The 288,358-nt window shown below is 36.5% G+C and overlaps 1 protein-coding gene and 1 long non-coding RNA gene across 2 annotated transcripts; one reads left to right on the plus strand and one right to left on the minus strand.

The window, feature by feature from the left end:
• Positions 1–37,314: 37,314 nt before the first annotated feature.
• Positions 37,315–158,770, plus strand: SNTG1 (syntrophin gamma 1). The gene is made up of 17 exons (XM_007426567.3): positions 37,315–37,341; positions 41,334–41,468; positions 46,646–46,702; positions 49,864–49,921; positions 50,803–50,846; positions 50,939–50,980; positions 72,465–72,567; positions 77,965–78,047; positions 79,817–79,947; positions 84,116–84,245; positions 100,621–100,659; positions 111,771–111,887; positions 112,507–112,578; positions 125,289–125,441; positions 137,354–137,446; positions 149,468–149,578; positions 150,978–158,770. The coding sequence occupies exons 1-17, from the start codon at positions 37,315–37,317 to the stop codon at positions 151,170–151,172; spliced, it is 1,590 nt and encodes a 529-aa protein (XP_007426629.1). The 3' UTR covers positions 151,173–158,770.
• On the minus strand, positions 119,562–131,751 carry LOC112540446 (uncharacterized). Its single transcript, XR_003084535.2, has 4 exons — positions 131,492–131,751; positions 122,847–123,007; positions 120,332–120,548; positions 119,562–119,942 (listed from the first exon to the last, which is right to left on the minus strand). It is a non-coding gene; the product is annotated as an uncharacterized LOC112540446 (long non-coding RNA).
• Positions 158,771–288,358: the final 129,588 nt, after the last annotated feature.

Genomic DNA, 288,358 nt, shown 5'->3' on the forward strand with positions numbered 1-288,358 from the left:
TTGGAAGAAGAGGAGTGTGGTTTAAAAACTGGAGGAAGAAACATCAATAACCTGCACTATGCTGACTACTCTGATAGCTGAAAATGCAAAGGACCTGCAAACCCTAGTACTAAAAGTCAAAAAGCACACTGAAAAAATGGGACTAAAATTAAATATAAAGAAGACCACACTAATGACAACAGATAGAACAACCAGTCTTAGAATTGACAATGAAAATATCAAAATGGTGGACAGCTTCTGCCTCTTAGGATCATCCATCAGGAATAAAAGGACAAGCAGTCAAGAAATACACAACAGACTAGCACTCAGTAGAGGAGCCATGAAGGCCTTGGGAAAGAAATTCAAATGCCGTGATGAGTCTATACCTACAAAGTCCAGAATTGTGCAAGCCATGGCATTCCCTGTGACACTCTATGGAAGTGAAAGTTGGACTTTGAAGAAGCAGGATAGGAAGAGTATTGATGTCTTTGCATTTTGGTGTTGGAAACGACTCCTGAGATCACCATGGACAGCTAAGAAAGCAAACTGATGGATCATTGAACAAATCAACCCAGATTTCTCACTCAAGACACAAATGACTAGGCTCAAATTATCCTACTTTGGACACATTATGCTCCCTGGAAAGGTCTATAATGCTGGGAAAGGTGGAAGGAAAAAGAAGAGGATGACCTGCAGTGAGGTGGATGGATTCAGTTACAGTGGTGATGAGTGCACTGTTGGGAGGCTGGAAGGAACAATTTAGGGACAGATTGTCATTGAGAAAATCTATCTATGTGGTTGCTAGGAGTTGAAAATGACTTTTAGTACATAATCAATCAATCCTTCCCTTCAGGCCATAGGCATCTGTGGGAGGACAAGGGAGACAAACGATGTCATGTGTACCGTGATGTCATCACACAGATAATGCAAACTATAATTTTGATAATTTTTGTGATAATATAATAGAGATTATTTGTACTGGAAACCTGCTTCAGGCATGAAGGTTGTACATATATTCAGCACTGAGGCAGTTAAAGATCTATAGTATTGACAACTGTATAAAATTCAAACTGAACCAAATAAAGAAACAATGAGTTATTTCTGCTTCCAAGCAAAACCAAATTGTGCAAAGTCTGGTTAGCCTTTGGCACTCATGAAGCAGCATTTCTTGTGGCAATTGCAGGACTGCCCTCCTTAACTTACACAGGACAAGCTATTTGATCATTCATAGGCATATCTGGGATGCCTGGAAAGGGGAGAGTGTTAAAAATAAATCCAAACAAAATAGTAAGACTGTTTCATAATTCTAGGCTATAGTCAGAGCCAGATGTATATTCCATAGGGCAATAATCGTGAATCTATGGAAATTTCTGCCTGCCACAGTAAAGCTTGCTTCTACTCCTGGAGGGGAGTCTGTTTCTCAGTCCCTTCTCTTTGTCTCTGCTCTTCAAAGAGTGATCGTCCTCCCTTTCCAGTTTGGTCTAAATTGCATTGTAATTTGGTAATCATTCCATCCTCTTTCCCCTTCCTATTTTCATTGTTTGCTCCTAAGAAATTTGTGCTTTCTATTCTGTGTCATTTCCTGTCATGAGAAAATGACCATGAAAGAGGAAAATACACTGAACAAAGCTGGTTTCTTGGTAATTTACTCTAATAAATTACCGGAAATGATATGGATTTAATTATGCTTTCTACTGATGTAGTTGCTCACAGGTGTGTTAACAGTGTAGCACCTGTACAGACTGTTGCTGCTTGTATTTCATGGAACGTCTATGAAGGGATTATAGCTATGTAACTACAGCAGCAGGGTGGATGAATTGTGGTTCCTTCTGAGCCATTTAGCAGAAAATATCTGTTCTTATCCTCTTAATATTTCTTTTTTCTGTTTTCCCAAATGAATATAAGTTTTAGCTTCATCATTCTTGTTAAATCCAGTCTCTATTTAATGGAACAATTTCATCTCTCAGCTCTTTCTCTCAAAATCCAGTGCTTTCAGGCATTAAAGCAGCAAATCCTGGTCACACTGAAAGACTACTAAGGCCAGGATCAATACAGTCAAGTAGGAAGACTGCTAGAAACAATCGTGAAAATTTAAGAGCTTGGCTTTCTTGCACTTTTTCCTAATAAATGTAACATGGGACCTCAGTGGTTTCCTCTAATTTTATCTATACAACCTTTTGAGGTAGACTGAGCTAAGGGAAACTGACCAAAATCAGCCAGGGAGCTCTGTAGTTGAGTGGGGCCTTACACTTTGATCTTCTCAGTTCCAGCCTAATAGCCAGTACAGGTAGTCCCCAGTGTAAGAACGAGTTCCGTTCCCAAGGTCTGTCCTTAAGTTGAATTTGTATGCAAGTCAGAACAGTACTATTGTGTAATACTGCATAAGTAGTACTGTGTAATGAACTTGAACCATTGTGTATTTAACTCAAATCATTGTGTATTTAACTTGAATTTTGCTATAATAGGCTCCGTTCTTAACTATGGGTCATCCTTAAACTGGGGACTATCTATACGCTATACTGACTCTCACATGTTTCATTAGGCCATGGTTTTGTTATCCCATGGTCTATTGAGTAATTCATAATTGACTGGTTTTTTGCAAGTTCTGAGTCATTAACTTGGTTCAGAAATCACAATGTCTGGTTTTGTTTAATGCAGTAAGCCAAAATCAAGTAAGGTTATGGTTTACTGTAATATGTGAACCAAGGTTGTGGGGATGACAAAGACATTTATGAAACAGATAAAGCTATTCCTATTAGAAATCAATGTGAAAAGTTAGTCATGGCTAAATTAAGTACCATGATTTCAATGGAAACTAAATATACTGTAGCTTAGGCTATGGTTACATACTTAACTAAGCTTGTTTTAGCCATAGTATATTGAAAAAATGGCTTCACAATACACTAAACCAAAGCCAAACAAACCACTCTAGGGTTAAGTACAATGTGATCTGAATCTTACTTTGGCTACATCTCTGTTTTGAAGCTTGAATTATTACTTTTGTCTCAAGATGAGACAAATTAATTAGTGATTAATTTATCCATATTGCAGAGAGTCATTCAATTATTATATCATTCATGCAACTTATTTGATCTGAAAGACAAGGAAGCAGCAACTAGTTACTCTTGAAACAGTCAAGATCTAATACTTCAGTTTTAGTAATCAACTTGAATCATGGAAAAAACAAGCAAAAAACAAAAAGCGAAAGAGACAGGAGTTATCCTCACAATCATGTGCTGGGTCTATGCTACCTTTCCTGAGGGCTACTAGGATATACAGTATGCTATTTTCTCCCTTCATCCCCAAAGTAAATCTTCAGCACTTAATAAAGGAAGTATCAGCCTAAATCCAAGTGAATAAAAGCCTCAAAATATCAATACTCTGAGTAATTTTAAAGAAATAATAAATGTTCCTGTTAATAAAATCTTCATTGCGACTTCCTTTTTCTGCATATTCATGAAATAACAGTGTAATGTAAAAATAAACTTACATTATTTAGATTGAATGTAAAACAATGTAATCTGAAATACATTCAATTGGTTGGCAACATTTCTATTTGCCAAGTTTACTTTACAGAAGTGTACTTTACAGAAGTGGCTTATGTGACCTTTCCAAGTTTTGTTTCCCCCCTTGACATCCAATTTTATATGTGTGAATTGTATGTATGTGTTACACAATCATATTTATCATTTGGTAAAAAGCTTTGGTAAGGCTCTAACAACGCCGCCATCATCATCATCATCATCATCATCATCATCATCATGATCATCCTCATCCTCATCATCTCATTTGCATCACCATCGTAATTATTCATATAGCCACACATACAGTAGTGCTTAAAGTTTGTGAACCCTTTAAATATTTCTGCATAAATATGGCTTAAAACATGATCTGTTCTCTACACAAGTCTTAAAACTAGATGATTTTCCTGAATAAATAAATGAACAAGTAAAATGTTTTTGACTCATTTGTTTAACTGGCTTCTCTTTATCTAGTTTTAGGACTTGTATGGAGAACAGATCATGGTCATATTTATGCAGAAATATTGAACATTCATAAACTTTTAAGCACCACTGTATGAAGAAATGATCAGCCAATCTCATTCCACTTCTCTACAGAGTAACAGGATATGGATCTTTTCTGCAGCTGACCTGAAGTGAATGGCCACATCAGCAGCATGAGGCTCAATATCTCATGCCCTGCCATTGGCTGCCAGAAACTCATTGAGTTGGATGATGGGTGTAAGCTATGCATGTTCTATAAGAAAAGATGACTGCAGAGGTCTCAACAGATGCTTTTGGTGAAGAGTGAAAAGGATACATTATCTGCTTCAGTGGTGGCAAAGACAAACAAGGCTTCCCCATGAACCTTGGTGTCCTCACTCACGTCTGTGTCTATTTGCAATTTAGCAAGGGCCACTAATGATATCGTCCTAGGAGAACTGGAGAACAAAAATGCAAATCTGTTTTACGAGGCATTGTTGATGCCAACTTAAATGGCTTGATGAAAATATTCAATTATTATGAGTTGATTCATTAAATTTAATGCAACTTTGAAAGGTGCCACACCTTTCTTCAGGATTATACAGAACTTCAGAAATTTCAGAAAAAGAGGGGATGCTTTAATGAATAGCAGAGAAGAGTTGTGCTTAAATGAGGGTTGAAGCACTTTTTCCAAACAGGTCATCCGTGGGTGTGTGTGGAAAAAGTCAAGATGGCGATCACAAACTTGACTATTTTGACCCCATCCCCCAGCCACAGATATTCCTTCTTCCAAATTTTTTTTGAAGTATGAACAGCCTAGCACATACAGTAGATAGCTATATATGAAGGTTTGAAGAGGAGCAAATACTCCTAAATGTATGAACTAATTCTGGAAAAAGACTTTAAAAGCCAAAATCAAGCCAAAAATAGTAATTACTTCTCTTATATGATTTGTCATGTTAAAGATCCTTGCTGCTATGATGATGATGATGATGATGATGATGATGATGATGATGATGATGATGATGATGGTTGGTCACACAGCCAGATGTTTAGACTGGATTTGGCATTTTTGTCCACCATCAAGTCTTTCCCAAGGACCTGGGATAGGCAAATGTGTTGTTTGATGGTGTTAAAGGTATCGTTGCAAGATATAAGCTGTTCCAAATAAAGCCGCCTTTTGCAATTGATTGAGGGTGATTTTATCAAGGCTGATGGTCTTCAAGTGGTGTTCCAGATGTTTTGGGATTGCAACCAAGGTGCCTATTACTATTGGTAGTATCTTTGCTTTCTTTTGCCATAGTCATTCTACTTCTATTTGCAAGTAGATTTTCTATTATATTTTGTGATTTTCTCCAGTTCTTTCTCTTCTATTCTGCTGTCTCCAGGTATTGCAATGTCCACTGTCCAGACTTTTTTGTCTTTCTTATCAACAACTGTTAAGTCTGGGATGTTGTGTGGCAGGTGCTTGTCTGTTTGAATTCTAAACTCCCAGAGCACTTTAGCTTCTTCATTTTCTGTTACTATTACTATTATATAATCATGCTTGTCATAGCCTCACAAATTTTGGGGGCTGGGGGGTGTTCACAATTTTGTCAGTATATCATGCTGATTGGCATACTATTTCATTTGAATTAGTGTGTTGATGTTATGAGCTCTATGTGTGTTTTAAATGCTATTTTATTAGTTTTTTTCTCAGCAGTATCTAATTTTGAGAAGAAATGGGATTTAGCTACTCTTTACAATTTTATTTTCTAAAAATCCAGTTAAAATCCAATAAAACTATTTTCCCCAAGAATCTATAAAGTGTTGACAGTGTTTTTTCTGGTATACAAACTTCATCCCATCACCATTTATGTAGCAAAACCATTAACTGCTGGGTTTTTTTTCTCTTTTGTGTGACATTCTCAGAGTGACTCATGTGTTTATGACCAAATTCATTGCTTTAATCCATATAGATCGGTTAAAAAAGAATTAAAGTGAACAAATTGGGTTTTTAGTCATTTAGAATAGAAAAATGGGAAGAATGAAATATAAAATTTGATAATAAATGGTCCATAAAATCTCTCTGTGTGTGAATGGGTAGAAATAGAGAAGGTGACTGGTTTGATTTTGTTTAGTGCTATGTGTGATTTCAGTCACTGTAGTTTATTCATAAAGCATAGTTAAAATTATGGATTATCATTGTGTGTGAATTGAATGAGAGAGAGATAAATTTGATAACTAAATAGTTATGCCTCAAACACTAGCATTGGACTTATCAACAGAAGCTCATGAGATAAACGTAGACTCATACAACATATTAAAATAAAAGTTAGACATTCATTGAGGAATGTAGACAATTATCTCTCAGATAGTTCAGGCATTGTTGGTGTTTACTGGTAACAATAAGTTTCAAATATTGGCTTTATTAAAATTGGACCAATTTAATACACAGCTCAACCTGTGAGGTTAGGGAGGAGACTGAAAATATTCAGATAATCAGACTTTTGGACATAAAGGTTTCATTTTCATTGACGTTACCATTTTATATCTTTTCAATAGGGAACCTTCAGTGGGAATGAGTTTATTTTTGTTTACTTGTTTTTAAGAATAGAAATTCCAGTAATATAATGAATATTGTGAGAGGAGGCAGATGCTACTTAATTATATTTATAGATTTATTTTGCTTATGTGACTGAGATGGAAGATATGATAATGCTTTTGGAGAAACACTATGATATTTTTGTATTCAGCAGCAGAACCCTGAATAAATGAATCAATAATCATACTCAATATGGCATTTCTTGTGTTTGAATTTTGACGTTTCAATTAGTTGCTTATTTTAGCTGCCATATGGTTTAAAGATAGAGGAATTATTCATGGGGGAAGGAGGGAACACAGACTGATCTGCTAGCTAATTCATGTGTCTATGGTAAGAGAGATGAAAACTCCTAGCTAGCTTGCTGAAGTGCGAATGGAACAACCTTTGATTGCATCAGGACCACTTCTGATTCAATAAATAAAAAAGATGAAATCCAAACCAGAATTCCTTCTGACAAATTTTGTGGAACAGAAAATTAAATGGAAGATGAATGGATGAACCAATATTGACATTTGAGCCTCTAGGGCAGTGTTTCTCAACCTTGGCAACTTTAAGACATGTGGAGTTCAACTCATTGAAGTCCACACGCTTAAAGTTGCTAAGGTTGAGAAACACTAATCTAGGGTAAGTGCCAGTTGTACTGTGTGTTCTGTAATTGAAAGCATAGACAAAATCTCTGTGAGTGGAAAAAATAATTTTGATCTTTCTCTAAAAGATCATTTGTAAACCTCCCCCCCCCCCCAGCCCCAAAAGTTGGAACAGTCAGTAGAAATCCACATTGTTATAAACTTGGAATCAATAATTTTTAAGCAGTGTTATTAATGCTGAAGTAACTTAATCATTTATAACCAAGTTATAAACTTCTGGAAAGGGTTGGGTTATTTCTGATTCATCCAAGAAGGATTTAGAAAGCTCAGGCATTTTTATAAGACTATGTCCAGTTCAAAATAGCACATGAATGTAAAGTCTCTCAAAGTAGATATGTGTTCCTTTGCTTTCCTTTCAACTGCATCACTTTGCAATGTTTGGTCAGCACTAGATGCCAACGTTTCTGCTGACAATAAGATAGATTGGTCCGAAATGTGCAATTCTAGCATCATTGGGAATAAAAAGAGATGGATGTTCCTCCCAATAAACTAGACCCACACTCAAAAAGCTTGATAGTTGTAGAAATGTACCAAATTCTTTGAACATGAATAAGTTGCATTACTTAAGTATACAGTTCAATATATTCCTAGATTTTACATATACTGTAGTTTCAGAATACACTGAAGTTTGCATAAGCTTTATCACCTACTCAGTGCTTAAGAGACAGACTACATATTCAGAAATAATACATTAGGAGGTATTTTTGGTTGATTCATGTAGGATATCTTATATTTGTAGTCATCTTGACTCCAGTGCCATTCAGAATGCGTGGCCTATCAGTTTATTTCTTGGCTCACATTATACAACTAGTCTTGATCCTTATAATGAATTGCTGAGGCTGTCTGGAGGTCCACATTTCCTCTTCCAGAAGCTCTCTGGATATTCACACCTTAATCCCATCTCCTGCTTTGGGAGAGCTTGGTTGTTGCTGCTGCCACCAACTATCTCCCAGAGGGTGCCTCACCTCTCATCCAGCTCCTAATATCTTAGAGAAATTAGAGAGATAAGACAATTGCATCCTGTGCTGCTTTTTGGTGATTAAACAGTCAAAATGCAAAACTGAAAGAATTCTAATAATGCTATTTCCTGGCTATGTAACATAGAGGCACTATGACTAGAGGATTCTGCTCTATCTTTCTTTGAAGATAAACCGATGTCACAGAAAATAAACAAAAGCAAAATTTATTTTAAGAAATGAAAGAAAATATTAAACGCCATCTGCCTTTTAACTATCAGTAATAAAATGCAAATACTTGGTGTGGAAGAATTTATACTAGAGACCATCCAAATGAGTATTGGAGAGATTTGAAATTACAGATCACAAGAAATTCTAAAGAAAAATTGTAACTTTATGAACCACAATTGAAGTATAAATGAAAGTTGAATATCCAATATTACAACTTATACAATGAAATAAAGAACATGAGACTTATTTCTGTTTTCACAGTACACCAAATGGAAATGAAGACCTAAGACAAATACCTGGCTATATCTTTTACCTACTTCTTCAGTCCTTCACCAAACAATTTCCTACTCACTAAGGTCACTCAATAATATCGCTAAGTGACATTATTTTGAGGACACTTGATTTGGACTGAATGACTCTTTTAGTATTGGAGCACAAGAACAGGCACTAAGTACCAGATCCATAGAAGCAGGGGTCTACCACACTATACAGGACCCAAGGTGCAGACTGTGCAGAGAAGCCTCAGAGACATTCCAACACATGGTGACAGGATATAAAATCTAGGCAGGAACAGCATACATTGAACAGCACAACCAAATAACTGGCATTGTATACAGGAACATCTGCACAGTGTATGGTCTAGACCCTCCCAAGTCCAGATGGGAGATTCCACAGAAGGTGGTGGAGAATAATAGGACTAAGATCCTGTGGAACTTCCAGATCCAGACGGACAGGTAGGTACTGGCCAATCAACCAGACAATGTGGTAGTAGACAAGGACCAGAAGACAGCATTGGTGATAGATGTAATGGTGCCAAGTGGCAGAAACATCAGGAAGAAGGAGTATGAGAAGCTGAAGAAGTACCAGGACCTGAAGGAGGAACTAGAGACGATGTGGAAAGTAAAGGTCAGAGTGGTCCCAGTGGTGGTAGGAGTACTCATGGGTGTGATTCCTAAGCTGGGAGAGTGGCTCCAACAGATCCATGTTGGCTCCACATCAGAGCTCTCTGTCCAGAAGAGTGCAGTGCTAGGAATAGCTAAGATACTGTGCAGAACCCTCAAACTCCCAGGCCTCTGGTAGAGGGCCTGAGATTGAGGAAGACAGATACCACCATAGGGGTAAGAAGATAGATAGATAGATAGATAGATAGATAGATAGATAGATAGATAGATAGATAGATGATAGATAATGAATTTTCAAGGTTTTTCTAACTTATGGTGATATGATCTGAGATCTAGTCCAGTACAAGTAAATCCTTGTCTGGATTGGGCAATATTTTCTTAACACTACACAATGTGGTAACTTGTTTATCAGATAAGGAGACTAACACTGTTTTTTCTGTTATGCTACAATGTTGTGATCAATACAGTAAAATATATATGTCAAAAGGCTATGAGGAAATCGGGGAAAACAAAAATGATTTATAGCATGTTGTATTCTGTGCTTAAAACATATTTTGAAATGATATTTACTGACATTCTTGGAAAAGAAAAACAGCAGACAGAAAGTGGACAATAAATTTATCTCTAGGAAGGAACAACAGCAATGTAGTGTAAGTCACATGGGAAGAAAATACCTTAGGGAGTGTATTTCTCCAGTCCCCCCCCCCCCCCCGAATTGCAGCATTCATTATGGCTTTATTTTATAATTATTACTATTATTATTGACATTTCTTCAAGTATGTAATTTATTTGTGCTTTGTTTAAAATTACCTAGGAGATGTGATTATGTGATGACAAAAGATAACAGCTTTATTTACAGATGAGAATGAAAGAAACCTGTAGGCTTGCTGGTGCTGTTGAATCATCTTTAGCTATATGCAGTATGGTCAATGTCCAGAGGATGCAAGTAATAGCCAAGCAGCCATTGGCAGGCCATGGTTTCTGCACCCCTGCAACATAATGCAATCATGAAACATTAACTTTCATGAAAACCAAATATATCTTTTTCTAATTAACTTCTGGCACAATAATTCAAGATAATACAAGTGCACATCTAATGTAGCTGAATTTGTGGAAAATGACTGAGAAACATTCAAGTATGTACTTGCCTGCCATAACAATACAAATAAATAATTCCTTAATTATTAATTATTTAATAGGAATTGCCGTTTTCTTGAATAGAAAACCACAAATAGGCCATTTAAGAGGAATGCATGACTCAGAAATTCTAGTCTCAGGCAAAGGTTAAGATATTTTCCTGTTGTGTTCAACCTTATTACTTTAATCATGAAACCTCCATGTTAAAGAAGGTCATGAAGTAGTAACATACTCAATTTGTTCCATCTTTGTGTCATATTTCAGCAACAATTTATAAGTATGTTTATAAAGGCGTTTAACTTCGGATGAAGAAAATTCTGTGAAAATATGGACTGGTTGTGAGATATTAAAAGACTCAGTGAAAAACCTAGGACCCCATCTCTCAGGAAATAATAAAGGTATATTTCAAAACAATTACAACAAATTATGGAAAGAAATAAAACAAGATCTCAAAAGATGGAGAAGTTTGAAACTTTCCTGGCTAGGACTTAAACTGCAATAATACAAATTATTATATTTCCCCAGATGAATTTTCTATTCCAAATGGCACTGATTCCAATTTCAGACAAACCCTGCAGGATTGGCAAAGAACAATTAACAGATTTGTACGGAGGAAAAAACTGAAACTAAGATTTGAAATTTGATACAATTCAAAGGAAAGAGTTGGACTAGATTCCCCAATAGTCCTAATCTATAGAGCAAACTGCCTATTATGGATAACAGAATGGGTAAGATCTCCAAATAGTAGAACATAAATAATAGAAGGAGCAGGTCAGCTAATGGACTTCACAAGTATTTATGGTACAAAGAAACAAAAGTAGAAAATAGTTTGGAAGGACATATAAGAAGACAAAGCCTGTTAAAAATTTGGAATCTTTTAAAAGTAAGAATAAATCCGGCAATTACACCACTAGCCTCACTGTCAAATGCTTTCCATTTCAAGGACAGTTATAGTAAAAAAAAAACAAAAATACCCTAATATGATATATCTAGATTCAGAAAACTGATTTAAGATACAAAAGAAACTGCACAACAAAGGAAAGAATTTATCATGGTTAATGTATTGGCAAATAACTGGAAAAATAAAAATCAATCTCAAAAAAGGAAAGACTTAGAGAAGATGACAGAATTTGAAATGCAAGATCATTTACAAAACCAAGATTGTTTACAAGATCAGGAAGAATCTTGTACCTTTCAGGGTACTGTGCTGGAGATAACCAGATATGAGACCCTGTTTGTGAAAATGTGTTTTAGGGATCAATGGGGATTGCTGCTACTATACTAGCTTCCCTGCTGTGTAGTGGCTTCCTTGCTGGAGCTGCTTGACTTCATAGCCAAGCTGACAGTGGACTTGGGTTCTGGCAGATTTCAATCTTTTTTCTCTATGTGTGGAGTTGGAGGTGGCTCAAGAGTTCATAGCCATCATGGCAGCTGTGGACCTGACCCTGGTCATTAAGGTGCTGACCCACAGTGGTGGTTACATGTTGAATCTGGGTTTTCTCTTGCAGCAGTGGGAATGTGATCTGGATATGAGTGGTATTAACATGTGTTAATCTGTGTCTCTGCTCCCAGATCTCAGAGAGCTCCTGTTTCCAGAGGATCTCTGGGAGGTGAAGCAGAAGAAGAGATGTCTAGGGTGTTGCTGGAGGAAGATGAGCTAATCTGAAAAAAACATGAATAAAAGCCTTTATTTTTGTTGTTGTTTAGTCGTTAAGTCGTGTCCGACTCTTCGTGACCCCATGAACCATATTGCGCCAGGCCTTCCTGTCCTTCACTGCCTCCCTGAGTTTGCTCAGTTTCATGCTCATAAAAGCCTTTATTACAGATTATATTATGGCAATAAAAGTGGTGAAATGTAATTATTTCTCAAGCCTTATCATGTCTGTAGATCGTCAACTGGTGGCCCGGTTTAAGTTTAAACAGGCCACTCTAAGAAATATTCCACATATCTGTCTGATAAGGTTGCTTGGTTCAAATCTGAGCTACGCTACAGCTGGGCAACACCTTTGGAATTGACTGATGCATGGTCTTGTTGGTTATCAGGGATAAATTTGAGTCTGTTAGTCCTAAGGAAGTAGACAGGATCCTCAGAGCTGTTTGTCTGGCTGCCTTTGTTTTAGATCCATGTCCATCTTGGTTGGTTAAAGCTGCCTGGGAGACAATGTGTAGTTGGGTCCAAGTGATGGTGAATTCATCCTTGAATAAAGGGGTGATTTGCATCTGCACTTAAGAAGGCAGTGGTCCACCTTCTCCTCAAGAATTAATTCTTGGACCTGATAGTAGCAGACAAGGCTCTCCTTGATCTCTCCTTGGTCTTTGATACCACTGACCATGATATCCTTTTGGATTGACATAGGGCATCGAGAGTGGAGGGCATAGTGCTTCAGTTGGTGCTCCTTCTTCCTCTGGCTCCAGACAATGTTGGTAATTGTGGGGAACAGGCTTAGCCCTAAACCTCTAATGTGTGGGATTCCATAGGGCTCTAGTCTCTCTGACTCTTGTTTAACATCTATATGAGGCTTAATATGTTTAATAACCTGTTTAACCTGTTTAACATCTATATGAGGCTTAATATGTTTAATAATCTGTTTAACCTGTTTAACATCTATATGAATTTAATATTTATATGAAGATATACTGATATTTTCAGTATAGTGACAATACCCAGTTATACATCACCATCCTGGGCCAGCCAAATTATACCATTAAGGTGCTTTCTTCGATTCTGGAGGCTTTAAGGACTTGGATGGGAAACAGGGTCAGGCTAAACTCTAGCAAGACTGAATGGTTATGGTTTTGGAGCTTGCCATATTTGGCCCTGAATAGGGTAGCACTCCTCTAGACATAGCTGATGTGCAATTTGGGGCGCTTCTAGAGTCTTGGGTCCTACTACAGGAGCAGGTGGCAGCCTTGGCTTAGGAGGGTCCTCCACAGCTCCATCTGGTGCACCAATTGCATCTGTTCTTAAAGTAGAAGGACTTGTTTACCATCATTCTTGCTTTGAATCACCTCCCATTTGGACTACTATAAGCTCTCTACATGGGACTGCTCTTGAAGACCACTCAGAAGTTGCAGCTGATCCAGAGTGCAGCAGTGCAGTTAGTTATGGGTATACCTCAGTTCTCTCTGTAATACATCTACTCCATGAGCTGCATTGGCTCCTAGTGCACTTCTAGATACAATTCAAACTTTTGGTTATCATCTATAAAGACCTTTAAGACATAGGAACAGGTTATTTGTGGCAGTGTAGGCATGCTCTGGGTCACTCTGATTAAACAGTGCCATTGAATGGGACCCAGGAAATATACCTTTTCTGTAACAGTGCCTACCCTATACCTCCCATTATGGCCCTAACCTTGCCAGCCTTTTTTAAGGTGCTAAAGACCAGAGTGTTCCCCTGAGCATTGGGCTGTATATTGGATATCATTTGGTCTGATGCTTGTTTTATTGGTGAGATTTCCATGCACAAAATGTTGTCTTTAATTGTTTCTTCCTAATCATTTCTGTGGTTATTTTATGGTTTACCCACCCAGACTCATGAGTTGATTGGGCAGCCATAAAATCCATCTAAATAAATAGAATAGTGGATACTGGAGCTCATTGCTCTGGTTAGGAAAGATCAGTCTGAGTTCCATTAGATGAATTATTCAGTCTTTGGAGAGAAGGAGAACATATAATATGTAGTGGAAGACCATCAATGTATCTTTCCAGCATTAAATCAACACTCAGGATTGCCAAAAATGTTAGCTGTTCCTTTTTAATGCTCAAAATGTACTGTACATTTTGGAGACAATGATAAGGCTGCTTGACCATCTCAGTTTGGAGCCAATTTGTTCTACCATCTGGGAAAGAAACATAGACATGTCATTTCATTGCAATGAAGCCCAGATGGTCCAGTTTATCTACTAGTGTGGCAGATCTGAAAACTTGAAGCTTGTAAGTAGCCACAGCACTTTTAATTGAGCTCAGCAAAAAGGCCTTCTGCTTAAAACTTCTCTCTGGCAGAGATGCAAATAACCCAAATCAACAAAAACAGCAGAAGTTCTGTACTCCTCAGATGATCTTTTAAAGAGATGCAAAACCTTCTTTTCTGAAATTTTCTGCCAACTACCAAATACATGTTTCTGTTTATCCACATCTCTTTGGCTCATCTGTCTTTCTCACACATGTGCTCTCTCTCCTTCCTAGCCATTATCCTATTTGCTTTCTTAATCATCAAGACCTCACATTTGTAAAACAAGTCCTTTTCTCCTTCATTTGTGTCATCATTTCCCAGCCACTTCTGAATTCAAGGTATTTCCATTTACCCATTCTTCTTTTTGGTAATTATATGGCTTATGTCATATTTTAGTTTAATTCATAAGATGTATTTGCCTTCCATACACTTTTCCATAACTAATATTTCTATACTTCAGGAAATGACAGTCATCTGTTTTGTGTAATTGTTTTGTATAAAATGAAGTATTGTTTTCCAGCGGGTTACTCCATTAGTATAAGATATAAGACTAGAATTTCTCCTTAACCAATCTTTCCATTCTGAGTGAAATGTTATACAAGAACCATTTATATAATGAGGGAAACTGTACATCTAACAGAAAAAGTTAACTCATCTTTTGGTTTCAGAGGAGTGAAGAGTCAGTCCATATTTGACAATTCTTATGGCAAAATCTGGATTTGATTTGATTTTTTTATTCCGTGATATTCTTTTGAAAAGAAATAAAATAATATAATTTATTCTTGTAGTATTCTGGAACAGAGTGCTAATTTGGTCTAGTGGTTAAGGTGCTGGACTGGGGGGTTGGGGACTTGAGTTCCAGTCCTGCATTAGCCACAGAAGTCAGCTAGGTGTCTTTGGCCCAGTCACTTTCTCTCAGTCCTAGGAAGAAGGCAATGGAAAACTACTTCTGAAAATGTGGCCTAGAAAAAGGCATGGACTTGTTCATTCAGGAGTCAAGTCTGATCTGAAGACAAAAAAAAAAAAAAAAAAAGAGGGAGGGGGGCTACAGAGATTCCCACCTCTTTTTTGTGTGTTGTGACAAATAAATTGTAAAATAAATTTATTGAATTTGCTAAACAGAGGTGATTGCAAACTAAGGTTCTACAACAAACAAATCTGTTTGGAAGGTATGTTTAATTCTGTGGCCATTGCAAAGAGATAAAATGTTAAAGATTGCAACTTGACTTGCTTTTCACTTTGTTAGTTTTCTTTTAGATTGAAATCTGAGGCTGCACAGGAAAGAACAAATGATTTTCAGGTCCTGAAAGATACTGTAAATTGTTGAAGAGAATATAGACTTTCAATATTGTAATTCTTGATGGATGAAATACACATGTTGGTCTGGTCATGGACCACCCCAGTCTACCTGTTCTGTGCATGAACTGGTTCCTGGAAGGAATTTTTGGCACAGCTCTGTATAGCTGTATATAGAACTGAATTTTAGTTATTTTGTCATAGATTGTATAAAACCGAATCAGCTGTTTTTAGCATTTTAAAAAGAGAAGTTAGAAACAAGTGACATTAAAATAGTTTCTTATTAACCTGTAAGTTAATCCTATTTTTAGCCACTCACTAGGTCACCAGTTGGCTTGGCTTTGTCAGCCAGGAAAGTTATCACTTCTCTATTTCTACCATTAATCATAGTGGGTACGTATCTGAACTGGCCCTATCTGCTTTTAAGAATTCTATAGTGCTGTTGAAGTAGAGAATCTGAAAGATTCAATATAGCTCATATTAAAGGTTGACAACTTGTGCTTTTAAGAAGAACTGGGATTATCTGAGTTCACAGGACCACTTATGTACACAGAGTGATATTGGGGGGTATTCAGTTGCATATTGGGCAGCCAGTCGAATAATATGGTGAAAACAGCCTTAAATGTTAGAAGGAACCATAGAAATATATTTGTCTTTCACAGTTGATAAAATTTCCACTCTCCTGGGCTTTTTATATATTTAGAAGGCCTTAGTTTTTTCACCATGCAGAATTATCTTGTATGGCAAACATTATTTGAAAGTTTGCACTGTCACTCACATCATGGAGCCTCAGCCTTTACTTCTTTGTACTTTCTCCCTGTAGCTTTTAATGATTTCAAGCTTATAACTTCTCAGATCATATAGCAATCACTTCTCTACCTATAGGAAATCAGTTATGTGTGTAAGTGAGGGATAGCATGCCCCACTGCAGTAACTGCTGTGGATGCTTTCAGCAGCTCCTGCAAGTCTTTGATCAACTGCTGATCTTCAGAGAGATCAGTGATATCCATTTTAGTTTCTGACAACTGATTTTCAGTATTTGACAAGATGTTTTCCTCCCCTCTTTACTAACCTATGGAAGGTGGGGGGGGGGAGGGTGTAGCTCCTAAGAAGGGCTTGCCTGATCAATGAAACCTGCCTTGCAGCAATACTGTTTTATTATTTACTTTTGCTTTGGAGAGCAGAAGAATCTCTCCCTAACTCGGATAAGCAAAAAAAATGGTATTTCCTTACCTTCTGACGTGAAGCAATATCCTTGACATTTTCAGCTCATTAAATCTTGTGCTAATGTCCTCCATTCTCACACCTTTATCCTTCTTGACATGTTCTTAAAGATTTCTTCAGAGAATTGACCTAATTTTTGTTAAAGCTTTACAGTGATACTGTGTTTACCAGGATCACAAGAAACTAGAATCTTCATCTGATTCCCCAGTTTGGCAATGATGAAAAATTCTAAGTAATCCGGAATATCTTCAGCCAAACGCAGACAACAGAGAAGTTATCTCTGGCATTTGTGTTGAGTATAGTAGCACAGTGTAATAAATTATTATTTCTATCCATATAAAACTTATTATCCACAATGTTCTACCAAGGAGAAAATGTCACTGATGCTTTCTTATTTTCTTATTTCTTTTTGCATTGCTGAAATGTTCAATAGTGTCTCATAAACAACATTTAGTGATTTTGGTGATTTTAGTGCATCCATAGTGATATATGTGTCTCTGTGCAGCATGTGATATGATACTTGATACCAGTGCAGTGTTTTGCATGATGATGAGTTACAAGTAGCCATAAATGTTGATGATCCAATGGTACATATGGATCAGCTCATTAATTTCTTCATCTATCACAGTCTCCCTACCTTCTCCTCCTACCATTCACTGTTTCTCATTTGTGCAAATGAGAAACATTAATTTGTCAATATTAGGAAACAGGTACATTTTGCAGGAGGAGAAAAAGGAGAAGCCTGCTCTCTAAACATCCCAGTCATATTAAATAAGTTTAGTGAGAATAAACTATTTGTGCTTATCAGTGGAGTTGGATGGACATATTAGGATAAAGCCAGATAATGATAGAAGAAATATGTACCATTGTATTCTTATTATTATCACTTTATTTTGTGGGCAACATAACAACTGAGACATTCAGTGTGGACTGAATCTCAGAACTAATATTAATGCTCTGGAATCTGGTGAATTGGACCTGTGTCTGTAGATAGTTGTAAATCTCCAACTTCTTGTTGATAGGGAAAATCCTTCAATGAGAACCAGAAATCTTTTGATTTGATACCATAATTGAATGGATTATCAATGCTGATAATCTTATACAGAGAGAACCATAAAGTTCATGCTTCTGATGCCCTCTCAGTGTTGTGCTTTGAATATACATTATTGTGAAAGACAAATATAGTATCAGTTATGACTGTTTACGCTAGATAATACAGCTAAAAGTTTGTTACAGGTACTGTAAAATCCGAAAGCATACAAGCAGACTTGTGATTTTTAATAATGCATTTCAGATTTTTTTTTTTCAAAATGGTCTGTTCTATTTCAGTAAGAATACGTATATACGCTGATTTTCCTTAATGCTAAAATGCATAAACCACCCTTATGAACACTACAACTGGGATGCCATGAGTTTTTTATAGAGTTTTTACTGATTTTATTTTTGGTTTGGGGAGTATTGTTGTTTTTACCATTTTGTACACTGCTTAGAGTTGTTATTACAATATGAGCAACTATATAAATGTTTTAAAATGAAGAAAATAAAAAACAGACACTCTTAGGTGAATTGGAATTATACCTATAATGCAAATGGGAGAACGAGGCTGAAGCTAAGAGCCAGTAAATTTCATAAAGTCACACAGTGGTTTGGTATAAAGGTGAGATTTGAATTTCTTGATATCCTAGCAGCTCTTAAAACTAAAATGGTGGAGTTGGAAACCACCTCCACACTTGGTATGATCCACTGTGTATGTCTACTGCAACAGGTCACTCCTTTTTGGTCTAGTGCCTTCTAGAGATGCTAGAAGTAGAAATCCAAGAATTCCTGGGCCAGCACAATCACTGATACGTGGACTGTAATTATAGTCTTTGAGTTAAGAGTTCTTGGAAGGTGATAGCTTTCAAGCTTTTGTTGCTCTCTTGAGCTGACTTAATCAACGGATTTCTTTGAGATGGATTATTAAATTGTTCTAACGTTCAACATTGCAGTTACCATATATGTGATTTCCATACCTGTAAGAGAAATACTAAGTTGGAAAAACTCATAAATAGAAAAGAGATGAAATTAAAGGAAAACAACAACAATAACCTACGCCCATTAGTATCATATTAGACATTTCTATGCAAATCCTCCCTTTTCATATATTCAGTCAATAAAGCATATACTTGACCTGTATGGAAACTTTCTATTGCCAAGAGGCTTGGTGCCTAATTAAGTAAAGGCTTGGCTTGAGTTTCAAACCTTGGATTTCTATTTGGACATTTCATAAGTAAATGAAATTTCCCTGTTCCAAATCCCAGAATCCATTTAGTCTTCAACTGGTAGTAATCCAACTCTCTTATTAGCATTTTATTTTATGACTGAAATGATGAATAATCATTTTGGAGCAATTACAGGGATTTTATAGCATATGATAGTAACCAGAAAGCTTGTGCAGATTGGCTTAGTAAGCTGGGTTCCTTCCTACTAAATGAGAACTTAGAGTAATGTGCTATCATATCAGCACAGGTAATTGCTTCCTTCAGCTTGATGTTAAGCCACCTCAGTACAAACAAATTACTGCCATCACTGAGGTGCCTTAGCATAAGGACTTTGTCTAAATTGCCAGCATCCTTAGCTTAGGGTACTAAGCTGTAGGAGCAGGTCATTCTAGAGGTTAATTAGCCACTTAGGAAGTGGCTGAAGAAAGAAGCCAGTTCTCAGCAACATTAAGATCTGTTGGGTAACTGAATTTGCACATAGTATCTCAGAAAGCCTGATGAAGCCAGCTTGATACCAGTCAATGTAAGAGAAAGCAAGAGATGCTTATTTTACCAGGTTATTTTGAGTCAAGCTGAAAACAGAACTGTAAAGAATTTAGCACTAACAAGTTCTTTTGTACTGATGCAATGTGATATCTACATGGAGAGTCCTTGCTTAGTTTCAGATATAATTGATATCATTACTTTGATGATTCCCAAATCTGTATTTTTGTGACAAAACATCCTAGCTGTTAGAAGCATATACAATACTGCCTTTTACTGGATTAGAAGTGTTTCAGACCCTTTCCCCCAAGCACTATCCAATGATGTTAATGTCTTAATAGACAAGCCCCATTATCAATTATTACATGTTATGCCCAATTTCAATGTATTAGGCCTGGGCAATCCAGTTGTAGGGATACTTTGGGATGTGTCTGATGCAATCTTCTCAACCCACTACCTAAAGCATTGAGACACTGCACTGTCTCAAAGGTTTGGGACAGATGCTTCAGGACCTTTTATACTGTACATTATTTGAGTATGTGTGTACTTCCAAGGAGGACACTTCACTGAGTTTGCCATCAAAGCACAACCAATTATAGAAAGGTTTGCACAGCCCTTCAACTTCCATGTACCAACCTTCTTTTTTGGGACTCCAAGGCCAAATTTGCATGGATAGCATGGTGTTCCTAGGACCATAAAAAGTGTCCAATAATACTTGGCTTGTGTTTACTTCAAAGCTTTTATCTTTTTCTTGTGACATTTTTTTTTAATAATTGCAAACAACTCTTAAAATAGCTGCTTTAACTTTAAATGTCCTGACATTTTGGGGCTTGAAATAACATTGACTTAATGGTATGGTCTTAAACTGGCAGCACATTGATTGATTATGTTTAAGAAAGAGTTGGGTTCTGGAGGCTACCCCTGAAATTTTGGTCCACATTGGTGTTTTATAACTTTACTTTATTAAAGGTATTTATTAAACTAAAAAGGGCTATTGTATTTGTCCAATCAAAAACAAAGACCAGCATTATCTGTTCCAATAGGGAAGAGCTATATTCATTTTCAGTAGCTCTATCTTGCAAGGCAATCTGGAAGATGAAAGTATTGTAATATAGAAAATGTCATTCTAAGTATTCACAAAGCCTCTTCCACAAATGACTTACTACAGTCTTACAGTGGGTCAGTAGACAATACCTTTAGGATACATTTCATTTTTAAACATTATGTACAGTTCTGAGAAAAAGTATTAATCCCTTTTAAATTTTCTGAATTTCTGTGTATCGTTGCTACAAAATGTTATCAGAGGTTCATGTGGCTCCTATAGATATACAAAGGGAGTTTGAGTGAAGAAATAACACCAACATTTAGTGCTTGTTTCATTTCTTTCTTAAACAATGTCATCCAGTGAAGTGCTAATTAGATTTAGTAAGTGGTGCAATCATCTTTAGCTGCAATAATTGCAGCCAAATGCTTCTGGTACTGTAATTGGAGAGATCAGGCTTGAATATCACTAGGTGGGGATTTTGAACCATTTCTCCATGGAAAGCTGAAGGAAGGTGTATGTATAATGTACCTGTATCTTTCAAAAAGGTAGTTGCTTGTGCCCTTTCAAATGTTGTTTGCTGAAGTTTCTTAACTATCACATGAGAAGGGAAAGGAATAAAAATCATAATTCCAATGTTGGGAATCAGCCATAGCTCATAAAATGAAAGGTCTTCAGAAGCTTATTCTAAAAAAATGAAGATTTTTTTGTCCATTTGAGGAGTCTTCTCAAACACAGTGGTAAAACCCTATTCAGAGTGTGCTGATGTACCTTTTCTTTCTGAACATGCTATTATTTTGCAGCTAACAATGTGTGCTTACCTTTTTAGTTCAAAAGGTAAATTCCATAGAAAGCAATCAAACTAGTGAAAAGCGATTTCTAGAGTCTGTATTCTTTAATGTGGAAATTATGCGACTTCAGCTGTCTTGTGATAGAACACATTACTGGAGGTCATTAAATTGTTGATATATTTCTATGCCTCTTATAAAATTCTAACATTCCTTTTTGATACATCTCCTGTTGATTAAATAATTAAGAACTTCTCCACACGAGTTAGTTGAAAGAAATTAATAAAGTATTGTACCAAAAAACTGATGAATGAAGAAAACAGTTTCAAATAGTTCCTCAACAGTTTGGACAATACTTTTAATTCATATTACATCAAATGCTGGGGTACTAGTCTTTAATCAATTTGTTTTGAGTACACAAAAAACCTTTTTTCCTCATTGTATCACATTGTAACACATTGTATCAAGAGTGTAATGGAGATGAAATGCCAACATGATAACAGATCCTTGGACTTGTAAGTGAAGGATAAAGTCTCATAAGTAAGAAGATTCTTTCATTGAGTTCAAAGCTTGTAACTGTCAGGAGGCTGCTTGTCATTGTGACTGAATGCATATTAGACTATAGGACAAGACAAAGTGGTCAAAAAAGCTACTACTATTCAGCCTTAAGCTTTTATTTCATGTAGTATGAATGAGACTTGTAGTTTTGAAATGATAGTGCTAGGAAACTGAACACTAAGCTTTTGTTTCAGTAAATAAATAAAACATTAGGAAAACATTTAGTTGTGAAGGGCATCAAAAACCTCACCTTGAATAATGGTGACTCAGTCTGGAATGCTTCACATCTAGAATGACTGTAATATTGTTTCAAAACAGAGTAGCTTCTTAATTTGACTATATTTCTACTCTGCCGTTTTGTAAAATACATGCAAGGTGGAAAACAGAGAAAATTATAATAAAAACAGTGTAAAACTACCTAAATGTCAGAAGAGTTCATACAAATGTCAAAATAATTAAAACATAATTCATTTAACATGAAATCAAAACATAGAACTTGGAGAGGATAAAGCAAGCGTGTTTAATAGAGATGAGGAGTGAGGGGGAGCAAAATTGCTGCTTCCAAACCAGCATCATAACACTTAATATTTTAAATTACCTAGCAAGCAGCTGGCCCTCCATTTCAAGGAAAGTTTCTGGGTGCCAGTCCAGAAAAGCACATGGCAATAAGTCTGAAAAGGTCTCTCAGTTTACTGCCAATCAGCTATTCAGATAAGAACCAACTTTCCAGCTAACTTCACCATATCTACCTTTTAATAATACTGTATGACATATGTAGGATATACTTTCCCATTGTAAAGACTGGCCTTAGCTCTCCCCTGATCATAGAGCTAGGAGATGACATGTTACCTTCCTGAAATCTGCACTGAGAGTGAATCCTTACTGTATTTTATTTTTAAATTATGTATATGGCCACCCATCTCAAACAGGTGACTCTGAGCAGCATGCAAGGATTAAAACACACACAAAAAGCCACAATGTACAATCCCTAGTGCTCAAGGACAAACAATAACCCCATTCACAAAAAGAATCATATCAACAACAGCAGAGCCAGGTTTTCAGTGCCTTATGAAAGACTAACAGGGTTGGGACCATACAAATCTTCAGAGGTATGCCCCCAACCTCTGACCAGGCACAACTCCTGGGTCCAGCAAGATGATATTGTTTGATGGAAGGGACTAGGCACATGCCCTTGCTACCAGATCTGGTGGGATGAGTAGAGAAATGGGAGAAAATCTGGCCGACAAATAGCCTGGTAGTTTCTCATTGCAATATAAAGAAGAAATTGCCAATACAACTCAAAATAGTTTATGATGTCCAACTGTCACCTAAAAATGGAATTCCTAGGGCCCAGAGCTCATATCTGGGTGCCTCTAGCTCATAAATTCTTCCAGGTGGTGTGGATCCCTTAAGCAATCCTATTCATTCATGCATACAACACATGCAAATAGCAGTAGGTAGAACCTTTCTGCTATGAATAGTTTGGTGCAGCTTTAAAACATAAGCAAAGGACATATTTAAATCCTTTTTACTTGAGATTTCTTAGGTAAAGGAAAAGAACAAAGAACAAGTTAGAAGCATAAGAATATATTTAGATGAGATAAAAGAGTTTATATGGAGATGAGTAACATGCTTGGTGTCCATTGATTTGCAGGCTTGGCTGGAAAGATAGAAGAAGTGATAGATGAAAAAGGAAAGTGGAGCTCTGATTGAAAAGGCAGAGCGTGCACCAGGTAATAGATGGTAAATTTCCTCTACCTGTCTATTCCCTGGTATGTGCTCAGCCTTCTGCCAAATAAGTAGAAGCCCAGCAGTGCTATGTCCTCAAAATCCTCATTGCCTTGGTTCTATTTGGTTCTGGTCCATTCTCACCTTTGCCATTCTGGTACTTTGGACTGGACCCCCAAGACCTAATGGAAAAATAAATGTAGAATAAATGAATGAAATAGCAAAGAGGAGGAGGAGGAGGAGGAGGAGGAGGAGGAGGAGGAGGAGGAGGGCCAAAAAAACCATGGCTGGATGGAGTTGATGAGCTTCTCTGAAAGATGGGAGAAGTTTAAATAACGTTAGGCCATGTATGAAGCAGTCTATGAACACGTTAGAAGCAATGATAGTTTGCAAGGTTAAAAATGTATGGGGAGGTATAGTTAATGGTGTTGGTAGCTTTCCTTTCCTTTTTCTTCTCTTATTTCCTAATCTCCTTGTCTTACTATTTCTTATTCATTTGCATAATGTTGCTTACTCTGAAAGAGAATAAGGTGATGGACATTACTCTAATGGCATGGGCTGCTTAAAATCAGCATGTAAATGAATTGAGGTTATTGATAACGTTGAGAGCCAGTTTGGCATGGTGATTAAAGTCACTGGATTAGAATATGGGAGAGTGTGAGTTCTACTCCTGCCCTAAGCATGGAAACCAGCTGGTTGACTTTGATTCAATCACTCCCTTTCAGCTCTAGGAAGAAGGCAGTGGCAAACCATTTCCAAAAACGTTGCCAAGAAAACAGCAGAGTTGTCCAAGCAGTTGCCAGGAGTCAAGACTGATTCAAAGGTGCACACAAACACACACACAAACACGCTCTGTTGAGTTAAAGATAGAAAGAATATATTATTTTTTTTCTATAACAAAATATAGTCGCTGAAATGGTATAGAAAGTTATTGGCAATTCTGAGAGGATTAAAAGAAAAATATTTATAATTTTTTAAATTCCAAGGCTCATATTGCTGAGAGACATTTTAAATGTAATTTGCATTTTTAGTTTTCCTCTAAAAATACTAAAAAAAAGCCTTATTTAATACCTTGCTAACAACACATTCCTTATACCTACCTGCCAAAATCATAAGCAGAAGCAATTTGTTCTTTAACAGAGGAATTCACAGTTATAGTGAAGTTGAGAGCATAGGCAGAGGAGCAATTAAAGTAAGACTCTGAGTGCTGGCAGTGAAACATATGAAAGTAGAGCTGATTAATAAGCGAACGGTGTCAGTGGTACAATTAAGTAATTTTAGACTCTGAACATAATGGTCTTATGTGTATTATTTACCCCGAAAAGTGATGAACTACGTGTACTTTGTTTCGGAACTCCTGTGCATATCCGGCTGAGTGAAGCCCTGCATGGTTACGCCAAACTGTTGCTCAAAGAGCGTCATTCATCAGTGAAGTGCCCTAGATAGATCAAACATCTGGCCAGGAGTGGTAATTGCTAAGTGAAGTAGTGCATTTCCTTACAGACATAAACACAATATCCCCTGTAAACTGTTCAACATTGCTTCTCTGAGTTTCACAATAACTCGCCAAAGCAATATTGGGCATTGTGTTACAGTCTAGATCCATTTTTTCCTTAACACTATTGACACATCTTCTTTTCCATGCAGTGGAATGTAACATTTTCTTCCAATATACAAAGCATCTTTTTTTTTTTTCATTCTTTCCTATAATGATTAACTAATGCATCCTTGTTCTTTCTGTCCTTTTTTTCAGCTTGCCCATAAAAAGTCACCAAGAATCATGATTGAAAGAGTCTGTGAATGGCTACCAGCTTTCCTGTTGGTCCTAATCTTCAAGTGGTATGTTACAGTTCATTATGTTAGTAGTTCCCCTGCCAAGAACAGCTTGGGGTTGGTGTGTAGTGTTTGGGTATCATGACACTGATGAAAGATCAGTTTACTGCTACTAGGTATATATAATTGCCCTGATTTTTGTAAACTGAAGGACTTCATGATGACAATTAAATCAAGAGCAGAAAGATACAACATTTTTAGTAAAATATTATTCAGTTTCATGATACAAATTCAGAAGTAAGACAAGAACTGGCCTTGGGACCAAGGAGAAAGAGTGGTGAATAAGGACAATTACAAAGTAATTGTTTTCAAAGCAATTTGTATCAAGAATAGCCCACTGAAAGTGTCCACCATATAATACAAACAGTTACTTCATGGTTCATAAATTTAGTGTGAAGAAAGTTTTTTGGGGGGACCCAAACAAACATGGATGTTCTTGGTTCTGGCTGATTTCATCAAAATAATGAAAACAGCATTATGCTGCAAACTCTGCCTATTTGGGACATGCAGTGATGTCACAATACATGGATAATACATGGGGCTTACATTGTGACATGCATGATATTGCTTTCAACAGACTTACCAGTTTGACCTGTCTCTGCAGATTCTGCTGCAAATGTGCCCATTCCATTTCATGAAGACATTTTCTGGAGCTATTACTAGTAACTAACCAAGATTTAATCATGGATCTTTAGACATTTGCAAAGGCATAATCATTCTCATGTGGATTTTAAAATGTTCTGCAAAACAGTGTAGCATAAAATAGGCAGAGGAGAAGGATAATTAAGAGAAGGGAATGTAAAGTTGATGACAAGAAAAAGAAGATTGAATCGGAGGAAACAACCAGGATTGATAAGGAAAAGTATTATTTTAAGTGAAGGAAATGGGGTAGAATGAAATCTGTCACAGAAGTGTTCAGTGCTTTGAAACAAGGACAGAAATTAAAAAAAAAAAAGCAATCATCTTGGAGGAGTAGCAGGATAATGTAAATCAGAGGAATGTAATTTATGAGATAGCATGGAAAGAAAAGACAGTAAAATCTGGCCAAGAAGTTTTTGAAAGTTTAAAGGATGCTGATCCACATCTTTCTGTTGTTTTGTCTGCTTTTTGGTTTATGGAATTATTTTCGGAAGATTAGAATATGGGCAATTTTGCATTGTACCAGAGTGCTGTTCTAGATTATATTTTGGTTATTTTTGGTTGTATGATTTGGTGAAGGTTAGGGGCTGGAATTCCAGGTATAAGTTGCTTTGCTTTCCATGTGTTTTTGGTTACATTGAGATTACAAATATCATTGTTTTATGTGGAATGTAAGGGAAACAGCATCTTACTTTGGGAGAAATGTGGGTATAAATTTAATAAGCATATAAAATACTTATTTTGTGACTCTTCAGTACCTGTGCTAATTCTAGTACTATGAAAGTGCCAGAAACTGCTAAAAATAGGTTTGTAGGAATTTCCTCTAATTGTCCTCCACTGCATAGTGGTCTGTGGTCCAGTTTACTGTTTACAGCCGTATTTCACATTTATCACCTTGTCTCATGTTTGATCTCTACTCTTGAACACGTTTACATTGGTATCTTAAAATTCAATTTAATTTTATTTGTTTCAGGCGTGAACATGTGCAGTTATAATTTGATGGATGCTTATGTTGCTTGTTCTGATTTAAAGGGCCATTATCTTCTGTATAATGATATCATTTGACATTTTGACATTTGCCCTTACTTAGCTTGACAACATGTTTTTCAAGCAACTTAAATAGATAATCTAGTCTTAAATGTGCCTAAATGTGACTTGCTCAACATTTCTATTTTGTCAGTAGAAATTATGTTCAACAACTTGCATACATTTTTAATAATGGCAAAGGCTTTAAATCCATAATGGATGTATGTACTAATCTTAAATGGGATAGAGGAGCATTAAGGATCTATGCATAATTCCATGTCTAGGTTTTCTTTCTTGAGAAAGTGAAAACAAAGGTTAATAGACTAATCCTTCAATTTTCCTGAGTTCTTCATAGAGGCACAGAAATTTCTTCCATATTGCCAAGAAATAAGTAAGACTATTCATCCATAGGTTCTTAGTCATAAATCAATTATCACTTTGTTCCTGCAACCAAGACAGAGTGAAGCTTATCTCTAGCTAAGAACATGGTTTACTCCTTGTAGTGGTATCCTTCAATTGTTAATGAACAGAGCTTTGTCAGAATAAATGATACAGGACCATATTCCTCAATTTACATGGCAAATGGAACTGTGGAACAGAAAGCAGAGAAATATTTTTCCAAATCTGTTTCCACAGACAGTTCAGATATGGAACTTTTACATGAAAATGTATCTAGCAGCTACCAAGGAGATCAAATCTTTTTTTTCCCCCTCTCTCTCTTTCTTTTTACCCTAGCAATGTTATTGTTGTTCCTGGATACTGATATGGAAAGGTTTTAGGACTTAATAGGTTTATTGCTCTGGGATCATTTGAATTAAACAAATAGTCTTTTAAATTGCATTTTTATTTTTTACTTTTTTTTTTTTTAGAGAGGGATAGGCTGACCTGACACAGGAATGGAGTTCCTATACTGTAATTTCAGTACTCACTATCTTTTTATTATATTTATTATATTATTTATAACATCTTTCTTAAATAATTATAAAAGCTTTTTTGCCCTCCTTTCTTTTAATGATATGTTGCCTAAGTACAGGGTGGTAAAATATACATAAATAGAAATTCAAAATCTGCTAGTAGTGTGTGGATTTTGATTAACAAGTAGTCAACATTTGTAATGGAATAAGAAATAAGTAACACAGAAATATATATATTTTTAAATATTGGTGACTAAGTATTCCATGAAGAGGCTACTTTTATTAATTATTATGGTCTTAACTAATATTTTTCCAGATATATTACACAGTTGTTTTGAACATCTTGTTATTTTGGCTGTGGATTATATAATTATTTCTGGAGATTTTAATCAAGTTTTACTACACAGGAATGCTAGCTCACGTGAAACTCATTCTTTTATATGGAGGTTGGACTGCAATATAGTGGATATATTGTGACTTTTAAATGCTTCACAATATATATAGATAGTGAAATATTTGGTAAATTACTACCCTGTTGGCTAAAACAATTACAGCAATGTAACTTTTTCTCTATTATTAAGGATGCCCACATGATGTCAATTTTCCCTTTACTTAATTTGGATTGGTGATAATTAATATACAGGAAAAGTGTTAGAGTTCTGATTAATAATCTTAGAAGAATTCCAGTGAGGAATCCTTACTTTCAGAAAAGGAACTTTCATAGAGGCAGTCTAAGGTAGCAAAAACCTGGTCCATTTTCTCCCGTATTTTTTATTTTATTTATTTATTTATTTATTTATTTATTGGATTTCTCCACCGCCCGTCTCTCCCACAATAGGGGACTCTGGGCAGCTTACAAAGACATTAAAACTATAAATATATATAAAATGCATAATATATATAAAATTAAAACAATACTAAAAAGATGTAAAGGGGAAGAAGCTTGTCTCTTTTGGAAAGGTGGGACAGTTGACATGTGTTGATTGTTGATTGTAACTCTTGCTGGAGTTCTAATCAGTGTTATCATGTGTTATTCAATTATATAATAATTTTGACTCAATAAATAAATATTTTTTAGATTTTATTCTCAGTTGTATCATACCAAGTCGAAGATAGTTGAGGAAGAAATTAATGTATGTATGTATGATTTGTTTATTTAATAAACGTATATAGCTGCCCATCTCACTGAATGTGACCCTGGGTGCCATACAACTAACAATTAAAACAATGTCACAACTGTTAAAACACTTAAAAAATAAATAAAAGCAAGATTGCAGGAGAAGAACATCCATCTAAACATAGTATTATGCAGCTGTTCCTAAAATCATACAGCATACAAGCTATTTGGTTGCACCTTTAACTCTCCAAGAAATAATAGATACCAATATATATATATTATAGAAAAACCAGTTTGAATGCTTATCTCATTAAGAGGCAGAAGGCATATATTGAGTTCTTTGCCCAATAGTCTTGGAGCTCCACAATGAAGTCTTTTAAAGTAAGATATTTCCAACCTCCTTCAGTGAGGTATATATAACTATGATTTCGAAGGCTGTTGAAGATCCTGTTGACTGTGTAAGCTATTGTCCAATTTCCTTGCTAAAGGTTAATGCAAAAATATGCATCCAATAACCCTGATGTGTAGATTACTGATGATGCTTCCCACATGCAGTGCCTTTTTTAAAATGTCACCAAACTTCTCATTAAGTTGGAAGTGTAAAATGGGTGAAGAGAATACTAGCTCAAACGATATGGCCCTGTCCCATTGTTCCCCTTATTTTAGTTCAACATCCTTATGTTTATTAATACAGTGTTGCAAATATCAATGTGGTTTAAACACATGAATGCCCTTTTGGATTATATACCACAAACTTGGAATTAAGCACTATATGTAGAATTGTGAATATATTGAGCATGGGGTGATGGCCATTTCAATATGGGGCATACTATTGCCTCCTTCAAGGCAGGTAGACAAGACAGGGAGGGCATGAATATCAAACACATTCTCTCCTTCAGATGATTACTCTCAGCTAGTACCTGCGAAGTGGGATCTAAAATGCAGGTGGTGGCCAGAACTCATCCAAGCACCTTTTTCACATTGTCAATTCAAGGGCTGTTACAGATTGTGTCAGCCTTTGAACCACCTGGAAAAACCTGCTTGGGTGCTTTTCTGTAGATACAATAGGGGAAGAGAAAAAACTCATTTTTCTCTTCCTTCACTGCCATGGCGTAGGGTGTCCAATGTGCTGTGTGGTGTCCATTTTTGCTTTTGGTTTTATGCCACCAGTGACCTAGTTCTCTGTCCACCCTGTTCATTTCTTGCAGTTCTTCAGTAGACCTATGATCAGCGAGCAGGCAGAATATCTCTAGAAGCCAATTGATTGGCTTGATATTCCAGTAAGTCACCAATGCCTTGACTGCAAGGTCTGGCACATTAGCAAGTTTTCCTACAATTTAACTTTGAATATCCCCCTTTCCCAAAAAGTAATAAGCCATTATAGCCAGGCCTAGAAAACCAGCCCCGTACCTCTGCAGAGGAAGGAAAGATTTATCTATTGCAACTAACCAGTTGATGATCCATCCATGACAGATGAGTCAAAACTGGCCACTTTACTCAGATAACACCTTCTTCAGTGCAGAAAACTAAATTCAATGTATGAAAAGGGGAGCAGATATTATTTGAGATAGGTCCATGACCTATCCTGGGAGGCATGACCTTCTGAGCTGCTCCCCCAAAAATGCTATCAACAAAGATATTTATGTCCTCACATAAAACAACTGTGGGATCCTCCTCAGCTTAGTTAGAGAGCCCACTGATCATGTTAAACCAACAGGATCCTGAGCCTGTCTCAATCACTGAACCTGAGGCACACAAATTTAGAAACCTTGGTTTCTTTCATCTTGGTTTTGGTGAGACGAATGAAATCTGTGACCCATCTGTCCACACCCTTCATATCTCTGCTCCTGAACACAGCAACCTGGTGGGAGAATCTTGGACCAGATAATACTACCCAGCTTGCCCAAGCAGGTCTCTTTCACACATACTAGGTTGGCCTTTTTATCCTGGATCAAGTCTTCAGAAGATGGATCTTATTTACCACAACCTGGCATTTAACAGAAGAAGAGAAGCATCAGAAAACAAGCAGGCTGAGGACCAACCAATGATGGTAACAATAAAAAAGCCATGACAGTAGCAGCAGCAGTAGCAACAACAGTAGCAGCAGCAAAAATGGCCTTGTAGAGAAACCGAGCCACCATGCCAGGCCATACAAATAGGAAGCAGAAAGGCACAGCAGTGATGACAGCAAAGGGTGCAGATAATAGAGGCCACACCAACAGCAAAAACAAAGGCATGGCAAAGCTGCCTATGAACCATTCCATGAGATGTTTCCATCTCCATTCCATGGACCCATTCCATGAGAAACAGTATGCACTGTTTCTAGGCATACTGTGAATATAACACAAAATAGATTTAAGACTGGCTGCATTTTTGCACTTCCAACTTTTGAAAACAAATAATTAAACTTGCCTATTCATAGTACTTTTACAAGAATATATTTCTGTCAGCTGGAATTTGTTCGATTCAGTCTCATTTGTTTATTCTCTGTTTATCATATATACGTCATTCAATAATTCAGTTTATCATTTGTGTTTCTGAATTAGTTTTGTTTGTTTGGGTTGTACTTAAGAAGTTTAACTATGGATAGTATTTCATTTGTATTATGCTTCCTTGCTTACAAGATAGGAACCACATGAAAAGGATTGATCTGTTGGGCAAAGTTCTCTCATACTCTGTTTTTTTGTGTGTGATATTGAAATGAAAGAACCCTTAACGTTGCATGTAAGATTTCTGGCTAGTTTTGCAATTCAAACAATACCCAATAAACAACAACACCAACACAACTTCACCGAAATAGATCTGATAAATTGTCCTGCTTTTAAGCAACATGACCTTCATAGCAGAGCAGTTTTAAGGTCAAATTCATTTCAGGAATGCTCCTGTAATTACATCACCTTAATGACATCCTTGTGTTGTACACTGTTTTTCTACAGTACATGCTTTTCTTTGCTGTATAAAGTAGATGCTGTTTTCCAAATGTCTAGGAGACCTTTTGAACAGTGTGGAAATTGGTACAGAGTGGCTGCAGGAGGAAGAAGGAATCAGACAAACTCATCCTTCCTCCATTGGGAAACCTTAATCTGGTCCCTGCTGTCTTTTTGACTAGAAGAAACTTGAACTTTTATAGTAATCTAGATATAACTCTATTTATATAGATAAATAATAAAAAGCTTTGCCTCCAGAGCATCCAATGGCATGCCACTGATTTCCCTTTGCAACAAAAATGATTTAATTGTGTATTCAAAAATGTATTTGCAGTGTTACATAAATGCGTTGTCTGCCAAGGGATTGTCAAGTCTAATTCCCAGACTGCCTCTTAGGTGTTGTTTATTTGCACAACCCATCTGAGATGAGTTAAATGAATCTGCTATTCTTGAAAATGTGAGTTTCTGTCAGATGGAAGACAGGAGAAGAATGAGAATAGTTCATTTTTATTTTGGAATTGCCATATGCTGCCAACAGTATTTTAAAAATTGTCTGCAACAAACATCTCAGGCTTAGTATATCCATTCTTAACACCCCTATTTTGAGGATTTGAAAGTTAGTTTTAAGTTTGGGGCTGGAAAGAGAGGCCGTTCTTTCCACATTGTTTTGAGTGTTCCTACATACTCTGACTGGCCTTTTTAAAAAATAATTCCTCCAAACCATGAAGATTTGGAGAACGCATTAGCCAATAAAACAGCAGACACAATTTGACCTGACGTAGTTGCAGTGTAATACCATCCCTAAACTAATCCCTAGAAGTCAGGAATATGTTCTCAGTGTGAGTATTTTTGCAAAAAGAAAATTTATATTCTTGGCTTTGAAGGAAATGTAAAATGTTGTCTTTTTGAAAAAATTCCTATCCAAACATAATCAAAATATGTGAGCTATAATTGTAAAATTGCCATACAGTAGAGTTTATTGAATAGCCACCCTGGCTACAAAAGTACCATGTTGGTTTTGGCTATTTCTATGGCTATTTCTCTTGGTGGCTCACAATACTAAATGCAAGGTGCATTTTTTAATTAGATTAAAAAGGTACATATTTTGGGAAGGTGATATAATTTCCAGCTCATATAGTTGTCTGGTGATCGACAGAAGCTCTGTTTGTAGCCCAATCATGAACATACGCAGGGAGACAAGTAACATCATGCATGTTATGATAGCATTGCATAGGCAGCACAGATTATGTACTGGACCTCATTTGCCTCATAATACAACTGGTGCAAATAGCATAATTTCAATAATTTGGAACAATAATGTCATGACCCATATGACATAACTCTGACCACTGCTGGATAACTTTCACCTCAGATACTTCACAATAGCCATGTATAGCACAGTAGTAGATAAAAGCTTATAACAGACCTTTTGTGAATTCATAGGGCCTGAAAAGAATTTGTGATTGTAGTATTTTCAAAAAAGCTTGCACCTAAAGCAGGCTTTGTCACTAGGCTCTGATAAAGTTTGTGTATCAGAGGGGACATGGTAGCACAGGGGCTTAATGATGCTGGAGCTTGCCAGCCAGAAATGGTTGGCACTCCAGTGGTTCGAGCCTGCTCTGCATGACTGGGTGAGCGCCTGTCAGTCATCCCCAGCTTCTGCCCACCTAGCAGTTTGAAAGCATACCATCTGTGAGTAGATAAATAGGTACTCCCATTTCGGTGGGAGGAACCGGCGACGCCTATGCGTGGAAGCTGGAACTGGTGCTGGACCCAATCGGTGGAAAGAACAAATGCTGGACGCTGGACACGACTAATGTGATGGGCAGAAAAGATAATCGGTGGAAGAAAGACCAGATGAGCTGACTCCCTTGTGACTGCTGCTGGCCACAATAGAATAGGGTTGCACTGTAGTTGTATTAGAATAGGTGTAATTGTAATTGTAATGGTAAAGGTGTACTTTGTGAACCGCCCAGAGTTCCCCATTGGGGGAGATGGGCGGAGATAAATCCGAAATGTAATGTAATGTAGTGTGTAAGGCATTGTAATTAGCTATTCACAGTGAGATATGTGAAATCTAAATAATAATAATGATGATGATGATGATGATGATAATAATAATAATAATAATTTTTTTTAAAAATTATTATTTTCAAAAAACCTGAACTTCCAAAAAACAACCTGCCAATGAAATATTTTCTTTTAGAATAATGAATGCAATAACACAATGTACTCATATATTGCTAACCTTTACTTATCCCAAATGTTTTTTAATAACTTATAACAGAAAGACGTTTTATCTACAGTATCAAAGCACAACAGCTCCTCACCAGAGAGGATTTACTTGAAAAGTTTGACTTAATCTGAATAAACCTTTATTTTTCTGAATTGGAAGTCTACCAAGAGGATAAAAATGAAGTTTCCATCTCAGAAGAAATAGAAACTGTGCACAGTAGTGATAACTCAGAAAATGAAACCGAAATGGCAATGTCTAAGTCTATTTGTCATACTGGAATTTTTCCGCCTGTTTTTCTCAGTTCTTTTGCTAAAAATGTGACTTTGGAAGAGCTAAAGTCCAAAATACAAGTTGATGGATTCTTCTGTCTTCCAATTTATTTTTTGTCAGCATGACAGAATGAACAGACCCTAGGTTTCTTAAAGTTTTGTTACATTCAATTTGTAACAAAAACAAAGAACCTTTTAAAGCAAGTTCAGTTAGTGAACATTATTACCTGACAAAATTATACTTTAATCTGTAATAAAGATACCAAATATGATAATATTATTATAGGTAGTTCTTGCTTAATGATTGTAATTGGCACCAGAATTTTGGTCGCTAAGTGATGCAGTCATAAAGCATGACATCACTTGACTGCACTGCTTGGCGATGGCAGTTCTGGCACTTCTGGTTGCCATCGTTGAGCAAATCTTGTGACTTCGTTAAGTGCAACGTCACATCACCATTTGCTACCTCCCGTTGGCTTCCCCATTGACTTTGCTTGTTGGAAGCTGGCAGTAAAGTCGCAAATGGTGATCACGTGACTGAAGTATGCTGCGACATCATAATTGTAAGCTGGGCCCCAAGCACCCAGATTGCGATCACATGATCTCAGGGATGCTGTGACAGCCGCAGCTACGAGGACTGGTCATAAGTACCACTTGTTCAGTGCTGTTGTAAGTTCGAATGCTTGCTGAAGAAGTGGTTGTTAAGCAAGGACTACCTGCATGTGTAAATCTATGCATGTATGTCTATGTATGTCTTAGTGTGGTATAGCGAACTTAGATCTGTGCTACAAAAATGTGCTACAAAAATGTGCTACAAAAATGAATATTTCATATTGTTCTGTTTTTATTAAAGATTTTTTTTTCTCCCATAGCTTCAAAATTTTACACCTCTATGTACGTAAAATAATTACAATGTCTGCAAAATATGTAGACTGGGACACTGTGCTTTAAAGTTCCGTTTTCAGAATAATGTCAGTGTGTTTTAGGCCACCACATTCATACAGTAATCTGGCATACATTCTTCTTTAGATGTTTTCAGAACAGAAGCAGGTTTTCTATCAAGTGATTTGTATTTGCCAGGATACAAGGTACATCTGAATTTCCATTTTCAACCAAAGAAAGGATTTTAGTGCATATGGCTTGAAAATTAAAAGGTTGATAATTAAACTATTTCAATATTGGTTAAAGTAGTATTCAGAAAAAGAATAATAGTATTTGTATTATTAGTTTGATTTGTTTACATTTGCATTATTTCCATTTCTAATTAAATATAAATGATGTAATAGTGAATGATCTTTGCCAGGATAATTTTAATTTAGAACTGGAAGCTGGTAGGAGTAGTCCTGGTCCTGAAGACTAAAGCTAATGGCTGAGAAGTACAGGAAACTCCCTTGTGATTCTGGTGAAATTTCAGGTAGAAAGCAGAGCCCAGCTCCAGAAAACTGCAATCAAAGGAACTTTACCAATTAGTTTACTTCTAAACAGAATCTTTCACTAGCCCCATCCATTTGAATGACACACTTTATTTCCTAATGTAAATATTTTCCTCAATAAATGTGTCTGGTGGTGATATCATTTTACACCTACTTCATAGGAACCTACTTCATAGTATTTTATTTTATTTATTTTATTACACACTTTATTTCCTAATGTAAATATTTTCCTCAATAAATGTGTCTGGTGGTGATATCATTTTACACCTACTTCATAGGAACCTACTTCATAGTATTTTTAAAATATTTTTTATTTTTTATTTATTTATTGGATTTATATAGCTGCTCAGTCTCACAAATGTTACTTCATAGGAACCTACTTCATAGTATTTTATTTTATTTTATTTTATTTTATTTTATTTTATTTTTTATTTATTTATTGGACTTATATAGCTGCCCAGTCTCACAAATGTGACTCTGGGTGGTGTACAATAAGCAACCAGTTAAAGCAATTAAAACAACAGTTAAACACAGTTAAACACAAATACAAATACAATTCAATACAATAGTAATACAAAGGGTTTGCTTGGTAGCCATGGTTGAAGGTTTTAGATGCAGAGCGCTGTTCCCTGATTGTGAAAGCTGTCTGAGAAATTGAATAATGTGGCAGGTAGTCCCATAAACATAAACCTCGGTGTTTTAAAGCAAGTAAGTAGATGGAATAGATACACTGTTTTGCCTTGTATATCACTTTCCACCTCCTCACAGCACACAAATATACAAAAATATTATTTTCCTTTTCTTTCTTCCTTTTTAATAGCATTCAGTTCAGAGGAAACTGAACATTTCAGATGTTCTTCTAGGCATTTACATTGCTAAGAATCATTGTATACTGAAGTAGAATAAGCCAGTGAAGTCATATCCATAAGCAAAGAATTAGAATGTGGGATGATATTTCTAGTGTAAATGTTATGGCTAATTCATTTAGAGGTAGTTTCAACGTAGCTAGCCTCAAACCATATTTAATGAATAACTATTAGAATACTTCAAATTGGGGGATCTTTTTCCTTTGCTATCAAAGAACTCTTAAGTTTTTTTTATTATTCTTGTAATAAAATATCTTTTTTTCCCTTCTTTTAGACAAATATCTCTTGGTGCCATAGCACATGGATTTCAGGACTGCATGTGAAGAGGTAGTGCACATCTTCCTAATTTAAGCATGCACACATATGCTAGGTTGCTTTAACTTGTTGATTCTCATGATCAATATTGTATGGATTATATGAATTATTAAATGGAGGCTTGCATATTTAAAGATTAAAAAAAAAAGTTATCAGCTTCACAGTCTGTGGAGGGGGAGGATTCTTCTTAATCTCCCATTCTTTGGTTGTTTTTGTGTTTACGATATCAAGCTTCTCACAGATGCAAAGATGATTTTAATATAGCTACATTTCACTTAATATATCTCCAATTATAACCATGTATAAGAAAACAATGAACCATTAAAAAAAACTTCTGTATGTGTTCATGGCACGTTATGCATGCATTGTTTTTATCCCTTTTAATTCCATGCTGACCATTGGACTATGAATGTGGTATGCAAAGCCTTTATTTCTCATTTTCTTTATCTAGCTCTTTCTACATTTGATCTCCTAATCTTCCACTTCCTGCATTTTCCAGATTCTAGTTATCATTAAGAACGAATGATAAATAATGCTGGAAAATAAAAAAAGTGTTAAATATGAGTAATAAAGATTTAATTTATTAGCATTAACCTAGATCTAAAGAATATGAGTTTTAATTGATATGAAGATCAATGATAGAATACATGGAGCCTACATAGTAAAGAAAATACATTGCTAGTGCCAGAAAAAAGCATATGGCCCCTCAGTACAAGATTAAAAATAATGAATTAGTTAAAGTGAATGAGTTCAATCTTACCCTAGTTAGTCTGCATGCCCTTATAAAAGGTGAAGGTGTTTCTAGAAAAACTCCCAATGAAGCTCTTAATAAACATGGAAGAAAAGAAGGTGTGTTAGAAGGAAAGAAAGTAATAGGGGAAGTTACAGGATAGCAATGAAGATGCATTAAGGTTGGAAGGTGTTCAAGATCCCATTCTCACTCAAAAATAATGTATACCTTTAAGAATAATTTGTTTTTCTTTAAAAAAAAACCTGTTAACTGCAGTGCTTTCATCATTTTAGTTAGCGAAAAGGAAAATAACAAGTTCTTGTAAAGTTCTCCAGTTCATCTCTTAGAAGTGGGTGAAATCAGAACATAGAGATCTCAAAAGAAATAGCAGATTATTTGCTAGTTGAATATTATTAGTTATACTGACCAGTAAGAAACAGCAGGCAATTGTGTCATGCTGTTTGACTTATCAGGCATTTTAAACCAAAAATCAGTCTATGAGACTCATCTGTGAATTCCCTCTATGAGGGTATAGAATAGTCTATATAAGTCTATATATACAGCTTTTTCTTAAACTCTCAGACCAGAGATACAGATATTATATTATGTTATGCCCTCATGTATGAGGTGCATGTAGAGAAATCCCCTTCTACCTCCAAGAAGGAACAGAACTCATATAAAACCTCATACCTGAGGGCATGATGTAATGTAACATCCATATCTCTCTGGTTTGAGCCCATAAGAAAAGGAAGTGGACTGTACAGACCATTCTAAAGGTAGGCTATTCAGATATTACAGATAGTTTTAAGTTAGCTAGCTACCATAAAAGGTGAGACGAGACTAAAGCCCAGGATGTGTTCTTCTAAACATCCCTGAAGTAGTGCACTATTGCAGTGCTGAAGAGCAGAATTGGGATGTTGATGATACTGATAATTAAAATGTGAAGGTCAAGCATCATGCATAATATATATTAGATCAGCATGAATTATTGAGATCTGAAAGAAATTAGAATTCTATTCATTCCAAAAATAAAAGCTCTCTTATTTATATACTTCAGTGCTTTTTAGCCAGAACTGGAATAATAGTTGAAGGATGTATTGTATAGCTGCATTGTACTGTAAAATAATACTAATAATACTCATATCACTGGATTGTGTTTACGTTTGCTGGCATGTATTTTGGTTTTGCTTTTCTTATGCTTGGTTTCCTTATTCATTCTTGCCTGTGTGCATCCCCTTTCTCACTCCTATTTTAATTTCATTGTGATGCTTAATTAGGCCTACTGTATAGTTAGATGCTATTTAATTCTTGCCCCTAGCTCTTTTCATAGAGCTTCTTGAGAGGTTTTATAGGGTAATCAGCCAGGATTGAAATATACAGTCAAGTAATACAAAATAACTATATAAAGTTTTTTTTCTTTTTCTTTTTTGAGAAATGTTATCTCAGGCAGTCATCAAATGAATTAGAAACTGTTCTTAGTTTTTGGGGGGTTTTTTAGATTTTTTTTTATCCTGCCTTCATTAGTTTTATAAATAACTCATGGCAGTGAACATACCTAATACTCCTTCCTCCTGTTTTCCCCACAACAACAACCCTGTGAGGTGAGTTGGGCTGAGAGAGTGACTGGCCCAAAGTCACCCGGCCGACTTTCATGCCTAAGGTGGAACTAGAACTCAAAGTCTCCTGGTTTCTAGGCTGGTGCCTTAACAACTAGACCCAACTGGCTCTCATATCTTCTTCCAAGATATGGATCAACAGATGTTTCTGCCATCCACCTAAACTTATTTGGTGGAGACTAACAGAATAAAAATATGACCCTTTAATTTTTCTTCCATCATTCCTTATTTTCTCTCTCCTGAAAGCCATAACTTATTCTCTAAGCTGCCATCATGAAGTTGAAATGCAAAGAAACAAGAAATTTTCTTGAACTCTATAAGGATGTGAAGAACCTGGGGGTCAGGCATGAAATTCTAAGATTGAAAGCATGTCATAGATTCTAGGTCTGGACACAATACTTAGACATGAGCTTGCTGGAATTGAGGAAAGTAAATATTTGTTCCAGTTGACTGACATATTGGCTCTAGGTTTTACAGCAGTCTTCCAGGGGTGTTGGACTACTGTTCCTAGTATTTACAGCCAATACAACTGAAGGCTGGTCTGGTTGAGGAAGGGTACCAGAGTCTAGAATGGGCTTAATAGGCTTACAAAACTTGTTCCCTGTTTCAAGAAACAATTAGCTTCCCTCTGCAGCTGGCAGCTCTCCAAAGAGATTGTAAGATATTGGCTATCTCTGTCTTGGGTAATAAAATTTTGAGGAATATCTGGATTTAGAATAACTATCCATGTGTCAGTACTACTTCAGAGATTTAAGAGAGGGAAAGGAGGCTGAAGCCAGAGATCACTGAATCCTTCAAACATATAAACTACCATTCAGGAAATCTAATGTGCACCTAAACTCCAGTGAAAGGAAGGAAAGAATCATCAAAATAATTCGCCAGATTATTTTCTTGTAAACAGAAGTTAGAAAAGCTTTGGCGTAGAAAATCTACAACCTATTGTACAACATTTCTAATGGCCATGGTGGCCTACTTTGGAATATTTTTTTCCAGAATGACAGCGGATTGATTTTAACTGATTAATCAATTCACAAATCTAGGCTATGGCCTGAAAAGCACTTGCAATGAATTTTTTGTTGTATGTTGAAGTGTTATTTACTGATTATAATAATAAAATAGAATGATCATGACTGGAACCTTTCATAGTGTTTCTGTGATCCCAGTTAAGGTCTTGGCTCTAAAGTAATTTCAATATTTTTAGTTAGATAAATCAAATGCTGTAACCTCAACATAAGGTTATCAAGTTGATACTCTGTGTCAGGTAATGCACAAGTTATATCTTATATGCATATGTAGTATGACACTGGGTACTAAAACATAAACCTTGGTATTGCAAAAGGTTAGTTTTGCTTATGAACACATTTTAGAGGTTTTAGTCCTTCATCCATGTACAATGTCAAGATACATATTTAAATGTTACTTAATGTCTGAGTTTCCAAACTGCTATTGGTAATTTTTGCCATACATCTGTTTCAATCATTTGATTTACTTCTTATAATTGGGAGGATTATTGGATATATTCAAGGATCATTTGAGATGTACTTTATGTTATTGAATATTCCAGTTTAAAAACTAAAGGAAACTATTTTTGATTCTTTAGTATAAATAGTACATAAACAATTTGACAACTAATTTTTTTTTTCTTCTGCCTTTTAAAGTCAAAGACAGGGATTTGTTTGCTACAGGATGGTAATCAGGAGCCTTTCAAAGTGCGGCTGCACTTAGCCAAAGATATTTTGACAATTCAAGAACAAGATGTCATCTGTGTGTCTGGCGAACCATTTTATTCTGGAGTAAGTAACATGCTTTTCAGTGGCTTTCAGATTAAAGCATATATATATATATATTGAGGTTTTCAGAGTTGTCTTTCACAGAGAAGCGTTATGTACTGTATTCAGAATGAATATTGTGCCTATAAAAAAAATACTACTCAGGCAGATAAATCAGGAAGATTTTCTGTTTCATTTATGCCTTTCTTCTGGAAAAAAGATCTCCTGATCTTTGGTTTCAGGCTCCCTTTTTCAGTTCTGACTAATGGCTTGCTCCATATCTTCTTCTTCACCTTAGATTGCTCCCTGCAATCTGATTCTGATGAGTGCAGATGGACAATATAAAAACAAGTTAATAGGGAAGTGACTTTCAGAATAAGCAGTCATTTCAAGGAGCTTTTGTAAGAATGAAATACTGTAATGAGGTAATAATTAAAAATGACTTTGCTTTAAGATTAAAAAAAGGTCAGAGAAAAAATAACTTAAAGACACACTGAACAGCACTTGATGATTGAGATTAAAAAGTTGATTGAGCAAGTAAAGATAAATAAGGAGGAGCCAGAAATTAGAAGTTAAATGTCTCTCTTCTAAATTTGGAGACCTCAAGTTGAAAAAGATTCAGGTTAATAGCTGAAATAAATGAAAAAGTTGAAGAAGATGAAAGGTACAACAAGAAAGGAAGAAAATAAGAAGAAAATAATGGCAGGAAAGGGCAGCTCTGAAGAGCAAATAGACAAGAGCTTTTCAAGAATGAATGATGCCTAAGCCAATATAGTAGGAACTATGGGAGGGAATTTATGTTATTTTTTAATTTTATAAATCAAATTTATAACACCACCCAACTCCCTCACAAGGAATGCCAAAAGAGTTGAGGTTGCAATGCTGTATATACTTATCTGAAAATAAGTCCTACTGAGTTTAATTCTGGATTTAATTCTGAGTAGTCATGTCTAAAATTGTGTTGCACATTAGCTAAAGAATAAGACAAGAACACATATTTATAATGGAAGAAACTGAAAATAAAGTGAGATTCTTACAAAGTCACTTAGGAATTCTGATGGATCAGACCTGAGGCCCATCTGGATTAGACCAAAGGTTTATCTAATGCAATATCCTGTTTTTTCCCACAGAAATCAGCTGAATACTTAGAGAATGCTCACATGCAGGAAACTGGTCTTCAAACTGGTCTTCAAAGGCCAGTATTCTCAGGAAGTTCACCATTATGACCAGTAACTATAGATGAATTTATCTCCATGCATTCATTTAATTTTCTTATAATGAAGAAACACATATGACTAGTGAATATCTACCAAAAGACAAGCCCCTGAAGTTCAACAGCTGGGCCTCACCCCTTTTTCCCAGAGGACAGGCCTTCTTTTTTGGAGGGGATATATACTTAAATATCTCACTGAACGTTTTGAATTCCAACTGAACAATTTATGCCGTTCCTTCAATACTTGCAGATTTGCAGAGAACTGGTAGACTCATCTTCACTAGATATGTGGAGACTAGTTAGGCATCTCTGATGCCTCACTGGGCCCCTTTCATCATTATGAAAATAAATGATGAATATATAAAGTGTAAGGTTTCTAGCATCAAAGAAAGAAATGACAAATGACACATAACACATACACACATACACAATGATGTTCTATATGTCATCTTTCTGGTAATGCTTACTATAGTTGTCTTAATTGACCTTTGAATGCTGTAAATTACTATGACTTCTGACCCTGTACTTCATGGTGCTGAGTCTCCATTTGTTTAACTGAAAAAGAATCTAAGATTTTTAAAAGATCACTAAGCCATAAACCTATCCTATTAGCAAATCATATCTGGTGTTACATATTAAACATTTCACAATTCCCCAATTACTTTTCTCTAAAAAGATAGAACTTCTATTACTTCTATTCTAGTTGACATTTAAATAATGACTTGACATACCTGGATAACATTTTTAATTTTCTCCATAGTGATGCATCCTGTCTTTTCAGAATGTTCTTGTAGAAGGCAATAGATGAAGTATTTCACTTGCTTAGCCCTGCTGAACATTATGCACAACATTATGTACAACTCATTAGCTAATTTACAGTATATCCATTGGATAATGGAATTTACTATTTTTACCAGAGAAATAGCTGCAGGTTTTTGTTTTTTCCTTAAGCTTTTATTACATGTCGGGGGTGGGTGGGGAAGAATAATTTAAACTTCACTGAGATACCTCTTCCAATGGCTTCCCAGTTTAGTTTTGTTCTGCTTTTTCTTTTTCCAATGAAGATAGTGTGGCCCCCGTCAGGTTAAATCTTCTGGGATATTCTGGCCGGGAAGGTCTTCATCATTCTGTACAGGACCACTCCCTTAAGGGAAATCAGAAAAAAAGGTGCTTTGGATTTCCCTATCCAAAGCCCAGAAGCAAATCTGATAACAAAGCAGAAATACCAGGGATAGCACTCCCACCATGCAGTTTTGCACATGGGGAAGTTTGAAGGAGAAATTTGCTTAAAATAAATCTCTGGATAGAAATGTATTGGGAAAGGGATATAGGAAGAGCTGGGGAAAGCAATGAGCACACACAGAATTCCAAACAAAATCTACAATGTTGGTCTAACTAAACAAGTCCCACAGACTTGGGCCCAGATCTTGGGCCCAGAAACATAGGCAAGGCTCACTGCAGTCAAAATGGCACCGCATTCAAGTTGGCTCCAAAGATACTGCTGGAGGATGGTTAACCTAGCTTCTTCCCCCTTATTTCTTCTGTCTTCTTTTTCCTGTTCAGCTATAGTTTAAATGTTTTGTAGAAGACAGAAGAAAACCCTAGCTTTTGGGGGGACATGTCAGTTGTTTGAACCAATCAGACAAAACACTCAGTTTCAGATTCCTGGGGGGAAAAAAAAAAAGCAGAAACTACAAAATAGGCTGTTGGGTCATATCAAAATATAGGAATTTGTCACACCTCTTTATATTCCTTTTTTCCCCTTTAGGATAGGATCCTAAAAAGCAAGAATGCACTCTTATTCTTATTAGTTGCCAACATAACACCTATTATTTGGCCACACACTGGTCAGGTTTGTGGATGATACTAAATTATTCAGTGTACAGTAGCAAAAACTAAAAATGACTATGAAAAGCTCCAGAAAGACTGTTTTAACTGGATGGATTTTAACTGGATGTATCTGGTTAATTATAACCAAATGGTAATTATCTATGGCTCTGTTTAAATAAGTCTAAAGTGATGCACATTGGGGTATAAAACCTAATTTTATATAATTGTCTCTAACTATCCAGGAAAAATAAAATAAGTCTGATGTGAAAAAAAAAAAAAACACTTTTGAGTCATAGTGGAGAGCTCAATGAGGATGTTATCTAAGTGTGCGGCAGGTATGAAAAAGGAAAATCCATGCCAAGGATGATTAAAAATCAGATTGCAAATAGAACTGCAAGCATTGTATTGCCTTCATACAAATTGGTAGATATTCCATATTGGAACTATTTTGTATAGCTCTAGTTCCTGTGTTTGAAAAAAGGATACAGAATGAGAAATACAGAATATGTAATTTGTTTGAATAAGAAATACAGAACAGGCAAACAAAATGGTCAGGGAGCTTGAACATCTTCCTTATGAGAAAAGGCTAGAGCATTTGAGTTTCTTAGAAAATTGTGGACATGGTCAAGGTTTATAACATAATGGATAGTATGAAAATAGACGTATCTCAGAACACTAAGACAAGAGGTCAGTCAAGGAAGCTGCTTGGAAGATTTAAAAGAGACAGTGTTTTATATGTTCTTCACCCAGAATAGAATTAATCTGTGGTGATGGCTATTAATTTGGATAACTTTAAAGAGGATCAGCTAAATTCACAGAACACAGCTCTGTCATCTAGAAATGTCAGTATTACACTTGCACCGGGGAAAACTGCCTACAAATACCCACTACATGGGAACAATGTTGGAAGATAAGAGCCACTTTCTGTGAATTTGTTCAATTTCTTTTTAAATCAATATTAATGGTCAATGCCACAAGTTAATTATGCCTGTATACACCTGGTTAACCTTATGACAAACAAAATGTTGAATTTATGTAGGCTTTAACCTAATCCAGCAGGGCTATTCATGGGCTTTTATGCTGACTTAAAAAGAAACGCTTTGCAGGTCAGTGGAACATTTGAGAAGGCCTCATTTCTAATTACAGAGAATTAGATGTTGAAAAATGACTACATATATATCTTTGTGTTATATTTTTATAGCTGGATCATCTAGAATTCCAGAAAATAAATAAAATACAATAAAATAAATAAGTTAAGTACAGGTAGACCTCACCTAACGAGGATAATTGGGACTGGAGTTTCCATTGCTAATCAATGCAGTCGTAAAGCATGATGTCACATGACTGCATTGCTTAGCAGTGGCAATCCTGGCACTCCTGGCACTGCCCAAGTAAAGTCAGGGGAACCCAGCAGGAAGTTGCAAGTCCCAGGCTGCTCGCAAGCAGGCTGTGGGCAAGTAAGTGGCTGCTGATGGGTGCGGCAGGGTGTGGGAGGGGCCAGAGTGGCACAGCGCGAGCATGGTGGGCTTGGGGTGTCTGCTGCAGGTAGTGGGAGGGTATGCAAAGGGCTGGTGTGGTGCGAGCATGGCAGGCTTTTGGTGGCTGCTGCAAGGTGCACAAGGATGACAAGGGGCCAGCGAGGTGCTGTGTGAATCTGGCAGGGGTGGGGGTGGCTGCTGCCAGGTGGGGGAGACTTACCAGAGTGACTTGTGATCTTCCCTGCCCTGCCATTGACTTTGCTTGTGGGAAGCCAGCAGGGAAAGTTGCAAATGGCGTGACTGCAGGACACTGCAACTGTCGTAAGTGTGAGCTGGTGGCCAAGTGCTCAGATCACGATCACGTGACTGTGGGGCAGCTGGAATGGCCGGAACTTCAAGGACCAGTTGTAAGTATCACTTGTTCAAGTGCTGTCATAACTTCAAATGGTCACTGAATGAGTGGTTGTTAACCGAGGACTACCTGTATTTGTATCTTGCAATTCATGATTGACACTTTAGGTAAATATATTTTGCAATTTCATAATTATGATAATACATATATTATATGAAATTCAAAACTTCAGAGTGATTATGTAGCACCAAAGCCAAGAAGAGCCAATGCAGTGTGATTGTGGCTGATTTTAAGGAAATATTTAAAACTGAATCTGATTTCTTTTCAGGAAAGAACTGTAACAATTAGAAGACAAACTGTAGGAGGATTTGGATTAAGTATAAAGGTAGTATGGTATCCTTCCTGTTGTTTTATATATATGTGTGTCTCTGTGTGTATCAGGCATGGATTTTATCTTTTAGGGAATATGTTTAATAAGATCAATGGTTTTGATCTTATTTGTCCATTCAGTGTGCCATGAAAGCTTTTTTTAGAGATTTATTTACCTTTATAATAGGCAATCAGCTAAAACTGTGGCCTTTTCTTAAGTGGCACTTAAAATGTGTATTAATGCAAGCTGAATTAAAATAGCTGTCACATTACAGCCCATGAGCTAATCAACAATTCTGCATTAATTTCAAACTTGCTTGCTAATAAGACTGAAAATGTTATTATTTTTCCAGTATCAATTTCACTATAGGTAGATATATTAAATTATACAACTATCTTAGGAATAAAAAGAAAGGAAAATAAGTTGAGAATGCTATGCTTAAATATAAGGCATTGGGCATTTCCTTATTCTTTTGTTATAAACAAAATCATGTGTCATTATAAAATAGAGTGCTCCAAAAAATTAAGTTTTACTGTCCTTTAATGCAGTGAGTGATAAATATAAAGCATGAATTTATTCTCCCCTGAAATAATTACATAAAGCTTGAAAAAGGAAATGTATTACAGCTAGTCCTCGACTTACGACCGTTTGTTCAGTGAACATTCAAAATTATGACAGCACTGAATTAATGGTGGTTATGATTGGTCTTTGGAGTTCCAGCTGTGCCAGCACCCCCATGGTCACCCAATCACAATCTGGGTGCTTAGCAACCCATTTGCACTTACAATCGGTTGTCAAGCACCCCGCAATCACATGATCACCATTTGTAACCTTCCATGCTGGCTTCCCCAGAAAGTCAAAAGGGAAGCCAGCAGGGAAGATCACAAGTTGCTGTGGTAGGTTTCCCCCTCCCACGTGCCCTCCCTCAGCCCCTCTGCACTCGTGCCACGCTGGCCACTCACACACCCTTGTGCACCCTCCCTGACTGGCACTGCATCCCCATGCACTCTCCCCCATGCCCCTGCCCATCCTCTCGCTCCTTCCCCCACCTGGCAACAGCACTTACCTGCCTGCGGGCCTGGGACTTGCAACTTCCTGCTGGTTTCCCCACTGTCTTTGGTTATGGGAAGCCAGCAGGCAGTTGCTTCGGCTAACAACCATGGGATTCAGTTAATGATGGCAATTGGGACTGCAGGGATTGCTGTTGCTAAGTGATGCAGTTGTGCTTTATGACTGCATCTCTTAGTGTCAGAAATTCCAGTCCTAATTGCCATCATAAGTTGACGACTACCTGTAATAGGTTGTTCTCTAATGCTTTTCATATTTACGTTTCTTTACTAAAAGTTACAGTCAAAACATCAATATTTGCTGGTGTTTCTAGCAAATTAAAAAAAAAATCACATTCTGAGGGAATTAGGTTTTGTAGTTGCCTTGTTTCTGCTTCTTGAGTTATTCTAATAATTTTTCAAACCTAAATGTGAATAGCTGGCTATCTCAAAATGGAAGCTAAAGGTCTGATGCAAAAGGTGCACAGATTTCGTTGCACTCTTGTCACACTTTGGAACTGGCCATAATTCTGAAGACTTATTATTCAAGTGTTACTTTTGTTCATTCAATCCAACACACAAGAAATGGCAAACAGCTCCTTCTCTTTTGTGTACCTTCAGTGTGAGATGATAGCAACACTGGTGACATCACAAAGAGCTGGTCTCCATGCATTTAGTGTGATTCTCTGCAGAAGAGAACTTTGATGTATGAATGAATGCTTTCACCATAAGAGTTCCAGTTCACATGGAAATAATAAGGCTTCTCCCTGCAGATGACAGCATTTTAAGCATGAAGATTGTACCTTCATTCATACCATTAGTATGATGAGACATAGGGAGGAGCTGTTTTAAGCTGTTTGCATGCCACACTGAATGTGCAAAGACAATGACTGAATGGGCTTATCTCATTAACCTCTCTCTTCTTCCTCCTGTCATGCCTCAGAATAACATTCCCCAACTCCTAGAAATGCATCTTCTTCCTGCCTTCAGAATTAACTCAATGGCCCCTCCTCTGAAGGTGTCCATCAAATCCTAGGTTTTTTAAAGTTAGAAACAATTCATTTATCTTGGCTTTTGATACTGCTGTCTTGATCGTTGCTTTGAGCTTCCGCTTAACTCATGTTATCATTTTAAGATTCTGTGTTATCAAAGTTGGTTTAATCAAACTATACCAGCAATTCTAAATCTGTTTTTCTAAAGAGGTAGATAGTGTTCATGTTCAGAGCAATCTCTAATACAAAGAAATTCAGGTGAATGTTGTAGATTTGATTACATATTGGATGTGATCCACACAAGATAGTTCTATTTTTACACATAAAAAAAAAATCTCAAGAAGCCAATAAATATTTAGACAAAAAAATGTTTTATTAAATAACCCCCAAAGGTGCTATGCTTGAATAATGCATTTTTGGTGTTGAAAAGCCAAACCAGGCTGTTTAAAAAATGAATCAATTTACACTTTCAAAGCCTCTGTCCCTCGCTCCTTTTCTTTCTATATGTATAAATGCACTGTTTAAAAACAAAGTAATGTGACTTCAGTATATTCTGCTTTTCATTTCTTTTTTTACCCCTCAATGTGAAACAGTCATTTGTTATCTTTCAGTTATTTTCTTTTGTTCCAGATTTCCTATTCATTTTTCTTACTGACTTTTGTACATGTAAGAATGGAAAACAGAAAATCTAAAATAATCAAGGCAAGCTTGGTTTGCATTCCATTTAATCTCGCATCCAAAAGTGTTGCCTTCCGTTGAATGCTTTTGTTTGTCTGTGCCTTGCCAGCAGGACAAGAAAATGTTCACAGCATCACCCCCGTTTCAGAATTAGGCCCATTTGCTTTTCATAAAGTGGATTTGATACCATAATATGAAAAATCTGGAGAAACCTGTAGTGAGTTTTCATTCCTTTGTCAACAATTCCTCATTTTTTTTGTATATGTGCAACTCTCTTGATATTGCCAACAATTTTTTTCCTCCTTGACAAAAGGACTTATTAACAAAAAGAACCATGAAAACAGATATTTTACTCATTCTGATTTTTTTTAAAAAAGAAGCTAAAACTAAAGAAATGTAATTATACAGTATTTATAACTTAACAGTAGACTCAATGAAGTATGATCTCTTTATCTCATAGGGAGGAGCAGAGCACAATATTCCTGTGGTTGTTTCTAAAATTTCCAAAGAACAACGGGGTAAGTTGTTATTCAGTATCTTTAATATAATTAATGATGTGTTTATTTTTTTTGCATGGATTCACAGTCTATTTGTTGGGGGAGGGAATTTCATTATAAATGTGACCACAACATTTTTAATGGCAGGAGATTTCTCTTCATTCATTCATTTATTCATTAACTCATTCATTCATTCATTCATTCATTCATTCAATTTGTATGGCTGCCTACTCACCAGGGCTAAAAGCTCTAGAATTCAAAAAAGAAAACAATAAAATAATAACATAGACCAGTCCAGAGACAAAACACACACACAAAATTAAAATGGATTTATATAATATTCTGGGTCAGCTCCTGGGAGATGAACCAGTTCTTCAAGGTCTTCTTCAGGGCTGGTGAGATCAAGGCCATCTGAATTTTAGGGAATACATGATCCACAGAGCAGCTATCATGACAAAGAACACCATCTGGATCCCATCAGATCAGACACCATTTAATTGCTGGGACCTGGAGTATCTGAAGTCTTTGCGATTTTGTAGGATAGACAGAGATAACTGGAGATAGTCCCCCTTTTATTGTCTGCCGCATTTCTTGGTTTGTGAACATGTAAGCTTAGATTGTTGTTTTAGATTTTTTTAGGGAAATCAATTAAAGCACTGTGTTTGGCTATGGGATAAAACTGCACTTTTTTTTCCAATCATTTTTCATTGTTCTGTTTACATACTGTCCCACTGATGCTGCCAATGGAAAATTATAGAGAAGGCTGAAATGAAAAAAGTGTCCTTCCTTCTTTTCTCCTTGTCTTCCTTCCTTCCTTCCTTCCTTCCTTCCTTCCTTCCTTCCTTCCTTCCTTCCTTCCTTCCTTCCTTCCTTCCTCTTCGTTTCCTCATTCTTTCTGTCAGCGGAACTCTCAGGCCTACTGTTCATAGGAGATGCAATTCTACAGGTAGGCAAACAGATTTTTTTTGTCAGATCTTATTTATTTATTCCTCCTGCATGCAAAGCAATTTCCTCAAATTATTATTTCTTCCTCAACAGATTAATGGAATTAATGTAAGAAAATGCAGGCATGAAGAAGTGGTGAGCTTTTATAACCTTTTCTAACCCATTCCAGTTTCTAATGTAACTTAATGCAGCTGCACTTTTATTAAAGTGTTCATTATGCTTCTAAGTAATTTAACGCTTTTCTCTGAGGTTGTTAAATGATTATAATATTATAATATTTGGATAGTGTACCTTCTTCACTGATGTGACATCAGTCATATTATATTCAGATTTTGCCATTGATTCTTTTTTTTATTTTTCTCCTGTATTGGAGGGATTTTGTAGGCACAAAGTTGTGAGAAAACATTGACTTTTGCCAGTGCATTTTTCCCATTTTTTTTTTAAATTAGCAGTGAAAATTCTTTTGTTAAACCTATTTACTTTAAATCCTCCAGAACAGGAGAAAATGTCATTTTTCTGTCACCTGTAACAGTTGAGACTATTTCCTTTTTGCCTAGTCTGAGAATCTGTGTAGGCTTGGAATATTGCAAGTGAAAACTAAACCCTCCTGTTTTCTCTTATAGGTCTCACTTTAATAAAACAAATGACAGTGTTACTTATAGGATAGCAATTTATTTTGAAGGTTTTTTAAAGTGTTATTTTAGACCTTAAGGCTTTACAAGGACGTTGAAGCTCTTTCCTGGAAAAATAAATAGTGTTTAATAAGTTAATTACAGGCATAAAATACATATAAAAGTCACAACCTTGATGTGAAGATAAAGGAACCTTTTCACTTTTGCACCTCATTATACCTGTTATTGGAACTGGAAGTAAAATTCTTACTTGTGCTAATAGGAACCTTTCTTCAGTGTAAATAGCTGGTATGAAGGCCCAGGTCTGGTCCAGATTGTTATTATAACGGGAGATAAAATGTTAAAGTCTCTCTTATCCCACCAAAGTATTGATCCATGCCAGATGACTTGTTCTTGTTACTGAGTTTTACTTGCCTGTGGGGCTTCTATTTTAGCTAGCTACGTAAAAAAAAAAAAAAAAGGCGGGGGGAGTATAACCAAAGAATTTAAGACTGTGTTCAGGAGTGGGAGGCAACTTTTTTCAGTCAGGGACCACACATTTTAAAAATAAAGTTGACAGAAGACTACAGGACACAGTGAAATTATAGGAATGATTTTTTTTCTTAATGTTTAACTTTCTCTTGCTGGTTGTTGGGTTCCAAGTTACATACAACATATATGCATATATTTGTATATGTGTATAAAAATATACATAAACATATACATATTTATGTGCATATATATTTATATAAACCCCCAATAAGTACATGAGGCCACACAGTGACTTCCTACACCCATTTTGCTCCTTTGGAAGCACTAGAAGAAGTAGAAGCAGCCTGCAATGTATCATATCACCCCACTACATAAACTGGGGACAGTTGGCCACCTGCCCTTGCTTTATGATCAGGATGTAAAGGACTTAACTATTTCTTTAGATAAACTGTGAGAGGATTCTAATTAAGTTATGGTACAAACCACAGACCAAGAGACTGAATACTTTTCTTTGATATTTACACAATGTTAGTTTGTGATATAAAACATATACTTCTACTGTGTATATAATAATATACAAATAATCTGTCTGTGTCTAATTATAAGTGATAATAGTATAGTGATAAGTGAAAAAGTGACAATATTCAACAGTTATAAGTTTCCTTTTTCCCCTGTGTTTCGTTAAATGCCCACCTTTCACAAAAATAAAGGCAATCTTTTTCAAGCCTTGTAATTGCTCCCTTTACTGAGTTGCTCCTCTAGCTCTCAGTCCTTCTCAGTTCATAGGACAGAGAAGACAATTACTTGTTGCTGGCTGGATCTGGTTTGCATCTTTGGAAGGCTTGTGAGGCCGTAAGGCTCTGCTACTCCCCCTGCACCCCAGTAGTAGCTTCTGAGGTTTGTTGCTCACTCTACCAACTGTTTTGGTCTCACCTCCTTCGCTCATGACTAGCTGCTGTAGCTCTCCAAGGCACACTCCTTTCTCTTTTCCAACAACACTGATGCTTTTCAGCATTCCTCCTTTATCTTCCTGCAGTACAGGTGTGGTCCTTTGCTCTCAGAAAGTCCCAGGAAACAATCCATAAGGAAGGAACACACTTCATAAGGAAGGAAAACTCAGGTAGCAACGTTAAGTCTTTCCTTCCAGATTCCTCCCCCTTTTATTGAGGGTCCCTGTACCCATCCAGCTTTTGTCCTCATTAGCTGCTTGACATGAGGCTTGTGGTTCTATACTCACTCCATAACAGGATAAGTAGTCTGCTAGGATGTTCCACTTTCCAGCTTGATGTTGAATGGTAAACATATATAGTTGTAACAGTAGGTACCATCTCGTAATCCTTGGGTTATTATTGTTCATTTGGTGGATCCCTATGAGTGGCTGATGGTTGGTGATGACTTGGAAATCTTGTCCCCATAAATAGGCTTTAAGCTCTTCAATAGCCCATTGTAGTGCTAAGGCTTCTTTTTTGATGCTATTATAAGTTTGCTATCATGGTGCCAATTTCTTGACCAAGTATATGACAAGATGATCTCCATTGTCATAGATCTGTACTGGGTCTGCTCCTAGTCCCACTCCAGATGCATCTAGGTAAACTATGAAGGGTTGAAGTTGATTCCACATAGGCCAAGCTTGTGGCAAAATGCATTTTTCAAGTCCTTAAATGTGCTTGTTCACATTTAGGAGTCCATTACACCTTTTTGGGTTCTGTCTTCCATGTAAGGTCTGTTAGAGCTTGAGCTCAGGTAGCAAAAAGGAAGATAAACCTACCATAATAGCTTACCAAACCTAAAAATGACTTGTCTTGCTTTTTGGTTTGAGGCCTATTTTCTCTACCTTTTCTGTATTTGGTTTAGTATCCCGTCTCCTACTATGTATCCTAAATACTGTTCTAAATAATAAAGTATCCTAAATACCTAATCTCTGTAAATCCCAATTGATATTTCTCAGGGTTTATAGTCTGACCTACTTCTTTTAAGCATGTCATGACTTTCTCCAAATGTTGTAAATGGCCCTCCCAGCTCAAGCTCTTACAGACTTTACATGGAAGTAATCTACATATGCTTCACACCAACTACCTCATCCTGGACCTATTCTATTCATAACCCTTTGGAAGGTTGTGGTGCCCCATATAAACCAAAAGGCATTTTTGTAAATTAAAAAAGACCCTGAAGGGTAGCAAGTGCCATTTTTTCTCTGGATTCCTTTTCTAATGGAATCTGCCTATAACCCTTCATCAGGTCAAGTGTTGAGAGATACCTGGCATTGCCAAATTGGTCTATTAACTCATCTATGTGTGGCACAGGATAACTACCAACCACAGCTATTTTATTTACTTGTCTCATATCTGCATATAGTCTAAGTTTCTCCTTTGGTTTGAGTGTTAGGGGAGCACTGTTCACTATATGATGTTTCTGTTATCCCCAATTCTAACATTTTCTCTATATCTTTTTGGAGAACAGCTAAGTTTTTCTGGGATTCTATATGGTCTCTGTCTGATAGGAGAGTTATTCCCTATGTCTATTCTATGTTCAATAAAATGTGTTGTTCCTGGTGTATCAGTAAATTAAACATATCTTTAAACTTTTTCACCAATTTTCTGAGATCCTCTTTCTGATTCTCATCTAACTCTGAGTTTATTTGACCTTGTATTAATTCTTCTACCTTCCCATTATTTGGTTGTTTCCTGACTAAAACTGTCTTGTTTCTTTGGGATACCATTTTCTTAAAATACAAGCATGATATATGTATCATATATATACATACACACACACACACATTTTCCTTAGCCCATGTCTACTTTAAAATCTACAGGCCCAGCCTGCTTTAAGATTTCATAAGGGCCCTTCTATTTAGCTTGAAGCTTACACTCTTAGTTGGGTAATAAGAGAAGAAGAAAAGAGCTCCTCTTTTCAATTCTTTTTTTCCTACTTTTTTATCAGACCATTGTGTTTGAAATTCTTGAGCTAACTTTAAATTTTCCTGATCTTACTGGGTCAGATTTGTTAATTTCTCTCTCTGTTCTAATATACATTCAACTACATTCTTAGGAAAAGAGCCATTTTGGTACATGAGAGCCAGTTTGGTGTAGTGGTTAAGGCATCAGGCTAGAAACTGGGAGATCGTGAGTTCTAGTCCCACCTTAGGCACGAAGCCAACTGGGTGGCCTTGAGCCAGTCACTTTCTCTCAGCCCTAGGAAGGAGGCAATGGCAAGCCACTTCCGAAAGACCTTGCCAAGAAAACTGCAGGGATAGCCCATGCAGTTACTAGGAGTCAAAAATGACTCAAAGGGTAACTTTGAACTGTATGATAGGTGACCTTGTGATATTCTAGAATAGAATTAAAGGCAAGAATATATATATAGATATATATATATATATAGAGAGAGAGAGATATTGCCATATATTAATCCACCTTTTATGACATCTAGAATATCACAAGGTTACCTACCAGTTCAAAGGGACTGAACCCTGTAGACACTTGGGGTACTTCTTTATAGGCAGATAACAAGTACAGTAGCGAAGTATCCCAGGATTTAGGATTTTGCCCAGTTTTAGCATTTATTTTAATGTCTGATTCATTCATTCAATTAATCCATTATTTTGAGGCTGATATGGGAAATAATCTCTTAAAACACACATACACAACCTAAAACTTTAATCTTTCTGAAAATTACAGGGATGTATTTTTTCTTTCCTCTACTTGGAATATGTTACTATCTTAGTACATATGAGGTACATTCAATAAGATCTTCCTTCTTGCATGAGACAAACAACATATAATTTAACATGTGTTTCTAACTTAAATTGTGTTAGAGAGATTGTTTTATATCTCTATAAATTATAGCTGCCTGTCCCCATGTAAAGGAACGAGTTCATTTTTTAAATATAATTGGTAAGAATCTCAGAGGTTTCTAGTTTAGGGATCCAAATGTAGTTTAGGGATACAAGTATGTGGGAAGAAAATAATGATCTAATTAAAAAGCAGCTTGATGGTTTACAGATGTTGATGTCTACAAAGGAATGTAATCCTATTCTCTATCTGCTTTAATTTTCCTGATCAATAAAGGTTTGACCCTATTAAAATGTATCTGTTAAATGAAAGCTGTTGGATATTGTTGACAAGGTATTGTTTTCCATGCTTCATGGAATATGAATGCTCCCCAAATCTTTTAAACCAAATATACTCTTCATGGTGATTTTTAAATGTATCATATTATAGGTGTTTTTTTTTAAGTACCAACTATAAAATGTGTTAAATGTCTCATTTTAATAACTTCAAAATCCCTGTTGGATTTTCATGACAGAAGAAGCCATTTTAAACAATCTTTTTAATTTGTTGGCAAAAGCTATTTTTACAGCCAGGGTAGTTTGAAAGTCTTTAGGGGGATATCCTGTAGGTTTTACTTTTTAATATTAGATAATTGTTTCTTTAGAATGTGGTTTACCTGGATGTAAAATATAGTTTTATTCAACCAAGTTTCAATCTATTTCCTTTTAATACTTTTTCTCCCTATTCCCCAATCAAATTAAAGTTGACTTCAAGGAGAAGATCATTTATGACTGGGAGAAAGCCATGAGAAGACCTACTGAAACCCACTCAAAGAACCCCATTTCCAATCTTCCAATCAAGGCAGCCACGTATAGTTTAAAAATTTAAATGCAAAAATCATATCTCCTTGTGTACTTTTACAACAGCTTCTCTTTAATAACAGAAACAAACAAGCTTGGATTTAGAATCCTAAGAAGACATTCTATTCAAAGAAATATTAGAAATAAATTCTGTTTTTAAAGTAAGTTTATTATTAAAAAGTGGAAGAAATAGCATAAACTTTGACAGATATCTTCTTAACTGTTTGGATAAGTTCTCAAATCTTGGCTAAGTTTTCAAAAAGTTCTGAAAGCCTTTGTTCAGGCCAATTAAAACAGCATAATGTAACTCTGATTCAAAATATCTTAATTCAGATCTGGAATAAATATCTGTTTCTTCCTTTACAACTGTCAGATAGAACCATCACATAACAAGTAAGAAAGACTTCGCTTGTGATTCACAGAGATAGGATTAACCCACACCTTTATGAAGGGCATCTTGTAGCATCCATCATGGCTACACTCCTTACTAATGAATGTGGCAAATGCATGCAGCCTCCACGTGACCTTGCAACATAGTGTTTATCAACTTTAATTATTATCTTTATGTTTCATTTTGCTAAAGATATATTTTCTAAAAATGGCATTATTTGTTTTTGAAGGAGTGGGCCAAGTGAAATTTTAGAAGAATATAAAGAGGTAATTTGCTGTGCCCTTTTAATTGCTTAGTGTCTATGTCAGCTGTGATTTGAAAATGTTCAACCAGCTATCGTCTGAAACTGATGTGAAAAGAACTATAATTTCCATGTTGTTATTTTATAGTGTCAGCAATGTTCTCTTTTTCTTGTGATCTAGATTCTATTGCTGCAGTTAAATATTTGTTTATGTTTATTATGCAGTAATGTAATAATTTTAAATGTAGATAGGCACAGAGTGTATAATGAAATCCAAATTATAAAAAGAGAACATTTCCCCCTCTAGCCTTTATCAAACTGGGGCTTCTGGTCAAGTAAATGTTTAGGGTAGGATCCTTCACCTTAAGTCAACAGGGACTTTTATGTACTATGCCCCCTAACCACTTTTATTCCTCATATAGAGTGGTTAGATAGCTACATATGGCTAATAAAAGTCCTGTTACTAGCCCCTTCTGTTAACTGTTGCCTTCTTGGTCATTAATAAATGTTTTAATGATCAACAACTAAATTTTAAGATTATAAAGATGATTTTCCAGGATCAACACTAACAGCTAATCAACAAGAAAATAAACAGTAATCAATTCTAAACTAGATGGAGAGCAGTTCCAAATAAATTTAATTTGCTCAGTTATACCATTAACTGATTAGTTTACCTTAAAGTAATAATCTGTGTAAGGATTTGGGGTGGGGAGTGTAATTTTTAAAAATGCTGTTACCATTCAGATATACATCTGTTTTACACATTAGACATCTACAGTGTTGTTAGCAGGAAAATCTAGCATTTGAAAAGCAGAGTAGATGCAGAATACTTAGTGGAGGAAGAATAATTGTTTTTTCACAGTTATCCTATTAATGAGTTATTCCTCTCCTTTCAGTTGAAACAGTAATGTTAGTGTTCTACCTCAAACTTATTAAAGGCAGGTGTTCTCAAAACTTTATTATACTGCTGTCCTGTACAGTGATACAATTCATTTATGGATACCCCTCTCCCCTCAATAAAATGAATTATTTCATTGGAATTAGGCTTGGTAAAAAAGAAATATTTATTACTTTAATCTATATATCAAATAAAACCATGATATAATCTTATAGCTTTATAAAATAAAATCATTTCATTAGAAGTAAGCAAAAAGAAAACATTAACATTTAAACCCATATTTTTAATGGGAAGGATAAGTTTGCTTACTTTTATGAAATTCCTGAACTTGACTTTCATTTTGAAAGCAATTTCGTTCTAGTAAATCAGGAAAAAATGGTATTTGCTTTGCTTAAACCAGCTTCTCTTAAAATGCTGCAACTTGCAGAACAGTGTCAGGATGTAAATTGCTTTTGGCTTCTCTCTCAGGACACTAAAATAATAAAGCCTATTTCCTTTCCATCTGCTCCTCCTTTCCCATCCATTGTAATTCCCTCTGGACAGTAAGTGTCAAGTCAGATGGTTAGAGCTCTGCATAAAAACATCATGCCCTTCAGGCATGATTGCCCTTCCTTTGAGAGAAGAATGTGGTTTGCTGAAAAAACAAAAAGAACCATTAGATTTCATATAGAGTTTTGGAATCGTTGCATGTTTTGCATTCATACTTTCTCAATTAAACTGGTAAATCTTCTCAAAAAAGAGTGCAAGGAAGGCCCTTTCCGGTGACCCTTGCGAGGGTTGTGACCCAGATTTTGAGAAATGCTGTGTAACATTATTGTTGTGTTATTTTGCTTTGCTTTGTCTGTTTGGGGATTCTTTATATTTAATCAGCAAAGTAGATAGGTTTGTATATTTTGCAGTACTTTTTTCTTGTTGCAGCCTGATTTCTACACTGTTCCCTTGTTTTCACTTTTTGTTCCAAACAAATACATAGCATCCTTCTGATGAGCCATCTGTTACTTCTCAAAGGCAAGGCTAACATAACATAGTTCTGTCATTTTGATACCTGTTTGTCAACAATAAGTCAGGCATCTCGCAGTAGAAACCCATATGGATATTAAATAATTTGTTATATCTGTTACTTCTAACTAATATAGCTATGGTTACATCAAAAAGAATGTACAGTGAGTGGTTAATCTACCTTGAAAAACTAGCTAAATACAGAAAACTTTATTGTAGATTATGTTTAGGTTTTTAAAAGAGTTGTATTTTAAATTAATCCAAGTCTCATGAAAGAAAAATAGCTGTTCTGCATACAGTGGTGACAATGTACACTAAGACAATATATTACTAATTTTATCAATAGTAGGACTACACAAAACTATTCAGAATGGTGCTTTGTTCTCTTTGCTACACACCTTTCTATACATGGGGCTTGAAGAATCAAAACACTATACATCCATTTCCAATTGGGGACATATTTTATATTCCATGCCAGGTAGCCAAATTCTACATGGAGTAAAGATGATTTTCATGGTGCAAAGTCAACTTGAAAAATCCCATGAAATCTGTGGATTGGACAACAAATCTTCTTGTTTTTTGCATTTAAACTTTCAGATTCAAAATGATTGACCATCACTGTTTTTCTAAATTCTGTCCTATTCTACTTATCCTGTAAGAACAACTTTAAATAATACTGCTTTAAAAATGTTGGGGTAGTGAGAAAAAAATTGGTATAGAACCGCTCACATTCAACAAAAATGTGCTGAAATCCATTCAGCGATAATAACAATCCTTAACTTTAATGCAGTTCTGTAAGATATGTAATTCAAGATACTTTGAATAAGGAGAAATTTACTATTAACCCTCCTTTAATAAATCATCAATTCTTCATAATAGTCTGGCTTTGTAATTCATATATTAATTCCAAATATTTTGTGTAAAAATTTCTTGTTAAATTGTTACAAAATCAGTTTCGTTATTTATATTTGAGCAGTCTGGAATAATTAATAAGCATAATTTTAAATACATGAACAACTAGGTGGTTTTGTAATTTAATGAAGACTTTACAAACCATGATTCCTTAATATATCTGGGTTAAAAGGCTTCACCACTGCAGAGCAATGTAGGTACTAGAAATGTCAGGTTTATATATAATTGGTGATGACTGCAAAAACTAAAGTTATAGATGGCCCCAATTGGCTTTGAAAGATGTGCACTGCATTGTTTTTACATATTCTATTTCAGCATGAAATAATTCTGTATTGATGAGTAATTTCATATTTCTTCAACAAAAAATATCCTGAATATGCAGTTATGTTTACCTGTGCATTTTTAGAGTTTCCTTTTATAGTTAACGATATTCTCCTGAAATGGTAGGCTCCAGATACTCTGGGACTGGAGCTTCTAGAAACCTGGCTTCTGACCATGCTTGTTGAAGAATTTTGGAAGCTACTCTCATAATGCATGTAAAAAGCATCAAGGCAGCTAAAGCTGGTTTATGGGATCATTTGTCGATTATTGCAATGGCACTTCAAATATCATGCTAGCAATTTTTGTACTATTGAAATCATAGATTCTTGTCCAGGGGAAAATGGTAACTGAAATGTTTCTATCTATAAAAACCTGACTCCAATAGAAATTATATCCTGAATGTTAATTAAGTGCTGACAAGGGTGTCTTTCACTAGGATTATTTTCTAATTAGGAATATGAAATGGAAGTAAAAGAAAAGCCACAATGGGACAAAATTAAAAATAAATTGTAAGAAAAACTATAATCTCCAAAGAGTGCAAAGTGCCATCCAAATGCTCGTCTTCAAATGCTCTGAACAATAAATACCACTTGCATTTAAGACTTTTATAAAAGTAGCACTATAATGCTGGTCTAATAGCTTTTGTTTTTATAATTATTTGTCAGTCTACAAATCTAGAAGCATCCACTATTTATAAGAATTAACTTAAGCAGATTTTTCTACTAACTGCCCATGTGTTTTGGTCTTAAACAAAAAGTCCAATTTAGGAAACAGATATAAATGTATCTGTTGAATGTTAAGATATATAAAGACACACACATTTACACACATACCCACACAAATTATACAAGGTATTTTATTAAAACTATATAGATTAACAATATAGCAAAACCTATGCCGCAGTCTTACACACTATGCAGAATGATACTCATATCCCCATATTACAGTGGTTTCAGACAAAAGTCGTATGGACAATGTGCACTTGTATGGCCAAGATCCCCAGACCAGAAAAGGCAAATTACTGACTCATACAGGTACTTATATACCCCCAAATGCATCCCCCAATAGCACATGTGCATAGAACATGAACAGATGGTGGTGTATCTGAGTTACAGCTCCCACTTTCTGTTAACCATGATCATGGGCATTACAACCTATAAATATTACCAGTTATGATCAATCTTGAACATACAAAAGAAAAGTGACTCTTCTTTCTGATAAGCAGAGCAGGTTGATCGAAAGATGATATTGGAAGCACTCTAAGGTGCAAGTTAGTAGAAAGTATTTCAACAAGTCATATATTGCTTTTCCTTATTATGCATTAAAGGTTTTAAACCACAATTCAGTTCATCTTTAGTGTTTTGCCCAGTAGAAAGGGAGTTAAAAATAGATTTATGAGATTCAATGTATTGCTGATATAACTGCTTACAAACGTGCAAAAATGTGTGTGAGAGAAACCAAAAGCTACTTTTAAGAGGTTTACAATCTATGCACCACAAATGCAGTGCAATTATTCATCTGTATATGAAAGGCTATCATTATGTGGATGGATTTAAGTAGTCAGGAAAGCAAATTTTCATACGGTTTGCAAGTGACAGACTAATTTTTTTCACTGCAGTACAGAAATATCTTTCTCAACAGACACTGAAGGCAGAACAGCCTTCATTATAAACCAAGATAGCTTCAAGTATTTATCAGAAGCATTACTTCAGAAACAGATTTGTCAAAGGATTTTGGTTTATGCCATTGTCAAGTTCTGAAGAACTAAGCCGGGGATGAGGGGGAAAGTTCATTGACGTTCTAGAAGGTTTTTGTTCTATCCATTAAGTTACTTCTCAATAAAAATATTTTGAATTTGAGATACTGAATTTTAAGATTACCTTAGGGAGTGGCTTATAAGTAAAGCTGACTAATATATGTAAATCTGAGGAATCCCATTTTAAGAACAGTTATAACCAACATCATGCTGTATTCTATAATATGTGCTCATGGCTGACATCTTTATTAAATATTTTAAATGTGCTCATATACAGTTCAGTATCCAAAGAATAAGAAAACTATTTCCAATAGTTTGAGAGCAGCTTCATAACCATTACCTCCCTGTTCGTACCAGAACACAAAATCTACTACCTTTTGGAACTGAGTACAATTTTTAATATGACCCTAAGTTTTGTATAATGAAATTTTGTAAAAGTGTGAATTCAGCAGTGGCAAAAGAAATAACAATTAACCTCTTTTTCTTGAAGACCTATGGAAAATTGATGAACTATGGGGATTTGGAGAGCTAACCATAGTTTTTTAGTGTTTACTGTATGTGTACAAACACCCCACCCAGGAACACACTAACATAAACCAGAAGCTCACACAAGTCATATGGATCAAATATAGATGAGAAGGTACTTTTTCCTTGAAGGGGTGTATTTAAAAGAAAAAAAAATGGTCAAGCTAAATTCCTAATGAACAAATGGTCATGTCCATGTAATTTTCTTGACAACAATTTGAAATCGATTTACCACTGCCTTTTACCATTTCTTTTCCCCTATACTCCAGGCTTATCTCAAGTCCTAAGCTTTTCTGGTAATCTTCCATATAAGTACTAACTAAGTCCAACTCTACTTAGTAGTAGTAGTAGTAGTTTTTTTTAATCACCCTTCTATGTGTTCCCACCTTCTGTGACTTTTAAAAATTAAATATAGTTTAATATAGAGTAAATATAGTGGGGTGATGCAGGAGAGGAAGGGACATGAGATCCTTCCCGTTCTGTTGCAACAGCCTTCTTTTACTTGTAGAAATATGTCATTAGATTCTGCCCATAATTTCTAAAATTGCATTTCCCTGTAAATGATCAACATTCAGTGACCCTATTTGTTTATTTGTTTATTTATTTACATACACTTATTTAATTATTCATTTATTGTAGCTGAAGCACAAATAAATTATTAAAACTTTTGAGAAGTTGACACACAATGCACTTTTTTCAGGAACAGGCAATTGTGTCCCATAATGGTTTGTATATTTAGCCATTTTTATAAATATTTTAAGGAGTTCCTATTGCAGTACTTTGTGATATGATAGACTTTGTGCAGACTATTCAACTGTTCAGAAATGTGAGTTATAGTGGATAACTTAAGAATACAAATAAAGTAAGATTTATTTGATTGTGGCTGTGCTTCTCTAGCTAACTCATTAAGCATTAAACATTGCTTAGAAAAAATCTTGAAAAAAATCACAATACTATCATTTCTATTTTTGTGCTTTATTTTTGTTTCTCCTAATATATATGGATTCTTTGCTTTCCCTGACCAGATTTTCATTATAAAACTGTGCAACATTTACCTGACTAGATTTTCATTATAAAACATTTAAATTAATAAACACTGGTTTCTATCTATAATTATTTACAGTTTAAAATATACAGATTGGCTTCCTTTTTTCCTAGAAGAAAAACTTATAATAAACTGTCAGAAAACTAAAATTTTAGCATTTGCATGAAACTACCATAAAATCCATAATTGGCAAATTAAAGAGGATTCTGTAGAGCAGGTTTTCACTTATAAATACCTTAGAGTTCTGTTCCAGGCCTGCTGTCATGGAGGGTACACTTCTTATCTGGCTAGCATTGCTCAGTGCAGCTTCTTGGCTACCCTGAGATTCCACGACTCAAAGGGAGCACATTTCACCCTCACAGCTTGCAAGGTCTTTGTAGCTGAAGTCATTTTTCAGCTTCTCTGTGGTGTCCAAGGCTATACTTTAACATCCTTGAAGCTGTTCAGTCTGTTTATTTAAGCAATTCTTATAGTTCCAAGATGTATTAAAAAGGGTCCCTTACATTTAGAGAAAGGCTTGGTATCCATGGATGCTAGAGTTTAGTATCAATAGAAGTGAATATTGTAGCTCAGGGTTGACCTGTGGAGTCCTTGGGGTTCTCTGAACTTGGCTGTTTTCTTGCAAATGTTTCATTACCTGGCTAGTAACATCTTCAGTGCTAGAATGGAAAGGGGTTTGCTCTGTTTATATACAGTGGCATGCCTGCCAGTGTTGGTGGGGGTGGGGGTTTTGTTTTATTTTTTCCCTCTGGTAGTTCCTTGATTAGGGTATTGTTTACTGCTGATTGTATGTCTGGTGATAATCTTGGTGTTAACCTCTGCTTATCTGGGGGATGATTGCTGGTGAGGAGATCTGGTCTTTTTTTCCCTTTTTATTGTCTCTTTTGAATAGTGTGTAGATGTTGTTTATCTCTATGTGCCTGTTGATGTCTGCCTTGTCTGAATACCAAGCTTCCAGGAATTCCCTTGCATTTTTGGATTTAGCTTGGTCTAAGGTACTGGCAGTTTCCCAGTTGAAACTATGGTTAAGTCTGTCCATGTGTTGTGAGATTAAGGAGTTTTCATTGTGTCTTCTGACTGCTAGTTGGTGTTCATGGATGCGCTCTGCTAGCCTTCTGCCTGTCTGTCCTACGTAGTGGCTGTTACAGTCCTTACACTGTATGTTGTAGATGACTCCTGTTTTTTCTTCTTGGGTTACTGGTCTTTTGTTTGCTTAAGATGCTTTGGAGGACTTTAGTTGGTTTGTGTGCTATGGAGATGCCATGTGGTTGTAATAGTCTGTTGGTAGTTTCTGAGACGTTTCTGATGTATGGAAGTGTGATCCTTTTCATAGCTTGTGTTGGTTGTGTTGTAGTAGGTTGAGTGGTCAGGCACTTATTGATAAAGTTGTGTGGATATCCATTTTGTTGGAAAATGAAAAGGTGTCATCACTGTTATAATAAAAAAGGAACAACTAGAGAATACACATGAAACTATCAACAACATCTTCAAAAGAATAAAATTCACCAGAGAGGATGAAAACAACAACATACTACCCTTCCTGGATATCCTCATCAGCAGAGCAAACAACAGCAAATTAGAAACCCAAGTCTATTGGAAGACAACCCACACTAATCAAGTACTCCACTACCAAAGTAACAACCCAACTTCCCACAAGAGGAGCTGTGTAAGAACATTATTCAAACGAGCAAACACACTGCAGCAACCCAGAGGAGCAGAAAAAGGAAACAGATCACCTATACAATATCTGTGTAGGACTGTAACAACTACTATGTAGGACAGACAGGCAGAAGGCTAGCAGAGTGCATCCATGAACACCAACTAGCAGTCAGAAGACACAATGAAAACTCCTTAATCTCACAACACATGGACAGACTTAACCATAGTTTCAACTGGGAAACTGCCAGTACCTTAGACCAAGCTAAATCCAAAAATGCAAGGGAATTCCTGGAAGCTTGGTATTCAGACAAGGCAGACATCAACAGGCACATAGAGATAAACAACATCTACACACTATTCAAAAGAGACAATAAAAAGGGAAAAAAAGACCAGATCTCCTCACCAGCAATCATCCTCCAGATAAGCAGAGGTTAACACCAAGATTATCACCAGACATACAATCAGCAGTAAACAATACCCTAATCAAGGAACTACCAGAGGGAAAAAATAAAACAAAACCCCCACCCCCACCAACACTGGCAGGGCATGCCACTGTATATAAACAGAGAGCAAACCCCTTTCCATTCTAGCACTGAAGATGTTACCTAGCCAGGTAATGAAACGTTTTCAAGAAAATAGCCAAGCTCAGAGAACCCCAAGGACTCCAGAGCTTAGTATATGTCTTTAACCTCTGACTAAAGTTAATTTTCTTCCCAGTGGGTTTGGCTTCACTGGTTCTTACAAACCACTTTAAGTCAACCTGACTTAAAAAGCATGCTATCAGCAAGCTTCACTCCTTATGACTGTCTTTTTAGGATCCTCTGCCCATTAGGATTTGAAAATTTCAGAGGTGTACTAAAGCAGCATATCTGGGACATTAATCTTAAAATCAATCTAAGTCTGGTTCCCAGCTTTATGATTTATGGGACTTTTCAAAAAAGTTTTGTGTCAGATTCTTATTTCTCTTCCACACAGTTCTGAATTTTGTGGGGCTTTTACTTAGGCCAGCTTTGATATCATTGCTGTTTTGCTAGGGCTCTACAAAATACCTTCTTACACGACTGCTTGTGAGCCTGTTGGGGAGTAGCTGGGGGCTTAATAGAATCTCTGAGCCATAAGGTCATTTTCTACATTCTCTACAGGGAATCCCAGATAATTTTATCTTTCTTATCCTGAAGAAATTATCTGATGGAGAGCATGATTTTGATTTGTTGATTCTTAGTCTGACCAGGGTCCAGATATGTCTTCCTGGATTGTTCAGTTTTATGCTTCCATATGTACCATCCATCTTTCTTTGTGATTGAGGAAGTGTCTCTGTGTGTGTAATATGTGTATCAGATGAAGTATATTTAAAATATGAAAACAATGTCTGAAATATCTGCTTCTGGTACTTATTTATGATATTTCATTTTTATATACCATGGATTTCTGGCTGTTTAAATTCTACAAGAGTTGTCATGCTGATTTCTCACTTGTTGCCAGTATAGAGTTTAGTCTCAAGATAGGGATATATTACATCCTGTCTGTATGCTGATGAAAAATCTGTACACTGTGGTTGTTCGTGGAAGTGTCAGTCACTGGATTCTTTGACCCAGAAACTGCAACTACTGGTGTAGAAGCAACAAGTAAAAAATTAACCTGGGGCACTTATAAATCAGCATCAGCTTCAAAAAAGGGAGAGAAGGCTTGTTAGAAGGAGGACATTGGAATACAAAGATCTTCTATGAGACTAGGGAGCACATTTCAGTCCATTCCAGATGTTCCTTGAGACATCATATTTCCAGCTCATGACAAAGTAAAGAGAAGTTGTTATCTTGTCCACAGTAACCTGGAAAGAACATAAATTAAATATATTTAACTGCAGTGCTAGCTCTGAGGGGGTGCCTGAATGTGATACTTACTTGTAGATATGGGGATAATATTCTTCACTGGGGGGACATGGTGGCGCAGCGGCTTAATGAGGCTGAAAGTTGCCGGCCAGAAATGGTCGACGCTTCAGCGGTTCGAGTCCAGCCTTCGCGTTAAACAGGGTGAGCTCCTGTTTCCTCCCCAGTTCCTGTCAACCCAACAGTTCGAAAACTTACGTGAGTAGATAAATGGGTACTCTCACTCCGGTGGGAGGAAAAATGCTGGCGGCGCCTTGCAAAAAAGGAGTTGGGAGCAGTTGCCAGTAAGCGCGAAAAACCGCGCGCGCCCGAAAAGGGCGCAAAGCAACGGAAACCCCGCCTCCTACGCTCGCCAGCTGGGCTCTGCCCTAGGAAGGAGGCTCTGGCAAACCACTTCCGAAAAACAGTTGCCTTGAAAACTGCAAGGACTTGTCCAAGCAGTCACTGCAGGGTCAGCAATGACTGAGCGCAGACAAAAAAAAAATTCTTCACTAGCATCCTTCTTAATACATTTGGGATTTCAGGGAGATGAAGGACAAGCTCTAGACTATATATAAGCTAACTGACTGAATTTCAATCAGTTCAATTCAAAGTTCAGAACTTACTTTTTATTTTCACTTTCAGCTATGCTTCCTTAAATAACCCCATGGAATGCTAGGCGTGCTACGGAGTTGTATCGCTAATTAATTCTTTATGAATGTCTTGATTCATTCTTTCTCCTGTGTGGTTGCATATATGCCTCTAACTGTGTTTTGCTTTTTGTCATGGACACTCAACTACAAAGGTTATTTGATTCATAATAATTAATGACTCACATGTGTTTAATTTACTGCTTCCCAGAAAAATACAAGGAAAAAATGCTATTGAAGTAGTTTCTGTAGGCAGTAAGTACCTAGTTCAAAGATTGCTTTCATTGCTTCAGTGTGATGTTTATTTATTGCAAAACATACAAATTGTGAGCTTAATCAGTTGAATGAAATCTGGCCTTTAAGCTGTTATTTCTGCGGGGGGGGGGGGGAGGAGCTAAAGAAAATAAAATATTAATTAATAATATTCCCACTGCATTTCTCATTCTACACTTTATAGGAGATATGTATACCTATTTCCAAAATGGATTTCTGTTGGTTGAGAGCCATGGACATATATATTAAATTTCTTGTAGCAGAGGTTAAATGTTGCAAACTATATGATGAAAAGTAATTGCCAGTGAAATATACAGCAGCAGTGGAAAGGTTATATCCTCGTTTTTAAGAACAGTAGCAATTAACCCATAAGTAAATCATGCCCAGTTGATCCTATCTTTCCTATGTATTACTACCTATTAACCATTAAAAGCAGCAGTGAGCTGGCTTTGGAGATTAAGTCCCTTCCAAATAAGCATTAAGTGAAAATTCATTCTTTGTGTGGCTATTCCTATATGATTATACTTTAATGCAGATATCTGAGATAGAGGTGTAGACTTTATCCCAAAGGAATGCAGCAACTGGAAATAGTAGTATTCAGTGCTGAATAATTAAGAGGTAGGTGGCATAAAAGTTGAAAGAATTTCAGTAACATCAACCAAACATGTATAAACCACTGTACTCCACCAATATTCTTTTTATTAGTCAGAAAGGTTGGAGGTATATTACAGCACAAACAAATTTTTGTGAAGAGAAAGAAGTAAGTTGGGGGGAAAAATATCAATTACTTGACAAATAATCTCTAAACATAGGATTTAGTCATACTGGTTGGATGAATGCAGGAAACCTTCCAGAAGGAAGCTGCTAATGAACATGATGGAATCCATCTTTCATTTCATTGCCTGCCTTCTTATGTTGTGTCAGGAAATCTAGAGCTGCGAAGCACCATAACATGTGTGAAGTCAAAGTGATAATTTTATCATATGTTTCTTAAATAACAGGCTTCCATACACTGACAGAAAACCATAAAGATACACACACACACACACACATACACACATACATAAACACATACAAACATACATACACACATACATATATAATCTCTGAATTTGGGATTATGCTTTTACGTACTTCAATATAATTAAAAAATATATCCATCAGTAAAAATGTAAAAATGTTTGAAGCAAGAAAATGTATTGTTATCTCCAGTTACATGGAACATAAATGTGGCAATTGAATTTTGAAGTAAAAATACATTAGGAATTACAGAATTAGATTAGAAAGGATATAATAAAGAGGCTATACATAAGTCATTTCAGCTAATGGGTAACTAATTCCCTTTTCTGTGTGATTCAGGTAGACATAATAAACAATTATTTTTATAAGCCTCATTGTAGAAATATATTAGTGACTATTGTTCTACATTGTTGTAACCCATTAGATACTATATATATTTTTTTTGTTTTAACCTGTGTTATTTCTTTAATATCAAGTAATAGATATGACATTGCTATAATGTTTGTTTCTATAGAGATTGAGTTAGGGAGTAAATTTTTGTCTGCCGTTCCTGGTTTTAGCAAATGAATGGAACAGACTGAGAACATGCTAAGTGTCTTGCTCAGTGACCTACATGTTTAAAGCATTCGGTTAGATTAAGGCAGTTGTTAATTTTAAACTGATTTATTATGAGAACAGGGTTAAAAGTATGGATTATGACATGTGTATGTGTACTTACACACACACACATACACATACCAATAGTGTGCCAACATTTCTTAGAGGAAATTGACATGTTCTTAGAGATAATAGACTTAAAAAATAGAAAGTGGGATTTGGAATCAAGGTCTGATGACATTTTGTGGGCATTTCTGGGACAAGAAACCGACAGTTTAATCTTCTACATGCCACACCTCAGTAGCTGTCAGTACTTGGCTGATCATGGAAAGTAATCAAGGCTGGCCATGAGTAATTCCTAGGTAGGTGTGATGGAATGGAATTATGAAGGCCAGGCTCAGGAAGAAAAACATTTTCTTTCATCTCCTGAGGAGCGTGGGAAATACAAGAGGATGAGACTGGCACCTCCGTGAGGAATTCACAATGTTATGGCTGGCATTACTTGGGTGCTGGGGTTTCAGTCTGGGAAGATTCTTGCTAGAGGTTGTAGCTAATAAACATAGCTGGACTGAATTTACATGGTCTGTTGGAGTACCTTGGGCTAGGCCTGACATCAATCTTCCCTTCTCCCTGAGCCTGGCCTTCATAATTCCATTCCATCACAGTAGGAGATCATTCGAGAATTCCAGGGCTGTTGGGAAGACTAGAAAAAAAGCATCTCAGAGCCCGTTTTGTATTACTGCCAAAACCACTTCGTAGATACAGACGCTGGGTATCAAGCTCAAGTTGTGGGCTTTTTTGATACAATAGCATGACTAGAGGCTTCTTTTTAGGTTTCCTTCCTTTTGTTCTTGCTTTAAACAGGTTTTTGAAATATTTCTCAGCTATATTGCGAAACAGGATGGCCTCTGATAGAGATGGGGACAAAACCTAAAATTTCTGATTTGTGCAATGGTTTGCACATAGATTTCTCAACAGTGTGCCCTGGTATGCATGCTTTGCTTCAATATATTTGCCCAATGTAGAAAATTTTAATTAATAGTTTAATGTAGCCTCTCCTATGGGTTGTCATTCACTATGGTCTTTGAGGAGAAATCCCAGTTTCAGAATGTAAATATGAGCACTTGTATCTGTTTGGTGGTCTTAAATATTCCCACTAATATACACAGACACAAATCAACAATACAAACTACTTTTCTTAATACTATATTGATTAACAATAACATTTATGCTAAACTCTTGCTCTATGCAAGATAATACTTACTGCCCTATTACAGATGATCAGAGAGAGAAGATACAGAAAGACAACACGCATAGGAATGAAACTTCCTCAGTACCCTCACTTCTCAAATCTTAAGATTTGAACACATCTTTTATATCTAAGCATAATTCCCTGAGATACAAATGATAAATTCTTACAGGGTCCTAGATGGACAACATTCTTTTCCATTCTGATCATAGCAGTAAAAGATCATCATCATGAAGCACATCAGTCTCAGCAGAAGTATACTAAGGTGACAAAACAAACATCCTGGGTCAAAAACCTGAGGCAACCACAATCCACTGTGTGCCTCCACTCTACCTGAGTAAGTCATAGGTTATGGTAGAGACAAAGAAGTACAATGCACAAAACATAGAAAATATAGCCGTAGTCCCACAAAACACAAATTAGTACAAGATTAGATGAGCTAACAAGATTGTGAAAATTATGCAATCAGCAAAAAGAAGACAATAATGCTAAATCATGGAAGGTCAGGCCTAAGATAAAATGAGACAGTGGGTGAAGAAGAGGAACTTTAATGGGGCCTATAACTGCAGGCTCTGAAATGTTCTGGGGATATTGCAGTGAACTGATCTGCTATGGGATACAGATTTTGTAGGAGGACAGCCATGTTAATTTATGGTGGCAAAAAATCAGGATGAGTCTGGTAGCACCTTTTCTAACACATTTTATTAAGAGGCCTAAGTTTTGTGAGTTGCAGCTCACTTCATCTGATGTAGAGTGGCTAGTCTGATGTAGGGTTTAAATTAGGGTGAGTTGGAGGGGAAGGGGAAGGGGAAGGGGAAGGGGAAAGGAGGGGAGGATAGGTTGGTCATGCAGATGCAGAATTACATGTGAGACAGATTACAAGTAACATATCAAATAATTATGTGTTAAAAACCCATTGTGTTTGCTGAGACCTTCTGCGATTGCCTGAAACTTTTTGAAATATATGAGTTCAACTATTTCTCACTCAGCAGTGCTGTTGAGGTCCTGCTTTTCTAAAACAACCCCTTTGAGGTCTGCTATGGAGTGTTCTGGATGGCTGAAGTGCTCTGATATTACTTTGTCCTTGTTTTGAGTCCTGATGTCAGCACTGAGGTTTTGCAGATAAGGTGTTTATTCTGCTTGGTGTCAGTTCCAGGATCTAGTTTTCTGTAGATTTTATGGAGCTTTACTGATATAAACTCCATGTTTTAAATCACATTCTTTCCAAATTGCCTAGTTCAAATCCCTGTGCAATGAAGGGTTTGTTTGTTTGCTTGCTTGCTTGTTTTGTCAAGCAGAAGTTTAGGTTGGGCAAGTACTTTTAAAAAAAAAATCATTGAAGAATTCAAAAGAAAATCTAAAGATAGCAAAGAAGGTGCTTTTCAGTCTTACTTTATAGTTTTCTTATTCAGTTAAATAAGCAAGAGAGGAAAGCTAATTGTGCCAGGGAGAATGTTTTATCAATTCTTTTAACTTATTCCTCAGGTCCAAGTTCTTCGAAATGCTGGAGAAGAAGTGACCCTAACTGTGTCCTTTCTCAAAAGAGCGCCTGCATTTCTGAAACTGCCCCTTAATGAAGATTGTGCATGTAAGCATAAAAAAGGTTTTGAATCAAGTATTTGCCATTCTTAGGAACCTCTGTTCGAAATCCTACTTTAAAAACTGATCTCAACAGTCATTGGTACTTGTTAGTTGTCATAGTACTACGTTTGCTACCCTTTCTTTGGAGAAGGAGGATAAACCAAAAAAAAAAAAAATGATCCTGTCTCTGGCTTTCTTTTGGTAGGTTTGACATCTACTAGACAACTCATAACCTGTTGGGTCATCCTTCTTTCCACATATAATATAGGCTGGCACCATTTCCCCTCCCCTCGCAATTCTCAGCAGAGTCCCGGTGAAGCCTCTTCCTCCTCCTCCTCCTCCTCCTTGACCTGCAGAATTACCTGCCACTTTGCTGGGGGGTTGGGGAACAAAGGGAGCTGTGAACCGTGAGGAAAACTGCACCCCTGCTTCCCATCCTGGCGTATCCCCAAGGGCCCCTCCAGGAAGGAAGAGGACTCACCTGTCAACCACCAGTGCCCCCCAGCCAGCCCTACTTCACTAGCAGGCATCCGAGTCACTCCTTCATCCTTTCCTTGCCGCCCACCACTGTTAACAGATTCCAGTTTTTGACCTCATTTCCAAAGCAACCAATTGCCACTCGCCCATCAGGCTTTGCCACCAGCCAATTGGGTGCAAGGGCCAGAGGGAGGCAGGACAGAGGGCGGAGATACACCCCTCCCATCTTCCCTTGTGGCATGCAACCTATGGGTTTTTTTGGAAGTGTAGTCATAAACCACAATAATGTGACTGCAGCTAACCACTGATCCTGCAGTGGCCACAACTTTGTAATAGAACTTGTGTGAAGATCCTTGAAATTTCAATCCACAAGAGTCATGGATCCTGGATTTTGGAAACATTCTTTAAGTTAGCCCATTTGAGGTACCTTACTTCAAAAATTGTTGCCCTATGATGCACCGTTTCAGCCAATTGAAGGTTACAAACAGACAGGAGAGTTTTAGTAGTATATAGATGCAGTCACAGCTATTCTCAGTAGATTTTTTTTCTACTAAAAATATTATAGTTTCAGAAGGACATGTTCTCTCTCACTTATACTTTATTAAAACATGAAATGTTAATCTTTGCTTGGAAACTGTGCTGTCTTCTCAAGTGATTACAACTTGCTTGAGGACAGTTAGACTTTATCATTTGTCCAGAGTTCTTGCACTTTATTTTTTGTTCAGTACTCACAGGGAAGTTGAACTGATTCTTCCCCACCCTGCAAACTAGGCCATCTTCAAGATTTTTCAGTCTGAATTGTTGCATACTTTAAGAGATAGTTCTGTTCAAGTGAAATTTATTCAGGTCTGTAGTAGTCAGTATTTCAGATTGATTAGTCTTACTAAGAACCAATAGAAGCAAAGAACTACAGTATGACTTGTCTGTGATTTAGTTTCTCATCAAGCAGAAAATTATGTTGCTTGTAAAGGATACTTTTTTTACTTCATTTATTTAATTAAAAGAGAGAGAGAAAAGAAAACAACCATGTATATGCATATGTATTTCCATAAAGCATGAATTTATTTCATTATAATCATCCCTACACAGTCTATGGATATCCAAATTCTTTTGAATTATGTACCTACTACAAGGAAATTGACAGCTCAACAATGGAAATGGATTGTCTGCACCCTTCTTGTTGTTTAGAGATTTGTCATTCAACATTGGAAAGATAAACTTCTGGCCCTAATTACTCAACAAACTGAAAACTTTATATTATTTGTGACTTATGAACAAAATGCTTAGAGATATATAGATACATTTTGAGTAGTCTTGAACTTCTTAAATCAGTCACTACCAATATTTCTGGACTGGAGAATACATTTGGAATTTAAGATTACTGGTGCTGTTTTAAAATTGTTGCCACAGGTGTTGTAACTTGTCACAAAGTACCTATTTATCTGAAAAAGTTGCTTCTTGCCCTTTTTTCTACCTGCCTACAGAGTGGTATGTTATACATACATAGAAGATTTCCTTCCAAGACTTGTCATACAATGACAAAATTATTAAAAATCATATCCAAAACAGTAATCCAAATGCAGGTACCATTACTGCATTTGTACTTTTTGTTTTTCAGCAGAGAGAGATAGAAACATATTGATTGATTATGTGCCATCAAGTCATTGACAAAATAAAGCATAATTTAGCTTTGGAAGAAAAAGCCACGACACTACCCAGATTACCTTTGATGTGGTTGTTAGAGACAGACTGAAAATCTTGTTTTCAGGTTAATCAGAGTGCACTTTGTGTGGGTATATGAAACAAAAAAGCAAAAACAAAACTCATTTTGTTCTGAATTCAGAGCAAAAGAGTCCTGCTCAGAATTTCCATCAGAAAAGTCAACATGTTTTAAGTATTTTACATAGGAACAATGGAAACAGACAGCTTTGTTCACTCAGTTTTCACCCTAGGGCTGCAAAAGTAGTGGATGTTTGTCTCTCTGGTTATGAGACTTACCTGCCACTTACAAAAAAAAAATGGCCAGTGGAAATTTAAAGCTTTTTTATAATTCTAATATCAAACAACAGAGGCAAGAGTTAAGTAGGTTTTTTGAAACCGGACCCACTAAAGGATCAGCGCTGTCCAACCCATGAACAGAATTAAGCAAAGCTGCACTTTTCTGGCTATTAGCTTTGAGGCTTCTTCTTAATACATTTCTTTGCCCAATGGACACTTTTTCCATTTCCCCTTCCTGCACACTTCAACAAACAAAGCATTGCTGTGTTGTAGTTTAAGTTGTGGTATGTACTGTGTCCATGTACATAGCACACTTTTGGATTTCAGAATTTGCCTGAAAAAGAAAGCATTCAGAACATACAGCAATAGTAAACTTCTGTTGGTTTAATGAGGTGGTATGGAACATTCCATCTGCAATATTCAAGCAACCCACAAATAATATTTGTTAATTGACAAGGAGTCAGTTATATCTCCCCCAACTAGACTGTAGGGAATGGTCTAAGCGGGAGACCAACTAGAGAGCCAGTAATTGACATCAGTGAATGTCAGTTGCCAAATCCATGTGTGGCATCCAACTGGTGCTTTGTCTCATGAAACAAAAGTTTAAGATTATTCTCAATTATGTACTTAACTCTCTGAGAATTATATGCTTAACTGACTGTCCTCCTGCATCAACTAAGTCAGCCAGAAGCAGCAGTGCCTGCTGTTTTATTGGCTAATGCATGCTTCACATTTTCATGCCTTGGAAAAAAAATATAGGATCTGGAAACATTTGAAACAACAGGGAAATATGAAATGCCCCTTTTATCCTAGATTGGGATAAAACTCCAGAATACTGATTGTTTTGTTCCAAACATAAAAACACTCAGAACAACATTTCCAAGTTCAAAATGTTTTATATATCCCTATTAGCATATCTGGACATGTGGTATAAGTGGACAGTGGACTAAAAAATATTCTTGGTACATAGAAGAAATAGTGGATAAGATGGTTGAATGGGATCAAGGAGGTCACTGGAATATCACTGGAAGACCTTCAGATGTCACTAGAATCGGTAGATCCAGACATTTATCTAAACAATCTCCAGTAGGACATAATTAAATAACCAATTAGCATATATTGAATATCAAATTATGTTTACGCTTAATTATGTTTGCTTATGCAATCCAACTTTATAACCCATGTCTTGGGTTATTTGAAGTTGGTTATTTGAAGTTGGCAAATATCAGCAAAACCTAGTAAAAATTAACAACATTTTGCTCGAGTATCAAATTGAAGCTAGCACCTTCTCCCAGAATACCAGAAGCCTGATACTGAGAGGCAACTTGCAAGTTATCTATCAGTGACCTTCCCCAGGCTAAGGAAGTATTTCTTTAGAGCCAGACACTGTGTGCTACTACTGACACTATTACAGGTCAGGTTTACTAACATTCCATCAATAGAACATATCTGCCTATGGAGAAATAGAAACTATCCACCATGTGTTGTTTCACTGCAATTTTTTCAGGGATCTGCATATAGATTACATATCACCTCTTCTGCAACACCTCCCAGGAAGAACAGAAGAATACTATACCAATCTTCTCTCAGATTCCAGCTATGCTAATACCAATACAGTAGTCAAATTCTGTGTGGCTGCAATGAAGATGTGGCAACGTTTAGTACAAATGTGATAAAATTTCCAGCCTGGACTTATTTTATCAATTTTACTATCCTATTAATATTAATTTTACTAATTTAATTTTATTCTCCTTGTTCAACTTTTTAGTATTACTGATCTTTGATTGTAACAATAAATTGGATTTTATTTGAGCCACATTTTGTCAGCATATGGACATTGTAGTTTGTTGTTGTTGTTTAGTCGTTAAGTCGTGTCCGACTCTTCGTGACCCCATGAACCACATTGCGCCAGGCCTTCCTGTCCTTCACTGCCTCCCTGAGTTTGCTCAGTTTCATGCTCATTGCTTCAGTGATGCTATCTAACCATCTCATCCTCTGCCGTCCTCTTCTCCTTTTGCCTTCAATCTTTCCCAGCATCAGGGTCTTCTCCAAAGAGATCTCTCTTCGCATTAGGTGACCAAAATATCTGAGCTTGAGCTTCCTTATCGATCCTTCCAATGAGCAATCAGGGTTGATTTCCTTTAAGATTGACTGGTTTGACCTCCTAGCAGTCCAGGGGACTCTCAAGAGTCTTCTCCAGCACCACAGTTCAAAGGCATCAATTCTTCGGCGCTCGGCCTTTTTTATGGTCCAGCTCTCACAGCCATACATTACTACTGGAACATTGTAGTTAGTTGCAACTAATCTAAAATGGAATGTCAATGTTTCCAAATATTTCCTGGCAAGAGAAGAATTGAATTTAACACCGAGTGCTACTGCTGGTTGTTCTTACATACTAAATCAAAATTTGCTGTTCTTTGCAGATGAGACCACTGAGTTTTTATACATTTTTAATATATTTAACACATTTTTTAAAATACCGTGATAGTATAGCGATCAAAATATGTCTTACTTAAAAACAAACAAACGTTCTGCTCAGGATAAACATACGGCTACTTGATGCTCTTAACGCATTTTACTTTCCTCAGTTGATTATTTGGGGAAGGGGGGATTTCAGAAGATCAGAGATGTTGTGAGCAGATAAAGTACTGGACCTTCTACCGTCACATCCTTGGGAAGCATTTTTTAAAAATAATGGTTAAAAGCTCAATGAATATTGCAGTAGGTTACATGAGTGTCTTACATGAAATCCTAGCATAAAATATTAGGATCACTACATACTTTACAACACTCCCCAGATAGAGAGAACAATGATCTTTGATCTGTTGCTGACTTCTAACCATGATAGACAAATGTCAATTTTGACTAGAAAGTCTTTATAACTCAGTGAGCTTTGTTATGTATTTAAATAGATTATATTTTTTATTAGGTATTCCTAGTGATCAAAGCAGTGGCACATCATCACCTCTGTGTGACAGTGGTTTACATCTTAACTATCATCCCAATAATACGGTAAGAGAATGTTTTATCAGACTGTCAAGAAGTTGAAAATGTTTCACATAAAGGCTTTTGACTAAGAAGTGTGAGCACAATCTAAGGGCATGTTAACATTTTACTTTAGATGAGTTGAAGCTGAAGGTTGCTTAACATATGAATGAGATTGGAAATGTTTTTATCCCAGTGATTTATCAGTGCTGGAAGCATTCAGTAAAATAATAAATAATGAGTAGTGTTTTCACTGTTTGTTCAGAATATACAAGAGGAAGCTGTATGTAAAGCAAATGTTATATAATATGCCTTCCCCTTAACTGTGCTAACTGGTGGTGATGGAATCTGGAGGATTAGGGCTGGGCTTAGAGAAAGAGATTTCTTCATGCTTTGCTTCATAGTACCAACTGACCCTGAGACTCAAAAAACAACAGCAATCCATATCCTTTACAGCGTTACTCTGTACTAACATGCCTCTAAAATGGGCTAGATAGATTCAGTCAGGAATATCGTGACACTTTTTTTTTTGTTCTAGGTAAACTTAAAACAATTAAGTAATGTAGCTTTTCCTGGGACCTTTACACTTTTTTTACACTTTGGGTCTTTGGAGCCTCAACACATTCTTTTTTCCCCTTTGAACATCAGGATATATTGATGTTAGAGGGTATTTATGCACGTGTGTGTGTTTCTTTCATAGTGAATACCCAGAATCCTGTTTTTTAAATAAGGCAGGGGCTCCCACACTCACACCTGATAATCTTCCTATTACTGAAGCACCTGACTCTAATTTCCCCTTTGAATGAACGTATAATCTTAGAAATTCACATACTTTTGCCACACACAAATATGTAGCTTTGGATTATTTTCTTCAATACATAAATGAACAGGTATAATCTTTTTTTTACCAATTTGTTTAATTGGGTTCTCTTTATCTAGTTTTAGGACTTGTGTGGAGAACCGATCATTTTAGGTCATATTTATGCAGAAATACTGAACATTCAAAAGGATTTACAAACTTTTAAGCACCGCTGTATATAGTTTAGCTTAGCCCTGAAAACATAGTTTTTGATATAATTTGAAACAATGAGAATGGTGAGATTAGGCCAGACTGAGTTTTTGCTGCCATTAAAATATTCAAACACCAACTGATTTATTCAAAATGAATGAAATATTGATGTATTGATTGATTATGTACCATCGAGTTAGTGTCGATGCATGACAACCACGTAGATAGATTTATCCATGATGCCCCTAACTTGATCTTTCAGGGCTTCTAACAGTGGATTCAGATAACTGCAGCTGAGTCCATCCACTTTGCTACTGGTGGTTGTCTTTTCTTTCTTTCCACCTTTCCCAGCATTAGAGCCTTCTCTTGAGGAATGGATCTTCACATAATATGTCAGAAGTAGGATAATTTGAGCCTGACCATTTGTGCCTCGAGTGAGAATTCTGGGATGATTTGTTTGATGATCTGTTTGTTTGTTTTCTTGGTTATATACACTATTCTCAGTAGTCTTATTTAAAACATTAAAAATTACTATCATTCAGTTATGTGGTGACAAAAAGTGCTGAAATTTAGTTGCATCAGGGTGTATTTAGTTGCAGGAGGGTACAATGGAACACGAGCTTTGAATCTAAAGCACAGATGACAAAAGCTAATAAAATAGCATTTCAGTGGAGAGGAAAATCTAATGGCTTGAATTGGCAAGAATAATGAAACAGACTAGATATTCATTAATAGTAAATGTTTATTATAAAGCTAAACATCAAAGATATTTGACATCTGTTTTCAGGATACACTCTCGTGTTCTTCATGGCCTACATCTCCAGGTCTTAGGTGGGAGAAAAGGTGGTGTGACCTCCGATTAATTCCTCTTCTTCATTCAAGATTCTCTCAGTATCTCCCAGGATCAGATATGTGCAGGTAAATAGATACCATGATGATAATGGTAATCATGATTGATTATGATGATGCTACATCTGCTATTCTGTGATCCAGCTCTTATGAATAGTGGATTGATTTTGGATTAACTATTCTTACAAGTTCTAAATTTCCTATTTTTAATCTGTATATTGATTAAATTGAACAGATGGACTTGTTGCAAAATTTCCAGTTGGCAAACTCAGAGACAGGTTCATCTTGAAACATGAACTTCCTCTGGTGGTTTTTAAGATACTTAGACCCATTATATTTCTTTAGGCTAGGTGCCAAAAAGACTATTAGCTGAAGACTTTGCATTCTTTTTGCTTCAGCATACAAAGATTTTCTGTAGACTTCATAATTACTTGTTACTCTGTGCCAGTAAATCAGTCCACAATGTATTATAGCAGACAACATAGATGTGCCAAACACAGTGACATGGAACACTTGGATAGTTTTCCCATCCCCTTACATTGATGGATGTGTCACAGGTTATCATTTAATTTCACTTATGTCCAAATGTTGGAAAAGTGCAATACGAAAATCATTGAAGTTATGCAGCTCAATTTCCAATCCTCCGACCCTTTCCCTGACTAATTTTTGAAATAATAATAATAATCATAAAAAAGAAACAAAATTCAGTTCTGCCAGTCAAAATGAGAATTTAGTTGTTTTACATTATTTGGGTTGGGTTGGGTAGGAGACAATTCTCATGGTTTATTTTATTACAAAATGTACTATTTTTTTTCATTAAAAATATAGTAATTGTTTTGTTGTTGTCACTAATATATTGCTATTTACCTGTTTTATTTATAGTTGTACTGAAAATTAATTAAATGAAGATTCTCTAGTTGTAAACTTACATACATACTCATCACTTTATTTCATTTTGGGGTGAGCAGTATTATATAGAATACAGAAAATCAGTAAGAAACAGTAAAAAAAAAAATAAAGGAATAAAGTAACAAAAAAAAAAAAAAGGAAAGGAAAGGAAACAAATTTACTTCAAACCATTCACTATTCTACACCATACTTTTCTATCCTTCCCAACCTCTCTTCACTACCAACATGTCCATATTCTGTTTCATTTATTGCCTTTGCTTGCTTCAATTTCTCACCTTTCCCTTTTTCAGGACCTCATAGATTTCAGCAATCCAGAACTTTTTCAGTCTTCCGGTTCCTCTTGACCCATTCACTTTTCCTTCATGTATTTGTTTAGTTATTCACTCCTCATTCCTTCTCTCTATATAGCCAATGTATCTCAAGGTACCTCTTTTGTACTGCTCACACATTTTTGTATTCAGTCCACATTTATTCAGCACCCATTCATTCTTGAGTCTGTCTCTTTTGCTTTATTACACAAGCTTCTTCAACATCCCGTTCCCACTGGATTTGGCTTTCTTTTATGTTTATCCTGATGTGAACAGTTATCACTACCTTATAACAAAGTGGTAGAAGCACATTCTTCTACATAACCACTTTACTTCTTTTGACAAACATTCATTCCTCAAACAGCCATACATTGCCCAATGCCCTTTGACCAGCATTTGCAGATCAAAAAACTTCTGAATTTTTCCATCTTTAGTAAACATTTTACCAAGATATACACTCTAATTTTTTTGTCATGTATGTAAAACTTAACAATCATTCATTCCATTTTCTCTATCAAACACAACTACTGTGGTCTTTGATACATTAATTTTTAGATACATACTCCTTGTTCCATCAAACAGTCTAACATTTGCTGCAAATCATTTGGGTTCTCAGCCTACAACATAATATCATCTGTATACAAAAGTATATGTACATTCACATCCCTAAACAATACCAGCAGTCCTAATACATTTATTTGTGAATGCCTTAAGCAATTAAGAAGATAAGGCACGTTTGTTTTATTTCCTGATCAGTGATAAACCATTCACTACAAATTCATTTATTATCATGCATACTTTACTTCCATTATACATTGCTTTATCAAACTCAGAAATCAGCTTTAACTCCGTATTTGCCCAAAACCTTAACTAATTTAAGCCTATTCATTTTATCCTACCCTTTTCTAAATCAACAAATGTACAATAGACTTTTTACTCAACCTCATTACAGACACATTTAGTGAACTCAGTAGTTAGTGGTATCTCCAGGAAGATTAAAAAAGGGAGTACACAACTATGCAACTGAAGCCTCACTCCTTTTGAATGTGTGCTAATGTTGTATCCCCCATGGAAGCCTGGGCCTGTAGTTTTTGCACACCTCCTTGCTACCTTTCCCTTTGTATAGTGGAACAACAATGGCATTCTTCCAAATGTCAGGTAGAGATGCAGTCTTTGCATCCTTCTTAAAAAATCTGACAACCTCTCCATAAGCAAACTACATTCATATTTTGACATTTCACCAATTATCCTCACTAATCCTGGAACATTACCATTTTTCAACATTGTTACTGTAATGTTGTAATTTCCTTTTCATCATTGATTTTTCTAGGACACAAAGATTTGCAGCATTCATTTCAGTTTTATTATTTGGCACATTGAAATCATTCCTGTACAATTCTCTAAAATATTCCTTCCCATGTTCCCTTACTTCAGTCTCAGCCCAAATCATTTCATCAATTCTTTAAAAACAAATCTTCCCTTGTTTATTTTTAGATGAGCTTTGGATGTGAACATGATGGAATGTATGTGGGAGCACAATAGCTATAAAGGCTAAAGCTCCAAGGCTGGAACCAGGAAGATTGAGACCAGGCAGAGCTATTATCAAAACACAGGTCAAGTGCTCTCTAAAGCTGAGAAATGAGAAGTCCATTACTATGTAAGGACCAAAAAAGGAAAAGATGGATTTAAACCCTGGAGCAATTATATATATCTGGCTGAATTGCTGGATTCTCCAGTAGCTGATCTTTATTATTGGGGTTTCTTGTGTCTGCAATAAAAGCACTATTTCTACCTGAACCTTATCCTTGACCCCTTCTACTCTTAGCTCCTGAGTGCTGGTTATGCTCTAGAGAGAGATTTACTGTTGTATCCAGGCTGAAGCTCAGACAGTAGTAGTGATTTTATAACTCTATTCTTATGGCTGCTACAAAATAGAATTAGAAAACTACAGAATATTAAAGGCGAATATTGAACTCAGTGCAACTTTTTTCTATGTAGACATATATAGAATTTTAATGCTGTTTTTAGTTGCTTTCTGCCACCAATTGTGTTTTAAATAATATTAGGTAAGTTACATTTTTATCCTTCTTAAGGCCTTGAAGAGCTGGTACTGGAGTAGAATGGGAGCGGAGCCTCAGGGGCCAAGAGTTTTTATTGTGGTTGTCTGGTTTTTTGATGCTTTTATTTTTTTGTGAGCTGGCCAGGTAGGGATTCATAATATGAGCAGCTGTATAACTCTTATGAATGAATGAATGAATGAATGAATGAATGAATGAATGAATGAAAGAAATGTATTTAGTGATTATAGATGGCTTGGCATCCTTCTACTGTGCTGTTACAAAAGATAACACAAAGAATTTAAAAAAATAATTAAAACATAAACAGGAGCAAATAAATACAAATAAAATATACTGTAAATACAAATAAATGCAAGCAAGCTTTCCAACCATGTTTCATTCTTGCTTAAGGAGTGATTTGGTATGTTGGTATATCTCTCTTTCCAGAAATGAGAACTTGTTATTCAGAAATCTATGTAGTATTTATGTAGAAAAATATAGCCTTAGCCCTTGCACAAAGTTTGCCTCTTTTCTTGTTGAGAAAGATATCACTGATGCTGTATAGATCTATAAAATTCCCCAAGAATGACAAGAATAACTGCACAAGAATCAGTAGACTCAAAGCATAGCACAATGTCTGAAAAGCACCTTGTACCACCCAGTTTAGCTTCTACAATCTGCCAAACTCCTACATTTTCAAGCTTTTTGTGTAAGAAAAGCAGCCAGTGTAAGCAATTTCTATTCAGCTGGTCCTGCAAGATTTGCCAAGTTTTATCTGGTCATATGCCATGTAAAAGTGCTAAATATAGAAGGAGTGATTCATATAATAATAAAAAAAGATGTAAGAGTTCAGTGGCTAACTTGTATTGTGAGGGGGTATCAGAGGGATGAATATTTTCTGCAAATATTATTAAATTGGCGGTCCTGGATTAGATTCCAGCTTAATCTATTATGTGTTGATAGGCAAAATGCATTCCAAGTAGTTGCTGTGGATGGCATTTGCAGTGGAATAATTCAGTGTCTCTCTGCTGAAGACTGTATCGACTGGCTGCAAGCAATAGCGATTAATATCTCCAACCTCACAAAGCACAATGTAAGTATATTTCTTAAAAGTTTATCATATGTCACAGATATATTTGATCCCAATTGTCATAAGTGCCTCACAGGTCTAAGTACAGAGGTTTCTGTGCATCAATTCTGCTTAAAGCTTCCCCAGGGAAGTCTAGTCAAGTCTATCATCATCTCAAATTCTATGAAAACTTATTGGGGGAAAAAAAAACACCTCATACCTATATAATCTATTTCATTATTATTAGTGTTGCTTTCTTTTTCACAATAGCAAACTTAGAAAGCCAGAGCTGAAAATAAAACTAGATCAAATTATACTTCTGTAATCTGTAGTCACAGGAGACTGTATCTGCTGATAGAGTACAACATTACATGAAATAGATTCCTAGATTTATTCCCTTTGCAAGTTTAGAATAATGGAATAAATCTAAAAACAGGATGGACAAGTTCATGCTTATAGGATCAACGTTTTCAATAAATTCTATGGAATCACCAATTAAAGTCAAATGTTTGCATTTGACCCATTAGACCAGATACATTAGAATGTAAATGAGTAATGGGTATCTGTTGGTCATACTTACCTCGGTTCCTATTTCTGGTCTTTCTGGACTGCCATTCCAATGTATTTTCTTTGCTGCTCTTTCTTTTCTGCCTCCTTTTCAAGCACTTTGCTTCTCTAACCCTCTACCATATTACTCTTGTCCAAGATTCACACACCAGAAATCTAGAGTCTGTAGTAATTGTATTTCAAATATTTAATTTTCCCAGTCCTCCTTCTGCTTTGGTTATAATCTTTTAAAAATGCAGCCTACCAACTCTTTTAAAGTGAAGTATTATTTTCTATATTTTACTTCCCTTATTATCAAATATTCTCTATCTGAAAGCATTCAAAATTAATTTTAGCTGTAATGCTGGGAATCCATTGAGAAAGTTTATATTTCATGGAAACTTATATCCTCTTACAGACCACATTATTAATGCTGAAAATTTGGTGTGTTATAGAAACATGACAAACATATAATTTGTCTACCATCTGCACAGATCTGTGCCATGCAAGCCAATTCCATTACTACTTATTCATCCAGACAATGCTGCCTCTGAATATGACTATACATTTCTCTATAACCTTGACAAATGAGAATAATTCTAACCTTTATGCTTATGCTAAACAATTTTCTGTTATTAATTTTAACTTGTGTTCCAGGCTATTTTTGATACTCAGAATAGTGACTTTCTCAGTTGTATCCAGCATTTTAAGCCAAATTACAATGGCCTCTGATTAACTCTGTAATTATAACTGCCAGCTGAAATGATGATGTTTATCACATTGGTCCTAGAAGGTTTATTTTTGCAAGAACATAACTCGTGTAGCAGGCTAACATAAATTCAGTATAAGTTCCTGGTATAGTCCTACTGGTTAAAAAAAATAATAAAATGGGGGGGGGGGACTGGGGAGACAATTCAGTTTGATACCAATACTCCAACTGTAGGGGTTTAGCTATAAGAAACAATTAATGACACCTTATCATCTTAGAATGAATTAGGTGTTGCCAGGCATGACCCTATCATTAGGAAATATTAGGGAACTGGCTCAGGTGACAGATGGATCTCCCTAACTTTTCCTCTCTGTTGGAGATCAAAGTTATTCATGCCACAAAAATCTGTCCTGTGTACCCTAAATTAGCTTATTTCCTCAAATGTGATGGATAACACTATCCCAATTACATCACTGGGGTTAAAGGACATGAAATGGGGACTTTGCTACATCTCGTTCTTTCCCAGGCAGCAGATTTTCTTTGGTCAGCTCTGGTGCAGGATCACCAGATCTGGGCTACAAAAATATGGACAATTACTAAATGGAACAAAGAGTTATAAATTTCTGTATCTCTTCGTTGCCTTCTATACTTTGGTACTTCCCAGATCAGGGGGAAAAAAAATCATGAAGTCTACTGGATGTCATGGATGAACTCTACTTTACTGTATTTTCCTGTTTCCCTCCAAAATGTTTGCTGGGTGCTGCTTCAGAGAATCCAGGGTCCCTGTAGATGGCATTATTTAATCAAAGAAACCCAGAATGCACCAACCCCGCCTGATCAAATTGGTCAGGCAGATACTATTGGAAACATGAGGTCCCTCAAGTAACCAGGCTCTATGAATCACACCCGGAAGCAACCTGGCACCCAGTGCAGCTTGTGAAGGAGAGGTGTTACATGGGCATACCAAGGCATGCCCATCCCTGCCCATGCTGCTGCATTCTGGATAGTCTACAAGGGCAGCCCCATGTAGATCATGTTGCAGTAGCCAAGAGATGAGGTGACCAGGCCATGAGTGACTGTCTGAAGGGCCTCCCAATTAAGGAAAGCATGCAAGAGGCACACTAGATGAAGCTGTGCAAATCCTCATTGATCAGGAGCTGTGAGTCCAGGGAGATCCCCCAGATTGCACATCACTCTTGATTAGTGAAGTGCAACCCCAACCAAGGTCAGAGATGGAATATCCCCAGATCTGGATGGCCGAAACACCCACAGCCACAACAATCACTGTGGCTTACTACAATGAAGAAAATCTAGAATATAAGCATTTTAAAAGAATCATTAATAAAATAAATTAAAAGTTTATTTAATATATTTTGGTCTAATGAAAAATTGATCTCTAATCTACTCATCAATGTTAAACATTGGACGGCAATCAGAGGTAGATATCTAATAGAACAATGGGTTATATTAAAGGACAAAAGCAGTGACATTTAATCACAGAATTATAAGGAAAATGCTTAACAACACTTAGGATGTGATTAGAAATATTTGTGATTCATCTAACTTTAACAAGACAGTCTTAGCATTGTTAAGGTTAACCATTTTTGTATTTTTTGTTTAGTGTAAGTTAACTCAGTTTGGGTCATTGATTGCAGTTTCATTTGATGTGCAGTGAAAAATGTCATTACAATTAGGGGTACTTCTGTAGCTATCCAAACAAGCTGAGGTGCGATACAAGATTAACTATATAATATTTGAATCCCAACCTTATTTGCTGTTGACAATAATGTCATTTTTCCCCCCAGTATCTCAGAAATAATAAGCTCACCATAAATTTATGGATTCTTGTTCCATTGGGAAGTTCAGAGTAAATAAATCAAACTATTATAGGATTGAATAGGCTTAGCAGGTATGTTGCTCAAAAGCCATGTAAACATATTGGTCTAGGGGTAAATTTTATAAATTACAATTTAGCTTGAATCAGAGAATATTTTAGCTTGCTGGTGTGCAGAATCATAGCCAGTGAATAGGTGCCAGTCGATGCTGCTGTACTTCACAGCGTTTTGATTTCTCTGAGGCAGTGATGGCCAAAAAATAATCTGATAAGAAAAATCTGTCAAAGATGGGGCAGAATTTCTCCTTTCTCTTTATTATTCAGCTGCATGACTGCAGAAGCTGCTGTTATTTTTTAAGAGATAAGCAACAAAAATTCATAGTGGTGCTTTCATCCAGACTGAATGGTAGGTAATCCGAACAGCTGAATTTGAAGGAACAGTAGAGTAGAAAGAGATCATTGAAGCAACCTCAGGGAAGGACAACTGAAGCAATGAAATACTAGACTGTAGTGTCAGAGGGATGTTGTTTAGCAGAGAGTGTTTGTCAGTCTCTGATGTTCTATCTTCCATACTATTTCATGGCCATACCCGCTTCCAAGAAGCTTCCAAGTTCCTGTGCTGTTGTGACATGAATGCAGGCCAAATGTGTTTGCATCAGTACAGGTTCCAAATGTAGTTAAGTCAATCAGCATCTTTGCATGGCATACTAGGTATTATTATGACTAGCCATGGCAAGGATGTTGAACATGATCTCCGTGAAAATTGGTCGTCTGCAATCTAGCTCTGACTAGTCTTGCAGCCCAGTAATATATCTCTCTATCATATAAGTAAATGATTTGGGTGCCTTAAAAAATATAAACCTAAAATGCCCTTAAGGTTGATCAGTTATTAGTATGGGTGAAAGATTAAATGCTTTTTTACAAGTTAAAGGGAAAGCTATTTTTTAAAAATTAATCAGATGTATACGTGTATGTGTATGTGTGTTGTGTGTATATATATATAGTCTAGTAGAAAGTACATGTTAGATTTTATCTTAATTGTTATTTCTTTGGGGAAGAGCAAACACATTAGTGAAGCTTGTAATTAGCTTCACAATTATTCCAATGCAATCAATGTCAGTTGATATTAAAATGAAGGCATGTGTATGTTTCTCAATCATTAGTCCAAGGATTTTCAGTTTGAAACAACCTTGGAGCAAAATGTAGTTGCAAGATGTGGTGCTGCATGGGGCAGATTGATGTGCCCCCACCTGTCCTTGGCTTGACATTTTGAATTAATTTCCACCTTTCTTCAACATCTCACCTCTTGTCAATGCCATGCTCTGAGGAAAGGATTCTTCTCCACAGCAAGCCATCCTGAAAGGTGTAACTCTAGAGAATGTCGTCTATTTAAAATAATCTAAATTTTCAATGTTTCATTATAGCAAAGCAGCTATGTAGTTCCTCCTATCTCCAGGTTAACTTGCCCTTAGTGGTTTCCACTGAATCTTTCATCAGTGGCTCGGGCACTCCAGAAGTCCCCAGCACTGCACTGTATACCCTGCCAAAAAATGAAGTACAAAAGAACATACACAAACACAGAAGAGGTAGAAGTTCAAAGCAACTCTTATGCAAGCTTTCAACATTTCAAATAGAGATTTATTTATTTATTTATTTATTTATTTATTTATTTATTTATTTTTCAAATTTGTCACCACCTATCTCACTGTGCGGTGACTCTGGGCAGTTTACAGTAAAAATAGAATAAATATTGATTAAAACAGATAACTCAGGGAGGCAGTGAAGGACAGGAAGGCCTGGCGCAATATGGTTCATGGGGTCACGAAGAGTCGGACACGACTTAACGACTAAACAACAACAAAACAGATAAATACTAATTAATTATGTTAAAAACATACTTCCTTTATAATACTTCCAAGAGGCAGATGTTAATTAGGTGTTAATAAACCCAGGGAGCATCGTCAAGGCGCCAGAAATCCCCAGGGTCGATTGTATCTTTCCTCGCCCCAGGCAAGTTGGCAGAGCCAAGTCTTCAATTCCCTCTGAAAAATTGGGATGGTAGGGGAGAGTATTACTTCTGGGGGGAGAGTATTCCATAGGCCAGGGGCAATGGCAGAGAAGGCTTTCCTCCTAGGACCCACCAGTCAACTTTTTCTCACTGATGGGATCCGCAGCATGCCTTCTCTGCTGGACCAGATGGGATGGGTGGATATAATGGGGATGCAACGGTCCCTCAGGTAACCTGGACCCATGCCATGTAGGACTTTAAAGGTGATAACCAACACCTTGAATTGGACCCGGAAACAAACTGGAAGCTAATGCAGCTCCTGTAGCAAAGGTGTTACATGTGCCCTCCTTGGGGCACCTACGATTGCCTGTGCGGCTGCATTTTGAATCAGCTGTAGCTTCTGGATACTCTTCAAGGGTAGCCCCACGTACAGTGCATTGCAGTAGTCTAAGCAAGACCAGAGGGACTCCTGATCCAGGAAGGGGCGTAACTGGCACACAACACAAAGTTGCTCAAAGGCCCTCTGGCCACGACTGACACCTGCTCTTCAAGCAGGAGTCGTGAGTCCAGGAGGACCCCCAGATTACACACTAGGTCTGTCTGGGGCAGTGCAACCTCATCAAGAACCAAAGATGGTAAACCCCTAGATACAGAGGATACTCAATCCACAGCCACTCCATTTTACCAGGGTTCAGCTAAAGCCTGTTGTTCCCAATCCAGATCCCTACAGCCTTCAGGCACAGCATCACTCAAATCACCTGGGATGGAGATGTATAATTGGGTATCATCTGCGTACTGATGAAACCTCATCCCATGGTGGCAGATGTTCTCACCCAGTGGTGAGTTCTTTCTTCAACAGTCACCTAGGACACACTACAATGAGGTTCTTTTTCTGAAATAAATCCATAGATAGCAGAAAAAGCATTCTGAGTATGTGTTTCCTTAAACTTGAAAACAGTTTGAATATTAAATGACAGTGTTTCAAAATAAGATGCACCCTCTCTCCAAAATAATAACAGAATAAAACTTATTTTGAAAACTCTAATTTAAAGTATAAAAGAATATACAACCAATATCCCAGAATTTTAATACTGAACACATTTTATACATTGATGAGTACCCCTAGATTACAAGCCTATAAATACTTATGCACATACAGTTGCAGAAACTCCCTGATATAGATCATCCCTAAAACTAACTCCAGACAATCTGTCCAAATCACAGACTTTGCTTAAATAATTTCAGGCAAAAGGGGGAAAAAAGCAAATAATGAAGAAAGGAATATAATGTTCTTGTTCCAGCCTTCTAGCAATAAGCTTCTATTTTCCAGATTTTTTTTCCTGAAAACATTTTTCTTTCCCTGATTCATCTTGTCCAGGGTCCAAAATCTCACATCTAAAACTGTTCTCAAGAAAATGTTGTTCTAAAGGGGATTCTTGTCTTGCTAATGTTATCTTGTGGATGGATTAATATTCAATTTCTTTTACATATGTTGCTTACAAAAATAATGTATTACATAGGTGAAATTTGTGCTGTTAAAAATCTTGAATAATTTCAGAATATATTTTCTTCCATTTTTCTTCCAAATCAAAATGTTTATTTATTTATTTTATCCCATTTCAAGGCCACCTGACTCCTTAATTACTCTAGGTGGCTTAAATATATATATATAAAAAAACTATATACATACATACATACATACATGAGTAAATGAAAATCATTGCCAGAAAAACATAAATAAACATAACTAAATGGGGCTCCACAACCACCCTGTCCCAAGGCCTGGGAGAACAAACAGGTTTCAACATTTTCCTAAACATCATAAGAAACATATTGGAAATAAGAATACAATAATTTAAAATATGGTTTAAGGTGACATTATAAGACGTATCACATTTCTATGCATTCTTCCAGTCTCAGGAAACTGAAAAAGTTAGGTATATATTAAGCTGGGCATGTGGAAGAGATGCTTCAAAACATGTGGAACCTCTAGCATGGCACCTCTTAAAACATTTGCATCTTTTCTTGGGCATCCATGCAAGCCTGAAAAAAATGCAGCTGCCTTCATAAGTTGTATTACAGATATAACTGCTTTAGACTTTGATGAAAGCAGGTCTTCCAAATCTTTTTTAAAGCATGGTCAGCTTCAGTATTTATTTCATAACTCCTGTCGTGTAAACTATAAAGGTTATGTTCAGTTTTGTATCCTGTGATAGCTTTAAAGATACATCATGATATCAGTTTGTTGTATTCTTTCAGAATGGCCTTGGGCTGCATGTATCCATGAAAACAATAGGTGCATCTTCTCTATTGCTTGAAAAAGATATCCTTGATGCCTTGCATCTCTACAAGATGTATAACATATACATCTATATACCTATAACTATAGGTAATACAGGTAGTCGTTGCTTAATGATGGTAATTGGGACTGGAATTTCCTTCACTAAGCGATGTGGTCATGAAGCGCAACATCACATGACCATGCCACTTAGCAATGGAAGTTCTGGCAGTCCTTGGTTATTGTCATTAAGCAAGGGCCATGCAGGTCATTAAGTGAGGACCTCATATCATTGTGATTTCTCACTTCCTTCCAGCTTCCTATTGACTTTGCTTATTGGAAGCTGGCAGGGAAGGTCACAAATCACAATCACAAAAATGCAGGACACTGCAACAGTCAGAAATTCAGGTCGGTTGCCAAGTGCCCAAATGTCACCACAGGGCACTGTGATGGCTGGAATTTCAAGGACCAGTTGTAACTACCACTCATTTGGTGCTGTCGCAAGTTTCAATGGTCACGGAATAAGTGGTCATTAAATGAGTACAGGTTGATTTTTTTTTCCTGATGCATATGGACATTATTTATAATATCCTAGAATGAGCTTATGGCAGAATGGTACATATATTGACTCAATTAAAATTCAGATAGCAAATGGGATTCTCATTTCCATTTAAAAAAAGGAAATTAAAATTCTGCATGTCTAATTTGATCTTTACTTTTTTGTGAGTGTGGGAGGAGGGTTGTTATTAATGGTGCAAATAAGATTCATGCTTATCTGGAAGTAAATCTTTTTGAATTCACTGGAGTTGACTTATAAGCAGGTGTATGGGTTGATGCGACAATCCACTTTACTGCAACCACAAGTAAGATTTCAACTGACTTTCATTCAGAAAATAAAATGCTAATTGCAGAGCAAAATATCCTATGAGCTCATTCCTTAGAATAACAAAATAAATCCTTGAGGTTGCAAACTATTCCATACTTATGTAAGAGGAATGTAAAATTTAGTCTGTTAACTATAGGAGTCCTCTCAGTTCCTGCTCTGAGTATGTGTGCTCATTCTTCTTTGCGAACTCTGGGGAACATAATGAACAAGTGTGTGTGTGGGGAAGAGGAATTGAATTTTGCCTCATAGCTCTTATTCTATTGATGCTAAAAGCATTATTTTAAACATGATAGTTCTAGTGCCACATGGCCATAAATGGAATATCTTAAATTGACAGAAAGGAATCATCTTCCATGGAACCACTCAAGAACTCGGAATGTATTCTCTCTAACTAATCCTCTTTTAGTTCCTGCTGAAAATATGGAAGATAGAAAGATGTTTTGTTGTTAAGGCTGACAATACAGGAATGGTTCTGAAGTCACTGTAGGCCTTTTCAAATTACATGTTTTAGAAAATAGGTTGAGAAGCAAGTTGTGTGGAGAAAGTAATTATTCAAGAACAGGGAAAGAGATAGAGCTATTTAAATTAAGTTATCCTCACAAGATTATACATTTAAATAAGCAATTTAAATTTAGAATTAAAAATAACATAGAAGGATTTTTTAAAAAAAATTATTTGGGAAGGGGTCTGTTGCCACCCACAGTCACCTTGTGTGAGATGGGTGGCTTTATAAATATGATAGATAGATAGATAGATAGATAGATAGATAGATAGATAGATAGATAGATAGATAGATAGATAGATTAACTGGCGGCAGATACTTTCATCTAAGGTAAGAATTAACTTAGCTTTAACTTTTTGTATCTTTTCTTCCTTCCTCACCTTTTGGCTTTCTTTCTGTAAAAGCAGCAAAGGGCCCTCGCTTACAATACAGTCGAAAGCTTCATCATCAGTTCCATCCACAAACAGACTGTTCTGCAAAGGTTCTTTGTTTGGTTTGCTAAAACACTTCCTAGGTTATTTTAAAGGGCTGTTTAAATATTTCTTATTCTAATATGCCAGAACTTTACTTACATTAAGCTGCATGCCAGAATATTATTTCCACTAAAATGCCTATTTATGTGAATTAAGGACTTTTAAAAATGCAAAAATACAATAATGAGAGTTGTTCTGAATATTGTAAATCAGTTCCTGAAAGTAAATTTTCTCAGTAAAAAACTGTGGTCAACCTAACATAAATATCAGTATTTTTAGAACACTGTGGCTTTGTGAAATCACCATTCCAGAAGCTGTAATTGAAAGTTTTAATTTTATGAAAAAGTAGTTTTCAAAAAATGGAAGGTAAATTTTTAATAATTTAATCCATTTTTAAATAAATCAGCCAAAGAACAATTTATTCAATTTTTTACAATCCTTCCTTTATTCAGTATAGAAATATCCTGTGCCTTGACAGTCCTTTTCTGTCAATGCAGTTCAAACATTCTCATGAGACCCTTCTCTGTATCTTCATTCATTATGAAATATTTCAGACAAGTTTCTAATGATAGTTAAACTGATGTCCAAAACAGTGAAGGCAAATAACTGATTGGCCCCTTAAAACAATGTGTACTATATGTGCTAATTCTCAGAATCTATTAATATTTGACTATAGGAACCCTAATATTGTTACTGGTGTAGGAAGTCATGTCAAAAAGTTGCAACAATAACAGATACAATGGGACTGAATTTCTGGAATCAGAAGAGAAAGTGCTTAAATCAGTTTTAATATGCTTTTTTGCCAAAATGTCATGCTGCTTTTTCAGCAACAGTTTAGATATACAGTATATGCTGTGGTGATGAGAACGTCAGATTCCTGGAGGTGAATTAATCAGTTTTATAATGGTGAGTGACAGCTGACACAAAGCAAGAGAAGCTGATGTCTGCTAAAAGACAAGCTGATCACACATCACTTGTAGATGGTATCTGACTTCTTAAATAAACCCTCCATTTATAACTGAATATACATTAAAGAAAAACTAAAGGACTAATAAAAAATAATGTCTTCATGAAATATTCTGGATTTGTTCAAGGAAATATTCTTGCAAGCTTCTGAGAGGGATATTTCCCTCCATAAACACATAGTGATTATATCTATTTAATTAAATAGAAATTACACAATTTTTTATTTAATTGTCTCATTTAATATTTTTCAGAGTAGAAATAATAACTGCTAGAAGTAGCTTTATGAAAATTGAAAAAGTTTGTTATTCCCATGCCTGGGACCTAAAGAAAAAATACTATATTTTTTAATTAAGACTACACTTCAAACTGAAATGGGCTCTTAAAACTTTTTGATGTAGCTGGCAGATTAACCCAGAAGAGAAAACATTTTTATTATTCTTGTGTATTTCTTTGTAGTTAAAATAGGCACAGCTTTGTTTCTTTTGTGAGGGCTCATTGTTAGAAAGAGGTTGTCATTTCCTTTTCATGTTAAGGTAACTCTGGATTGGAATACCCTTTTACGAACTATTCTTCTGTTGAACAGCTCTGCCATGGAAATCTGAATGGTTTCTACCACACTGGTTTTCATGAATGCCATTAAAATTTGGCTGTTTGATCACGTATATAAACAAATGATAACACAACATTGTAGGAACAGATAATAAATAATAAAACAGATATTTTGGGGAGTGAAATAGGTCAATTGTTTTCACCTACTATGTAACTCTAAATGTGTACAGTTATACCATTATGGTTTTTTCTAGGAACCTAGGGACGTAGTATACATATGTGCATAGTGTTGTGTAAGCTTAAAATCAGGGTTTTTGTGTCTGTTTTTTAAAGCAGGCTGATAACTGAATGTTGAAGGTTAAATCAAGCATAAAGCCTCATTTTCTGGATTAATGGAGGTATTTAAAGATTTATTTATTTGCAGTGTTATTTGTTAGATTTACATCCTGTCTTTTGTTCTGGAACTCCAAATGCACAGTGTGCCCTCCTCCCATTTTTCTCCACAACAAGAATCATGTGAGGTAAGTTGGTCTGAGAGAACAGGAACTAGGCCAAAGTCACCCAGTGAGCTTCTGTGGCTGAGCATGGCCTGGAACCTGAGTCTTCCAAATGCTAGGAACACTGGGCTTTTTTTAAACCTAATTTTACCTCTGCACCATATTGCTGTCCAATAAAACTGCAGCACACTAACTCATCTAACTGTTTTTAGTTCCTTCCAACATTATGAAAAGATAATGTATTAGTCCCAAACCTGGGCCCCTTATATGCAGACTTGTTAACTACCATTACTTCCAAGCTTACTTCCCAAGCTTACTTATTTGCTATGAACCCCATATAGTTTCAGGATGTCCATTCAGATATAATACTTTCAGCTTAGCCCTCTGTTGCATTTACAAAACAAAACAAAACAAAAAATAAAGAATACTGTATAGCTTTCCCATTACACGACTAATCTGTACAGTATAGCAAAACATGCATTAAGTTGATTCGCACACAGGGGACCTTCATGTATATATGGTGGTATGTGATTATGCAACCCACTACCCAGAGGCAGTTGCATTATGAACCATTACAGCAAAAAGCATAGCAGAGGAATTGATAAAAATCTTTAGTAGAGTAGGTATACCTCATCATTATTGACAGATCAAGGAAGTAATTTTCAATTAACCCTCCTAAAACAATTCTATGAAGTGTTGGCAGTAAAAGGAGTGAGGATTAGTCCATACCATGCTCAGGCAGATAGTCTTACAGAATGGATGAGCCAAACTCTCAAGAACATGTTAAAAAATATGCAGGACAGGACCCCACTCACTGGGACTCTTGGTTACCATATCTCATGTTTGCATATAGGGAAGTACTACAAGCATCAATGGGATTTAGTCCTTTTGAATTAGTTTATGGAAAACAACCAAGGGGGATATTGGATGATGTTAAAGAGAGCTGGAGTAACTGGACTGAATCCCCTCAAAACCTGGTTGAATATGTATTGACTCAAAGAGAAAAACTCTAGTCTCTAACCCAGATTGCTCAAGACCATTTAGTCCTGGCACAGGACTCATAAAAATATGGGAAAAGTGCATAGAAGAAAGAACTGGCAGTAGGAGTCCAAGTGCTACTGTTATTACCAAGCCCTGAATGCAAACTACAAGCCCAGTGGCAGGATCCTTACACCATTGTGAAACAATGTAAGGATCCTGTAAACTATCAAGTCAATATGGGAAGTGGAAAATACAAGGTCTAACATACCAACCTCTTGGGGAAATGGTGTACCAGAGAAGACCACCCTGCACTTGTTGTTTTGAATAGGGATCATCAAGACCTCATGGATCAAACATATGAAGGATTGTGCCAATAACCAAGAAATACAAATCAATCAAGAACTATCACCATTGCAAAAAGATGATATAAAAGAACTGATCCAGATCTTCAACCCTACACTTACCAGCATACCTGGAAGAACCACATAGACATAGAGAGGTTGAAAAAGGAGATACCCAAAGAAAGGCAACCTTTTTACAGTCTAAGAGAGGTCAAACAAACCAAAGGGAGGAAAGATCCTGTTATTAAATGTGGCAAGGTAGGACACTTAACTAAATATTGTCGAAGTCACCTATGCAAGTAGAAGAATATTAGAGGGGAACAGAAAATAACATTGCCTTTCTAAAAGGGGGAAGGTATATTAGGGAATGAGCTGGGATTGCTGGCTGCAGTTGGGAAAAGCAGCTACAACCAGGCAGAAATGAACCTCCACTTCCTCAAGGATAGGCTCAGCTCATCACTTCTACCAAAAGGCACTACAAGTTTACAGACCCAGAACTTTAGAAGAGATGGGCTCATTCATCCATCCATCCATCCATCCATCCATCCATCCATCCATCCATCCATCCCCCTCCCTCCCACAGTTTACTCACAAGATTCCACACTGTCGTTCCAGATGTCTGGCTAATTGAGCCACACCTGGTGCATTTTAAGAACATGCTGATGTCTATAGGCTGCCTTACCTGACCCAGGTCCTTAGCCTACAAAAGTGTGGGTGTGTAGGAGAGAAAAGGAAGAAGACAACAAGCAGACGAGGAAGCAGGAAGTGGCCTCTGGAACGTACAACTATTATAGGCAAACAAGAGGATTATCAGTCAACTGCCAGGATCACAAGCTACGGAATGAGTATTAAAGACATATTTATGTGATTTCATCAAATTGCAAGGCCTAGGAAGGTGGAGTTAACCCAGAGCAACAGCCTATTGTTGGGGAAGATGTGTACAACAATAAAGCATGGTGTACAGTTATCTGCTACGCTGTGGTGTGTCCAGTCTTTGGAAAACAACCCTTACAAAGATGCATTAGTGGAATTAATCTTTGTAAATATTTACTGTAATTCAAATATACATGGGTAAAAATACATGAAATTCTGAGAAATTAATAGACAATGGTTTAGGTAACATTTAGTGGCTGTAAGGTCATGACTTAAGTCAGTACACTTGCAGTTCACCAACACTGCAAGGAATGCAGATTGTTGTAACATTGTAGAATGGCACCATTATGTTAAGGACCAAAGTGTAATGCAATAGTTTCCCATTACACTTCACCCACTAAGACAATGTTCTATTTTATATATACAGTATATCTATGCCTATAAGCAAAGCATTCAGACAGAATTGACCTGTTGTTGTTTTTTTAATGTCTAGGTTGTTTAGAAATCACATTCTTAAAAGAATGTTCAGGCCACTGGACATTTTTTTTGTCTGGGAAAGGACTGGTTACTTAACTTTAATTGTGAAAATAAATGTATATCCCTAACCAATCAGTAAATAATGATTTATTTTAGTTGTTCTTGTAACCTGAAACCTCTTCCTTTATAACACCTATTAAGCTCCTAAACTATATAAAGTCTCTGCAAAATCATACATTTCTGGGAAAAGATCATTTCCCAGTGTTATACAACCCATTTTTAAAAAGGCACATTCATAAATTGTTGCCAGATCAGTGGTACACTTGTAAATAAAAGTGTGTAAGTGTGTGTGTGTCTGTGTGTCAGAACTATCTAATGAGAAGAAGATATGCAAATTAAAGCAATACTGGAAATTGTTCTTTAGGCAATAATGAGCTTTGCAGAACATAAAGTTATTTGGGGCACATTTTGCCTTTGTTCTTTCTGGGACCCACATGTAAGAAATACCTCCGCCCGCCCCCAGCTTTGGAGAAAGGCTGGAGAATCAGAAAGAAGTCATCTAAGGACATGTAGGGTTATATGCAGCTTAGAGTCTTTTAAATTGTTTTTATTATAGATTCGAGTTGTTTTCTTTGTTCTATTTTGTTCTACCTGTACTCTGCCTTCTTCTGATGTGCCTAAGGTGAAAGTACTTAGAAGTACTCAGTTTTCTCCAAGAAGACAGTATATGTTCCACCAGAGAATAATGTGGAGTAGAATTGTGTTGCAAGCTTAATAGAGACAGTGTCAGAAAATACATATTGACCTAGAATGAGTTCAGTTCTCTTTTGGATCTCAAAGGCCAGGTGAATTGCATCCTTTGGGGATTTGTTATTTTCTGTTTTTTAAAGAGTTCCTGAAAGTCTGAAGCTGGGACACATCTGCTGTATGAGAGCATTTTGTTAGCATTCATGTACTCAATATTTACTTCTCAGTCTATTTTACTTATTAATCTATGGTGAACTGTTTATAACAACCAATCTTTTATTAGCCCAATAAAAGGGGACAAACATTTAAATATTTATATTAATTTTTAAAATGTTTCCATCCTCATGGTTCTATTTATGCTTTAGGATTGATTATTACTAATCTGTTTCAAAGTAGACTGAGTCAAAATTTCTCAAAAAATTCTGGGATTGTTCTTTTTTTTTTAAATTGCCTTAGTAAAAGAATGCCACTTGGCAGATTTTTTAAATTCTCTCTCTCCCCCCCCCCACCCCCAGTGGTGAACATACCTAATACTCCTGCCTCTTATTTTCCCCACAACAACAATCCTAGAAGAGGGGCTGGACTGAGAGAGTGACTGGCCCAAAGTTACCCAGCCAGTTTTCATGCCTAAGGGAGGCCTAGAACTCAGTCTCCTGGTTTCTAGGCCAGCACCTTCACCGCTACACCAAACTGGCTCTCAAATATTTTATCAAAATATTTCACATCATTCCTTCATGGGGGTTGCTATCACTCCTCCTTAGTGAGCTGGAAAGATCTTATGTTTTGAACATTGTAAAGAATGAAGAATGGTGGCCAGACTAACAATACAATTGCTGTTGCCACTGCTGTTGCTGTTATCACATGCAATAGCTAGATGGTGTTAGAAAGTAAGGGGATATTCTTAGGAAAAAATAAAAACTGAGCTATTATCACAGATCATGACAAGTTCCTGTAGGAGAACATTTTTTTTTTCTCTTGAGAAACGTGTGAAATGTTGCTTCTTTTCTATGAAAATCAATTTGTTTTAGCCTGGAAAACAAAAAAACAGTTGTAGGAATTGTATGTAAATCCCTATCCAATAACAGAAGCCTAAGAGTAATAATGTATAAATATACATTTTCTTCTTAATTACTGCAATACAAAATGTGAGAAGTTTAGAAAAAGATTATTTAACAGAGATTTACAGAATTAAAGTTATGTAAAATCAGGTAAACTGAAATGATATTTTAGTAGAATGTGGTTTTGCACAATAGTGTATGACCTTTGATGAGAGAACATTTAAGTACAAAATTCAGCAATGACACCTTGTCAGCTCTTCAAGGTAGACCAGACTAGGAAACCAAAGTTATACATTCTAGTACTACTTTTAATATAAGGTTATAGTAACAGAATCTTGCAAGTCTGAATCCACTCCCCCGTCCCTCCCTTTGCCTTCATGAGAACTAGGGAGGGTCTTGTCTTGATTCTTTCTCAGGTTTCAGCTCTGGCCCAGACTGCGATTTCTTTTATCTCACCATTGTCTTGGTTGTGGCTCCTCTGCCTGTTCCCCAAGGTCATTCCTTCCGCCCATTATACACCAGAAAAAAATTGTTTAAAAAATGAACAACTCTTTTAGTGTGAATCTAACAATTTCACAGAGGAAGCATATCACAATGCCAGTTTGTTTCACGTGACTGCTTTTCATAATAGAATCAGCTTATTTACTAATCCGTTATTCTATTTACTTTTATAGATTAAAAAAATCAACAGGAATTTTCCCGTAAACCAGCAGGTAAGAGAGGAATATATATCTGGAAATCTTAATTCACAGTGGTTCTGTATCTGGTGAAATAATCTCATTGAGGGCATTTTGGAGTTGGTGGCATGATGGGGGGGGGGGGTTAGTAGCCTGATTTTTGTTGTTGCTGTTGTGAATTAAAAGATGTAAGTAAATTACTTATTTGTTATTATTAAAATCAAACTATGAATTATTTATGTCCAACATTCATAAATACAGATTAGTGTTATCAGTTTTAGTTGTATTGTTGATAAATGTGAACTTTGTGTTAATTGCATGAAAGAAAACAGCACAAGCTGATAATCACTTTACTCCCTAGTATATTCCTGTTGCCTCAGTTCATATGTCCAGCAAAATATGGATGATGGTGATGGTGATGGTGGTGGTGGTGATGATGATGTTGATGATGATGATGATTTTAATTTGTACACCACCTCACTCCCAGCAACTCTGGGTGGTACACAAAGTAAAAACACAGAAAAAATAACAATGAAACAATATAACAATAAAGACAAAGGAGTAAATGATGGGAAAACCAGGCTACAATGAAAAACTTACACACATTGCTCAGAAGCTGGCTGGGGAATTCTGGGAGTTGAAGTCCACATATCTTAATGTTGCTAAAGTTGAGAAACACTGCTGTAGACTCTGATGTTTATTTTCAAATACATAGAAAGATTTCTGGAAAGATTTCTACTGAAATCATAGCTATGCATGAAGCTTACTGAGAAACTTGAGACAGTCACTGTTTTTCCTTTTACAACCTATTTCACAAAGCTGTTGTGAGAATTAAATGCCAACAAGAATCACATATGGCACAGTTAGCTCTTTAGAGGAAGATATAATGAAATTATTAAAAGCACAGATTTAAAACTTTTAAAATCTGATTTGGAAAAACAAAAGTATTTAACCCCAACAATCCTCTCCAGGATTATAAAAAGACCATGCCCCTTAAGAAACTCATTTTATGTAATCTTGTGATTTACACTGAAGCATGGATTTTCAAGGGCAGTAATAGAAATTTATGCACAGATTACTGTGAAATATTTGCCTATTCCAAGGAGTTTACAATGAAGGGAAAAAAATAAAGTGTGAAAATGAAAGGCCAGTAAAAAAGGAAATTTCTATTATTTTCAGAAGAAAGGAGGCTCCATTAGAAAACATCAAGGTGACATATGAGGGCTTCTATATTTGGCTTGCCAAGTTAGGACACAAAGCACAGGTGTGCTTAGTTTTCTTGGAATTCATCACTCCTGAGCAGCTGTTTATCAGTAACTGAAAAGGTCAGCGCACGGGAGAGAGGGAAGTAGTTGAACAAGACGGCATATTTGAAAAATTACCCGAATTTATGTAAGAGACCCTTCAGAATAAATTCTCTCTCCCTCAAGTTCTTTTTTGCACTATGTAGAGATGCAAATAATGTTTAATACGGATCCAGCGTCTTGAAACTGATGGTAAAGTTCTACTTTTGACTCTGATCAAAAGCCAGTCAATGTGTTTCCATCATTTACATCAGTGTTCCTCAACCTTGGCAACTTTAAGATATGTGGACTTCAACTCCCAGAATATTCTGGGAGTTGAAGTCCACATATCTTAAAGTTGCTAAGGTTGAGGAACACTGATTTACATTGTCAGTCTCTGAGAATATCTGAACGAAGAGTGTATGCTCTTTCTTTCCTAAGTTCATTTCATGCTCTTAAAAAAGGAGAAAGAAAATAGAACTTCCCAATTCTTTTCTGAACGGAAGATTTGCTTTTGTGAGCTTTTCACATTCCCACTAACAGAAAGTTTATGCTGATAATCTCAAAACATGGTTAAAAAAAAGTTTGTCTTAGAATCAAGCAGTGGCTTAATTTGAACAATTATAATGGCATTATTCCTTTCCCTGGGACTTATTTATCAAAAGAAAAGCAGGTAAACTGGAAGACAATTGGAAAATTGAACACGCAAACACATTAACAGTTTATTCTCACAGTGGCCAGCCAACTGCACAAGGAAACTCACTAGTCTCCCAGAAGATGGCTCTCAAAGGCAACCACACTGCCATCAAGGCTAATAGACATTGATCACTCTGATTTCATGAACTGGTCTAACCCCTTTTTGAAGCCAGCTTTTTGAAGCTGGTAGCCACCACCATACCTTGCTGTTTATTAAGCCTGGAACATCCAGCAGTCTTGGGGTGGGGAGGAGGAGGTGTCAAGGGAAAGCAGACTGACAAAAACAGAGCACACATTTATAAGATACTCTTTGAGATATTTTATGAGATTAAAATCATTTTACTTCTTCGTAACTGTTGATGTTCAAAATTCAAATTCTGCATTCCCAGACTGACAATTATTGAACATCTACATCTAAAAATAAATTTGTCCTGCAACCATCTGTTGTCAAAGAACACAGTGATCCGTCTCATTATGAACAGGAAGGCACCAAGCCGAAACAACTAATGCTAAGTATGTATAAAAACACATAGGGGAGTTGGATTCTTGCTGTTAAATTAAGCAGAAGTGCACACCAGGGTGTCAATTATGCAGTGATAATTCCTGCATATTGCATTGTCAGCTGTCTGCAACTAAACATTGATTGTTTTGCATAGATCAGAGCTTGGACTGCATTTGTTATAGTGGCTTTATTTACGAAACAATAGGACTCCCTAAAGAGAATTGGGAGAAAAAAAAATGGAAAAAAAATATCATTGCCACTTTAGATTCTTTTGAGAAGCCATATTTCTTCAGTCTGTGATTCTCTGTGGTGCTCCTCTTTTGAGAATGGGTGCCTATATTGGTGCCTTTCCAGACTATGTCCCTAGGCATATGACAAAAATTCTGGAAGCCTTTAGGCATTTCTGTTTATTGCTGTTTCCTTTATTCGTGTTAAAATATGGGCAGTATAGGACAAAACCATGATAGTCAGTTTCTTATTGGACTTTTATAATCGTATTTAGGAAATAGTTTCCCACCACCTCCAAAGTTCAGCACTGGAACATGGAAATGCTGTAGGAAATGAGAGTTGCAGAGCTACATTTAGGTCATGGGTTACCTAAAGTAGTATGGGTTTTCTTACATTCAGGTTTCAGATATTATTACCTTGTTATCCCAGAGTTGTTTTCATAAGAATATGTCTTATATTCAGTAACAAAAGAAACAAATGAGTTTTAGAAACACCTGCTTATTGGTCATTTGGCTTATTTGTCAGACATTGAGTTTATCTATAAAACTAAATATCAGACTTATTTGTTCTTTAAAATGACTTTTTAAAAATATTGGGGCAGAACTAAGTCTAAGAATTACATGTCAGACAAAACTAAATGTTAACTGCCTTCCTTGAACTGTTGTCCTTTGTAAGACTTCTGTCTCATAATAGATATGGTGAAATGTTATTTTTATTTGAAATTTTGGCATTGAGGGGTAAAGTCCAGTAAAGAATTTGATTCTGATAATTATTTTATTGCTGTATAGTTAAGCTTTTAGAATGCATTAGTGAAGAAAAATAATTTTGAGGTTCTTAATATAGTTTGAGGGCAGTCTGGCATTATTTTAGTTTCTCCTTATATTAGAGTATTGAAATCCTGTCAAATAATAATGAATACATTCAATCTAGTGCCTCAGACCTCCAAATATATAGCTTAACATAACAGCTGTGTTGTTTATTGTAGGAGCTGTGGGATAGAAAAACTATCAGTTTTGCCTCAAATCAATGCAATTTAAAGTCTTACTTATTGACCAGTCTGTGAAATACGGTATACATGCATCTTATAGCTTCATCTAGCTTACAGGAATTATGGACATTAAATTTCTTGATCTTTATGTTTGGTCCATATTTCTGCTGAGCCTGGTTTTCTATCTAACAGTAGAAGTAAGATATATTTATGATTAAAGAACCAACAATAATTATTTTTGATAAATATAGTTAAATATTGCCGAGTGCTCTATCTATGCATCTTAGGAACTTTACATACTTTGGTAGAGATTCAGCTGGGCTGGGCAAATCTTCAAAGGTGTTCTTCCCTTCAGCAAAGAGTCAAAGAAGCATGCCCTCCAAGCTGCTTTGTGAAGCAACATGGTCTTCTTGCCCCGGCCATGCAAAGAGAGGCACCCCAGTTCTTCACTGTGCTTTATTTGAAACCCTCATCAGCATCCTGTGGCAGGTCCAAGAATGAAGAAGGATTCTGTACATGTGTAGAACCTGCACAGAAATCTCTTCCAATGTTTGTGCATGCTGGTTGAAAAGGTGGGAAATTTCCTCATAGCACTTGCTGAAAGATGGAGGAATGTGATGGTGGAGAAGGCTGGGTGTCTCCTCACAAGAGGAGGAACATGAATACCAGGACACTAATAGAAATGTACTATTTTAGAGATCAGTCCTCTATTTGAAGATGCCCTTCTTTAGAAAGGTTGTCTGACTAAAAATAAAACTAGAAGGGAGATCAGAGGCCTTGAAAAGTTGAGCCTTTGATCAAGCTTTCCCCGCTAAAGTAAGATATGTTTTACTTCTTGCTATTTTATGGTCATATTAACCACATTGAGAGACCAAGCTTGTAACTGGGTGATTTTGGATTAGCTACAGTATACACTCAAAGATAAAACTGGGGAAAAAGAGAAGAGGACAATTTTTTTTAAAGCTCTTTTAAGAAATTTGGCATGTAGAAATAAATAAATAACCATGTGCATCTCTTATTTGTCTGGGAGTTGAAGGCACAAATAAATAGTATTGGTTAGTACAAAATTTCCATAATACAACTCCATGATATTTCTGAAACTGGAGATATATATTTTCTGTACAAGGAAACTTTGATCAAGAGAAACATTGCTTGAAGTCTATTCCTTGCAGGATCCATGTCCAGACTAACTAACCCCCTTATACTGTCTTTTGAATCAAGGCAATTTAACTTAGCTTTTGTCTGTGACAACAACTTACCCAATGGAACAAAAGGTAGTGTATGCATTTGTTTCTAGTGAAAATAAAGCAAGATGCCTTGTACCATACCTCATGTGTTCAGAGACATGTTTTGCCAAGGCAAATTGCATTGCTTCTTTGCTCCAACAGTACCTCCACAGTATATATTCTTCACAGAAGCCAAACTAGGTTATCTTGCTCAGGTTTAACACACATAGGATTGTTGCTGAATTCTATCCTTCCAAATCAATCTCCCTTACTCTGTTTAAACTCCAACTGACTTTTTACAGAGGTTGCATTTTGAACATTTGTTAGACCAAAGAAATACCAGTTATGATTGTATGTGGGTGAAAGTTTGGGGGAGTTCCTTTATCATCCTTGAAATCCAACAAAACTTTGTGCCATGCATCATTACAGTTGATGGCTTTCCCCCTGAAATCTTACTTTAAGTATTTTTTAAAAACTAAAGCTTTAATATATGAATCTGCATTTCTGTTTGGGAGAAAATATACCTTTTTGCTTCATCTAATGGAGAAAGGAATGGTATCAGCTATCTGGGAAACTAAAGTGGTAGGATTTAGTTTAATTTAGCTTTGATTTTATTAAAAAGAATCCGTTCCACAACTACATCACTGGTTTTGCATCAGGCTTCAGGTGATTATCTTCTGTTATAAGAGGAATTATGGTCTTCTATTATAAGATTAATTTTAAAAATGAGAGGAAATATATATTAACCTGCCCAGGGTTTTAACAGCAGTTTCCTTTCTGGGTCTCCATCTGCCCTTATGCTTTACCTTTAATGTTAATACTAATTTACTTTACCTTTAGTATATGTCAGGCTCGTAGGTCTTTCACATAAAACTCTGAAGTATATTTTTAAATTATTGATTTTGAAGAAGAAGATATTATCAAATGTTTAGCTGCCAGATGTTGCCCAGAACTTGGAAGAAAAAGTTCAATGAGAAATGAGAATAATGTTTTGGGGAGTAGTGGAATTTAGCTCAAATACCAAATAATACTAGGACAGGTTTTTTTTGTTTTTTGTTTTGTTTTTTGCAGCATCTACTGACTCCCCCACACCCCACACTCCCAAATTCTACTTGTTGTATATTTGGTAGAGCTGGTTAAGAAACTAGCATACTTTTAAGAAATACATAGAAAAGCACAAGTGTAAATTAGGGATTTACAAAGTCAGAGCTCTCCTAAAGACAAACCAGAGACGCTATGAGTGATTGAGAGTCAACGTGCATAATATAGATAAGGAAGAATTAAATCATCAAGAAAACAAGTGTTTTCAAAGTTTTGACATGCTATCTATAATGTGGGTGTTCTTAACTGCACAACGGTGAGCTTCTTTAATTAAAAAAAAGATATTTTCAAGTGTAAGCAAGAAGAAAAATAGATATTTTTAGCAGGAATGCAAAATGTGTTGGTTTCCTGATAAAAGCATGCATTATCAAAAGGGATAATGATCAGTGTGATGTCAATAATACATCCAAATCTCTAATGGCATAAGTAATCGCATTGCTGCTTGCTGTTTTGAAGAAATACCTGTTCAGTACTCATTTTGGCACTGGCACTGTTTGCAAAATAATAATATAAACTGACAGTGTTTTGGTTTCATGTTCTTACTTCAGTCCCTTATCAAAACCCCACACAAAAGAGTTGATCACATCTTAGTTCAAGCTTTCATAGCGGACATTGATCATTGGAGTTTTTTCCATCTGGGCACAAACCCAATTGTATAACTGATATTAGATTGGTCATGTTGTTGGATGGGATGATCTTTACCAGAAACTGGGAAGAGTTCATTTCAGTTATGGCAACTTTTTGAGGAATGTTGTCTAGATTGGGAATTGAAGTATCTTATGTACTGGCAAACACCATGCTTGGAAATTCTTGTTCAATGTTTTATTGTTAGCCAATTAAGCTCCTTGTAGTGCTATTTATATAGCATATTTAATTAAATAAATACTCACAGATCATTAAGCTGTTTATGTAAAGGAATAAAATGAGAAAATGCTTCTATCTCATCATAGCTGCATAATTATAACTAAATATGTCTCTCTGTGTGTAGTTGTATATATATGTATATGTGTGTATGTATATATATAATTTGAAGTTTGAAAATTGAATTATATTCTCTGATTATTTTGTCCTCTTTCAGTTAGAAGCATTGATTTCTTTTTATAAGATAAATGACATCTTCTCTGCCACATAATTATGTTGTCATTTTTATCTTATATCTGTATTGTCCAATTCAATTAACTTTGATGCTTATGTTCCTAGTACTTTTTTACACAAATTTGAATTTTAAAAATATCTGAAGGGTGATAATATAAGATGCAGAAACAATAGATATTTTGCAGTTGTTAATCATAATCACTGGCAACATGTTTTATATTCCCTTGAAGCAGATTTATCTGAGATGATTAATTATGAATGCATAGCATCTTTTGTCTATCTTGAAATGCAAGAAAGTGAATGTGGAATTTCCAAAACATATTCCAACCAAGCATTAATTAGACTAAAACTTGAGGTCATTTAGCTGGGAATTCTGGGAGTTTTAATCTCATAACATCAGATAAAAAAAAAAAAACTTCTCTCAAACATAAATAAAATGTTTTTAAGCCATGAGACAATTCACCATGTTAATAGGCATTCCAAAAGCAGACAGAAAGAATATTTAGATAGATTAGATAGAGGCACTATGAAAATTAGCTCACTGGGACCTATCCTACTTTATGGTCCACAATACCTTGTTTCAACTTTCTTCAGAAAGTTGAAACAAGGTATTGTGTACCATAAAGTAGGATAAGTCCCAGTGAGCTAATTTTCATAGTACAAGCAATAGCTTAACGTTTTGTTGCATAGACAAAAAGATAAGAGGAATAAATAGGTTTTTACAGATCTCAACTACTCTGTAGTATTCATGAGTAAACAAATAGCAAATTATTGCTGGAAGCTAGAGAAGGTGATACATCATCATTTAGCTATGCAGCTTTAAGTGAGTTCCCCAGGAAATTAAACACCCAGAAACCTCACCCAAAGCCAGTTTTATATCCAGTGCTTGGCACTAATAAGTTATCCCAAGCTCATTAAACCTTCCAAGCTTCTGTGTAGCCCCACTTAAAATTATCTTTCTCAGCTATGATTTTTACAATGGAAAACATTCTGCTATTGATCTTAAAGGGGAATGAGAGGAGTGTGCAACACCCTAATGTATGATAAATCTTTGAGCAAAATCTTTAGGAAGTACAAAGCAAAGACTTGTGTACAACAGCTCTGTTGAGATTGTCAAAGAATTCTCTCCTTGAATAAAATATAGAATTATTTTGAAAGAAGCGCAGTGGGATTCTACCAGTGGTAAATGAATGAAAAACATGACTACTTATTAGAAATAAAGTATGTGACAGGTAAATGAGAAAAATCAATGAAAATGTTGGATTGCTTAAAATTAGAAATATACTAATTTCTGTAAATAATAACTTCTAAAGTATAAGAACTTCTATATTGTTTGAATATCAACATTTTTACACCATTTATATTTGGGGGTTTGGGGGTTTGTTTTTAATTTCTAAGAGTCACTTGTATAAGAGGGGTGCCTATATATAAAGGATTTATATATTTATTTATATATTTATTTATATATAAATAAATAAAATAAAATAAAATAAAATAAAATAAAATATGAAAGCAAGTACATTGCCATAATATTTGACCTACTTTATAATTCCATTGAGGTCTTTCCTTGTTTTTATTATTAATTTATTATATTAATATTAATAATGTGGAAATTATTAATTTCTATAGCCTTTTGTATATTACAAGGTTTGGGGTTTAGTTTGGTTTGTTTTTTATTATGTATCATCAAGTTGCTTTCAGTTCTTAGTGACCACGTAGATAGACCTTCTCCAGGATGAACTACAAGTCCAAAATTCCCAAAATCAATTTAAGGTTTTTTAAAAAAGAATTTCTGGTATTTTGGAACATACAAGTATATCAATCATTCTGAGAAAGTATTGTGAGGACAGCTGGTGGAGGGATATGGTAAAACAGTAGTTTCTTGTTGTGAGGGTATCATCAGTGACAAAAGTTGACAGCACCTCCCTCTCTACCTCTCTGTGTTTTATTTCACATACAAGGAGGAAATATAGGGAGAATGCAAAAGGAAGAAAAGAAGAATCAAAAGGGAGATAATATTTTTCAGTATAGTTTCTTCATCTCTCTCTTCCCCTCCTTCATCTAGTGCAAATGACTGGAAAAAATAACTATGCAGTTAGAAGAGCATAAAATCTTTTCCTGCCACCAGGAATAGCTGGTGGGGTGAGAACACACAGCAAGCCAGTAATTCTGATCCCAAGGATCTCTAATGGGAGTGACAGAAAGCATTCATGCTCAGTCTCAAATTACTTGTTCCCATCCCTGCTTTCTCAAGAGGTGACTGGTGACATCCTTTAAGAGAGAGATAATTATATATTGGGTAGGATGGCCTCTCAGGTGCCTTAAAGCACTGGCAACTCATGAGTCATGAAGAAAATTCTATGACAAGAAAATAGATAAATTGAGGGCTTTTTTTTTTTAAGTGATATAATAGATATCAGGGAAAAGTTATTGTGTACAAATGTATAAGTGTCATTCTTGTCTTCACTATTACCTAATATCTTTATTAATGACACATCCCTTTTATTGCTTTAGAATTATTTTATTAGGTTATTCCTAGGTATTACGTGGCGTATCACTAAGTGGAATCCATTATTTGAATAAAAGGCAAAATTAATGCAAATCTCAAACCCAAGGACTAAAACATCAAATCAGAAGTCACATGAGATGGCTTTTTGAACTGCAATGTAGAGATTTAGAGATGGAATTATTCTATAACGAAAGTTGCCAGCATAACAGAGATTTTGGATGATTTATAACAAACAAATTAAAATAATTAAAAAAATTAGAAGGCAGTACCTTTGGTGTAAGATTGGAAGGGTTAGTGACCACAATTATAGTAATGATGGAGTAGTAACTATGCCCATATTGAATATTCCACTTTCATCACACAATCTGGTTTATAATCTGCTCAGATTATATTTTAGTATTATAAAATTATCCTACTGATTTTTTAAAATTGTACTAAAGTTATTTTGAAACAGTTTGGCAGGCAATTTTGCCTTGAGTATTCACAATATGAATTTTATTACAGAGTACCAGCAGAAGCTAAACCAAATGTATAGGATTAAATTCATCATTTGAATTCCTGCTTTAGGAGGAAGCAGGTGAATAGTGCTTCTGGTATCTTACAGTGTTTTGCATCAATAATTTGATTGCAGTTATGCAGTCTGAATCAGAAGTGCCTTTTTATGTTTATAAATCTTTAATAAAAGAATGGGTTGTGTGTAAAATCTATCTAATCTCATGATGTAGACAGCCAAGGGATAATATCTCAAAGGGAATTGCTTTTAAATTTCATGAATGCTTTAATATAGGGGAAAGGTCCTGTATGAAATATCATTGAATCTACACAGAATAAATGGCTTTGTTCTGTTTAATGACTGACAGTGGTAGAAACTTTATAAAGTATTGTAAGCTCTTTCAAGGAGAAAACCTACTAAATGAACAAAATTCTTACTACCACATTAAATAGCCTGTGTTTTTAATAATTCATAGTTAATTCTATTTATGTATCTACTGGGTCAAAATGCCTTGCTCAGGAGAAGTAGATTCAGTTTTCACTGAAAGATTAATATGCATGTAAGCAGCTATTATTATCATTTAACAACTTGATGAATGACAAATGTAAACTGGTCAATAGCAGTTTCCTATAACTAAGATCTTACCTTTGCAGGAATCACATAAATGGTAACTTAAATCCCACCTAAGCATATTGATTGCAACATCATGCTCACTGCATCATATTTATTTTCTTTTAGGGAAGATGGTGAAAATGCCTATTAATGTCCATATAGTTACAATGCAAATTCAGGGTATGATAACTCACTGGATCATGTATGGTATAGCATGAATCTCTATGTTCATACATCATATATTGTATGCACAGTTGAGGATATTCACAAGGTCTGATTATCCAGCGAATTTCCAGATGATGATTATATAAACAGTCTGTTACAGTTTGTGTCTTTTCATCTTGAATATTCAGTATGTGTCTTTTATATAAATAATAATTTGTAGAAAGCAAAAAGTGTTGTTTTTCATGCCAGATAGTCTACATGGGCTGGACAGAGGAACGGGAACAAGATTCTCTTCAGGACCGAATGTACACACCAAAGTTTCTTGCACTGAGGGGTTCTTCACTTTATAAATTTATAGCACCTCCAGTAAGTATCATTCAGTATCTTGCTTCATGATTAAATTACAGATGTTTTTTTAAACATTGATTTAGAGGTTTTGTATTAATCCAGGGCTTTTCATTCAACACTGTATCAGAAAAGAATATAAAATGATAGTAGTGAAAAGGCAATAATGGTGAAAAAACAGTAATAGGAAATGATTTATAAACACAACCTCAATAGAAAACTGATCTGAAAATAGATCCTGCTCATTTATAGTGTTATTTATTCATAAATTAAAGAAAGTCTTCCTCCTTTTGCAGTTCTTCCAATTTCCATCAAAAGCAGTAAAGTCTATAAATATTTTTGGAAAATACCAATACATTATATTATATATAAATTATATATTATATAAATTAATATATTTTCACAAGCAACTTAAAAATAGCTCCCTTTCTATTTACCAATTTCCAAGAATAATACATTCAAAGCCAAAAATAATTCATACTGGAGAGCTTAAAAAAAACAAAAATGTTTTTCTATAAATCATAGCATGTTTTCTTGGCCATCTCATTGCATATGCAGGTGTAAGTGGGTTGGTGGAATTGATTTTCAAAATTGTATGAAAAATCAGTGTAATTAGTTTTCGTGTGTATTTTTACCCAAGGTCACAACATGGGACTGGACCCGAGCTGAAAGAACATTTTCTGTATATGAGATCATGTACAAAATATTCAAGGTACGAAGAATAAAAATAGATTTCATTTAAAAAGTTAAAGGAAGAGTAGCATAGATATAAAGCATGGCTGAATTCCTCAAGCATAAGTGAACACTGGGTAGAAATTAGGATTGCATATCAAGTGCGGGGGGAGGATGTTGCTTTAAGCTCATGACATAGTTAGAACATTCTGGGGGACGGGGCCCTAAAACTGTTTTGAGCACTCTGCCATTGTAATGATGTGTGGGAATGGCCTTGGGAGACAGGAGGAAGAGTCACAGATCAGACAACCATTAGGCAAGAGCTATCTCAGCTCATAGAAGCAGAGGGGACATGAGAAGTGTTTTAGAAGTGACCCTCCCTAATTTTCTGGAGAGTAAAAGTAAAGGGGGGGGGAAATACTTTCAAACTTGCAAGATTCTGTTAATGTAACCTTACAATAAAGATAGAGCTAATACTGATAGTTGTACTTCTTGTCTGGACTATCTTGAAGGACTAACAGCCATGAGCAATAAAGAGAAGTCAAAGCAAGCCTTTTATTTCCTTGCTTTTTATCCTAAGGTTACAAAAGTCAGGGTAGTAGCTATGTTTATTTCTACATACCACCCAACCCTTCTGTTTCTCAAGGCTATCGAAGCAGCAGTTTTTTAAATATGTGGTCAGAGGTGACTTTGCATATTAATAACACTCAAAAGTAACATAGTGTTGACCAAGGAGGTTTTAATAGTATCTGCTGTGAAGTGCAACTATTCTTATTTGATTGATGTTTATTTTATTTCTTTTGCTATCTGTGATTTTGCATTTTATGAAAACTTAGTAAATCTTAATTTAATTTATTTTAAATGTACAGACTTAAATCAAGAAGCAAATAAAGAGCAATAAATAATTTGGAAAGTGTTAAACTATTAGCCAGTGTCTATGTGTGTGCATATGTATAGGTGTGCAAGAGTACTTCCATGTACAATATTTCTGAAATTGTTTATGCTAAAGTACAGCCGTGCTTCCCAATATATTATTTCTGGGATTATATATGCAGAAACTGCTATTTGGCTAATGTCTTTCATCAAAAGCTGAATTCACAATAATCATTTGCTAAATGCCACTTCATGACAGCATCTGGTGCTAGAAAAATAAATTCAATTTTATCACCAAGCTATGATAAGTTAAAAGTACTTATTTTTACAGGAAGTGCTAGATATCTTTGCCAGTAATTGGATCCCGGTAATTGGTCATTCAGCTCTGAAGTTACTTGTCAGCATCATAGTTCTTTAAGTTTAATTTAATATTCTTTCCGATCTTACAAATAGTGTCTAGTCAGTGTCATTTAGGCATGAGATACTGATCCTAGATATGCTGTGTGCATTAATAATGTTTTTCACATAAAACGTTGCATGCAAGCTATGATTAGTACCAATCCAGTCCTCCTGAATTATATTAATTTATTGGAGAAGGCATAGGCACCCTTATATCTTATATCTGCTCCCTTGTTTCTGCTTTTGACTTTCTCTTTCCATGCCCTAATGTACTTTTCAACCTTAGTCTTTACCTTTTCTTTTTTTTAAAGAATTTTATTAAATTTCAACAAAGAATAAAATATTGGGAAATAAAGAAAAAAAGTTGAAAAAGGAAAGATCAGAAAAAGAATGAAATTTAAAGTATAGAAAAGAAAAAGTGAAAAGAAAGAAAAAGAGTAACTGCTGACTTCCTTTGGTACAGGTACAAATAGGTAATACATTCACCTCTTACTTTAAAGTTAAAAGTAGTACAAAGTATATCTATAATAATAAAAAATATAACAAAAAAAACTAGTACAAAGTATTTCTATAACTATAAAAAATATTAGTCATCAAACTCCAAAATTAAAGTTTCATTTCTTTCAGTTTCAAGCAAAAAGTCCAAAAGCAGTTTCCAAGTAGAAACAAAGCCAGTCAAAGTCTTTTCTTTAATCAAAGCAGTCAGTTTCACCATCTCCACCAATTCCATTAATTTCACTATCCATTCTTCAGCTATAGGTATTTGTAAGTCCTTCCATTTCTGTGTATTTAAAAGTCTTGCTGCTGTTATATAAACAAATAAAGTCCCGTCTTTTCTTTCAATCTGTTTATCCACCATACCTAAAAGAAAAACCTCTGGTTTCAATTGTACATCCATTTTTAAAATTCTCTGAATCAGAATACATATCATATTCCAATATTTCTTAGCCTTCTTACAAGTCCACCAAAGATGATAAAAAGTACCTTCATATTGATTACATCTCCAACATATATTTGACATTCGTTTATACACCTCAGATAATTTATCCAGTGTTAAATACCAACGATACATCACCTTGTAAAAATTTCTTTCAAATTGTAGTTTAGAGTGAACTTCAAGTCTTTACTCCACATATTCTCCCGCTGATCCAATATTATATTATATCCAATTTTTTTTTGCCCACTTAAGCATACAGTCTTTAATGTATTCGTCTTCCATATTCATTTTCAACAAAAGTTTATGCATCTTGGCAATAACATGTTCATCATTAGTACACAAAGCCATCTGAAAGTCAGTTTTCTCATAAGTAAAATCATAACTCTTGTCCAATTTAAATCTTTCTAACAGCTGTGCATAAGTAAACTATTGGCAAGTATGACCTTCTAATTCTCCTCTCTTCTTCGATTTAGGTTCTTCTTCAGAAAAAGTCAATAAATTTGCATAAGCCTTTTCCTTTTCAAGTACTTTCTTTGTTTGACAATCTGTCTTTCCCTCCCTAATGATGCCTCTTGGCAATAGCCATTTAAGCCACAGTCAATGATACTGATGGCATTATTTCTCTGCTTAACTGAACATTGTAACTTCTGTCAAGGCAAATATCATATTGGTGGATTGAGGAAACAATGCCAATTCTCTTCTGGAGCTTGCATGTAACATCTAATATAGAAAAGTAGCATGGAAGTTGCATCTGGAGATTATCAGACTGATGCAATCTCATTGTGAAGGTTCATTACAAAACCATTCACATAGTGAAGAATCATTACAAAATAATTCAGTCAACCTGTGAAATTCTATCAACCCTTGGTTCTATCTATCCAGTGTTCTTGAACAATGAAGTAAAGCCATAGAAGAAATCTTGTATAAATCTGGGGCATTGTCTCACCATTCACCTAGGATCATAATAACTTTACACAACTATGCAAATATATGCTGCTGGGAATATTTTGAATACTGTTAAGTCCCAGTTGTTATATCTCAAAATAAACATTGCAGAACGGAAAGGATTGTGAATGACTCACCCAAAGGATTAAAGGCCAGAATATGATTTATTAATTTAGAAAACTAAACTAAAACAGGAATTGGCCTTTTTTTAGTTTAGAGCAGATGTAAGAGAAGTTGAAATGTAATAGAAACAAATCATCCAGTGAATGTTGCTGTGGATATGGAACAGAAAAAAATGCTGGCCTAAATTTTGGTTATTTTGGTTCTACCCCTCATTTTTCTAAAGCACAAAAATCTTTGATGACACTTAAAGCAGCCCTTAATGTAAATGCTGCCCTTAATGTCCAGCTGCTTCCCTAGGAACAAAATGCCCTAGAAATGGTGTTATATGAGGATAAAGCATCATTCCCACAATTACTTTGACAAATGCAGTAAATATACTATGAGTACTACAAGAAGCCTGGCTGCTACTTTTTATGTGTGTGTGTGTGTGTGTCTGTATGAGAGAGAGAGAGAGAGAGAGAGAGAGAGAACTTAGCAACTTTTTCTTTACAGTAAGATAGCAAACAAATGTTAGAATTTCACCCCTAAACCTTCTCAAATTTACCCTGCTTTTTCAGGGAATAATGTTCTGGTGACATAGGAGATATATTTGGGATTATCTTTGCTTTAAAGGGCATTAACTAAATACACAGGAGATAATTTTACCCCTGCTTCTAATTCTTACATCAGTATAAAACCAGAACCAATCAGCAGTTACTGGGAAGACTTTAACTTTCATGTCCAGCTAGATTTTTTTTTAACTGATAATGTGCCAGCAAGACATTGTCAACTCTTAGCAATCATACAGATAGATTTTCTCCATGACTATCTGTCGCTTACCTTGTCTTTCAGGTCTTCTAACAGTGCACTCATTGCCACTGTAATTGAGTCCATCCACCTTGCTCCTGGCATCCTCTTCTTCCCTTTCCTTCCACCTTTCCCAGGATTAGAGCCTTCTTCAGAGAGCTATGCTTTCATATAATGTCTCCACAGCTTGGATATTTGGGTCTTGAGTGGACTGGATTGATTTGTTCAATGATCCATTTGTTATCCACAGTATTCTTAGGAGACTTCTCCAACACCAAAGTTCAAAAGCGTCAATACTCTTCCTATCCTGCTTCTTCAAAGTCCAACTTTTGCTTCCATAGTGTGTCACAGGGAATATCAGGGCTTACACAGTTCTGATCTTTGTAGTATAGGCATATCACAGCATTTGAATATCTTTTTCAAAACGTTCATGGCTGCTGTATCAAGTGCTATTCTGTGGGATATTTCTTGACTGCTGGTTCCTTCCTTTACTATTGATGGTTCATGCTAAAAGGCTGAAGCTATCCACCACTTCAATATCTTCTTTGTCAATTCTAAAACTGGTTGTTCCAACTGTTGTCATTAGTTTGGTCTTCTTTATATTTAATTTTAGTCCCATTTTTTCACTGTCCTCCTTGACGTTTATTGCTAGAGCTTGCAGTTTCTTTGCGTTTTGGCTATTAGGATAGTGTCATCCGCATAGTGCAGGTTATTGATGTTTCTTCCTCCAGTTTTAAAACCATTCTTATCTTCTTCCAATCCAGCTTCCCTTAATATATATTCAGCATATAGGTTGAATAAATAAGGGGAGAACATATAGCCTTCTCGCACTTCTTTGCCAACCTGGTGCTAGTGACATTTTTTGGTATTCTTTGGCTTTTTCAGTTATCCAGTGTGCATCAGCAATAATGTCTTGTGTCCCTTGTCCTTTTCTAAAGCCATCTTGAACATCTGGCATCTCTTTTTCCATGTAGGACTTTAATCTGTGTTAGATAATCCTAAGCATTATTTAATTATTTAATAAATTTAATTATTTAAATTAAGAATATTGTACGATATTGCACAATAGTTTGCATACACTTTTTTTGGTATTGGAATGTAGATTGACCTCTTCAAATCTCTTGGTCATTTTGTTGTTCTCCAGATGTGCTGACATAGCTTGGTTAGAACTTTTACTGATTAGTCTTCTCTTGCTTGCCATATTTCAGTGGGTATTCCATCAGTTCCTGTAGCCTTCCAACTTAGTAATGACCGGAGTGCTGATCTAACTTCATCTTCTAGTACTAGAGGTTCTTGTAAGTAGGGGACATCTTCTAAGGTGTCTTGGATGTTGACATCTTTACTATACAATGTTTCAATATACTCCTTCCATCTTAGCTTGATGTCCTTTGAATTGGTTACTATCTATCCATTGGCATTCTTTAGTATACCAATTAGAGGTTGGAACCTCCTTCTGAGTTCAGAGATCTTTTGAAAGATTTCCTGTTCAGCTAGAGGGCTTTCCTAAATCATCTTCTGGGCGTCTGTGTGTCAAGCAGGATGCTAGACTAATGAAAACTTTGGTTTGCTCCTGAAGGATTTTCTTAAGGAAATGCAGCAATTTGTGGTTGGACTGAATGATTAAAACTTCAGCCAGCAAATATTGAACCTGCATCCTCATGAGAGGTTGGTCATTGTGGAGAAGATTCCAGTTTAATGTCTCTCAGTGGAATTTTTAAAATATAGGGATAATTACTGACAGATTATTTTGTCGTATTAAATTAATCAGCTAAATGGTTTTGAATATGCAGCCACTTATTTATTTATTTAGCAAATTTATATAGCCACCCATCTCACCAAAAGTGACTGTGGGTGGCATAAAACAAATAAAAAAGCAACATAAAAATATAAAAAGCACATTAATAAATGTAATAAAAAGCAAGATATAAACCATAGCGAAGGGAGAATAAAAATAGCCCCCTCAGCAATGGACCCATCTAAGCAGGTCTCTGGTTCCCTATTGCTCTATAATTTGCAACAGGCATACCATCTGTTTAAAACAAGTTGTAAGAAATTCTAGCATTGGTAATATTGATTCTGAATTTTGGGTGTCAGAGGCTGATTAGCTTTCCATTTCATATATTGGAGCTTGTTTTGAACTATCTATGCTTCTTGACAAATTCTTATAGACCATATAGATACAGTATTATCTAAGGAAAACTACAAATTACTTGGAAATGTCTGTTTTTAGCTTCAAACATCTTCTTTCCTGTAATGGCTTGATTTCATTTCAATTTTATTTTCCTAATGGGATAAAATGAAAATATGAATGTCCACACTAGTCATAGAATAGATCCATATGTGTCAGTCCTTCAAAGTCAAGAAAGAGACACAGCAGAGATTCCAGAAATGCTGTTTAAAGGAAGAATAACAGAATCTTGAAAGATCCAGCTCTTTCTTATACAAACAACATCAAGTTGGGCTATTTTGACTTTCCCTTATATTTTTCTCTTCCTCAGGGCTGAGCAGTCTTTTCTGAACCTTTCCCCCCTTAACAGTTCAATCATTCCCCATACCCAGCCCAGGTCTATATTCCTTCACAATACAAGGGTATTTTTAGGACTCTATGTGAACTTGAAGAAAATGAAGTTTGTTTTTAATGAAAATGAGAAAATGTACAATGGATTTGGGATTGGGAAGCCAGAGCAGGCCTATGACCTTCCAGAGAATAGTTTATTTCCTCTAAAACAAAGCTGATTTTATTTGTGAACTTGTTTACTCTGTGATCAACTCAATTTATTCCTGAGCACCCACACAACGGCACTTTCTTTGCTAAATTAAAAGTAGTAGTGAATGTAGAATGAGCAAACAAGATAGAATGGAACTATCCATTTTGATTGCTCTCAATTTCTTATTTTCTAAGCTCCATTTTATTGTGACTATTTGTGCATTTGTGCCTTAAAACTTCTCTGTGTAAAAATTCATATGCTAATTCATATAGTATGCATTTTATATAAACTTAGCATAGTATTTGTCTGATAAATGTAGTCTTTGCAAACAGTTCTTTTACAGTGCGGGTCAAGAGCATTTGGGGGTGGAGGGAGTCAGAAAAATCAAGATGGTGGCTGTGGCCACAACCATGCAATCAATGTCTTGCCTCCAAGTTTCTATCTGTGACTTTTTTCAGTTACTTATAGAATTAAAACTATCAAATAAAGTAGGTCATGGTGGATGGGGAAATGTATTTTTGCAGACAGTGGAGAATGTGGTTCTTACCCTGGAGATATGCACTTTGACCTCATCCTTTTCCCCCTCTTGCAATATGCACTGGCCCCATCTCATTCCAACACATTCCACAAGACCTACGGATGACATTCAGTCAAGAAAGATTATGACCCAAATCATATTCAAAATATTTTCTTATAGTTTTTCACTGCTATAGTCATTTTGTATATGTTGATTTTTTTTTGCATTTTTATTCAAATTTATATCACAAAAGTGAAAAGTGAAAATACCAATAGCTACTATACTTCACTTTCCTGATTTGGTAAATATGAATTTCTTCAGCTCTAATCAAAATGGAAGTTGAGCAACATTCTCTTCTATGCCTAAAACTGTCTGTATTTACATTGGATCACCAAAATCCCTGGGCTATTTCTGGTAATCCATATAGAAGTAATCCTGTACACTTTGATCAGTGGAAAAAAAAAAAACCTTAGAAAGAAATGTATCCTATGGAATAAGCAATTACCTGAATTGTATAGAAATATACAAAAAAGTATATCCTCATATTGATAGAATGATATTTATTGTACAAGAAGTGTAAGAAAATTCTTGCTTATCTTCATTCTGCTCCTGATAGATGTATTTCACTTGTTTACCAAAAATGGACATTCTCCCAAGAAAAGATGGTCTTCTGGGATATGAGCCAAATACTTGATAACTGCATTGTTTCCATGGTTTTCTTTCTGAATTAAAAAAAAAAAGTAGAATCAGTTGCCTGGTTCTGCCTCCCCCCCCCCAAAAGAATGCAATCTCCAAAATATGTTTAGAAAATGAAATTAAAATTATACTACATGGTTGAATTGTATTAGACATCGACATTTTTCCATATGAATCCATGCTATCTAAATTAACACTTCATTTGACAATACAGCAGCTGGTTTTAGGGTGGTCCAATATTTAGTACATCTAGCCAGTGCCAGCCCAAGCATTGCAAATAGTTTACTTAGTTTTTCATGGATAAAATATCTTGGTTACTGAGTTTGTTATTGCTGTGGTCAATAATGTACCTAGAGTGTCTACCATGTTATCTAAACTGATATGTGTCTGAATCAGCTTTGTTGCTTATCCCTTGAAGAAATAGATAATATTCTTAATTCTGTTCACATTATCCTCTCCAGCATTGATCTATTCGATCCTCTAAAATATTTAGTTCTGCCATTTATCACTAAGCAATTGATGAAGGTGGCATCTGCTAAATCTGATCCAAGAATCAGAGTTGAGACTGAGATTATTCCTATTATAGCACAAAGCTCCCAAACTGGAACATGCACATAGAGTCATACAGCAGAAATATCAAACTTATTTGAAATGGCATTGGTGTTATCAGCCAAGACAACCAAATCTTCAAATGCAAAACAACCACAAGGATGTGAAGTAGTATTAGCAGTGTGTAGTAATGGATTTGGGAGGATTAGAACTTGGCGCCACGAATCAGAATAAGCTGTATGCAGAGAAAGAGTAATATGAGGAAGCAACAACTGACACATTTCTCTTTTTCAATTCAATGAAATGCTTTGCTTGGCATTTCGTCCAGTTTGAATTATAGGACTGGCTTAGGTAGTTCATTGAGATTTTAGCTTTTTCTGCCATGGGGATGATATTATGGGAAAAGTTTAGGGATAGTACACACATATTCATTAGCTATGTCACTATTATCTGCTGGAGGATAGAAAGACACCACACCAGGCAGGGTAAAAAATATTGGGTTATTTGAATCAATTGCCTTATTCAATATAAATTCGCAGGCTTTAGAATCAATGAAACACACTGCCTTTAAAAGTGGGCAATCCTAGATGATCGAATTTAGACCTACCTGGAAATCAGAGTTTGACATTGCCTGGCTCTAGTTACTGTTCATGTTTAGAAACATTATTGAACTTTTACGCCTTCTCTTTCATAATCTATTCAATCGAAAGTGAAATTGACAAAAGGTTCTTGTAATGAAATATGGAGAGAGGGCATTAAGATGAATTTGATGAAAATACCATAAATGTCTCATTTCTACTACCACTATGAGGTATTTTGGTAACTAAATCAATAGTGGAATTTTGGCTTTTTGCTCACATTTGTATCCTGCTTTTCTTTGAGGAATTTCAACCATTATTTTATCTTTAAACCACTTGGTGGGATAAATAGTTAACAGCCAAGGCTATGCAGTGACAGTGAAAGCTAATTATACTTAGAATTACAGCTCAAAGCAGAGATTTAAAAATTGAATTAAAAGCCCAGATGAATTCTATATAGTATAAATACAGATGAAGAATTTTGTGGAACTGCTTTTTGTGTTGTTGCCCACTTGCATTTAGCCAGGTCTGGTTCTAGACCTAACCTAGGCAGTTGCGTAGGGTATCAAATTTGAGGGGGTGCCAAAATTGAAAAGACTTCTGAAATACACAATATGAATATAGCATCTGATAAACTTTCCTTGTGCTTTAGAACTTTTTCTTTCTTCACTCTTCTAAAATACCCACAAAGTTGGTTGAGTGATAGTGAACAGCACACCAACCAGGCATTGCAAAGCATGGAAAATAAATTATTATTACAGCTATGGACCTCAGGAAGCTGATTATATTACCAAAGCAAGACAAAGGTCTAATAGGAAGGTACCGAGCGAGCGAGTTGCGTGACTATCATCTTATCAAAGTTATATCCAGAAAAGAGGTAACAGTGTACTCTATGCACCAACATGCCCACTTGAGGGTTAAATATACCCATAGGGAGTGCCAGAATATGACTTTGCCTACAGTGCCAAAATGTCTAGAGCTGGCCCTGATCTAGCTATAGTGTGAACATGTCTTGGCATCATTTTTTTTTGCCATGTTCCCATCACATTGCTTTCATCTCATCCTGAATCCATGAGTGAGAGAAGCTTGGATCATTCTTAGCTGTTTTGCTATTAAAATTGGATTTCCCTTTATTCTAATATGGTCCAAAGACAGTCTCAAGGTATATAAAAATGGTTAGCCTTCATCATCCTTTACCTTGGAAGGAAGTCAGAGGACTGCTGTGACTTGAAAGAGAGGCAAGTTAGGGATCAGCAACAGGGGCAGGAGAGTACTTTTCTTCTGAACCAACAATGGATGAAGAATGAAGAGCACTTCAACTCAGCAGTGGGAAAAGTTTTCTGTCTCAGTGTGTTGTGCTGCAATACAATAACAAGGATAACTCTATTGAATATGATGTTGACAAGGTCACTGAAATTATGGGAATAACTTCAGAGAATGGCTGCCAAGAAGGCCAGGGGACTGGATACCAAGTCCTCTGAGGAACATTTCAAGGAACTGTGCATGTGTAGCTTGCAGAAGAGAAGACTGAAGGGAGATATGAAGCAGTCTTCAGATAACTAAAGCATTGTCATACAGAGTGAGGAATAGACTTGCTCTCTGTTGCCTTGGAGGGAAGACCTAATGGGTTGAAACTACAGGGAAGTGGATTCAGGTTAGACATTAGGAGGAATTTCTTGATAGTAACTGCTGCTGGCCAATGGAATATGTTGTTTCCTGAAGTGGTACGTTCCTCTTCACTAAAGATCTTCACATGAGCTGGATATCTGTCCAATATTTCGAACCTGTCCAAAATGCTTTAGTGGATCCTGCACCAAGCAGAGAGTTGGACTAGATGACTTCTGAGGTCACATCCAGCAATATCATTCAGTCAGATGGTATTTTTGTAAAAGAGCAATCTGTTGAACAATGGGCAAAGTTCAGCCAAAAACTGAACAGTGAAGTTCCCCTGTTTTCTATATGAATATAAAACAATGAGAAATATATAGATGTGAAATAAAAGAGGTTGTTTAGATCATCAGCAATACTCTTCATCCTTTTTCTCACTCACTAGTAGACTTAATCTGAACCCAAAATCTGGCTTTCTCTTCTACACATACATGTCCCATATCAAGTAAAGTGGTAATTTTCTCCTTATTTCTCTATATTTGTTGTTGTTTTAATAGGACTGCAGTCCTAGCTCAGTGGCAGCCAACTATTGATTTTTTGAAGAGACAAATAATTCCTTTTCAAGGATTTCAAGCCCATTAATGCATTTCAAAGAAGAGCTAACTCACTATGTGAACAGCCTTGTCAAACCCTCCTTCTTCAAAAACGGATGGTGTGCAATGTTATATCTGTGTAACAATGCAGATATGCCTCCACATTTGTACTGAGAATGTCTTGTGTGTATACAAATGTGGATTGTTGATTTCCATATTTTCCAGCATCAGAGGCGGTACTTAACCACTGCTGATTTTGTGATGAGTTAACCCTTCTTTATAATGTTTCAGTAGAGTTTTTATATATGTATGTGTTATTTGCATAGTGCAACTCAGTGACATTTACAGGTTACAGGATGAAGTTCATTAGAGAAACAAATAATTTCTACTAGACAAGCTGAAGCTTCTTGTACTCTTAACTCCTCCTGATTCCTAATCTGATTTACAGCCTCGATTATTATAATATGTATTCAAAGATGGCTATGATTATCTTCAATCAGCCAAGGCAAAAGGAAGTTGCATTTGTTGAAATTAACATAGACGTTCACTAGTCTAGGTGTGTATAGTAGTAACTGATTTTTTAAATCTAATTTTAGGTTTCTTTCCAATTTCTTAATTTCAAGGTGACAACTTTCAGCCAAACTATTGTTAATTAATAACCTCTCTTCTCCAATCCACAAGTTGGACAATGCAAAGGACTTTTTTTTTTTTCATTTTTATTTTTTCAAACCACCAATGCATAATACTTTGGCTTAAAAAAATAGAATTATAGCAAGATTGTCTATTTAAATGAATCCTTACAGATACACAGATACTTAGGAGATTTTCACACATATTTCAAAGTGGTAATCCAACATAAAATGACAAAACAGCAAAAAACAAACAAAAAACAAACTAAACAAAATGTGGCAATATTAGGATAGAATAATAGGAGGTAATACAAAATTATCTCTGAGCAGGAATCTAACATAAGAAATCTGTGTGTGGAACTTGATCTAAGGAACAAGGAATTTTGAGTTTGGTTGTTTAAAGAAACAAGGAGAGTCTTCATATTTTTAGGAGAGAATAGAAGATGTGTTGTTACTGAAGTTTCAGAGGAATGACAACTCATACCCATGTTTTTTGGAATGGGAAAGTAATCTTTAGTTGTAACTCACAACATCCCTTTGAATCTGGAATATATCACTTTTCAATATTGTTAGTACAATTTAAGCTGTAAAGGAGAACCATTAATAGTTATAGATATGTTTTAATCAGTGTAATATACTTCATTTAATTTATATAATTAAATCAGATACAGTAATTAAAATAAAGGCATAACATTTACATGGTACATTACTCTATGTAGGTACTTTGTTCTGCATCTAACATGTGCATCAATACTAGAAGAAATTTTAATTGATGTATGCAAGATTATATAACTCCAGGTTTTCATCAGGACAGTGATATACTGGATCGGCGAAAACACTGCTTTGGAGTGCAGTCTGAAATGGGAGAGGATCTCTACTTTTCTGTGGAATTAGAATGTGATCTCCTACTATGGGAAAAGGCCTTCCAATCAGCAACTTTTTTAGAAGTGGAGAGAATACAGGTAAGAAATATGTGATGCTCAATATAGATTTTTTTTTAATTATTATTATGTCATTATGTGATTGGTGACACTACTTGTACAATTGTGATGGGATTTGTTTGTTTGTTTGTTTGTTTGTTTTTAAGATAGCTTTGGAATATTGTAATCATAAAGCTTCCAACAAACTGGCCTTTGATTAGCAAGCTAGTTGAATATGAGCTGGATGAAATGTTTGTTTGTAGATCCACATATCTGTTAGGTGGATTTGTATTCAAAGAGTGTTCACTGATAGTTCATCATCAGCTGAAATGAATCATTAGAGATGATGCTTTTGGAATTAGTCCCTGGCCTTGTACTTTTCAACATTTTCATTCATGCCTTGAATGAAGTAGAGGGAAGGCTTATAAAACTTGCAGATTATGCAGAAGTAGGTGGATTAGATAAAACTCTAGACGACAGAACAAATTAAAATGAACTTCATAGGTTAGAGAAGTGGCAGAAAACAGCAGAATTTAATTTAATAGATATAAATGTAAAGTTCTTTACATAGGAAAAAGAAATCAAATGCACAGGTACAGGATGGGATATATCTAACTTTGTAGTGGCACATAAGAAACCATTGTGGAAACACACATTGAATAAAAATTGGTAGTGTAACATGGCTGCTAAAAAGGCAAATGTGATTTTAGATTGCAGCAATAGAAGTACAGTTTCTCAATAATAGAGAACACTCATTCCACAATATCATACCCATCAGCGAAGACCTTTGCTGATCTCAAAAAACTAAGCAGCTAAGCAAATTCCAGACTAGACTAGACTGGAGAATTAGGGGAAAAACATTCTTGGAAGAAATCAATGGCAAACCAGTTATATATTCTTGCCAAGAAAACTTCATAACTATCCCTGTAGGATGATCAGGAGTCAAACCTGACTCAACACAGATTTCATTTCATTTCATTGGTCATTTCAGATTTCATTTCATTGGTCAGACCCCACCTCATGTAGTCAGAGCACAGTCCTAGTACAGAGAAAGGCCATGTCTGTTCAAGGGACTGTAAACTCAATAAGGAGACATTGAGCGAATTAGTAATGTTTATACTTGAAAAGAGCTAACAAAGGGGGATATGATAATACTTTTCAAACACCTGAAAGGGAAGGTACACAGAAGAAGATTCCCTTTTGTCTTGGAGTGCTGGGTATGGAATAATTATTTAAGTTACAGCAAGGCAATTAGCAAGTTGGGGAAACATTCACAAATGTAAGAACAAATCTACAGGGGGATTTAAAAACTACAAGGAAGGTGGTGAGTTCCCCCTTCACTGGTTATGTTCAGGCAGAAAGTGAGCATGGCTGCTTTAATTTAGATTCCTGCACTGAGTAAAGGGATTGGGCTTGATGGCTTAAATAACCCTTTCAAATCTCTAAGTTGTTAATGATATATCAATGACATTTGTGTTAAAAAAAAGAGATTTAAATCAAATACATGGTATCTAGTTCTTGCATCCCAAGCCTTCAGATGATGAATGACAGAGATTTGGTTGTTTGATACTCTCAAACAGACCAAAAAAAAAAAACAAGTTTTGCTACTAGCAGAGTGGCTGTGTTTTGCTCATTTTATTAGATTTTATTGGGAAATGGAAAATAGACTGCTAAGCGAGGCTTTTTATTTTCAAGAATCGTACTGTGTAATAGATAGATTTAAATCTTGGAAACTTACTGAAAGCTTACTGAATGACCTTGGGCAAGTTATTATAAGGATAACTTACCTCATAAGATTGTTCTTGAACACAATAATTGCTCTTAACTCATTATGTAACAGATACAACTCAAGACAATAAAGAATGAATAAAAAGGGCTGAGTTCTGGGAAACAGATGTCATTGAATTGAATTGATTTTTGCGTAAAGTTAAAGAGCCTATTTTTGAAATAGAAAGTAAAAAAGCCTATTGGGGGTGCACATAACCCCCTCCCTTTTTTAAAAAAAAAATTCTCTACCATTACAGAATGATGGCCTCTCCTCTGCCTAAAAACTTAGAGAAGTATAGTGCATGCTCCAGGGACAGGGGACATGTTTGTGTCATGTCATGCACATAGTTGAGAAATACATGAGTTTTGTCAAATCACATCTGGAACCATCAGTAAGAAAATTTTGGACAACCTGATCAGTATATTTCATAGACATTTTAGTTTCATGTGGATTCAGCCAACTCTATGTCATGTATGCCTCAATCCTTTAGATGATTATTATTTTTTATGGTATGTGTGTTTAATTTTGGCTATGTATGTGGATTTGATTCTCTTGTTTTGAGCAGTAGGGAGGGGTATGGTTCCTACTGATCTGATTCCTCTTGGTAAACTATGCATCTGGCAGATGATTAAAGCCATAAATAACCATGAGTAACTGAGGGATGGTTTCCATGGATACAATCCTACTGGTGTTACGTAAACAGAATGAACAAGAGAATTGTTTGATTAGTAAAATATACTGCCTTCTTCTCTCCACATTACAATTTTCAAGTGGTGGTGCAAAAAATGTGTCTGTGTGTGTGCATGTCTAAATAAATAATAAATAAAGTGCAAAGTGGAGGATATTTTTGTATGATTTTGGATATAAATTGTTATAATAGTTCTGTGCATCTCAAATATGAAAAAATACATACCTCAACATTCTTCCAGCTAAATTATTATAGTTTGATTCATAGCAAGAAACTAATGAAACTAATATAGTTCATAGTATTGCATCTTTTAAGTAATGTATCATTCTGATCCATAATGCGTTACTGTTAGAACTCCCTATTTTGCATCCTTACTAGGATCTTTTGAAGAACTCCAGTTCTCATTTACTCTGTAGATCTTTACACACAACATGTAATTTTTAAATGACCTGAATAACAATTACATGAGTTTCTTTGAATTGACATTGATTGTTTTTATTAATAGTGTCTCTACATCTTTTTTTTCATTTCAGAAATGAGGTCCATTGAGTATTATAGTACATTACTTTTCCAGATTTTCACATTCTTTGCTAAATCAATTCAAACTGCAGATCTTGGCCCTCAAAAACAAGGCTTCAGGTTCTGCTCTTGAAGGAGGACAATTCACAGACCCAATTTAAAGATTTTATATTTTTGTTGAACAGCACAACAAAAATAGTGAGAAAATATGTTACCTCTTATACAGGAAATCTCCATGTTGATTTTTTTTCAGTGGTTTACAGTGTGTGAAATAGTAATTAAAAGCAAACCATTCATTCTTTATGGGAGCAGGTTTATCATAATATTATATTTTAATTAATTAGTTAATTAATAATTTTAAAAGATTTTTTTTATCCCACCTTTATTATTTTTATAAATAACTCAAGGTGGTGAACATATATAATACTCCTTCCTCCTCCTATTTTCCCCACAACAACAACCCTGTGAGGTGAGTTGGGCTGAGAGAGAGTGACTGGCCCAAAGTCACCTAGCTGGCTTTCATGCCTAAGGCAGCACTAGAACTCACAGTCTGCTGTTTTCTAGCCTGGTGCCTTAACCACTAGACCAAACTGTCCCTCGTATTTGCATAGTCACCCATCTTAAAACCAAACTCTGGGCAACAATAAAAACAATATTTACAACTAAAACAAACACAGTACAACCAAAAACAGAAAAACCTGGCACTGCAACCACACTTCACTGATGCAATCCTTCACATGCTTATCCTGCTCTGACCTGATCCTGTACCAGGCCTGGGGGAAGAGCAAGGTCTTGACTACTCTCCGGAAGGTTAAAAGGGTGGGACCTGTTCCATAGGGCAGGGGCTGCAACAGAAAAGGCACATTTCCGAGGACCCACGACATGGCAGTGTTTAAGGGAGGGAAGCTGGAGCATGCCTGCCCTATCCATTCTGGTGGGACTGGCAATACCTTCAGGGAGAGGTGGTCCAGCAGATAACCTGGTCCCATGCCATGTAAGGGCTTAAAGGGGATAGCCAGCACCCTGAATTGCACTCTGGTATTGAAAAGACCTTTGGTATTATGTACTGTCTTGGCAGCATTCTTATTCTAATTTAGCAAAAAGATTGATTAACATAAGCAGAGGAACTACAGGTGAAATATAACCTATGATTAAAAGCCATAAAGTAAGATGCTGAAAACTGACCTTTTGCCATTTGACCTATGATGTAGATTAAATTCTTTCTACCAATTTGTGATAACTGCTCAAAGTCATTATAATATTTAACCTTTCAATATTTCCTGGTAGGAATTGTGCCTGGCATTGATAGCCTTGTAGGTAAGAATGTACCCACAGAAATATTGTATTGCTTAATTGACATGGATAGCCAGTGTGCTTAGAAAAGAACTTTCTCATATATTAAGGATAGGCTAGAAAAAGTGTCATCTTCATTACATAATTTGGTGACAATATTAATGAATCACATATACAAAAACTCCTTGGTTGAATGGAGGAAGGAGGCACTCAGTCAAATTGAGGAAGGATCCTGGGAAGATAAGCTGACAGGTATTTTGATAGAAAGCAACTTAAATTCCTTTTCTGGCATCTGGTGACATTGTATCAGTATGAATCAGGATTAGGAAGGGCCATAAAACATTGAGAGTTAAAATGATAAATCCATTGTCTGCTTCTTAGATAAGCAAACTTTTGAAAATAATGGTAGGTTGCAAAGTGAAGATATTCCAGATACTAAAAGTATTTGGCCATGTAAATTTACCTTATGAAAACACTTATTGAAAAGATGTTTGACAAGAAAATATTTTATGATTTGGAAAAGACTATAGGGTTGTCTCAGATTATCTATTCATACTATAAATATCTGTCAAACTAAGATGTGAATCAATAAGTAATAAATTTAATTAGAAAGAATAAAAAAGAATTTGTGTGGAAGTAATTTCAGATCCCTGAGAAGGAAAGTTCAGTTTTTCCTCTTAGCAACTTATTATATGTGTTATATAGACTTGATTAGCAATTACTTTAGCTTCAATGTAGAAATGTGCTAGTGATTTGATGGTGTGAATGCTATGCCATGTAAATCTATAATCTTTTTGATACTAGTTGAACATGATGTAAGATGTAATACATTTGTCTTTTACTAAGAGGGAGATGCTTTTTCCTAAATAATGTTGTGTCTAAAACCACAACATTCAAGGCTCAAGGGAACCATGGTGCTACAGTAAAAAGTTTCTAAAATGGTCCAGTAATTACTGAGCTAATGACTTAACTAAAAAAAAAAAAAAAACTACACAAAAGAATTTGTGAATAAAGAGCAATTGTTCAAAAGGATACATCAGTTACAATATGTTAATAATCCATGTTGCTTTTCCAACATAATGTACCAAAAACATATTTAATTAGACAAATTAAAAAATAAAGAACTTCAAAAAATTATTTTAAAAAATAGCTTCTCTACTCTTAAGTAAAATACCCAAAGGACCGAAAAGAACTACAAGACTAATAATTTTTATAGCATCAAGATGCAGAAGAGGCCAATGCTTTCTTTGGATAAATAAATAAACAAAATAAAATATTGTTAGAAAACATTACCACTTATTTAATAAATAGTAATAAAATTCATGTGAGGTGACAAGCTTCAAAGTCTACTTGGGTTACAAATACATCTGCTAATGTCACATTTAACAATTTTCTTTTTTTCCTCCTCCCCTCATCCAGCACAAAATAATTTATTTTATCCTACTACCTTACTGGAAGGATTAAAAATTAAACTCTTACTCATCATTTTAAGCAACAATATTTTATTTCAAATCCTCTCTGAAGTCTGCCAAAAAGAAGATTTGTGCCCAGTTTTGTATAGTCAGGTTTTTCTCAATGGATAAAATTGGTTGGTTGATTGATTGATTGATTGATTGGCTGGGGCTTGTATGCCACTCCAGTCTAGCACAATTTAAGACTTTAAGTGGCTTGCAGTCCTTTCTTCTATTCAAATAATAAAGCAATGCAAGCAAATAACAGAATTACAGTAACAAAAACAATAGCAAAAATTACCAAAGAGATTAAGGCCACCATGGTTATTGAAAAATAAACATTCAAGTGCAAGCCAAGGTGGGATATACTCACTTATACTTGATTCACTTCCAAGGCTTTTGTAAAAAGACAGGTCAGTTCTCAGGAATTAAACTATTACAAAGAAGCAGGACTGCAACCAAGAAGGCTTGACTTTTGGAGATACACAAGGGCCTGTAATGAAAAAATAGCTAAAAGTCCAGTTGTTGTCCCAGGAAGCTGGATTCTTTGTGCCTGGCATGTGTGCGCCAATGAAACATGCAAAACGGGAAATCTCTTTAATAGCTTTGTTCTGCAGAAGAAAGGCACTTGGGATTTTTCCAAATCAAGTGTGGAGGTTCGTTCGAAGGCATTGGGTTTTAAACAATTACAATGAGAAAATCATGACCTCATAGGTTAATACAATTTCATTGGTAAACACAGATAAAACACTCCCAGAAGGTGGGTACTGTTGTTGTTAAGGGAAATATGATCCTGCAGGTACTTATCTAATTTGTGTGAGAGGCAGTGACTCCAGCTTCATTCTATACTTGGGGGAAGATTTTTACTGCTTTAACTGTTACTTTCACTTCTACTGATAAGGCTCATAATTCAAAGGGAAATGAATGTTAATAAAGACTGCAGCTGCAGCCTATTTAATCTACTTTGTTCTCTATCTGCTTTGTTCCCAGCAACTAGTGAAGGTCAATTCTAGGGCCATACATAATGTTTTGTTTTGTTTTTAATTCCAAAATCCACCACTCCATCACAGCGAGGCACAGTTCTTCAAATCCAAACCTGTAGGAACAATTCATAGAGCCCTGCCAAGGGCATCTATCGTACACAGTCCCTCAATCTAAGCTAAATCCAATTGTTTATCTTGCTCAGTGGGAAATACACTGCATGCATTATAGAAGACACTTTTCAAGCAGTTGTTGTGATGTCAGCTGGGAAATAATCCCATCTTATGCATTGGTCAATAGAGTTATTATAAAATTCTCTAACATCTTTCTTGACTCAGAAGCTAAGAAGGATTGGGAGACACTATGGCCCAGTGGTTCACCTCCTTCATCAGCAGTCATTTCCAGTAGGTGTTGATGGGAAGGGGGAGAGATTGTGGATTCAGTCCCTCATGTGTGGGATGCTTCAGGGCTCAATGCTCTTCCCTCTCCTGTTCAACATCTACATGAAACCACTGGGTGTGGTCATCCGCCAGTTCAGGGTATGGTATCATCAGCAACTTTACATCTCTATCCCAAGCAGCACAGGTGAAGCTGTCAATGTATTGTCTGGAGGCTGTTTAGAACTGAAAGGGACTTTGGTTCAGTCCTAACAAGAGTGGGTTGCTGTGGCTGTTTTGACATCCCTGGGTTGGGGATATTACCATTTTTGGTCTTGGATGGGGCTGCACTTCCTCAGTCAAGATTGGTACGCAACTTGGGGGGGTCCTTCTGGACTCACAGCTGCTGCTTGCAGAACAGGTGGTAGCTGTGGCTAGGAGGACCTTTGCACAGGTTCATCCTGTGTGCCATTTGTGTCCTTTCCTCTATCAGGAGACCCTTCAGACCCATGCTCTGGCCACCTCATGATTGGATTATTGCAATGCACTCTACATGAAGCTGCCCTTGAAGACCACCTGGAAGCTACAGCTGGTTCACAGTGCAGTGGCATGGTGATGAAGTTGGAAGTCACTTCTTTATATATTTCTTTTCTCTTTATTATATTCTTATGTTTCTCTTTCTTCTCTCTTTTTTCTTTCTTTCTTTTTCCTTGCACTTTTTACTCCTCTCTCTTCTCTTTCTTTAAGCTTAGTTTGTATTAGATTTTACTATTATAATTAAAATACTTAATAAAAAAATAAATGTATAACCAAAAAAAAAAAATGCAGTGGCGCAAGCAGTAATGGGCATCTCTTGCATTGGTTGCCACTTAGCTTCTAGTGCAATTCAAGTTGCTGGTTATTACCTATAAAGCCCTGTTTGGCATGGGTCCTGGATATCTGAGAGACCACTTGTCTCCAACTGTTTCTGTCTGCCCACTATGTTCCAGCAGAGTGGGTGTGCTCCAGGTCCCCTCCATTAAACATTGCCATCTTGTGGGACCTAGGAAGTGTGCCTTCCCTGTTGTGCCCCCTACCCTCTGGAACAGCATCCCCTGAGAGATATGGATTCTCTCCTGGGGTTCCAGAGAGCTTTGAAAACCTGGCTTTGATCCCAGGCCTGGGATTGAAGTTTATTATTTGTTCAATGGCCCCTGTTTTGTTATATTGATGTTGTTGTTTATTAGATCACTTTAGTCAGGGCTGTCTGTTTGATTCAATGTTTTCTCTTCTTTTATTTTTTCCCTAGTTTTGTATACCACCTAGATTCCACTAGAGTTGAGCGGCCGATAAATTTAAATAAATAATAATATGTACTGTAGATACTTCTGTGAAATCACCAAGGAGTCAAGCTTGACTTGACGGGACTCTACATTTTAAAACACATATAGATTTTTAAATTAGATATTTCTAGATATTTACCTTCAACCAAATGGATCTTACATAAGAGATTTTCCTGTTGCTCATTGAAGGTGCATACATATTAGAGAGTTCATGTGAAAAAAGAAAGTAAAATATACCTTGGAACATTATGGAAATGTTCCCCGTCTGTTTTTTTTTTTTTTTTTGTACTGTGATGACAAAATGGGAATTTTAAGATGCTACTACAGAATTATTATGATTTGTGAATTCTTATGGTTGTCCTGGGATCTATAAAGCTGTCAGAACAGGAATGATGGCTTAAGCTAACTGGGATGGTCCAAATGTTACTGTTCATCTCCCATTCAGTCTCTTTTTTATTATTATTTTCAGTTACTTGTATGAGAAAGGATAATACCATTATGAAATGAAAAAGTAGTACTTTAGTAATTGAATTTTAAACCTCTGCCAATATACTTAAATCTTAAGTACTTAAATCCACTGGGTAGATTGGCTAGAACAGTGTTTCTCAACTGTGGCAACTTGAAGATGTGTGGTCCTCAACTCCCAGAATTCCCCAGCCAGCCATAGAACAATATACAAGAATCTACTTATAATCTACAATTATCTACTTATTCCCAAATAGCTCCTGTGTCTTAAGTTTTATTCTTTTTTTCCTGATGCTGAATAACCTCAGAAGGAAGCGTGTATAAGTAAAGATTCCTGTACTCTCTACTTGACATACTACTTACAAAAACAAATTGTGAGCTTTGTATTTCCAGTATATTCTGAGAAGACAGATTCCTGTCACAATGAACTTTTCTCCGAAGAATGACTGCCCATCTTTTATTCAACTTTGATGGTATACATATAGCTATTTGTCAGAAGGAAAATATTTACACAAAATTAATTTTAGCAGCCTTTTGAGTAGCCCTTTTATGTGTTATTAACATTATATAAGTTACGTTAATAACACTTTTTAAAATAAAATATCTACTTATACACACAGACATATGCACATTCATATATTCAGTTAACAGAAATCTTGGGACTCATTAATCTCTAGTTAACCAGGTCATATACAGATTGTTATTTGTTGCAGCACTTCCACTTAGATTCCCATTTATGTGTTATCCTGGTCAATGTCTATATGCACAAATGCTTTAAAAAAAATGAAGTTGCAGATCAACTGGGAAGGGAATTGCTTTTGTCTCATGGTGTTTTGTTTGAAATCACACAAGCATTTTGGGCAATGACTTGATAGCAAATTGGGGAACTATTGTACCAATTTTGTTCCCTATCAAATTAAATCATAAATATGTGGTTTCATTAATAGACAAACTCTGCAGTTCACAGTTTCATGAATGATTCTGATCTTTCAATTCCGGAATTTATATTTAAATTTCAGATACGTTCTGCAAAAATATTGCTATACTACTCAGCTACCCTCTTTGGCCATTTAAAAAAGACTTCAAGAAAAATTAGTTTGATATGAGTATATTGTTGTAAGCAAATCAAGCTTTTCAATCACTTATTAAAAGTTATATTTTAGCAGAAAATACACAATTTATAGTAAGCAATCCTAGTTTGGCATTGTGAAAGTTGAATGTCACCTTGAATTATTCATTGAGTTCATTGAATTATTACCTTTGAATTATTGAATTATTAAGATAAACCCAAATTTCAAGTTATAGAATGGGATGGAAGAAAGTTAAAATACAAAAAGTGAAGCATTTCTGAGAAATCTGCAGTTAATCTTGCATTAATCACTTTTGGGAAATGGCAATTAGATAATTCTGAGTATTAATACAATGTGAATTCTTACTTTCTGGGGGTGAAATTTGGATTAAGAAAGCAAGCCCCACTACCCAAATCCAAGCACAGAACTTAACAAATATGCAGCTGCATTGTTGTTTTGCCAACAATAATCTTCAGATATATCAATCAACTTTAAGTAAATCCTGGAGCTATAATATAATACTATTTATAGTATCTAATATTGTATCTAAATTACAGGTAATTTATACACAATAATGTTCATTGTGGCAATTTTTCTTTGATAATTATTGTATTTATTTTTATATTTATAGTTTGTTCAAACCCTAACACAGTCTGGGTAGGGAACAACAAAGTCAAAATACTTTGAGAACATATATAAATAATAGAAATCAACACTTAAAAAGGCCCTAGCATACTGTCAGCTCATCATACATACCATTCCTCTAACCTAAATTCCCACTGGGACAATGTTGCTTTGGTATGTTTTTGGAGTTCTTATATAATAGGGACTATCGTACTTTTGAAGGAAGAGTATTCCATAAATTGGAAGCCACCATTGAGAAGGCCTGTCACTGGCCCAGACCCCATGAACCTCTGAAGGAGGGTAATCTGTACACGTCTAGATCAGATAGTCAGATTCAATTTTGGCAAGACTGATGTATGCCAGTGCTACACTGTATATGGCTATTAAGGTGATAATCAGAACTTTGAATTGGGCCCAGAGGCTTATTGGTAACCACTGCAGCAGCTTTTAAATTGGTGTTATTCTCTCTTAATGAGGTTGACCTTTCATGAGTCTAATTGTTGCAGCTGATACCAGCTGGAGCTTCTGGGTTATCTTCAAAAAGCACAGTGTAGTAGTCTAATCAGGGGGTGATCAGGACATGAGTTATGTTACCAAGTCATCTTGGTCCAAGTCATAACTGGCACACCAACCAAAGTTGGGTGAAGGTTCTCCTGGTCATTGCTTCTATTTTCTGTTTAAGTAGAAGGTGCGAGTTAAGGAGAACCCCAAGTCATGAACCAATTCCAAGGGGAGCAAAGCCCTAGCCAGAGTAATTACCAGATCAGATGTTATAAGATTACCACAGTGTCTATTGATGAGAACCAACTTTGTCTTGGTAGGATTTAATGCAAGTTTATTTTGCTCTACTCAGATCCTTACAGTCTCCAGACACTGTTTCCATATCCATATACCAAAAAGCATCCCTTGCAAGTGAACCTCAAATAATGTGCCTTTATTTTGGAAGAAACTTGCTAAACAGTCTAACTGACTTTTATATGTCCGTAATTTGCTATGCAAATTTGGAGAAAAGAATAGCGCATGGATACTCAACTCATCAGAACTGAGTAATATGTATCTCTCAAGCTAATTTCATGCAGCTCTGAGCTCAGTTTCAAAAATCCAGCTTGTTTCTGGGGCAGCTCGTTGGGTAGGAAAGAGTGGAAGGATGAGACAATACTCCTGCTACTTTTGGGCTCTTCCCATATCTCCTGACCTTACCTATCACCACTAGCTTATAGATCCAATAAATCCCGCACAAGGAAATATGAAAACTGATGATACAATTATTTTACTGCAGTCACTTGTGCAATGTACATTTCTGTTCAGATTTGCTTTTCTTAGCCATAATTTTACACATTGAATATAGCCAGTTAAAATGTCATTTAACATGCTGCATTCTTTCAATCTTTTCTAGTGTAAGACATATGCCTGTGTTCTGGAGAGTCATCTTATGGGGCTTACCATAGACTTTGGCATGGGCTTTGTATGCTTTGATGCTGCAACAAAGGTAAGGACAAGAGAATTGTATCACCGCTCCAATTCCAAGAATTCCAGGGTGGAGTTACTTCAGTGATTGATGAATCAACATACTGTATATAAGAAGATGGTGACTAGTCAACATGTGGTGCTATGGTAATTTGTAGTTGAAGAAGGCTCTTACAAAAAGATGTCAAGGTGAAAAAATGTTGGAAAAAATACTTATCTCCTGATGACAGAATCATGGTTGAGGGGGGAAAAAATCAAGAAAATTGCACCACAAAAAAGCCTATAGAATCATATACAGATGTTTTTTAAAAATAAAATTGTGGAATTTTGCTTCCACACAATTTTTCAATACTCAACATCTAATTTGTTCCAGTGAAAATAGATCTTTTGTGGCCATGATATAGGCTTGTCCTGCCTCTGAATTTTTTGAAAAGAAGCCAAGCCTCCTGTCGGTACTACATTTTCTTTTCTCCTGTTTCTCCATAGCAGAATATCTGAATAAGTAGAAAACAACAGATAAAATGCAAAAAGCTATGTCTCAGCTAAAAGTAATTGCTTTGGACACAAGTACTATAAAGCAACTGATGCACACACCTCCTCTTCTCACCATTCTTTCTTGACTATTGACCATATTCCTGACCATGCTACCACATTCTCAGTAACCCAGTGCAATGAATCCTGGGTAATGTCATCTTCCCTGTCCTGAAGGAAAAGTTCCTGCCTCCTGCTAAGAGCATCTGAGTCCTTAAAGAGGAACTTGAGAGGAAAACAGATTGCATTTGCACTGAAATCATGAGGAGTTTGAGAAGGACTAGTTTTGGTTTGTAATTTGGTCAAAATAAATTGAGCTACATTTCTCATTTTGACGATTATTTCAGTTTACCAAGGTCAGTTGCAAATCTAACATGCAGTCATGTTTACTCTTTGCTATGAAATTGTAATACAGACAAGGGAATGAAAACTACTAGCATGTAAAGCTGACACTTTTGAATTATGTGAGACTGTAGCACTGGTCCAGGGAAACAGAAGCAGAGCATGCACCCTCCTTTAACAATTAATACTGATAACTTGTAAGGATTTCAAACTAAGGTGCCTAGAATAGTTCCTTCTCTCGACCCCAACTTAGAACAGATGACACAAACTGAAATAGCTTTCTATTTATAGATTGCTCTGTGGATTAGGTGATATTGTTCTAATCTAGTTGTTACAGAAAAAACACGCTCTCCACCTTAGTCAAATACCAGGTTTGTAGTTCTGCAATGGCAGTAGCAAAGCAAGGAAGAGCTTACATTTATGTTTATTTTGTGTCTTGTGCTTCTTTCCTGTAAAATGGAAACCATAACCACCTTGAAAAGCCATTTTCTTTGATTAAAATCCAGCAGATATGAAACTGCATGAACAGAGGCTATTAATATAATTATGGATTCATAATTATATTTTTGTAACAGAAGAAACTTAACACAACTACATTCATCAAAATGCACCACTGGCACGACCTATTGATCAAAGACCAGTGGTCTTAACAGACAGTAACCAGTAGATTCAGACTCAGTCCTTGAAATACTTTTTCTAGCCCTATGGCAACGTACTTTGCTTACTCACCTGAAGCAAGTAATTTGTTTTGACAGGTCCATGACATGCCCTTGGCTCTTACATTACCATGATTACTGCAAGCTTGATCAGTGTCTTTCCACTGATTTTCCCCCCTCCAGAAACATGCTTCAGGGCTTGTCAGGCAATACTGCAGATAATTCTTCCCAAGTATTTACCTGACCTGAAGACTAAATTTGGTTTGGAACTATCCACAGGGCACTGCTTGTATTCCATGTCAACAGACGTGTGTGCAGTTGTGTCAGGTTAGGTTTTTAGAGCCGAGTTCTAAGAATTTCAGTTTCCATACTGAAACTGCATGTTTTGTAAGTGCTTTTGTCAAATCACTCAGCAACATATTTTTTTCACTGAAGTTGTTGAAGTTGAGAAACACTGTTCTAAAGCAGGGTTCCTCAACCTTGGCGACTTGAAGATGTGTGGACTTCAACTCCCAGAATTCCCCAGCCAGCAGACCTGGCAGGGGAATTCTGGGAGTTGAAGTCCACACATCTTCAAGTCGCCAAGGTTGAGGAACCCTGTTCTAAAGGAATAAAACTCAAAACATTTCAGCTCTTTTGCCCCAGGGGATGATGGATATTTGAAACAAGCCACAGCAATAGATAGGCCTAAGTACTACCTACCAGCTTACTAAGTACTACGTACCAGCCAGCTCTAGAAAAAATGGCTAGTGTGATGATCTATAACTTTATTAACATTTTAAATTCATAAACAGAGTTAAGTGTGCTATTTGCAGCTGAGTGAGGGCAGGAAACAATCAACAGCAATGGATTTTCTTTAACACAGTCCACAAATAACATAACAATAGTAGAAATACATTTCTTTACCTACTAGCCTGAAGTTTCTGAAGTTCCTGAACAGTGCAGACATTTCTGTTTGGGAACCTATCTGCAAACAAAGGACCATAGTTGTTGCATTGGCAATCTGAAACCACACCTGCTCATTTTCTGACATGCCTGAACAAAAGAAAACGCACATAGAGCACAGAGTTAAAAAGAAAGCAAAAGAAAACGATTTGATCCATTTCTTCTAGATTCTTAATCTCATAAATATTCATAACCCTTTTTTCTCCTTCTCTCACACCCACACCTCCATACAATCAGATGCTCTTAATATTCTTGGCAATGGTCTTACTAATGCTCTTAACAAGGCAGAGCTAGAGATTTATCATTTCTAAGCTACGTTGAGAATCCCAATGATGGGACATAGATTTGAGGAATGTGGTGAAAATAACAGATTCTGCTGGATTTCCTTATGCCATTAGAACAAGGCACAGCTAAAAAGCTAGTTGCTTCCTAAATCATACACAATCAGTTCTGTCTGTTTTAAGCACAAATAAGACAAAGTAAAAGCAAACCTATGTTAATCGTTGTCAGCATCTCACAGTGAATGTCCAGCTGATGTCTTTCAGGGCTATAAGTCATTGTTGTTCTTCTTAGTTGAATATTAATGGGATAAGCCCTATTACTTTTCAATTTATCATTCTTCTCAGTTCATTTCTAGTCACTTAGTAAATATTCAGGAGTAGATTTGAAAATCCTTGTATTTAATTCTTTTTTACCTTTGAAGCTCTTTATTATAGGACCTGCATTAAAAAATGATAGACAGGTGTAGCTTTTTTTTCTTCTTTGCAGTTGGAAATGCATCTAAAAAATTGTTTGCCAACTCTTGCTACTATAAATCCTGTTAACAGGGCCCAAAATATATGAATTACTTCAACATTTGTTTCATTTTTGTTATAGTAGTTATTATTATTTAGTTCTGTATTCAGACTGAAGTCTTGGCATTTTATTTGATCAAGCTTAATAATTTTAATCATGCAATATTTCTTTTATCTTTAATCTTTGCATTGCATTTATTGCTGTTCACTTGCTGCATATTGCTTATTATGAATTCCTTTTTTCTTTTGATTTGTAAAAACCCATTATCAATCTCTTTCATGCATTCCCATATGGTCTACGTTTTCATGCATTTCCAACTGAACAACATTAAGTTCGTCCCAAAGTTCAGGTTTAACATAATTCATCTCTTTGACCAATTTTTCTAATGAACATAGCATTATTCCCTTGTAAATGTATTTGACTCTTAAATCCATCATTTTTCTTAATATTTGTATTCATACATATTTTCCCCAGTCATTAGAAAAAATTAATTATTCACTGTTAACATATTTATATGCTAAATCAAATTAAGTCAGTTAATTACAAATCATTTCATTTATCTCATAATTACTTACAAGTAGTTGAACAAATTATTTAAAAATTGTCTTTCAATTAATTTACAACTAGTTATTTAATGGGTTTCAACATACTAATTATTAGTGAGCTTTAATCAATTTCCAGGCACTTTGGTTTAATTTATTATACTTAAAGGATAAAAAGCTAATTAAAAGCCTTGTTCAAATGTAAATAGTTTACAGTTTATGAATTAACAAAACTTCTATCATCCTATTCTATATATCTAACACTATAATTGTATAGGAGGCATATAGACTTGCATTCATTGGTGTGCCATCACAGCCCAATATGCCATTGTCATTACATTAAGGGCTATTCTGTAAAAAGGAAATTTACATCATATTTAAGTTTCCTCATGGTACAGGATTTTCAATCCTTGGAAGAGATATCAGATGTTTCAGTCCAATCTGGCTGGCCAGGGGTGAGTTCAGCTGGCAATTCCGTATTACTGTAGGCCTCCATTAGTATGTATACAAATAAAAAAATAAACACAGTGTCTGTAACTACTTAAGGCAATTTCCACCTAACAGAAATGTCTGTATTCATTTCCTACCAAGTACTGGCACACTTTAAATAAGCACAATTCAGACCTTAAATCACAGTAATTTTAGTGTGCATCCTCTATGTATGAATAAATTTGAGAGAATATTTTGTTTCTTTTTACTCTACAATACATCTTGTAGCTTAATTCCTAGATTGAAGTGTGCTATCATTTTCTTTATTGTCACCTAACATATATTATTTCTTATTCATTGTAATAGCATTTTGAAGGTAGAAATACTGTGTGTGGTCCAATATCTTCACAATCTGACATGAACATATTACACCAATTATTATTTTCTATGACATTTTCATTGAAAAACTCCAGTTATTTCATCATCTTTAATATTTGGGGCATCCAGATTTCAATGCAGTTGAGGCTCTTTTTCTTTTCTTTTTAAAAAATTTATTACTGAAAGCCTAGATAGTAGCTAGTACATAGCAATTATGTTCAGTTGTCCATGAGCAACGTGAATTGTGCAGTCATCTACTGTAAATAAATAATGTCTGAGTTCCCACTTTTATAGGACAGCTTGTAGGATATATAAATATACTTTGAAATCTCCCTGCTAACCCCCCATCCAAAAAAAATTATTAAATTGAGCATGATCTTATAGTGATTTTATCTCCTCATTTATTGATTATCTTTCTGGTATTTTAATCAGAGAGCCAGTTAATTATGATCAATTATAACTTTATTTGACAATAGTATTATGAGAACAGATAGTATAGAGTATAAGTTGTTTCTCTTTAATATTAAACAGTACATCAACAAAACTCCTTATTGCTTAATCACAAATGACTGTTTAGTTTCTCACAAAGAGTACAGGTAGTCCTTGCTTGACAATGGTAATTGGGACCAAAATTTCCATCTGTAAGCAATGCAGTCATAAAGTGTGAAGTCACATCACCATATTGCTTAGCAACGGCAATTCTGGCAGTCTCTGTTGCCATTGTTAAGCAAGGATCATGGGTCATTAAGTGAGAATCTCCTTGTGACTTCCTGCTGGGTTCCAACAAGCAAAGTCAATGGGGAAGCCGGCAGAAAGTCGCAAGTCCCAGGCAGCTCACAAGCAGGCCTGCAGGCAGGTAAGTGGCTGTTGTGGTGCAGTGCAAGCACAGCAGAGCTGGGAGTGGCTGCTGCCAGGTGGGGGATGGTATTTATATATCTCTTTTTCTTTGTGAGCTCAAGTTGGCATACCTAATTTTATTCTTCACCATAACATGAGATGGGTTGAACTGACTAGATCATGAATTAGTCAAAGCTACCTAGTGAATTCCATAGTGCCAGCTTTTCAACATTTCCACACTGGCCATTACCAGAGGAAGATTATAAATTCCTTATTTCATAGAAGATTTTTTATTCCCATCAAAGATAAAAAAAATAAAATAATAAATAAAAGCAATATTCCAAAAAAAGTAACATATTTTCATATAGTATCTGGCATAGCCTGCAAAGTTACAGGCCAAAAATCTTTGATCACCGGGCAATGAAGCCACATATGGACTAAAATCCTCTGGGCATCTCCCCTTCTCCACTCCCTCCAGTATCCAGGAGGGCAAGTAGTAATTTTGTAATTCAGAGGGTGATAAATACTACCTTATCTGATTTTTCAGTGTGCAACCTTTAATCTGTGCAGGGACAGATTTAATAGGGGAGAATGATCTTTAGCTGATTCCAATGTGGAACATCAATTTTTCTACTTAAATACTCTACTGAAATGATTTTTAACCCAGTAGAGAAATCATATTTTATTTCTAACATTAGTGAACTTTTAAACTTTGTTTCTAGTTAATAATTTTTTGAGACAAACTTAACTCAAGGGTAGTTTTTCATTATATATATTAATATTAATTATTATTATTATTATTATTATTATATAATAAATATTAATATTTGAGCAAAGGTTATTTGCCCTAATTCAAACCATGAAGATTTAATTAGAACACTTAGTAATCAATGATATTATGATGAAGCAATAAATCTTTAACTCAATCCTTTCTATGTCCAGTTAGAAATACTTTATTGAATCCACATGGCTTTAGCAAAATAGAGATAGATTACACAGACACACAGACACCCAAAGCCAGAGGCATATATACTGTAGGTTCATCAACAGAATCAAGATGGTAGCCAAATTATACCTCATTCTTTCTTATGTGTGTTTCATTGGCCATAGCTGCCATCTTGATTTTTTTTTTTTAACCTGCTGCAAGTTCCCAACATTAATAAAGGTTCATCCAAAACAACAGGTGAGAACATAAAGAAGAGGGAAAAAATAAGAGATAATAAAATAATCATCCCCTTTATGATTAAATGCCATAGTTGACACTGCACATGAGAGGTCACATTCTAGATCTGTCCCGTCTCCCCAATCAGCAACATGATCTCCCACAGTGGGGAAGAACCTGTGAGATCACTCCACCCAGGCAGCTGATGGATCCCGTGGAGTTTCCCAAGAGTCAGGTGGGAGTAGCTGAAAGTTTGATTTCCCACTGGAATAAAGGGCAGCTGTGAATCCAGTCACAGATTCATTGCAGCTTGCTGGTTCTCTGAGATTCTCAGAGAGAGGAAGCAGCAGAGGAGACCCCTAGACTACTGCTAGATGAAGTTTCGTCCTGAATCTGGAAAAAAGGCGTCCACAGGTCACACAATTTATTTCAGTTCAGACCAGCTTGCTTCTGAATACCTGTTGTTCTGCAGTAAACAATTATAGACTCTTGTCTTTATACTGTGTTGGTTGAATTCCTCAAGGCATCTGGCTGCCCATTGCTAGAAGGTTACTGGACTAAATGGGTCCTCGGTGTGATCCAACTGAACTATTCTTATTTTCTGAGTGTTACTAGTCCTAGAATTCAAATATCTTTAGCAGCTCCCGTATTTTCTGAAATTGGGTCTTATTAATAGGCATTGAAGCTAATTGTGCAGCTTCCAATTAAAATTAAATAATGTATGCCATGCAAAGGAAAATGCCCAAGAAATAATCACAGCTTCTCACCATGCCAAACCCAGTATCCAGCATACTGCTGGCTATTTTTCTTCATGATGAGTATAAAATTGCAGGAAGCCGTGGCTGATGCAAGTGTGGTAATTCCAGGCACAGCTAAATAGAAAGGCTTTATAATAAACATGATTTAAATGACTTTTTTTCTTTTTAAATGTTTTCATACTGAGGGAACCCATTTGATACAGTAGAAAGAAGAATAAGAATGGGGTGTTTTTGGAGTTTGTTATGGGAATTCAGTATCTCCTGTAATAAAACCCAAAAATGGAAAAAGTAATAGAAGAAATGCCTTGCAAGCACAGTAGTGTCCCTGCTTAGTTTAACAGCATGCAGAAGAAGTCATTTCCATTTTTCACTATTTCCCTATTTCACCAGCAATGGGCAAACTTGCATCAACTCCATTCAAAAGGGTATGGCCTCCCAACTGAAAACCCCTGTTAGAATGCAATTTTTGGGGAAGGAAAGGTTAACTGCTACCATAGTTAACATTTGCCACACTTGATACATTAAATAAGCCCAATTGTAGGAACAGTGGGGAGTTCAGTAGGCTGTTATTATATGGGGAGTCAATGAAGAGTAGTGATTAAGGTCTGGAGTAGAAGTCTGGAGACCATGAGTTCTGTGCCTCCTTTAGGAACAGAAGCCAGCTGAATGACTTTGGGCCAGCCACTCCCCTTCAGCCCAACCCGACTCACCAGGTTGTTGTGGGGAAAAGAGGAGGAGGGAACATTATATACATTGCCTGGAGTTGTACAAAATAAAGGCAAGATATAAATCAAATCAATCAATAAGCACAATCTCTACATGCTATGGCTGGAGTCAAGTTAGCAAATCTTGCACTGTTATGCAGTTGTAGCACTTTTGTGTTTTGTTTATTTGTTTTTGTTTCCTTCAGGCAGTCTGCATTTATTCATGAATGTTAAGTAGGTATATTTCATTTATTTTAAGTATGTATATTCTTCAAGTATGGTTCCCATGCATCTTGCATAAGTAAAATATAAAACAAAGTGGGATTTTGTTGTGGTTGTTGTTATGAAAATGCATAATCTGCTGTTTTAGAAATTCAAATTTAAAGGCCTTTTTTTTTAAAAAAAGGAAGTCATATGGCAGCACAAAGATATCGGAATAGGCAGTAGGCGAAGTTCTTTGGAGAAAATATTTTATAATCTGCATGCTGAGCCACCCAGAAATACCTTATGTGAAGATCTCAAAATCTGAATAGATGCAGATCCTTTTAGTCTTGCAAACATACAGCCTTTTAGTCACATCAGCTGCCTTTTTTCCCTTGTTTTCAGAATTTCAGTCTTTGCTCTTCTGGGTAATATACTATGTAAGAAGACATTGCTTGTGATAGAGCACAATTTTGTCCCACATTGAGGGACCATCCATCCATCCATAAATAAATAAATAAATTTTCATGTGAGCATCATCTTCTGGATTGCATGCTTCATATATGTATAAAGCAGTACATGAGTATACCCACCAGCATGCACAGAAAATTATAACTTGTCTGCATCTTATTCCTAACACTGGGGAGCTCAGGCCAAACTGCACCCTTTTTGCCACCCCCCACCAAATCTCCAAAGCTTGCTAAAAGGGTATATAAACATTTTGTTTTTGACCAGCATTGCGTATACACATTCCTTCCCCTTATCTGGGTCCTGGGTCCACTTTGCCCAGTTGTATCCCTTTTATACATTCAGGGCTTTCAGTTGCAACAGATCAATGGCCAAAGGGTCATTATCCAAAAAGAAGAATGCTATTGAGTAATTGCTTGTGGACAATTCCTTAGTCATACACATATTGTTAACTATGGGGAAGCACTTTTTCTCCCACCTACTACTCAGCTACAACCTCAAGCAGTCTCAATCTCGAGCCACCAGAGCTGATAGTGAGGGTTGCTGGAAGTCATAGGTGATCAGACACACTTCCCATCTCTACAGCAAAAACAGCAACAGAAAACAGAATACTAGCAGTCAGGTGGTGGTAAGATGAGAATGAAAGACTGTAACTTCCATAGGATCTCTGGGGCAAGGAGTGTTCTCTGGTGGATGGAGTTTCCACCACCCCAACTTTGACTTTTGCTCCCAAAGTTATTTCTATTTCTCCTTTTTCAGTTTAATGGAGCAGTATTGCTCCATTGGTTTGAAGCGAGGAAGATTCAGCTACAGAGAATGCAGCAGTGTTCTGTCTCTGAAACCCTTTATGACACATCAGTTCAGCTATTGATTTAATAATCATTCACCTAATTAATGTTTATTTATGATTATATTTAAAGGCAAATCTTACTACTTATTTTAAAAACTGGTAGAAATATTACAGTTGCTAAAATTTATACAATTCACATATTCTGCTGGCTTGATCAAAGTGGCATGTTCAGTTCCAAGAATTCGCTTCCAAAGACTTTCATTTGTTTCCAAATTTTCCTCAACTCACATATGTTGAACACTGAGATTGCTCACGCTACAATTTCTTCAGTCTTATCTCTCATGGTTTTGGAATTGTATGTGTGTGTGTATGTGTGTGTGTGTGTGTGTGTGTTGTGTGATGTTCCAGTGTCTGAGACCAACATTTTAACCACTAAATGCCCCTCTGAAACCAGGGAGTTCTGCAAGGGCCATCAGGCATCCAAATGGTGGGTGTGACTGGGTGATCAGAGCCCCAAATGTTTTTATGTATGTGTGATGCTTGTGACACGTGTTAAAAGGGGTGGGGCTTTGATCACTTAATCACATCTGCCATTCTGAAGTCATTCACAGCCCTTGTGGATGCCTGTCTGAATATTTGGATTCAATCATCTGGGGGAGAGTTTCTATGGCATATAATTTGTACATGTGTATGTTTGTATCTGAATAAGTACATAATCACTCTTCCTTTTTATTATTTGTCATTTGATTGTTTTCTGTGTATGCTTATGTAAATGAATGGATATATGATAGATAGATAGATAGATAGATAGATAGATAGATAGATAGATAGATAGATAGATAGATAGATGGACGGATGGACAGACAGACAGACAGACAGGAAAGAAAGAAAGAGAGGGAGGGAGAGAGAGAGAGAGGAGAGAAGAGATGTGAGGGAGAGAAGAAATTGGACGTTAGCTTAAGGATTAACAGCAGCAGATGGATATCTGTATTTTATCCTGCCTCTAAGCTTTCATTTTTATATTGCTACAGAGAATATTGGCCAAGTTAGACAGTCTCAGTATGGCTGTGTTATGATTTTATAGTGGAGTTAGATTTTTCATTTTCAGTATCTGTCATTACTGATGACCCAAACAAAACAAGGACCACATAATACCATATTGATTACTATTTTCCCATATTAATGTACAGATGAAACTTTTATTTTACTTTTATTGTATGCTAAATTTTTGCTTCACTTTTCTTCAGAAGCAGATATATCCTTAATATGTAACATAATCATATACCCTAATTATAAGAATGGTAAGTATATGTAGTAAATGAAACTCCAGGAGAACAAACTATTCCACCTCCTCAAATGCTTTTTAATCTCAAAAGAAAATAGTTTTCTAATTTATTTTTCTTGTAAACTAATGGTGTCTAAGAGAAATTGTAATTTTGGTAGTAATTATATTCCAAAAATCTTAGAATCAATTCCCACACCCGGTGTGAGATGCTGGTATATTACACAAAGGATTATATATCTAATTAACTGGAGAGTCTTCTCTGTGCTTAAGGCTCTTAATTTGCAGTTTTCCAAGAGAGGAACAAGCCCTGTCAATCAGTGGCTTTACTTATGTTGTGTCCCTCAATGAGGTTCAGTACTTTGTGACTCTATGGCATCAATCAAAATGAACAGAGATACAGAATACTTCCACAATATTCGCCCAGTTAAAAAATACTGCACTTAAGCCCCATTATGCCTAATGTAGGATAATATTAAACCTCAGAGAAGGACTCAAACGCTATGTCATATGAGAATGATATTCAATCTGTATTCACTAAACACACATGGACTGTGAAGCAGGATCATATGATAAGTCCCACTCTGCCATTAGCATATTGAGAACTCTGTGCATGTACAGTTGTAAATATCTGCGGTTGTACAAGATATGCGTTTGGTAGGTGGAGCTTATAGTACTTCATTCTTGGTTTAAAAGGAAGGATGCATTGTCCCAAGATGCAGATTTGCATTATAGATAACATTTTTGTTTCAAATGATCAAAAAGTCTAAGAACTCATTCAAAATTTTCATTTGTTATTAACAAGTGGAAAGTGTCCCTTGCAGTCTCATAGTGTATCTGTCAAATTTTCTTCTAGATGACATTCCTATATCTTCTCAGCTCATATTGCCAACAGTTACAAATGGCAATAGTTACCAAAACACTGAGTGCACAATGGGGAACTGATACACTGTTTTTAACAATAAAGATGATCAGAAAATAGAGCCAGCTTACTACACTGGCCATACATTTAACACAGTGTAAATAGAGAATAATTCTTTTTCTTTCTTCCTGATGTCTTTCTTCTGTCATTAAATAGGGTCACTGAAGCTAAAAAGTTCACTTCAGAGGATGTATTTGCTAATATTTATATCATTGGTAGATTGAACATTTCCCAGAAATGTATTTTCTTCTGTTTCAATTTTGTACATTAATGTGTCTGCATATGTTTTTGTTTCCTTCAGGCTGTACTATGGAGGTACAAGTTTTCCCAGCTTAAAGGGTCTTCAGATGATGGCAAGAGCAAAATCAAATTTCTATTCCAAAATCCAGATACTAAGCAAATTGAAGCAAAGGTAAAGGCAAGAACTGAATTCCTTTCCCATTATCAGATGGATGGTAACTAAATAACAGGAAGTACATATTATAATCCTTTTCTAACCATGTTCCAATTTGTCTGAGTCCTTCCAATCTGTCTATAGCATTCTGTGCTGTGTCCAGAACTGGCATAGCAGTAGACTGCGGCTAACTAAGAGGAGGAAGGCCAGATTGGCATAGTGGTTAAGGCATCAGGCTAGAAACTGGGAGACTGTGAGTTCTACTCCTGCCTTCAGCATGAAGCCAGCTGGGTGACCTTGGGCCATTCACTCTCTCTCAGCCCTAGGAAGCAGGCAAGGGCAAACCACTTTCAAAAATGTTCCAAGAAAACTGCAGGGACTTGTCCAGGTGGTTACTGGGAGTGAAGACCAACTCAAAGGCGTGCACACACATAGAACTAAAAGTAATGTAGGAGCAGAATACCAAAAAAAAAAAAAAAAGTGAAAAAACCAGAATGTTAATTTGTTTCTCATTTAAAATGCGAAAATTGTTAGGGGACAATGATGGTACTTTCATTGTGTCATCACAACATGGGAGAATGAACCTTGGAGGAAGAATCTCATAAAGCCCAATTTTATTGTTCCCCCAACTCAGTAGGGATAAATGGGATAAAGACTACATTTCAAAAATTAGTAATTTTCAGGCTGTAATCCTGAGAAGTATCTCAGTGGATTATATTGTAGAGTATATGTATTAGTCTCCTATTTTGACTTGTAAGGATCAAAATATGGATGTGCTTGAGGAACAGCCTGGCAAAGAAATGAAAAAAAAAAAAAAGCTCTATGTACCATTTCCTGATATTTTATACTTCTGATACACAAAGTCTTGAACATGCACACTTTAAAATCCATTAGAATTTTATGATCAGAAATTTTCTGAGATTGTGCAGATTTTTAAAAACAAGTAAAATACACATATGCGAACTAAAATCATCACATAGTATCCTTTTTTATTTAACTATCTTTTCCCAATGATTTGGAAATATAAAACAATTATAGTTATAAATGTATACTTTAAAACTATAAAAACTTTGAGTTTAATAATCCAAACATAAAGAAAGTCACTTTGCGGTAAGACAACAAATGGTTTAGTTTCACAGTGAACAACAGAATTGGATATATTATGAGTATATTTGATTCACTTAAGCCAGTGTTGTCCAAACTTGGCCACTTCAAGATGAGTGGACTTCAACTCCCAGAATTCCCCAGCCAGCATGGAAGTTGAAGTCCACTCATCTTAAAGTGGCCAAGTTTGGACAACACTGACTTAAGTCTTTGTGGATATGTCTCTGCAACTGCTGCTAGGTGCTTTTATCACAATATACGATAAAGAAATGGTCTTGTCTCTCATACCTGACCTTTTTGCTTTCACTTTCAGGAGTTGGAATTTTCAAATTTATTTGCAGTTCTGCATTGCATCCACTCATTCTTTGCAGCCAAAGTGGCATGTTTGGACCCACTCTATGTTGGCAGTCAAGCCACAACGGCCACTACTTCTGCTTCTGTTGCTTCTGCTGCTGCTGCTACTACTGCGACATCATCTGGCAGTTGCAAATTAAAATATATGACTTGATAACTCCCAGTCCGGCACTTCTATCCTTCCACAAGTATGTAAGACTGCTGTATAAATATTTATCAGCCTATTCCTTGGAGAACAGCAAGCATTAGAATTGACTCAAGACATGTGGCAGCTTTCTGCAGAGTATGGTCACATGGGATCATAAATTAAATCTCAGTTTTACAAAGCAGCAGTACACAATGAAGTTGAAAATCCTGTTGTGGAACAATATCTTTTTACTATAATTTGATTGTGCTTTGACAACATTCAAAGAAAAAGAAACAAAAATAACTGATACATCACTATGCTTAAGCATTTAATACAATTTTCAAATCTCAATAATAGTAGAGAAGTATCGTTTCCTTGTTTCCAAATGTTTTTATATGACAATTTACTCAGCTCTGGATTTGAAGTAACATTCTCTTGATAGACTATAAATGAAAGAATGACAAGCAAGAGGCATAGAGCATGTAGCAACAAGGAATTAACCATGGAAAGATGCTACTATATCTCCTTAAAAAAAAGAAAGCACCTTAAGTACCATTGCAAATGTGTGTCATTTGGAACTACATTCATGGTCATTTTCATTTTGCTTTCAAGCCACTATTGTAATGATCAACATATAGCCATATTAGGCCAACAGTTTTAAAATGAAACATAAATATATTGAAGCCATCCACAGTTGGAACCTACAATATAAGCCAGTTAAACTTTGTGTTCGCAGAGAGCAGAAAAGGCCAGGGCATGGGGGGAGAGAGGAACTTACAAAAGTCTGTTCCTCCAACACAACTGTTGCATAAAAAGAAAATGTTGGAATGGTTGTAGCATTTGTCCAAATGGCCCAATATACTTCATTTTTGTCTGTGTAAATGTTGGATCACAATGGGTGGAACAGTGTGTGGAGTTGTCATTTTCTGGTTTTCCCTGGGTTTAAGGTGGTTAGACTTTTCTTTGTTTTTTGTTTTTGTTTCATTTTAAGTGTTTCCTATAGCCAGTTTTCAGCCATCACAATTGAAGGAGCCCAGGGCTCACAGTTTACAAATCCTACTGTACATGAACTCTTTTCATACTATAGCAAGTTATGGTGTCCCCTGACATTCAGTCTAAAGGAACACGGCCAATTACAACATCTAGCTTTCTCAAACTTAGAACTTGATTCTGAAGTAGTTCTATTGAACTATTAGAACTAAAATAGTAGTGACTTAAAATTCTTGGCCTTAAATCAGGTTGCTTTGATCTGGGAACTCTTAATATACAAGGACAGCAACTTCCAAACATAGGTATCTATTATAAATCACACTGACATCACATGCATCATGACATCATTGTGCAAATGACATAGATTATACTGATACAAATTGCATAGTGTATGTCACTTGCATAATGACATCATAAAACATGAGCTGTCTCTTGTGTTCCTGTGTACACCCCTGCTTCCAAAATTTCCAGGAGGTGCTATCTCAATACATATGGATACACCAGTTTAGGGAAGATTGCCTTAAATCCACAAAATATTGTATTTCTAGATACAGATTTGATTTAGTGGTAAAATCTAGCATTCAGAGTGGTTTTAATGTGACTTAATTAGAAGATAGTGTTAAATTATGTCTCCTATTATTACATTTTATAAAGAAGTGTCTTATAATCTGCAAGGTTTTGTTCTCAATTCCCATATATGCTTATTTACAATCAAATTTTGCACAAGGTTTCATTTTTAATTGCAATTTTCATATTGCCTACCAAAAAACAACCACCACCAAGAAAGGGGACTTATTTACACTTCTGTAGTTTAACTAACAGCTGTCAAAAATGACCCTACAGTAAATAAGATTTTTTCTCCTCCCAATATTTATGATAAATTTGAGAAGTTCTAGAAAAACCTACGATGGAATTCTTATCATCCCAACATTGTGTATAGGACCAATCCAAAGGCATGATAATAATCCCTTTCCTATTGTGTTCTGTCAGGGGTATCATCCTTGGGCATGATATTTATAGATTGACTTTAATGTACTCCTTATATGTGAAATATCAGGTGATTGGGAATGTTGGAAAAGCATGATTCTGAGTACGCACGTAAGACCTCTTTGCTCACAAAGTAAGGAGGACTGTGTAGATCCTTCAAAAGAGGTGCTTTATAACATGTGGTAGGGAAAGGCAAGGCCAGGTGACTGTTCCTACATTCAGGGATAGCTGAAAGCAGCTTAGGGAACCTGAAAAAAAGACATGGCTGCTTTAATTATTCAAAAAAGAGATCCTCCTTCATCTCCCATAGTTGAAAGTGCTTATTTCAATATATTTGCATAGTCTGAGTAAGAAGAGTTCCTCTCCGACAATAAAGTGAATGGATATACATTAGGAGAGCCAGCCACTGTGATATAACCTTTTCGGTGTGCACCAATTACACACACACAAAAATATCTGAAAGGAGTTATATACTTTTCATGCCTTTTAATTATTTTATGATGAATGTTGAGATAAAATTGTAAATTTTGAACTATTATATGAGAGTCAATAACATGCTGAAGTTCCAAAGAACAAGTATGATTTTTTTTCATTAAATAGCTTAGTTTTTTGCTGGGCATCATCATGCACAAATTTAGGGTGCATAAACAAGATTTAAATCAGTGTAACCAAATTTGATCCATAGTTCCCTATTGCCATTAAACAAAAAGTGCACAGAGAAGATTAAGTTCTATCCAGAGCACTCTAAGTCTTTATTTTGTTTTATTTTCACCCAAAGTTGGTTCATCTCCCACTTCTCTTGCCCCTTCATGATTTACTACAAGAAATTGGGATGTTGTTTTCCACAATCTGTGTGCCAACTTCTGCACAAAGCCACAGGAGTTCTTTAGATTGATGCACATATTAGTATGCATGGACAAAAACAGTTTAAATGTATTCAGTTCACAAAATTGGCTACCTAGAAAATTGCAACTCTGAATTTTCATCAAATGTAAAAACAGAGCACAAATATAATATAATGTAGAATGGTAGCCTGTTGTTTTAAAAGGTTTACAATATTTTTATTTATTTATAATCCAATTATTTCTAGCTATTGTTAAATTAGTATGGAAGGAAGAAATATATTTTAACTCCAAATGAAAAATCACCAACATTTCATATTATAGATAGCCAAGCATGTCTAGCAGATGGAACTGGATCCCTGGAAAAAATAATGTGTTACCCAAACAATAACTGGCACTGATCTGCATGCTTTTCAGAAATTGGGAAGACAACATTTCCACAATTTCCGCATAACATGGAAGATATCATTTTGGGGATCCAAGTAGATAGATTTCCAAGGCCACTCTCCTATCCTGCTCCATTAAATATATCAAAACAGGCCAAAATGTTTGAAGAAAATGCATTGGGCTTTTAAAGATAGGCAGAATTACTGGTAGTAAATAAACAAAATAATATATTTTATAGCCAGGAAACTATATCATGGTTCTTAGATATATAGTAGAATGAGAGTTCTATTAAACACCCAGGAATATTATAAAATTTTGCCAGGATATTATTTTGCAATGTAACCTGTGATATATCAAAATATTCTCCTCGTACATGTATCACACTGACACAAAGAAAGAGAGGTGGCTTATGATATGAGAAAACAAAATCAAGATTCACTAGCATCTACTATTTCATGCCAATGTAGTCATTTGTAGAAGGTTTACCAAAGCATTTAGTGAAACTACTGTATATTGTTTACAATTACAAATTCATGATAGTGTATGAGACATGATTTGTTAGTCATTGGCTCTGCCCATGTACGTGGTTTATCTAAACCAGCAAATCAATATTTTAATTCATTTTATAGATTCACAACTCCTGCCTTTGGGGGAAAAAAATCTAAATATTTATAATTGGATCCAATAAATATACTGACTTTAGTAAAAACAGTGAAAAGCCAAGTATAGTGCTAAAGCATGATTATTTTACAAAACAGTTTCATTTATATTAAAGTTGTAGCTCATATAAGAATTAATTAATGAGAATTATCTTGATTGTGCCTTAAAAATACCACTCTTTACATGCTACACAATTATAGTATAATTGCAATATATTAATTGCTTATAGTTGTGACCAGTATAACTGGTCATATGTCCCAAATTGACTATTATGAAATTATGTTAAAAGCCATAAAATAACATGACATTCAAATAGATCTATTATAGAATTAAGGGATTATGCAGTCATGCTTCATTCACTTAATGATTATATAATTTGTTGATTATGAAACATGCCTGAAAAATATAGAATTATCATATAAAATTATTATATTTAAATACGTTGATGGGGAAAATGGATATGTGATAAAAAGTCCCTTCATTATTATTTTAACTGGTCATGTTTCATTAATTTTTATAAAAATGAAGATGCATTACACCAATAATCAGTAAAAGCATATTTGGTGTCATATCATATGCAATGATGAAATTTTTAAAAAGGTGAAAAAAATAATTTCATATATGTAGTTGAATTACTCATAGGTCTTATTACCAAGCTATTATCTGCTTTCCAGCAGACACATCCTTTGGTAGATCTCCTCTACCAGGGAGATAGATTATAAGCATTAAATTTGAGATTAACTATGTAGAAGGTATGTGCTCAGCCCTGCTCAGTTCAGTAGTAATTTTAACCCTCATTTTATGAAAAAATCTATTTATGGTATGTTTGTTACAAAAGTGCTTTGATTTTATGTATTGTTTACAATGTGGTACCCAGATTATCCTAAATATATGGTAAACATAGTAATCTGCAATTGGTGTGAAAGTGCTGAACACATTTGTAAAAATTATCATTTATATAGACAAATACTAAAATTGTTCTGACATTTACCCAGAGGGAAAGTTATAAAACAGAGCTAAATTTCAGAGTCACAGATACAAATATTTATATCCCATTACGGATATGGAATTAAACTGCAATCCTAAGGTCTGTGTTAAGGCTCCAGCTTGATCTCTAATGTTCCCCATGACTTGGCTTACACTTTTTATAAGTTGCAGATATGTATTTAAATTCGAACTACAAATAACAATGGACGTTTATATCCTATAAGATCTAAGCAGTTACATAAGGGGGAGAGGACTGCTTTTCTGTACAGGAGCTGTCTACGGTGTTGTTCTGCTGGAGCCCCCAGTCCTCCAAAGTAGCTCCAGGGTGAAAAAGCAAGAGACTGAAAAACCATAGTAGATATGAAGACTTTGGATTCCAGTGGTAGAGCAATCACAGAAAATGATAGCTTAAGCTTGCAATAGGAATTATTTTGAAAAGGGTATTTACATTTCAATGAAATGTCACCTTCCCATTGTAAAAGCAACTTAACATGGAACAAATATTGTTCATTCTAACAAAGATTTAAGGTTAAATGTGTAGGCACTTTTGATATTTAGTTGGTGATGGGAATTGTAACTTTTCTTGAAATTTTCAGAGCCACTCATAATGAGGAGGATTCATGCTTATACATAGATTACATAGTTTAAGAGAGCCAGTTTGGTGTAGTGGCTAAGGTACCAGGCTAGAAAGCAGGAGACTGTAAGTTCTAGCCCCACCTTAGGCACAAAATCAGCTGGGTGACCTTGGGCCAGTCACTTTCTTTCATCCCTAGGAAGGAGGTAATGGCAAGCTACTTGCAAAACAACAACAACAACAAAAACAAAAAACAAAAAACAAAAAAAACTACCTTGCCAAGAAAACTGCAGGGACTAGTCCAGGCAGTTGCAAGGAGTCAAAAAATGACTCGAATGCGTGCACATATGTAGACATGAAGGAACATTTATGCACATAATCTTCTTTAAAACGTTTTTCTCTATATGCCTTCATAAAAGAGAAGATGTATCACAATTTCTAGGGAAGAGAACTGTATTTATGGCCCTAGCATTTATACAGAAAATATTGCTGACTGTAGTAACTCCAGATTCCCAGTTGTTAATATGGTCATTTGCAATGAAGAAGCTTTTGTGTGCCAGCTGCTTGCAGCTAATCTTCTACTCTATTGAAATCTATAGTGCATTATTGTACTGGTCTTATAGAAGCCTACACACCACCAGGTGAAAACATGAAGGCTCCTTCACTTTAGATGATAAAACTAATGACATAAGGAAGCAGGCTGATGCCATTCTTGGTGGTGCTTAGAGTAACCTTGTAATGCATTCTTCAGGTGACTAAAATATAAACATTTCATGTAAAAGTAATTTTTTTCAACAGCTACTCACAACTAATTGTAAGTTATTTTCTCTACCACTATTATACTATAATCCTTGGCATATTCTGTCTTTTTGAAGACTCTGCTTTTTTGGAATAAAGGGCAGAAGGAAGCATTTAAATAGAAATATTGATGGCAGAGAGGGGGCTATTATAGCATGTCATTGGTCATCTGAATCAAAATTACGTGTTCATTGGGTCTTCTTTTGGAGTCTGCAGGCAGTTAAAGCTGATGAGAATTATGTTAATCCCATTTTCATTAAAATAATTTCCAGTGTTTTAATAATATTGATCACTCTTGGAAAATGAATCCCTATGGAAATGACTGAAAATTTCATGAGATCTATAATCTTGATGCTGCAAAGGGGGAAATGCTTTGATTCACCTGGATCCCAGATACTGGCCTCCAGTTCAGAGATCCATAATTCCCGTAGACACAGTGCGCCATGAGCCAGTGTGCACATAGAGTCAGAATGATTGCATTCAGATCTGCACAAGCAAAAAACCCCTGGCACATATCTGCATAGAATGAATGAATGAATGAATGAATGAATGAATGAATGAATGAATGAATGAATGAATATGTGCAATGTGTTTGTGTATATGCTTCTTCCCTTTGATATGAACAGAGCAGCTGAACATTCAGTGACAGAGCAGCAAACTGAAGTACTGAAAAGATTTACCTACAGAATTCAGTTGGCTACAGGATTTCAGCCAAAGTATGTCCCTAAATAACATGAGCAAGAAATGAACTAAAATTGTCATGTCGTTATTAATCTATGAGAAAAATCCTTGATTTAAAGTGTTCTCCCATTCAAATATTATACAGTTATCATCTAATAATGTTCTTAAAATAATATAAAGTTCTCAGACACTACTGAACAACACAATTAAATTTATTTCTATGGTTTAAAGTGTATTTTACTCTTACTTTATGATATAATTATGTCTAAGTAATATGTATATGTATATATATATATTGGTTGGAAAATGACTATTTTTGCAGCAGATGCAATTTCTTGACAGAGAATATTAAAATAATGTCAGCTATGTTTCCCCTTATCTTAAAATGGTCTGATCTGGGCTTATTCTCATTGCTTTGTATGTTGTAATATCTCATAAATTTTAAATACTGACTGGGGAAAATGGCAGAGCAAATGTAAGATAAAGTATTATATATTTTATAAATACTAAAGTTTAAAAGACCTCATTGAGCATTCTAAATATTTATTTTGTTTTTAGTTACATTTGTGGCTATTTGTAATGTTTTGTGCCTCACAAGTCATTTAGTACTTTAAGCTCCTCACTGTATCTCTAATAAAACCCTCTCCTCTGTTTCATTTTGTTTCCTTGATTTGTAATCAACTGTAATTCAAACAAAAATAAAATACTTTTTTAAACTACTTCTGTAATATCTGGTCAATATATATATGTGCCTTAACTGTAAATTCAAAATTTTGCACTCAGGGCCAGTTGTAGGTTAAGTAGGCACCCGCCTAGGGGCACCAAATTTTAGAGCGCGCCAAAATTGAAAAGACTTCCAGAAAACACAATAAAAAAGCAAAAGGCAGTAATGACACACTCCATGAGCCAGTGCGCATTCTCAAGGGTTAAATGTAATTTCACAGTGTAAATAGGGTGAAAATGTCCGAGAAAAGAAAAAAAAATGTCCGTGGCTGAAAATCATTAAGTGTAAAGCTTAAAAACATAAAGAAAAAAAGAAACGAGAGGGTGTCTTTTTGAAACTCCTAACCAAATTGGAAGATGAGCCACACCATGGGGGGGGGGGGCAGAATATGACTTTGCCTAGGGTGCCAAAATGTCTAGAGCCAGCCCTGTTTGTGCTTTTCTGTAATAAGTGTTAACTTTGTGTGTACGATGTACTAGACCTGTGCAAATTTTTCAAAGGAGCTGTTTTGTAACACTTGAAGATAAACAAAACACCTCTTTGAACCATTAGAGCCTTTGGCATGACTCTGTAGATCAGTGTTGTCCAAACTTGGCCACTTTATGATGAGTGGACTTCAACTCCCAGAATTGCCCAGCCGGCTGGCTGGGGAATTCTGGGAGTTGAAGTCCACTCATCTTAAAGTGGCCAAGTTTGGACAACACTGCTGTAGATGGATTAAAAATTGCACCTTAAAATCTGGATCATCAATCCTGTCTTCTCCTCAAACTAGTAAAGCTCTGCCAGGTTCCTTTAAGACGTTCTGTCTAATTTGAGAAAGTCTATCCAGACCAAGTCTAATACTTTTGTTGAGAAAAACACAGACTTCAGATGTGGTGCAACTCCATGTGCAGAATGATAGTTCATAAATTGTTTCTAGGTTAATTTAAATGTAATATCAGTTTTTTTTTTTTTTAATGAAATTATTTTGGACATTGATGCTTACTCTGCCATTCTTCTAAAGAGGGAATTATATGTAATTTCCAATAAGAAGCATAAAGTATCCTGGGAGCTATTATCATATACAGAACCAATTCCATATATTATGTAGTAATGCTTAGAAGAAAAACCGCTGGCAGGAAAAAAAAAGTTGATATTTAAGATTTGTCTCATTCTATGGGGAACCATATTTCAGACTTTAATTTTATGACATTGCCACCAAATACAAAAAGATAGCCCATCCTGATTATTGCACTTTCAGCAAATTTTAAATATGAATGATGAATTTTGGCAATCAACACTAGAATAGCATATCAGCAACAAAAAAATATTGTACCACTTTTCAAGTAATATTCACAGTCAGTGTGGTATTTATTTTCCATTTGTATTCCCATTGTGGCATATCAATTGTCCTGTTTAAATTCTGCACCTCTTTAATCATAGCATCTTTGACACATTCAGTTTCCAAATCATATTTCAATATCAACTTATAAATAAGGCCCAACAGATGTTATGAATTTTGTTACATGTTTTTCAACTTTGGTCAAATCTCTGAGTGTTATCCCTATGTAATTCCTTTTGACTTACACTACTTATTTGAAGATACTACAGTTGTAAGTGAAATTACAGTTGTAAGTGAAAATGCCAAAGAGAACATTGGAGGAACCTACAGTCAGGCAATGAAGGAGCATCACTTCCTTCAATTGCAAAGAGTTGTCTTACTAGAAACAGTGCTGAAGATTTTTTTTTTATGCTTTACAGAGCCCCAAGGATCAATGGTGATGATGATGATGATGATGATGATGATGCTTTATGTAAGTTTAGGTTTGATCACATTTTAATGCACTGTAGGAAGATTTGCTAGATGACTTTCTTAAAAAACTTGGGAAAATGTTTCATTATTTTATTTGCAGGGTACTTATGGCACCTTTTATTTGGTATCCAGAGATGTAGCTGGGTTGCATTCTTGTGAACAAGAACTCATTCTAAAGAGATCAAAGGAAAATAATTGCTGAATTATACATGCTGAATTATACTGACAGTAAAAATGACAGCAACACTAGATGTAGAATACCTAAATATGCAAACAATATCATTGTGGGCAAAGCACAGTGATGCATATTAGGCTGTGTTCATATTACTATAGAAGAGCAGCAGAGCAACTTATCACAGCTGTGGCATCAGATCTGATTTAGGACTCCTAGTTTAGAGTAGGTACAAGCATTATTGGGGAAACTCTCTCTCACGCAGACACACACAAGCACAATATGTCAGTCCCATTTTATAATTCCAACCCAGTTTCGAACAAACTAAAAATATTAATTATGTGAAAGTACAGGTATTCTGTGTTCTAATCCAATTCTCAATCTTATTGGGCAAGTGCCACCCCTAAATGTTTTGAAAGTTATGAGATCGGGTACTCAAAGAGCTGCCCATTAACAAAATACTTTCACAATGGTGTGACCAATCAGAAAACACCTTACTGATGAACTTGCTTTCTACCACCCTCTCCAACCTGACAGTATAACCATTTTCAATGTCTATTTTTCTTTTTGTATGGACAATGAACATATTGACACTGAGCTGCACCCACTCACCATTTTTTATCTTCTGGAAACACCAAAGAGGCTCATCTGGAATCCAAGGATTTTCCCTGAAGATCTGGTGGGCAATGTAGCTGAGGCTCTAGTCGCAGCCTTGAATGAGCAGGTGGCTGGGGTCTTGGATCATATTGCTCCTATGCAGCCTCTCCCTGTGTGCCCATCCTGGAGTGCACCTTGGTTTACTGAACAGTTCCGGGAGATGAAATACCAGAAGAGATACCTGGAACGCCATTGAAGGAAGACTTGGAGTGAGTCTGACTGGATATGGGTAAAAGCCCATATCAGGGATTATTTCATGGCAATAAGGGGAGCAAAATATCAATATTTCTCCACCTTCATTGCGCCTGCTAATAGCTGTCCAATGGCCCTGTATAGAATAACCTGGTCTCTATTGGGTAGAAAGGGCCCCTCAGAACATTTATTGGTCTGCTGTGAGGATTATTCAGGCTATCTGATGGATAAAATTGCTCAGATTTTCTCCAATTTGGACTGGGCACAGCAGGCTGAGGCGCCTGGGGCATGGTCTAGAGATGTGATCTAGGATGAGTTTGAGCTGGTGACTCCTGAGGAAGTGACAGGGTTTTCTGTTCTGTCAGCTCAGCCACCTATTTATCGGATCTGGGCACCTCCTGGATTGTAAAAGTGGCCAGGGAAATGACCCATGGTTGGGTCCAGTCTATGGTGTTGGCCTCTCTGAAGGAGGGAGTACTACTTCCTGCCTTAGAGGAGGTGTTGGTACAAGATGCCATGCGTGGATTCAACAGTTGTTTACAACTACTGACCAGCCTTGAACCTCCCATTTTGGGGGCAAGGTTGTTGAGAAGGTGGTCAATCTGCAGCTGAGGAAAACCCTGGAGGAAACAGATTATCTATAGCTGTTTCAGCCAGGTTTCAGGCCAGGATTTAGTAGTGAGACAGCTTTGATTGTGTTTGTTGATGACCTGTGGCAGATCCAAGATAGCGGTGGTGCATCCATCCTTGTGTTCCTTGATCTCTCAGTGGTTTTCAGTATCATTGACCGTAGTATCCTGAGCCAACTCCGTGGATCTGGGATTGGGGACGCCGATTTAAGGTGGTTTTCTTCCTTCCTTCAGTTCCAGTTGGTTGGTTGGGGAGAGAGATCACTCCCACAACCCCTCCTGTGTGGGGTGCTGAAGGATTCTACTCTCTCTCCCCTTCTTATCAACATCTACATGGAAACACTGGGTGAGGTCATCTACTAGCTTGGGGTCATCTACTAGCATCAATATGCTGATGATACCCAATTGTATCTTTTGATCTTGGGTCAGCCAAGTGAGGCTGTCAGGTTTCTGTCCCACTGCCTGAAGGCTGTGCAGGTTTGGGTGGAGAGGAACTGTTTTGGGCTCAATCCTACTAAGACTGAGTGGCTGTGAATGTTTGGGCCACCCAGTTCTGGGGATATTCCATTTCTGTCCTTGTTTGGGGTAGCACTTCCCTCTCCAAGGTTGGTATGCAATCTGGGGGTCTTCCTGGACTCTCAGCAACTGCTCAATGAGCAGGCATCAGCTATGGCCAGGAAGGCTTTTGCACAACTCCATCTGTTGCACCAGTTGTACCCTTTCCTAGATCAGGGGATCCTTCAGACAGTCACTCAGGCCCTAGTCACCTTAAGGCTTGACTACTGTAATACGCTGTACATGGGGTTGCCCTTGAAGACCACCCAGAAGCTTCAACTGGTCTAGAATGTGGCAGCACAAACAGTAATGGCATGACTTGGTATGCCCATATAAACACCTCTGCTTCACAAGCTACACTGGTTACTGGTTTGCTTCCAGGTGCACATTACATTTGTTTGTTACATATAAAACCCTACATGGCATGTCTCCCATAACATTTGTCCAGCTGATTTGATCCTGCAGGGTTGACACATTCCAGGTTCCCTTGAGCCATCCACAATCACTGAGAGTTAGGCAGCATACAAGTCTAATAAATTATTATTATTACTATTACTACTACTATTATAATAGTATAATATTGCTATTATAATAGTATAATATTATAATAGTAATAGTAATGCTGCTGCATTTGGAGTACCAGCTTCTTTTTTAATTTGGCATAAACTTAATGTGATTTTTCTTTTCTAAAAGGAAAATAAAGAGAACAGAGAGCCTGGTGGGAACCAAAAGAGTTTCTGGAGGCACACTGATTAGAACAGTGAGGACCAATCACATTTCAGAGAATTAGGGGGAAAAAAGCAGCCAGGGATTGATTTAATATTATTGAGAGGGAAATTGCTGATTCTTGTGTTTTCTTTTCTTTTTAAAGAATCTGAATCATGGTCAGTCATTAGCACCCATCCCTAATATACTAAACAAATAAGAAATGAATAAAGCCCTTTTGCTCCCTCAGATACGTTCCAGCTATTGGAAGGTGAAAAAACACTGTTTTTCAAAGGAAATTGGGAAAATAAGCATTTCTATCTATCAACTAAATGTTCACATATCCAGGGGCGTCCACAGGGAAAGTAGAAAGGAAAGTCAAGACAGTGGCAACATGCATGAATCCCTGCCTGGTGCACTAAAAAGGGACGAGGCATTGATCACACGGCTGCAGCTGTTATCTTGACTTTTTTATAGAGAAAGCAATTCCAAGACTGAGTTTGAACTATTCTTAAAATTGGGGGTGAAGGATCCTTGATCACTGATTTTTCTGCAACAGCTTTTGGTCTTTCTAAGACTTTCCATGGCTAGAGGGATCCCTGTCAAAAGACAAGTGGGAATTTTATTTAATAAACAGAAACACATATTACTTTGGATCCAAGCTAGTGTGTTTATTTCCATTATAGTTGAATCGTGGCCATAATGCAGTGGCATACGTATTTTTGTCCTGGTAACAAATGCAAAAAGGGTCACTAAACTGATACTCTACACAACCATTTCTTGAAAATTTACTAAGTAATGAATCACCTCAATTTTGGTTTAATTTGAAACTATGCCTAGTAGACCAATAAATTGCTTAATAAAGAATATATTAAACTAATCTGTGTTATTTACATTTTTATAATGTAACAGGCTTGTCGTTAAAACTGAATATATAGATTTGTTGCACTATGGATAACTGTTTCCCGTAATCTTCTTAGTGCTTTGATGCAATAATGTATAATTGGTCATGGAGGGAATGAATAATTCTTGAAAAAATATTTTAAAACTGTGTCAAATTAGTTTGCTACTTTTGTGCATGTTAGCCAACCTATTTTGCTAACTTGCTTACAAACTGGAACAATCAGGGTACAACAAATAACACTTTTCCTTTGCATATTGGATTTTAGCAGTGAGATTATTTCTCTCATCGTAGCCACCTGGCAAATGTTCATGTAGTACCAAAATATTTGTTGATTATCCTTTAGCCCTGCTGTTATTTCTTATACATATTATAACTGTTGTTGTATATTTGTCAATGCATATCAGAGTCAGTAAATTTAGCAGTCAATTCTCTTTAAAACCTTTTAAATTCATAGTACTTTAAAGATCTGTTCATACAAAATCTGTTTCTTCATGCAGATAGTCTTCCTATCTGATTAATAATATGTTTGTATCAGTAAATAGCATGTGAATTTAACTATCCTGCACTTTTTTCACTGAATCCAAACATGGATCAGCTTGCTTTATAGTATACTAATTGAAGATAAAACTAATTTAATCCTTCTTACCATAACATGATTCCTATAAGAACTCTTACAACTATACAACCCTTCACACTTTGGAAAGTAAGGGCCTGACTGCATATAGTGGTGAGACTACATAAGTACCACGTGGCCCCACAGCAGATTTTCAAGTCAAAATGGTCAACAGTGCTAAATAAAGTGGATACGAGGGAGAGGTTGGGTCAAGAAGCATGTTCCCACTCAGCTTTCACTTGCCACTGAATATCAGAATAGGCACCAGATTAGTGAAGGCTACTTCACATAATTTTTTTATTCCCAAATCCCTAGGGAATTGTGGGGATTTCACACTCCAGTCCAAGACTGGATAAAAAATGGGCCAGGGGGGTTACTGTTGTTGACCTTGAACAATAAAAAAATGTACTCCATGCTGCAATATTTTTGTTGCTATTTCACTTGTTCTATATTGATTTTCCTGCCAAATATGATAGAAAAATGGTAACAGTAGCAAAATTGTTGATCTCCACAAACTAGTTATGCATTTGTACCATATTGCTTAGTGAAACTATTGAGTACAAGGTGTTGATTATTACTTGCCATTGCTTTATATTTAGGATTAAAGATGGAGGATTTTGAACAAAGGTAGAGATTGGTTCAGGCTTCAGTTATTGCATACAAAACCCATAGGCCTAAATAACAAATTTATTTACTTGTTAAGAAAACAAGAAGGATGAAGAAGATGAAGAAGATATGTATGTATGTATGTATGCATGTATGTATGTATGTATGTATGTATTTATTTATTTATTTGATTTATATGACCTCCCATCTCAAACATATGACTTTGGGTGGCTAACAGAGAATTAAAAACAAGATAAAAACATCATAAAAAGCAATAAATAGCAAGTATAGGAAGCAAGATTTATGTGCTTAAGTCAGAATCAACCACTTATCAGGTCCTCATCAGAGGAGCCAGATGTTTCTCTGGATTTTCTCTCACTGTGCTTATCTACATCTTCAATCTTCAGTTCTCTAATAAGATTAGTTATGTAGCTAGCAGGATAAAGTTACGCTATGTCAAAAATGCAAAACCAATTTCTATTTAATGTTTTTACAGTTTTGTCTAGCCTTCCTTCGCTCCTGCTTGTGCTTGAAGCTTGTGTGATAAAATAAAACTGATCAATAAAGAGAATAGATGTCTATTCTTGAATTTGTGGCTTTTCTCTCCTGCAGATCACCAAAGTGAGAAAGACTTATGTGCTGACTGGAAACCTCTCTAAGAAATTAGCCACTGCAGAATACAGAAACTATTAGAGGGATTGTCTATGTGAGATAAAATTGTTGCTGGAATACATTTCTGTAAGCCTATTAAAAGAGTATAAAATTCCAATTCTTCTTGTACGTGTTTGTAATGCTTAAAGGGCAAAAGCAAGGAACCCTTGTGCTTCTGGGGAAAGACATAATTTCCAGAGGCTCTCCTGGTTCTTGGAATATATCTCATTTCTAGTCACCAGCTGTCATGTGATGGCATTATCCATCCTAAGCTTGCAGAGTGAAATATATTCAAAGAAGAGTCAGTCCATGGATAAGTGATCCTAAAAGTTGGCTAAAGCAATATACATGTGTAGATTGTGCTCAGCGTGTTAGGCTTCCTTAGAGATCACTCTGCCCAGAAAACAGGCAAAAACAGAATTGCCCTTCACTATAACATCATCTGTGTGTATGATTTTCCTCAACAGGCAATATATTTTGATGAGAACTCAGAACAGCAAATACATGTTACTATAAGATGCATTAACACTAATATATACTGGTCATTCAACATCATAATACTTTAACAATAAGATTTTGTTTTCAGATTCCCTTCAGTGAATCTTCAGGCTGTGATTTTACAACCAAAGTAAGCTTTGAGTATTTCAATGCTAGCCATGAATGCCCAACATTCAGCATTCATAAATACATGTCTCTACATGCAGTCAGTCTGAGATAGGTGTGAAAAGTCACCCAGTACAAAAGTAAGCATTAACTACTGTATATTCTATGACTGAATTACATTTCATGTTCTTTAGAACAGATAAAATATTGATTCCTTCAGTCATGGTACATCTGTAATTTATAATATTTGTGTCCTTTTCATTTAAATACATTATAACAATATTGCTCAAATTACTGCAATGTTTCTAACACAAGACTGCTTCACCTACCAGTCATATTTCATTATTGTCACATTCATTTCTTGCCTAGAACTGCAAATCATGTTTTCTGTGCTACAGTATAATATTTCCAAAAGGTTAAAGCACTTCGAACCTCAGATAAAAATTTTATAATTATCCTCAAAGGTATAAAAAGGACTATAAACAAAACTTAATTACAAGCATGAATTGATATGAATAATTAATAAGAATTAATGTTCTAATTAATAATAAGATAAGCTGTTGAAAAACAATACCTTTAAAATCTTTTATAGTATCTGAGATCTGCAATATTTGAAGTATCTTTTGAGGTCTATAAGGGGTAGTGGGGAGAAATGGAACAGAAAACAATCAACTATAGAGATATTTAGGATGAAAACAATACATAGGAGCAAAAATGGTGATAAAGATGCAGATATACAAGACAGTGTATAAGCATTACTTAAGAAAAGGTAGTCTCAAACAATATTAAAGTGATAAAGCAAAAACAATGTAAGAAACAAAATAAGCCAGTTAATTGACTTTTAAATTATGACATCTTAGTAAGTTAATAATTAAGCACTTGATAGGTATATTATTTGTGGTTTAGTCTTTTTTAAAATTATTAAGTCTGTATCTTGAATTTTGTGAGTCTACAAGTACTTCATATCTGGTTTTCTGCAAGTTTCTCCCTAGCTTCAGTGGTGGCCATCATGGTCGTGGGAAGAGCAGTGTGTGTGTGTGTGTGTGTGTGTCAGAGTTCTGATATTGTGATTTATTTTATTTAATTAATGTTAAATTTATATGCCGCCCATCTCCCCCAGAGGGTGACTCTGGGCGGCTTACAATTAAAAATTGTGATACATTGAAAACTGTTTTCCTTTTCTATGTGTGTCATATTGGTGAAATGAATTGGGATAAAATTGAAGTTAGGAAATGCTCGAAAGAATATTTTAGAAATTTGTATGGGAATGATGGTAATATGTCAAGCAGTGGATCTGAAAAAAAAAAGCTGTAATTGTTAGTGTTGGGGGGACTGATGCGAAAGAATTAATAAATGCTGGATAATCTTGAAAAATAGTAAGGCTCCAGATATAGATGGTATAATTTGGAGAAATGTTAAAATATAGATGTGATTTCCTTATCAAACATGCATGAAGTATGCATGAAGATGTCAACTGTGAAGAATACATCTGTGCCTTTAATTTCTTTTGCTTACTATTTCTTACCTTTATTGAGTTTTGTATAATGTTGGGAAGGGAATAGCATGAGGGCTACATGTTTTAGAAAATAGCCTTTCAATCTGACATGATATAACTCACTGAATGTTCTTAATAAAGTAAAACTACCTAAATAAGTATTTGATAATTATATAATTAGAACTATAACACTTGTTTATCATTTGAGAGGTTGATATGGCCCACTTTCTCCCCCCCCCCCCAGTATAGGACTCCCAATGCCTTGCTACATCTACCTGTGATTGATTATGTGCCATCAAGTCTATGTCAACTCTTAGCAACCATATAGATAAATTTTCTCTAATGATGATCTGTCCCTAACCTGATTCTTCAGGTGTTCCAATGGTGCGCTAATCAGCACAGTAACTAAGTCCATCCACTTTGCTGCCGGTCATCTTCTTCTTCTTCCATCCACTTTTCCCAGCATTAGGGACTTCTCAAGAGAGGTAGGTCTTTCCATAATGTGTCCAAATGAGAATAATTTGAGCCTGATCATTTGTGCCTCAAGTGAGACTGATTTGTTTAATCATTTGTTGATTTGTTGGTGATCCATGTGTTTGTTTTCTTGGCTGTCCATGGTATTGTCAGGAGCCTTCTCCAACACCAAAGTTCAAAAGCATTAATTCTCTCCCTATCCTGCTTCTTCAACTTTTGCTTTCATAGAGTGTCACAAGGAATACCGTGGCTTGCACTATTGTGATCTTTGTAGATGTAGACACATCACAGCATCTGAATTTTTTTTCCAAGGCTTTCATGGCTGCTTTACTAAGTGCAGCCATGGGGTGATTTGTTCAATGACCTATTTGTTTAGTGCTATGTAAATTGCTCCCTACTAAGGGTCTTGAAGCATATGCATGCTCCCTGAAATTAAAGTTTGAACTATAAATATTTCCAAATGAATAAACAGTAAGACAGGAAAGTTATATCTTCTGACTTTTCTTCCTCAGACATCTATGTTGAATACATATTAGCTGGAGGAAGAACTGAAGCCCTGCTTCTATTAATCAAATCACATGAAGTCTCTTCAACTATATAATAGGTGAAGGAGACCAAGTGACCATATTATAAATTTCCTACTTACAGTGCATATTTATGAGGTGTTAGACGTAGCTACATGTGACACTTTATCACTATTGTTCAGAAGTTAAGAAGAATTTAGCCTCTTTCTACTTCCCCATTGCAGAACTCATCACCATGAACTGAGTTTTTAAAAAAGTGTTCATGCTCAATAAGATTAAGGCATAAAACGATAGATACAAACATAGAAGTCTGAACAGCAGAATCTGTAATGAAAAAACATATTCGTCTCCTTTATTCCTTATTCTCTATACCTATAAAGGCAAATAAACTTTACAAAAATAACCTGGAAATCACTAACTAAAACTAAATCAAATTACTTCATACTCCATGATTTGTTTATCTTTGGATTTTTTATGAATAATGTACAACTGAATAATAAAGGTACTTATAGCACACCATATAAGTTTCCTAGAAAATGGTAACACTGGATAGTGCTGAAGGTGGTTCCTTTATGAGAAAACTATAAAGGCTAGATTGCTGATACTGTGGCAACTACAAAAGACACCTCATCCATAGGCATTTGAGGAAGCAATGGGGGCAATTACTGCAAATGCATTACAATACAAACTCCATCTTCATTGTGACATCACAATGAATGTTTTGGCATTCTGGCATTACCATTATCATGGTTAGGAATGGTTTCCCATTATGGTGAGCACTGCGCAGAACAGATAATGATTGCTCAACACATCATAATATATTTTTTTTAAGTTTAGTATTATACATGAATTAGGCCTATATCTGCATGTTTTTTGTCTCATCAGCCGAAAGCTATTTTGAAGCTTACACTGATGCTTAGTAAAGGATACATAATAGTATTTCGCTAGTAATGCAAAGTTTTTAATAGCCTTACTAGATTTTCATCTAAGAAAATTTTCAAGTCCAACTCCAGAAAATGAAAAAATATTAAATAAAACTCTACAGTTTTCTAAAATGATCCTGGATAATTTTAATTAAAATATTAAAATGAGCTATAATATCACGTTTTTGCTAGTTAAGGAATTAAAGTAGTTAAAACAACTTCTCCAAAACATCTAATGAGGCCAATTTATGGGAGCAGAACACTATAGCTGAGATATAAGCAAGCAAACGGGCCTTTTTAATCAGCATATTAATATACCTTAGAGAAAGCACTGTAATGCAAATTTTCTTCCTTTTTATTGTAAATATCAGCATAATAGGGAAAGAGAGCAAGCAAACCCTGAGGAACATGGTTGCTTTGATCAGAGGCAGCTTTGAAGAAGACGTTTTGAAGAAAAATAATATCTCCAACCACCTTCTCTTATCCAATCAGATATAATGGATTTAAATCACCCTACTACATTTCAGGTTATTGGTCCTATTAACCAAACAATAAGTAGAAATCAGAACCAGAAATCAGAAACCATTGGCAGGAGAAAACCTCAACTACATATTCTTCCTTTTGTTTCCCATGATGCCTGGACTAATCCAGCAGTCTTGGATAGCAGATTGATTACGAACAGGTATTGTATGCAATATAACAAAGCATGACAACGGTAAAACATGCATGGTACAATTAAAAGCAACAATAACATTATTCCACATAGAAAAAAACAAACATGAACAGAAAGGGTATACAGGAGTAAAAAAAAAAAAAAAAAGGTGAGGTGCTAAAATTAAGAGAATGCCCATTGAAATAAATCTGTTTTAAGCATTTTTCTAAAGACCAGCAAAGAGGGGACTAGCCTGATCATCATAATTTTGGCCCTCCCTCATCTCTTAGAAATGAGAAACTTAGAAGCAGTGGGTTAGGTCAATTCCAGTGGGAGCAGGTGGTCCTGCATGTACCCAAATGCCAAGCCATAGAGAGCTTCATAGGTCAACACCAGCTCCTTAAATTGTACCAAGAAACTAATCGGTAACCAAATGTCTTATTTACTAGTTAAAAACTGCATATTAATATAATGAATAACCAGTTTCAAAATAGTAAAACATAACACCATTGCAAAGTTATTAAAACAAGAACAAACCACTGGAAATTACTTTAAATGCCTTTAAAGTATTACACTGGATTAGACTGTCTTCTCTATTTTAAAAATGATAGATAAGCCTTCTTTCTCTGTAACAATGGATTTGCCTTTAAAGGCTGGGAGTAAGTGTGTAATGTTAGTAGTAGTACATAATCCGCTTCTTGATTTCACTAGCAATAATAGCAGAAGCTACATGCCAACAGATGGGTAATTACTTTATCCACCTGATGCATTGTCTAGACTCATTAAAATTCCAGCTGGTGTATATCCCTGCTGCTCATTAGTGAAAGATAATATTAACTATTTGTCCAATTCCATGTGATCATTGCATTCCTCTTTGCATTTTGTCAATGCTCGATTTTTGCAACAACATTTGTTATGTATCCTCATGCTATCTTCTAAATGCTTAAACAGAGTAGAGGGCAGGAACAACTAAATAACAATTCCAATGATAAGAAATATTTTGCTGTTATAATAATGATAAGAAAGGATTTTGCTGTTATAATACAATCAATAATCCATCTTGGTTGGATTATTGATTGTATTATCAAGTTCTAAAGCAATAATTCCATAGGACTTGAGTTTGGAAGATTGAGATTAGTGTAAGCCTTCTAACTCTCCATATTCCAATTTGATTTATTCCTGCATAAACGTCATTTGTTTGATGGGTTGGGACTAGAATATGAAGACAGCTTGATGAATAGCCCTATCTACTGGCCCTAAAAAGGAAGCCAACAGTTCAGTAGGGCTTTCACTGCTTTTTTTCTATTTACTCAGAATTAAGGCTAGAATATATTGCTCAGATACAGTTTCTTCCAAACTTAAAAACTTTGAAAGCTCACAATAGACTATTTTTGTTGTTAATCAGAATTCATGAAATAACTCATTTTTGCCACATAACCTTCTTCATATACAGTCCTCTGAATGGTAATTTGTTTCTTCCTTCACTAGACTCTAGGATGAATGGATCAGATCCAACTAAAGTCTAGTGAGAAAATTCAAATTGGGTCAAGGTACAAAGCATGTTTACATTGATTGGCAGAGTTTGTAAACTCTTCCCTAAACCTGAAAATGTCTTAATTTCAACAAATAATGTATGTATGTAAATGGTTTTGTTGAAAAGTGATGAGTGGAAGAAATGTAATGTGTAAATTCCAAGTATTTCCAGCTTGATATTTCATTTCTAAAACTGGAGTATACATATTTGGGGACATAAGCTTGTTAATTGTGCTGATCACTTCTGAGAGACACACATCAAAATTGCTAAAGATGCTAAACTTTTATGATTCTGTTTTTAATCAAACCCCGATCTTTAACTCTTAATTAGAAACAAACAATCTTACATAGAAGCTTTCAGCAGCTACTCTTGTATTTTGACCACAAGCACACATTTGAACACTCAAATGTTTTTGATTCATGAGTGCTCAAGTGTCTGTACATTTTCCTAAGAAAGCAACAAAATATATTCAGCTATTGCTATAACACAACAAGAGTTCCAGTGAGGTCTATCTGTTGCATAGATGCAATCTGAATATGGTATTTTGGAAATATATTTTCACAGTTTATTAGACAAGATGTTGAAGAGCCTCATGTAAATGTGCCACGTGAGATTTATGCTTCTGTTATCATGGAAGGGCTCTATGAGCTCTTTAGTGGATTAAAAGCTATGCAGGATAATTCTAATTTAGCAATTTTTAAGTTTTATTACCAACATTTAAAGAATAAAGATGAGTTCTGAAGCCAAACAACTCAGCAAAATTCATCTGTTTTGATTTTCCCTGTTATTATCTATATTGAAGTAATTATACCTATATACTTGTAGGTATATATTTAGCAACTTCCACATTAGCTATCTTAATTCTTATTATAAATCAAAGATACAATATATTAGTGATATATGATCTGAGACAGAACAGCTTGAATTGGAGTCCAATTATAGAGTGTATGTATGCACCCATACATACTTATTAAAAACAAAAAATAATGACAGTGGCAAATGTTATTTATCACTCTATTTCATCTTGCTAGTCTGTAGCTGGGAAGACATAGGATATAATGAATACTCAGATATGAGTTTTAGGATTGCCCTGTTCATTTCAGAAAGTGTCACATTTTAGCTGTGAAGCAAAAACAGCCTGAAGGTGGGGAAATGATTTTATTAACTCCTTTATTGTTCTCTGAAAATTATTGTATCTTCAAACATGAATAACAAATACCATGCCATGTACTCCCTAGCCAGCAGAAGGATGTAGTGAGACATTGTTAATGCTCATTGGGAAAGGCAATGAGGCTGTATAAAAATGCTCAACCAGTCAGCAGCATATGTCATATTAGTGGGATGAAAGTACTGGGTATTTCAAGCTAAATGATCTGCCTTCCAATCACATATTTACAGTAATTTGGCATCAGCCCATTTTTTCCATATACTATATGCAATGAAATTATTTTCTGAATTTAAGGCAGGGTTGAATTGATTAATTTTTTTATATGGGAAAGGTGTTCACTTGTTCTGCAGTAATTTCCTTGGAGAATGTGGCCATTGTTACAATATGGAGTATGAGTTCTACATCTTAACTGATGGATAGGGGTAACACAGAAAAAGGAATTAAGAACGGTAGTATCTAGAAAAATCAAGCACATATGAACTCTATAGGAGTTCCTTAAACATTGTCTTAGGAGTAGTAAGGGACAGAAAAATGCTGTGGACTTCTAGCAATGAATTAGCTATTCCTGAGCCCTGAAGCCAGGATAAACAATCTGAGAAAACATCTGTCATCCCAAGGTAATACTCGTACATGCTGGGGGTACAATACTGTGATGTAAAATATTCTCCAGGGAAAAGAAACAAGATATGTTCTCAGCTGTATTCTTAAGGGACAGCCTACTATTTCTTTCTTTATAAATCTTCTTTCTATAGATAGAAAGCTACAGCAAAGGAATTACACTCCTCTTCTAGGAGTGATCAGATATAGTTGATTATGTTTGAGTCCTTTGACAGTTCTTGTTATAATCAAGATGTCTTGTTTCATGCTATATTTGGGGCTAATTTGAAATTAGCTGCTAATGAGGGCCAGGGCAATGATGAGTTCTCTGTTGAATAGGCTTATTTTAAAAAGATGTTTCTGCCAGGGATTAGACTCTGTTTGAGCTCCTGTTCTCTCCTTTCCCTGCTTTCTAGTGTGGATTCTTGTACCATCAAATGACCTTCTCCCCTTTCTGTAATTTTTCACTGCTCCCTGAGAGTCATAGACCATAAAAGATATATTGAAAAAAAAGTGAGAAAGAGAGAGAGAGAAAGACTTTGTTTTTTAAATCCTGCACAGGGGAGTTTAAAAAGAAAAATCAACCATCTCCCACCCACGCATAATGAAGCCTCACTGACTCCAATGTAAGCAAAGGCCAGATGGACACTGTGGTTAAGGTAATGTGAAGTTTGCTGTCATATACCAAAAGAAATATTACAGAATTGTTTTTAAAATACAATGGGAAGAATTAAACCTTTTTGAAATTATTCACCCATGCACATATTTCAGATAATCCTCTTAATTAAAATAATCACTATTTTTGATAAAGATTGCACCTGGATAAGGTACTCTTCCATGTTTATAATTTATGCTTTTAAAAAAGGCATCTTTTCCCATGTCTGAAATAATGAGTGCTTCATTTGAAATACTGCATTCTTGGTGCACTTTAAAATTTCTATAATTAACGTTCATTTTCTGCCTTCAGTTAGACAGCTATATATTCCTTATATATTAATTAAATAATAAGAATTTATTAAAACAATCAGGCATTATTAGCAAAAGCAAATACTTTATGAAAAGGAAGAACCAATGACAGATAACAAGAAGGCAAATTATTCAGTGTAAAGCACTACTGTAGTATCATTCACAAGTATGTTGTGAATCATTTTAAAAAGACAGAAATAATACAACCCTAGCATATACACCCAGAAGTCAGTCTGACTGTATCCAGTGGAGATTACTCTCCAGAAAATCAGCTATATGTATACTGGAGCCATATTCTGTCTTACATGTATGTTTTGGAAGTCTTTTACCTCAAAGCTACAGATGTCCTTTTTTAAAGAAGGAAATTCCTAAACTACACATCAGAGGAAGCATTAATTATTAATTTAAGACACAAAGTAGGCAAGAAATTCTTTTTTGATTTTCCATTTTGTTTATAAGGGATAAATTATATGCTGTCTTTCAAGGATACGATTTTCAGCTATTCTAGCAAAGCAACATGTGTTACATTTTCAAACAGGTGAGAACCATGGAAACAGATGTTAGAGACAAAGCTGACTTACATCCTAACTGAATGAGTTTTGAAACATCTAGGGAATATTTCAAGCTTCATCTAGATTGTGATTCACCAAATAATTTCACGCTGATTTTTGAATACTTATACAGATATGATTTTTTTAAAAAAGCAACACCACTTTATTGTTCTTGAAATTTCACTAAGCTATATAAACTCTCTTTTATCATCACTTAGCTGTTCTTTGTCTCTTTGATTGTTCCTGTATAGTAATAGCAAGGAACTCAGCACACCTCAGTTTTGGCTATGGTTACTGAAAGTTGTGGTTCATCAATATCTAGATGCCTGCAGGTCACTTCTAGTATTTATTTAATCAATTTATAGAGCTGGCCATCTCCATGGCTCTGGGCAGTGAACATAACTGTACAGTATTATATTTATTAACTATTATAGTTAACTGTTGTGCCTCTTTATAAATGTAACATCAAAACTGTAATTATTTCAAATGAACATAGCAAGAACATCTGAGTATTGAGACTGGTAGATAATTTTATGATTCTTCTAAGTTAAGAGGAGAATGGCAATGAAATGTAAAATCAGTAATGAATGGGAAGGAGTATACCTTTATTTCAGAAAATCTCCAGGATGTCCACCTCAGGGAAATGCTGACTATGCATGTACAAAGAAGGATCTGCCTTTTTAGGTTCTTATTGCTTACAAGCCACATCTAGTCAAATACTGAATAGTGCCACTCCATTACATATAGCCACTGTTTATTATGTTTTATGTATCTGATATATTTTAAATTCCTACATACATTTGCTTGCATTTTTGTGTAAAAAAATATGCTATATACTGCCTGGAGGTATATGGCTTGATGGGTGATGTAGAAATATTTTAAATAAATAACATAATATATCCTGTTGCGTTCTTGGTGCACTGATGATGTTACCAGTGTAGTAATAAAACATCTGAAAGAAAGAAGAAAGAAGAGATTAAAACCTGAACTACATATATTCTCCACTATGGGAAATAACTCCTGCTATTAAATCCACAGCTGACAACCTAAGGTGAAGGAGGAAATGGAGAACCATTTAGTAGAGTGAGTGAAAAGTGTAAAAGCACCCTCACCCAACCAACTAAAAAAGCACTAAAACCAACAAACAAACAGAAACAGGTTCTCACAGGCATCTGTTTCTAAATGGGAAAGTTGAAGCAGAATTTATAACAAGAGAAGCAGGAAATGGCTAGTCTGCTTTTGCCTCAGGACCCGGCCTCTGCTGAAACCACCAACCATCAGTTTCAATGGTTTGCTTGTTTTTAAATGGAAACACTCAAAGATGTCTTTGAAATGTGGCATGCCACAGGGTTTCATCTGATAGATTAATATCATGTTTAAGGATAAAACAGCAACAACCCCTTCCAGAATTACCATCCTAATGATGTTTGAGACAAAGTGGGCTTTTAAACAGATGCCAAAAGATATACCAACCAAGGATCCTAAATTGACAGACCTTGGCTTTTAACCAAAGCACTTCAAGGGGAAATTGGTTATTTAAAATCTGAACAATCCCAAAGTTTTTGCTTCATTCACTTTATTCCTTGAGGCAGTATGGCTTTCTGTCTCCTACATACTGAGCTGAAAAGACACATGCAATTAAGATCCAACCTGACAAAAACTGAGTGAGAGGCAGAAATTGTCCCTCTGGAATGAATGTCATAGCATGATATAAGCACCTTTATTATACAGCTGCACATTATTCATAAAAGGTCCAAAGATAAACAGATCATGGAGTATGGATTAGATTAAATTAAACTGTTTTAGTTCTTCCCAGTGACTTCACCTGCCAGGTTATTTTTGTAAAGTTTATTTGCTTTTATAGGTGTAGAGAATAAGGAATAAAGGAGAAAATAAGTTTTATCATTACAGATTCTGCTATTCAGAATCTGTAATGATACATAGACTTGTATGTTTGTATCTATTGTTTTATGCCTTAATATTATTGAGCATGAACCTGTTTTTAAAATGGTGATGAGTTCTGCAATGAAAAGTAGAAAGAGGCTAAATTCATCTTAACTTCTGAACAGTTTTTTTGTTTTTTGTTTTTTTGCTTTTATAGGTATAGAGAATAAGAAAGAAAGGAGATAAATATGTTTTACCATTACAGATTCTGCTATTCTGCTAATAACATATGTATGTCTGTATATATTATTTTATGTGTTAATCTTATGGAGCATGAAACCTTTTTGAAAATCTCGCTTCATGGTGATGAGTTCTCCAGTGAGGAAAAAGTAGAAAGAGGCTAAATTCATCTTAATTTCTGAATAACAGTGATAAAGTGTCACATATCACAGTGTCTAACAGTCCCTTAGGAATAAGCATTGCTTCCTAGCTGGACACGGCCATTAGATGCTATAAACTGATATTTTGGTCTTGCAAGTATCTCATATAAATAAGCAAACAAGCTCTATAATAAGAATGAGTTACCTTGATTTATTACATCTGGAAATTACTGTTCAGAGATTTACTTCTACCAACTGGTAAAGACGGATGCCATGTTGGTTACAGTAACAAAAATGTTAATTTGTAACAATCAGAGTAGCATAAAATGCTCCTTTTTTAAATCCAAGAAAAATTATGTGTTCATTACTAAATTCAGTTTGAAATATAAAAAAGGCAGCTTAAGAACAAAAAGTCCCTATAGCATTTTCTCTTCTGAATGTTTGTATATTTCTCTTGGATAACATCCATCCGTGGATTTGAAGAATTCATAATCATGTTTGTAATATTGACACTTGGTGAAAAAAATTCTGATCTTTTGTTACCACTTTTATTAATGTCAGCCATTGCGTTGTTTCATTCAGAAAGTGGCCCATAGGGCAGCACTGACAAACAATTTTAATCATTCAGAGACAGAAAAATGGGTTTCTCTCCAAGCAAAATAAACAAATAGGAATGCTTTCCCTGCAGAGTTGTCAGTAAGAAGCGAGTCCTTTCCATTTATCACAGTGAAGGTTCATGATAGATTAAGTAATTGACAGTGGGGAAATGAAGACATCAGTTCTGTGTGGCTGTTTTTGTTTTAGTTTTAATAACATCTGATCTTCAACAAAACAACTAACATCTTACTTTTTTTGTCAAAGCTTATCCACTGAATGACACATTGGGTGATGAACAGAAAAAAAAAAAATCTGAAAAACAGCACACTATTTCTCAGCATGGTATCAAAGGAAGGAAGGACATATCTTGATATAGTGCTCTGCAGTTTCAGTAATAAAATAATTGTTTTACAGAAGGAGAAAACCAAAGAACTGGGCAATGCTTCATAAATGGATTTGTTAGTTCTTTACATTGTCAGTGATGTGAATGACTAAAATCTCATTACTGACACCATGTTATAACATCCTCTTTCCTATTTCTAATTGGCTAATTAGGGAAGAGTGCAATGTAATGGATTTTTTTAGAAAAATATTTATGATGGACTTAAATAGTTTTTAAAAATCTATAAAAATAAATATAATTAAAAGCCATCGTTAGACAATGTATAAAATAAAAACATGAAACAATTTACAGATTTAACTCACACTTAACTTAAGCAATAGCATACCATGAAATATAATTAATGATTAAAAAGCATAGAATAGGAGGTTTTATGAATCAGCCCTGATTTTACTTTAATGGAAGATATGAACAGACATGATTTAACTTGCAAGTAAACCAATTATATTATTCAAATGCCATAAGACACTGCTGTGAGAGATTATCTGTCACCCACCCTTACATTGCCACTTTCAAGCCAAGATGCTGTAGACATCTTGAACCTGTGTCTGGAGCTATTAAGATTTGGTTAGGAAGAAACAAACTCAGAGTAAATCCTAGGAAGATGAAGTTACTGTACCTCTGTACAGTAGTCATCCATAGTGTCTGTTAACATTGGTCCTGGTATGCAAATCTTGATGGGGCTGAGCTCCCCAGAAGGAGCTGTCCTGCACTCTTGCATTGTGAACATAATAGGAAAAGAGGCCTATGCTTTCAAGAGGGCTACAGAGGCTTTGAAATGTGGACCAAAACTTTAGCATAGTCACTGACTATTCCCTCCCTTTCTTCAGTACAAAGTAATAAAGGATCTGTTTTGATGAGTTCTTATTGAGTTCCTATTTAACAGAGGCCAAAGTTCTACGATGTTCAAGAGATGGATGGGATGCACAGAGTTAATAATTTTTAAAACTTTCTCCTATAGGGATGAAACTGTAATCATTGCTTATTTTTATGAGAAGTGTACTCAATAGTATGATTGCTATAAATGCTTTTGCTATATCAAATATCAGCGATGTAACAGAGTCCCTGTTGATTAAAAAAACTGATCATCCTTTCTAAAAATCTATCTGCTTAATAAAATTATTATCATTCAAAAAAGAAAAATAAAACAAGAAAAAAGATAGCAAAAGGAAGAGGAAAATAGAAAGCAGCTAATTACTACAGTTTATTATCCTTTTTCTTTTAGCCAAGGATATTTATGTAAATTAAACAAATGCTAGAAGGTGAAAATAATCAGTTGGATACTTGAATCTGAACATACTATAGGCTCAATAGTGGACAGTGAAAATGTTCTGTCTTTCAAGGAAATTTCATAAGAACTTAAAATAGCATGATTTTTTTTAAGGTTCAGCAGGAGTGAGAAAGGATCTCTGGTCTCTTTCCAATGATCTGAGAACAAAAATGCCTGGATATGAAAATTAAAATTTCTTTTCATTAGCCAGGTTTCTTTGTGTACTAAAAATCTTTTTAGGTTGTTGGATTTTTTTAATGTGACTTGGGAAGAACATGAGATGAGTCTTATTCTTTCTCCATTAAATAACACCAGTAGATCAGGCTTTCTTTCTTTAACACTTTCTTTAACACTAACACTTCATTTTTCATAGCAAATCTGAGAAATGGTATGTATCAGCTATATGAAAAGGAGAGGACTTTCAGCACAGTATGTACAGTAGATTGTAAGCTTCTGTCATGACAAGTATTTCACTTATTAATATTTTATCAAGAGAACAAGCTGATGCTTCTCCTCTAATTTGGAATTCCTACTACACATTAATGAACCACTAATATTCTAAGTACCTCACTTTATGCTGAAAACTCTTATTAGTTTTTATTAAATCAGTTACAGATGCATCAGACTTCTTATGCTGTTCCCACTGAGATAATCTGTTCTCAGTCTCATTCAATCTGGTGCTTAGAAAATGAAATTGTATAAAAGATGTAATTTTTTTTATAGCACTCCACCTCTCATCTGTATAAAGAGAGACATCAAATCTTTCTCAATATCTGTGTCTGTCATCTTAATGGTGGAAGATGGTGGGAGAACTTTCTTGAATGCCATCCAAGCAATTAAGAGTCAGTCTGTTGTGAAACCATCCTGCTTTCACAGTACTCCAGATTGCCAGATGCATGCCAAGCAGACATTCTCAATCAACATTTTCTCTCAGGCATAAACCTGAGCACATCACAAAAGGAAAAATCTGCCCAGCCCCTCTCCTCTGCTGCTTTAGAAAAGAGAGAAAAGTTTTGTCTCTTTAGAAGAAAGATAGAAGGTGTGTAGCAAGGCTAGGTAAAAGGAAAGCTGCATGGCTCTACCAAGTGTTGTATTTACAGCTAAATCCACAAGAATCTGGAACACCAGGGAAGCAACAGGAATAGGGTTTTAAGGACTAGGTAACAACATTAGCTAAGAATATTTTCTAGGGTTATTTTTTTAATGTGTGTTGCTATTTAAACTTTATCATCTCTATCATCTTTTGTCTCTACACAAGCTCAGTTATAATGCATTTTTATGCAGCCCAGAACTTCTTTATCTCAGAGTTGTTTCTAAATGGGAGAAAACCAGCATTGTATTTTGGATGGCTCAGAAATTTATATTTTCTGTTGAAGATTCTTTTAAGATGCTATGATTTCAGTAGCTCTATGTTCCTATTTTCTCCATGACTCACTGTTTTGTACATTCCTTAAAGTTAAAAAGGAATTCTCTATATTCTCTCTTTTCTTTTTTTCAAAAAATAAAATTTGATTCTATTTATCTCCTGTGACAAAAGCATTCATCTCCCACGAATTATCTCCCCTTAAAGGAAGAGGGGCTGACATCCCTACCGAATTCCTCACTTTACATGGCTAGAAATAGTTCTACAGAATTTAGTTCTGTTTTGATCATTTCCCCCCTTTTACTTGCTAGTATGGCACACCCATTGTGGAAGCTTTATTATTTATTTCACATGCCAGAATCATGGGGAGGACACCTGGTAAAAGCACCCCACCAGAGGTTAGGAGGTCGCGCTGAAAACTACCAAGCAGCTAGGAGGTAGATCTTGGGGGTGTAAACCCAGGTCTCTGGGAGAAGAGATTTGAGACCTTCAAGCTTTCACCTTATAGACTCAGCCCTGTCATAATACAGACCTTCTCTGATAACAAAAGCAAAAGCAACTCTTTTAATAATCACCTGTTTAATTGGTAGTACAGGAACCCATTAACTAATAGTACAGGAACCCATCAGGGTAAGGAAACTGCAGGAACTGACAATAGCACCATCTTGATCTGAAGTCCAAGTGAGCCAGGCCTTTTCATGATGTGTCATAATTTGTGTCATACATATGTCACACATGTGCCCTCATTTGGTCCCCCTGTGCCTCTGTAGATGCCCATGAGAACAGGGAAGTTAACATTAAAAAGCCCAAACAGTAACTGTGAACGCTAGTTGCCTTCCTCTGACAAAGTAAAGTTACAAATTTTAGGCCTTTCAAAAAACAAACATGTCAGACCGATGGTGAAAAATCATATTCCTAACCCATATACTTATGGGTATACTTAAGTGTAAGCCAGAAATATCCCTCCCCCGCTGCCTCCCCAAAAAAGTTATTGAAAAGCACTAGTTGAACCAAATGTTGAAGCTAATTCCACAAGACTTGTGTTACAAACTATATGAGCGTTTTTTCCCAAACTTAAATGTATCTTCACAATAGTCAGCTTCACTATTTTCAAGAAAGTTATATCATAAAAGCTTTTATTCTTCTTCCACTGGCTCACCTTTCAATAAATAAAATTTATTGAAAGGTGAGTGAGGTTGTTTGCCTATTACTAACTATTAACTAAAAAGAAGAAGTACCACTGAGGTTTAATAAACTCAAGTAATTATTTTTTAGATTTTAAAAAAAGCTGTTTATAGGAACTTTATTGTGTTGATTATAGAACATATACACACATACAGAACAATGTTTTGCAGTTGTAGTGGCTTCTTTATCTGGACATGCAGAATGTTAGAAAATTAGTGTGCTCCAAATAAAAACAATTTTAGGAACTAAAATTCTAGAAATCCCTTCTGATTTCATTTGACATAACATCTTCTCATTTCCATTTCCATGGAATTAAAAGGACAAGAAGGAAAGTCTTGATAGTATATGAAGCAAAATAGCAAGACAAACAGTTTATGTTATGTACTTTTTAGCTGTCCTATCTTAACAAACCTTGAGCAATTCAAAACAAATGCCAAGACAATTATAATACACAGAAGACATATTTTTATGGGTAATTTAGAAAATACTATTAATTAAACACTTTACTAAATGGAGCAAAAATATTGCCCTGGTCCTAGAACACCTCAAGCTTGAGTTTTTTGGGGGGGGGGGACTAAACACAAAATCCTCACTATTCCCTATAACCCATTACAGCCCCTCTATAAGTTGCTTTTAAACAAAAAGGAGACATTATTAAAATCATAGGAAGCATTTATATCCATTACAATCATTACCTTCAAAACTAAATTAAATCAAATTTAAAGTTGGTTCTTGCTCCCTCACACCCACTTTTTAAAGCATGGTTTCTGCCACTTCACTTACAGATGGCCCTCAGATCATAAAAGACTGCACTTTCTGTCTAACACAATATAGAGAAACTACTATATCCCTAATAATATATATTAGAAAACTATTTAATTTTTATTGCAATACTTATGAGTGGGTTAGAAGTATTTTTATTTAGTCTTGCCTCCTTCTCCTACAACTTCTACAACTTCCCAGCACCTCAATTCTCTAGCCAAACATCATGTGATAAGAAACACCTAAGCATTACATTGGGAGTAATGGAAAAAAATACAGTACATACAATTCAGTTTTATTAAACTGAAAAAAAAAAAGATTCTAGAGTTTACTGATGTTCCATACCTTTACATTAATATTAATACAAACAGAAGAACTAGATTAGTAAACTGATTCAGATTCCAGACTGAATTCAGACTGAATTCTTAGAAGTGCTATCTAATTTCCACTACTTGCTCCTTTGCACATTACTGTTAATATGAAAATACCCTTCCTAACTTCCCTGATTTTGTGCAATATTCTGTAGAAGGAGATAAAAAGATCAATTAGATGTTAACTGCCACAGTTAAAGATTCTTGTTTTATGTTTCATGATTGCTGAAGAGAGTGCCCAGGAACATTCAGATGGAAACAGATACTTTTATGATATTCCCCCTCCTTTGTACCCTACTTCAAAAGCATTCAGTTATATAGTTTCTTCTACAATTCAAGGTTTCATTTTCATACATTAAAGGGAAATCAGTTACATCACTTTCTATTTCCCAAGTGCCATATTTCCCCCAATTTTCTTCATTTAACAACTACCTGTTGAACATGGATAAAAATGAAGGATCTCAGTCTGTCAAGCTCTGTCCGTGCAGGACCTGATACTTCCACATATTCACATGGAGACAAGTGAGCAACACACTTCGGAGATTTTGAAAATATACATTCTGTTATGTTTAAATTTTCTGGCAGCTCCTCCTCCTCCTCCTCCTCCTCCTCCTCCTCCTCCTCCTCCTCCCCTCCCCCTCCCCTCCCCTCCTCCCCCCCTCCTTCTTCTTCTTCTTCTTCTTCTTCTTCTTCTTCTTCTTCTTCTTCTTCTTCTTCTTCTTCTTCTTCTTCCTCCTCCTCCTCCTCCTCCTCCTCCTCCAGTGGATGACACTACAGAACTCTGCTTTTCAAATCTTTAAAATCTATTTTCATTTGGTGCTGTTTCTACATTTAGATGAGGGTAATGTCTAAACAGTGTTTGCCAACAGATCCTAGTACCGCAGGGTCTGCTATATTTAGAAATGCGATGCCAGCATGAGTGTTCAAACACAGGCCGGTTTTGGAATGAAATCACAGAACTAGAGGGTATAAAAATACAGAAGTAGTGACCTTACATGGGCAGATGGTACTGCCAACTGTGCCTGTTCCCTGCAAAAATTGTGGGAAAAGCTATGCTGATCCTCAAGGTCCAACATTGTGGGGTATATCAATGTAAATAGGAATTTGCAGGCCACGGCAGAAAAAAATACTTCCCAGCGCTTTCCATTTTAATTTATGTTTGGGCAGAAGGTGTCCTCTGAAATTTGTGAGAAAACTGAAATGCATGCCTGCATTATTTTGCTATGTAACTTAAACTTATTTTATTGCTGTAACAGTATAAATTTGCACATTATTAACTTCTGAATTAATAATGAGTAAATCTGTGTGTGGTTCACAAAACCTGCTCTAATTCTGTTTATCCCTTGTAGGTGCACATAACACTGAAGTTTGAAAAACAGGCATGACAGAAGCAAAGGTTGCTTTGTAAATAGCCTTTGCCAAGTGGTTGGCAAAGTTCCAAGTTCCCCAGACTCGCCAGCCAGGAATGTAGCAGTTGTAATTCTGCCACATCTGGAAAGTAGCAAGTTGGAAAGGAGACTGTTCTAATATTATATTAAAATTTGCATACAGATTTTTTCTGCTGAGGATACCTGTTATATAATATATTTAAAATATAACTAAATACTGTGTATTTAAAAGAGTCACCTTGCCTCAAAAACTATGTAATAATTATTACATTAAACTAATAAAGAAGTATTTTCTACTTATTTTTTCCTTATTCACTAATATGTCTAATATTTACATTGGGAAAATTTGGAAAAAAAGTTGCAGAAGGAAAAGGCAATCAAACTTTGTTGGATATTTTTTTTTTCTTCACAGTTTTCCATAGTTTACATCTCTGTCCAGGACAGAAATATTGATTAGTCAAAAGGAGAGCTAATCTTGGAATAAGAATAGAGTTGGGTGCAGGAACAAAGGTACAAGTGATTTCTTGTACTAAAAATATTTTCTTTCCATTTTTGGCCTTCCAATCTCTACATTCCATTTGAAAGTGGAATCAATCTCTAACTTTTCCCTCTTCCTCAAGAACATAAAAAGGATTGTGTTATTTTGTCTCACTTTGAGGCATAAATGTCCAGACTCAAACTATTCTACTTTGGACTCATTATGCAAAGACCTAGATCTCTGGAGAAGGCTCTAATGCTGGAGAACATGCAAGAAAACAGAAGACCAGCAGCAAGGTGAATGAACTCAATTACAGTAGTGATGGCTGCACCATTGGAAGATCTGAAAGACTAGGTTAGGGACAGATCGTCATGGAGAGAATCTATTAATGCAGTCTTTAGGGGTCAAAAATGAGCTTATAACACATATTCAATCAAATGTATGATACAAGTAGTGCTTGCTTATCAACCACTCATTCAGCAACTATTCAAAGTTCTGACAGCACTGAATAAGGAGACCCTCAACTGGTCTTTGAAGTTTCAGCTGTCACAGTGTCCCCATGGTCATGTGATTGCAATTTGGGTGCTTGGCAACTGGTGCACATTTACAATGGTGCCATTTGCAACCTTCACAGCCAGCTTCTGACAAGCAAAATCAATGGGGAAGCTGGTGATAAGTTGCAAGTCACAGTCAGGTGATGTCACACTTAACAATTGCGGGTGATTTGCTAGCAACCACAGCCAGAGCTGGTGTCATAAATTGGGTGTGGTCACATGATTTTTCACTTTACAACCATGTTGCTTAGCAATGGAATTGCCGGTCTCAGTTGTGGTCGGTAAGGGAGGACTAGCTGTATACACTCATATCTATATCTGTAACCATATATGAATCCATGTATCCATAAAAGAATGGCTTAAATGTTTTTGAAAATGGTAAAAGACACTCACCAAAGACAGATCTATTCCTCTGAAGTTGCCATCACTCTGAAATTCCTAGCTATAGCTCACTGATCATGGGTGAAATAGCAACAAATTAACAGTTATATTATGCAATGAGATATATTATAAAATTACATTTAAATGACTACAGCACTAATCTTACTTATACATTATATATTGTATAAGTAACATACACACACATATATTAAGTTCTATGGTTTGTCAATTTTCAGCTGAAAGAAATTGCTCCATAGTCAATCAATCAATCCAGAACAAAATTGAGAGTCCCACTACTTACCAATTTGTACAAATACCTTCTTAGTACCTAGCTTCACACATGGGAACAATTTGAGCTGTCGCATTAGGATCATTAACTTCCCACCTAAATTCTTGCAGTCTGAAACAGGAGGAAAGCTTCCCTACTGTTCCTGAATTGAAAGAGTAACTTGGCATATCTGCCACTTTGTTAATTATTTTAATACATACCCACAAAACGTAAAATATCACATCTGCTTTGGCCCTGTGTTAAGGAGTAGTAATTGGAATTAAAGACAAAATCTTCCTTGAAGTCAAGTTTGGCTTTGGTGACTACACAGAGATGTCCTTATTATTTTCATGACAATAATAAAGTATTTTTTCACTGCCTGCCTCCAGGATCGCTCACCACACCTACCTCTTAGATTTCCAGGTTGTTTTCAGTCCAGTATTAAGCAGGCCTGACTCTGCTTAACTCTGCTTTTATCCAAGGTTGTCCTCGATCTATTTTAACAGATTTTTATATTTTGTTATATTTTATATTCCAAATGTTCAACATTTATCTTTCTATTTTAATAACTAAAATGATTATAATAATTATAGTTTACAATTGAAATTCTCAATGACTAATTTAATCTATAATTAGTTCTGTTTTATAGTACTGGTGCAATCTTCTTTGTATAAGTCATATTAATATATCCATTTTAGGCCTATTATATCTGGGCTGCAAACATAAGGATGGCCACCAGAAGGGATCAATGAGTTTTCAGTAGATGCAATTTATTTTCATGGTTGTCTAGATTTTGTTTTTGTTTTTAATTTTAATGATGTAATTAGTTGGATTGTATATACAAGGAGTGAAAAAAGTTAGTATATAACATTCTTAGGCTCAGCTCCAGAATTTATATGAGACTGCACTTTTATTTAAGAAAATATAGTCTTGAAAACATTTAATCCAGAATCTCAGTTGCATTGAGGGAAGCAAAAATGCTAATGCTAATGCTAATACTACTACTACTAATAATAATAATACCATAAAAGTAAAACAATAAAAAACTATGTTACAATATTTTTCTTGCTTTATATTAAGAAAGTATTAGTTTCTGCAAATAAATGAAAATTACTTCCAAATGACATTAAGGTGTAGGCCATATTTTCATTGAAATCTTAGAAATTCTTACATGCTAAAAGGAATGGGCATTTGTATGAGAAAAGAAATAAAATCATAAATGTATACTATGTTCCAAAGATTCAGTATGTCACAATATGTTCTAATACATTCCAAAAATATTTCCCATAGATTACTTATTTGGACCTAACGTGTTACATGAATATAGGAATTATATTTTGCTAATCCTGATTTACAGCTTAACAGTGGAAACCTGCTTAACTATCTAATTACTCTAATTAAATCCTAGGACAAGGCTGGTAATGCTGACTATGCCCTCATTTCTCACCCTCATCAGGGCTGATTTAACTATGCCAGATGTCCCCAACCTTTTGGGCTGGTTTCACATTTGGAATTCTGGCAGCATATCATGGATGCTTTCATAGCATGATTGTAACTGCAAAGGAGAGTAGATATTGCTCCCTAGCACCCTTAGGAATACTCCTTTTTAATTCCCTCCCAACTTAGTTTTATTTATTTTATAGACAAGTGGGAACACTTACAAACCAAGCATTCTTGTTTAGAGATATGCTGTTACTTTTTCTGGCCAACCATTCTGTTGATCAGGACTCATGTTTTTTATCCATTTTTACTTAACTGTTCAGTTTCTCTTTTTACACAATGTGTTTGCTGCATCATATACTACTAAATGTCTGTAACCTTCAACTGGGCAAAACAGTATGTCATAGGGCAACAATTTTTGAACCAGGGTACCTCAAATGGGCTAACTTACAGAATGTGTCCAAAATCTGAGACCTGTGACTCCTGTGGGATTGAAATTTGGGAAATTTGTGTCTGCTTCAGCACTGTTGTGCTCCTGCCCAGGTCACATGATCATCATGGGCATATCTGTGACCTCTTTCCCACCTCTCTGTCCCCTGCACCCAACTGGCTGGTAGCAAGGCCTGACTGGCAAGTGGCGAGTGGCTGCTTTGGAAATGAGGCAGAAATTTGAAATCTCTTAATGGCTGTGGGCATTGAGGGGAGGAGGCATCAACTTGGATGCATGCTGGTAAGGTAGGGCTGGATGGGGGGTGCTGGTGGTCGATGGGTAAGCCTTCTCCTCCTTCGAGGGAGAGGGCCTTTGGGGCATGTCAGAATGGGGAGCAGGGGTGCAGTTTTCCTCTTGATCCATGCTTCCTTTTCTCTACCTCCCCCCAAGCAAAGTGGCAGACAGCTCAATGGGTCAGCTGAGGAGGAGGAGGAGGTGGAAGAGGAGGAGGCTTCATGGGATTCTCCTAAGGGTCATGAGGGGAGGGCAAGTGGTATAAGCCTATATTATAAGTGGGAAGGAAGGAAGGAAGGAAGGAAGGAAGGAAGGAAGGAAGGAAGGAAGGAAGGAAGGAAGGAAGGAAGGAAGGAAGGAAGGAAGGAAGGAAGGAAGGAAGGAAGATTTCTGACATTCCCTGCTAGCTTCCCACAACCAAAGTCAATGGGGAAGCTGGCAGCTCACACTCCCACTGCCTTTTTGTCCTTGGTCATTCTGTTTCTCTGTTCAGGTAAGGAAATATCTCTGAAACAATGACCCAATGGGCCATGGGTTGTCTAGTATACTACTAAAACTCTCATTATGTTTATCTGTTTATGTTTGTACCCTCAAGTTAGCCCAAATGGTGCATTATACTGTAACAATTTTTGAATCAAGGCACCTAAAATCCGTTAACTTAAAGAATGCATAAAAATTTTGGGACTCATTACTCCTGTGGAATTGAAATTTCCATGATGTTCAGACCAGTTTCATTCGCAAAGTTGTGGCTGTTGCAGCATCCCTGCAGTCATGTGATCGTGATTTCTGATGCTCCCTACCAGCTTCCCACAAGCAGAATCCATGAGGAAGCTGGCAGGAAGTTGAAAACTGCTCTCACCCCCACTGCTTTTTTGCCCACCCATGGTCATTCTGTTTAGGTAAGTAAATATTGACATTACTGAAGTTTGTTTGCCACTACAAATATTTTTCTATTCATGATATATACTCTTCTTAGATGATCGTGGGGCCATGTAGCATTGGAATAAAAAAAATATGGTCAGCCTAAAATGTAATGTTCATTCTGGTCACATCAGACTGCACTACCTTCCTCTCAAAGGATGACCCAACAGTAGTATTTGTCTAGTATTTTATAAACTGTTGCAGCCAAGACTGATGTATGAAACAAACTGTATTGAACTGAAGTCTAAGTAGCCAATCTTAGCTATTTTGTAAAATAAACTGGATGCCAATATATTTGATTTGTTGTTGTTGTTTGTTAAATGCTGTTTTTATGCCTATAGTAGCCATCTGGCACACTAACAGTTAAAAGGTAATCCTTTTCCTCATAGAAGGAGAGAAAATAATGGAGAAAGTTTCATTGGGTAAAAAATATGCTAATCAGAGCTGTAAAACCAACAGGTAGGATCAATTATAAATATTTTGTATTTCTTCTTAAGGTTACATGTGAATGCATACATATAAATGAGTATATAGTCAAGAATTTTATTATCTTCTTGAAGATTTTATGTTTTGTTAATTGGCAACTATCTAAAGGATATGGGAGAACTTAAATCTGAGATTTAAGGTCTCTATTTCTTTTTTTTTTCCCATGCTAGGCTGGGCTTGCTTTGCCTTGCAGCCACCATTTAGCAAGTGAAGTGATTTGCTTCAAATTGCACAATAGGGTGGGAATCAATGAAGGCAAGAGTTTGGGTCCACAGTGTAAACTGGGGAAAAGAGGAGAATCATTTGGAGTCCTTTTCAAGAAGCAAAATCCCTTGGTTGAGTTTACTGAACTGTGAACAGTTTGTTCTGTGCTATATGTGAAACATTTACAAGTTTTAGTTTGTCTATGTTGGGATCACATTTTAGGTGCAAAGTTTGTCAGAATGCAGTTTGAAGCACGGACAATCACATAGGGCCAAGAGATGAAATGTGCCTCATATTGTCATGACACGAATCCCATCACTCTTGTACTTTTGTGGACGGTATGGCATGATGTCACAAGATATGTGTTATCAAATTGCAATTTCTTCTTGATGTGTTATCAAATTGCAAGGAAGCAGCTTGTTTTAAGCATGGAGTATTATTCCTTTTTCCGATGAGCTTATATTACCTTCAAACATGTCAAGAATCGGTAATACTTTACGCAACCTTCATGGCTCATCTCTTCCACTTTTAAGCTTGCAAAATTTCAAATTAGGCTAAATTAGTAAACAAAATGTATTTATTTTGTTAGAATAATTATTTTATGAAAAGTAAATATAGATTTCTGGTAATGTATTTTGCTACTTTAATTATCAACACCCTTTTCAATTATAACTTAATTAATTTAGCCTAGCAGGTGTTTCTAGCAAGCAGGAAAGAAAATGGGCTATAAAACATAATGAAACTATCACTTTTATTGTGCTTCCTTTTACCCCACAGCAAGAAAGCTATTGTCAAGGGCACAAAGGGCTATATTCAACTTTCAGCAAGAAGCAGGCTTTCTATTTCTATTAATATCTTCCTCTGAGGTAATCTGGTGCAAAGGATGACAAACCTGCTATGCTGGAAGTGGGAGTTTTGACAGATGCAGCTTAGGAATTGCACCTGCAGAAGGTATCTCCTAATCAATGCAACTATTAAAGGCATCAACCCCAGCTGTCTTTTCTCCTAATTACTTCCATTCTTTCAGTAAAGAGGTTTCAAAGATTCTAGGAGTTCTGAAATAACAAACCGGTAATACCTTGAAGGTTAAAACACAGAGCGCTTATGGGTTTATGTGGGTCTTTAAGATGCCACAAGGTTTCTGTCTCTTGTCAGAGTTTGGTTACGCTTGGTTTTAAAAAAAGTTAGCTGCCTTGCAACAATTTTCAATACTTCAGGAGGATAAATTATGGGAAGTTTGTGCAAGAAGAGTTTAATTGAGAGAGAATTTTTCTTTTATGTTTTCTGTTTATTTTTTTCAGGAGGAAATGTATATAGAAATAGTCTCTGTTGTTTAAGTATCCTTCTATACTGTCAACTGTAAGAAGGGCTATACAACTCATTCTTTCTTTGAACTTGAAGCCTAACTCATGACGGGACTTTATATGATGAATAAAATGAGCTTGGCATTACGAACATTGAGATAAGACCCAACAAATATGACAAGATCAGTTGTGTTTCCCTTTTCAATTGTATCTTATTGGGAGAGCTGATGTCTCCTGTATGCATGACCAGCAGAAATGGATATCTTGCATTGTGTTGTACCAGGCAAGATTCAGTGGAGCATTGTTGGCCTGTTAGCAGCAGCGACTCACTGCCAGAATTTTCCAGTTAGTGCTGGCTTTTAAGCCATTCCTAGAAGCCTCAGGGACTTCCATAACTACAAAATGCAGTGGAAGAATACTGACATTTTTACAATGCATCCTTTGTACTGTGATAGGAAATAAAAAGGAGATCCTTGGAGATTTTATTTCCTGTTTTGAAGCTTGAGGGTTTAACTGCAAAAATACAATCCTGCTCTTCATTGTGTGTTCTTTCTGTACAGGGGATGGAGAGAGAGGTTAAATGGTCGGGATTGGGACTTATTTAGTTTTATTTAGTTTTATGTTTGAACTCAGTGTGGCTTCTTCAACATTCCATGGTTAAAACAATCCATGGCTTTAACATGTAATATGATTTTGATCTCTCAATTGTGTACCTGTAAATTGCTAATGAAGCTTCTTTTTAAGGGGGAAAGATCATATTCAGTTCAGGTTGCTTTAGAATCAGCCTGATTTGTCTTAGAATCAAGAAACTTTATGTTCTCTTTGGTCAATTTCATCAAGAGTTTTCAGCAAAACCCTTTTCATTGTTCATAAAGGGAAGTGGGGAACTAAATATGAGCCTGGGTTACTGATTTTCCCAAGGACTAAAGACCTTATTTCAAGGATAAAGATGCTGCTTTCTTAAGAACTTCAAAAGGTCAGTAAGTGGAGTTCTTCCCAAATCTACATATCAAATCAGGAAGGGGTTAGATGTTTGTTTCTTGCTTGTTATGCATTTTTTAAAAAAGAACTCAATGTAAATGCCTGCAGATGCTAAGGTACAAAAAGAGGAGTACAGTTTTTTTTTTTAAACCTTGGATGGTGACATCATTATGTCCATGAAAGCTTATAAGCACTGAGAGGAATCTAGTAATAAATCTTACATGCTATAGCTGATGGTGAGAGGTCACATGATATGTAAAATGGCATCACTTACATCTATAATTTTGAATATTAATTATTGCACTAATCAGTTAATGATTACACCAGTCCTAGATTTGATATTTTAGCTTCTTCCTACTTTAAAACACCTTTACCAACTTTCCTTTTATCCTGTAGTTTTTTCATTTTCTTTTTAGTTTCTATAGAATAATCCTTTCTGAAATGGATAGAAGTGAAATAGTAGGTGATCAGGAACTTTTAAAGCCCTGCCATCAGGATAGGAATCATGCTAGTAAGTCTTCAGTTTTTATTTAATCCAATGTGAGAGTGTGTTATATGTTGGGGTTGCTGTTTTAATCCTTGTAACTCTAACCTTCAATAAATATACATACAAAAGTGGGGAGTGGGGACCACAAAACCAAAAAAAGGTATTGAATTGAACCAGGGCATCATTTTTTCAAATTCACAACAAAGAAGCAAAGTCATGCATACAAAAGGTTGTGCAGGTGCCCAGGCTGTCTCAATCAAATTATCAAAGTAATGTGTCTTTAAAGTGATTCTGAAAGTAGTTACATTTTTTTTTTTTCAGGCTCATGAGAAATATACACAGGCTTAGTTTCTCTAGATTGGTAGAAAGAAAGAAGAGGTATGTCATTTCCAGATTTCAAACCTTAAAGTCCTATGAAATCAATTGAGAATCCTAACTGCTAGAATAACTAGAGCAACAAAATCAAGGAAAAGTTTTGGTTCATAGGGGTTATGTATGTGAGACACTATGAAACCCAGATTTTAAATGCACACATAGTGTGTATGTATGTGTGTGTATATGTGTGTGTGTGTGTATATATATATACACACACAGACATATACATACACATACACAAAATCTCACTTGAGATTCATACAACCTTGACCCTGTGGTGTTAATTTTATCTTTCTTATGATAGTGTTATCACTTCTTTGATAGTACAGTTAAATTTTTTTGTTGACAATATCTATTTCCTTTATAAAGTTTACTTAAAGTAGCAGGATGACAAAATTCAAATATTTTGTTCAAAATGACACCAATCTCATTGGTCTAACTAGAACAGGCAACCTTCACAGATCTGAGGACTGCCTACTAAGAGCTTTTCTATCCAGCCCAGGATTCAATTTTAGTTTATTCCCTCTCCTGATAGGTTCTGTCTTATCCCACTCTACCTTTCCATTCTACCTGAGTATCATCAGCAGACTCTTTAGATAAGTCTTCTTAGCAGTTCAGTGGAAAGTAATCAACATCAAGTTCAAAATTAGCAAAACAACTCACAACATAACCAACATTTAGTAAGCAGCGAAAGAATGGGACTCCAAAAGAAGATAGTATCTGGGGAGTTCTTGGTGCTCTCTGAGCTTGGTTGTTTGCTGGCAGATGTTTCATGACCCAACTAGGTAACTTCAGTGCACTGATGATGTTACCACCTTGTTGGCTCATGAAATATCTACATGTAAACAAATAAGAATGTGATGTGTAAAACTAGCATGCAGCTAGCATTCTACCTTTTAAAATGAAGCAGTGCAAGGCTTGTATAGCAATTGTTTATACAATTTATAAACATTTACACAGTAATTTAGCTTTACCAATTGTCAGCAATAAATGCATAGTGTCTACAAAATGTCTGCTTGGGTGAATTGTGACAACTACAATTCCTGAGTAAGGTGGGAAATGTTTTTCTCCTGCAATTGCCTTCATTTTCTTTATTATTAATAAAATTTAGTTCAATCTTTAATCCTTCCTAATAAATATAGTTTATAGAAAATATGCCCTTTTCCCTCTCCTCTTAAGGAGAATCTTATGAGGGAGCATACAAACTTGATGAAACCTTCAAAAGAATGTAATATTTGCATGTTTAAAAGAACAGCCGTATCCATAGCATTTGAGGGAAAGAAAATGAACCATGGAATTGTTTGATTGAAGTCCAGCCTTTTCATTTCAACATTGGTTGATCTGCTATGTGCTCTGAATTTACAATTTTCATATCAGTGACAGTGAAGGTTCAAATTGACAGGTACAGTAACCTATAATCAGGATGAGAAAGGCTGAACCAAAGGTATAACTTTAATATTAATGGCTCATAATTTCCAGTAAGCTCTGTTCTTCCTCTGAAGGTGATTTATATAAGTCTATAATCCACACATTTGTATGTAATTGATAAAAAAAAAATAGTAGCTCCACATTTTTATGGTAGTCAATTTGTTTCCCCAAATTCCAAGGAGTTGTATTCCTAGCATATCTGGAGAACATGAGTTGGGAAAAGCTGGAATATTTCAGGAGCTGGTAATGAAGCTATTATGCAGCAACTCTAGGCTTCGGTACACAACCTACATAGTGTAATTTTCATTGCCTGCTTTACAAGTTTTGTGATTTGTCAATCTAGGACCATATAGGAGCTCATTTATACATGAATAGAACTAAACTGGAATGGGGAATAAACAATTACTCTCACAAATAAAATCCCCATGCCCTTGGCTCCTGCATGTGGAAAGATAGTCCCATTAGTGTAATAATCTGAACAATCAAACTCTGATTTTCCAACCCTGCCTTTTCCAGAGCCATGACTATAGACTTCATTATAAGCTTATGGGATCACACATGCTTACAATAACCTCCTTTCAAACACGTATGCTAAGTATATTAATATTTTAACTGCATGTATTGCATAGATGCAGATGTTATGGCAATTTTATATGCCCACAGTCCAGTTTAGCTTTCCTCATGTACAAGTGAATACCTGCATAGGGCTGGTGTTGTGAAGGTAAATACCACATCACTGTTAAGCAGCAGCTTGAAGAACCATGAGAACTGGATTCTCAACAAGAAAACAAAGATGAAGATGATGATAAATGGAGGATAAAATAAAGGCGACAGACTTATTTTCTTGAGAAGAAAGAAATCCTAGGTTGCTTATCAACATTCTCCTTAATAACCATAAATGACTTTATCACCATTTGGTTGGAAATTAAAAGGGTCTCAGGTGTTTAACAGCTGGTATGTAAAGACTCTAATTGGTATAGATCATTTCTACAAGCTTGCTGCTGTCAACTTTTTCATTCCCAAGTCACACTTTCTTTTTAATGTTAAGCACTGTCAGTGAAAGTTAAGGTTTCTTCTTTTTTCATTATCATTTTTTTTTTCTGTATTCCTCCAAGGGTTGTAAAACCCTGCTTAACCCACATTTGGAGACTTATTCTGTTACAGAGAATAATCTCCAAGGACTTCATGCATTTTAACACCTTTGACTGCTTACATACTTATTTCTTTACCATATATTTGTTGATTAATGGGACTGACCTGAAATGAGAACCTAAATATTTGGTGCCCATGAGAGTATTATTTTTCCAAGTATCAAAAGTAAATGAAAACTTTTGCAGCCATGTTCTCCCCCACCTCATTTCTGACACAACTAGGCCAATGTATTCTGTCTTGCCAGTGTGGCATGGTTGCTATAGTAACAGGATGTTCTCTTGTATTTTCACATTTTAGAGGAGTTTACTAGTGAAAGCCAAACAATGATTGCCTATGTCCTTCATTATTATTTACTTTGCCCTCCATATTACGTCTAAATTTGTGTGCTGGTTAGGATCACTCAAGAAGCAAACAAAAGAAAGAATGGTGCTCAACTTGCAACAAAAGAAGAATGAAGAATTATGAGTTGCTACAAACTGTAGTGGAAGCTGTTCTCTTAAGCCTTAGCTATTAGTGCTTTGGAAATAACCTCCCTTATTGCTCTCAAGATGTTTCTATGTAAGAACTCAGCATATTGATAAACATGCTCTCAGTGATAAATTATAAACAGCTGAGATCATGTAAAGATTCTCATCTCAGTTCTGTAAGAGTTTGTTCTAGTTATTAGAGTCTAATACTGCATAACTATTAGAGGTATTTACACATCCATTTATTGGACCAGGCTTCACCTTCCTTCCATATGTACTTTTTTAAAAAAATTGAGTAGCATCAACAAAGTTGTATGGCACTGACTTTTTCATTTGTGCACTTTATGACTGCACGTTTTGCTTCAGATTGCTATAGATTTAGAATGGATTTGTCATTTTAAGAGGAGTAACTACAATTTTTTTCTTGAACACGTCTGGAGAAGAATGGTTTCTTCTATGCCTGCATAATTCTTAGCTTTCCAAAGTCAGCTTTTTATAGACATCCATTCTGTTTTTGCCTTAGTTTTCCCTTCAACATGCCATTTTATGTATATGGTGCTTTTAAGCTTACTTTATTGTTGAGAGGGTTGAATGGCTACTTATTTTGTTTCACATTTATCACTCTGCAACTTTCCAGACTGCTCCTGCTTCCTGACTAAAAAACAAAACAAAAGAAACCCTCTTGATTTCTTTTGTCTTCTAAAATTTGTAAAAATCTATTCAAATAGAAGCATATATCATAATTCTCTCACTAAACTATCATCTGAGTACAGGTAGTTCTTGAGTTACAACCATTCATTCAGTGACTGTTTGAAGTTGTGGCGATGCTGAATGAATGGTACTTACACCAGTCCCCACAGCTATGGCCATTGTAGTGCCCCCACGGTCATATGACCAAAATTTGGGTGCTTAGCAGACTGCACTTAAAACCCCAGGTGTGCTTCAACTCCCCCTACCTGCCTATCTCCCTCCAAAGTTTGCCCTTTTGGTTTACTCTTTTCAGCAGTCTCAGCCACCACCCCCGGGCCTCTACTTCATCCCCAGTGCTGCTGCCGATGAGTGCCGCTTCAAGCCCCATGCCACAGCACAAAGCCCCAGCCCTTCTCACCACCCTGCACTCTGCAGGCCCTGCTGTGTCCAGCTGAGTTTCACTGTCATCCTCCTCCTCCTAATGAGGCATGCCCAGCCTGGCTCTATGTGAGGCAGCTGCTAGACATGCTAGGCCTTCTTCCCAAGGCCATGCCTGCCATTCTCTAAATAGCACATGCCATTCTCGTGATGCTTCAGAGGGCCTCAGAAGCTTTCTAAAGGCTTTCTGAAGCATTGCAAGAATGGTGCACAATTTGGAGAATGGTATGAGCAGCCTTGGCCAGCAACTGCCTCACATAGAGCCAGCCAGGTGTGCCTCATCAGCAGTGGGAGGAAAATAGCAAAGGTTAGTTGGGGCGGCAGGGCAAGCATAGCCAGTGGAGTGCAAGATGGCGAGGCTGGCAGGACAAAGAGGATGCAAGGTAGCTAAAAGGGAGGCAGTCCCTTACCTACCTTACCGAGTCTCAGGGCTAGGTGGGACCAAGTCGGGAGTGTTTTGGATCAGGGTGGGTCCTTGCCTAATGACTAGTGGGATTTGGTTAACAACAGCAATGAGAAATGCTGGGATTGCTATCGCTAAGCGATGTGGTCACATGATGTCACGCTTTATGACTACATCACTTAGCAAGGGAAATTCCAGTCTGTAACTTGAGGACTACCTACAGTATATACAGGATAATTGTGAATGTTTACTTTTATTTCCTCCAAGAGCTGAAGGCAGCTTATATGAGGATCTCCCTTCATTTTATCCCCACCATGCAACCATTTGAAGTAGGTTAGGCTGACTCAGCAGGAAGATTTGTGGGGGGGGAGGAGTGCAAAAAACCAAGACGGCAAGTGCAACTGCACAATCAGAGCCCTGCCCTTTTGTATGGGTTGATATACATCTTGGTTATATCTGCCATCTTGACTTTTTCACCTCACTGCTGATAGACATCCTTCAGCTCAAAGCTACCTAACCAATTTCCATGCTGAGGATGGATTTGAACTAGGAGTTCCCTGGTCCTACTCAAACATCTTTACCACCACACCACATTGACTTTCTGGATATGAAAAACTTCATGTATCACTACACCATTCTGGCTGTCTTGAAGAGTTGCACATATCTGGTTTATATATAGGAACATAAACTCACATTTCATATGTTTATCTGTTTGGGGAGACAAGCTCACATATTTTGTCTTTTTTGTTTAAGCCAAATTTGCTTAAACCCTATTATTTAAACCCATGTAATATTATCAGTGTGACCAATTTTAAATAGAAAAGTTGTGACCTTAATGAAGGTTCTTAGTAAAAAAGCAAATCATGCTGAGTTTACAAAAAAGTAAATTGTAGATTCCACACTCATGTTTAATGGAACTAGTGTCACATAGCAATAGTTCTGGATTCTTTTAATTAAATGAGAAAATGTTCTATTAATTCTAAAGAACAATATAATTACCTGCAGGAACCAAAATAGATTCAAAAGATTTGAGGCAAGTTGTCCCAACTGCCTTGCATAGATTATTACCGTACAAGCATAGTTACACAGTTGGCATAATTGACAATACAACCCACTGTGAGGTGAAACCTCAGGTTCTTAAAGATCTGTCAAGTTCAAGCTCATATTTTATTCAGACTTGGTTCTTGGCCAGTCACCTTCTTTTATTGGTGTTCCCAGTACTTCAGCAAATACTGAAAAGTCAAAAGCAGCTTTTCTAATGTTAGACTCCTGTGCATATTTAGACCAAAGCAAGCTAATCGAATTTGATTTTTAAATATATGTAAAAATCACTACAGTTGAGAATAAATAGCACATAAGTAAAATAATGATGTGCGGGTGTGAATATCTGAATGTCAGAAGATATGTTTTCCAGTTCAGCTTTTCTACAATTATTACTTTATTTTTTTACTTTTACCTTGATGTTGGATATGTAGCAATCAGAAGGGCGGGCTTCTATTATCTAATACGGCCCAGACATTTGCTATAGCTTAACAATCAAGAGTGTGTCTTCATTTCCTAATTAACTAAAAATGGAATTAAATGGAATTCCTTTACTCAACTTCCATTTGTTTTAAAAGCATTGACAATAATGAATGGGTATAATAGCTCCTCCTGGCTGGGCAGCCTACACTGCTTGCCTTCCTGAAGATAGAAGGAATGGGGGAAATTGGAAACTGAACAGGCACCCTTAAATGCAATATAATTCCTTCCCTCTCCTTTCTGGATCACTTTTATTGTCATATTCCCACCCCAAAATTATTGAATTATATGGTAAGTTGGAGAAGAATTTTTGTAACATGTCTGATGTGAATATTATATATCTTTTCAGCTGTATGGTTTTTAAGTTGTTTCTATGATTGCTGTGCAGTACTTTGGCCAGTACATTTTGCTATAATGCTGGAGAAACTTTTGAATTACACTTAAGAGAGCATATTAAAGACTAGCTAAAGCTAACTCCTAATTTATAAACTAAAGGTTCATTAAACTGTAAGGAGTAAATATGGCTTGATGGTAAGTTAACCATTTAAAAAATTCTAGGAGCATTTTAGTGCATTCTCTTTCTTAAGTTATTCTTATTTTTAATTTATTTTTTTCCCTGACACCTATTAGTTTAAGCTAATAAATAATATTTATTTACTGCTCACACATTCTCAATTTATAATATTATATCAGATTTGCTGAACTACTTATAGTTTGCCTACATACTTTAAATCTTTCTCTTAGACATTATCAAATAGCTAAGAAATATTAAACAACAAATGACATTTTTCAGCACATAATCTGCTATATCCTTGGTGGTTTGAAGACATGCTTAGTATCTGAAGTCTAGTGATCTCAACTTTTATTAGATAAAAACACTTGTATTAGGTTAAAAAAAACAGTATTTGTTTATTTCTGTTAGAGTAATACATCTTAATGTGTACTTAATTTTACAGTTTTGATTATTTAAAAGCATTCTATAACCATACAGTCTAATTGAACAGACAATATTTTTTTCCTCTTTGTAAAATGTCTTAGTGAATTATCTATAAATTACATGGAGCCTATGATACTGGCTGTGAAACATTTCTCAAGCCCTCACAATAATCATCTGGTTCATAGCTTGAAGATATAGCACTATTAGAAAATCAGAAATTATAAATAATTTCAGGGGGCTGTTGAAATGAAGAACTACATTCTAGTAGCTGGGAAGAGATGACATGGCTTTATTAAATGATTATGGCATAATTTTAGGCTACCAGAAACAGTATGGAAGAAATTGTTAGAACTTTATTATCCATTCCTGCAACAATTGATATTGTTAAGCCTGACATAAGAACATTGATATGTCAATAAATTCTTCATAAATACATGATGAGAAGTCGGTATAATATGTTTCCTTCATAGCCTCCTGCTGTCTTTTTAGTTTTTCTACCATCACCTAGATAAGGATCACTCTTGAGGTATTCTGAATTTACAAATAATCTGCTTTGTCTGCTGACATGGCCTGCCAGAAATACTCCATTCTCTCATTTCTCATGATTTGGAGATTATGGCATCTAATTCTATGTGTAAGAATGTCTACCTTCCCTGCAATGCTCCTGTAAGAATGTGAAGCACTTCAGCTCTTCACTTAACTACTGTATGAATAAAATAGCATCCAATAACAAATGTGGTCCAGATTGCTAAACAATTACTCCATGTTTAATAGCATAATTTATTTGCCTAACCTAATTCATTTTCTTAATTATACTTTTCATATGTCATCTTTGCAAACAACTATTTCTGAAAGCTGAATAAAGATGGTGACAACAAAACTCTTTGTCACTTAATGTCTTATGGAGAAAAAAAAAAGATCAGTCATATCCTGCCATATTTGTCTTGGGATATTTGACAAACAGGTCCCAATTAACTTCAGGTAATATCACATTGCTAGAATATTCTTTCTGCAGTTTGGTGTGCAATGGAGAAGGCAGTACATCTGTATGAATATGTACATATGTTCTTATATTAGGCCAATTCTGTGCTCCTAAATATAGATGAGGCAATATGTGTATGCATGCCCCTAGGAATCATTTTTGTTTGCTGCCATCTTCTGTTTACAGAAGAATGATGCAAGCAAAATCCTATCCACAGCAGCAAATCTGTCTTCCTATCTCTACTAAAAGAGAACATAGAAAGAAGAAAAGCACCAAAACAGCCATGTTGTTATATTTGATATCCTTCAGCTTTAAGACAATTATAAAGATAAGAATAGTCCTGCTGGGTCAGAGTAAAGATGCCTCTAGCCCAGCATCCTCTACCCTATACCGGCATTGAAGTCATCATTATTATTAATTGCCTTAGTTTCCAGATACTATTTATGTTGTAAAGAAATAATTCCTTTGCTCTCTTGTCTCTCTGCTGCTCATAAGCTTAACTGGAAATCTAGATAATCAGAAAATGTACACATAAATTTATAATGCCTTTACTCAATTTGTGTTTGTTCATTTAAGGCCCAAATAGTTTAACCTTTCTTTGTAGGGTAGGAATCCAACCCCCCAATAGTTTTAGTTGATTTTTTAATTTTTTTAGTTCATTTAGTTGATTTCACCTGAAAATGTCCTATTCCATGTATTTCTTTCTTAAAAGAGGAGATGAGTTACACTAAAATAGAATCCACCAATGGAATGGATTCTTCCTCTTCATTCTACCCACTTGCATACCCCGTACATGTATTTAGGAGGTTGAGAGAAATATGTCTGGAATAAAGTGATGAGGAAAGGAAAGCACAGTTGCATGAAATATCTATTTATATAACACAGGAAGTAGTAGATAAGTTCTGAGCAGTGTAGTGGTCTTGTGAGCAAACTAGGATATTAATCTAAATTTTGAGTCTTGTAAATCTGGGTTTTTCTTTGAGGCAGGCAATATCCAATCTCAAAGTCAGAAAACTTTGCTGACATCTCTAAATGAATGACATGGACAACTACCCTGAGAGAAATCGATTCTAACTTCAAGGAAGGATGTAGGAGAATCTTGCTATTGATACTCCCTGGAGAAGATACAGGTTTTTTGGAAGCAGATCTATGGAAGTATAAACTGTTGCAGAAATAACATCTGCCTTTTTGTCCTCCAGGAAAAAAACAAGCAAACATACACCTCACTTTTGAAAATATATATGACGTGGCTAGGCTGTTTGCTTGTTATTTTCACAGCAAAAGTGCCCTTTATGCTTGAATTTGCATGGGTTTTCCCCAAATGCTGCTTCTCCTTTGCTGTACTTCTTGGACTGACCATGTGACCGTAACGGGATAATCAGATAGTGATTACAGAAAGGGCTGCAAAGAAAAATAAGACTCTGAGGTAAGCTATGTGTTATAAGCATACGGGCCTTTTTTATTTTTTCCTGAGAAAATGAAGAAAGGCCTAAGAACCCAACCATCATGGATATTTTCAAAAATGGCATCCCTTTTTTTTTTTTTTCTCCTAGGTAAGGGTAGAAATTATCCTTTCAAATTGCTAACTGGATTTACAAACAGCACTAAACATTCAACAAACAAACCATGGTGAACTGAATCAGTGATTTCCTTTTTCTGTTTCAGAAAAAGAACAGCATTGCATTGACTAAAATAATATAGATGATATGATAATCCAGAGGCCATAAAATTAAGTACCTCATTTTATGATAGATCCAAGTAGCCATTATCTGCTACTTTATCAAAAGTCAGTTGTTCACATCTTTAGATTTCATGACTATGGCTTCAGTTGCATGTAGTGATGAACCTGCGTTGTAGAAATATCCAGGAAATAATTTGCCCTAACCACAGTTAAGTGAGACGTGTATTTTTTCCTAAGCAACAACTGATACAGCAAGTTTCTAGCGTACAGTTACATAAAAAGAGTCAGTAAAATGACTTGAAAGTAAAAGGTCCAGAAATAAAATTAACCAGACTGTGGACATAAATTACACCTCTCATGATGAATACAGTTCTTAATGTCTACAATTTAATCAATTCAACTGCATCTCATTAATCTTCTTATATGAAATTCTAAATGCTCATTAAGACATGCAAATAAGACATTTTTTTAAAAAAAGCCTTGTTGATTTGAAAATATGCTTTTTATTTTTATCAAATTTTCATTTGTGAGATTGAAGATAATTCTGAGCACAGAAACTCATAGACTATTTTTGAGTAACTAATCATTTCAAATATTATGCAAGCAAGCCTTATAGATAAATATTCTCTGCGTATCATGGATGCTCACAGTGCAACTGGAAGAGCCAAAATTATTCTGTTATATGTTCAGAGTACTGGCTGCCAGAATGTACAGTTCCACTGTTCAGAATAGGAGAGTAACATGATATTATAACTGACACATGTACAATATCAGTATCCTATCATCTTGGCCTATAAAATGTAGGTGCTTTAGAAAAAAGGAAAATAGGAGAGAAAATACAACAGGAGAGGAGGATGCAATTAACCTTTAAAGGCTGATTCTTTCCTATAGATTATAACAAGGCTGCCACTTTGTTCTTACCTTGTGGCAGAACCAGCTTACTTTTTTATGGCCAAGGAGCTATGCTTCTGATATCTGTAAGCTGAGTGGCCTGAATGGTCATGGCAGAAGGGTAGACCAGCTTTTGGCACTGTTGTCAGGAACTCTACAGAGATGTGTCTATGAAGGCACCAGGAGTCAAACTCAACTTGAAAGATACTTTATTTTTAATCCAGTTGAATCATTTAAAACTACACAGATGGCTGAAAAATGCAGTTTTGAAACACATTCTGGAAATATAATTTCTTCTTGATTCTCTTCATTAATTTCAGTTTACAAAACAAAATTATTTTGCCTTTGGAAACATATTTTTATCATTGCTTTGTTATTTTGTGGTGTTTATGTGCTCTGGAATGGGAGCTTAACCCCTTTTGAATTTGTATACATGTGAATACATTAACCTACCTTGTATTACACTTTGGGAAATCTCTGTAATTAAATTACCCCAAAACCTAGGGTTTCTTAATCAAGTGTTGTTACATGAGTTTATAAAATAATAACAGCAACTATACTGAAAAACTGACATGCTGTTTAAATTCATAATTCAGAAGCCCAGCCCCCCTCTGCTTCTTTGCAAACTCTATACACTCTTACATTTCAACATGCGCTGTGGTGACTACTTTATGGATTCATAAAATGTACTTAATAATTCTTTAAAGAGTGAGCTTTATCTATCCTTGGCAGGCAAAGTCTACTTTTAACTTCTTTCCTTGCTGTTTCCCCAAAGGTAGATTATTACTTGATCCAACCTATTTTATTTTTCCTTTAGCAAAAGCTAAATTTAATTATGGGACATTATCTGTATCCTAAATAATACAATTTTTGCTCCTGAATATATTTGCGAAGTTCATACATAGAAAAACAGCCCACATTTTCTCAGAGAAGATGTGCAATTTCCTTCTTCATGTCTGTGTGCTTCTTTGGTTAAACATGAGATGCGAAGGAGCTTTGTTCCCCTTTCTCTAAATCCAGAGATTTTATATAAAGCAATTATGCATCATGCTTCTTAGCTGCAGCTGGTGACATTGTTGACATAACAGTTCACATTGTATCCACTCAGCATAATACCCTGACTCAAACTGTCATCAATTAAAGACACAGGCTTGATGAAGCAATTTCAGTGTTTGTTAGCAAGTCGTACCTGAGGTGAGCTTAAGACTACCGACACACTGTTGCGGTGTTTCTCAACCATGGCAACTTGAAGATGTGTGGATTTCTACCAGCCAGCTGGCTGGCTAATTTTGGTAGTTGAAGTAACAAATGATGATGATGATGATGATGATGATGATGATGATGATGATGACGATGGAAGGTGATGCACCCCAATCCAAGCCCTGACCATTTTGTATATGCACTGATGTTGGTTTGTGATGCAGTGCCTGCCATCTTGCAGAGTTTGCCTCCCTGCAGAAACCCCTTTAGGACCTGTCTACAACTCCTCAAACCAAATGCAGTGTCCTGGTATTATGCTGTAGTGGGTAGCTGCGTAGAAACATCCATAAGGTAGAGCCAAAAAAGGCAAGTTGGTGGCTGTGATCACAACATTGCAACCTGTATCCATTTTATAAGCACATTGACACATGTAAAAAAGGGGGAGGGGCTCTGATTGCATGGTCACGACTGCCTTTTTCCCCTCTTTTTCCCCCCTGTGCAGATGCCCCTGCAGACAGACGATTTAAGGAGCTGCAGGTAGGTGCTGTGTGAGTGCTTCAGCAGTCTGCAAAGCAGTTTTTTGCCTTTGGTTCAAATGGCCACATGTTCATAAGCAATCATTCCCCAAATGGAATGCAACATTCTATGTATCTGGAATGTGGTTAGAGCTCTAGTTTTAGAACAGAAGTGAAGGACCTCACGTTTGTAACTGCTTTCCAGATTAACCTATGAATATAGACAATAATATGAAACAGCATGGGATGAATGGTGTTGGAAAAACCCTAAACATGGCTTGGAAGGATATTATTATTGAATTCACATTTTTAAAATCCTGCAATTGCACACTTTTAAAATGTGATTTGATATGGAAGAAGTATCATGTTTCTAATGAATTGGGCTTTATTTACTTTGATCACCCTTTCATCTGTGTTTATTCTATTCTTACTACATGGATTTCCTTGGACCTTCACTTTTCGTTCGTTCATGCCTTAATTGTACAAGGTACATGTTTTGTTCTTTTTAGGAAGATTCTACCTTGCTCTTTCGTTATTGCACTATTTTCTATTTCCTTTTCAAAGATATTGGTTGTTTCTCTCTGTAGATAAGGAAAAAAAGTTTTTTTTTTCTTTGAAGGTTTCATTCAAGGATTTAACATATGCTATTAAGCATATCTTCCCTCTGCTTATTTGTAAGTCAGGGCAACAGCTTCAGCCTAATTCAGAAACCTTGGTAGAATTCCAAGGCCTACTTGTTGAACTGAGTAACAACATAGGAGCTTTGGGAAAAAGAGATAAGAGTAGTTTTTTAAAAACATCTTTTGGTGCTTTATTTCTTGCATGAAATGGTTCTGTCAGGATGGAAAGGAAGGAGGGGGAATCATGACTACACAGACTTACAAATTCATCCTCATTCAGATTGACACTTGTGATGGAACCATGGTCGATTGGTTGCTCCAATTACAGTTCATGGAGATAGAAAATTGTACCTCCCCAGGTAGAAAGATTGAGGCCAGGCAGGCTGGGGATGGGCCAGGTATCAATCAAATTTCATTCAGAATTTGTGGCTTTGATTGGGAGCTTTGTGAACATTCTGAAGTAGCAATCACAAACATCAAAAGATAAAAAGCAAACCCAGAGCTCAGAATTTCTCTGACTGGTTATTCCAGACTCAGATTAAGTATTGCAATCCATCCCAGGGAGCAACAAGATTATTGGCACTGAACGATGCTGGAAGATTCTCAAAATAGTGATTTTAGAATACTTCTGGACAGTCATCTACTTTGGGGTGCTGAGAATAAGAGGCCAGCAGCAGGGGCTTGACAGAAATATTTGTATGGTTAAATCTGAGTGAGATAGGCTTTTAAAATACATATTTAAAAAGACTGGAACTCCATTTTTCTGAATTGTGCTCCAAAATCATGCACAAATTTGAGTGGACTATTCTCCTGGGGAAGGTGAAGTAAGTTGGGTTGTTCCAGGGCATTAAATCCCACCCTGAAGTGAGTCTGGGAGCCTCTGTACAACACTGTGTGGCACATTTCTACTAATATGTCTTTGGCTGGACATTCCAAAGCAAATTAATTATATAATATAACAATATTTTTTAAAACATCTGAAGAGGAATTCAGTTTTACTTATGAAGCTGATATAACTACCTAACCTTCATCCACAGCTAGAGACATTAACATTTGATTATACAACAACATTTACAACCTTTCAGGGCTTCTCTTTGGGGTTTAACAGGTTTGTCTAGAACAGCCAAAAATACTGAAGCAGCAGTGGTAGCACTGAGCACAGCAAGACTTCTTTTGCACAAGAAGCAGCGAATCAATAAGGTATTATCTGAGTGCCATTCTCTAATTTCTGCTAGTCTTGCTGTTAATGCTCCCTGGTGTTCTTTGGAAATTTCTTACCATTTGGGTATTATGTAACAATCTGCCTGAGGAAGAAAACGAGAGAAAAAGAGTAAGAAAATTATATCTTATGGCAGAAGGAGTTTAAATTCAAGAAGAAGAGTGGTTTGTTAAATAGTTTTTAAAAACCATCAGAAATAAAGAAGGGTCATGGTTTATAAGGAGTAGCACAGCTGCAGCTGCTACTGTATATTGCAGGGCTTTTCAAACTTGGCAACTTTAAGATTGTGGGCTTCAACTCCATGCTCACTGGGGAATTTTGGGAGTTGAAGTCCTTACATCTTAAAGTTGCCAAGTTTGAAAAACAATGTGATATTGTAATGAGACTATGTTCAGCTGTGTGGCTGAAGAACATAACTATAATGCTTTTCCATTACCATTTTCCAAGCTCTGTCCAATTTTCTAGGAATGGTACTGCTAAAACGGACTCTAGAGATTCCAGGGAAATAGAAACAGCCAGGTAAAATTGTATACAGTTCACATTGTATCCAACCCCAGCCTGGTGCCCAGTAGTTATGTCAAATTCCCATTATTTCCCATCAGAATGGTCATCTGGAGAACCCAAGTGGAAAAGACTGTTTAAAATAATTAAAATTTCTATTTTTTAAAAAAGAGAAAAATGTGATAATTCATTTCCAGTTTCAACTCTGCTCAAATTATAGTAATCTTTTAGCTCACTATAACAAAGTGACTCACTGCTTTGTTTAATAGAAAATCTAATGCACTGTAATAGCTATTCATATGGGTGTAATTCCTAACTGTATTGGATTAGTAATCTAATTTATGTAGTTCTTTGAGAATACTTTTATTTTCAGTTCTGGAATAGTGCTCTATTCTTGGTGATTAACTAACAACCAGGCACTCAATTTCTTGCTTTTCCCTTTTGATTTTAACTTAACTGATTTTACAATTCCTGGAAATATAACCTCTTTTACAGGTCCTAGGTTAAGTTATGCTTATTCTGGTATAAAAAAAACTTGATAGTATGAGCTGCGAATTAAATTAAAGGTTGAAAATTACTTACTGACTGGGCTGTTCTCCAATGGTACAGGTGGGCCCTTATTAGCTAGAAATGTGAGAATGGATCTATAATTCCACCAATTTAGAAATTAGCATATGCAAATTAATTATTACCCAATGTGTTTGCTTTTTTCTGGCTTAATATTAATAAACTGAGATACATTGTAGCATCTACTTTCTATGGTAAATTGTCCTTCAGTTTGTCTAAAAAAGGAGGATAAGGAAAGCATGCAGAACATGGTTTCTGGAATTCTTTTCATCTTCCTTTTTTCCAGCAGTGGCCAGAGGAGAGGTGTGCATATTTCTTCTGTGTAACAAAATAATGCGTTTTGTGTATGTGTGAGGGTCTAATCATATAAATGCATATACATTGTGTCTGTGTGTGGTGTGTGTATGCGTGCGTGCCTCCCCTCATGTTGCACTGGTGTGTTTGTGTGCATTGGGAAGCACAGGACGGGGTGCATGTGCTCCAGTTTGGCTCATGTGACCACAGGGGAGAAGGATTAGAATCGTGTAGTTGGCAACATGCTCAGATATTCACCACCTGCCTTTCCCTTAGCGATGCCTTTCCTTGGGGAAAGATTTTCTGGAATGTTTTTCTTACAGCCCCTGCCCAGACCCAGCCCATTTTCAAGCTTGATCTGTGTTTTATTGGCTTCTTCCACCACTCCAAATTTGGTCTCATTCCAAATAGCCCAACTGAAGGCTATTTCTTTAGTTCCCAAAATTCTTCCAGGTTTTTGTTGTTGTTGTTGTTGAATTTGTAGAGCCTAGTGTCCCCCCCCCCCCCCCATCCTAGGGCAGTTCTAGATTGCAGACATGAAAGTTACAACAACTGCTAAATTTTTGGTGGTAAGACTAAGAAAATTAATTGGAATGGAAAGATGGATATATTGTTGATGGTAAAAAAAAAATCTCAGGGAGTTCTATGAACCCATCATTTCTGGCCTTCAAAAACAAACAAACCTAAAATAACAGCTAGAGTTTAAAGGAATTATTAGTGCTGAACCTTAGATTGGTAGCTATGTTTCTTGCATCAAAGTCTTAATTTGTTTACATCATATATTTAGGAATACAGTGTTAAATCCCAATTTATCCACTGCATTAAAGAGATAAGCCTACTTTGTCAGGTTAAATTCTTTTTCCATCCATAAATATAATGTATTACTATCACTGTTTCAGACTTTTGCTTACCAAGATAAAAATACTTTGATGGTTACATCTGAGAGTCTATAAACTGATCAATTATATTGGAAGGAACTATGGTAAATATTTATTATTTGTATCTTTCTCTTCTAATGCATTATTCGTTAAAGTCTGCTATTCTCAGCAAACAACTCTGAAAATTGCATAGCTATACTAAACTACACGTTTTGCATATGGAGGAATTTAAATGTATAAATGCAAACAGTTAATTCAAAGGTAAGGAATGGATTATGTTCCATATTATGACTTAGATTTCATGGCCTTCAAACTTAGGTCTCGTATTTAAAATAGTAATTTCATAATCATTTTAATTAAAATCCAAAATTATATATGAATGAGATTTGATTAAGTGCAAATATTTGAGGTTTTTCCCCTAGCATTTACCTGCATCCAGATTTCTCCAAGAAGCTTTTTAAGATCATAAATATACTTAGAGACATAGACATCAGCAGCTAGCCACAATGAAATCAAAATAAAATATTGTCATGTTCTCATGACACAAACTCTGCTCATTTATACTTCTATTAGGTAGTGGGATATGTCTTGTAGTTACAATACTTTTTTTTTTACTTATTCCATGGGAGTCTCCAACACTGTTTATTTATATACATTCATAAATTTCTGGGCATACAGATTTAAATTCAAATATACTCTGTAAATGATTTAGCACTATATGTGGTTCACAATGTTAATATTCAAGCCACAGTATCACAGGCTTTCTTACACTGAACAATATCAAAGAGTGTTTTACTGCCTGCTTTTCTCTTGTTCCAGGTACTGACTTTCTGCTATATGCATACTTATTTTATTTATTTATTTATTTATTAAATTTGTCCCCCACCCATCTCCCCCTGATGCGGGACTCTGGGCGGCTCATACACATTAAAACAATAAATAAATATACAATTAAAACCTATAGCATATGCCTAATTTGTCTCATCTTTTTCACTCCACCCATTACTGACCATCCCATTTTCTAATGCAAATGAATTTTTGTAGTGGTAGGGGCCATCAGAAACCTTTTTAAACCACTGAAACTCAGTAACAGTTATCACTTGCTACTTTGTTGGGTATTAAGAAGCATAGCCATCAGTGAGAGGTACAATCAGAGTTTTTTTCTTTCTTTCAGGTTTTACTAGAATATGTAATATATGGGGGTGGGGTGGAAGGAGGGAAATGTAGCTACTTATTTTATAGAAACTCAGCTAAAAATAAGTAAAATAAGTGAAATGGTTCTGGATTGATATTACTGTCAATGTATTCTTTGGGTTTTTTGCTCTCAGATATATTTGAAATTATCTCATAGGAACAACTGATGTACCTGTACAGATCACAGAAGGCAACATTTTGCTCAAGCTTCTGAATATGCTTCTTGAAGCTGTGAAATAGCTGGTCAGTCAGCCTGACAGCTTTGAAGCCTCATGAGATTTTATGATCATGCGTGTGCATCTATAGAAGCCTCTTCACCTAGAATTGCTATCAATGAGTCTTTGAGTGGCTGTGGCTAGTTTCCAGCATTGTAGATCAGATGGCGTGAGATGCTTAGCTTGTGACTAAAGCACCTCACTGAATGATTTTCATAGAACTAATGGTTTCCATCACTGTTAAAAACCAATCTTTATCTCCTCAATCAAACTGACATGTATTCATAAATGTCACAGAATAAAGAACATATGCAAGGTATTGATAGAGGCAAAATGAGGGCAATGCCACGTTAGACTTTCCATGCAAGGATGCTTTAAATATGTTGCAGGAAAGATCATATCTTTGACTGTGACACCATGTCTTATTTACAATCCAATGATTGTAAGATTACATAGAGGAACCTTTAGACCAAAAAGGTAGAGACTTAATGGTCTACAACAGGGCTGGGAAATTCTGGGAGTTGAAGTCCACCTATCTTAAAGTTGCCAAGGTTGAGGAACCCTGGTCTACAATTATTGCAAGAAGATATTCAATCAAAGTGTTCTTTGATTTTAAGCATCTTAAAATGCTTCTTTCAAACCAGCTTAATTTCTGCTGTTTCTTATATACATTATGAGATTTCGGTAAAGGCATCTATGAAGATATGTGGATAAGTGAATTGAAGCAACTAGACTTAAAACATAAGCAGATCCCAGTCTGGATTTGTAATCAACTGGACCTAACAGAAGTAAATGAAACCCATAAGAAGATGAATTTTGCTAAATTGAAATATTTTGAAAAAAGTGTTAAACCATACAAACAGTTAGCTTACCAACTGTGAAAGGAACAAGTGAAAATAATTACCACTACTATCTGGGATGGAAATAGACATATTTCAACAATAGAGAGATGATGAGTATTGTTAACTCTTACTTCTGATTATAAAGTAAATGGACATTAAATCTGAAAAGAAATGAAGAGTAGCTAAATGCAATACAGCTCACAAAATTTAGAGATCAACAATAAGAAGTCCTCAAAAACTAATTGCAGAAGATAAAACAAAAGAAGCAATACTGAAATTGGACAAATCCCTAAGACCATGCAGTTTTTTCTGCAATGTAAGTCCTTTCAAGAAATTTTGATTAAACCATTAACTCAGGTAAATAAATGTGATTCAGCAACATCAAGTCCTACCTCTTCTGTGGCAAGAAACTTTTATTTCTCTGATTTATAAACACAGAATCATCCAACCACCCCAGAGTTGTAAAGATCCATTTTTTTTTCATTGACTGTAGATTACAGACTTTTTACAACAATACTCGCAAAGAGATTAAATGGCATTTTACCTGAACTAATACATCCTAATCACTCTATTTGTTCTGAAAAAATACATGAGGGAATACTATCAGATACATTTTGAATGCTATTGATAATATAAATCAGAATAGCAAGAAAGTGGCAATGTTTTTCTCTGATGTGCAGAAAACATTTGATAATTCGGAATAGCCTTCATGTTTATTATGCTGAAGAAGATGAATTGCTGTTTGAACAGATACAGAGCGCTGATAAAGAACAAGAAGCCAAGAAAATATACTATTGTGAAGGGAGAAAACCAGTTGTCCCCTCTCTCTATCCTTATTTCTTGCATTAGAAATAGAACCAATTAGAACCAATGGCAAGGAAGATGAGACAAGAAAATAAAAACTGAGGAATCAATTTGACAAATAAAGAACACCAAATAAATTTATATGCAAATAATGTGCTTACAGTTATCCATGCAAGATATACTTTAGAACTGATAATAGGATATATACAGCTGTATGGCTTGATATCAGATTAATAAGAAAAGATGCAAATATTCATATGGAATTTACCTGAAGAAGACCAGTTATCTGTAACAAACCACAGGGTTAATATTACTGACAAAAAGATCAAGTACCTGGAAATTCATGTAACAAAAAAATATTGAAGATTTATTTATGAATAATTATTCACAGACTAGGAAAAGCATAATGGCTGATATTTTAAGATGGAGAAAGCTAAAGTTGGCTGGAAGAATAGCAGCAGTAAAATCAATTATTTTACCAAGTCTTAATTTCCTAATTCAAAGGATTCCAATAAGAATTGAAGACAAGATATAAACAAGTGGCAAAGAAAACTAGCTTTATATGGTCTAATAAAAAACTTAGGGTGAAGCTTAAGGTTTTACAAGACTTGACGAAAGCATGCTGACTGGCAGTACCACATTTTAAACTGTAATATCAAGCTAGCAGTCTAACTTGGATTACAGGTTGGATTATATAACCTAATGGCTGGATTGCTTTTATTGAAGGGACAGAAGGGTCAGAAGGTTTGCATAAATACCTTTGGTTCAATAAAAACAGAAATATACAATCTATAAGAAATCATTCAATCATAAAGTATGTATTAAAAATATGGGATAAATATAGAAGTATTAGTCTAGATTTATCATTCCTGGCTTCAGGGTCAAATATTTATTTTCATGAAGGTGAATGTAGAAAAAAAAGAAAAAAAAAAGACCAGTAGAAGGAGAATAAAGACTGCAGAATCCAAACATTAACAAAACAAAGGCAAAATCTTTCAAGATTTTTTTCCCTGGAATGCTCAGAACCACCTCACTGATTGCTTCATCTCCAAATTAGCAGCAGAATTCTAAAGGAAATACAAAAAAAGAAGGTGGAATATTCAAATCCGAGAAACATGACATAAAATTCTTAACATTTGCTGGGACTTATTTACAAGTTTTTGACAACATACAATTCAAAAGCTGAACAAATTAAAGATTGTATGACTAAATGGATGCAAAATCTCAACAGGACAATTGAGATATTCCAAACCCAGAATGGCAGGTGGATGGCATATAAATTTAATATATTATTATTGTGGTGGTGGTTACTGTTGCTGTTGTTAACAATGGAAATATCAATGGAAGACAAATATTAAATTTATGGTGAATATTACACTTAGGGAAAACTGATCAAGATGTTTTATCTATGGTATATTACTCCTGTCAGGTTCGGTCAGCACGAGGTTTCAGGGAAGCACGGGGCTGCAGGGAAGCTCGCAACCAGACCACGCGGAATCCACCGGCGGTAGCTAGCGGGGAAAAGAGGAACCGAAAGCGCCGCTAATTAACGAGCCACCTGCGGCCAGCTAAACAGGAAAACCGCAGCGGAAGCTTTTAATTACGAACTGATAACGGCGCGAGCATGCAAGGAACGGGGCCGCAGGGCAGCGAAACAAGATCGCAACGCAGCACAGAACCCGCGGTCTGCACGTAGCAGGGAGGGGCCAACCCAGCCGGAGGGGGACTGGCAATCAAGGACAATGGACTCTGACCGACCCTGCCATCATGAACGATCAGGGGGACATTGGGGGCCTAATAGCCCACAGCCGCAACGCGATCACGAGGCGGGAAAAAGCGCGGGAAGGGGGGAATATAACAAGTGATGCAATTGTACCAAGCCAGTCCTGGCTTTGCTTGTGACTACTACGTTACACATGAGTAAACCTTCTTTGTGAACCACACGTGTCACGAGAGTTTCTCTGTCGAACGGGGCGAATCTCACATAAAGCCAGGACTCACCGTCAGCGCTACCCGGTACCACCGAGGAGCGTTTTCTTTCTCAATACAGGCATGACCAGCGACGAGGAATCCGTGGGTCAGCTGGAGCGCGAGGGATCCAGGCTCGCGGAAGGGCGGTCGGAGCCGCCCGGGAGAGACGGGGCAGCGGCCAGGGCCGGGCGCACTCCATCCGAGCGGTGGTCGATGGGCGTGAATCAAGGACCAGACGATTTGGGCGTTACGATGGCCCGGGGTTCGGGGTTCCGGAACCGTGAGTGGAGCGAGAAATTCGCCCGACTAGAGGAGAGAGTCGAGCGACGCCTAGACGCCGTGGAGGCGATGCTCCAGACCCTACTACAGAGAGTGGGGCCACCGGCGGTGAACGAGGAGGCGAGCGACAGGGGGGGCGGTCCGACACCCCCGCCGGCACCACCCACGGCGCCCCGGTCGGAGGACCAACGGGCGGCAGACGCCCTGAGACTTCGAGGTATCACTGGGAAGTTCTCAGGGGACCCCGAACAGCTGCCGCACTTTCTGACGCACGTCAGGGGGTTCATGCAGAGGGGTGGTCACCTATTCGCTAGAGACGAGGACAGGGTATCCTACGTGGCCGAGCTGCTAGATGGCCAAGCCGCCAGCTGGGTGATCGGGCTGTACGATGCCAACGCGGCGGAACTACGGAGTTTCCCGGACTTCATGCAGGCGCTCCGGGACAGATTCGAGGACACATTGAGCGCCAAGCGGGCGGAGGACGACATCCTACAATTCAGGCAGCGGGGCAAATCGGTATCGGAATATGCCCTGGAGTTCCGGAGGTGGGCCGAGAAGCTCGCGGACTGGCCGGAGTCCCTGAAGGTGAAGTATTTTAAGAGGGGACTCAACCCAGAGATCCTGGAACGGGCACTGGGGCGGGACGACCCGGCCACAGTGAAGGATTGGATCTGGCTGGCCGGAACGGCGGAATCGGCGTGGCGGCAGATCCAACAGAGCACAAGACGACGGGACCAGACGAGGGACCGGCCGAGGGAGAGGACCCCCGAGGAGAGACGGAGCGGTCGACGGCAGTCCACCGGGAGGCGAGAGGCGACCAGAGCCCCGAATCTGTGCTTCCGATGCGGAGGCAGAGGCCACCGAGCGGCGCAGTGCCCGACGGAGCGGGAAGGCGCCCCACCACGGCCCGAAGTCAAAACCCCGCGTGCGAACGGGAAAAGGACCGGTGACCGACCGCGGAAGGGGGCAGTGGCGGCGGTGACCGAGAAAGGACGCGGGGGGTGGTCGACCCCGGAGACAGCATCCTCCGGAGAGGACTCGGAGCCGGCGGGAAACGAGGCGCGCTCGCACTGAACGGCATCCCAGTGCGAGCAGGGGAGTCGAGGCGCGCGGACCCAATAGGAGACGAGGACTGCCCACCGTTCCGGGTGAGGATACACGTCCGGGGGGTGAGATCCGGAGGGGAGGCGCAGCTACGGGCGCTACTGGACTCGGGCTGCACCCACTGCTTGATGCACCCAGCGGTGGTCTCGGGGCTCGGGCTACAGCTGAGGCGCCTCCGGGAGCCCATTTCATTCAGCCAGTTAGATGGCACGCTGGCAGGGGGGGGGCCAGCTCAGTATTACACCGAGCCGGTCCAGATGACGATCGGGAGTCACCGGGAAGAACTGAGGTTCGTGGTGGTCCCGGTGGCCGACTACGCGGTGGTACTCGGCTTGGCGTGGCTGCGGCGGCGGAACCCACGAGTTGACTGGACGGCGGAGGCAGTGCGGTTCGGGGTCGACAGACCGGCGAGGGGCGAGAGCAGAGGGGACCGAGCCGTGGAGACGGAGGCAGCCGCAACCACCGGCGGACAAGCGGAGGGTCCGGGACACCGGGAGACGGGGCGAGAGCAGATGGGGCCCGAGACCCGGGCGGCAACAGCAACAGCAGCAGCAGCAGCGTTGGGACCCCGGAGACCCGCCACGATCCCGAGGCGAGGGGAGGCAGCGGCGACTGGCGAGGCAACCGCAAAGCGAGGGGCCGGACCCGGGGAACCCCCGACGGGCGGCGGAATCCCGAGGCAGTATCGAGACCTGGCGGCAGCGTTCGGGGAGAAGGAGTCTGACCGGCTCCCACCACACCGGCCCAGTGATTGCGCCATCGAGCTAGAGCCAGGAGCGACCCTGCCTAAGCCAAAAATGTACTCCCTGTCGAGGAGGGAGATGGGAGCCCTGCGCGAGTTCATAGACAAGAACCTAGCACGGGGATTCATCCAACCCGCGAAGTCACCATTAGCGGCCCCGGTGTTATTCCGGGAGAAGAAGGACGGCTCGCTCCGTATGTGCGTAGACTACCGGGGGCTGAACGCAATCAGCATGGAGTACAAATACCCCCTCCCCCTGATGAAGGACTTGATGTCGCATCTGTCGAAGGGGAGGGTGTTCACAAAACTGGACTTGCGCGAAGCCTACTTCAGAGTTAGGATCCGCGCAAAAGATGAGTGGAAGACGGCGTTCAACACCCCGCTCGGAAGCTACCAGTTTTCCGTGATGCCGTTCGGATTAAAAGGGGCCCCGGGGGTATTTATGCAGCTAATTAATGAGGTGCTGCACGACCTACTCTACCGGGGCGTCCTGGTCTACCTGGACGACATCCTCATCTACACCGAGACCCTGGCGGAGCACGTGAGCCTGGTGCGCACGGTGCTCCAGAGACTGCTGAAGGCACAGCTGTACGCAAAGCTCTCGAAATGCGAGTTCCATCGAGAGCAACTAGACTACCTCGGCTACCGAATATCCAGCCGGGGAATTGAGATGGACCCGGCGAAAGTAAGGGATGTCCTGGGCTAGGAAGCGCCGCGAACCCGGAGGCAACTCCAAAGCTTCCTAGGGTTTGCGAACTTCTATCGTCAGTTCATCCCGAACTTCGCCCAAATCGCCCTTCCCCTAACCGACCTGCTAAAAACCAAGGGCACTGGGAAACCCCCAAGCCCAGCATGGCACTCGCGTGGACTGCAGAATGCCAGGGGGCGTTTGAGGAACTAAAACAGCGGTTCACCGCGGAGCCGATCCTGCGCCATCCCGACCCAGACCGGTGGTTTATAATCCAAGTGGATGCATCAGACGTGGCAACGGGAGCAGTCCTGCTCCAACCCAGCCCGGAGGGGCCATCCACCCGTGCGCCTACGCCTCCCGCAAATTCACCGAGACGGAGAGGAGGTGGATGGTGTGGGAGAAAGAGGCGTACGCGGTCAAGTGGGCGCTGGCCACGTGGAGGCATCTACTGGAGGGGGCAACTGAACCGTTCGAGGTGTGGACGGACCATAAGAACCTCGAGGCCCTGAAGACCCCGCGTAAGCTATCCCCCAAACAGGCACGGTGGTCCCAATACTTCGGGAGGTTCAGGTTCACACTGAAACACATCCCCGGGAAGCGCAACTTCTTAGCGGATGGACTGTCTCGCATGCCCCAACACGCCAGCCTACGGGAGGAGATCGTGGACTCCGTCATCCCCGCCAGCAGGCTGGCTGCAAAGGCGGTGACCCGAAGCCAGACCAAGGGGGAGCGACGGGACGCGGCGTCTGAAGTAAGGCAAGGGTTCGCGGAGGCAGCGGAGCGGGACGGTTGGCTCAAGCAGAACCGAGAGGCGCTAACCGGCCAAGAGGGGTTGTGGTGGCACGAAGGAAAGCTGTACGTGCCCGAGGGTTGCCGACGGGAGGTCATGGAGAGAGCCCACGACAGCCGGAGCGCGGGGCATTACGGCTTCGTAAAGACACTCCACTTAATCTGGCGGCAGTTTTGGTGGCCCACGCTCCGGAAGGACGTGGAGGCGTACTCGGGGGGTTGCCCGGTGTGCGCAACAGCGAAAGGAGCCAAAGGCAAACCTAGAGGCCTACTCCAGCCGGTAGCGGAACCCGACAGCCCTTGGCAAGAGGTCGCCATGGACTTCATAGTGGAGCTCCCGGAGAGTAAGGGGAAGACCGCCATTTGGGTGGTCACGGACTTATTCTCCAAACAAGCGCACTTTGTAGCGTGCCGGCGAGTCCCCACGGCCGAGGGGCTGGCGAAACTGTTCGTGCAACATGTCTACCGACTCCACGGCGCACCTCGACGTATCGTCAGCGATCGGGGCGGCAACTTCATCGCGCGGTTCTGGCGGGAGTTCCTGAAACGGGTGGGGACGAAACAAGCCCTATCCTCCGCGGCGCACCCGCAGACGGACGGAGCCACGGAACGCCTGAACGGGGGGCTCGAACAGTACCTGCGCTGCTACGTGGGGCACCAACAGGACGATTGGGCGGAGCTACTACCATTCGCGGAGGTGGCATACAACAACGCCGTCCACAAGAGCACCGGGTTCTCTCCGTTCAAAGTAGCCACCGGGAGAGAATTCGTCCCCATGCCGGAGCTGCCTCAGCCGGAATCCCAGATCAACTCCCTGGACGCCTGGTTCGCCCAAATCGACGAGACCCGGCGAGCGGCGCACGCGGCATTGCAAAGAGCCAAAGCCGACTACAAGAAGCACGCGGACCGCAAGAGGCTCCCCGAGGAAAAGTGGAAAGTGGGGGACCAGGTGTATCTGTCAACCAAAAACCTAAAGACGCACCAGGCATCGAAAAAACTCAGCCCGAGGTTTGTGGGGCCGTTCCCCATTTCGGAGATCATCAATCCGGTGACCGTCAGGCTGACGCTCCCGAAAAGCCTCGGGAAGATCCACCCGGTGTTCCATTGCAGCCTGCTAAAGTTGCACCAGCCGGGGAACGCCTGGCACAAGGCGGAGGGAGTACCACCACCCATCATGGTCGGGGGGGAGCAGCATTTCGAAATCAACCGGATACTGGACGCCCGGAGGCACAAGGGGCAGACCCAGCTCCTAGTGCAATGGAAACATTTCCCCAAGTCCCACAGCGAATGGGTGAGTAAAACCCACATAAGGGCGCCGGACCTAGTGCGGGACTTTTACAGTAAATACCCCGGGAAGCCGAAATAGGACCGAGGGGGGGAGTTGTCGTCAGGGGGGCGGCATGTCAGGTTCGGTCAGCACGAGGTTTCAGGGAAGCACGGGGCTGCAGGGAAGCTCGCAACCAGACCACGCGGAATCCACCGGCGGTAGCTAGCGGGGAAAAGAGGAACCGAAAGCGCCGCTAATTAACGAGCCACCTGCGGCCAGCTAAACAGGAAAACCGCAGCGGAAGCTTTTAATTACGAACTGATAACGGCGCGAGCATGCAAGGAACGGGGCCGCAGGGCAGCGAAACAAGATCGCAACGCAGCACAGAACCCGCGGTCTGCACGTAGCAGGGAGGGGCCAACCCAGCCGGAGGGGGACTGGCAATCAAGGACAATGGACTCTGACCGACCCTGCCATCATGAACGATCAGGGGGGACATTGGGGGGCCTAATAGCCCACAGCCGCAACGCGATCACGAGGCGGGAAAAAGCGCGGGAAGGGGGGAATATAACAAGTGATGCAATTGTACCAAGCCAGTCCTGGCTTTGCTTGTGACTACTACGTTACGCATGAGTAAACCTTCTTTGTGAACCACACGTGTCACGAGAGTTTCTCTGTCGAACGGGGCGAATCTCACAACTCCAGGGTTGCTTGCTAAAATGGACTACTCATTTTATTAAAATTGTTGGAAATATGATAATCAGGCCAGATCATTCTTTCATATTTGATGGCAATATTGTAAAACCCAACATTTTTGGAAGATGATTTATTATCAAATGAAACAAATTCTAAAGACTGCATTCTCTTTCTGATCAGCTCTTTTTCTATTAAACATTACCAGATCTTTTATTCCTACAAAGTATACTGAGCTGGGGTTAGTTATGTAGTAGCTGCTAGGACACTTCAGGCTTTTTATTGGAAATCATGCATAATTCTCTCTATAGATGAATGGCAATTCAAGCTGTGGGAATATGCATTAACATAAAAAATAACCTATTTGAAAAACAAGTCTGACACAGAAATTAATTCAACTTGGAAAGTCACAGATTACAACTGTACATATGGATTCATGCCAGAAGATTAATCTTCTGTTAAGATAATATTGCTATATTTAAGCCTTTGTTTGATTTGTTAAATAAGGACAGAATTCTTAGATTACAGAGAAATTCTTAATTCCCTCTTTTTACATGCTTGATGTATACTGGGAATTATTGCATATTGACTCAGTTTTAACAATGTTCTAAAGTCCTAAACTGATGCAAGAGGTTTTAATATGCAGCACTAATCTAAGGTTAATGTATTGTCGAAGGCTTTCACGGCTGGCATACGATGGCTGGTGTGGGTCTTCCGGGCTGTGTGGACAACTGCTCCTGTCTGTGCTCCTGCACTCTGAAGATGCCGGTCACAGGTGCTGGCGAAACGTTAGGAAACAAAACTTCCAGAACACGGCCACACAGCCCAGAAGACCCACACCAGCAATCTAAGGTTACTTTGACATTTGTGCTCAGTGTTATATGCTTGTGAATTTTCATCTCTTTTTTCTTTTCTTCAGGTTTTCTTTCTCAAGTGTGTTTTTAAAGGCCTATTTTAAAAAATAGAGATGGAGAAGGAGACCTGATTTAGCTTTATTTCTGAAAAGTTATATCCTTGTGCCCTCTTCTGATTATACTTCACATAGTGAAGGCAGAGGCCAATGAGAGCATACACATGATTTTTCTGTGAATGTTTCTGTGCTTAGATAGATTTTTTTTTTTTTAACAATTAAAATCCTAAAAATCCATATATAGCAATAGAAAAGCTTGGCTATGCTCAGCTCAGAATTGACTTAATGTTTATGTACTTTCTCAGATGTCAGAAAGTGGCTCATTTATTCAAATCTAAATAAACTGTGGTTAGAATTCAGGCCTAAACAAACCACAAATTTTGTACATCCTGTGCTTAGGCAGATTTTCATTTTACACTCAAAACTATACAATAAGTATTCATGGAATTGATGCTCATTTTGTAATTTAGCTAAGCAAACTGAGTTTGTGTTTTAAAAAACCAGATAAACATTCTCATAACTTCAATCTTTCTTCTTTCCACAGCCTTAAAACAGGTTTTAGCTCTGTAAATTATGCTAGAAAAGTGAAAGAACATGACCGGTCTGAAGCTGTACCATAGTAATAGTAGCGGTCTAGCAAATTAAGAATTAGAATGCATCTCATTATGGAAGAGAAAAATTAAGGAAAATTTCAAAAGAGAGAACTTAATGATCAAAAATAGGGGAAAGCTTTTCAAAATGACAATTGATTCCTAACTGTTCAATATTTTTCCATTACATTCACTCATTCTGCATTAATGAAATGTAATGTCTACAATGATACCCTTACCAGGGTAAGGATTGAGTAGAATATTGATTATCTGAATTACTAATTTCTTGCCTATTTATATACTAAATTATATTTCAAATCATTAATTCTTTGGATATGCTAGTTGTGCCTCGTGGGAGTTTAGTTGTTGATGATACAAAGTTGCTGACTCAGCTGATTAAAGTGGCCTAACTTAAATTCTTAGGTAAGCTTCATTGTAGGCTTTCATGTTAAGGATGCATGAAAGAGAAAGGAAAATGATATCACAATGGCAATATTGCCATTACCAATATCTGCTTGGTACCATTGCCAAGAAATCTGCTTACACTAATAAATTTACTTCTGATTTTGAAGACCTCATGATGTATAGTTTTCGTGATGTAAAACTGTAGTGCACCTTTAAAGGAGCATCTATTGGTAGTTTATAAGATGATATAGTCCATCTCATCATTGTCCAGGGTCCAGGACTTATAGTTCTAAAAGAAGGAATGTAATTCAATTTCACAAAAGGGCAATAATTCTTGTGAATTATAAGCATATTATAAATATAATTAACATATAGTTATATAATTATATAGTTACTATACATAGTAACATACTCTCCCATAGTATCTCCCTGGCCAATCTGATCTGGAGAGTTGGCGTGCTTTGGGTTCCTTTGATTAAGTGATGCATCGGGATCCTGGAAGTGCACCTTCTCTGTAGCACCACCTGCTCTCTGGAATGATGTTCCCCCAGAGATACAAATGGTCCCCACCCTACTGGTGTTTTGAAGGGCCCTGAAGACCTGACTCTTTGCCCAGGCCTTTGGCAAGCATGATTGAAGTTCCCTTTTTTTCTTTTTCTTTTTCTTTGTTCCCATCTGCCATTCTTTTCCTTTTTTGTTTGGTGTTGTTTTCTTGTTTTAAAGTTTTTTTTAACAAAAAGTTAAAATTAGTTAAAAATTCAAAGCTTGAATACTTTGAAAAGTTGATACTTATGCAAGAGTTTGTGTGGAAGTGTGACATTGTTAAATATATATATATATGTATGTATGTGTGTATGTATAATGTAATCTTCAGTTACATGCTAGACTTTTTCTTTGATCCACCAATTTGATTTGTAATTCAGTAAAGGTACCTACTGAAATTCAGAAATTCAGACCTGGAGGTATACTCATCTTTCCATATTAAGATTTATTAAGACTACACTTTCTATGTGTCTAAGAGCCAGTACATTTATCTTGACTATTCATATTTGGAAAAATGGGGCACACAGTTTTATGGAAACAGATGTGAATTCTTAAAACTCAGGGCACTCCAAATTTAGATCCAGTTGTATTATTACTTGTTGAGGCACACCCATCACTATACCAGTTCTTTCTCTCTTTGTATCTAAATAAGGAAAAGAAGATAGAGAAGCTCAACCTCTAACAATTATGAAGAAGAGGGAATTTTCCTAGCTTGTTGGCTATTACAGGTGCAACTCCCTACCCCTCCCCATTCTCTTTTTTTATCTGACTGCCTTATCCAGAAGAGGAGGAGATAATCCATAAAGGTCTTTATTAGTTTAGTCTAAATTTTACAGTAGGTGCAAATGTAACATCCACTTCTTTTGAGATTTAGAATGTAAGAAATTTATGGGCTTGTATACTAGGAATGAAAGAGTGATTGCCATACCACAAAAAGAGAAAAAAACACAGCCACAATTCTGTAAGGGAGAACAATTTCCTCTCAAGAAAAAGGAAAGGAGTATGGTTTAAGGCCTTGAGATAATTCTTTTCCTAATATTATAGGAAAAGTTGTCCAGATACAAAGTTAAGAAAAGAAACAGTAACAAAAGATTGTCATCTGTGGCCATTACACCTTAACATAAGGAGAACAGCAGAGATGCAGCTACTAGAAGCGAGGAAACTAGTTTTATGCAACACTGATCTAAATTGAGAAACATAGGTCTAGCTCCATCTTCATTTTAAATAAACACTTTTTTAGCTGCAGTTATAACAACAAGATAATCAACAAACTCTTATCCTGGAGAAAGTACTACTGTACTGAATATAATACAAATTAATTTGGAATAAATATGTTTAAGATTCATAGGCTGATTTTAAACATCCTGCTAAGGCACAATGCAGCTTATTTGCTTTGGGTGTTCTATGAATTTAGCTGTTATGAATTCTAAGCCATAGAAAAATGTTGTTTGCTTTTGTAGAGGAAATTGGGCTTATAATTAATTATACTCTGGATATTTAAAAAAAACACGACTGAAGATAAATATCAAAGAATATTAAGGAAATTTTAAGGAATATTCATGTGTATATGTTCTGAGATTGTTATCCAGAAGGGTAGTTTTTCAGTGATGCATAGCAGCAAATAAAGACTTTAGCCTCTGCTAAATCAGCACAGTTTTTGGTTCACTGTCTCCTTTCCCAGAAACTAAAATCAATAGAATTCATCACAAGAGTAAATAAATACATTCCAAGTCATGCTGATTTGTGCAGAACTTCCAAAGCACCCTGAAATATAGCTCACTGATTGCTAAATAATAAAAGAATGAATATTTATTGTGTATTTAACCTTTGAAACCCAGGTAAAAGGTCAGAATCATTATAATGTTTAAAGTTTAATACAGGGTTGATTAGTGAACTTAATTTATCGTACAGTACATAAGGCAAATATTATCAAGTTAATATTCTCTTTGTAACTTGCACAGTACAACATTGTAGAAGTCCTCCTTGATACGTGGTTTCAGTTAAAGTTTCTCTGTAAAATTTTCTGCAAATAATGGGTCATATTTCAAGATACTAATGAAATTACACTCATTTTAATTAGCAATTTTGTCAACAGAAATTAAAGATTTAAAAACTAAGATTTCTGGGGTCATGCACATTCTTTTTAGGAATGTTGATATTTGATTTATTACACCTTCCAAATAATATTTGTTTGATGATGTTAATAACAATTGAAACAATTCTTCAAATGTTAACTGTCACAGTGATTGCCAGTACAAATAGCTTATAGTTCTCTCTAGACAACTTATTGAGAAGAATGGAATGGGTTCTGTTATCTATGAACACAAGTCCTGCTGTCACTAAATTGCAAGTTTAATTCCTTTTGTTTTTGTTTTTCTGTTGAAATGAAATATACACTGTTGACTAGGACAATTGCATTCACTGATTTTTCCTTTGATTCTTGCTTTGAGATTATAAGTATATTATAAGTGGTCAAGATTTATACAGTATAATACATGCTGTAATAATTGCATCAACATTCAGAAGAAATGGAAAAAGAACTTCATTAGAATCATGCCAAGATTATTTTTTGTTCTTGAATGAATGTCTAACTAGCAGATACAGTCTGTCAGAATTGAACGTGAGACAAACTTTGCCCTTGACAGGTCATGTGACAATTACAAAACTCTATACATACGGAAATTACCAGGTTCCCATATGCTAACATCAGGTATACCTCAGGTTGTAACATCAACCTTACATATAAAGTGGATATTGTGTTTCAATGTCCCATGAATTCTTCTGCAGTTTGGATTGTAACTGAAAAAATAAATAATGTTTTCTTATCACTTAAATCCCTCTTTTCAGTATCAAGTAGGATAGATACTGTCTCTATGCCAAGGGAACCAACAAAGCTAGTTTCAGACGTGCATAGAACCACCACCTTGATTCCTAGGATTACCTTTGTTAAGTGTGAGAGATTTTCCCAGTTTACTTACCAAGAAAACCATACAGATTTAATGCCTTTATTTATAAGCTTCCTTTTGCTCCTGATGAAAGGCAGGATATATATCTAAAAATAGTAAAAAATGAACAACAAACAACCAAACAACCAAACAAAAAAAACACCTTGACACCCCCACACACACACTTCATATTGTTTTCTTATTGTAAACCTTGCTTATGCAGATTTGCACGGAAAGAGAACTCCATTCCCCTTGGTTTATCAGGGAACCAGGACTGGTCAGGCATTCCTTGGTCATTACAATGAATCCTTGAATATATCTATGGCCTCCCCATTCCCCTTGAAGTCCGCATGCCTTCAGACTTGGTTGTCTGTAGGAAAGCCTTGAAGACCTGGCTTTTACAACAGGCTTGAGGCAGAGAGATTTGAAACATCCTTTTCATGGTGATTTTGGCTGATTTAAGTCTTGTGTTTGCATAATTTCTGTTTCTCTGCAATTGCTGAGAAATTGTTTTTTCTCTCATGTAAGCATTAATATTTATATAATATTTTTTAAACTTTTAATTTGTATCTATTATACTGTTGTATGCTGCCTAAGAGATATTATGATGACTGAAGTGGTCTATAAGTTGATTAAATAAAATAAAGAAATCAGCATAATCTAATCAGCTTAATAATGTTCATCTAGAGCTTCTGATTCCTAGGATTGAAAACTCATTTTTGGATATGTCTGGTGCATAAATCCCACTGGGAGCTGTGATTTACCCTCCCCGGAACAATTCATTCATATATGCATGATTCAGCTAGCAGTAAATGAGTCTTTGTTATGAATATCTTGGTTCAGCCTATTGGCAAAATACTAGCAAAGGACACATAAATTTATACTTAATTTTTCAAGGATTGCACACTAAGCATAGGACTTATAGGAAAACAGAAATAATAAAGTATGAGAATGAAAGTATACTTAGATGCAGATATAAGAGCAACTTGGCCATCTACTTTGCACCTATTGAATTTGCATTAGTTGGAAAATGAAAAGAAAAGCAAGTCCAGTTGAGACAGTACACACAAGTTGAAAATTGGATGGTAGAATTCTCCTGTTGAGTAGGTAAATCAGGGATATTTTATTTCCTAGAAATCTCAGTTTCTTCAAAGATTCTCAACCCCCTCAATTCTTATTGATTCCATTTTACTTTAAGCCTTTTGGCACTCTGTATTGGAACACCAGCTTCTTGGTATTTTGAGACTGGATCTTCTTAGGGTAACCTTTCAACTTTGGGTTAATATGATTGGCAAAGTCAGTGTTACAACTTCTTGATGTTTGACACATAAGATAAAGAAGGGTTGATAAAAGTCTATGTCTTTCTTAGCTCTAAATCAATCTCCTGTTATATTCTTGTCTCTAGTACTTATCACTTCTTGCTTTCAGAGATCAGTATTTCAACATGCTTGTGTTGTAGGCAATGTAAGAAGATTGAGAAATATAAGCAAAACAACAGCAACTTTTAATATAGTTCATTTCTCTCTAATCATGAATTCAAAATGACCATCTTACTTTGAGTATAGCAACTTACTTTAATTATAACAATAAATAAATCCATAACAGCTATGTTCAATTACAGAAGGTATGGTCACAATAATTAGATAGCCTCTATCAATCATTGTTGCATTTCAATACTAGAGAAAGCCATAAAGGAAATAAACACTGCAGTCAGAAGGTAAGAAGTTCAAAACATAAGTGCATTTCAGGCACAAACACCTAAATCAGATTTAAAGTAGGCCCAATTTTCAACATCTTCTCTGCTGAACTCACTTCCCTATTTACAAACTGAAATAAATTTTCCTCCTTTACCATCAGTGTTTTGGACCTAATCCACTTTCTTTCCTAGCTCCTTTCCTTTATTCTCCTGCTTCTTCTCTACTCTTTTGATAGCAGAGAAAAGACCAAATGATTAATTTCATCTAGGGTTTGGAAACTGAATTTAGTTTAAAATTGCTCTAGAGTAGTAATATGGAACACCAATATGATGTTACGCAAATGTCTTCTGAATTATAGAAAGTATTCACTTTGTAGGGAAAGGGGAAATGATATATAGGAAATTACTATATACTGTATAGTTTGCTGTAGCCACGATCCAGAAAAGCACATTTTCTCATTGTCTTCTATAAAAAAAGGAAATAGTTCCTAACATGTTCATGTTCTGGTGATAATTAAAGTCCCAACCTATACATTAAAATAAATCTATTAAACAAATTATAGTATGATTTTGTGGAAAAATCAGGGAAAGAACAGCAAATGAAGACCCTTGTAATACATTATCCATGTCTTTCAGTTACTAAGGAAGAAACAAAAATTGTAGGAATAAGAACAGTTTGCATGCAATGCTATTTAAATGGCTGTAATTCTTGTTGAACTAAATTTCATTTCACAAAGACACTTTCTAGAACAACTGCTTGCAGGCTGGGGGGGCAAGTAGATTTATACTGAATCAATCTGCTGACAACACTAAGGTTCTGTTTGCACAGCATTCCTGCAGAAGATTGATTTTACCTTGGTTTTCACACCTAACCACATAAGCCATTAGATGCTAGACTAAAGTATGGTTGAGTGTTTGTGGTTTAGTGTCTAATGTGAGCACCGCTTAAATTATTCAGTTGGTTAAAACCAAAGTGATTGTGAATACTCTCCAGAGGGAGGTTTCTAAACTGAGAGAATGTATATATGATTGGGGCAGAAAATCCTAATTTCACATTCTAACTGAGAGTTCTGATCAGTATCACAATACCAATTAATGCTTTAAAAAAAAAAAAGTAAAAATTTGAATACCATTAGGAAAGAAACTAAAAGTAAAGAACTCCAGTGCCATATTACTTATAAATCTATGGTGTGACTATACTTACGTTATTGGGTACAGTCCTAATCACCACTCCTCAAAAAGTATATTGTAGAACTGGAAAAAAATCATGGGAGTCATCCAAGGAATAAATGGTCAAAGATTCAGAACCAAAAAAATAAAAAAAGGATGACCACCACCATATAGGAATATTTAATATGCTATAGAATTATACAAGATGGCTGCTTATTTGGCCAGCTTTGGGAAAATTACACAAATTCATGGAGAAAAACATTATTAGTGGATGTTAATAATGATGGCTATATACCAATGGCTATATTTTATCTGATTATGATGCCTTATGACACTCCAAATCAGTTGTAGGGAGACATTAGCAGAAGGATGCTCTGGTGTCATGTTTTGCTTTGGGTTTCCCAAACCTTTGTAGTTTGGGGAAGAAAAGGCTAACTAGGCCGAACCTTGGTCTGATCCAACAGAGATATATTCATTCTTAACTGAGTATGTAGGGGGCTTACATAGGATATATTTATTAAATAGATTTATAAATGTGCCAGTACACCAAAAAATACAGAAGCTGTATTTTTATATGATTCTGCTTTTTTCCCCTCCTTTTAATATATATATATATATATATATATATATATATATATATATATTTAAGCCATCACTGAGATAAATGCTGAGTTGTCATTTTATTCATGAATTCCCAGATTCCCTGTGCAATATCTTGTGTACACTCCTATGTAACCTAAAGCATCTTTTTTAGACATGAAATTTAGACATGAACAGAATAAGGGACACAGGAATACGCTCTTTGTTCTATAGTGCACATTTAAACAACACTGTCAGGGTTTTTTTTTCTTCTCTCTCTCTCTCTGCCCCTCACAGAGATATTTCATATTTTCTCAAAGAACTACTTTGACTTCCCATCATCTTCAGATCAAAGCTGCTAAGTAATAGTTTATTCCCAATTTCCACATAACTATCCTCCAGTACTTTGGCTAAAAAAGAAAATAAGTAATGGAGGTATTTTTGTTAAGAGATATTTAAATGATAACCTACAGGAAACTTTTCATGCAATATTGAAAGCAAGATAGAAATATATAGATTAGGAAAATGTGTTTAGCTAGGTTTTCCCAGGCAGAAATGAAGAGAATGTAAAACGGCAATTTCATATACAAGCAAGTACAGGTTGTCCTTGACTTACGACATAGTTATCCACATCATTGTTCATATTCTTCTGTTATCCATGTCACTGTTTATATTGTCACTGTCCCTTCTTGTGAAATCTTTGACAACTTCAACATGTCCCTTTTGTAAATCCAGTGTAGAAAAGTTATCCACATCACTCTTCTGAAATGCTTGCGTGTCTTTTTTAATTATTAAATCATCAGCAAGTTGCATTTGTAAATCCATTATTTCAATCTCTTTCTTATAGGGTATCATTTTAAAATCCACATTCAAATCGATTTCAGTTTTATTCAGTGGAACTTGTTCCTCTTCAGTAACACTTTCTCTTTTCCTGTAATAGCAGATAACTTTATAATTAATTCCTGAGCCCATTCATCACAGATCTCTCTTAAAGAAGCCATTGATGCATTTATTTCCTTCTATTGCCCTCTAGTGTTTAACCTTCAAAGTCATCTTATCAGTTGTTTCCAAATATAAACATAGACAATTTTCCATGGGAAGGATTAGTCTTAAATCACGTCCATTTGAGCCCTTAATCTGTTTAAAACTTTTTAAAATCAACATGAATCATTTTTTCACTGTATTATTCCAAAAAATTTTTTTATGTATCTTTAAATTCATAATTAGAACTTCTTTCTTAAAGATTGAAGAAAACTTACCCATATTGTGCCATCACTAATTTAGTCACCTTTGGACAATTTCTCACCACCTTTATATTTTAGAATAGTTTACTAAGATGATGAAGACAAGACAAGAGTAAAATTTTAAAATTTGGCCTTATAAACCCAAACTTAAGATGTCTCTCCGATGACTATAATGAGAAAATGAACCACAATATCCAACCAAATTCACCCAGAAAATCAGCCAAAACATTTTCTATATTGTTAGAACTGGGTAAAACCTGCTGATATACCATTCTTTCAGAGAGATGAGGACTGCCCAAATTATATATACGGGTAGATAGATTTAGGTGTTAAATACATTTAAAGTTTGCTATTTAAGGAGATGACTATAATTCATTTAATTCATTAGATTTACATCCCACCATTTCTCCAGGAGCTCAAGATGGCTTAAATGGAGATCTCCCTTCATTTTATCTCTGCAAGAACAATCCTGTGAGATAGTTTATGCTGATAGAGTAACTAGCCCATAGTAGAAATCAGAACATTTCTATGCCTGAAGCTAAAATAGAACATGGGCCTTTCCAATACCAATTTAACATTTTGATTGAAGTAGATAAAGTTTGGAAACATGGTAATTGCTTCTGAGAGGCAGAGACAAATTTTGGACAGTAGGTGCAAAAGCCTAATTACCTGTACGTTTTATTTTTATGGTTGAGGAAAATGGATTTTTTCATGGTTCTTCCCCATCTCAGAAATTGTCTTGGGAACAGCATGGATTTTACTGTATTCTTGCTTTATCCTGATGAATTGGGTGCCATTCATTCACATTTTAAAATAAACACTAATGTGCTTCTGCATTATTACCAATTTGTTTTCCTTTTTAAAGAGCAGATAAGAGGAAAAAAATATTTGAATGGAAAAGAGTTGTAGAGATTGTTCTGGACTACAATTCCATTATCTCTGTTCCATTCACCAGTAAAGTAAGAAATAGCAAAGTCACTTTGGACAAGTTTATACGTGAAGGAAAGATATCAGTATTAGACTACTACAGAATTAGGCTACTTATTAGTAGTCTAAGGAAGAATGGCGTTCTTTTTCTTTAATGAATATGATATCTATTATTCCAATTCATCAAAATAATTGATTTGGGCATGTTTGGCAACTGAAATGGGTATGTTCTCCTTCTTTTTGAAGTTTTTCTGTTTTGTTTTCTGATTTGCCGAAGAAGATAATTAGTTCTATTTCCAGTCACTTTTACAGGAATATTTTGCTTATTTAGAAAAAGGGAGGGAGGGAGGGAGGGATGTCTGGCACTAAATGCTCACCAGTTGTTTATTTTGATTCCATCCCTTATGTTAAATTTGAAATAATTTTTTGCATGGTCTTGGCAGTACCTAATTATCAAAAACAATCTAATGAGCCCCTACTGCTAAGTTAGAAGAATGTCGAGAATGTACACCAAGTATGTATCCCAGCTGCCCAGCTAAAGCAACCAGCAACCTAAATTAAGCAGCAGTGATATACGATGATGCTGGAGGTGGATGACCACTTTAGTGACAACAGCAAAGGCATCATTTAATACTGTGTTGGGGAAGGAGATGGTAAACCACTCCTGTATTTTACCAACAAAGCCACATGGATAGTTAATATAAAATGATTGATGAAATAGTGTCAGATAACAGGCCTCTCAACATACTCCTGAGGAAAAGCTGAGGATCTTTTGATCCACCATACTAATGGTGTTTATTGCATGGCTATATTAAAGCTTCCAAATGACTCACTGCTTATTTTGCCATTCAGGAAAAAAAAAAAAAAAAAAATCTAAAGCTGCAAAGACAAAATTATGCTGGAACATAAGAAGCATGAACATGGGAAAGCTTAGCACAGATAGAGATGAAATGAACACATTGACACTTTAGGCATTAGTGAATTAAAGTGGACTGGATTTGGACACTTTCAGTCAGAAGTTCATAACGTGTACTACTTAGGACACTAAAAACCAAGAAGGATCAATATTGTTTTCATTGTAGGAAGGCTATAGCAAAAGCAATACTTGGATACAATCTAGTCAGTGACCAAATAATATCAATTAGATGTTGTGGACAGCTCTTTAATATGGTTGTTATTCAAGTTTATGTTCCAACCATTGATGCAGAAGAAGACGAGGTTAATGAATTTTATGGTCAAGTTCAATCTGAAATCAACAGAACATGCAAGCAAGATGTGGTTGAAGACTGGAATGAGAATGCTAGAAACAGTAAAGAGGAAAATGTAGTTGGACTATTTGGGCTAGGAAACAGAAATGAAGCAGGAAAACAATGTATAAGTGTTTTCATTATAAGCCAATTCAATTATTTCTTTGTTGCTAATACACTGTTCAAATAACCAAAACAATGGGTATTACCAGACAGGGCACACAGAAATTATATTGACTATAATATAGGAAAAAGGATATAGAAGACCTCAGTTATATCAGCAAAGGCATGGCCAGGGGCTGACAGTGGAACATGTAAGTTCATTCAAGCTAAAACAGAAGTATAAAGCTAACCAGTTTCCACAATATGATCTTAAGCATATACCCTTCATTAACAGAATTACACTTTTTTCCCTGTTTCTCCTTTCTCCCTTACTTGGTGTGTTTCTTTTATGGACTTCTTAAAAAAATGAATCGAAATTAAGCTAAAGTAAATCAGAATTTTGGACAGCAATTTGATTCCTTCTCATTTAGCCCAAACTATGGAACTTCTATTTTATCTGGATTAAGCTTCATATTGTTACTTCTGATCTATCCTAAATTGACACAGTATTTTCCATAGCTTCCCTGGGATTAGTTGAAAGAAACAGGAAGTATTGCCATGTACTATCCTTATAGTAATTGTGACACTTTAGCTCAAACTTCCATGTAACTTCTCCAACTGGCTTATTATAGATATGAAAAAGTGTGGGAGTCCAGGAAGCCGATGGTCTTGGAATAAAAGTCCCCAATTCCATATTCTGAAAACAAATTATAGAATAAAAGAATGAAATATGTAATAAATTTACCATATTTATAACGTTATGAATTATAGACTTCCCTTTCCCTAAGTATTTTCCCATTTATTGTGATAGAATATAGATGTTTAAATATGTGTAGCATATGTCTATATGACATATAAATATGTCTAGCACATACATAGGAGAACCAATAGTGTTCAGATAAAATAGAAGAGGTAATTATAAGAAACTTGCACTCTTTCCACTCAACTAAAAATAAAAAGACTCAAAAAGTCCAGACTGAGAAAATTGGAAGAGAGCTCTGTTGCAAGCTGTTTGCCTCAGCATTTGGAGTCAAGTCCAGATTTCCTTTCAACAATTGTTTGAGAACACTAATTGAACATGACACCAATGAGGAAATCAGTTTAACTAGAATCCCTTTACGACAGATTTAAATAAAAACTGCTGCATAACATCTTCATTCTAAGTTTGAAGAACACGATTATATGAGTGAATGTTACTGTCAGTGCATGCATGGCTAGGCCAGATTTCAAGCTTGCCAGCTGAGATTCTCCAGCCTTATTTACAAGATGCTTTAAAACTCATTTCAAGGCTTCAGGTTCATGCAATAGTCATAGACACAGCAGACAATCAATTTAAGAAGGAATCAATATAGCATTCTATATTAAAAGCACAAGCCTGCATGCCTACCCCAAATTCTAAAGAAAGCTGATTCCATTAGTTTCCCAGAACCAATAACTCCTTTCACCTACAACTTCTCTGTTCTCAGAAGGGTTGGTACCAGATACTTTACTGCTTGAGAAAGAATAGCAACATTCTATTCTCACTTCTGTCCCACCAAAGTGCGGAGTACTCAAAGCTAGCTAAATCTGACCAGTTTAAATCTGATTCAGCAATTTCCATAATCACTTCTCCTTCGAAGTAAAAAAATAAAAAATAAATTAAAAAAGTCAAAAATTAACAATGCCCTTTCAGGACACCCACAGTCAATGAGTGGAAGAAACATGACATGAAAGGCCTAGAAAGAAAAGTATGTAAGTGGGAGGTATTGAGTATGTTTAGCCTGGAGAAGAGAAGACTGCTGAGAGACATGATAGCTTTCTGCAAATCTTTCTGCAAAGCTTTCTGAAGAGCTATCATAGAAGATGGGGTAGACATGTTCAGTATTGTTTCAGAAGACAGGGCAAGAAACAGTTGATTTAAATTATGAGGAATAAAATTTGGTTAGACATCAGTAAAAATGTCCCTATGGTATTATGTAGCTGTATGCTTGGGAGGTGGTGGAGTCTCCTTTGCTGGTGGTGCTTAAACAAAAAATCTGTTTCAAATTACCTTACTTTGCATCACAATCTCACCTTTAGCCAAATCTGATACACAACCAGTTGATTCTACTTGCATACCATCTTTACTCTAAAGAGCTGTATGAACTGTACATGGTTAATTTATGTATAGATTGTTTCTTATACAGTTACCAGTTGCATATTGTAATCCAGTCTGGCACCCTCTTCCCCAAAGTGGTCCTTTCCGGGGGATTTTAGCTCTACTGAAATTGTAGTAATGACTATTTTAATTAGCTTCACCATAATTTGGATCAAAACATGATATGAAGAAAAACTATATAGCTTTTCTTTGGGAACATTATCCCATCATCCCATGTTATCAGAACCTGATAACAACAAACTAAATGCATTAAAATGGAAGAAAACTATAGTCATTGTGTCGCAACATGTAACAGTGTGACCGCTACCATTAATATGTCATTTCTTGTCTTGTAAACCAGAGTTTTATCCCCAGATGAAAAGTTCATAAATATTTCATGCCATACTATGGCAAAAAAATCCCCCCCCCCAAACCCCCACATTTTCAGCATGTGGGTGGATGTGAACCTGTTACAAAGTCATCATGAATTTTCATGAACTTTTAATTCTTGCACTGTAGGGAACCCTATGCATAATTATAACAACTGATAAATGTTTGTGACATTTGTTGAATAATGTCTGAGTATTCACTTATTCATGAATTATTGAATATACATTTTTTTGTCAAAATTAAGCATTTTCAAGAAAAAAACAAGATGCAGGGAAATGGAAGGGCAAGAAACAATGGGAGCAAGGGATGAGTTCTTCAAAATGTGAATTTATGCTATAGGATAGATTTTTTATTTAATGTCCTTTTAAAAGTCATATAATCTGTCAACTATTATTTTAAAATTAAGACTTGAAAAACACAATGTGCATATATAAAATTATAGAAGTGAATAAGAGCCTAGCTATAACTAAAGCCCAATAAATTAAATCTCTGTTAATGTTACAGAATAGTAACTACACAGAGAAGTTTATATATTATTAGAAGCAAAAAGACAACTCCCATTTTTCTGTTAGCTGGTGATGAGTCTTACCTCAAGCAAAACATTTCAGAAAACAATAATTAAATATAATTAAAATATAATAATTTTAAAAAATTAATAATATAATTAAAAAGGACTACTTTGCCAAAATTCCTGTAAAGACATAGAATGCAGCCCAGCTCTTCTCAATTATAGTCTGTTTCTCTTTATGATATACCCTAATGTTTCTCACATATCTTAATAGAAATGTTCAAAGAAATGTGATCTTCATCAGAATAACATGTTATATTCATTTATTAGAAATATTACAAATAAGCTCTGATTTTTAGTGTGTTGTGTGTGTTTGAGAATTGGGTGTTAGAGAGACTATATCATACTTAATTAGATCCAGGAAATAATCATTTTTGTCTCCTTTTAGGAAAAAGGCAGTAGAATGCAGTCTAGATATATTGCACAATCCAGAATTCACTTCTGTGGGTCAGTCTGTATTTTCTATTTGCTTTGCTCAGGTTTGGAACAATCTATCTTTGTTTACTCATTATAGTGACAAATATGGCTATTTTCACCTTATCTTTCTAGTACAGATTGACTTAGCACATCTGTTCACAATTAGTGTTTCAAACCAGATGGCTGTTTTCACACTTGCTCGTTTACTGAAACATAGTATATGAACTTGCACACTGCAAAAATGAATTTTCTTCATTATGATAGAATATCCACTAAAGTGGGCTTCTAAGATCAAGCGTAATTTAATCAGTCCATTTTAATAAAGCAGGTCATGAATTAAATACTGTGCTCTGGAGCACACCACAAATTCAGCTCAAACAACTGTTCTCTTGGCATAATCCCACTGACAAAATGTAATATTCTATTCTACCCGACAGATGATTCAAACTGCCTAACAGGATTGCACAAAACGATAAATATACCCCAGTACAATAGAATAGGCATGCTTCCTGGGTCCCCCAAAATGGCATTGCTTAATTGACCAGATCTGGAGCACACCAACCCTACTGGACCAAACCAGATAGGCATCGCATGTTGCACATATATTGCTTATCAAGCACCCAGAAATAGAAATACAGCCATGATGAATAACTGTTATACGTGTGTATTAAAAACCTTTCCATTTTTTTAAGCAAAACCTGTCTAGTCACATGTACTCCTCAACTAATTTGTTGAAGATGACAGACAGGAGATATAGCTCCTCCCCCAGAATTTCCAGTATCCAATGAAAGGGACAGAGGTGTTGGAGTTGCTTCAGAGAACAGCTACTGTAGAGGTTGATAACAGGATCTGGAAACTAAGCCCTGTAGGGAAACTGGCTATGTTTAACATGCAAAAGGAAAGACTAAAAGAAATCATGATAGTCATCTAATATCAAGTATCTAAAAATCTGACATAAGAGGGGCCAAGCAGTCCTCTCTTGAAACCAAGGACAGAATAGAGGTCAGTAGTTTCAAATTAAAAAAAAAAGATATTCACATTAAATTTTAGGAGGAATTTGAGTAGAATTGAATCAAATCGAATCACAGGAGTGTAAGAGACCTTGGAAATTCTTGGGCTGACAAGTCAATAAGTAAAGAGGAATATCTCTCCTAACAACCCACACTGCTCACCAGAGTAAGATGGTCAACAATATGGGACATAACAAGATCAAGGTTATCAGAAGGTTGATCATTTACTGATGGGCTATGATGTCTCCTCTTTTCCTAACAAGGGCATCTATATCATTAGTTGAGTGGGATAAATATGTAGAAGTAGATGAACCATTTGGTTGTGTCTCCTTGCCAGAAGCCAGGACACAAGTCTTAAGTGTCCCTACTGAGGATATAGCAGATATAAAGGAGCTCTGGACATTTAAGCTGGATACAAGTCCATTCTCAAGAGCAGGGAGGAGAGATAGCTCATCTATCATCTGAGTTAGGAAAGAATGACTAATTGCATCTGCCCTTGAATCCAGTTGGACTACATTTTTTATCAGTTGCAGTTGTCAGCTTCACAAGGCTGGGGGCTTGTGGCTTACTCTGCGGGAAACTCCTCCAGATGAAAACTGCTTTTTGAGTTCTAATAAAGGCAGAATGTCAACATCTTTCAAGACTCAAATAGGAGGTATTGAAATTTACCTAGAACGTCTTCTATCCTGGTAAGCATAAGAGGATAAAGTACCAGTTTAGTGCAGCTATTAGATGAAAGTAGCCCATCCAAATCCAATAAAGTACAATGAAAGCACTTGGTAGTGAAGAATCTGAGAAAGAAAAAGATTATGACTTCCCTGGATTGCCACTTGCCAAAGTTAAATTGGTTATTTCAGTGCTGGCTGGGGAATTCTGGGAGTTGAAGTCCACTCATCTTAAAGTGGCCAAGTTTGGACAACACTGGGTTATTTGCAATCAAAAGAATGATTCTGTGTGATCAAAGAGAGCATAAATTAGTGGAGCCATTAGTAGTGGAGGTCTTTGAACAGGTGTGTGTGGGGCGGGGGGGTGTCTGTAGTGGTACTAGCCCTTTGCTCACCTTCTCCCCCGAGGCATCCTTACAATCTTAGTGCTGTTAGCCAGACAAACTTTATTGAACCTTCCCCTGTGATCTGATATGTACTAGTTCAAAAAGCACTTAAGCATCTATTTAATGTTAGTCAGTAATCACTGAGGAACCAGTTCTTATAAAAGTTGGAGAATGCAAAGGTGAAATTAGGGCATAAACAGGGTTTCCCAGCTTTGCCGAACCCAATTTTTTCCCCCTTAATTGGATTATCTGCTGGATGAAGATATACTTCCTATTAAAAATATGAATAAAACAGATAAAAGTAATAGGTCGCTATTGCCTCATATATCAGAAATCATGATTTTATATTCGGTTTCTCACTTAAAGTTTTGCCACACCATTTAAAACAATTTGGACACCTAACAAATCAATAGTGCTTTAATACCTTTAATTAGTTGTTTTATTGCCAGGATAATATACATAAAAGTGTGTATTAAGTGTTGGTTTAGAATACCTTGAAACATTAATCTTGTTATAAATTTATTTTGAATGCAGACAATATCTTGGTGTTTGTACAGAATAAAATGTGTCGGTTCAAATTCAGTTTATAAGCATTTCACTCAGTAATGTCATTAAATCCAGTGGGATTGTACTCGTATGATTAAGATGGTAATTTAAAAAAAAGGCCTCAGCATGGGAAGCCAGCAACAAGTTTATTTATGTTCATTATAAATCATAGAATAAAAAGGAAGATAAAATGTGAGCATTGATTTCAGCTGAAAATCAAAGCTTACTTAGATAAATAAGTACAAGACACCTTTTTGGACACTTCTTTATTTGGGATATGATAGTACATAAAAGGCCATGATACATGAGGAGTTCTACACACACACACACGCACACACACACACACAAGGACCAGCAGCAAAGCACAAGCATATAAACATATGTGTTCACACTCAGATGCAAATAAAAATTATTATGCACAGGGAAATAGCTACCAACAATTATCAGAAGCAACACAGAAAAAATAGATGATCAAGAATTCAGATTTACAGCCAGGAATGAAGTAAATTGGCCATATATCTAGAAGAGCAAATGTCTGCTAGAGATCTTCAGATCTGCTTTCAGGAAATTCTCTCATCTTATGATGAAGCAAAACTTGCATCACAGGACACTTTCATGAGAAACCTGCCCTGATTTGAAAGTAGTTCTGGAACTTTATTCTAAAAGTATGGTGCTGTTATGAAGAAAGCCAACTGGTGGATAAATGCTCAAGAAGAAACCCCTCACAGAGGCAGGATTGACAGCAAGCCTTCCCTAGCAGAGACTGGTTCTGGGTGACATGGTCTTTCTGGTATATCAGTCTGGACTACTTCTCTCTCTCACTCTCCCTCCTTCCCTCCCTTTCCCCCATCTCTTATTTAAACTTGTATGCTGCCCAATCTCAATGACTCTCAAACATCCTATCCTATCCTATCCTATCCTATCCTATCCTATCCTATCCTATCCTATCCTATCCTATCTTATCCTAAGCCTCAATTTGTAACCAGTTCATCATTGACTTCAAGTAGCAATTCAGCACTTCTATGCTTCCCTTAAGCAAGAGGGAAAAGGATGTATGTCAGCAGTTTATCTGTAACTATTATAACTATCATTCAAATCTCAAAATGCATTCATATAGTGATTTTATATAGATATCGGAAAGCATGGAAGCCAGGAATAATACTTGGAACTTATGCACCAGGAGCCAAGTTGTCAAGCAATAGTTTTCTAGCACCAACTGAAACCACTGAAGTAATAACCTCAGAGTAGGCAGTGCAGAAAATACTGCAATATCATCAAAGGTCTCCAAGAAATCTAGCAAGGGCACATTTATCTTATATCCCTCCCACCATAGATAGTGGGAGAAGCATAACTTTGATTGGAACCAGGTTGAAGCAGAACAGCAATAGCTAATCCATTGGTTCCATGGCATCTCAGTTATTTAATTATATGAAAAACAGAACAAAATGATCAAGGCATGATATATATATTCTCCAGCAATATAATTCCAGAGCATGTACAAAGCTTCAAATACATTCTGTTGCCTACACAATGGACAACATGGTTCATAATTCTAGCCTGGTACTATGTTACTATGTATACATATTTGAAAAAGTGGAGAAAAATTGGAGAACATGTATCTTATCACTTAATATAATTAATTTGTTGCTTTTGAAATGTTTCTTCTTGAAGGAATAGAGAAAGCACTGGGCTTTTCATATCTAGCTTCTGGCTTTAATTTAAATACATTATTCAAATGAAATAGTTTGAATCAGGAGTGTGTCATTCTGCTCTTTCTAAAGTAAGGGCCTTGGGACTGCAACACTGGACAATTAATCTAGACTTTCTACATTTCATGAACTTTCCCAAGACAGTTTTGAGAACACTACATTAGAACAGCAAAGTGTATTTCAAAATTAAAACATTCAAATAATTGCTCTGTGGGATTGCATCTCTGTCGTACTGTGTCAATTTTTAACCTATAATCATTTCTTATTTGAAATTTAATCAGAGAGACTTGTATGGAAATATTAAAATACCTTCCAGAAAAAGTGGAAAGAAACAAGTGAGCACTTTGTGCCTGAAGCTCTAACCTACAATGAAATTCATGAAAGAAATGGCTTATACACTCTTTTTGCTTCATTTAAAGGCACTGAAAATAATCTCAGTTCTGCATTATGTAGAGCATAATGAGATCTTATGAGCTGCTGACCCTGGGGGAACAGAAGTTCATAGGACTGAACGTAGGTGATAGCTTTCAGTATCCCCACAGAAAATGTATATTCTTCTCTTGCTGGTAGCCTCACCCATAATTTTACATTGGTATTTTCTGAAGAAAATACAGGCTTGTTCTGCATGAAGAGACCTCAACCTCTTTGCATTCCCATCAAACTTTCCCAGCCTCTATGCTATAAGGAGAAATTAGTTGTTGTTAGTTCAAAATGAAGACAGATGATTCCAATATCCTTGTCTCATATCACAGAAGTAGAGATGCATGCTTCCACATAAAAGAATAACCAACTATAATTTAGCTAGCCCTAGATCAAAATCAGGCCCTCATGGCTAGATTAATATTTTGTCTTTAAAAGAAAAACGTTCAGGGTCAAGCACCACTGAAAAATAGGTGTGTGATCTGAAATCAGGAAGCAAGTAACTGGAGTTAAGTTATAGTGAAATATAGCAAATGAGATTTGAATTAGAATCAGGTAATGTTTCTTATCCTTGCTTTACATTGGGGAATAGACTCATAGATCCTCAAATGGTTATTTAAACAGACAACACATTTTGCAGTGAACATTTCTTCACAATGCAGCACACCAGTGGCTAAAGTCTAGGATCCAAATTTGAACTAGGACCCAAATCTAAACTCTAGATTTAGAGTCACATTTTGTAAAAACATTCTGTATTGATCTTAGTATAAACACAATAAGTAAGCAGCAGAAGGAAACCAAAGTGTAATTCAGTTTTTTACTCCCTACACTGATTTACTTTATAATTGTCACATGCAATAGATGGTTTGCAGCATTCCTAAGGGATCCAGCCCTAACAGACTTTCCTTTCCATTGCTAAGAGCTATGCCTGAAAGCATATAGACATCAGATTTCAATGCGAGCTAGATATAGCAGCACGAACTGACAAAATAGATCAACACTTGAGAAACACGGACAGATAATTTCATGAAATATAATCAACTAGACAGAGCTGTGCAGAATGGGGAAAAAGACAACATTTTCAAAACATGTAGAGTTTGGGAACATATAATTAGAACTGAAAGTAAAAGAGAACCAAATATCAGGTACGTGGGGCTGACTGTTTCTTAATAGGAAAAGAATTGACAAAATGTGGAACAAAGCACAAGGAACACTGTAAGGAAATCACACAGCTTGCCAGTACAGATTGTTAGGGCAAGACATGCCAGACTGTATAAAAATAACCTTCCTGAACCCCATATGACCACATTAAACTTTCAGCCACAGCATCCACAGGACATAAATCATCAGCAGCATTACATGACATTCATGCCTTTCAGTCTTATTGGCAGAGAGACACATTTCATGAAAGCACAGTGTGAAAACCGGCCACCTTTGTATATGGAGAGGAGGGAGGTTTCCTCAAAGCCTAAAACCATTATATCACACTAGCTGAAATTTATCTTGTTAATGCCATCCTTCCTTAATCTAAAGGCTGGTTTATTTATTATGGTTGATTGATTGATTTATTATGTGCCATTAAGTTTGTGTCAGCTCTTAGTGACCATATAGACAGACCTTCTTCAGGATGATCTATCACAACCTAGCTCTTCAGGTGTCTTAATGGTGCACCCATCACCACTGTAATTGAGCCTATCTACTTTTGCTGCAAATAATCCTTGTCTTTCCTTTCCTTCTACCTTTCCCAGCATTATGGAATTCTCGAGGGGGCTGAATCTTCACATAATGTAGTAAAATATGATAATATGTATCTGGTCACTGGTCAGTGAGAACTCTAGATAGATTTGTTCTATGACCCATTTGTTTGTTTTCTTGGATATCCATAGTATTCTCAACAATTTTGTCCAACATCAAAGTTCAAAAGCATCAATATACTTTCTGTCATGTATCTTTAAAGTCCAACTTTTCATCCATAGGGAAAACCATTGCCTGCATGATTCGGACACATCGCCACATCCGAATATCTTTTCCAAGGCCTTCAATGCTACTTTAACGAGTGCTAGTCTGTAGTATATTTCTTGACTGCTGGTTCCTTTGCTGTTGATAGTTGATCCTAAAAGGCAGAAGCTATCCACCACTTCAGTGTGTTCACTGTCAGTTCCAAGATTGGTTGCTGTTCCTTTTAGTTTGCTCTTCCTTGTATTTAATCTTGGTCCCATTTTTTCACATGTGCTCCTTGAGTTGCATTGTTAGAGCTTGCAGATAGTTTGCATTTTCAGCTACCAGAATAGTGTCACCAGCATAACATAAGTTAATGAATTGGTAATTTTGCCAAATTTAAAATCTCGTTCATATTCTTCCAATCCAGTTTCCCTCAATATATATTTATTAGGCCTTTGATGTAGGCCATGTCAGGAAACAGAGAATGCAAGGTTTATTTTATCCTTGTAGGACACAATAACAAAATCTTGAAAGCCTGCCAGAGTTTTACTTTGCCCTGTCTTATCAGGGTTATTTTGACTCTTTTTCTGATGCTTTCCTCTTTCCTGGGATTATGCTGTTGTTCACTTCCCTTAATAGCTCCTGCATTCTTTCATCAAGCTTATCTCCTTATTCCTCTACAGTATTCATCATATAAGTTGAATAAATAAGGAGAGAGTACAAAGCCTTGTCTCACTCCAATCTGTAGCCACTCTGTTTTTTTAAGGTCTGCCTGGAGTGTGGTTTCCTGTTTTGTGTATAGTTTTCACATGACGACAAAGAGATACTGTATTCCAGGACTCCCATTTTCCTAAGAACATTCTACATGGTTAACACAATCAAAGGACTTTCCATAATCAATAAAGTACATATTCACTTCTTTTAGGTATTTTTGGCTTTCTTAATTATCTAACATGTACCAGCAGTAATGCCTGTTGTTCCTCAACCTTTTCTAAAACCAGCTTGAACATCTAGCCTCTCCCTTTCCATTAGGCTCTAATTTTGTTGGATGATCTTAAGTATTATTTTGCAAGCATATGAAATTAAGGACACAGTTTGCACACTCTGATAAATCTTCTTTCTTTGGTATTGATATGTAGACTGATCTCTTCCAATATGTTGGTCACTGTGTTGTTCTCCAGATTTGCTGGCATAGTTTGGTTAGAACCTTTACTGATTCTTCTTCTGTTGCTTGCCATATTTCTGTAGATATTCTATCAATTGCTGTAGTTTTCCAAGTTGGTAATTACTAGAGTACTGATCTCATTTGATCTTCTAATACTGAGATTCTTGTAAATATGTGATATCTTCTAAGGTATCTTGGATGTTGAAATCTATAGTTTACAGAATTTCAATACAGTATATTCTTTCCATATTTGATCACACATCAGTTATTATTTGTCCATTGGCAATCTTTAGCATACTAATTCAAAGTTGGAACCTCTTTCTGAGTTCAGAAATCTTGTGGAAGACTTTCCTTGTTTTTTCCTGTCTGTTTCCAACTTTGATGTCTTTACAGATGTTGTAATATTGCTTCTTCTCTCTTCTAACAGCTCTCTAAAATTATTTTGTCTTTCCTGAGATCTTTGATTCTCTTGGCTTTAGTTTCTATTTTCTTCTTGGCAATTTCCACTGTTTGTTTTGACATTCAGTTTGGCTTCTTATGTTCTATTTCCTCACTATGAAAGTAGTGTTATTTCTTCTTCCTTTTTGTGTCCTATATAGTAAACATTATGATCTAACAGAAGGTGTCCAATTCCAGCCCAAGATATCAATATATAGTCAATTTATTTCATTTTTAATGTATTAAACTTTGCCATGCTTGTGCTTCTTACATTCCATGTTTCCACTATAATTCTTTGTACCTTCAGATTTTTTTTCCCACATGGCAACTTCAGCAATTAGACCTCTGGAAGTTTTTAATCTAGGCATGTCATAAACACTATTATTATTCCAAAAGATCCTTAGATATTCTTCAGTAGCGTGTTGAGTGCCATCTAACCTAAGGGTCCCTTCATCTGGCAATATATTGTCAATCACTTTATCTTGCCATCCATGTGGTGTTCTTGATAAAATACAGGAGTGGTTTACAATTGCCTTGTCCCACACAGTATAAAATAATGTCTTTTCCATTGTCATTAAAGTGATCATCTGTCCAACATCTTCCTATATTGCTCCTGCCCAATACAGTTGCCTGATTGCTTTAGCTGGGCAGCTGGGATGACCCTCATGCCTTGGTTGACCATGCTGGGAATATATACTCTTGGCATACACCCAATGTTCTTTGCTTATCTCTCCCAGGAATATCCAATCACCACCATAAGGTAGAATTGCAGGATTTGTTGGGGGGGGGGGGGCACCCCATCTTGTGATATAAGGACATTGCCTAAACTTATCTTCCTGTCCACTGATCACTGGCAGGTTGCCCCCATTCCTGACTGCATACCTCCTCTCCTATGTCTAATTGTTCTATGATATTCTGGAACTTGAATCTTCCTCAGCTTGGACCACACGATTGCATCTGAGTCCCATTCCCTAACACCACCAAGACCAGCTATACCTGGTTGCAAAAGATGAAGGTTTGAGATCTGATTCTGATTACTGAGGTCTGGCACAATCTCTCTCACAATCAATCTTCTCTGAAATGGGAAGGATCTACTTTGTTGCAGATTACATCATTGTGGTACCTGGACTATCATGAGACAAAGTATAGAAAGGCACATAGGGTTTGACCAAACTCAAGAGCAGAAATAAGCTCTGTAATTGTTTACTACACAATCAATTATCAGCTTAATGAAAAATCATGCTAGAATGATCTGTTCATTTGCAAACAAAAGCCATGCTAGAATGAAGAACAAGATATTTCATTCCAGACCAGCATGTATTATATCAAAGATAGGGATAGTACAGTTGGGAGGACATGAGAAAAGAGACCCTGCCAAACTGCTTATTCTGATGAATTAAGATATTGTAGAAGACTAGTTCCTGAAAGCAACATAAAGCAGGTGCCAATGTCTCCCTTCCCCAAAAGGAGTAAGAGCTACAATAATGCTCAGATCTAGACTAACTGAAAATTGCTACTCAGAGCCCAGCACATACAGTAGTTCTGCCAAATAGCAAAGGGGGTGGGGGGATGGGAAGATCAGTTGATTCACTTCTTCATTCAGCTTCTCATTCAAGTTCGTTTCCAGCAAAAATGTACTCAAGCTCTTCCTAACAATTTTCATCTTGATGGGTAGAGAACATGACTGGCCATCAGCAACATTTACACATGCAGGTCGATTGCAGGTGTTCAGATATCAGTGAGGCTTATCACCCTTGATTCTGTAGTGTAATGATCCAAATGTAGGAGTGGTTTCTTTGATCCACCCTTGCAATGGCAAATTACATTCATCCAAGCACAATGGGAGTAGGAACACTACATGGAGCAAGGACATGGATTGAAGATGGATGATAAGTGTGTTCCATGTGTTACTGTGACTTGACTTTCTATATTTATGCTCTCCTGTACTAACTTATATTGACCTGAGCAGGCAACCTCCCTAGAATGGGATGACAGCTGGATAAATTGTGTCCTAATTGGGACAGTATCCCAATTAGGATACAAATACCACCCTGTTCACCCTCTCTGAAAAGCATTATGATCAGTTGTGGATATCTCTAGGCAATTTATGCTAGCTAGAACTGATAAATGTATTAAACAGGCAATTGTACTGGAACTTTCCATCACCAAACCTATGTAAGAGTAATTGAAACACATTCTGTTGCCTTCTGTGGTTGCTGCATCCACTGGGGACATACATCTTCAAGTGGCTTAAGGCAAGCCAGTCCAATATGCTGGTTTTGTCCTAACTGCAATTGCTTCTCAGGTATCTTCTGGTGATGAATAGAGAACAGGACTAGTGCAATCACAGAACACACACATAAATGCATATTCTAAGTGAGGAGTAAGAATTATTTGAGATAACACATGAGTGTAATCTCCTATAGATACATATAGATACATATAGATACATAGATATAGATTAGGGTTCCAACTGATGCTGCTACTTCATTTTTTTTCTCCCCATTGATAAGTGTGCAGCCACTATATATATGAATAAGCACTATGCAGAGTGGAGGCAAATTTATAAAATAAATTAATTGGCCAGTTTGTTCACCAAGGAGAAATGTCACAATGACTGTACATATTTTCTCCACATTCATTGCCAAAGCTCTTTAGTTACCTTCCTCATTTCTTTTCTCTTTGCTTATTTCTTTTCTGCTGACCTTCTTTCCCTCCCTAAATGCATCTCCATATAATGGCTTCTATTTCTCATCAATATTTTTAAATATTCAAAAGCAAACCAATCCTGCATTCAACTTCCCTATTCAAAGCTACTGTAAGAGCTCCCACAAGATCAAAACACATTTCACTTTTCAGTAAACAGAAACTGCAATCTCCTAGAATAACTGTCATAAATGCCATTTTAAGGGGAAAATACTGAAATAATGAGTGAAAACACCATCAGGAGCCTAGGTTGGGATGCATGTCATATATTTCATGAATGAGGCAGATGTCACAGTGATGAAAAGACACGCATACAGTCTGGCCGAGATTAACTAGTGTTTATTTTACTTTAAATAATGACAGTGATTATGGGTTGCAAGTTTCATCAGATATAATTCTCTACTACAGGGAAAAACAACAGTTTGATACTTCAGTGTTACAAATCTCCCTACTTTTTGTCAAATAAAGACTAACTCTCCCAAATAATTTGAATTTAAAACTTTGTATACATTACCAAATAATTGAGGTCATTTAAGTAATCAATCATAACAAAGTGTAGCAGCAAAAGGTACCAGTGCATCAGGGAAAAATCCAAAGTCAAGATGCAGACAGACCTCTCATTATTTTTGTTTTTTAAGTCAAATACTGAGAAAATAATGTCCAGTGATATTATTGGCATATGTTTCAATGAATGAAAAAATGCCTGTATATATTGAGAATCCTTTTCACTTTCTTTCCTAATGAATAAACCTTGGGGTGTGTATGTTTGAATGGATATAAAAGCCAATTAGAAATCATGTTGTATTGTAAATTAGTTCAGGAAACAGAAAGTGGAAGGATCACCATACTGGAACCAGTGAATGACAGCTGCCTGAATAAGTCATTCATAACAAGTGCAGGTGCCTGAAATGCCTGGGATATCATCTGCCATATCAAACAGGACATTAATTGCAAGATTTTGAAGTGCAATATTGCAATATTATAATATTGCAAGGAAGTGTGACTCCTTGAACAGCAGTAGGTTTCCCATTATTATTAAGATGTTCAGGGAGATAATAAAGTTTTATTATTTGCTGTCAAAAAGCATAGGTTGATAGAGAGGCAATAAATCCATAATGCAGGCTTTTTCTCTTTCAGATTACAGAAGAAAATACAAAATGCATCAGATGTGCTCTCCTTTTAAAGAAGGGATTAAGCTCTAATACCTTTAGGGTACTTCTCTACTTTTTCTCCAATTGGTAACACAGTTTGACAAGAAATGAGGCACTATGTTCAATTATTCATTAATTTTATTAATTTCAAAGAAGAAACTTTAAGGTATTCTGAATGACAGCCCAAACTAGAGGTGAAGGGAAAGGAATGCTAAAACTACAATCAGGGGCCTTAGGATAAAACATATGGTAGTGATGCATTCTTAATGATGAATATTTACTTTCACAGAGTTTGGGGATTATTTTACTTAAACTGAATTAACATTTTCAGATAGTCCAGAGTCTGTAAAATCTAATTGATTTATTTTCTATGCTGCATTATTTTCCATTGCTTCTATTTTTACTTTGCCCTCGTGGAATGGTTAAAAAAAAAAAAAAAGGAAGGGTGATCTCTCTGCCTCTGTGCCAATCATGCATGATGAGCAATTAGTTGATTAAAGGAAAAGGAGATTTATTTCTGATGCTCTATCATGAACACTACAGACATACCACTGCCATTAGAATTGAGCAAAATGGCATACTGAAATTTAGAAATAATTTCTAAAGTAAATTCTCTTTCACTAAATGGAATGAGAACTAGTAGGAAAAAATGGAGAAAAAAATCCTGGCACTAATGTCTAGGATCCAACTTTCCAGACTTCTCACTAAAAGCAATCAGAGAGACGTATTTTGTATATGAAGTTTGGCAGACATGGAGATGGTAGAAAAAGTATTGCCTGCAATGTTCCAATATGTCTGTCCTTCAGCTCAGAGGTCTTACCTATCTTCCTGCTACCTACTTCTCAGGCTCTGTGGGACCAGCAGCAGGACAACTGGAATCATATACTAGGCAAGTTTAATTCTCATTGGAGAGATGAGACACTGCTGTTTATAACCTTGGTCATTATTTTTTCCCCAACAAATAATGGATGGCAACCAGAATTTGATGTAGGTGATGTTTTGCTTGGTGCTGTATCATGTTAGGTGGGTTTCATATGACCAAACTTAATTTTCCTTCATGCACAGAATGAGACACACAGCACATGGTAAACCTGTCTTCAGAGAAAACAGGTCCTAGTGTTGTTGTTTTTTCTTCCCCTTTCTCACTATATTCTGGTTGCATACCTAAAGTGTATTTCTCTAAGTTCTGGAAACATGTATAATTGCAGAGCTGAGAGGGAGAATCCCCACTGGTGAGAACATGTACAATTCCAAAGTTGAGAGGGAGGATTCCCACAAAAGTATCTTTTCATCTGCAGACCTCTGTCTCTGTTTTGCTGCTGTTCAAGAATGTAGATTTTTTCATAATATCAATAAGGGGCAGGGTGGACAATAATAAGAAATTGTGAGGCTGCTCTGCTACTTAGACTAGAGTTCCTCATGCAATATGATACCGAACTGTTTCCAGAAAGGGTGACTAATAAAATTTCCAAAAAATAAAGGAAATGTGACTTGGAAAATAAATTTCTGAAGGCTTGCTTTTGAAGAGGGGATGTGATTGAAGAATAAGGGGAGAGAAACACTGAATGAGAGATAGCAAGTATCTTTACTTTTCCTAATCTGCTGAATGCTGAATGACTCTTTGGAAAAGACCCTGATGCTAGGAAAGATTGAAGGCAAAAGGAGAAGGATGGCAGAGGATGAGATGGTTAGATAGCATCACTGAAGCAATGAGCATGAAACTGAGCAAACACAGGGAGGCAGTGAAGGACAGGAAGGCCTGGTGCAATATGGTTCATGGGGTCATGAAGAGTCGGACATGACTTAACGACTGAACAACAACAACAACAATCTGCTGAAGTGTATGTTAAAGGCAAGGAGATAAGAGCTCCTAGTGGTGAAGTTTATATAACTGGGACTGGCATTTCTAGGCCGCAGGAAGATTTTATAGACAGGACTAAGAAGTACAAAGATGAAGAAGCAAGTACTGAAACCAGGGATTTCAACAGAGGATTGACTGGATCACTGTGAAGGAGCAGGAAAATATGGGATAAAGGAATGCTTTGGGAAGAAAGAGAGGAGCATGAGGACCAGAGGACATCTCCAGCATGACAGCAATTCATGAAAGGACAAAGATTGACATTTAAAAAAAAAAGAGGGGTCCAAAACCCAAACCAAAATTCAAATGACATCTGAAAAAGAGATTTTAAGATCCATTGAAGATAAAGGTGATTTTATTGGATATTTCATACTGGATCTGTGTTTTTTAGTGTTTGCTGCCAGATCACAAAAGAGTTTGTATGTCTTAGTAGTGCATGAATAGCAAGGAATCTGTTATAAAAATACCAGATTAGATTACAATGTGACATATTTTTAGCTCATGTATCTATCCAACCTAAACCTAACCCTGAAGCATTGGAAAATGTAATGTTTTCATCTCCTCTTCAATACAAGGCATTGATTGACTCTGCAAACACAACTTATCTTGAACCCACAGTGTTTGCCAAAGATTGACACAGAAACTGAGAAACAGAAAGTGACACTGGGACAAAATGGAGAAACTGGTACTCTGTGGTACTACACTGGCATGCTTTTTTGGGTGTGAAGGAAATATTTTCTTTGCATAAGAATGGAATCTGTTGTTGGTTACTAAATCCCTATAGTCAAACTCTGACTAGAGAATACAATTCTTGATTATACTGTGGTGAAGAAATTTATGAAAGAGGGTTTTCCTTATTTCATCCACAAATCTGCAAATTAAAGAGGCAAAGGTAATGATTTAGAGAATGCTCATGAAATTGCCTTGCTCCAGGCCATGCAGCATTGTTAGATAAATCCATGGGAAAGGAACACACAAAGCAAAAAATGCATATATGGCATAGGTGTATTTTTTAGATTATTCATGTTATTTACATCAGCAGCTCTCAAATAAAGCATATCCCTTTGATTATGAGATTTCACTGGCAGTTTCCAATAGAGAAGAGTGACCTGGGTTGATCTGACTTGGAACTAAATCATATACCACCAGCAAGATTTAATCATCAGTCCTACAGGCTAATTGATAGATAATAGTCCAATCAAAATCCTATTCCCTAAGCTCAATTAATATCCTTTTTACATTTCTAAGCTTTTTCTAAAATGCATTTTAGAATACTGAATACTGAATATGAAAATAAGTTATTAAATAACAGTTCTGAACACGGAGTAGGAAATGTTATGACCTGACATAATCCATTGTTGGGATCTTACAATTAGGGTATTGTTTACTGCTTGATTGTTTGTCTGGTGTTGTCTGGTGCTTGTCCGGTCTAATTCCTAAGCTAACACCAGGCAAACAATCAAGCAGAAAACCATACCCTAATCAAGGAACTACCAAGAAGAAAACCACACCCCCACCAACACTGGAAAGGCAAGCGACTGTATATAAACAGGGAGTAAGCCCCACACTCATTTGCACTGGTGATGTTACCTAGTTGGGTAATGAAATGTCTGCAAGCAAACAACCAAGCTCAGGGAGCACCAAGCACTCCACAGTTCAACCCTAAGCACGTATACTCTCTTCTATTGGTACATTTTTATTTCTTTTCTTGCAGCTTTGAATTTATTCATGTTCTTTTACTGCTTTAAATGATGATGATGATTTTAATAATAAAAAAAAGCATCATAGGTTTATGCATGGAGGAGCAAGGGGGAATTGACAAAATACGCATTACAGTGTTTTGATGTAAACTACATGACTTATGGTCTTCCATCTGACATTAGGTCACAAATATGAATGGCTGGGGCTGGTGTTGTGATGTTGTGATGCATATTTCATCATTGTGGTTTTTTATCAGACAACTACAGCATGACCATAATATCTCAATTCTTCTATTTTAAATATACCAAACATTATAGTCAGCCTAGCTAGGAGGATTGGAAATAGGGATTAGATGAGGAGGAGGAGATGAGGAGGAGGAAAGCAAAAAAGGCAGTAATAAGAAAACAGCCAAGTATTAGCAATTCTGTTCTGAACAGCATGAACACCAGTTATTCCACCCAAGGACAAAATTGCTTCCTTATAATTATCTACTTTTAGGAAATTCAGCATTTTAATTGCATCTGTTGTCCTATGAAGTAATTTCAGAGTAGCAGTCTTCTCATAAAAACCAACCTTCTGTAAGATCCAAAAATGTAACTCAGTAAGTCCTTAAGCAGTAAAATATAGGAATAATTTAGCAGCCTTGCAAAGTAGCAACTATGGGGCACTCAGTATAGCGTATTTAGATAATATATACCTTTAAGCTTCTGCTTAGGCAGTAGCCATTGAAGTCAAAAGGCCCATGCTCCTATGATTAAATGCTTTCCTAGACAACCGGTTATTTTTACATTGCACACAAACATGTCAAGAAGAAGGCTAGGCTAGAATCTGTCTTCTCCACTCATCTTTTGTATCTCAGTGAGAATTAGATTTTAATCCATCACAGTGATTCGCTGGCGTAAATCTCATCCTTTACAACCAAAACTTCTTATTGTTCTTCCATAATTCAGATGCTGTTCTGAGGAAGCAGGAAAAACAAAAAACAAAAACCCAGAATAGGACAATCTGTTCAGGGGAAATGGATTCCTAATTGGCTGCTTTTTGCAACATTAACTGAGTTGATTCAGGAATAGAATACTTACCAGCTGACCTGCTTTGGTTGGGAAGTCACAGCTTTTGGTGGATCATCCAGTCTGAAAAAGGTAAACCCAGTAAAATCCCAAGCTGGCATCATGAACCTGATAGGTTGTTTTGATGGACACTACGGCAGCATCACAGTGGAAGAAACAATGGGTCCAGGTTGGGGAATGGTTGGCTTTAGAGGACATGAAGTCTTTTTAAACATTGCTTATTTCTCCAGCCAGAACTTTTCAGATACACTTTTCTCTACACATAGGTTGAACTGTTCCTGGTGTCTACATAACCCAAAGACAGAACAGGCAACTCAGAAATGCTGCAGCATAATTTGCCAAGGGTAGCTTCAGTAAATTGGCACCCAGTTATTAATTATTACTTGGATATATATCTTCATTTGGTCATAGTAGAAGATGATTGCTTCTAGTGTGGCAACAGGGCTTCAGCCTTTGTTATTCAAGTTTTGTTCTCTTGGATCTGTCCCTTTAGGGCTTGAAAGACAGAACATATATTGGAGGCAAAGACCATAAACAAATAAATAACATTTATTTGGTTTCTCATCTTACTAAATTGTCAGTTAATATATAATTAACTGGCTGACATATAAAACCCTCAATCCATAGTTAGGAAAAATGCCATCTTGATACATATTGATGGAGCCACAGCCAACATAGTATTAGCTAATTTTAAATATAACTCAAATAGTCTTCTTCAGTTACATGTAAACATATCACTTGTGACCTTACCTATTAGTGTTATGCATCAGATTCAACTAAAGTCTGAATTCTGAAGCTGATGGGGATAATTGAGAAAAAAACTATTGGAATTACCAGGGTGAGAGGCAGCACCTCAGTTTTCCCTGTCCCAGTTCAAAACTTTAGCAAAGCTTCAATTCTGATTCATTGTTCTGGAGCACCAATATGTCTGTATAGTGCCGCAGCAGCTGCACTGGGGAAAAAACAATCCCTCAGACAATATTTGCATAAAAATGTATATGGCATGGAAGGGAGGAAGGAATAAGAATGGATTCATATAGTGTAATCTTAGCTCAGAACAGTTCTTGAGATTAGATTACCATTGAGTGTCTGAATGATAACATCTTCGATGAATGGCATGGGTTGAGATATATCAATCACATTTTACTTTTAATGCTATATTACAACTATGGTTACATGATACTATTCTCTTTTACAATATATTGATCAGCTTAAACTGATTTATTACTTTGATTATTTGTTCTATGAATTGTCTTAGGTAGTTGACTGGTGTAGAAATTAATTTATTTTCTGGAAAAGACCATCATCATTTATTACATCCTTCTTCCCTTTTCAGAAATATCCTGCAATCAATCAGACTTTTCACTGCAGATCTGATTATATTCTGTCCCCAAACAAAAAAGTTATGGGCACTTAAAAAAAAAAAAAGATTGTGAAAAAATTCCTGCTCATATTGCCATGAATTTTTGTGTGCTTTATCTCCCACAAGGGCCTAGTTTTTCCTCAGATTTCATCCCATTCTGATAACAAGCAAAATAGTTCAGGCGTGTAAGGGGTCCCCATGGTAGGATGCAGCTCCATTTTTCTGAACTATGTGCTAGAACCAATGAGCGACTTAGAATAGATTATCCCATAGTCAGTGTGCCAAACTAGTTCCAGAGTGTTAAATCCAGCCTCTGTGCAGTCTCTGCACAGACCTAATATATATTTTCAGCATTGCTTTTATAGAGCATGGCCCAGTGTAGATTAGAAGTCTGCTTTGTGTTACATCATATAAATGAGGCAGCAGATCATTCTGGCCAACCATTTCTAACCTGCTTCCCTCCAAGGTATTGGGTCCGCAACCTCCAATGATCTCCTCAAAGAAGATGCAGTCATCAGCGGATGGATCTCACCATCTCTCATACCAACTCCACTGAAACAGGATGGGACAGCAGTAACTGTTTTTGTTTGCTCCTCTCCTTTCTCTAGAGGACTTCTTGTCACTGTTGCTAGCTCTATGATATGACCCAAAGGGTGTTGTGCTCAAATCTTTGTGTTACTTTGCCTTGTTCAGTTTTAATACACTTTTCCAAGTAACATGGGACAGATGTTTCAGAATGCCAAAGACAGAGAAAGCACATTCAGCTCGCTACTTGTTTTCATTCTCCCAGGACATAGGCTGATTTTGCATCAGCTGGGTATGAGGATGTAGGCACCCAGATTATGTGATAAGAGAAATGATTACTTTAGCAACTTGATGAAACTACTTGGAAGAAAATGAAATAAATTGTTTGCTATAAATGCATAACAATGTAGGCCATTAAGGTGCTAGTTGGTGTTATTAAAATTGAGATAGAATGTTTGTCTTTTCTTATGCTTATTTCTTTATGAAAGGACATATAAGGGGAATACACTACCATGGGTTTTCTATGTCTCAGCATTTACCAACAAATGCTAAGATAAGGGTGGAAAACTACTGTGTAGCTGTATACAGTGGTCTTTGATGTTTGCATAGCAGTCATATGGTTAGGTCACTGGTGGTGCAGGAATGAAATTTTAAGCTTTTATTGTCTGTGGTATTTTTAAAAAAATCCAAAATAGGTACATTAAGCCGAAGAAAGGCTTAATATGATTATTTTCCTCCATACACTTCACTCCACCCTGCAAAATGTAGGTAAAACACTGCCCCAAATAAGCATGTTGCTGTCAACAATTATTTACACAAAAATCATTGACACAATCTTTAGGTCTCTTAAATCCAAAAATGCATCCAGGAGGCCCACATAACCCAGGGTGTCCCTCTTTGTTTGTTAAGCAGAATCATTTAGGTTCCCTCCTCCAGTAGAAAAAAATAGGAGAATTTGCATTCTACATTCCTCCTATCTAAGGAATCTTTCATCCAATTTATTGAGAATGAAAATGAATCAATGGGGGACCGCAATGTACAATCTGTGCATTTTCTAGAATCAGTGCAGAGGTGAGGTAAGTCTTTAAAAAAGAAACACAGTGTTGGTACAACATTAGCAGAAGGACATGGCTAGCTGAACCTTATCCATTGCCAACTGCATGGTAAATCACAGATTAGACTGTGAGATTGTAATACACATCTGTCTCCTGACAAATCTGTTTTTGAAGGAAGGTCAGGAAAACATGCAGTGCAGGGCTTCCTGAATTTGGTCCAACCTGTTTACCAGCAGCAGCCATAGGAGTTGTATGTTTTTGTGTGGGTACACTTTCTTCATAGGGACTAATGAAGATGTATTTGTGTGTGTGTATGTAGGTCTAATCAGCATGTATATTATCTCTGTGTGTTTTTATTCTCCCCTTGACTTAGTTTGTGTTTGTATGTGCACTTGTACTGGAAGGCATAGGGGAAATTGCATACATTCTGCCCTAGGTCATGTGACCAGAAGAGGGAGGGGCTTGGAATGAAACAGTTGGCAATATTCCGAGCCATTCTCTATTGTGTCTTCCATAGAGATGAATGGGGGAAACTTATTCTCTGTTATTTTTCTCTGCAGCCCCCAACCTGAAATTAGCCCATTTTCAAACAATCTTTCTTTGGCGGCTTCTCTCCTCCACCCCCAGTACAACTTATAATCCTGTTTGTTTAGTTTTCAGAGACTTATGGTTCTGATAGAAATTTGGTTAGTTGGATAGAATTCTGATTCCCATTTATGCAATTTCTTCCTAGCATTCTTTTGGCTCAGGAAGAATAAAATGATACAAGATTCTGATGATTCCCAAATGAATTTTAAATAATACATTTATTTGCAGAAACGAGACAATGTTAGGGTTTCTCATTGTAGTGCATATATCACCCATCTATTACACTTTAATGGGCTGCCCAAATCATTTTAACAATCCAAAGCATGACATGGGGGACTTGGATTGTTCAGATGGAATGCGAAAGTGGTTTACAAACTTATTCATTCTTCCACTTCACCTGTCACTCAGGGACTGAGAAACCATAAAGCAGAACTAAGAATGATGAACACATCACAGTATGTTGTACACTAAAAATCCAAAGTTCCAGCTTCCAAAATTAACCCTACAATGTGAAAAGCAGCTTGCTTCCATCACAGGAAATCTATACTTGTTAAATTCTATTTTTTAAAAGAAGTGTGACTGATTATTCAAATGCAGATGTCCTGTAATTTGCATCTGTATTTTTCTGGTTTGTCAGCTAAGAATTCAGGTTTGAGATTGATTTTTCTGATTGCTTCTTCTACCTGAAACTTGTCACTGACGTTTGTAATTACCAGTTTGGCCATGCACATTTGCCCAGCATTGATTGCTTGGCTATACAATCTTTTTCCTCTGGCCCAGAGTGTAAATAGGAAGTCTTTTTGAACACTAATCTCCATCTATGACTGGAGAATAACTGCATTAACTATATTTCATTTTTTTTTTTTTGTCTGCGCTCAGTCATTGCTGACCCTGCAGTGACTGCTTGGACGAGTCCTTGCAGTTTTCAAGGCAACTGTTTTTCGGAAGTGGTTTGCCAGAGCCTCCTTCCTAGGGCAGAGCCCAGCTGGCGAGCGCAGGAGGCGGGGTTTCCGTTGCTTCGCGCCCTTTTCGGGTGCGCGCGGTTTTTCGCGCTTACTGGCAACTGCTCCCAACTCCTTTTTTGCAAGGCGCCGCCAGCATTTTTCCTCCCACCAGAGTGAGAGTCCCCATTTACCTACTCACGTGAGTTTTTGACCTGTTGGGTTGACAGGAACTGGGGAGGAAACAGGAGCTCACCCTGCTAACGCGAAGGCTGGACTCAAACCGCTGAAGCGTCCACCATTTCTGGCTGGCAACTTTCATTAAGCCGCTGCGCCACCGCGTCCCCCATATTTCATTTTAATAAAATGTAAATGATAATGAAAAATAAAGCAAATGTAGTTTTCGTCTTGGCCCTATACAATAGAGTGCTTCTTAGAACACAGCTTCTGTATGATGTGGAAAACGTTGCACACCTGTGCTCTAACTAGTCTAGCTGGTTGTTGTAAACTATGTACCAAGATTACACCAAGAAGTTACATAATTTACATGTACCATGTAAATTTTTTCTTGTGGAATATCATATTCCTTTGAGTCAATTTTCTCAGTAACGTTAACATTTTTACTATTTTTAAAAAATAGGATCCTGCCTGTCATGTATATTTTCAAGAATAAGTTAAATTTTTAAAAAATTCTTCCTGCTACAATTCATGACCTGCTTGGACCTGCTAAGGTTGAAATGTATTAATTTATATCTACCTTAAGATAGATCTATATATCTATATCTTTTGCTCTTGCTGTAGATGATATAGATATAGATGTATAGATCTATCTTAAGGTAGTATCAAGGACATTAAGAACATTTTTCGAACAGAGGTACAGTGTTATACATCTGCTAGGATAGGTATATTTTATAAAGTATACTTTAAATATGTATTTAAGGTATAAAGTACATGTTTCAGAAGGCTTTACAAGTTTCTGGAAACAACATCTCAGCATGTTGGTCTACAAAGTCTTCTGAAATATTTGGAGTGACAAAAAGATCAGTTCTGGTACTTCCTTTTTTTGTCAGCTCACAAATGCTGCATGAAATGCTGCTACAATTTACATTTTTAAGGCTGTGAGGATACACCTTTGGAGTTGGACAATCTCTAAGTTTAATTTAAAAAATTAAAAAATAACAAAAAATAATGAATGTGTGCAACAATCATGAAGGATCTATGCTCTCTTTGAGCTTCTGCCAGCAAACTCCAATTAATGGAAATATCTTTATATAGCTGTCTATATAAAGAAAAGGGTACTACATCATGTCTGTGTATTTCATCTGGGTGCAAGCAAAAAGCAAACTCATACATCAAAATTCACAAAGAATATCCATCTGGTATATGGGAAAAGTATAAGGATCAGAGGATCTCAAGACCAGTTTTCTTAGGAATCACTTTATGCAGATAAGGATATGAAAATGTATTTGCAAAGCTAGTACATCAATGATTGGGCAGATTTCCATTGCACACATTTCATATCTGTTGAATGTCTGGAATACCCCTATCTTTCCTCTTCCAAAACCATATATGAACCGGGCTATATAATTATATAACTATATAGAATTTTGAAGATTATGTTATCTGGTATATATTTTTGGTCATCTTTGAATAATGACCATTTCAAAGTAAACAGTTCAATCATAGTATTAAGCATACCTTTAAAAAAATGAATATAAGGATGGATTCTCTGAAAAGCTATGCTACTCTGTACATTTATTCTTCTATGATTTCTTGAACTTTTTTTTTGTTTTTGGTCAGAAAACTAGAGTAATGCACATTTGAAAAAGTAGTTTTTTTTCTGATGCAGAAAGGTTTCTGGATGATAAAAAATGATACTTTCTGAAGAACAGGGCCTTTTCAATGGCATATTCTGACATCATATTTTATCTTATTTTCCTAAGATTAAAAGAAGGTACTTCACGCAATTCTCAGCATAGATCTATGCTCAACATAGATCAAAAGGCTACCAAAGTGATAGATGGGTGCTGTCAAAAGTTATCAGAGTAGTGAGGGAATAGGCAAAGAAGTACCTACCTTTAGAGAAGAACTTGGTTCTTTTTTTCGCAGCTCCCTTGCTTCTCTTCTGAAGTGCCAGAAGTAACAGGAAGCAAAGGGCAGTTTGGTTTCAATGGGCATTGACAATAGTGGATTGCTATGATCTCTGAAGAGTATTCCTAATATTATTCATTTGATGCACAAGGCACAGTATAGCCTATCCAACTAGCTATAAAAGCAGATGACAGCTATATCCAAATACATGTAGTTCAGGAGATTTTAAGACACATGATAAGCAGTTCTATTTGGTAGCAAAACATGGACAATATTAGAATGTTTGGAACAATTTTCATCCACTGGTTATTCCAGGAACTACACACACTGGTAGCTCTTCATACAGACCATGTATATACTAGCAAAAGAGTCTTTTTTCATGTGTGTCAGTATACAGATCAAAGAAAGAAGATACCGGTAAAATCTAACCTCTCCTTTACTTTAAATGAATTCCGTGCTTGTCTTACACCATGCTCCCTATGTGCCATTACCTAAACTTGGGTACAAAGAAACAAATCCTGGTGAATGGGTTCTTTCCTGTACCACTGTGCAAATAAATTATTATTTTCAGTTTTTGTTTTACCATATTATTGGTTTGGTGCACCTTTGAAATAAGGCAATAGAAAGTGAACAGATGGACCCTGATTTCTGTCCTCAAACTGCTGGAATGACTGTTGCCTATAAATATGAAGAAGAAAATAGAAATAGTAATTTACACATTCAAAAGGGAGGTACATTTTCAGTAGATAGAGAAAGTACCATTCTGAAATGTCAAAAAGAGCATCTAATTATATTTGATAGTGTGAAGGCAAAGAGTTGGTAGAATAAAAGGATATGATTCATTGTTTATTGAAATGTCTCCTCTCAATGTATGAGTCACTCATGAATCAGTGAATGAATATCTAATAATGTATGATGCTGTCTACAAAAGCAGCTTCATTAAAGCCTGTTATATTCATTCCTATTCTTATCCAACTTATCCTAAAAAAGAATTTCAAAAACAACACCCTTTCTATACTTAATGGAAAGGGCAGCTGCATCTTTGAGCTAAACTTATTTTTTGTACATCTTTCTTATTGCATTCTCACAAATAAAGCACACACAAAATAAATTTAAAAAACTACAAGGGTATAAAAATGACATTCTGCCTACTTGCCTGCTATAATATTGCTTAATAACAGTGTCGCCTGGCTAGCTTGCCAGAAACATTAAATACAGCATGACCATAACATAATTTTACTGGAATTAATGTATAGCATCTCTAAACATACATAATGATGTAAAAGGATAAATTTAAAAATGCACAGATCTAACAAGGCTGAGTAATTAAGGTCTTGTTTCATCCAAATGTGATGAGAAAGAATTAAATGGAAGTACCATCTGTATACTGATGACATCGCAGAACAATTCTCTGATTGGATAATCTCTCCCAGCAGTTTTATATAATAAACAGCATGAAGAAATGAAAGAACCCTATGGGCTCTGACTGCCTAGGATTAACTGACATATGGTTCTCCAACACCATCCTTTGTGAACTGGCCATCTCAGTAAGAATGGAACATGGCTAAAGTAACATCTTTAACTTGATCCATTCAGAAAGATACTATGGTTAATGGTGTTGAAAACTATTGAGAAGTCAAGAGAATCAATCAAGTAACAGTAAGGATCCTTCCTGTCTCACAGAAGGATATGCAATCCTGTTCCAAATGCAGGTCTACAGCTCTACTGGAATAGATCTCATTCATCTGAATGTATCTTGAGTTCAGTAGCAACCTTCTCCAGGAAGGGAATATTTACCACTGGCCTAGCTCTCTTTATACTTATAAATATCTTGCTTTATGTATGTAATACATTCCCATTCCTGCTATAAAATAAAATAAAATAAAATAAAATAAAATAAAATAAAATAAAATAAAAGCAAAGAAGCAGTCCCTGTCTTCTACCTAGAAGTCTCATGACTTTAAGAGTATTTGTAGGCTATGGTCAAAAAATCAAGAAGGTGGCTGAGATTGTGCAGTCAAACGTGCACATGTGACCCACCTAAAAACAGTCAAAGGGAGAAGGGAGAGGTGGCTGCAGGCTAATTTGCATATATCAGAAAATGCTGAAGACAAAATGTTGGGGAGGCATACAAAAACAGTGCCCATATTTGTGCATTTCTTTTTGTTTGTTTACATTGCAGACTAATGTAGAAACTGGACAGAATGGACTTGCAACGAAACACATGGAAAACGTGCCTGGAAACAGACTGATTCATTCATCCTGGATTTATAACTGCTTGTTTAATTTTAAATTCGTATATAGAGAGTGGGAGCATCAGTCATGCACATCCATGCATCACACAGCCACATTCCACCTTAGCTGGATGTGTAGAATCTTATATAATGTCACTACTCACGTGTTTTCACCCTAGCAGATGAAGTAATGAGAATTTTGAAGTTTTAGCTGTTGTTTCAGAAGGCAATTTACCAGCAGAATAATTACATGTTTTGCTCCAAATTTCATATAAGGCAGAATTCAGTGACAACATAATTGTTGATGCCAAGCAACATTGCACCAATAAAAAGGTATAAGTGAATGTTTAAAAAGCACAGATCAGCAAGGCACAGCACCCCTGCTAAGTATGACTCTGTGCCACAGCAATAATGCAGCACTGCCTGCAAGTTATAGTTCACTATGCATGCCATGTGCCACCAGTTTTGATTCTATTGGAAATGCCCAGTAGACTTTAACAAAGTCATAGCAGTTTCTTCTGCTGTAAATGCACACATACAGTAGATCTGCTCTAAACAACATATTGTTTTGGAGATGGTTCTTTTCTTGATTACTCAGAAAGAAATACAAGCGTGTGTTTGTGTGGGCATGTGTGTGCATGCTTCCCACACAACAACAGCTTACATTAGTTTAAGGTGGAATTGCTGATAACTACTAGGACCTTCAGTTAAAACTGTTCTTTTATCTACTGTGATAGTCCTTATCATCAGCTGGCAGAACTGATTACACAGCAATATTACTAGTACCACACTTTACTGTTAAGTTGTATTGATTTGGGTGCCAGAAGTTATTGATCCCACAAACTGTTAACAACAAATGCTATCCCTGGTACATGTTAAAAACAATCATTGATTCTATGCCAATTTCTCTTATTTGCTTAGATAAGAACTGGAACAAATGTTGTTGTTTTTTTAATCCTACATTTATATTTCTCCATTTCCTATTCTAATGAATTTATTAAGGGTTTGATTCTTACCCCCTCAATGCTACTTTTCACTGTTACTTCATATTTCTGGATATAAAATAGTTTCTAAAAAGCTATTAGCCACTGCAGTATTTCTACCATTTTAAGCTGTGTAGGTTTTATGATTAATTCATTTTTTTCACACATATCATCACTTCTAGACTGCCTTATATTTTGGGCACTCCAATTTTATTGAGGTCCCCAAGAATACAGGCAATTTGAAAACATTCCTGACTGGATCAGCACTGAATGCACAGCATATCGTGCCCCTGAAGATAGCTAAGCATTGGTGGATTCTAAAGACTTCACTGTTTGCTCACTGTTCCAAATGCTGCTGAACTTCCATTAAGCCCAAATTGGCATGGCCAAGGTTCGAGAACTGAGCAATATCAGCAAAAGCTTCCCCGCCTCTTTGTGGGGTGCATGTGTGTGTGTAGCTCCTTGAACTCTTCAGAAAGTCTGGAATAAGTGCAGAAATTATTTCAGTCCACTGGTCAATTCCTGACAGGCTAGCTAAAGTTGGTTTCAAGCGACGCCTTGCAGCATGCCAGGTTTTCTTCAAGCACTGAAAAGACTCTCTAGTCTTGCCTACAAATGGTTTGGCTGTGCCAGTTAATCCCAAATATCCAACAAACATCAATCAAAATTACCTTATTGATCTATCTGAATTTTCTCTACGGGAATCAGAGTAAAACATCTTCACTCTGAACACTTACTGAAGCATTTTGTGGATCATGTGAGCACAAAGGAAGTGAAGACATAAATGATCCTTTCCATTTCATGGTAGAACTTTACAACAAAAGTAGATAAAATATCAAATGCTTCCATACATTGGCTATTGCTATGGCCTTATTAGAAATTTATTTCAGTTTTCTATAAGTAGTTTCACTCACAAAATCAATGTTGACATTGACCATTTATCGCACTGAATTTTGTATTTCACAATGCTGATTTTTGGTTCTTTCTGACTATATCTTTTGAATTGTTTTGAGTTATAAATGAGGCCAGTTATAGAAACTGGTATCTTTACTGTAAAATAGACACTTCATATCCCATTGATGCAAGATTTGTAATTGATTTTTAATGTTTTCTGCTATCTTCCATCCAAACAAATCCTTGCAGTGATTTTATAAATATCAAATCTGATTGCCTTTTAATTTAATTTCAGTTGTATGTAAACTACAAAATAGTTTATAATTATAATTACATGTTTACTCTAAATTTCCCTTTAACTAGCTTATATTTAAAAAAATTTTTTAAATGCGCTTATTTATTTTTTATTTTATTTATTATTAAATTTGTATGCTGTCCATCTCCCCCAACAGGTAACTCTGGGTGGCTCACAGTTAAAATCAGAACCCCAACAACAATTAAAAATACCCCATAAATAAATAAAACTAATTAATCCATTAAAAATCAATATAAAAAACAAACCCTATACAAAATACTAAAAACATTCAGGATGATGGAAGGGGCAAAGTCAATCACCCCATAAGCCACCTCCACTGGTGTGAGCCCCCATCTGGCCCCCAGGGACAGCCAGGATTTCACACCTTTCCTGAAGGCCATGAGAGTGGGGGCACACCACACCTTGAGAAGTAGGTTATTCCATAGAACGGGAGCCACAGCAGAAAAGGCCCTCTTCCCAGGTCCCACCAGTCAAAATTCCTTGACTAGTGGGGTCTGCAACATGTCCCTTCTGCCGGCCTGAGTGGGGCAGGCTGATATAACAGGGGCGAGACGGCTCCTCGGATAACCTGGTCCTGTGCCATGAAGGGCTTTAAAGGGGATAACCAACACCTTGAATTGGACCTGGAAGCAAACCGGCAACCAATGCAGCTCACGTAACAGCGGTGTTATATGTGCCCTCCTAGGGCCATTCAGAACTGTCCACGCCGCAGCATTCTGCACCAGCTATAGCTTCCAGGTACCCTTCAAGGGTAGCCCCATGTAGAGTGCATTGCAGTAATCCAGCCGGGAGGTGACCAGGGCATGAGTGACTGTGTGGAGGGCCTCCTGATCAAGGAAGGGGTGTAACTGCCATACAACATGAAGTTGCGCAAAGGCCCTCCTAGCCACGACTGCCACTTGCTGTTCAAACAGGAGTGATGAGTCCAGGAGGATCCCCAGATTACGTACCGGGTCTGTCTGGGGTAGTGCAACCCCGTCAAAAACCAAAGATGATAAACTCCTAGATCTTGAGGCTCCCCGCACCCACAGCCACTCCATCTTACCAGGGTTCAGCTGAAGCCTGTTGTCCCCTATCCAGGCCCCCACAGCCTCCAGGCACTGCAAGAGGGTAGCCACAGCATCACTTAGGTCACCTGGGATGGAGATGTATAATTGAGTATTATCAGCATACTGATGAGACCTCATCCCATGGTGCTGGATGATCTCACCCAACAGTTTCATGTAGATGTTAAATATGAGTGGCGAAAGCACCAAACCCAATAGGATCAAACCATTCCCAGATAACTGAGTAAGAATGTTCCCTGGGCAGCTCCACTGGACCCACCTCATGCTTGGCCTCCAACTTAGAATGGATCTGAGTGATTTTATCTATCAGGTGTTCAGCAAATTCCTCTGCACAGCCCTGTAGATAGTCCTCCAAGCCCTCCCTACCCACAAGGGACCGAGTGACCCTAAACAGGGCTGCTGGGCAACACTCTGAGGATGCAATAAGAGTGGATAAACAGTGTCATTTTGCCACCCTTACTGCCACTAGGTAGGCCTTAATAGCGGCTACAACCCGTGTTCAGTCGGACTTGTCCTTAGTTTTCCGCCAGCGGCTCTCTAGTTCTCTCTTAGCCCTTTTCAGCTCCCTTAACTCCTCCATAAACCATGGGGATTGCCGGGGGCGCTGAGCCAACAGAGGCTGCACAGGCGCTATCCTGTCCAAGGCCCCAGCCACCTCCTTATTCCAGGCTGCGGCCAAGGGCTCCACTGGTATGTTCAGCAAGGCCTCAGGAACAACCCTCAGCTCCTTTGGAACCCTTGCGGCTCCATCAGTCGCCAAGGGCGGACCGTTCAAATAGGTCCCACCTCCCTACAGAAGGGGGCAGCATAGGAGAATCTCATGGCCACCAGGGAGTGGTCTGACCATGACAGATAGGATAATATCAAATCCCCCACCAGATCATGCTGCCACTGCTCCAACAAGAAAACCATGTCTGGAGTGTGAACACTGTTCCGAGTCGGGCCACAGATGACCTGAGATAGGCCGATGGCTACCATGGTAGCCATGAACTCCTGGGCCGCCTCCGAGGCCAACCCCAAGGACAGCAGATTAAAGTCACCCAAGACCATAAGTCTGGGGAACTCCACTGCCAACCCCGAGATGGCCTCCCTGCTGACTAGGGTCTGGGCTTGAGTCCAGAGGGCCTGAACACACCACCAATATAAACATCAGAGGCATCTTCCCCTGAAATGGCCTGCCCTCTGGCTCCCATCATACCACCCATGCCCGTCACCACCTGAATACCCACCCAAGGTACCCCTCCCCCCACCCTCCTGGCCTCTGACTTAAGGGGCCTGCCACACCATACACCATACAGGGCAAGAGGGGAAGAAGGGGGGTGGGGAAATGAGCCCCTGTGGCACTTGAACTAACTGCTCTCAGTGCCAACAGGGGGCTCAATCACCCCAATTCCCCTTTCTCCTTAGAAAGAAATGTTAGATTTAAGGAAAGCAGCTGGTACACAATAATCTATCAATATTTTAAAATACTAGGTAGTAGTTTACATTGCTTACAAAGTAAAGCTTAAGAAGTAAAAGGCAAAATAAAGTTTATGATATAAATATATTCATGCTATTTTAAATGTTAATAAATTTACTTACCAACAGAACAAAGTTAATCCTTGCAAATTAGCATCAATAAATTCCATATAAGCATATAGCATACTTACTCTGAGAGTATCTAGAGAACATGTACAACAGAGTAGTTTTGGGAGTGGGAGGAGGAATACATTTGAAACAACCCAACCTTATTTAAACAATACAGTAAGGTAAGCAAAATACAAGTCAATCCATTTTCTTGCAAAGTGTGGTAAGTATTTTACTGCTTTTCATTAATTTCAAGGTCTCTGCAAATTAAGGGACACTGTGAGGATGACATGGTGGGAAGAGATCATGATATGAAATTATTCAGTCTACTCTTGTATTTCTTTACCATTTCTGTGTTCAGTGAAGTTTATTTTATCAAGCCATCATGCAGTGAGATGGGTGGTGACAAATTTGAAATGTAACTAACTAACTAACTAACTAAATAAATAAATAAATACTTCAATCTTAACTGATCTTAACACTCAACTGAGTGTTCCAAGCATCATCTTGATGATAAACAAAAATAATTCTCCAAAGAAGCTCCCAATGTTTTAAAAAGAGCCTTAAGGAAATTCATAAACCCAGCTGGGTACATGAATAAGTTGATATACGACATCACAAACAGTTCACCATGCTATTCGAGATTAGAAGGCATTGATGTGGCCACGAAAAGAACAATCTCAAATAGAGATGATCACAGAACCTTTTATCCCCTCAAAATTTCTTATCTGGAATTTATTGGAAACATAATATGCTCTGTGAGGCATATTGGTAGAGAAGATATCTCCCAGTTACTTTAAAGGGGAGAAATTTGGTGTGATGGCAATGAAATAACTTATTTGTCCTCAACAGAACTGCCACCAAATTGCATTAAAATGGGACCATACTGATAGTATAGAAATTTGTTAACTGATGAGATGAATTGTATAGCCAGAAGTAAGATGATCTGACAAAGAAAAAATGTAATGAATCAGCAGCTGAGATAGTTATAAACAGAGAAAAGAGATAAACCAATAAACAAGCACATTAAAGTCTCTATGTCTCACTAATCTCAAAAACTCCGCTTGCTGACCACTTCAGCCCCAGTGGTTTAAACAAGCAGTAGAACAAAAAGTGAAGTTCAGATTCAGAAAGCAGGAGAAACAAGTTGTTCCATGAATGCTTTATTGTTCTAAAGCCCAAAGCTTGGAAGATCAAGATTGAAGTCTAAAATCAGGGTGACGCAACAAGCAAAGATCAAATCCTTGTCACGGTGGAGTGACTTAGGCTGGTGGAAGCTCTTCAGATTTTATGTACTTCTCAGAGGAATCAATTATACATTTTTCATATCACAGCTTAAATAATTTTCTCAGAGTTTGTATCTGTAGTTGAACTAGGCAATGGAATTTGATGTTTATGAGTCCTTCACAGGATGAGCTTGGAAGTAGGTTTGTCTTGTCATGGAATTTCTATCTTTTAGAGTATCTAAGAACCTACATAACAGGGCCAGAAAAGATACAAAGATGAAAGACTATATTTTAAGTCTTGGCTCCAACAGGTGTTATTTACATCCCTTAGAGTTATTATTCATCTCTCTTTGCCACATCCACTCCTTTGCACCATAACTTTAATCAGCATGCTGGTTATTTTCTCCCTTCCAGCTCTTTAGAGTAAAATTTATACTCTCATTTGGAACACAAGAATATGAATGTCTGGAGGGGTGACTGGAATACTGATGTACCCCATTACTGCAATTCATTTGTCATGTGGGGGAAACAAACTGTAGAGTTATACCCAGGCCTGAAAGAAAGAGAGACTTGGCATTAACTTGCATGATTTTTAGAATTTCAAACATTACTGATTTTCTAAAATTCATACATGGGTCAAAAATTTGGATTAAAAAATAATGTTTAGAACATTTCATAAGATAATTTATTTAATCAATTTATATAGCCACCCTGCTCAACAGACAACTAATAAATGTATATATGTGACTGGCACTGACTCAATGATCTGCACATAGTTCTGCTGCAGATATTTACATAGTGGGAACTCTGTATGTTGCATAATTGGAACCAATTTCTCATACCACAAGTTATAGAATTTAGCCAGTTTAGTGTAGTAGTTAAGAAGCTGGACTAGAAATTGGGAAACCATAAATTCTAGCCTTAGCTGGGTTCCTTTAGGCCCCTCTCCTTCAGCCTAACCCACCTCAGAGGGTTGTTTTTGTGGGGAAAACAGGAGGCAGGAACATTATGTGCTATACACTGCCTTAAGTTGTACAAAATAAAGATGGGATATAAATCTAATAATAAATATCTTTTTTAAAAATCATTTCATCAGGCAATACATTTAAACATGTATTATATTGACTGCAGCACCGACATTTAGCAGATAGTAGCTTTAATTCATAACTGATAAATAAAAGAGAGTTCTACATATATAAGATGGTACGTGGATGAGCTTTTCTTAACTTCCATGCATTCTGATAATATATGAATGCTATGTTCATATTCTGGCAAAGAAATAGATTTTTTGTGTGTGTGTGTTAAAATATAAATAATATTTCTGACATTGAATTGTATACTGAATGCCTATATGACATTTAATTTGGGATGAATTTGTCTGTACAATGCTATAATTTTGAGGTGATTTTAATTTCCTTTCGGGGAAATAACAGTGTTAGAGAAGATGCTTATATAAAAGAAAAAATACACCAGAGATTTCATGTTTCTTCAAATATTAGCATAGAATTTGAACAGCCTGGGAAAAAAAATTATCAGAACATAATGCATATGCTTCATGCATTCAGCACAGCAATTCAGATGTTGTTTTTGTTGATAATAGAACATTTAAACAAGTCTTAAGTCAAGGATGGAATTATTCCAATTCACTGAATAAGTGAAGTTTTTCAGATAGATCAAAAGGAACCAAAACATTACAAATAATAATAATAATAATAATAATAATAATAATAATAATAATAATAAAAAAAAATAGATTCCACAGAAAGGGTACAAAATATCTCAGTATAAATTGGTGGTAAGTAGTAACTAACTTACTATCATTTATCTATCAAAACTCCAAAGTGTTTTGTTAAGTGCAGCAGCCAGAGTTCAAAGGCATACTATTAGTTAATATTTGGCACAAAATTCTTCCCATAAACAACCCTTTTTACTCAGTAAATCCCAAGATCATCAATTCATTTTTGTCCTTTTTCAGCAAAAAATTCATATAGGGGTTCCAGTCTTTTATAAAAGTAGTTATTATTCCTTTCCTAATCAGTCAGGTCAATTTAGCCATTTCAGCAAATTCTGCCATCTTTACAGTCCTCTCCTCCATTGTGGATATTTCTGTTTTCTTCCAATTAAAGTCAAGTCCTGTCCTTCTTTGGGGATGAATGCTATATTGGCCCCTGTCCAGCTACCGGGTATCTTTCCATTATCTAAAATAGAATTCATCACTTTTTGCAAAGGTTGTAGAAGCTTATCTTCAAAGTGTTTATAATAAGAAGCTGGTAGTGCATCTGGACCAGGGGCTTTACCTTTATTCATCTTCTTTATAGCTTCATAAACTTCCCTTATTGTTATTGGTCCATTCATTATTCATCTTTGGGTGTCTGTTACCTTTCATAAGTTTTATTGTTTAAATATTCATCTGCCCTTGCCAGTGAATTTTCTTCTCTCTTATATAGCTTTGTGTAATACTAATGAAATATTCTTTGAATCTTACATTGTCAGTCACTATTGGTTTCTCATTCTGTAACTTTACTACAGGTAGTCCTCAACTTACGACCACAATAGGGACCAGAAAATTCATCATTAAGCAGTGTGGTCATTAAGTGAGGCATCACATAAACACACCTGCTTTTATGACATTTTTTGCAATGGTCATTAAGCGAAACACCCTAGTTGTGAAGTGAATCACATGGTCATTAAGCAAATCATGCAGTCATTAAATGAGTCACGTGGTTTCCCATTGATTTTGCTGCTGGAAGCCAGCTGGGAAGGTCACAAATGGCAATCACATGATCCCAGCATGCTGTAACCATTGTAAATACATGTCGTTGTCAAGCACCCAAATTTTGATCACGTGACCGTGGATGCTGCTTCGGTTGTAAGTCACTTTTTTCAGCACTGTCATAACATCAAATGGTTGCTAAATGAATGGTTGTAAGTCAAGGACTACCTGTATCATTTTATTTTCACTCTCCTTTCTCAGTCTCTATGCCAGCCATTTCCTTGGCTTATTTGTTGCCTCAAAATTCCTCTATTTAGCAAAGTTCATTTTCATTTCCATACCTCTCACCATTAGCATAGAAAGTTGATGCTGTAGAAGTTTGATTTTCTGTAAAATGATTCCCCCCCCCCCGGAAATCTCTTTAGTTCCTCCACTTTAATCTTTAATCTATATATCCATTAAAATCTTTTGGATCTTCTCTTGTCTTTGTCTTTTCTATTTGCTGTTGTGCTCTATAAACTGTCTTCTCATAAAGGCTTTACTGGCATCTCACACTGTCTTTATACCAGTGTCTTTATTGAGGTTGTTTAAAAAAAAAAATTCAGGGCCCCCAATAATAAAATCTTAGTTTCATTCAAGTTAATTCTGACTCACACATATCTGCCTTAGTCATCAGATAATATCATTTTTGGTTGCAATTGTGGATTTATAGACAAAACAACTCAATTTTTCTTGCTTGCACCAGCTGAGATGAATTCTTCTCCCAATTTTTTATAAATCATTTTTTAAAATCTTTTTTCCTTATATGTGTTTCTTGTAGACAAATTACATCCAGCTTTAATTTCTTCAAATAATGAAATATTGTCTTCCTTTTCTAAGGGGCATTTGCCCCATTTATATTCCACATTAACCACCTAAACTCCATGATGATTTTATGAGGTTTGAAAAGTTTATACCCGTGGCACCTAATGTAGTGGTGTCTTCCTCAATTTCGTATGGTATTGACTGCATGACTCCTTCCATTTGCACCTCTTGCATCTTCTCTAGTTCCACCTTATGTCTCTCAAAGCATTCTCTTGCCTTTGGGACTGAATTAAGTCAAAATCTCTGCTGCGTGAAGATTAGAATTACTCCTTCCAATTCATCCCAACTGAATTTTATCTTCTACTGTTTTGATTTATCAGTCAAGAAGATATATTCTTTCCTTTTGCTCAGAATTCTGATGGGTACTTCTTTAACTAGGACTGCATCTGAGTTGCCTATCTTTAGCTTAGTGTTGTAGAATCTGATCTCTTGTTCTCTTCCTGAAAAAGTGCACTAACATGTCTCTTGGTACATTTCTTAATTTGGCAAAACTTGTGTTAATTCTACAGACTTTATACATTTTCTGCATCCATGTCTTCTTCTTCCCATTCCAGGTTTGAACAGTGAATTGTATTCCTTTGACTCCAGAAAGTCAGACCTAAATCAGCAGACCTTTGAAGAGGTGGGATAGAAATAGAAAAAATAGCAGTGTATGAATTGGCTCCAACTGATTCAAATCATCAGGTCAATTCATATTCTCAGTTAAACTGGAATTCTTGATTTGATTCAGATTATCAAATATTTCAGCACATCAGATCAAATGGGGTTAATTTGATTCAGTTTGAAAAAGGGTGTTCTAATTCATCAAATTAATTCAGAGGAATCATATCTGTCAGAGTCTGCACACTCAATTCCCAAGTTCAGTAAATCCTCTGGAGTCTGTTTCCATCAAGGATTTCTTTATTGAGAAGCAGCATACAGCATTCCATAGATTGTTGAGTCTGGTTTTCCCTAGCCTAAAGCTTTCTTTTTAACTCCTTTCCCCCCCCCTCTACTTTTCCCACTTGAATTTCTTCGTGCCTCTTCCCGAGTCTCATGGCTGCTTGACCTTGCTGGCCCCTCCAACCAAGATAACGGTTGCACCTGGCTCTTGTTGTTTTATTTCCCCCCTCCTCCTGACTTTTATGGCAGGAACCAGCAAGTGGTTATACAAATCATAGTCTTATCTTTAACTAACATTTAACCCTACTAACTATACATCACTATTCTACATTTTTAACATGCTTTCTATTGGCTTTGAATAATAGCTTGCGCAGGTCCTGACAATATCAGTATCAATGAGTTGATTTGAATGGTATCTGATTCAATTGGATTTGTTATTGAAATCCATATCATCATCATCATCATCATCATCATCATCATCATCATCATCATCATTTAAAGTTAAAAATTGTGTCAATATAATGGTCACCAAATTTTGGCAATTCCATCTGGGAATCTCCAGGGATTTTTAAAAAATTGGGGGGGGGGGAGGTCATATGGATCTAATTCTGTATGTTGTCCACCCTTATTTTACAGCATTAAAATAAATGTAAATTTGATTAAATAAAACAGCTTTCAAATATATTTCCCCCATGGTTTCTAAAGTTCAAGAAATAGTAATTTTGTAGTATCTGTTTCCATAACCAGAATAATGTAGTTACAACATTAGACCATGTGCTGTGATACAAACTGGCTGATACAGCAGTTAGCATATCCCATTCTAAGCACATTTTTGCTGCTGTTGCAAAATTTAGGATTGACCTATTAGATATCAAATAATTCATTACCTTAGTAAAGTTGGACTTATAAACTAATTAAGTCAGAGCATTTAGATCTTAGCCAGTCCTGAATTTACAGAGTCCAGATTGTTAGCAATGGAAAGAAACTGAAATGTAATTTAATGTAATATTAATGTAATATTCAATAATAATCCATTGTATTTAAAAACTGTTTTTATCATCAACGGCCCCCAAAAAGAGAAGACTTTATCTCAGTAAGAAGGAATTTAGTGCTATGCTTAATCATAATCCTCCTAGCAGGAGGTACATCTAGGAGACAGGAGAATAAATTAACTGCTTGACCCTCAATTCCCCTTTTAAACATGTCCATTAAGACAAATGATCTAACAATTAGCCAGTCAGTATGCTTGTCATGAATAAATATAAAATTATAATGCAACAGATGTTGCATTTAAACAAGGATTTACACCAATGTCTAACAATGGGGTCAGTTCCACGTGTACAAGTTGCCATAAAAAGGATGGAAAAGCTAATCAGCTAAACTGCAATCCTATACAGACTTTGGAGTGCTGTAGATTTAGATTGTCAGATATTTTACAATTATTGTAATAATTCTGTCTTAAAACAACATCGTACCATTTTAATGTTATCAGTGATTTGCAAGTAGAGATTCACAATATAAGGTTGTGAATGTAATTCTAATAATGGATGGACATAGGTTTTGTTGCATATAATTTAGTCTAAAGCTATGATTCAATTCCTCTGCACATGAAAAATAAAATGTAAAGGAGAAATGGACAATTTTTTTTTTCATCCTGGCAAGGAACTAACTGCAAGGGACATAGTTAGTGATATCATAGTGGCTCTGGAATTAAATTCTGGGCTCTCATTCCATTTTTGGGGGGAGCGTTTTAAAAATTTAAGGAGAAAATGGATACAGAAGCTTAACACATTTAAACATAGGAAAATTATTTAGGAGTTAGGTGCTTTTTAAGTCATATACTGTATGCCTTAAAAAGGCTGTAATGCTGAGAAAGGTGGAAGGAAAAAGAAGAAGAGGATGACCAGCAGCAAGGTAGATGGACTCAGTTACAGTGGCAATGAGTACACCATTTGAAGACCTGAAAGACCAGGTTAGGGAAAGATTGTCATGGAGGAAATCTATGTGGTTGCTAGGAATTGACAGCAACTTGATGGCACATAATCAATCGGTACATTAAGCCTCTAGGTAGTTTAAGCCCCCCATTTCACTCCTAAACTCTCCCAATTCCCCTATGGTAGACAAAATTATGGCTGGTTGCACAGTCAGCCAGATGTTTAGACTGGATTTGGTATTTTTGTCCATCTATTGAGTCCTTCCCAAGGACCTGGGATAGGCAGATGTTGTTTAATAATATTAAAAGTATCATTGCAGGTTGTAAGCTGTTCCAAGTAAAGCTGCCTTTCGCAGTTAACTGAGGATGATTTTGTCAATGCCGATGATCTTCAAGTGGTGCTCCAGATGTTTTGGGATTGCACCCAAAGCACCTATTACTGTTGGTCTTATCTTTGCTTTCTTTTGCCACAGATTTCTATTTCTATTTGCAGGTCTTTATATTTTGTGATTTTATCCAGTCCTTTCTCTTCTATACTGCTGTCTCCAGGCATTGCAATGTCCACTATCCAGACCTTTTGACTTTCTTATCAACAATTGTTGAGTCTGGGGTGTTGTGTGGCAGATGCTTGCCTGTTTGAATTCTGAAGTCCCAGAGCACTTTAGCGTCTTCATTTTCTATTACTTTGTCTGTTTCGTGGTCTGACCAGTTATTGCCTGCAGGCAACTGGTATTTCTTGGAGATATTCCAATGCACCATTGTTGCTACTTTGTCATGCCATTGTCTATAGTCAGTTTGTGCTTCTATTTTATATGACTACTTCCAATTTGAGCTTTAAATGACCTTTATATGTGGGCAAATTGGGCATGGCTATATGCCAAGAAGGAGTACATTTGGATTTTGTTAGATTTTGTTAGAGAAAAAGGAGCAGGTAGGATAAATATAGAATTATCTGCATTGGGCTATGCATTTATTTGTTCCTCCCTTTTGCTCTTCATTCTGGATTCTCATTTTATGACTACATATCTGCTCTATGAAAACATTGCTAATAATCTCTATCCCTGAACTGAAAGCAATAAAAATAAATATGTAGATAAAGAAGATATCATATGTTTTAAAAACAATGAGTTAATGAAAAATGCTCCAATTAAATTAATATGCTTCCTGAATCATATCAAACTTGCTTACACTAAAGTTGAAATGTCCATGTTGCTAGTAAATACTGACTAAGGCCTTAGGCGGGCAGGAAAAGATTTACCTGAGAAATGGTGGACGCTTAGCTTGGGATCTTTGGCAGGGAAAGACATATAAGGAAATGAAACTAAAAAGGCAGAGGAAGAAAATTGGTTATTTAAAACCAGAACAAAGTGCTGAGCCAAAAAGTAACATTTATATCCATTTCAGGGTTGGTTGGATTTTTCCTTGCTTGTATTCCAGCTTGAATCTGGCCTTTGGCCTTTGGCTGACGGATGAGGCCTACGTGTGCTGCTGTTCAGTCCTTTGGTCCCAAGTTAGCTGTTGGAAAAAGATGAGGGTCCTGTAGTGGGAGGAAGCAAAGCAAACTCAAACTGGTGCTGCTCTTTCTGTGGCCAATACAAGAGTCACATTGGTCTCAGTTTGACATCCTGCTTTTCTGGGGAGCAAGGGACGCAGACTCCAAATGTCCTTTACTTCTTGGGTTGATTTAAAGTTTCATTTCCACAGTTCTGTTGGTATTTTCTCCATATGAACATAATGAAAGTAAATTACATCCACTTCAATTTTCCTTTCCAGAGTTAATAATATCTTATGTAACATAAAGCTAGGGAATATCTTCCCCAGAGAATGATATGTAGTAATGGCTGGGTGTGTGGGTGTGTGTGTGGGTGTGTGTGTGTGTGTACCTGCCGGCATTTGTGTGTGTGTGGATCTTAGCAATAGAAGTTATTTAGCCATATTTTTCCCAAATTCCTTGTGAACGTCACAGTTTCTTTTTCTACCGTGCCTCACACAAAAAGGAGTTCTTTACATAAAGAGTAAACAGGGAAAATAGGAAATATTATTCATATAACACTATGGGCTCATTTCTGGCATAATAGGGCAACTGAAAGATGGAAATAGGAATGCTGCTGATTTGGGATTTCTCTAGAGTTGCAAATAAACACAGGCACTTCGTATTTGCTATTTGATGTAACCTACTTTTCAGCAGCAGTGTTGGAGGAAAAACAGTGCTTTATTGGATTTTGTTTGGCCCCAAAGCAGAGATCATAGGGAATTTTAATTTGCCAAATATACAGGAACTTCAGTAAGGATATCAAAGCTCTAATCAGCTGCAGCTTCCTTATTGGACACTAGTCTTTGGGACTTCACAACCTGAAGTGGAACCTTTTTCTTTAGGTAGTTCCTACCCATCATTGCTCCATTTCAGAGAAAGAGAAGATAGGACCTTTCAAGGGAGGAGAAACAGTGGTAGCAGAAAACCTGGAGACAATGATCCTGAGATGCAGGAGGGGTTGTGACTAGCAAAGCAAGATGACCATGCTGACTTCATTTTCACGACTTTCCTATCTGTGGCCATAACCTCTCAGTATCAGACCATGATATAAGGCAAGTGACAGGAGAACTTTCTTCAGATCCTGCTCTTCAACACAGCAATGTATGAAAATAATGGAGGCAAATCCTGGAAGAGTGTTAAGGAATGACCCATATTTTTCAATCATTTCAGCAAATTCTCAGAAAATCCCTAAGCTTTTCCCGATAATGCTTTAAGAAGCACATGAATATAGCCTCTTTAAGAAACAGTAGCACTTACTATTTTTTTTAATAAAACAGCTTTGTGCTAAGGGCTGCAGATCATTCTCCATCCTACTATGTAAAAAAGAAGTTGGCAATTGTTAAGCAAAATATACAAAGTAAATAATATCAAATATTATGATATCACATGCTAACAATGAAACATTGAGTCATTTTTTATGTATTTGATACATTCACTCATTTATTTATTTATTTAATATGCCACCTAACTATCAGTGACTCTGGGTGGTTTACAAATTGTTAAAAACATTAAACAAGAAAATAAAACAAAGAAGAACAAAGGTGGCACAGATAAGAAACCCAGATGGGAACAAAGAAAAAGGAAAGAAAAGGCGGGGGGGGGGGCTTCAATCATGCTCACCAAAGGCCTGGGCAAAGAGCCACATCTTCAGGGTCCTTTGAAATACCAGTAGGGTAGGGACAGTTTGGATCTTAGGGAATATCTCATTCCAAAGGACAGGTGCTGCTACAGAGAAGGAATGCTTCCAGGGTCCAATAGATGCCATTGTTTAATCAAAGGAACCCAGAGCACACCAACTCTGCCAGATTAGATCACCCAGGCAAATACTATGGGAAACAGATATTCCCTCAAGTGGAGTCCTTGGGGTTGTCTGAGTTTGGTTGTTTTCTTGCAAACGTTTTGTTACCCAGCTAGGTAACATCTTCAGTGTTAGAATGGAATGGGGTTTGCTCTCTGTTATATACTGTGGAATGCCCTGCCAGTGTTGGTGGGGGTGGGGGTGCCCCTCAAGTAACCAGCCCTTATGCCATGCAAGGCTTTATAGGTAGTGACCAGCACCTTGAATCACACCAGAAGCAAACTGGCAACTGGTACAGCTCACAAAGCAGAGAGGTTACATGGGCATACTGCAGGAAGTCCATCACTGCCATGCCACTGCATTATGGACCAGTTGAAGCTTCTGGGTGGTCTTCAAGGGCAGCCTCATGTACAGCATATTACAGTAGTCAAGCTTTTAGGTGACCAGGGGATGAGTGACTGCCTGAAGGTCCCCCTGAGCTTTGAAAAGATGCAACTGGCACACCTGATAAAGCTGTGCAAAGGTCTTCCTGGCCATAGCTGCCACCTGCTCATCAAGCAGGAACTGTGAATCCAGGAGGACCCACCCTCTCCAATCTATTGGTAAAAATGTTGTCAGCTTCTTTTTTCAGTAATAGAAATTTTATTTCATATTTTCTTGTTACTCCTTAATTAAACACAATAATGAAACATACAATAAGCTTAGCACGGACAGAAATACTCCAGCATTCTTATTTGCTATAAATCAATGTTATTGGAAGACATTTAATAAACATTTTAATGAAATAGCATTTATAACTCAATATGCACCCAGGCAATGCCTCTAACATAAGTCCTGCACCCTACTTAGTATTTTTATATACAACAATGTAATGAAAAAGGAAATGTGCTGCCTAGTGTCTAATTTTCAACTGATATATGACCTAAGTGTTCTACTTCAAGTGAAAGAGAAGTGCGTATTGTGTTTCAAGGTTCTTACCATTCCTGTGCTGCTGCATCAGAGACATAAGTTCCTGAACCTCAGTATAAAACAATTGAGCACTTGCCTAATTTAGGTTTGCACTAGCTCAACAGTTTATCAGGCTAATGGAAATTGCTTTGACCTTCTGGCATTTTCTCCATTTCAGCGCATCTACTTCTTTTTTAATAGCAGCTTTTGTGCTCCAAGAAGTAGTCATCAATATGCAATATAAATCTTTATTGGTGTCAAGTAGGATTGCTGTAATTTGTGGAACAGGCCCGGTGCTACTTTTAAACATTCATCCACATCCAATTCCTGCCGGATAACCCCAATCATCTTTATCACTGGTAAACAGGAACTCTTTCCAGCTGTGTTACGTTTTGGACTCTGGGAAAAAAATGGTTACTAAAGCTGCCAAAGTTTGTTAAGAAGGGAAGGGAAGGGAAGGGAAGGGAAGGGAAGGGAAGGGAAGGGAAGGGAAGGGAAGGGAAGGGAAGGGAAGGGAAGGGAAGGGAAGGGAAGGGAAGGGAAGGGGGGAAAAAACACAAAATCAGAGAAAAAAAGGGAAACACTGAAAACATATTATTATGTGTAATAAATAATCTCAACCTAATTTTGAAATATATGACCTCATGGAATCAGTCAGTCTTTTAATTACATCTATAGGAAAACCAGTTCATAAACAGAAAATGGACACATATCAGTGATACAGGATATTAAGTCTGGGGTTGCAGTGACTTTCCAACAAAGAAGAGTAATTCTTTTTGTATTGCCATCCATGCTTAATAAATCCATCCTGCTTCATATAGTTATTAATATTGTGCACTTATATACTACTTAAAATCTATTATAAATGAAATGGTGTATATGTTCATCAATAATGAAATGGTAATTTACATATAATTCAAAAGAACATCTTTAAACTGTATTGCTTTTTGTAACACCATATTAACAAACGGATGAATATGAAGCCAAAACAAGGCGACAGTGGACCCAGCCACATCACAGAACTAAGTGACAGCTCACCCATTTTACACTCCTAATATAATCAAGTTCACATGCAATCCTTTATGAACATTCTCTTGCAAGTCAGTGCACATGGAAAAGAATCTTTTGTGAAATACAACTCCTCTTACAGTCGCAAAAAAATACTTAATATTCTTCGGGATCCTGAGCCATTGATTAGTTTATGTGGGATAGTCATGTTAGGAGTTTCTCATGGGAAGAAATGCATCTCACTATCTTCAAACATATTGTTATGGCTAACAAGTTAGGCTCAGCTGCAAATTGTTGTTGTTAGTGTGCACGTATACTGCTATTTACTGCCACCTATTGGCGTCTGTATGCTAGTTACTCAAGGGGTGGCAATAAAACGGGAGGATTACATGCCCAGCTACTCAGTAGAATTTTAGCCATCATGTAATTTTATGGGTTATGGAGTAGTAACTAATAACTAAGTATTGTACCTCTTCTCTGAGAGTTTTTGGCTAGAGACTTTGTTAAACTTGTGTAGTGGATAAGTCTTGGATGCCACATATATGAGAAGAAGTGATTTTTTCTATGTTTTTGTATGAAACTTGTATTTTATGTAGTTTTTTACTTTTCTCAATAAACAACCAGATATTTTATATTTTCTGGCTGGATTTCTTTGGAGAACAAGATAAGGACATTACATTCTTTCAATCTCTCTAATGCTGGTGTGTATTTTTGGCATGAACTGTGGTTATAGCTGCGCTCTGCATAACAAGTCAACTCTTTATTCCAGAGTTCTTGCTCATGTTCAATATTCACCTTAGCAATGCTCTTAAATTATTTGTTTAAAAAATAGCATGGACTTAGAATAATCCAAAATACATTTCAATATTGATAGTAATCAGAGAGTTTTAGACAAAACCTTCACTTATGGATTAACGTAGCTGCAGATCTCATTGAAGAAACCTAGAATGGGAAGTTAAAAAATATCCCAGGAAAAAACAATGTGCCTATTTCCTTTGTGAAAGGAACGTGGTATAAACAAAGACTCCTTAGCCTTGATGGTTTCATTCTTGGCAGAGGGCAAAGGATTCCAAGATAAGATAGACTTGTCTTTCTTGTCCTTGGTAAAATCCAGTGAGGTAAGGCCACAGAGAAATAGGTTTGCTTAATTATGGTTCAAAGCTTATATAAGCTAGTCGGAAACCTCCTTGGGATGCAACATCAGTGCAGACTTAACCAGGAGGGGACTGCATGTTTGCTGGCTTGAAGGGGTCCACCTGCCATTATCTCTCTGGGGCTCCCTGACTGGCAGAAGGGGCATAAGGTCTTTCTTTCTTTCTCTTATTGTATTGTATTCTTATTGTATATTTTTAATTGCTGTCTTGTGTTAATATTCTTTGATTGCTGCTTTGGGTTATGTATTATTCTTCAATATTCCTGTTTATTCTCTGAGTATTGTTTCATGTTATATGCTCATGTTGTTTTCTTATACTGCCTTGGAATAAAGCCTTATGTGCTCATATTGGTGAGGTCATTGCTTCCAGACCCAAAAGAACCATTAGAGCCTGTGACCCAGCTGGGGACTGAGCAATATATCATACCAAGAGGTAAACCAATCTGCCCTCTGCATGCCTCCCCACTCTGCCAACATCAGAAGGACCAGCTGCAGTCCCCACCATCCATTGCTCTGAAATTAAAGAAGCAAATAATAGCATACTATATGTCCATATTTATCAATGGGACCAAAGGCCAGTGGCAATTTCCACCACCTGCTTCTATAACAGTGTTATATTCTCCAAAATCTTAAATTTTAAAGGCAATTTATGTGCAGTCCTGTCTATTATATTCATGACTCTAACTTGCTTTTATTATGGTATTCTGTTGTTGTTCAGTCGTTAAGTCATGTCCGACTCTTCGTGACCCCATGAACCATATTGCGCCAGGCCTTCCTGTCCTTCACTGCCTCCCTGAGTTTTCTCAGTTTCATGCTCATTGCTTCAGTGATGCTATCTAACCATCTCATCCTCTGCCGTCCTCTTCTCCTTTTGCCTTCAATCTTTCCCAGCATCAGGGTCTTTTCCAAAGACTCCTCTCTTCGCATTAGGTGACCAAAGTATCTGAGCTTGAGCTTCATTATCATTAGCTTTTGTGACATGTTTTGCTCTTGTGCCTCTTTATGTACTATCTGTTTAGAACAAAGGATATTTCAAAATTATTCTTAAGAAATAATAAAAAAATAATAACTAATTAAAATGTTAGGTTCCATTTAGTTCGTGCTATATTTCATTTCTCAGGCATCCCAGCATATCAGTCTAAAGTGCCAGTGTGGAGTGAAACTTTTTTTCAAAATTGTCTTTAATTGATCCAGTGGTCAGTGACATTAGTCAGTTTAGCCAAATAATATTTTAAGTAGTAAAGGGATTATTTCACATGCCAATAGATTCCAGTGAGCATGGAAGACTGAACAACATATGGTTTGTCTCTCAGGCGCTTGCCTACACACAAGCTTCACATGTATTTTAGACTGTGTCACAAGGTACTCAGGCATCTATTCCTAAAACACGGAATTCCAAACAGCTAAAGCCATCTGTTCAAGCATATGTTTTAACAAGCTACTGCATTTAATCCAGTTTCTTCCTTGCAATGGTTAACCATGTCATATTCAACTAAATAACTCTTATGATATATATGAACACATTTGGAGCTGACTTTAGATATAATGGCACAGAATATTTAGTATACGTCCCCCCACTAAAATTTCCAAACGGAAATTAGTCTAGTGATGATTAACCAATAGCATTCATTTTCAGAAAGAGTGAATGTGTGTGTTATAAATATTCTTGCAGAAAAATTGTACATAGCCTATATATCTTGTGGGACCAATGGAATCCATACTAGAGATGAACCAAATATTTTATGAAATATGATCGGCATACTGGTTAAATTGTTCCTAGTCTAACTCCTTAATCACTACACCACACTGGCTCTTGTAAGCAGTTCATTACTGATTTTTTATTTATAGGCAATTTTAAACATTCAGCCAAATCATCGTTATCATTATCATCATCATCATCCAAGGTTGTCATTCTATATCACATAAAAGTTAGTGAGATTTGGTTCTTAGTAGAAATTCAGAGACTTCCTTACAAGGTAAGTTACTGCAGGCAAACATGATGCAATGTTCAACATAAAATAATGTTTTCTTTAATTTTCTATATTCCAAATTTCATTTTGTAGTAGTCTCACTATGAAGTAAAGAAAATAAGTAGGAATTAAAAATATTGAGAATATAACTCCTGGTTATTAAAATTATAAGATTTGTGTTTATAAATGTTAGATATTGTTTGAGTATTTTAATTCTCTAAAGAGCTCTACTTGCATGATGAAACAACATCTGCATATAACAAATTAAATTGACATGAACTTGAATTCTTAGCTGACAACAATTCATATTAAATTGAAAAATGCAGCTGTGTTTTAATACATGGAGGTTCAGGAACTCTGGATCACAATGTCTATAACACAGAACATAGTGTGTGTATGTGTGTGTGTGTATAAATAATACACAGCCTCTAATCAGGGGAAATGATGAACAGTAAAATGCACTTTAAAAAAAAAGAGGAAAAAATATGAAAAATCAAGTATTCATATTAATAATTGAGCAGGCTCTTATGATCTGTACATATCAATTTCCTTGTCTCATCTCCAGTTATATTTGTGTGGGTCTCCAAATGTATACCTATGAAAGAAATAGCGTATAGGCTTTCAAATTCATATGCACCCAAAAGTTATCACACAATATTATTTTTAGGTAAAGACATATTCAGATCTAAACACTAATTTCCCTATCCATAATCTGCAGCAGGAAGTCATAGTTTATATTTTGCTACAGAAATGTTGTTAGTGGAGAAGAAGTAGAACTTCCATTACAAAACACGTGGGCTTTTTTCATCAAATAATGTGGAAAAAATACGACCTGTAAATACAGAACTTTACGTATTTTCTTATACCAAGTGACAATGCTTGCATTAAGGGAATTCCAAGCTGTCATTTTCTGTACTTTTAAGTACTTAGGTTCTTTTAAGTCATTTTGGTGAAGCAATGTAGGTGGGTATATGTTGGATATGATAAATTTATTTATTTATTTATTTACTTACTTACTTACTTACTTACTTACTTACTTATTTATTTATATTTCAAATTTAGATACCGCCCATCTCATGAAAAAGTAAAGTGGCTTTTTGTAAGAAGTCATTCTTGCAAGTTTGAAAAGGGCTTATGAATCCATTATTGGGGAGAATCCCTCCATTGATCAAGCTATATTAAGTAATTTTCAAGCTGTCTCTAAAGCCTTAGGTAACTTCCCAAATGTAAGGGAACTTCTCAGCTTCAGAGTTGCTGTTGTTGTTTTACAATCTGTTTTTTGTTTTTGTTTTTTAAGAATCTGTACTCTGTTTTAACTTAGATCCATTTCAGCCCAGCTTTAGGATCAGTTCTGGGAATAAAACAACCTTGATTGGCTTGGTGGATAAGGTATGCTGGTAAATGGAGAGGGAATATATTCTTGTTGGTTCTGCTGGACCGTGCACCAGTTTTTTTTATACTATTGGCCATGAACAGGTCAACAGGATTCAGTTTTAGATATAGTATTGCATTGGCCCTGTCCTTCCTGGCAGGCCATTCTCAGGATGTGCTGAGTTGCCGTTCCCAATTGCGGTCGTTAAGTGAGGACTACCTGTATCTGAAAAGTGGCAATACAGTGGTACCTCGGGTTATGAACGCCTCTGTTAACGAACTTTTTGGGTTACAACCAGCTCCGGCTGCAAAAATTTACCTCGGTTTGCGAACTCCGCCTTGGGGTACGAACAGGATACGTGGCCATTTTCCCTCCTGTGACACGGTCCGCGGCCATTTTCCTGCCCCTGACACGTGGTCCGCGGCCATTTTCCACCCCTGACACGTGGTCCGCGGCCATTTTCCGCCCCTGACACGTGGTCCGCGGCCATTTTTCCGCCCCTGACACGTGGTCCGCGGCCATTTTCCGCCCCTGACACGTGGTCTGTGGCCATTTTCCACCCCTGACACGTGGTTGTAGGGAGGGGGACTCTCCCTCCAAGCAATAGCTGCCTCCCTGTCCTCCACGCCAGAATGGATTAACGGTAATTACATTGAACCTTATGGGGAAATTTCCTTCGGGTTGTGACCAATTCGGGGTGCGACCAGAGTCACGGAACGAATTAAGTTCGTAAACCGAGGTTCCACTGTATATAAAAACTGGAGAGGGGGGTATGAAGAGAGAAATCTATTTAATTATGGAAGTACATTCTGACATCAGGACAGACCATATTTTCCTGGTATCACAGGAGTATCAGAGTGCAGAAACGAATGAAATTGTGAGGCCACATATAACATTTCCCATACAAGATTTACTCCCTTGCACATTTTTATCATGGTGCTCTCAGCCCCTATGTTTTTTTTTATGAATTTATGGCAAGTGTTCCATCTGTGTTGCCACAGAGAAAAATGTGATGCTGGCTCAGACTTCCTGGCATGGTTTTGTGTGTCTCTTTGTGATCTGGTCTTTGATAAATGTCTGCTGCAGATGTCAGTTAGGTCAAGCTGAAAAGGAAAAATAAACCAGTACAGCATATAGGAAGGAGGCAACGATTAAATAAAAGCTAAGCTTGAATGATGCCCTTGAAATGTTTTATTAAAGGTTTAGGAGTATCCATTCACTATCTCCATCAATGTCATTTCTATGAAAACTGCTTAGGTTGTCATACTGCTAAAATTTTATTATCTGTATTTTCTAAGAAGAATAAAAAGTAATGTATTTTCAGGGTGATTCAAAAATCCAACACCAAGTGCTTTCTTTTAACGTTCTATAAATCTAATATTGCTTCCACACTCAGAAGCTCAAGTCAAGGTATGCTGCCTCCAGTAGAATGGCCTCAAGAAAAGCATTCATTTTCTACCATGAAAGGAAGGAGATTTTTGCATGTCCTTCAGGTTAATAATCCACACAGACCCAGCTAGGAATTAATATTGGCTGGGCTGTATCTGCTTAGGGAGGGACAGGCAAGTCTACCTCCTTTGTTAAAACAACAGCAAGTCATTTTACATTAGTAAATCAGCAAAAGAAAAGAGAAAATCCATATTTGGTTTGCACCTAACTTTCTCTGAAGGTTCATAAATTCATTGTTTAATTTTTGCCTGTGAGTCAAATTTCTTTGAATTGCTATTTGGGATTTTTTTCTATATCTAAAAAAGCAATGGGGTTCCTGCAGAGGCTTCTGCAGGGGAAGGTCAAAAAGTCAAAATGGCAGCCACAACTACACAATCAAAACTCCCCCTCACCCCAATTTCTGCAAGCACATCTTTCTACCTGTGCTATTTTCACCAAGATTCTAAATTATAAATATTTATCTACTAGGATTTCGGTCAATGCATCCCAAGCACTTATTTAGAAGTACAATCAGCTGCAAGGGTAACTGTCCTCCTGGTTTGCTAGCATAGAATACACTGAAATAACACAAATTAAATAGCCCATGGGACAACCCCCTCCCCCAGGTTTTTCACAAAGTCTATCCTCTAGGTTTACTTTTCAACATCCCCTTTCCCCCCCAACATTGTGTGTTCTATTGCCATAAGATGCAGTAGAGCTATTTATACCTTTATTACATCTTATGGGATAGAAGTCTTATTTGGCAGCATGAAAGGATCATGCTCCAAACAACTCATAGAGGGTTCTTCTCTATTATCACAATGTGTATTCACACTGGTTAGCAAGACAGGGAATCATCTACCTCACTGATCAGCAAAATTACTCAGAGGTATGTTAGCATTCTTGAGGGCAGCCCAGCAAGTATGGGTTACACTTCTTCTTCAGATACTGCTTGTTCCTCCCAAAGCCCATCCAAGTCATGTTTGATTTATCCAATTATTCTTAGTCAGCTCTTACATAAAAGTTTTTCAAGGATGCTGCACTCTGATTGCTATGTTGGAATTCAGCCTTGTAAATAATGTCTAATCCACATCTCCTTTCCTTTTGGCAATCTGAAACAATGGCTAGCCAATACCAGCCCTTTACTGAATTTGCACTCAGTTTAACATCTCAATCTTCCAATTTTACATACCTCATTTCATTGTCATCCATATAGTAAAAGAGTCTTTATTTGAATTTCCATAGAGAAATCAATTGCTTATTTTCTATTTCTTTGTAATGAGATGGGAGAAATTAAAGGCACCAGTAAGTGAATATTTAATGTTGCTGAGACTTTTTTGGGGAAAAAAAAGTTTATTGCTCAACAGATTTTTTAAGATATATATCTATAAATAAAATTATTATGGGCCTCAAGAGTTGAAGATTAAACTAAACATGCTTGTTTTCTGAACTAAATATTTTAGTCAGTTTCAGCAAAGGCTAAACTTCTAACATAAACTGAGACATCCATTAGAAGTGAAACAAACAGAAGACCGATAGTCAACTCAATGATTTCCTTCGACTTTGACATATTGATTGCTATCCTTCAGCTTGGCCCCAAAATACTAACATGCATTTATTTATTGCAATGTTTTATTTCTATCCACATAAACTAGTTAGAAATAGATTTCCAGTTGTCCTCTACACCATCTGCCAAGCAGTCAAACATATCATAGATATTAATTTAGCTTAAATTTGTAATTGACCCTATCCTGGCCCAGAGGAGATGTTGCAAATATCAACCTTTTAATAAAAGTAAATAGAAATACAATATAAAATGAAAGATAATGGTCTGATTCAAATGATGGAAGACTGGCTTTCTAAGCACCTACAGACAATTACTTTGCTTCAACTTCATGTCTTGTTTCCCTCAAGTGGGGAAACAGGTTAGATTTTTAACTATATTTTATAGGTATATCCAAAACAATAATAGTGAAAGTTGGCTTTCAAGTCCTGATTTATTTATTTGGAAGCCATCAACTGTAGTTCCAAGTTCAAACAAAGGATGACAATATTAAAATCTCATCATTAAAGGTACAAGTTAGATTGCTTTACATTGCAAAGTTGTGTGGTCCTTGTCAGAATCTGTTTAATTTGCTAAACATATACAATTTTGACATCATTTCCCTTAAAATAATTGGAGCTGATAGTTTTTTAGTATAATAAAACACATAAAGGTGGAAAAGGTGAGATCTAAAAGGGAGAGTTAATTATGAAAATCGATTGAATTCTGCACATTTCTGTTGTGGAATAGATACTTTACCATGAGATAAAAACATAAAATATTAAGTTAAAAGTATAACATTATTGAGCAAACATGGGCAAAATGTGAGCAT

Source organism: Python bivittatus, unplaced genomic scaffold (genome assembly GCF_059951505.1).
Source record: "Python bivittatus isolate LINGU-HERP-01145 unplaced genomic scaffold, Pbiv_v1 ctg000840_np1212, whole genome shotgun sequence".
NCBI lineage: Eukaryota > Metazoa > Chordata > Lepidosauria > Squamata > Pythonidae > Python > Python bivittatus.

Excerpts from the sequence above, each read along its gene's own strand:
- SNTG1 (XM_007426567.3), top strand. The coding sequence starts at position 37,315 with ATGGATTTCAGGACTGCATGTGAAGAG. Across the intron at positions 72,568-77,964 it reads CCTTAATGAAGATTGTGCAT|GTATTCCTAGTGATCAAAGC; the intron begins GTAAGCATAAAA and ends ATTTTTTATTAG. Across the intron at positions 137,447-149,467 it reads GCTTTGATGCTGCAACAAAG|GCTGTACTATGGAGGTACAA; the intron begins GTAAGGACAAGA and ends TGTTTCCTTCAG.